Here is a 288,358-nt window from a genome sequence, read left to right as displayed (position 1 = left end):
AGCTGTTACATTTTGGAGGCTGGAAAGCAGTCCGTTTTTTTTTTTTTTTTTTTCGTCTATGATTGTGATTTCATCAATGCTTTGGGTGCGAGAGAAAGCTTGCAGAGATGATGCATTTCTGTCTTTCTTTTCACGCCTTTATCACTTTTTTCTCTGCTTGTTTTTGCTAATGATGAGAAAAGAAGCTTTCTGTTAATCTCAGAGCTGTTCAAGTTCTAAATATTGCTTTTCCAATGCAGAGCTAAACGTTTCAGAGCTGCGAATGAGCCCATTTTGTTGGCTTTTCCACACTGACACGTTTCGGCATGGAACATTTGCGAACTGGGCTGTGCCAGGTTTTCTTAGCACGGTTAGCTAACCATACTTGAAGCAAAAGAGCCATTCAGTTGGAGGGATTAAGTGCCGGAGGGATCTGCCTATTGGTTACCTTGGCAAAACAATGACGGATGAACCAGGTCAGACTTGCTAATGCTAATTCAGCATTAGCAACGTTGAGTATGCTTGGCCGCTGCCATGCTAACGCCTCATTGGTAACGTTTGATGATGATTCTGGTTGCATGGCATGGCTACTAATGCCATGTTAGCAACTTTTAATGAGCCCAGTCATCGGCATGCTAATGCCATGTTAGCATGTTGGATTAGCCTGGACTAGCCAACTGCACATTAAAAACATATTAAAAGTGTGATTAAGGTATAGATATAACATCGTATTTATTTGAGTAGTGTTAAAAAAAAAAACTGTAAAAAAAAATTGGTGCAAGGATCAGCTGTTAAAGTTATTTTACCTATTTTCACTGAACTGAACTAACCAAAGTAAACTTTTTAGGTGTAATTTTAACACATAAAAGTTCATCATCACAGTTTTAATTTGTGAACACAAAATTAATGTTTCCGTAAAGCTTCTTAAATGCAGAAATATCTGCTCGTCGGACACATTTAGTAAAGTATATTTTTCTCATAAAAAGCACAGTTTCACAAATTAATACTAAGCATATACAGGTGTTGGACAATGAAACTAAAACACCTGTCATTTCAGTGTGGAAGGTTTCATGTCTAAATTGGAGCAGCCTGGTGTTCAATCTTCATTAATTGCACATTATTGCACCAGTAAGAGCAGAGTGTGAAGGTTCTATTAGCAGGGTAAGAGCACAACATTATGGGTGACATACCAGAGTTCAAAAGAGGACAAATTGTTGGTGCACGTCTTGCTGCCGCATCTGTGACCAAGACAGCAAGATGCATCATGAGCCACAGTATCCAGGGTAATGTCAGCATACCACCAAGAAGGACCAACCACATCCAACAGGATTAACTGTGGACGCTAAAAGAGGAAGCTGTCTGAAAGGGATGTTAACCCGGATTGTATCCAAAAAACATAAAACCACGGCTGATCAAATCACGGCAGAATTCAATGTGCACCTCAACTCTCCTGTTTCCACCAGAACTGTCCGTCACCACAATCAATTATTGTGCTCTAAAACCAGGTTTCAGTTTCATTGTCCAAAAAAGTTTACTTTAATTGTTCCACATATACGAACTTCCTGTCTGTGCCAGAGAGTTAAGGTTGTGGTGGTCTGGAACTTTTCTGGAGGTGGGCTTGTTGAGCTCTGATTACAGGCTGGCCTGTCTGACCGGCCTAGCAGAGGCAGGCAGAGGAGGAGCAGGCATGCGGGCGCCCGCTACCCCAGTGCAGCACATTACATCCTGTCAAAACTCTAATGTATTATTTAGCACCTAACGCTAGAGCCTACTCCTGCAGGGAGGGGGTAGAAAGCGAGGGAGTAGAGAAAGAGAGAGAGAGAGAGAGAGAGAGAGAGAGAGATCAGCTGGACCAGGACACATTAGCCTTCTCAAGCCCTGGGCTCTCGGACAACACGCACAGTTTCTTTTTTAGCTGTGCACACACACATATGCGTACACACACACCGCAGATCCTCACATGGCACAGGTCCACCCTCCCCACAGGCCACATATACAGAAACACAACCATACGCACACACACACACACACACACACACACGAGCAGTGTGCAGCCTCCAGTCTCAGCAGCGAGTTGGCCACCGAACCGCATGCTCAGACTAAACTCCCGCAGATGAGCTGGGGGAGGGAGACTGCTTACAATTAGCCTCTGATTAACACTTGTTCCAAACCGTACTGACCCACCTACAACATGCATACAGCAATTAGCATAATCCATACTAATTTCCCCTCCCTCCCTCGCAGCCGGTTAGCGGAGTACCGCGGCCCTCGCGGACCCGGCTGTTCTCGGGGCGCAGCGGAAAGTTGTAGCAGTCATTGTTGTTTTATTTATCTCGCCTCACGCTTTACCACCCCGGCCCTTCCATCCCCGCCTCATGAAGTACCGCAGGCTTTAGTATAAAGTGCAGAGTGCAGGGGGGGAAGGGGGGGAGGACTCTCACTTTATGAAACTTTGATTACCGGCCCATCAGATCAAAGCCTTCAGAGACGTTCCGAGCTGCCAGAGTGTCACATGAATAATGAACGAATGAGACACAATGGTCTTTTTTGCACTTCGCACCAAAAAAAAAGGAAAAAAGGAAGAAGAGGCGATGGACACTTTCAGGTCTGAGCTGAAAAGCCGGATGTCTAAATACCTGGGCCTCTCTCACGCGAGGGAAGAAGGAAAGGTGTTGTGCTTTGAGCGACGCTCTACTCTAGAGAAGGCACTCTTGAAGAAACTACAGATTCAGATTTCAGATTTCAGTTTGTTGTGAAGCTTTCATGGTTATTACTAGAGATGCACGAATGCCAGGGTTGTACAAAATTCTGAATTGTATTGAGCATGACCCTAAATTCGAATTGAATTCTTTTGAATTTGAATTGAGATTGTGTCTGCTGTCTGCTGACAACTTGTATGGAGATGCGGATTTCATTTTCCAGCAGGATTTGACACACTGCCCACACTGCCAAAAGAACCAATTTGGTCTTAGAATATAATATTCAGATTTTCTGGGTTTTCATTCAATCATCAACTATAAAATAAATAAATGCTTAAAATAGATCACTCTGGGGCTGGACCCATTTGTTTGGTTTTGTACGTTTGTTTTGTCTATTACCTTTGTGCTTTTATACGGGATATTGCCAAATCTCTTCTTTTCTTCAGTTTTACTATTGTCTTTTTTGTCCTCTTCTCTCGCTTCCTCAATAAAAAAAACTAAACTAGATCACTCTGTGCATAATACATCTATATAATGTCCTAATTTTCATTTTTTGAGCTGCACTAGCATGTCCTGACATTAACATGCTCAGCTCATCAGATTGGGAGATCTAATGGAGAATGACAGAGCAATGTCTCTGAATCAATTCTCTCTCCGGTTTTCTTCCGCTGCATCCGTGTGACGTTAAAGCTCACTGTTGGCTTTCCCACCATGCATCCTCACGAGGCCCACGCAGCATCAGCAGGGAATCGGGCAGAACTAGGTGAGGACACTAAATCTGAGACAGCTGTTCCACGATGAGCTGGGAATCAGAGCGGGATATGATCAATAGCTGTCCTCGCAAGCATAAATTACTCGCTCTTCTTTGGCGTGGCACGATTGGGGGGCCTTGCTTCTTCCAGATGAATCATTCCCTGTTATAATGGGATTCTAACCGAGAAACCTCTGCTCCTCAGCCTTCCTGACAGATGGAATAATTGAATCTGTCAGTTGCAATTTAACATGTTCTATTTATTTACTAATTCGCCCGTGGAGCTCGTCAATCTTGTTGGAAGCGGACCCCAGTCGCAACTGTTCCTGCCCACCTGTGTTGAAACTGACCTCCCACTAACGCAGCCTCTACCTGGCTCGGATGATGCGAGGCTGTAATTGGAACTGGCAGTGATCACAGTTATTACTTGACATTTTGGGTGAGGGAATGAATGCGAGGGTGCTACGCAGACAGTGTTGGGTAAACAGTGGAAAAGGTTGGTGTTTGTTGAATGACCTTTACTTGCAAAAAAACCTACGGCGATGTATTCCATTATTTCAGTTTCGCTAATTTAGGAGTTCATTTAGTGAGTCCAAAGCTTGATGAGCTGTTAAAAAGAAGCTGTCAGATTATCGTCAGGTTAAGTTAATTGGTCTGCCATACTAACGTTGCCTGGGATTTGAAAAATGGGTCACGTCTGTCTCTTCTCTCCTGTGCAGGTGCGTCTGGAATGGCCGACAGACTTGGCCATCAATCCCATGGACAACTCCCTCTACATCCTGGACAACAACATCGTGCTGCAGGTGTCTGAAAGCCTGGAAGTGCGAATCGTAGCTGGGCGTCCAATCCACTGCCAAGTCCCCGGCCTTGACCACTTCCTTCTCAGCAAATCGGCGGTCCACTCCACGCTGGAGGCGGCCAAGGCCATCGCTGTTTCCCATCAAGGGCTGCTGTACATCGCGGAGACGGACGAGCGCAAAATCAACCGCATCCAGCAGGTCACCACCAACGGGGAGATCTCTGTCGTGGCCGGTTCTCCCACCGACTGCGACTGCAAGATCGACCCCAACTGCGACTGCTTCTCCGGTGAGCGCACACACGCCCGGCTAGCCGCGTGCTAATCAGTCCCAAAACCTCAGTCAGGGGGTCAGTCAGGGAGATAAAATACATGCTTTATATTCGATATAGTCTTGTACACCTACAGGCAAGTACTTTTTGCTTAAAAATAATAGTGCAGATTTGTCTTAAGCCTTTTTCAATTTACCTTGCATGTCTGCTCTGAAAGCCCAGCCACCACAGTGGGACTGAGGCAGCTTTCTTCCGTCTCTTTGAGCTGCGTGTTATTTATGAATGGTGCTTTAAAAATAATTACTTTTGCCTGCAAAATTGAGTATGGTTAAAACATCAAACACTCCAGGGACTTCCTAGAAAAGATTGTTGATAGTTTTTTTTTCTTTGCTCTCAGCTTCTGAAGTGCCCAAGCCTACATTTGGAGTTTTGAAAAATCATTTGATTTATTATTCACTTAACTCACGGGTATCTCTCAAGATGGAGCGATAAATAATGGATAGTGTCCTTTGAAAAGCTAAAAAAAATATATATATATATATATTTGAGAACGTAATGGCCAGGATGATGTATTTGTCCTAATTTAAATCTTTCTGCAATCTGTTTTTGATTTGCTCATGAGCTTTTGATGTCCTACATTTAGATGGCGGATTGCTTTATTCATTTATAGTGGCGAGGGTGAATTCATTATGACGGCAGTGTTCATTAACATCTATTCCATTTCCAGAGCTCCAAATGTATTCTGCTGCTTTAAGTTTCTGACGTGAATCGAATATCAGGAACTATTTGATATTGAGGCTTCAGTTTATTAATGGCTTTTCCATTTGTACCAATTGCATTTCCTCCGAATAGCTCTTTGGAGGTCTCTTAAGAGTCAAGGACGCAATATGTAATGTGTAATATGTGATTACACATGTGCACCATGGTCCTTGGAGGAACGTTGTTTCGTTTCACTGTGTACTCTGTATATAGCTGAAATGACAATAAAAACCACTTTGACTTTGACTTGACTTTGATATGTGCAGAAATTGCGTTACGATTTGACCTCCTCTGCTCTGTGGAGGCGAAGCAAAGCTGAAATCCATCCTGCGAGTTAGAAGAAATTAGAAGTTGACGAATTGAAAGAAATGACCATATCACTGAAATCAGATTGTGTAGGGTGTATATTCTTTTTAACTGTTTTAAAATGTTCTCTAAACCAATAGGGTGGAACAGTGACTATTTCACCCTGGGTATTTTGCATATTTCCCATCATGTCATGCTGGTAACAGATGATTACTCTCTTCGGAGGCTTTCATCTGCCATTTCCCTTCTGTGCGCAAACACATTCTGTCCGTCACACTGCAGTCCCTTGAGGATGGCCTCCTTCCCTATTGGCTCCCAAACCTCTAGCCTGCTGTCAGAACACACCCGCCCATCAAAACATCCCCCGATCCCTCCACTAAGCACTCTTGAAACTGCGTGCACGCTAAGCAGGCTTTTTTTATTTTTTATTTTTGATGAATACATTTCTTTTTTCCTTCAAGCCAGCTTAAATTAATAACTTTGCTCACACCGTGGAGCTCAGATAAGGGAGGAGAATGGCAACCCCTGCCATGCCGGGGGGATGAAACGAGCATCCGGTCTCTCAGAGCGTTCCGATTTATCTGAGATCTCCTGCTTTATCTCTTCAGGTGACGGAGGCTACGCCCGCGATGCACGGCTGGAGGCGCCTTCCTCGCTGGCGGTGGCGCCCAACGGCACGCTCTACATCGCCGACCTGGGCAACATCCGCATCCGTGCCATGAGTGCCAACCGGCCGCAACCCAACGCCGCTGGACTGTTCGAGATCGCCTCGGTCGTGGACCAGGAGCTGTACATGTTCAGTCTGAACGGCACACATCTCCACACCAAGCACCTGATCACCGGAGACTACCTGTACAACTTCAGCTACTCTGCCGACGGCCAGCTGAGCGCCGTGGTTGGCCGCGACGGCAGCGCCGTGCACGTGAGGCGAGACGCCAACGGCCTGCCGCTCTGGCTGGTAGCACCCAGGGGCCAGGTGCACTGGCTCACCGTCAGCAACAGCCGAGTTCTTAAGAGGATCTCGGCCCAAGGCCACGACATTGCCCAGCTCACTTATCACGGCAGCACCGGTCTCCTAGCAACCAAGAGCGATGAGAACGCCTGGACCACGGTCTATGAGTAAGGCTTGGCTTTTTACATAATAACTCTTTACTTAGCTGGTCATTCAGGGACAAAGCTCGTAAAACATATAGCACACATTAAGGGTGCATAATGTATACAGCACACTGTGTACAACAAACCAAGCATAACATTATGACCACCTTGTTTATTATTATTGTCATCATAATTTTTTTCATCTCCACTGAACATATAGGAGCGTTGTAGTTGTAGTTCTGGAGCTATTATTTGGGTGGTGGGTCATTCATATCAGCACTGATGTGGTAATGGTTGGTGTGTTTGTGTCGGCGGATCAGATGCAGCAGTGCTGCTGGAGTTTTTAGACACTCCTACCTACAGTAGCTATACTCCACCTTGAAGATAAAGTAGACAGTCAGAGACAGAAGTTCTAAATCTGTACTCTAGTACTTCAGTGGTCTGTCGGGAAAATGAATCTTCCTGCGCTATTAAAAAAAAGTACATATTCTTATTTGTCGTCTTTATATAAGTATATAATGACTTGACCTAAAGAGATTAAGCCATATGTTGGCTGACCTTATGGGGTCTCCATGTCAAGTTTCTAAAAAGGGAACCATAGGAAAACAGCTCTTTGGTAACCTTTGTAAAAGAAAAGTACATTTATGTATATATATTTTTTTAAATATACTTAACATGAAAAAAAGTAAAAAAAAAACATTAAATTAATACGTATACATAATTGTAATTAAGCTATATATTTAAGTGCAACATAAAAGCATTAGGTTGTGCTTTTGAGTGCTTTTTTTCATATAACTTCTGCAAAGTTAAGTTAAGTAGATTTAATTATGTGTTTTAAAACTGTTAAATCATTTTAATACACTTGAATTATATTCTTAAAAAATATATAGGTACAATTCTTGGTGGTGGTTTATCGTTTGGAGTCCTCACCATTGAAGAACAGTGTGAAAGGAGGATATTTATTTAATTTATTTATTTAAGTATGCAAAGAATCAGATACAGGACTACAGTCTGTGATTATAAAACTACTTCTAAAGTGCTCCTACAATATGCTCAGTGGAGATAAAAAAAGGATAATGTGTTTAGAAACTAGGTGGTGGTACTAATGTTATACTTAACCCTTCCAGACCCTGCATCAATTACAATGGACATCATGCAGTTTCTGGTTTCAAAGGTTTTGTTGCACAGATTAGAATGCTAATTGAGAGCTGTTGTTGTCCATCAGAATAGTTGTTTCATTAACCAGCCAATGAAACAGTAGCTTAGCCCCGCCCACTGCACTGGATTTATTTTAATATACATTTTATGTTAGGAAAGTAGGGTGCAAATGATTTTGTGTGCATTACAGATAGAAAACAGCATTTATATGGAATTTGTCCATAACTAGAACATAATTTAAGTCTGAAAGGATTAGGGCCCAATCCCATTTCACCCCTTGGCCCTACCACTTACCTCTACCCCTTCTTTTCTAGTGAAAGGGGTGAAATCCTTCCCCTAAGAATTGGGACAACCCTTCAAGCATCCATCTAAAGTTTAGTAGCCTAGCTCCTGCTACTGCTGGTTAACTAGTTACTTTTAGGGCTTTATTGTCTTCAGAAAGGAGGTGGTGCAGAAGTAAATTATTATTGTCCATTTCTTATGGCATTCCATTTTTCCGTTCCGCCTTAAATTCTTCAGCCCCTTCTGTCTGTTGCACCATTATTAAAGGTGGAAAAGTTAGCTAGCTAGCTAGCTAGCTACTGAGACAAACTACTAGCAATCTACTAGCCATCTTTTTTATTATTGTTATGAAGAATTCGGCCATAAAACATTGAAACTACACATTAAACTATGGTAATATAGTGCTAATTGTTCTGCCATCTTACCAATGCTTCTCATATCCCTCGGTTTGAAGTGTGCATCTCTGTACGAAGCCTTATCTCTTCCCCTAACCTACCCCTCCAGCTTAACAAAAATCGGGACACATCTACCCTTTGGCATTCACGTGCAAAACAGAGGGGTAGGGGTATGTGATAAAATGGGATTGGGCCTTAATGGGTGTAATATGTCATCACACAATGTGACAATGGGGATGGAAGATTATGATTTTTTATTTTTCATAGATTTTTTATTGAGCCTCCTCTCACAGTGCATGCTAAGGATCTATCTTCTCAGCAGCGTCACTTCTTTTTCTTCTTCTTCTACTACTAATATAAAGCATCATACTTTTTATCCGTCACTCTTTAGAGACGTAAAATCGCAGCATTATGATCACTCTGCTGCTGATAGAATATTCCAGCTCCCCTTCTGCTGATTCGCTGAGCTGCTGGGATGTGATGTGAACTGAACTGTCAGTGCCATCTTGTGGCGTCTTCAGCTCCACCTAAAAAAGTCCTACAAAAAAAAAAAACATAACATATTCCATAATGTCACACCCCCCTCCCCCCTGTTTCCTCTTCCCCTTCCCTCTCCTCTTCTTCCCCTTCCCCTTCCTCAACCCCCAACTGTTTATGACACACTGAGACCGGCTGTTGTGTGAAATATGTGAAATATGACGTGACACCGGCCTCAGAAGTCACATATAGACATCTCTAAAGTGATCAAAAGTAATTGAGCCCCACAGCTCAGCAAAATACGTCTCTTAGCTAAAAATGACCCTTCACCGAGGGGTCCAGAGTCCGTGATGGAGTGTCTCGCTTGCCCTTTTTGTGTCGGATAAATCAGATCTGTGCTTCACTGCCTCGGTAACACCCTTGGTAAAGAAGGGCTCCTGTCTGAACAGGTACAACAGTGAAGGACACATCATCAATGTCACCTTTCCGACCGGAGAAGTCAGCAGTTTCCACGGCAACATGGAGAAGTCGGTGCGGGTGGAAGTCGACAGCTCGAACTCGGAGAACTTTGTCACGGTCACCAACTTCTCCTCTTCCGACACCATTTTCACATTCCGCCAAGGTACGTCTCTCCGCCGCTCCGCCTTGATGACTTTGGGTTCTGCCTGAATCCTGCTGGGTATTGCCGGTTGCTTTGTTTAGAAGCAGATTGGATTCCTCGCGGCCATACGTACAACACCACCACCACCGCAACGTACTCTCAAGCGTTCATATCCTCATTTCCTTATACCCATCCACTGCACTGCACTGCTCTTGTTTTTTTACAGATATACACTACACACTAAAAAACAGAGGTACGATATGAGTACTTTTTTGTAGTCAAAGGTACACTCTTCATAATTGTACCCTCAAAGGTACAATATTGGTCTTTACAGGGTCAGATTTGTTCCCTCTGAAGTACAAAGTAATTTCTAACAGCAATAAGTACCAATTTGTACCATTTAACCTGCAGCCAAAAGGTACATTCAGTATTCTGTATCACTGTACTAATAAACAATATATATTTTAATTGCACATTTTTTATTTGAAAGCCAGACAATTTTGGATCACCAAGTTTTTGACCCATATTTAGTTGATGATAATGTTTATAATCTTTATAATCTTTACTGGCCCAAAAACCATGGGTACAAAAAAGGACTTTCACTGAAAGGTACTTTTTTGTACCTCAGTATAAGATACAGCCCCAGCAACAAGCTTTATACTCTTTTAAGTACAAATCTGTACTTACTTTTCTTAGTGTATATATATATACAGTTGTGGTCAAAAGTTTACATACACTTGTAAAAAAACATAATGTTATGGCTGTCTTGAGTTTTCAATAAGTTCTACAACTCTTATTTTTCTGTGATAGAGTGATCGGAACACATACATGTTTGTCACAAAAAACAGTCATAAAATTTGGTTCTTTCATAAATTTATTATGGGTCTGCTGAAAATGTCACCAAATCTGCTGGGTCAAAAATATACATACAGCAACATTAGTATTTGGTTACATGTCCCTTGGCCATTTTCACGGCAACTAGGCACTTTTGGTAGCCATCCACAAGCTCCTGGCAAGCTTCAGGTCGAATGTTTGACCACTCTTCTTGACAGAATTGGTGCAGTTCAGCTAAATGTGATGGTTTTCTTGCATGAACCCGTTTCTTTAGCACTGTCCACATGTTCTCAATGGGGTTTAAGTCAGGACTTTGGGAAGGCCATTCTAAAACCTTAATTCTAGCCTGGTTTAGCCATTCCTTTACCACTTTTGATGTGTGTTTTGGGTCATTGTCTTGTTGGAACACCCAACTGCGCCCAAGACCCAACCTTCGGGCTGATGGTTTTAAGTTTTCCTGCAGAATTTGGAGGTAATCCTCCTTCTTCATTATCCCATTTACTTTCTGCAAAGAACCAGTTCCACTGGCAGCAAAACATCCCCAGAGCATAATACTACCACCACCATGCTTGACAGTAGGCATGGTGTTCCTGGGATTAAAGGCCTCACCTTTTCTCCTCCAAACATATTGCTGGGTGTTGTGGCCAAACAGCTCAATTTTTGTTTCGTCTGACCAGAGAACTTTCCTCCAGAAGGTTTTATCTTTGTCCATGTGATCAGCAGCAAACTTCAGCCGAGTCTTAAGGTGCCTTTTCTGGAGCAAGGGCTTCTTTCTTGCACGGCAGCCTCTCAGTCCATGGCGATGTAAAACACGCTTGACTGTGGAGACTGACACCTGTGTTCCATCAGCTTCCAAATCCTTGCAGACCTGCTTCTTGGTGATTCTTGGTTGACTCTTGACCATCCTGACCAATCTCCTCTCGGCAGCATGTGATAGCTTGCGTTTTCTTCCTGATCGTGGCAGTGACACAACTGTTCCATGCACCTTATACTTGCGTATAATTGTCTGCACAGTTGCTCTTGGGACCCGTAGCTGCTTTGAAATGGCTCCAAGTGACTTCCCTGACTTGTTCAAGTCAATAATTCGCTTTTTCAGATCCACACTGAGTTCCTTTGACTTTCCCATTGTAGCTTTTGTAGCTGAGTCTAATCACTGGGTCAAATGAGCCCTATTTAAATGGGCTCATGAGAAGTCAACAGCTGTAGTCAATCAGAATCACTTACAAGAAGTGAAGAGGCCATGACATGAAGCTAATTTGATTGACACAACTCGCTACATCACCAAAATTGACAAATTTTGTTGCTGTATGTATATTTTTGACCCAGCAGATTTGGTGACATTTTCAGCAGACCCATAATAAATTTATGAAAGAACCAAATTTTATGACTGTTTTTTGTGACAAACATGTATGTGTTCCGATCACTCTATCACAGAAAAATAAGAGTTGTAGAACTTATTGAAAACTCAAGACAGCCATAACATTATGTTTTTTTACAAGTGTATGTAAACTTTTGACCACAACTGTATATATATATATATATATATATATATATATATATATATATATATAGCCGGCATGTAACAGTATATATATAACGCCGCTGCATGTAACAGTATATTTCATAAAAGGCTAATTGAATTGTCATTTATGAGCAGACATTTCGAACATGGCTGCTGATTTGTTTCTTATTAGAAAAATCATTTATTTATGTTCATTAATCATTTATCGCTGCTCCCCCTGACTCTCTCTCTCTCTCTCTCTCTCTCTTTCTCAAATCAAATTAAACAACATTGTTCTGAATACTGATTTACTTCCGCAGGAGAACACCGTGCCGTCTTAACATTGAATGTTGAATTTGTTCACATACAGTATATAACAGATCTTCATTTTTTTTCTTCGCACTATAAGGCGTAGAGTGTTATAAAGCGCACTTCAGTAAGTTCTGTACATTTTCTGGTCTATTTTTTTATTATATATATATATCGAAGCTGTCCAGTAAAAAAAAACACTTTACCGGCAACTTTACAGGAGAGAGAAAAAAAAAAACCTTGTAAACTTTCAATGGAAGTCAATGTAATGTTTCAGGTCATTTTGAAGAGTTTCTATTGGTCCGTTCATCAAGAAATTTTGGCACAATGTCATAAGGAGGGACAGTTTGTCTGTTTAAATTATGTAGTAAACCAAAAATCGACAAAGAAAAATCAAGATAAGTGTTTTTTATTGTAAAGCGCCGGATTATTAAGTTGCATTTTAAAAGACACTATAAGGAACTTATAACTAACTATTTCAGGAGGTCTCACTGCTGGGTGGATAGCTTACTAGGTTAAGTAAAGCTAAGCTAAGTAAACAAAACTGTAATTAAAAAGTTTTGTTTTAAACGAGTGCTGGATGTTAATCTACACAGATTTCTTCTGTTTATTTACAGTAAGCTTAGATTTCCAGATTTCTTCAGCACTAAGGCTGGAACATTAGCATTAGCGGCTAACCACTGGCTAACCACAAGTAACCCTGAGTGTTCCAGTAAGCAAGGCTGATATTAGCTAGCGGTTCGTCCCACGTAGCTTGTTTTAACACGGTAAACATGAAGGCTACAGTCCAATAATACTCATCTCTGAATGAGGAAATAGCGGTTAGCGGCTAATGCTAATGCTACTCCAGTCCTGGGGCTAGAGAGCTAAACTGAAACTCCTGTATAACTCTGTACTTCAGCAGAGTGGCTTTACTGCTCCTTAATACCTGACTGGTAGAATTCATACATATAAGGAGCACCGGATTATAAGGTGCACTAATTATTTTTGGGAAAATTAAAGGATTTTAAATGCATCCTATAGTGCAACAAAAAATGTATTTTCAGTATTAATGGCTTAACGACAAAATGACCAGTCTCAGCGAGTGCCTGGTACTGTGTGTAACAGTTATAGGTGTTGTGGGCCACCCACGATTGTTTTGACACTTGTGCAGTTATTGAAATTGGCAACTCCAGTCCCGATGCTTGACCTGAAAAACAGTGTTAGCCTCAGGCAGACGTTTGCATTTTCCGCGAGCAAATGCTGGTATATATATATATATATATATATATATATATATATATATATATATATATATATATACACAGTACCAGTCAAATGTGTGGACACACCATCTCATTCAGTGTTTTTCTTTTCTTTATTTCTTTATTTAATTCATTTTCTACATTGTAGTTTAATACTGAAGACATGAAAACCAAACAAAAAAATAAGGGCACATATGGTATTATGTAGTAAACAGTTAAAATAAAAAAAGTGTTAGTCCTCCACATTAATCTCCTGATTTAATCTGATGAACTGAGATGGTGATTTGAGGGGATTTAATTGGGATGAGCTGAAGCTTTACAGCGTGAAGGAAAAGCAGCAACTCAACTAAAAAAATTCAGCACCTCCAGAAACTCCTTCCTTAAAGATACTGAGAAAACTATTCCAGGTGACTCTCCCTCATGCAGATACTGAGATTAAAATCTCAACAAGAGTGTACAGATCTGTCCTCAAAGATAAATCTGATACTTAGAAGAATCTAAAATGTAAATAAAGAATATAATTATTAATATAGTCTTCAATATTAAATTTACAATGTAAAAAAAAATCATTGGATGTATGCCACAGAGCTAACACTAAAACATTTCCGTAGTTGCGAGCCCACACACTTTTCTCAAACCTCTCAAACCACATCCATGACTTCATTAAGGTCATGTATATATATATTGATGTGGTGGACTGTATACTGACTCTTCTTAGGTACACAATGTACATAGGTCACATGCAGAAGGTTTCATGAAAAAAGAATATATGGCGATGCTATATACAGTTCATATACATGGGTTGAACAATGAAACTGAAACACCTGTCTTTGTATTTTAGTGTGGGAGGTTTTATGGATAAATTGGAGCAGCCTGGTGTTTAATCTTCATTAATTGCACATTATTGCACCAGTAAGAGCAGAGTGTGAAGGTTCTATTAGCAGGGTAAGAGTTTTGCACAGTTCTGCTCTAAATATTGCAATGCACACAACATTATGGGAGACATACCAGAGTTCAAAAGAGGACAAATTGTTGGTGCACGTCTTGCTGGAGCATCTGTGACCAAGACAGCAAGTCTTTGTGATGCATCAAGAGCCACGGTATCCAGGGTAACGTCAGCATACCACCAAGAAGAACCAACCACATCCAACAGGATTAACTGTGGACGCTGTAAGAGGAAGCTGTCTGAAAGGGATGTTCGGGTGCTAACCCGGATTGTATCAAAAAAACATAAAACCACGGCTGATCAAATCACGCAGAATTGATCTGTCACCACAATAAATTATTGTGCTCTTAAATCAGGTGTTTCAGTTTCATTGTCCAACCCCTGTATATGCTATGTACAGTATATGTAGTGTGAAGTTTTTAAAATCAGTGATGGTTTAGACACCCATGTCATTTTAGAGCCATAATCATCAACAGTAAAATAAATAAACGCTTAAAATAGATCACTCTCTGTGCGTAATACATTATATTATTTTTTTTCACATTTTGAACTGAATTACTGAAATAAATCTTATCAATGATATTCTCTCATTTTTGTGATTCACTATTTTGAATGCATGTTTGGACAGTATATATATATTTTTTTATATGAACAGGTCAAATTCACAAGGACAGTTCTCCCATACATTCGCGTGATTCAAGTAGAAAGAGTCAGATCTCTGGTTTCAACCTATGAGAACATTTTGCAGAGGTGTGAAACAGCAGACCCCCTCTTCATGCTGAAAAAAAAAATCGACATAAACAGGAAACACTTGTTCATACTTTTGTGGCAGGTTTTTAGCAGTTTGTCTTCCAGGCTTGACAATGTGTTAACTGGTGCTGGTTGATGCAGGAACATAAAAAAAAAAAAAACAACTCAAAGTGGCAAAGAGAAGCACTGAAGAAAGAAAAGAAGATCTAGGGTGTCTTACAGAGAAAGTCTCACCTTTGTGTTTGTAAAGTGCAACAGTTGAGAGAGCAGTTAAGTGTGGGACCACAGTTTTTCACAAGTTAACCACTCTTTCTTGCAGATCATGCTCAGAACACGTACCGCGTGAGCTCGGACGGCTCTTTCCACGTGACCTTTGCGAGCGGGATGGACGTGGCCCTCAGCACGGAGCCGCACCTGACGGCCGGAGCGGTCAACCCGTCGGTCAGCAAGTGTAACATCACGCTGCCCAGCGAGCACAGCCCCAGCCTCATCGAGTGGAGGCAGAGACGAGAGCAGGCCAAGAGCAACCACACGGCCTACGAGCGCAGGCTTCGGGTAAGCATCGTCTGGTGGGGTGGGGGGCTTTGGGTGGTCCGTGTCAAACTGCCTTCCACACTGACGCATCATCAACGTCTGCTACCAAACCACAGACCACCAGCTCTGTGGGCAACAACGCCGTCTGACTAGAAAAAGACAAGGCTCAGAAAAAAATAAAAAGTCTCAACCAGTCCTAAGTGTCCTTTACACAACATAGAGAATAAAAAAAATGAAGGAAAAAAACTTGGTACCACTTTAAAATAAGACTACCTTTATAAAGGGTTTATAAATGGTTTACAATTAGTTTTATTATTAACGGTTACTAATTATGTTGTTAATGCCTTAAAAATCATGAATAATCAGTTATAACACATACGTAAAACGGCAACAATATAGGTGGCTGTGTGATATAGTTCACTTTTTGGCAAACAACAGGTCATTGTTGCCCTCTCTTTGTATGTGTTATAACTGATTATTAATGATCTTTAAAGCATTTACAACCTAATTAGTAACCATTAATAAACTAATTGTAAACTATTTATAATCCCTTTATAAAGGTAGTCTTATTTCAAAGTGGAACCAAAACCTTTAAGCCGCGTCCCCACACTGTTCTAATGTCATAAGTGTCAAAAATCATCAAGAACATCACAGGCCTCTGAGATTGATCACATTTTCTCGAATGGAAAAGGAAAATGACAAAGCGCCCAAATGTCAATCAGTTCCACTTTCATTAGATGGAAAGAATAAGTTGCTGACATTTAAAAACTAAAAAAAGAAACGCAATGAGATGCAATGCAAATGTAAGGATATTGTTTTTTCTCTGCCTATCATGTACAGCTTTGGAATAAAATAAATAAAAAAGAGAGCACTTAAAAATGATAAGTTTCTTTTTCTGATTTTAACAAATTAAAGAGGAACTGCTTGATTTTTGTTTTGCACCAGGAGTAAAGCAGCATAAAGTTATACAAAAGCAGTGTGTAAGACTGGTGGAGGAGAACATGATGCCAAGATGCATGAAAAAAACTGTGATTAAAAATCAGGGTTATTCCACCAAATATAGATTTCTGAATTCGTAATCTCTGAATCTTTTTTATTTGACAATATTTTTATTTGGAATTCTAGTTTCTAGAATAAATCAACATTGTTCATTTTATTCAAACATAAAGCTATAAATAGCAAAATCAGAGAAATTGAAGCGTTCTCTCATTTTTTTTTCCAGAGCTGTATTTTCTCCCTACCCCTGTGGTTATTTTTTATTGTTTAATTATAGCTTTTTTGTAAAAAAAAAAATATATTTTACAGTGGTATGACAGAGTTCTTACACACTTTCTGTAAATCTTTCTTTCTGTGAAACTTTTTACAAATTTTACCTCTCAAATATCATCTGATATGTGATAGACATTATTTAACTGAGTACAAGCCTTTTTCCATGATGTGGTTCCTGAGAAAAAATTATGTCCACATTTGAGGACTTTAGTTTAAAATTTCGAAAGAACACAATAAAGTTGCAATTGGTAATAATGTGCAAAAAAATGATATGCCTGAAAACAGCAGCATGAGAAAAACAAAAGTAAATGTAGAAATAACAACTGCGCCCCTTTGAGCAAAATGGCTCATTTTAAGTGCTGCTTCAACACAAAGACATAATTTTTTTTACATAACTGTATTTACTGTTCATTTAGATTTCTGAAGAAAATGACGAATATGTAACTTCTGCTACCACTAGGTGACAGTAAAATGGCCTCATACGAGGACACCAGGCCTATGTAGAACAAGATTTTGTGTTGTGGTCTAGACAACCCAAAATGTCCTAGGTCCTAGGAGGTTAAATCTTAATATATAATGTTACTATATTTTCTGGTTGTCTAATTTTTATTTTGTCTCCTAACCTTGTGTTGTTTCCACCATCAGGCTCATAACAGAAATCTGCTGTCCATAGACTTTGACCAGGCCACTCGTGTGGGCAAGATTTATGATGACCATCGCAAGTTTACCCTCAGGATTCTGTACGATCGTCTGGGCCGGCCCATTTTGTGGTCTCCCAGTAGCAAATACAACGAGGTGAACGTGACCTACTCGGCCGCGGGCCTCGTCACCAACATCCAGCGAGGAAACTGGTCTGAAAGACTGGAGTATGATAACGGCAGGGTGGTGTCCAGGGCATGGATCAACGGCAAGATCTGGAGCTACTCATTCGTGGAAAAGGTACTTTTATTAGTTTTTTTTTTTCGCTTGTTTGTTATTGTTTTGTCATTATTATTACAGATCATATAGAGTATTCATATTTTCTGTTATAGCATATTTTTCGTATGGGAAATGCTAACGGAAAATTCTAGGGTATTTTATATTGTAGTACAGATCTTATGCTTATAAGTTTGAAATGAGTCATACTTCCTTTAGAATGATCTGATAAGTCTCTGCTGAATATCATGAGAAAATACCGTATTTTTCGCACTATAAGGTGCACTATCATTTAATAAGGCACACTGGATTGATTATGAGGCTCATTGTGTGACACTAGTAAGGAACAGGGGTGCCGCCATGTTTTCCTTCTTATTCAGCAGGTGAAAACTGTTTATTTGGGTGAGAAAATTGCTTCCATTTATTTACAGTAAGCTTAGATTTTCAGATTTCAACTAAGGCTGGGTGCAGCAGCATTAGCAATAATGACTAACCGCTAGCGTTAGCCACGGTTAACATTAGTAAATGCTGCCCGACAGCACTCCACTGAGGAATTCTGAGTGTTTCTGTAAGCCAGAGCGATATTAGCTAGCAGTTCGTTTTAGCGTTTTAACACATTTTAGCGGCTTGTTTTAACATGGTACTCACAGACTCACAGATTACAATCCAATATACCCAATATAAGAGCTAGTGCTTAGCGCAGTTAGCAACCAATGCTAATGCTGCTCAAGCAGTGCTAGCCAGACTTAGCAGCAGGTTACAGTCCGATAATACTCACCTCTGAACTGCGAAAGAGCTATCGTTTAGTGCAGTTAGTGGCTAATGCTAATGCTGCTCCAGTTTTAGTGCTGGAGAAACTTCACTGAAACTCCTGTATAACTCTGTACTTCAGTGGAATGGCTTTACTGCTTCTTAATACCTGATTGGTAGGATTTATACATAAGATGCACCAGATTATAAGGCACAGTGTAGATTTTTGGGAAAATTAAAGGATTTTAAGTGCGCCATATAGTGCGAAAAATAGTAGTATAGTAGTAAAAATACAATACAAGTTAAAGAATAATTATGTTAACTTCTTGCTGCTGACTTTTTTTTTCCACAGTGCCGGGATGTGTTTTGTTCTTTCTGTTGACTCGGATAAGTAATAACAGCCTAAAGGTTTGATTAGCTGCAGTATTTAGGCTTTATGTGGAATCTATTAAAGTGTACCTGCTACAGCCGAAACGTCTTTAAACTTGAATAACCTTTTAATACTTTGATGCAGGAAGAAAAAACTCAGATTTTTCTGCTTTAAGAAACATATACTTGTTGTTGAAATAGAGAAACTGATCATTTAGACATTCCAATTTTTGAAGGAGATGATATATATCAGTTCAAAGGCTTAATTTTTTTTTTTTTTAAAGAATCTGAGAATTTCACTTGAACAGAAGGAGTATTTAAAACACCCACCCAAATGTCTATACTTATGCTCTTAACATCCTTACCCTGAGAAATGGCTCAGATATGAAGCTCTGATGAAGCAAACACATGCTAGGTGCTTGTGAGGCTCTTAGGTTAGCTCTTAGGCTAGCTCCAGGCTAACGTTTTTCCTGAGATCCTCACACAGACACTCAATGCTAAAAAATGCCAGATGTGTGGCAGTTTGGGTGGATGTTTTAAATATTACAATTTAACACCATCAACTACAACTATATACAACTACAGACCACCTGTAGTCTTTCTTTGGAAGATGGGAAAGCTGTTTGGCTATGCTCTATATAGCTCTAAACACCATTAAATACCCTATCTAGCATACCTACCACAGGAGTAGATGACTTCAAACTGCATTTCCATTAGAATACAATATCTCCATCTAATATGCCCTAATATCCCCATTTTCTAAGTGGGCATGGTAGAAGTAACTCTTCGAAATATAGAAATATAGTACCTTTAGTACATTTTTAGTAATTACTCTTCTAGTAATTACTTATTATCTCTAAAAGGGGTTAATCATATATATATATATATATATATTTTTTTTTTTTCTCAACTTTGGAAATGTGTCATTGTTTTAATCATATGGGCCTGCACAAGGTGTGTCGCAATGCTCATTGCTATCTTACACCCCGTCAACAGTCTACTTTCAACCCTTGTGCCCACGCTGTTAAAATAGCATCTGAGTTTAGGAAAATAAATCTACACTGATGTGCATGGTGGTCTGGAAGTGAGGTGAAGTGTTCAGGTACATTTATGGTTTGTTGCTATTTTGGCAGTGGAAAACACAGGTGCCTCACTGACTGATTAAAACCCTGACAACAGTCAAAACAGTCAATCATCAGAGTCCATTCCTATAGGCAGTGTTGGGCATGTTACTTTGAAATAGTAATTAGTCATAGTTAATAGTTACTCCACTATAAAACTATTGCGTTACTTTTGTGTTAATCGCCCCCGATACCCAGATTATTTCAATGATATTATTTTAAACACACAATCCTGACTTTTAACTCAACAGAAAAACAGAATAAAGAATAAAATTGCTGTTCTTTTAAATGAACTGCTGGCGTTCCTCACAATACCAAAGACACACAAATACTCCCTAAATCCAGTTGCACGATCAACAATTGAACAATGCGCTATAAATCGCTAAAATAGGGCCCATGCTTTGTTGCCAGATGCTGCATGTTTTTCTTGAAGCTGCCTGAATATCAGTAAAGCTTTCCCTCAAGTAACTTCTAATGGTGTTTCTGCTCTGTATCTACAGTCTGTTATGCTCCTGCTGCACAGCCAGCGCAGATACATCTTTGAGTACGACCAGACAGACCGATTATTGGCCGTTACCATGCCCAGCATGGTGCGTCACAGCCTGCAATCAATGCTGTCAGTGGGCTACTACAGGAACATATACAGCCCTCCAGACAGCAAGGCCTCCATCATCCAGGACTTCGCTCGAGACGGTCGTCTGCTGCAGATGCTGTACCTGGGCACGGGCAGGCGGGTGCTCTACAAATACACCAAGCAGGCCCGCCTCTCCGAGATCATTTACGACACCACCCTGGTCACCTTCACCTACGACGACTCGTCCGGCATGATCAAAACCATCCACCTCATGCACGACGGCTTCGTCTGCACCATCAGATACAGACAAACAGGTGGGCTTTCCTCTCGGTCCCTGCCTTTATTTTAAATTCCAGCGTTTTAGAGCGAAGAAACATCACCGGAGACTATTTATCCTTTGTTTTCGGCGCCTGCTTTCTTTTTGATGTGCATGTTCATGAATTGGGACCCCACATAGCATGAATTATTTTCATACCTTCAAGGCAAGTTTGAAACAAATGGCGACGCCAGATCTCGATTTATTATTTATGTTGTGGAAAAAAAAAATGAAAAAGCCAAGTAGACTTGGAGAACTAAGCAATTAGCTTAGAGAAGCGCTGAAAAAAACAGGTAAAAATAAGAGACCACTTAAAAATGATGAGTTTCAAATCCTCTGAAAACCTCTGAAACAATAATCAAGAGAAAGATATACTGTATGATCACAAGCCATCAATTTTTAAACGCGTAAAGCGAATAAAATGCACATTTGTAAAGCAGCATAAAGTTATCCAAAAGCAGTGTGTAAGACTGGTGGAGGAGAACATGATGCCAAGAAGATGCATGTGATGAAAACTGTGATTAAAAAGATTAAAAACAGGGTTATTCCACCAAATATTGATTTCTTGTAAACTCTTAAAACTTTATGAATATGAACTCGTTTTCTTTTTTGCGTTATTTGAGGTCATTTCGTAATTTATTTCTACAAATAAATGCTCTAAATGACAATATTGTAATGGATGGCAGACGGGAGGCGGATGGAAAAGCGGGTAAGACCAACACGATTTATTAAATAACAAATAAACAAACAAACAAACAAGGAGTAAACGAGAAAATAAGCAAACATGAAATAAACCAAAGAAACAAACTGGATAAACAAGGAACTAGGCATAAACAAAGAGATAAACAGAGTGTAATAATACTAGGGAAATACACAAGAGAAACGTGGAAAGACAAACGACAGGTGAAGGTGCAAAGACCGACGAATAAACACAGACAGAAGGGGACTATTTATACAAACAGGAAACAATAAACACCTGGGGAGACAGGTAACAAGGGGCGGAGTTACAAATTACAGACGCGTGACGGAAAATAACTTAGGGAAACACACTGGGAAACGCAGAAACACAGGGAAACAGGGCGAGGGCGTGACAAACGTTTTTATTTTATATGGAATTTGGGAGAAATGTCGTCTGTAGTTTATAGAATAAAACAATGACATTCATTTTATTCAAACATTTTATTTATACATGTACCTATAAATTGCAAAATTAGAGAAAGTGATTCAGAAACTCAGAAGTGGATTCAGAACAGAAGTGGTCTCTTATTTTTATTACTTTTTTTTTTTCAGAGCTGTACACAGACACAAAGAGAGTCAAAGAGCTCACTGTAGCTCATCTGTAGCATCTCATTTTTTTTTCCTCAGGATTTCTCAACTGAATTAAACAGTGCGCTTGCTAATTATCTAGCTACTCGCTTGTTTTTTTGTTTTTTGTTTTTTTTCGCACAGCGTGACCTTTGTTTGCTCCATTCCTTCGTTTTTTTGTAATCTGTGTCCATAATATATATTCTGTTATTAACAAGGCCTTGTTTACAACCCTCGATATCTTGGTTAATTTAATGTGCTCATTAAAGCAAATTGTAGTAAACAATCCCAGTGTAATTACACTTTAAGGGTCCATATCTCTAATAACTGCCGCTGAAATATATGGCTAATGTTTGCCGTCTTAGACTGCGTAACCTGATTAACAGCGGGTAGTGATGAGTTCATTTCGTGAGCAGCAGTGGGTCCCTAAAGCGGCGGTTTCATGGTATTGATAAACAATTCCCTGGAGTTGGGTAGTCGGCCCGGTGTCCTATAAAACAGACCCACAATGCTTTTCCCCCCCTCAGTCAGGTGCTGCTAATCTCCGTGCCCCAGCACCTCCGCCAAACTGGTTTATCATTTTGTCCTCTGAACCAATTGGATTTAACCTTCCTTTTAACTGATCTAATTTCACTCCAACAAAATGGGTCTTTTGAAAGCGGTGATAATACTAATTGTGGGCTGAAATAAGCAATAGGGCAGATGAAGGCAAACAATAAAGGGTGCGAGAGACGGAAAGGCGCGAGAAGGAAGGAAGGAAACCAGTTATGCAGATCAAATGAACTGACTGTGGAAATGAACCTTCCTTTCTCTATGTGTGTGTTTTTTTTTTTTTTTTATCCAGCACATGCTTCTCTTTTTCTTACTGTACATTTAATTTTTATTTTATTTTTTTATCATTCGTTCTTTATCCAGCCAAACTCCAGTCAACCATCCAACATTAAAAAAAGCAACAGCAGTCATTTGAGTCATTGAGTCATGTTAGATAAATTTTACAGCACGCGTTGGCTTTTAATTGCTGAGGAGAACAGCTAAAAGCACTACTGCATGAACCGAGAACCTTGAGATTTATGCCGCTTTTAGAGTTAATGTTCTGTATTCTGTATTAAAGCCATGTTTTTGTTTTTTTCCCCATCATCGTAATTGTTGTTCCTTCATTGAGTTGAGTTGAATTTAGGTCTGCTGCTTTGGAAGAATTAAAAGCCCTCCATTACTGCAGTTACTGCAGAGTTGAGCATCTTTTTGTTAATAATGAATATTTTAAGGTTGTTATTATTACTGACGGGAAGTCTTTTTTTTTTTTTTGCACACTACTACTGTGTCAGTTTGACCTTCTTAATTTTACATCTACAGGGGTTGGACAATGAAACTGAAACACTTGGTTCTTTAGACCACAATAATTTATAATCGCAACGGACAGTTCTGGTGGAAATAGGAGAGTTGAGGTTCAGCTTCCTCTTACAGCGTCCACAGTTAATCCTTTTGGATGTGGTTGGTCCTTCTTGGTGGTATGCTGACATTACCCTGGATACCGTGGCTCTTGATGCATCACAAAGACTTGCTGTCTTGGTCACAGATGCTCCAGCAAGACGTGCACCAAAAATTTGTCCTCTTTTGAACTCTGGTATGTCACAAAACTGTGCTCTTACCCTGCTAATTGAACCTTCACACTCTCACGCTCTTACTGGTGCATTAATGTGCAATTAATGAAGATTGACCACCAGACTGTTCCAATTTAGCCATGTGTTTCAGTTTCATTGTCCAACCCCTGTAGGTTCTCAGCCAGAAATATATTTTCTAATCTGTGAATCATCTCCATTCAATCTCTTTCAATCTTTCTTTTCTTTCTAGGTCCTCTTGTTGGTCGTCAGATCTTCAGATTCAGCGAGGAAGGGCTGGTTAACGCTCGGTTTGACTACAGCTACAACAATTTCCGTGTTACCAGCATGCAGGCCATGATCAACGAGACCCCTCTTCCCATTGATCTGTACCGCTACGTTGATGTATCCGGTCGCGTTGAGCAGTTCGGCAAGTTTAGCGTCATCAACTACGATCTCAACCAAGTCATCACCACCCACGCCATGAAGCACACCAAGATATTCAACGCCTATGGCCAGGTGATCGAGGTCCAGTACGAGATACTCAAGTCAATCGCCTATTGGATGACGGTGCAGTATGACAACATGGGGCGCACCGTGATCTGCGACATCCGAGTCGGGGTTGAAGGCAACATCACGCGATACTCTTACGAGTACGACGCCGACAGCCAGCTCCAGACGGTTCTGATGAACGATCGGCCTCAATGGCGCTACAGCTACGACCTCAACGGCAACATCAACCTCCTCAGCCACGGCACCAGCGCTAGGCTAACGCCGCTACGCTACGACCTCCGCGACCGCATCACCAGACTCGGAGAGATACAGTACAAAATGGACGAGGACGGTTTCCTCCGCATGAGGGGGAACGACATGTTCGACTACAATTCCAACGGACTCCTGGCGAAGGTCTACAACAAGGTCACGGAGGAGAGCGTCTACTACCGCTACGACGGCCTTAGCAGACGCGTGGCCAGCAGGACCAGCGGCGGGCAGCACCTGCAGTTCTTCTACGCCGACCTGGCCAATCCCACCAGGGTCACGCACATGTACAATCACAGCAGCTCGGAGATCACCTCCCTCTATTACGACCTGCAGGGTCACATCATCGCCATGGAGCTCAGCAGCGGAGAGGAATACTACGTGGCCTGCGATAACACCGCCACTCCACGAGCCATCTTCAGCAGCCGAGGGAAAATCGTCAAGGAGATCCTTTACACTCCGTACGGAGACATATATCAAGACTCCAACCCTTCCTTCCAGCTGATCATCGGTTTCCACGGTGGGCTTTACGATCCCGCCACGAAGCTGATCCATTTCGGACGGAGGGACTACGACGTGGTGGCGGGGAGATGGACCACACCCGACTACAGCTTGTGGACTGAGCTCAGCGCCGACCCCAAGCCTTTTAACCTGTACGCGTTTAAGAACAACTGCCCTGTGGGGAACATTGAGGAGGTCACTCAGTTTACTACAGGTAAAAAAAAAAAAAAAAAAAAAGAACCCAGTCGATTAATCAGGTCATGTTGTATTGTGTACATCTATCTTGTAGTATAATCACAGTATGCTATGCATATACTAGGGCTGCACGATTTGGGCAAAAACAATTGTGTATTGAGTATTGCGATTACGATTTAAATGTTGCGATTATTTATAATCCATTAATCACTAAACCTGTATTAGTGGTTTTATCTATGAAATATAATAATTATAAACTTCTTTCCACATAAATTAAAACAATAAATAAATTCTCAGATTAAATGCATTTGTCAGTTTTATTTAAATGACTGGCACAAAATAAGTGGTAATTATGGTAATGATATACAGCTCTGGAAAAAAAATTAAGAGACCACATTCATCAGTTTCTTTGATTTTGCTATTTATAGGTTTATGTAAAATGAGCATTATTGTTTTATTCTATAAACTACAGACAAGATTTCTCCCAAATTCCAAATTAAAATATTGTAATTTTAAGCATTTATTTGCAAAAAAATATAAAGGCTGAAATAACAAAACAGATGCAGAGATTTCAGACCTCAAATAATGCAAAAAAAAAAAAGTTTTAAGAGTTTAGAATTCAATATTTGTCATGGATCGTGGCATGTTCTCCTCCACCAGTCTTACACACTGCTTTTGGATAACTTTATGCCTGCACTCCTGGTGCAAAAATTCAAGCAGTTCATTCATCTTCCTCTTGATTATATTCCAGAGTTTTTTTTTTTGTTTTTTTTTTTGGTTAAATCAAATAAACTCATCATTTTAAGTGGTTTCCAATTTTTTTTCCAGAGCTGTCTATATACTGTATATAATATAAATGTAATTGTAATTTTGAAGCAAGTTACACTTTGAACCAATTGAGTCTTTGGTGTTTAAGGGTTTAAATAAGCACAAAGAAGTTCGCAATTGCAGTTTCTCCGTAAAACTCATTCTATTCTTTCCCATCTACGCATCGACTGCTTTCAGCACACAAGAGAAATCACAGCTGAGTGGGAAGAGGAGCTGTTGTTTTGATGTTACAGCTCATGGGGAGCGCTGTTTCACATCTTAAAGAATTCCCCTTTAAGTGTACTTCATGAAACTATTGACAGACTGAGCGCTACATATACTCTTGAGTGGGTTTTTGTCAATATCTTGGGGAAGCTGTATTACTTTTATGGAAATCTGATGCCGATGCTTTGTAGAAAATAGCCAATTACTTGCTTTTTTTTCTTCCCCCATCTGTGTTGTTTGTGCGCAGATATCGGCAGCTGGCTCCAGCTGTTCGGGTTCCAGCTTCATAACATTGTGCCTGGATTTCCTAAGCCTGACGTGGCTGGCATGGAACAAACCTATGAGATGATGAAGACCCAGACCAAAACTCAGGACTGGGACGCCAGTAAAGTAAGGGATATTTAGTTATAGAGTTGATATACAGTGCTATAAAAAAGTTTGGGCAGCCCTGATCATTTTCTTATAGATTTTTCTTTATAAATCATTGGCTGTTCGGATTAGAAATTTCAGTTAAATACTGTATATCAGATAGCAGATGAACACAGTGATGTTGTAGAAGTGAAATCCAATAACATTTATAGGATTTAAAGAAAAAAAAGTGTAATAATTTTTAAACTAAATTAGGCAGGTTCATAATAAATTTGGGCACCCTAACAGAAAAAAAAATATATATATATATATTTAGTAGATTTCTGAAGCTTCTAGTAAAAGAGTCTGGCTTCTGGTTGAAGGTATTTTGGACCATTCTTCTTTACAAAACATTCAAATCATCTCCAGTTCAGTCAGGTTTAATGGTTTCTGATCATGAACAGCCCACTTTAAATCACACCACAAAATTTCAATAATTGGATTCACCTGTGTGAATGTAGGTCAAAGGTCAATGACCGTACCAAGCACATTTTGTGTTCCCTTAATTAGTAGCAAAATGTATTCAAATCAATTGAAAAAAGGGTGCCTAAATTGATGCACCTGCCTAATTTTGTTTTTAAAGTATTATTGCGCACTTTTTGTAAATTCTATAAACGTTATTTTACTGCTCAAATATGTCTGTGTTCTTATGCTGTTTGATATAAAGTATTTAACTGAAATTGCTGATCCCAACAACCAATGATTTATAAAGAAAAAATCATGAAAATGTGTAAAGTTTTATATTTCTATATTTTATTTCAACTAAAACCTATAAATATTCAAATTGATCAAATCACCACACCACACTTTCTAAAATAATATAATATTAGAATTAGAATTAAAGTTGGGTTAGTCAGATCAATCAGTGTGACCGCAATCAAGTGTAAGTGGGCGTGGCCTAGTTTTGTTTAAAAAACAGGGATTGGTTGTACCTATTGTGGGTAAATTCAAATTTAGACATTACTAAATCAAAACGGGTTGAAAACCAATATATGTTAAAAAAAAATCTTAAATCAAGCTTTTATATAAGTGCATAATACATTATAAAGCCTTATATACAGTCATTACTGGCTATAAGTGAAGTGAGTTTTCATATGCTTCATTTGAGAAATCATAGCTGCAGATTATAATGCATTAAACCAAAATACACCAAATCTGTTTTATAGCCACACTTTATTACCACACTACATTGTACAATGTTCTTATGAACAGATGTTATAAAGCATTATAAGCCCTTTCTTTACACCTGTAGTTTATACTGTGTTATGAATATCGCTGTACGTACTTAAGGTATAAGTTATAATACAGGTTTATTACAGTCACTGCAAAGTATTATGCATGTCATATAATGCATTATGAATGCATTTATAATACATTATGAACACAGGGTTCATAAGAAAGTGTTACCATGATGTTTTTGGTGTCCCAATACTTTTTTTTCTCACAGTGTATTACTGTCTCATTGCGACATGGTTGGATAAAACAGTAATAGATGCTTCTATGGTTAGTTTTGCAAGTGGAAATGAGATTTATGCAGCTGATTTCCAGTTCCATTCTGCTTTCACAGCACAGTCCTGATAATAAAGTGGCAGCCATGGGTATAGCATTTCCTAAAACTCTGAGAAGAGAGCTATATTCACCTGAAAATTCCTACAAAAGCTATGAATGGAGGAACGTTGAGTAATGAATCATGCTCATAAGCTCTGAATGATTTATGTTTTATTGTTTTGTTTGCAAACAGTGCTAGTTTTGGCCTTCAGTGGAACGGAATAGATATATTTGGAAATGAGCCTATTTGAGAAGCTATCTTTAAGAAATCCAAATAAGAGTGTCTTGAATCAAAATACCAAGAATCTGTCTTTATATCAGAATTTACCCAATTTCAGTCCTATAATAATAATAATAATAATAATAATAATAATAATCCATTAGCTTTTCTCAGCGTTTGTGAAAATAGTTAAATCAGACCAGAATAAACTAGCAAAAACTCTCTGTAAGGAAAAGAAAACTATTTGTATGACTTTTTGTATGAGTCAGAAAACTGATAAAAAAAAAAGTGATATATCTACATTTCTACACACTGTAATACATTTTATCACTTAAAAAAGTAAAAAAAAAAAACCCCGGTAAAACTTTCTATGAATGTCATCTTTATTAGACTCTATAACTACATTCCTAATATATTATAATGCATTCATAAGGCATTATAAACATGGCTATAAATATTTTAAAAAATGCATAACCCACTATAGCCATGTTTATTAAGCATTATGACTTGTGATCATAATATATTATAAGCTGTGCTTATGATATACATGTTAAAATAGTATATATCTATCGTAAAAAATCTAGTCCCACAATGAACATCTGTCACTTTACTTAGAGCGCACAAAGACCTGTTATAATACATTATAATTGAATAAAACTAATATTATATTTAGGACAAGTATAGTTAACGAGTGGTTAAAAATATGTTTATAGGATTATTGAGGGTGTGTTTATAAGTTGGAAGCTTTTTTAGTCATGATACAAGTCTACAAGCAGGGCCTGAGTTTCTTGGTATTGACGTATAACATGTTATAAACACAGCTATTAATGCATTATAATCACAGTTCATGATACATAATAAACATGGCTATGATGAATTATAGGGTTTTATAAATATGTATAGCCATGTTTATAATGCCTTATGAATGCATTATAATGTGTTATGAATATGGTTATAGAGTCTTATAGAGATGACATTCATAGAAAGTGTTACCAAATCCCCTATCTGCTGTGCAGTGGCGCAGGAGTCAGTTCTAACAGCATTGGCTCTAACTAAATAAGCTAAAGCTTATTATTTTCCACAATAAGCTGAAACCGAATTAAATATCATGGTTCATGGCCAAATTCCCTGGTCTCATTACTGTATGCGGTTATACCCTTTGCTCATGTATTACCTTCGGGAGTGTGTAATCATGTTTTACTCATTTTTAAATGCTGTTATAGAGGACGGTGTAATATGCATTCATTGGCCATTTCATCAGCTAACCGCTCTGTCTTGCTGCACACTGTTCACAGCTTCACAACTACTTCTACTGTTCAATTTTAATGTTAGTGATGCTCTAGATCTTCATCAGCGGTCATTAGATCACAAGACTACTGTTGGCCTGAAACTTTTGGTGGACATTTTTTTAACCCTTGTGTGGTGTTCATATTTTTGCCACTCGTTTACTTTGTTACTTGTATTTAATTCAGCAAAATTTAGCAATTTTACATTAAAATGCTTTACACATGCTTGCCTCACCTAAATTGCAAGCAATATAAACAGCTTACATGGTTAATAATTGGCCTTTACCTTTCTTATGTTACATTTCTTTTAAAAAGTGCTACTCTTTTTTTATTAGTTTTTTTTTTAAATAAAATGTAAAAGAAAATGAATTAAACTCAAGATATGAGTAGAAAATTAGTTTAGTTTCAAATTTACAAATGAAGCAATGTTTATTAGCCCTTGGCCAAACATACTGTATGTAATATAAATGTGTGTGTGGGGGGGGGGGGGGGGTGTACAGTGTGTGTTTATCGAAAATGTGTTTTGATATATGTTTTTCACAAAAAATGAGCCAATGCCAATGAGTTTGAGTTAGAAAAAATATTTTTTAGTATTTGATGAAAAATTTAAACAGGTCCCACAGACCCGAACACCACACAAGGTTTAAACCCAACAGTAAATGAAAAGAATCAAGGCTAAAAATACAGTACAATTATGTCAATTCTGCACGTTTCTTTGCCAGGTGTTGTGCCTAATTCTGCTTCTCTGACAGAATCTGACTTCCAGTGAATGTTTTATTTCTTTGCATAAATAAGGGATAATCTACAGCTACAGTAGGTACAGAAGTCTTCTGCTACATTTCAGTACAACACTGTTTTTTTTTTCTTCCTCTATTGTTTTATCTGCTGATAATCTGCCTCATCTTTCTGCAATTGATTTAAAAAGTCCAGGACCACCTTTTTTTAGCCAGACCATATTTTTTTTTCCATATATTTTCCTTTAGCCTCAACCATGTTTTTTTTTTTTTTGGTGGCAAATATGTGAGTGATAGACCATTCTCAGCACAGCAAGTGTCACATCCCATAGATTCTCAATGAGGTTAAGATCTGGACTCTATGGTGAACTCTCTCTCAATCCATGTGTGCAAATGATGATCTCATGCTCCCTGAACCTCCATGCTCTCTTTCACAATTCCAGACATAATCCAGATCCATGTGTTTGTCCTAACACAGATGTGAGGATCTGTGTATATTAATTATCTACGGTAGTATCACTACTTTGTCACTACTGTCTCACAGTAACTTTCTGTCTGTCTGTGCCCACAGGTGGTTCTGGGTATTCAGTGCGAGCTCCAGAGACAGCTTCGGACCTTCATCTCCCTCGACAGGCTTCCTATGATTCCTCCTGTCGGACGCCTGCAGCAGTGCTTGGACCAGACACCGCGCTTCTCCACCCTCTCCTCCATTTTCGGCAAGGGCATCAAGTTCGCCATCCGTAACGGAGTGGTGACGGCGGACGTCATCGGCGTGGCCAACGAGGACAGCCGTCGCATGGCCGCCATCTTGCACGGCGCCGTGTACCTGGTGGGCCTCCACTTCACCGTGGACGGGCGAGACACGCACCACTTCGTCAAGCTGGGGCCGCTGGAGGAGGACCTGGCCGTCATGAGCAGCGGCGGCGGCGGCGGGCGAATCCTGGAGAACGGCGTCAACGTGACGGTCTCGCAGATGACCTCGTCGGCTGGCGGCAGGACCAGGCGCTTAGCCGACATCCAGCTGCAGCAGGGGGCGCTGTGCTTGAACGTGCGATACGGCGCCTCGGCCGAGGAGGCCAAGGAGCACGTGCTGGAGCTGGCCAGGCAGCGGGCGGTGGAGCAGGCGTGGGCGCGGGAGCAGGGCCGGCTGCTGGACGGGGAGGAAGGCAGCCGGCCGTGGACGGAGGCCGAGACGCAGCAGCTACTTTCCGCCGGTAAGGTGGCCGGCTACGACGGCTATTTCGTCCTGTCCGTGGAGCAGTACCTGGAGCTGGCGGATAGTGCCAACAACATTCACTTCATGAGACAAAGCGAGATAGGCCGGAGGTAACACTGGTCACGCCCACACCCGCTGGCCCCCATCACCAAAGACTGCCTGTTTCTAGATCGATTTGTTGATTTATTGTACTGTTTCTACGATTACGAAAAAGATTACGAGATCAGGGGAGCAAAACCCCATCTGCCTTTAATTGTGACAAAATGATGGTATTTTATTATTGTTCCAGGTGGAGTTTCTAAAGTGGCACAAGCCTTCCTGTTTTTTTTTCTTTGTTTGTTTTTTTTTCGTTCTGTTTTTCCGTTTAGATTTTTCTATATATTTTTTCTCTTTTTCTCTTTTTTGCTGTGGCTTAGCTTTTTCTATGGAGGTAATCATTTTTCTCTCCTCCGAGAAAGTGGTATTGTTTCTTAACTCCTCCTCCTCCTATTTATGAACTCGTGGAGACGAAACGAAACAACGCCATAGATTTGGTATCGTATTATACTACCGTGTACCAACTTTTAAAAAAAAAATACAAAGAGGAGCTGTTTTTTTTTTCATATTGGTTGTCGGCACTACATAGTACACCTCAGCGTAATATAGTTTACATTCTGTGCAAGAGAGGCCTTGTCAATTAATCATGAACGATGAACGAACGAGCTGCACATGTTCTTGTTCTTGGAACATGGAGACTGAGAACTTCCTGCTGAAAAGTGAATTAAAAATTAGGTTACGTTATATAAAAAAAAAAAAAAATACGAAAAACTGCTGTCATAAAACGGATATTGTATATAAGCACTTGAAAACAATGTACATAGATAGTGCTTTAAAGAAAAAAAGGAAAGTGCTAAAGATTTTAAATATGTTGTCATCCATACTGAAGTGTTAATATCATTAATGACTAGATGCAGAAATGTTTTTTCCAAGAAATTATGATACATGCTATGAAACTATCTGCCCTGGATCTCTGAGTATAAGGAGCTCATTAAAGGTATTATGTGTATGTTGTTGCATCCTTAATTTTTTATATATTTTTTTATTTAATTCTAACTTTCTGGTTCTTCTACTCCCAAGATATCACAAGCAAGATGTTGTTAAAGGTCTCCTTCTGCTAAAATCAACCTTTTCTTGTTCTTTGTGAAATATACTGTTCAATAGGTCTCTCTGAGTTGTTTATGCATGCAGCATAAGAACCTGTTCTTCAATCTCCATTGTCTGCAGTGGCTAAGAAAAGAAAGAAAAAATACTCAGAAAAACAAGTCGTTTAGGAAAAGCACCCATGTCTATGTCAACCTGTGAATAGTTTACACCAGCTAGTTAACGTTAGCTATCTTATGTAAGTAGCTATAGGTTTAAATCGGATCTCCGGTTGATTCTGCGTTTTACCGAGACCATGAATATACACTAGGGAAGCACGGGCGCCGTTCACATTTTTTGGATTTTATGATAAAGAGTGGACTCTGGGGCTTCGATGTGCACTGAAAAAAATGTTTTTCAACTTTCTGCATTTGCTTTTTTTAAGTGAATTTAATTTCAGATTTAGTAACTTCAACTCGTTTTCAAGACTTAAATGTTACATAGAGTAAATAAGTGAACTGAACTTCAGTCAATCCTTTCTTTTAGTAAACTTTACTTCATTTCCACATACAATATTACCTAATTACAATTACTTAATTTATACAATATTACTCAAATACTTTATGATACATAATATATTATGAATCCTGAAATTTAAATATTTTTTTTTTAGTTAAAACACACATAACCCACACTGTCTTAAAACATGGATGGCATGTAATACATTCTTTATACTAGTAAACTAAAAATATATATATATTATATGACATCCATGTGTTGAGACAGTGAGACTTGGTCTGTTTACAAAATAAATCTTTGAGACATTGCAAATATTTAAAAGTGTGTTTTAACTAAAATTATATATAATAACATTGTATAAATTAAGTGATTGTAATTAGGTAATATTGTATGCAGAAATTAAGTAAAGTTTACTAAAAGAAAGGATTGACTAAAGTTCAGTTCACTTATTTACTCTATGTAACATTTAAGACTTGAAACCGAGTTGAAGTTACTTAAATTTATCTGAAATTAAATTTACTTAAAAAAGGCAAATGCAGAAAGTTGTGAAACCTTTTTTTAAGCATATTTACTCATAATTTTTTTCAGTATAGTGAAACTGCCCAAGCAGTGAATCACAAGTGTGATAGTAGAAGTAGAAGTCTTAAAAGAGTTCAGTAGCGTTAGTTTAGCTAAATGAATTTAAAAACGATGGAATGAGACTTTAACCCTTTGTGTGGTGTTCAGGTCTGTGGGACCCGTTTTCATTTTTCATTAACCTTCCTCTAGTGTTAGCTTTCTGTTACTATTGCTTATGTGAACGGGTCGGTTTTGACCCGTGTATTAAATCCACCCTAACACGACCCTAATATTTTTTCTAAACTCATTGGCATTGGCTCATTTTTTGTGAAAAACATATATCAAAACACATTTATGATAAACACACACTGTACACCCCCCCCCCCCCACACACACACACACACACACATTTATATTACATACAGTATGTTTGGCCAAGGGCTAATAAACATTGCTTCATTTGTAAATTTGAAACTAAACAAATTTTCTACTCATATCTTGAGTTTAATTCATTTTCTTTTACATTTTATAAAAAAAAACTAATAAAAAAAAAGTGTAGCACTTTTTGAAAGAAATGTAACATAAGAAAGGTAAAGGGCAAATATTAACCATGTAAGCTTATGTTTATATTGCTTGCAGGTGAAGCAAGCATGTGTACAGCATTTTAATGTAAAATCGCTTAATTTTGCTGAATTAAATACAAGTAACAAAGTAAACGAGTAACAAAAATATGAACACCACACAAGGGTTAAACAGCATTTACTGCTGAAGAATCACGATACAGGTCACAGATCACAGCAGGACAAAGAGGTGAGGGTTTCACAGCAGTGCTGGTGTTGAGCCTCAGGAGCGTGCGAGGCTCTGTCGCTGACGGTTTAACGTGAAGATGACAGAACGTAGTGCTTTTGGGAAGCACCTTGCCAGCACTTTACTAGTGATCTGATGTTGCACTTAGCACATGTGAGCCTCTGGGAAACCCCGCCCAGACACTTCTGAGTTTCAGACCCAAGGTGAAAGTCTTTTGAAGGTCGGCCAGACCGTGTTCATTTCATTTTTACCAAAGGGGAAAAAAAAGAGCAGAAGAAGAAAGAAACCCCTGCATCAGACAAAGAAGGTAAAGAATCACTGCAGGAGGATGTGGACGACGCTAAGAAGATTTAAGAAGTTGTGAAGAATGCAGCAGCCCACCTGCACTGCGCAGATGTGGAGAGCTCTTTTATGTGGTCCTTAAAGATTCACAATCAGTAATGCTGACTTCTGTTTGACTGGCTGCCGTTCTGAGTCCTTCCTTTCTACTCTCTTGGTCTGTCAGATTCACGTTCTCTGAATTTCCGCCTTCGACTCTTTGAGTTTCGGTAACAGTTGGAGAAGCAGCAGCTCATTAGAGACCGTCCTGCAAATGAAACTGTTGATCTGTTGATACAATTAGAGTCTGGGATACAATGTGTAGATTATGCTAATGTTTTGATAAAGAGTCTTACACTGGCCTGAACACTGCAGAACATTGCCCATTGAGCCATGAGCTAAAGCAAGCTTACAGTACACAGCTGTCAAAATGAACGCTTTCATAGAGATGCGGATTTCATTTTCCAGCAGGACCTGGCACATTAACCTGACTCATTAACAAATTCTGCATGTTTGAAAACAGACGTTAAAAACTAGACAACCATAATGAAACAAAAGGCTTGGAGGCCATGAACTAGTTGGTTTGTAGTCAGGATTTATACTGATTTCAAAATGAAGTTCAGGAAAGAGACAATTTTATGATTTTATTCATTATATTTTGACAATTGCAGATTTACTTGACTATTTTTCTATACTTTTATCCCTACATAAATCTTGCCTATCCACAGCAGTCTGCACAAACTAATGAAACTGTTGATCTGTTCATACAATTAGAGTCTGGGATACAATGTGTAGATTCTTCTAACGTGTAGAAAAAGAACATTACACTAGTCTGAACACTGCAGTCAGGGAAGGGCCGGGATCCTGCAGAACATTGCCCTGAGCCAAGAGCTGCAAATTTTTTTAAAATGACAAAGCAAACTTAAAAAAAAAAAAAAAAAAACTTTAATAAAGATGAGGATTTCATTTTCCAGCAGGATTTGGTACATTCATTTTCTGGCCATTAAACTGCACCTGAATAGCTGTTTAACTCAGACTTGTGTCTAAGTACAAGTGAAAGTTGGGTGATTCAGTCACTCTGGAAAAAATGCTATTTATAGGTATATGTTTGAGTAAACATAGTGTTGTTTTATTCTATAAACTACGGACAACATTTCTCCCAAATTCCAAATAAAAATATTGTTATTTAGAGCATTTATTTACAGAAAAATATACATGACTGAAATGGCAAAAAGATGCAAAGAAAACAAGTTCATATTCATAAAGTTTTAAGAGTTCAGAAATCAATATTTGGTGGAATAACCCTGTTTTTTAATCACAGTTTTCATGCATCTTGGCATCATGTTCTCCTCCACCAGTCTTACACACTGCTTTTGGATAACTTTATGCTGCTTTACTCCTGGTGCAAAAATTCACGTAGTTCAGTTTGGTTTGATGGTTTGTGATCATCCATATTCCTCTTGATTATATTCCAGAGGTTTTCAATTTGGTCATGTAGTGGATTAACCAGAGGATTTCTTCATTGCTTGGACACAAACACACACTACCCCCACTTTACGGCCTATAAGGAAACTTCGAACCCAGAACACTCTAAAAAACCTTGGAGTAATCTTTTTTTTCAAACAACCTTAAATTTCAAAATGACATTTACTGACTATTTCTTCACTCAGCCTCGCCCGAGAGCCCTAAATGCGAGTTTAGGGTAAAATTCTGTTTACATTCCTCCAAGTCATAAACCTCGGAGTTAATGTAAACATTTGGAACATTTGCAACACATTTGCAACATTTGCATCACTAGGACGGGACTGCGGACTTAAGAGAGTGTCAAAACTTAATTAATGCCTTGGAAATTGTTAATTCACCAAATATATTATACCAATTTAGGGGTTTGTGCTTTCTGCAACCACTTAGAAATAAGATTCATGAAGTTAAAATGAATGCTCTTAGCTTGGAAATTACATTCCCAACACCAACTTCACCAACTTCCCCCACGGTCGTAAATTCCGACGACAGCCGCTTATCTAAACACAGCAGAGGGGAGGAATTTCTCACTAAGAAGATTTTGCTTAAAATACATATATATTGACTATATAAAAAAGGTGTTTTATAGAATGTTTACTAAATAATGGTATATGTGTCTGGTATATGGTATATGTGTTTGGATGTGTCCTGATTGAATTCTCCTACACATTCAAGTCTGAATCAACAAGGTTTAATTAGCATTTGATAATATAGCTTTATTTGGTTATCAGTGGTTTAATCATGTATTTTCTTTTAAGTGATTTAATTGGGTTTAAATAATATCATGACTCTTGATCTCTTTCTGACAGAGTACCATCCATCATTGTATTTCTAAGATTATCTTGAGTATTACAAAACTGTTTGTGGGCAATATATATATATTACATTTATTGTGATTCAATTGTAAGATTGTGTTTCCTGAATTTATCCTCACAAACTGATATGCTGAAAAATGTATTTTGATCCACTGTTTAGTTGAGTTTTCTTTTGGTTGGGTCTATTAGACAAATAGACCACTAGCTGATGCATGCTGACCATGTGAGGGGGGGGTTTATGGCCCTTTGTGAATCCCCACCAAAGTTTGAAATTGCTCCTAGACCAATCAAAACACAGACATTTGGGCCACAGGGCCAATCATAGCTCAGGGGCCAAACAGGCCACAGGGACTAATAGTTTAAACTGGGCAGACACAGTTTCAGTTTTCCAGTTTTAGAGTTTCCAGTTCAGTTGGAGGAAAAACAGTTAGAGAAGGAGTGAGAGAAGGAGTTGGAGAAGATGAGTTGAGGAAAACAGTTAGAGGAGAGAGGTTAGGGAGCCCAGAGATGGAGAAAGGATAGACTGTTAGTTTAGTCATCTTAAGTTAGTTTTCTTAGACTAGTGCATTTAATCTTCAAGTATATTAATATTAGCTATCCTAGTTTAAATAACTAGGCTATTTTATGATCTACGGAGTTCTCCTGCTTGCCAAGATAGTTAATATAGTTCAGTAAACCAACTAGACCAACCGACGGATCACCGAGAGGGTACGCCAGCCTAACCAGCTCCAGGGAAGGCCTTCCCTGTGCAGAGACTAGAAGCGGGTGTCGTCCAGGTGCGCCGCTGGCCCACAGAGCACCATCTTTACCCTGCGGATGGGTCCACACCGGACCTTCTAGGGGTGCAGGATGTCAGCCGAACAAGAGGTTTAAACAGCGGACCGAACCGATGGGGACCCCCCTTTGTAGACGTCTCAGAGTAAGGCAGTTTGGGTATTTCTCTCAGTAATTGGTGTTTTGGTTGGTCAAGTCTAGTTTGGTTATTGTTCTTAACTCTCTTCTTAGTATAGATTAATTTTTAGTTATTTGGCGAAAGGGATGATCTTTGTAGGCCGTAAAATATCTTACTTATCTACTTATTTTAGTGTTCTCATTTGATTAGTTTGACCTCATTACATTTAGACCCTTATTTAGAAATATTCACTTAATAGTTCTATTAATCTTTATTCCTTTCATACCAGTATTATAACGTGTTTGTTCTTTTATTTCTCATTTATTATTCTACACTATGATTTGATATCTAATGGCTACATTTATGACTTTTTAATGAATTATTTACTCATATCTGTGTGATTTAATAAATACTTTTATTTTACAAAACCTGTAATTTCAGTGTGTTTTTCTGGATAACTTGGTTATGAAAATTTCTGTCACCTGTAGAAACCACACCCTGAGATGTCTTGTGTTATTAATTGGTTTGATTGATTGATTAATTGATTAATTAATTAATTAATTAATTAATTGATTGGTTGGTTGGTTAATTAATTAATTAATTAATTAATCTAATTAAATTAATTTAATAACTGGCGCCCAATTAAAAAAATATTTCAACATCTCAATTAGCACCAGGTATTAAACCACTGAGCCGCTACATAATTGGCTCGCCAACGTGGGGCAGGATTATATTCTTATTGGTTCTCCGCCGCGAGACCAGAATATATACACATTTCATAACCAGTTCCAGAAAATAGCGCTGTAAGTTGCAGAATAAAGTGTATTTTGTTGTTATTATTAAATGCGTTAGCTGCTGGCTAGCTGGCCTAGTTGGAGTTAACTGCATAAACCCAGCGTGTTAGAAACACACGCACATGTTCTACACGTGTTTTTGTTTACAATTCAGGACTGGCCAGTCCCCTGTGTGTGTGTGTGGTATGCGAGCGCTCTTGAAAACATTACGCTTATTTGTAAAATAAGCTTGGTTGACACACCGCCGTGTGTGGGTAACCTTAAACCCGGGTGTATATACGTGTATATACGTGTGTACTTACATAAAGTTCGAACTGTTTCCGGTAAAATAGACATATTTTGCCAGTGTTGATCTGATAAGGCCTTCGCGCAGCTTTGAGTCGCGGATCTCCGGCTCATCGACTCCGCGCTCCAGTTAAAACTGCCGGTTTTTGCGCGAAATCCGTAAAATCCTGCAGTACTGGACACTTCCACGTGCGTAAAAGAGTAGCTAACTTTTACGTAACACCACCCTGAGTGGCAGGAAGTCTATTGTGTGCGTGATTAAACTAACCACGCCAGGATGTAAATCCTCTTTGCTCATCTTGTGAAGTGTGTTGCTGCTGTGTTAAACTTTAGGACAGCCGTGCCCTTCTCCTCTGCTATTCACAGTCGACTGAGTCAGTCAAATCTGCTGACCAGGTCCCAGACCCAAGGGGCGGTCCTTAACGTGGCATCATCAGTGGGCGTGACCACTCCCACCAGTCGGCCTCTGCCACCATCTGGTGGACAGCCTGACTATTTACACTCAAACTCAAAGGGTGTTTTACTACCCCTCACCACTAGGGGGGGTACACTGCCACATCGCCATCTGGTGTTTGATTTGGTTAACTGCATACAGTGCAGAAAGGTGCATTTCATTTGTTTGACCACCAGAGGGAGCCACTTAGCCATATAGCTGTGTCGCCACCTGGTGTTGTACTTGTGTAATTGCTATCATCCTGTAGAGTGCATTTAGAGTTTCTGTCGCCAGAGGGTGCCAATTTCAAACAAACTTTTTGTTAAGTTAATAAAGGGAATTTGCATTGTGGTTGGGTTAAATGGTTTGTAAATAAGTAAACAAATAACTGCATTCATTTAATCGGTTAATATTAAATAGTTAAATTTAAGTTTCAGGTCTGCTCTCTCAAACATTACTCTTTATGTTACATTGGACCAAGCTAAATAGCTATCTCCATTGAGTAACTAATCACAACATAAAATAATTAACTGGTCATTTTAATCAATTTGATTAAGTAAAGTTAATTAAATTTTTGTTAATTAATTATTTTCAATTTAATTCAACCATCTTCAAATAAATTAAGCTTAATTATTGATCGATTAAGATCAATTATTAATAACTGATTGAAATTAATTAATTAATTAACCATTAAAAAAAAAAAAAAAAAAAAAAAAAAAAAAAAACCTATCCAGTTATCAGTTACTCAACCATATACCCAGCACACCTGTGCTTAATACATAGTTAAATTCTCCCATCCTGTACATAGTTAATAAATATACCCATATTTAGATTTAGACATTGTGTATAGTGCCCTACAGTTATTAAACTGTTCACTAGCATCACTGACAACAAATCTAACTATTCTTTTAAAATTAATCTACTAATTGTAACCTTAGGTCGCCCACTTTTAACAGATTTTCTTCTTAGAAAAGGCACAATGCTAATTGACTCGAACATAAAATAAACTTGTTTGTCATCAAAATTGTTTGATTCCACGTGCTTTACGTAAATCAAAATGTGTGCCACCGAAAAAGCTCTTTTAGAGCTTACAGCTGGTCTACCCCCAGGACTTACCATCCCAGTCCAACAAATGGACAGTGGGGGTCTCCATGCACTAATTGCCAAAAGCCTCAATGAGTGTGTATCTAAAATCCTTGAGGGCAAGCAACAAGTGGATCCGATTTCCCTAATACTGTGGAAACAACTGCTGTTGTCACAGGATCAACTTGCTGCTTCCTCCAAAACCATTCAAAATCTCCAAGCAGAGATTGTGACTTTAAATGATAGAGTTGCAGACCTAGAGAACAAAACTGTACAGTCTGAAATGAACCAAAGAGACCTCAAAACCGAAGTGCAGCTGCTTCAAAAGGAAGCCAACATAGCTACTCAACTTGCAGCTCAGTCACAGGAAAAACTAAAACATGCTATTGCAAAACAGGTTGAGCTACAAACTGAATTAGCACATGCTAACAATGCAGTCAAATTAACTCGAGACCAAACAGAGTTAACATTTGAGCTGATGATGGAGGGAGACTCCCCCATCAATCCAGCTGGTAAATCAGGAACCCCTGGGGTTCCGGATCCTAAGCAACAACCATCCACAAATACATTCCCTCTAGTCTCCCTTAAAGGTGCTGAAGCGCCAGTAGAACCAAGGTTCACTCAGCGTTCCCAGCCACATGGGACCTCTGTGCAACCTCAAGCACCCTCTGATAGAGATTTGGACAAAATTGCGCGTAACATCCCACGCTTTGAACCAGAACCGGACGGTTCTAATGATGTCCACCAGTATCTTCGCGACATTGACTTCTTCTTACGCCGTTTCCCCAAGGCCACGGTAGATGATAAAATCTACCTCATTAAGGTGTCCTCTAGTCGGGAAGTTGGACGTTTCATTGAGCGCCAACCACCCCAGGTTAAGAGAGATTATCCTGCTCTTTGCAAGGCTTTGGAGAATGAGTTCTCCAACCACCTTGTTCAAACCGGCCTTGCTGCAGCTCTTGCAATTAAGCAGAGCCGCCAGGAAACACCCCTACAGTACTATCACCGCCTCAGGCTAGCTTATTTCGGCTATAGAAATGAGCCTGGAATGGAGGAAGAGGAAGTTTTCAAAACATTGTTCGTGAGAAACCTCCATCCCTCCACCAGTCACTCTTTTGGAGTCGCAGCCTGCCCTCGTACGCTAACAAGCCGGCAGCTGCGTGATTTGGCTCTCAGAGGATTTGCTAAGTTCCAACAAAACATTAATAAAAAATCAGAGTCAAATGACGTCCTGATAATTAATGAGCAGTCCTCCCACGTCAAGCAAAAAGGGGCACACAAGGCTCCAATGCCCCCTAAGACCCAGTTAAACCACAAAAACCAGAGAGTGTTCCACTCTTGGCGTCGCTCGTCCCTACATTGGGCCCAGCAAAGTGACCAAAAGCCCTCCTATCGAAGGAAAGGTAGGATAAAACGCAGTTGGAATGGCAAACACTCACAGCACCATGCTCGAGCACAGAGCTCCAGCAAACTTCAATCTCCGCTCAGGAGAAAGAGCCCAAAGCACCACAAATGTTGGTGTCCACCTAAAGGGCACAAGGATGAGACATATCCAACTAACCTGAGCACTAAAGACGGCAGTCTGCTCAGACAATTTCGTAACGAAATACGCAAGCAGGACAATGCTGAATCTGAATTCTTGCCAATTGTCCATGCTCCAGATCAACCTGCTTGGGGGGGTGCGAAATCCATCCACTCCAATGCAGCCTTGGTTGTACAGCCAGACGCTGAAGACAACCACACTGAGGAAGCTCCTTCCCTCAGCCTGGAGGATCCACCACCTAAACAATTCTTGGGTTTCTTAACCAAGAAAGGTTCAACACCAAAATTCTACCTAGCCACCTGGCTGGAAGATGTGTTCGGGTATGATGCTCTTTTGGACACGGGGTCAGACATTTCTTTAATGTCAAATTCACTTTTTGACCAGGTGAGGGCGACAGCCCGCCGAAACAACAAAGAGATACCTCTGAAAAAGTGTGCTCTTCACCTTCAACCATATTCGCACACTGGTATCACTCGGCATTCTGCAGCCCTGGTGCACGTTGCCATCGGTCCAATGAGCCTCACCCATCCAATTCACATTTCTCCATTGGAGAACGTCCCATTGCTCTTTGGCAAAGACCTCCTTGACCGGTTCAAACCATTGATTGACTTTCAGCATCGTAGAATCTGGGCACAGGTTTGCGAACCCCTGCCCTGTCCTAAGGCACAGGATAGAGTTCAATGCTATCATGTTGCTAGCAACATTGAGCCACACAAGCTCATTGAACCTTCAAATTCCACGGGAATCAATGAGAAGCTCACTGTCAGGGTTCTGAAACCACCATCCTCAGAATCCCCTACCATGATTCTAAAACAAAACACCTGTTCATGGGCATTGACTCCCTCTACGGCTGTAGATGAGTACAACCCAAAAGCTGGAAAGTCATCCACTCTTAACACAACGGTCAACGGTGAAATCTTTGTTCCATGGGCTGACAAGTCAGCTGTTCACAGAACACCTGCAGGTTCCTTGCCGCGGACTAACTGTGATCCTCTGTTCGTGCACCAAAAGGATTGTTCTCTTCTTGTTCCTGCACCAGTGGTTCCAGACAAACACAGTCCCTTGGATTCTTATGAAGGTAAAAACATTCCCGCCATCTACACAGATGGATGTGCTTTTCGGAATGCTCAAATCAAATGGAAAGTTGACATGACAATTGGTGCATGTGACAACACTTCTTTCAGAACACTGGCATTTCACCTTGATCCACTTGCCACTTACTGTGCGTCTTTCAGGATGCTCAAGGGCCTGTTTGTTTATGCCCCAGATACACACGCTTCATCTTCATTCGTGGTGCCTCAGCGCCATGGGGGGGAGAGCCTAGCCCAGGCCCTCGATCACCCATGGGTGGACCACAAAATGATGGGGAAAACACACAGAGCATTCCCACAATTGACATATCTGCCACTTGTTGGAAAAAGGCTAGTGTGTTTTCAGCCCCAATCTTCAGAAGATCTGTGGGGTATATGGCCAATTCCACAAATGGATTGGGTCGAAAGACTCATGAAATTTGTTCGAAGGAACAAACATCGCATCACTGTGGCAGGTGCATTTGCCAGATGGAGGGGACGTCCCCCAGACCCTATTGAAATGGCTCAGGCCACAACTTTTTCGCTGAACCACACTTTCTCAGGTGTTGGTATATCTCACCGTTCTAGCGGAGAACTGCGGAAACACCCAAAACTTTGAAAAAGCACGCTTGGATACCAACCATTGTGCTACACTGCTGACAAGCTACTGGTGAGGTCCCAGCACAGCACTGGCAAAACAATTCGCGAGCTCAGGTCTCATTGGGTTGGTCCTCATGCAGAGGCAGACAAACTGCCTCGCATCTGGAACCAAATCCCGCATCGTCAGTGTTTTATTAAACCGATTCTCAAACAAGTTCACTGTAACCCAATTAAACTATGCAAAAGCCCCATGGGACAAGTCGGGACCAATAATGCCCTAGGTTAAATCATAATACGGGGCTAAATACCTAGACACACTGAGTGTTCATTGTCCACCATATTCTGACCTGACGCAATTGTTAAATTGAGAACGTACCACACATTCACTGTCTGGAACTCACCTATCCAAGTAGCATAACTCACAACAAATTGGATATTTTGTTAAACCTAGTGTTTGAATCACCATTTCAAACCATTAGCATAGCAGTATAATAAATACATGGAGAAGGGGGGGTGCCAATTTTTTTTTTTTCTCTTCTCTTCAGGTGCCCAAAACATATTTTGTTTCCCTTCTGACTACGTTTGTTCCGCTATATTGTTCTCAATTGTTGACTAAGTAGTGGCTAATTATTGAAGCATACCTTATGGGTAGGTTGTCTTGATAAAGTTATAAAGGAACAAATAGCTAGCAAACTATTTGTGACCCTTTCATATGCTTGTTGCCACCCTATCACATTAAATTAACTATTTTATTCAGAACCAAAAGCCAATAGCTACAACAAAAAAAAAAAAAAAAAAACTGATCATCAGAGAAATTGTATATCCATTAGACCAAAAACTCTGTCAGCGACCTTGCAGTAGATTGTCTTAAGAAAGCATGACCAACAAGACACCAATTGCATGAAAGATGTACCCTAACGTGCTCTGTCTACAGAAATCCACGTTGACATCGACCGATGACCCAACGTCCAGTGGCCCATCGATCGATGGGGGGGGAATGTAGTGGATTAACCAGAGGATTTCTTCATTGCTTGGACACAAACACACACTACCCCCACTTTACGGCCTATAAGGAAACTTCGAACCCAGAACACTCTAAAAAACCTTGGAGTAATCTTTTTTTTCAAACAACCTTAAATTTCAAAATGACATTTACTGACTATTTCTTCACTCAGCCTCGCCCGAGAGCCCTAAATGCGAGTTTAGGGTAAAATTCTGTTTACATTCCTCCAAGTCATAAACCTCGGAGTTAATGTAAACATTTGGAACATTTGCAACACATTTGCAACATTTGCATCACTAGGACGGGACTGCGGACTTAAGAGAGTGTCAAAACTTAATTAATGCCTTGGAAATTGTTAATTCACCAAATATATTATACCAATTTAGGGGTTTGTGCTTTCTGCAACCACTTAGAAATAAGATTCATGAAGTTAAAATGAATGCTCTTAGCTTGGAAATTACATTCCCAACACCAACTTCACCAACTTCCCCCACGGTCGTAAATTCCGACGACAGCCGCTTATCTAAACACAGCAGAGGGGAGGAATTTCTCACTAAGAAGATTTTGCTTAAAATACATATATATTGACTATATAAAAAAGGTGTTTTATAGAATGTTTACTAAATAATGGTATATGTGTCTGGTATATGGTATATGTGTTTGGATGTGTCCTGATTGAATTCTCCTACACATTCAAGTCTGAATCAACAAGGTTTAATTAGCATTTGATAATATAGCTTTATTTGGTTATCAGTGGTTTAATCATGTATTTTCTTTTAAGTGATTTAATTGGGTTTAAATAATATCATGACTCTTGATCTCTTTCTGACAGAGTACCATCCATCATTGTATTTCTAAGATTATCTTGAGTATTACAAAACTGTTTGTGGGCAATATATATATATTACATTTATTGTGATTCAATTGTAAGATTGTGTTTCCTGAATTTATCCTCACAAACTGATATGCTGAAAAATGTATTTTGATCCACTGTTTAGTTGAGTTTTCTTTTGGTTGGGTCTATTAGACAAATAGACCACTAGCTGATGCATGCTGACCATGTGAGGGGGGGGTTTATGGCCCTTTGTGAATCCCCACCAAAGTTTGAAATTGCTCCTAGACCAATCAAAACACAGACATTTGGGCCACAGGGCCAATCATAGCTCAGGGGCCAAACAGGCCACAGGGACTAATAGTTTAAACTGGGCAGACACAGTTTCAGTTTTCCAGTTTTAGAGTTTCCAGTTCAGTTGGAGGAAAAACAGTTAGAGAAGGAGTGAGAGAAGGAGTTGGAGAAGATGAGTTGAGGAAAACAGTTAGAGGAGAGAGGTTAGGGAGCCCAGAGATGGAGAAAGGATAGACTGTTAGTTTAGTCATCTTAAGTTAGTTTTCTTAGACTAGTGCATTTAATCTTCAAGTATATTAATATTAGCTATCCTAGTTTAAATAACTAGGCTATTTTATGATCTACGGAGTTCTCCTGCTTGCCAAGATAGTTAATATAGTTCAGTAAACCAACTAGACCAACCGACGGATCACCGAGAGGGTACGCCAGCCTAACCAGCTCCAGGGAAGGCCTTCCCTGTGCAGAGACTAGAAGCGGGTGTCGTCCAGGTGCGCCGCTGGCCCACAGAGCACCATCTTTACCCTGCGGATGGGTCCACACCGGACCTTCTAGGGGTGCAGGATGTCAGCCGAACAAGAGGTTTAAACAGCGGACCGAACCGATGGGGACCCCCCTTTGTAGACGTCTCAGAGTAAGGCAGTTTGGGTATTTCTCTCAGTAATTGGTGTTTTGGTTGGTCAAGTCTAGTTTGGTTATTGTTCTTAACTCTCTTCTTAGTATAGATTAATTTTTAGTTATTTGGCGAAAGGGATGATCTTTGTAGGCCGTAAAATATCTTACTTATCTACTTATTTTAGTGTTCTCATTTGATTAGTTTGACCTCATTACATTTAGACCCTTATTTAGAAATATTCACTTAATAGTTCTATTAATCTTTATTCCTTTCATACCAGTATTATAACGTGTTTGTTCTTTTATTTCTCATTTATTATTCTACACTATGATTTGATATCTAATGGCTACATTTATGACTTTTTAATGAATTATTTACTCATATCTGTGTGATTTAATAAATACTTTTATTTTACAAAACCTGTAATTTCAGTGTGTTTTTCTGGATAACTTGGTTATGAAAATTTCTGTCACCTGTAGAAACCACACCCTGAGATGTCTTGTGTTATTAATTGGTTTGATTGATTGATTAATTGATTAATTAATTAATTAATTAATTAATTAATTAATTGATTGGTTGGTTGGTTAATTAATTAATTAATTAATTAATCTAATTAAATTAATTTAATAACTGGCGCCCAATTAAAAAAATATTTCAACATCTCAATTAGCACCAGGTATTAAACCACTGAGCCGCTACAGTCAAATCAAAGAAACTTATCATTTTTAAGTTGTGTATTTTTGTCAAGAGCTGTATTGATCTGTTGATATAATTAGAGTCTGGGATACAATGTGTAGATTCTTCTAATGTGTACATAAAGAGCGCACTGGCCTGACTGCGGTCGAGGGAAGGCCTGGGTCCTGTAGAACATTGCCCTGTGCTATAAGCTGTTTACAGCACTGCATGCTAAAGCAAACTTACAGTACACAGCTGTCAGAATGAACGCTCTGCCTTAAAGCAATGTTTTAATCTAAAAGTCATACACGCCAACGGCCAAAAAAGAACAATGAAATCAAAAAGAAAGTCTGCTCTGAAGATACTGATCGACTGATCGACACATTTGCCACACAGAGCCCTGTGTTAAATGTGTGTTCAATAAATTCACTGGCTGACATACCCAATGTTAGCGAATATAAGAGATTATAAACTTGGACCATGTGACCCTTTTGGTTTGGTTTGTTTTCACACAAGGAAAAACCCTAAGCCCTGGGTCCAGAGCAAGAAAGTAAATACAGGAAGAAGGTCATGTCTTCTGGACTGCGACATACTTTAAGTTACTTTATTTCAGTAGTTCAGTTCAAAATGTGAAACTCATATATTATATAGATGTATTAAACACAGAGTGATCTATTTTAAGCATTTATTTCTTTTATTGTTGATGATTATGATGATTATGGCTTACAGCCAATGAAAACCCAAAAATCAGTGTCTCAGAAAATTTGAATATTACGTTCTAAGACCAATTGGTACTTTTGGCAGTGTGGGCAGTGTGCTAAAAAAATCCTGCTGGAAAATGAAATCCACATTTCATTAAAAGTCATCAGCAGAGGGAAGCATGACTTTGGACTTGATAATAAAACACAGTGGATCAACACCAGCAGATGACAGACATGTCTCTCCAAACCATCACTGATTGGTGGAAACTTCACACTAGACCTCGAGCAGCTTGGACTGTGTGTCTCTCCACTCTTCCTCCAGACTCTGATTCCTTGATTTACAAATAAAATGTAAAATTTACTGATGATCAGTGATGGTTTGGAGAGTCTTTTTGAGAGTCATCTGCTGGTGTTGATGCACTGTGTTACTGAATTAGGACTTAGTTAGGACTTAAGCTTAGGTTTAACGTAAAGCTCAATTTAATGTATATTTAGTCGAATGTCAAGTCGAATATCTATTCATAAAAGAATGATCTATACTTGGTCATGGTTTGTATGTACTGTGTGCGGATATTTATAAAAATGACACAACTGTTACAACACTGTGCCACTGTATAGCCTTAAATAGGATTAACCAGTGTCTACGAGTCATCTGAGTGATTTCATGCTTCATCTTACTGCTGCTGTTTTTAGTCGTACTTGAATATACAGTGTGTTAGAAATAGCAGAAGTGACACAAGCAAGTCTATTAAAGCTTAAAAAAATGCTTGAGGTCTGTCTAGTGTGAAGTTTCCACCAATCAGTGCTGGTTTGGAGAGACATGTCCGTCATCTGCTGGTGTTGATCCACTGTGTTTTATTATCAAGTCTAAAGTCAGTGCAGTTTTGTTTTCCCACAAAATCTTACAGCACTTCATGCTTCCCTCTGCTACTGACAACTTTGATGGAGATGCGGATTGAAGATTTCATTTTCCAGCAGGACTTGGCACACTGCCCCCACTGCCAAAAGTACCAATCGGTCTTACTGTATATGATATTCTAATTTTCTGAGACACTCATTTTTGGGTTTTTATTGGCTGTAAGCCATAATAGTCATCAGCAATAAAATAAATAAATGCTATCTATATAATATATATATAGATATATACATATAGATATATAACTCACTGTGGTCAGTGGTCTGATGTGGTTATGCTTTAACACACTAACGTACACACACACACACACTCCCTCTCTTTTTTATGTCCTGGTGAATTTGTCACTGTTCTGTGTAACTCTGCTCTTTTTCTCAGCTACCTCCGCATCCTCTGAGGTCTCAATGGAAATGTCGGAAGCCATAAATATCCATGAGGCTGCGAAAATCACCGTAAAAGGACCTTTTCTGATTCCGTGTGATAAGGCTGATTTCGTTGCCGAGCATCAACATCGCTAGAATATTGAGAGCGCCGTTGCTAGGAGACGAGGTGCTCTTCCTGTGGCGGTTGTCTGGGCACTGTGCAGATTGATGCGATACTGTATGCCTGCATTGAAATCATTCAACTGCGCACTGCTGGCTCCGGCCCAAAGCCAGGCTTACGGTTCGCATCTGTGGGTGTTTTTCTGGCTCCATCGAGAACTACTAGATACATTTTGCTTGTGATGTTTTGTAGCACTCGGGAGAAGACGCTGATGTTCTGTCAGGGGATCGCCCGCCTCACTTTCAGCTCAACAGACTGAAAGATTCATAGCTGACGTGCATATATAGGAAGAACAAAGGTCAGATGGAAAAAAGCTCGGTCTCTCCTGTACGTTTGCTTAACCCTTGTGTGGAGTTCATATTTTTGTTACTCGTTTACTTTGTTACTTGTATTTAATTCAGTAAAAATTAAGCGATTTTACATTAAAATGCTTTACACATGCTTGCTTCACCTAAATTGCAAGCAATATAAACAGCTTACATGGTTAATATTTACCCTTTACCTTTATTATGTTACATTTCTTTCAAAAAAGTGCTACTCTTTTTTTTATTAGTTTTTTTATAAAATGTAAAATAAAATGAATTAAACTCAAGATATGAGTAGAAAATGTGTTCAGTTTCAAATTTACAAATGAAGCAATGTTTATTAGCCCTTGGCCAAACATACTGTATGTAATATAAATGTGTGTGTGTGGGGGGGAGGGGGGGGGGTGTACAGTGTGTGTTTATCGAAAATGTGTTTTGATATATGTTTTTCAAAAAAAATGAGCCAATGCCAATGAGTTAGTGAGTTAGTATCATTTGATGAAAAATGAAAACGGGTCCCACAGACCCGAACACCACACAAGGGTTAAATTTACAAAGCCTTTTTTAGATGCATCAGTTAAAAAAAACAGTTAAAAACGATGCATCAGAGTATTTATTGTGTTTATAGACAAATGTGTTCTTCTGCTTTAACCTTCCTGTTATGTTATGAGTCAAATTGACCCGTTTTAAAGTTTTAAGATCTAGGAAAAATAGTTAAAAGCATTTTTTTTTTCAGTATGAAATTCTTCTGCTTGCCTTGATTAGTGTAATCAACATTTAATATGAAAAAGATTCATCTCACATATTTGCAAAAAACACCCCTTGCAAAAACTAAAACAAAATTTAAAACAAAATGTTGTGTTTAAATGTTTTGGAAAAATATTATGTTTTATATGATGGTATATTAAAAGTAATTTTCAAAAAGTGTTGAAAAATTAAAAAAATAAAATTTAATGAAAAATGGGTGAATTATCCTAATTGAAAGGTAAGGAACACCATTTGACTAATTATTGATAGAATAATTAATAAAGAAATATTCAAACTGCCTTTTAAGATTTTTAAGTTTTTTTAGGGGGTTTCAGACATCTTTTAAATAATTAAACATGCACCGGGTAAAATTAACCCAGGCACACCATTGCTGTTCCTGACAAATTAACATAACAGAAGGGTTAACATTCAGCAAATGATTGAAAGCAATATGAGCAACTAAAAGGTTTTTTAAAAAAAAACATGCTTTATTTTTAATAATGACACATTGCATCTTGTCAGACATGACTCTTTCCTACACTAAGTATTGTCCATTATCGTGCATTCATGTTTCACAGTTTTATTTGTTACACATAAATTAGAACAGTTTTAGCTATAATAGGATGTAGAAATATAGTGGGAATGTAAATTACATAAAAATAAATTAAGAAAAATGTTTTTTTGTTTTTTTCTTAATAATGCACTAAACTCTAAACCTTAAAATGTATATATTTTCATTAGTAGGCATGGACAATGTTTCTGTGTACGTACCCATACATCACCCAGTGCCTCTCCCAAACTACCCCAACTACCAAAATTTCTCCATAATTAACAGGTAACTAAGCAGGAACTAATTAATAGAGCTGCATTAAAACCTAAGTCCCCTCATGCACATGCCAACACTAAAAAGCTTAGTTTTTAGAGACCAAAAACTGAGTTAGGAGAACACACTGTAGGAGAACACATTCAACTTAAAAATCAAACTAAGCATATATTAAGCATCTACTGTGATTTATCTTTCAAAAAAAAATAAAATATATATATATATATATATGCTTTTATGAATTTTCATGTCTGTTAGAATGTATAAAACTGTATAACATTTATTAAGCATAATTAATTATTATTATAAAGCATCATATGCTGTTCTTGCATTATGTGTAATATGTTTGATGGCTTGGTTAAAATATCATATACTGTATGTCACAATGAATGTATTCACATGACCATCTATCACCTTATTTGGAGTGTACCGTGACACATTAAGGCTCCTTAATGAAGGGGTTATAAATGGTTTATAAATGAGTCATTAATAAGCAGTTACGAGAATAATAGATAGTGAAACAATGGGCTGTCATTTGCTAAATAGTGATTCATTTATTATTCATCCATCACTTTATTCATTTAACTACCCAGATTAAAGATGTATCCTGTAATCATTTTTTTATATACTAACCTTATATTACATTTTTTGACTTTCTATATTATTTTATTATATGTGTAAATGCTGACTGATGGTAAAGACAAAGCATAAAAAGAAGCATCCAGGTCACTGGTGCCTGTTGCCTTTTTTATTGATGTGTTGTTGATTTGCGAATTCTGCTTATTAATGTTTTTACACCATAGTTAATTTTATAGCTATGAATAAGCTCCTTTATAAACCCTTTATAAACTCTTTATAAGGGCGCCTTATTTTAAAGTGGATGGTATCAGACATCTTATAAACACAGCTGATGATTCATTATGGTCTACATTCGTAATGCATAATAAACATAGATACAATTTTATAATTTTGTAGAACCATGTTTATAATGCTTTATAAATGCATCATAATGTGTTTTGAGTATGTTTTATGTCTAATAGACATAAAATTCATAGAAATTGTTAGAAAAAAATATATACTATATTAAACTGCATGGCAGATACGCGCACACACAAACTCCGGTAGCATTAAGTACAGAAACAGATTCAGATTCAGATTCAGATTCAGATTCAGATTCAGATCGGTCCTGACTGCCAGTATTAGGAGTGGAACAGAAGTAAAGTCATTGTAAAGTCAGTGATTCTGATGAGCACATCCAGAGGTAAAAAATCCATAATGAATGCTGCACGTACTGCAACTTGTTAGTAGGCTGAAGGCTGCGTTTGGGACAAGTCGGGACCGCTGTGGTGATTCTGAACGGTCACTGGGTAGAGCAGTGGAATGGCAATGCCTTGGTCCGGCTTCTCGAAGGCGCTTATCAAATTCTTAACTTTCCGGAACAAACGCTTCTGCTGACCGGGAGCCGTCTGTAAAAAATAAATAAATAAAATAAAATAAAAAATAAATAAATAAATAAATAAATAAATAAATAAATAAATAAAAAACGTACTTTTTAGTTATTACTATTATTAATTATTAAGACTTATTCATTTACAAACATGCAAAATTACTAATTACTCATACAGTTTATACATTTTAGACACTCAACTAGCATTCAACTAACAATCAGCAAAATGTACATTAACCCTTTCAGACCCTGCATCCATTATTTTTCATGACATCATGTATTTTCATGTTTTTTTTATTTTATTTTATTACCTTTAATGTTTTATTGCACATTAACACTATTCAATGGCTCTAAGTCCATCAGAATAGTTTATAAACCAATGAAACATTAGCTTGGTCTCATACACTGCACTGGAAAAACAGTACTAGACAGTACTAGAGGAAGCCATTGAGAGAAAGTAACAGCTAATTCTTACCAATTTTATGTGATTTAGAAAAAAATATATTGTTTATTTATGATTTTGAGGTACAAAGATCAATATGAAATATAAAATTATACACTGCTTTTTAAATATTACTTCATGAAACTGACTGAGAAAATACAGCCAAGATGTGTAAAACTGTCTAATCTAAGCAAGAGGAGCTACTTTTTTTTTTGTGGATTAAACAAATATTCCATATATTTTTCTGTTTTAAAGTTTGACTGACTTTAGTATCAATCTACTGCTGCAGACTTGTGCGTCTGAAGATTAAAAACAAACAGGCTGTTCCACTCAAACTGCAATTTGTACACTCATCCTGCAAACAACCTGCACATCCTGTTATATTTGTGTCACCTGTCAATGTTTAAATTTTTAATTTAGTGTGTTAACCCTCCTGTTATGTTACGGGTCAAATTGACTAGGAAAAATAGTTAAAAGTATTTTTCTTTTCAGTATGAAACTTCTTCTGCTTGCCTTAATTAATGTAATTAACATATAATATGAAAATGGTTCATCTCACATATTTGCAACAACCAACCCTTGCAAAAACACAACAACTAAAACTAAATTGCAATGTTGTGTTTTAGTATTATGTAGAACTATTGTTTTATATGTGTTGGTTTTTAAAAGTAATAAAGTAGTGAAACATTAAAAAAAGTATGAACATGTATTTTATATATATATATATATATATATATATATATATATATATATATATATATATATATATATATATATATATATATATAAAAAAACGAGTGAATTATCCTAATTGAACCATTACCTGTTAGAGGTAAGGAACATAATTGCACTAAATATTGATAGAATAATTAGTAACGTATTTAGTAAAAATATATTTACACTGCTTGTAAGGATTTTTTGGGGGTTTCAGATATATTTTGGATAATTAAACACATGCACCGGTTCAAAATGACTCTGGAACACCATTGCTGTTCCTGGCAAATGAACATAATAGGAGGGTTAACACTCCTATTATATTTTGGGTCAAATTGACCCGTTTTAAAGTTTTAAAATCTAGGAAAAATAGTTAAAAGTATTTTTTTTTCAGTATGAAACTTCTTCTGCTTGCCTTAATTAGTATAATCAATGAATAATATGTAAATGATTAATCTCACATATTTGCAAAAACTACTTCCTGCAAAAACAACAAAAACTAAAACTAAAACAAAATTGCAATGTTGTGTTTTAATATTATTTAGAACTAGTGTTTTATATGTGTTGGTTTTTAATAGTAATAAAGTTAATAATTAAAAAAGTTAATAATTAAATTTAATAATTTAATAATATTAAATGAATAATAATTTAATAATTTAAAAAGTTCGAACGTGTGTTTTATTTTTATATAAAACAAGTGAATTATCCTAATTGAACCATTATCTGTGAGAGGTGAGGAACACTATTGCACTAAATATTGATAGAGTAATTAGTAATGAAGTTACTAAAAATATATTTACACTGCTTGTAAGGATATATTTTGGATAATTAAAGATGCACCAGTTCAAAATGACCCAGGGAACCCCATTGCTGTTCCTGACAAATAAACATAATATGAGGGTTAAAATATAGTTCATGCACTGGAGAAATGACTCTGAAACACATGAGGCTTTTTTTAGCACGGGCCTGAATTATGACCACCACAAAGAGCGCCTGTAGGCACACCCCGTGGAAACTGTGGTTTTCTCTAGTGAGGTCTCAACACTTGTTGGGGGCTGTGGTGCTTTCCTGATCGAGAGATGAAGAGTTGTGGCTTACTCACAGCGCAGCAGCTCGGCTGTAAGTGAAACTTGACCAGTGATAACCCTAAAAAAAACCTGCAATATTCACACTGCTGCACGTTGATTGATTTTAAACATTGTCTAAAGGGGTTTATATTTATTAAACAATTTCAAAGTCAATACAATAATAATATTAACATTGAGTCTCATTTTATTTTTTTAAAGAAGAGACTTCTCATTAAATCCCACTTACGCAGTTTTTGTTTCTTTATGAAGATTCTGATATTCGCTAATGATTTTTATTTTAATTTTTTCGAGGGGGATTTGTTCAGTTTATGAGAAGAGTGATATTATTATTATTATTATTATTATTATTATTATTATTATTATTATTATTATTATTATTATAGCAGAGCTGTGAATAATTCTGCAGTTTAAAATAAATCTTAAATCTGACATAAACTAAACTTTATTCTTTTTTCAATAATTATTTATTTTTTTATTTTTTATTATTATTCTTAAGATAAAATTGGTGAATGCTGTGAATATTGATTTTCCTAAAAATAAAACATGCAATATTCAGACTGTTCAATCAATAATCAATAAAGTCCAACATGAAAAACATGAAAAACATAAACATGAAATAAATGCAGAGCATTTAAACATGAACAATATATTTATACATGTGTTACTATTGTTTATGTTATTTACAAAACTAATGTTAGCGGTGAGTTAGCTACATTACCTGTGAGAGAACTAGGGTTAGCGGAGAGCTGGCTAACATTAGTTGCGAGCTAGCTGAGATGCTAACATGTTCTACATCAAAATGGAACAAAAAAAATGATAACAAATGCCATATATATATATATATATATATATATATATATATATATATATATATATATATATATATATATATATATATATTTATATATATTTGATGCCACTAACGTACTAATTTACTAACTTACTGACTGACTTACTGCTTATTACAGTTTCAATGATTTTAAAAATAAATAGATGAATACAAATATAATATTTTATATAAATATAAAGATCAAATTGAATAAAATAGAATACAGATAAAATAGTAAATACACAATTTTTTGTATTCATTTAGTTATTTTTATTACACATGCTGATTATTTCTCCAGCTGCTCTATAAAACCACATGCTGATACACTTGCTGTTATCTCTTTATCTTGCTATTTCTCCTGAATTAATTATTTCTCTTAAATTAGTAAGACTTGATGTGGTTTATTTGGTTCATCACTGCACTGCGAGTCATTAATGTAATTAATTATATTTATTGTGTTCTTTAAAGGTTCTTAAAAACATTAAATTTGAGAACCCTACTGTAGATGCAGTTGTATCGTGTGTAGTTGTTATTGGTTTGGTTTTCTTGTTCTGTGCACATGTTGCAGGCAGCTAAAAAACAACATTGTGGTGAGCGAGAGAACAATTCAGAGTTTTCAGTAAGCTTTAGCCTAAGGAAGTAGAGTTTAGTGGTTTCTTTTGCAGGATGTGTTTCAGTTTTTCCTGTGTTCTCTCTCTGTTCTGTCTCTCTGGTGCTCTGAAGTTCTGCTTGCAGGTTCTGAGCGAGATCTGGATGTAAGTTTACAGTGTGAAAGTGTGAACAGATCATCGTGTCTTTACAGGAAAGGCCTTTATTCGGCTGCACTGATGGACTGATGCAGTATGAGGAGAGAATGTGTGAGAATATGTGTGTGTGTGTGTGTGTGTGTGTGTGTGTCTATGTCTCAGACTGAGTCTAAAGAGAAGCGGGCCGTGCTTCTATAAAGTATAAAGTAACACAGCCTGGCTGACGGGTCACTGCATGAAAGACACCGGAGATTTCATGAGAAAGCTTTATAAGACTGGACCAAACTCTCACCTCCGCCGCCCAGGAGCCTCCATTGTTCTGCTGGAGCCGGTAAGTGTAGACGAAGCCTTTGCACCTGTCAATTCAATGTCACAGGGCCAAATCACGCTCATGTCAAAACAGCAGAGAGTTCACACTGTAACAAGCAACTGCAAAGTCTGGCCTCGAGACTAAAATTTAGCTTTTGTTAAATCCCACAGCCCTGTCTTCCTGGGCACTGAACCCGGAGAAGAAAGAGCGAGAAACGCATTCTGAATAAAAGCTGAATTAACCCCTTACATCCCTAAACAAGGGCACAATTTAGTGTGTGGATAGCTTTAACCCTAGAACACTAACATTAAAATTAGTAACACCATCACTTTTGGGTATACGTTGGGTATACACTATATGACTGTAAGTTTTGGAACCCTCCTTTAATTTAACAACATACAATAACATCACATAAAATAAAAAATAAAAAAATGGTACCAGGGATGACCCCATAAAAAAGCAGAAGAAAAGATTGGAATGTCCTAAAAAAAAAAAAAATATATATATATATATATATATATATATATATATATATATATATATATATATATATATATATATATATATAATGGTACCACTTTAAAATAAGACTACCTTTATAAAGGGTTTATGAATGGTTTATAAAGGAGATTATTAACGTTTATTAATTAGGCTGCAAATACTTTAAAACTCATTAACAACAAGGATAGAAATAACAACAGTAAGTTTAGTGATTCTACACTCATTTCTACTGTCAAAGCTCAGATATTTCTAGATATTTATTTTACTTTTTTGTTTTTCTATTAATCAACATTAAACTTCATATTATATATTTATATATGATATATTTATTATGTATGTTTAACTCTTTGCTTTAAATGAAACGAATGACTAAGCAAACAACTGATCACTGTTGCCTTTTTTTTTAATTAATGTGTTATAACTGCTTATCAAAGTTTTTAAGGCATTTACAACCTAATCAATAATACTTAAGAGTCTAGTTTATAAACCATTTATAAACCATTTATAAATCGTTTATAAACCATTTATAATGGCAGTATTATTTTAAAATGGTACCAAAATAATATAAAAAATAATAATGCTTCTGGGAACTTAGGTCTTGGGTCTTTGGTCTACCCATTCCTGGTGCATGTGAGCGCCTGATTTAAACACACAAACACCAGGTAACATCAGGTAAATTAAACCCAATAAAATACAGTATGTAACTCTCTATCTATCACTAACGTTGGATAAAAATCACCTGAACGCATGCCTCTTGAAAAACCATAGATGTGAGGAGGAATCAACCATAACATTAATGCATTAATGACATCAATAAGCGTCCTGAAGCTCCCCAAAGTCCCATGCAGCTCAGAGCTACAGCAGCATCACAATAATAAAAAAAAAATCACATGAAAAAATTGTGTGGGTGAAAGTCACCCGGCGTTAGCCTTCTAGAATTCCTGTTAAACCTTTTAATAAAAATTTAAATCCATACCATAACTCCTTATGTTCTTTGACTTACAGATTACAGTTACAATCACACTCTACTAAACAGGTTACTTTAAGATAATTAGATGCAACGCAATGCAAACTGGCTGAGTTGATCCTAAGCTGGGCAAGTGAGGGGAAAAATCTCTCAAATCTCTCTGTTGTTTCTGTGGAATTAAAGAGGTTAAAAAAGACTCCTTTATTCTACATCCTAAGCTCTGAGGGTCTGTTTGTGGGAGACAATTTTAAAAATCTGATTATTCAGAGTTAAATAAAAATTTAATAAAGAGTTATCAGGAAAGTTTTTTCAGCTTTCTTGCCAGAAAGGGAACAAAACTAGCCCAACCACTGATCAATTAAAGAAAGATATTAACTTTGATTTAAATCTAATTCACTGGCAGGAAAATATAATCTTGACATAACTTGACTTTAAACCCTTCAATTACTCTCTGTGATTTAATTTTAAACATAAGGATGCACAAATGGACCTCTTAAGATACAGCTATATTTTTTGTACTCCTGTACTCTCTTTATCTCTTTACTCTATCTGAAAATACAATTACTACTGTTCTCCACTGTTTATACTGGTTCTCTTCTGTTTATACTGGTTCTCTCTACTGTTTGTAGTCGTTTTCTACTGTTTATACAGGTTCTCTACTGTTTATACAGGTTCTCTACTGTTTATACAGGTTCTCTACTGTTTATACGGGTTCTCTACTGTTTATACTGATTCTCTACTCCTTACACAGGTCCTCTACTGTTTATACGGGTTCTCTACTGCTTTTTTTTACTATTTATGCTCCTTCTCTACTGTTTATACTCATTCTCTACTCTTTATACTGGTTCTCTGCTGTTTATACTCATTCTCTACTCTTTATACTCTTTCTTTACTCTTTACACAGGTTCTCTACTGGTTCTGTTTATCCTGGTTCTGTTTATACTGGTACTGTCATTGCCTCTTTAACCCCCTCCCCCATCACTATTGCACTACTGTACTATTGTCTTGTGTCTTTTGTCTCAAATGTGTCTATCTCTGTGACCTTTTTTATTGTACATTTAGTGTTTCTCATTCTTTTCTTATTTCTAATTTTAGTTTGCTGTACTTTAGTCTATTATTATTTCATGTTTTTCTGTTTTATTGCTGTTGGAAAACTTTGGAAAGGAGAGTAATGCAATTTCAGTGCTCTGTATCTCCTTTACATATGCAGTACTGACAAAAACTAAAACTACTTGACTTGCCAATTACTATAATTTACATTCTAATTGCATTATATGCAATATTTGCAGCGTATTTCATCCTGGTTACTAGTTAATAGGGTCAAAACTTTTTTATGATTAATAACTAAACAACCCCCACCCCCCAGAGGTCAACAGATAAATAAAATGCATGATAAGTTAATAATAAACAGATGATGCAGGTGATGCTGCACGCAGGACTTACAGAACACATAGACAGTAAGCTCCAGGCACGCTCTCGCTGTCTCGGATTAAGTAGCTGCCATCTTTGCCCGTCTCCCATAGACGCCTCTCGCAGGTGTCGCGGCTGATGGCCCCATGATAAACAGGCAGCGATTCCATCTCTCGCTCTCTCTTGCTCTCACGTGCTCTCTCTCTCTCACTCTCTGTCTGTATGTCTCTTACACACCAATGCCACACCATGAGTTATTTGTTCCTTGAACAGGAAATGATGAAAGAAGCAGGAAATCGCTTCAAAGACAAAAAAAAAGAGAGATATTTTCCGCAAGAATGCTCAGCATGTGTGGAAAATGTCAGTTGAACACTTTGCGAGAATGTGATTTGAGATAAGGCCCGGGTTCAGTTTTGCACCGTCACTCTGTGCAAAACTGCACGGCTGCAGCGATTTCAGGATTTGCTGCACGGGCTGATTTAGAGGTGTGGAGCGGGAGCAGGCCTTCAATACTCTACTGTAGTTTTTTTTATTTATTTTTTTTTTTGCATTTTGCAAACAAACATAACATTACGAACAACTCCTTTTTCTGTAGCTCCTCTACAACTATTATTTCATATTTTTCAGCTGCATCGACCATATAGGAGCTTTGACTGTAGTTTTTCTTCTGTTTTTCTGCAAATTTTACATCATAATCCTCATTTCACCTTGTTCTTTAATGCTTGGAACCCCAACAGAGCATACATTGTGTTTTATATAGTGTTACATGGTGATGGGGGATTAGGTGTTAATGCATCTACAAGACTCATCATTTGAAAGTATAGATCCCTCCCTCAGACGAAGTCTGCTGGCAAATCCTGTTTGCGATTTCTGATCTTCTTAACCAGCAGACCAAAATAGCATTTCTTCAACTGATCTTGTGGGTGGTGCTTTGATGGGGGGTTGATGGGTGAGGGGTGGTGACAGGGTGGTAGTTGGAGGGCCATTCAAACGGCTCATAGCTAATCACTCTTTCAGCTGATTCACAGAAATGTTGTGCTGGCACTCGTACCATCACAACATATATGTGTGATTTCTAACTAATCAAACTGGTGTGGGTGGGTGTAAGACTTAGTTAATTCAGAGGATAAATCAGCAGATACATTGATATTTTATGAGGACATATTAGGCCAAAATCATTTTTTTTTTGTTTCCACTTGGGTCTCGACTGTTTCTATAAACCCTTCAAGCATGAAAAGAATCCATCCATTTCTGTGATCAGCTATGAGCCCTCCAATTACCACCCTGTCACCACCCCTCACCCATCAACCCCGCATCAAAGCCCCACCCACAAAATCAGTTGAAGAAATGCCATTTTGGTCTGCTGGTTGAAAAAGATCAGAAATCGCAACAGGATTAGCCAGCAGACTTCGTCTGAGGGTGGGATCTATACCTGCTCTTCGTGGCAAGTTGGCAGATGAGGGAGATGTAAGAACTTTCAAATGATGCGTGTTGTAGATGGTTTCTATCGCAGTGAAACATGAACTAGCTTGTTTGAATTTTTCCATTTAGTACAAGCACAAGCTAACACTAATATGTGGTAAATTTGCATAAAATTGACAGAGCCCTTAAACAGCTCATTCTGAAAGGGGCTGAAACTGGTTAGAATAGAGCTGTTGAGATGTTGAGAGTGATATAATATGTCCACTTTAAGCTGGCAGTAATGATGTTTAGAATCATATCTTATATGTATATACAGCTCTGGAAAAAAATAAGACCATTTAAAAATTTGATTTTACCAAATTGAAAACCACTGCAATATATTTGACACTGGCATTTAACAAATGTATAGTGCATTTTCATTAGATTTCATTAAACCACTTAAAACAAGGAAATTTAAGTTAGAAATACATTAAGAACTCCTGTACTCTTATAAACTTCTGACAACAATGCGAAACTGATGCTATGAGTTCTATTTATGCAGTACAAAGCTACGGTTTCAATCACATTTCGAAGAACTCACCGCAAGTTTGTTTACTGAAAGAAGAGAACAAGCGCAAGAAGAAGCGTCAGTGGAACAATTTTGAGAAATGAATATGAGACAAGACAGTGAAACTCGTCACAGCTTAATGATTCATGACTCATGATTTTAGATGTTTACTGGTATAGAAAAGGATGTGTATGGAAAAATATATATTTTAATATTTAAAATATTAAATATTTAAATAATATGAGGACAAACGCATTTGGAAATTCATCTTCTGAAATAAGTAAGATGAGCAAAGATAAGGTCACGATTTTGAGAGAGATGATCACTACATCACCCTCATCATCTAAATTCCCCAACACATCCCAAAAGTATTGGATGGAGCAACAGCAGACACTGCTCCAGAGCTTTAAACCCCCAAGTCCATGCCTGACATAAGGCATAGTCAATTGTGATAAAAGTGTTTAACCCTTGTGTGGTGTTCGGGTCTGTGGGACCCGTTTTCATTTTTCATCAAATGATAGTAAAAAAAAAAAAAAAAATCTAACTGAAACTCATTGTTATTGGCTCATTTTTTGTGAAAAACATATATCAAAATACATTTTCGATAAACACACACTGTACACCCCCCCCCCCCCCCTACACATTTATATTACATACAGTATGTTTGGCCAAGGGCTAATAAACATTGCTTCATTTGTAAATTTGAAACTAAACAAATTTTCTACTCATATCTTGAGTTAAATTCATTTTCTTTTACATTTAATTAAAAAACTAATAAAAAAAAGAGTAGCACTTTTTGAAAGAAATGTAACATAAGAAAGGTAAAGGGCAAATATTAACCATGTAAGCTGTTTATATTGCTCGCAGTTTAGGTGAAGCAAGCATGTGTAAAGCATTTTAATGTAAAATTGCTTAATTTTGCTGAATTAAATACAAGTAACCAAGTAAACGAGTAACAAAAATATGAACACCACACAAGGGTTAAATTCATTACTTAGATAGATGTATAGATACTAGAGTTTAAAATACGTATATAGTTTAAGTTAAAATATCCACTCAAGCTTTTAACTTATAAAAGTAATAAATGTAAATAAAAACACACTTTTCTAAAAGCTATAATGACTATAATGTTCTATTAAAATGTTAATGTTAGTAATAATATAATTTGGGATGCACTAGGCTGTTCCCTGTTTCAGCTGCATATATGTGCATTAAAATTGAATGTATTCTATTTAGTAGAATGTAAATATATTAAAGAAGCTTAGTTGGACTGAAGTTTGTCTGCAGTTCTCTTGAGTTTCTGACTCTCTCTCTATCTGGATGGAGAGATTTATCTGGATAAACGATGAGAAGCCAGAATGAAAACAGGCTGAAATAAAATAGAAGTAACGAGAGGATTTTTAAAATGTAAGGAGAAGAAAGTAGCAACAAAAAAAAAATTGTGTCAGTCATGAAATTGTCAGTCTGTCTGCTCAGGACACTGAACTTCACAACAAGGACACAACATTTCCCAGCATGCTCACTTACTGGACTTCCCTTACTCTCCTAATCACTTGACACTACGGTGTTCATGCTCGCCGAGCTTCTGATTGCTTACACCTGATCTGACTTGTATAAATACCCCCCTGTTTTCTTTGTGTCCTCACCAGGTATTGAATTAGCTTGCTAGTTCTTCTACTTAGTGTTTTTCTTTTGTTTGTTTTTCTGTGTTACCGACATCTTTTGGTATATTTTTTGACTACTCTTTTGCCTTGCGCTTCCTATTGTTTGTTTTCCATTGCCAACCTATTTTTGAACTTAGACTACCCCTTTTTGCCTTGCCCTCTTTCTTTTGGATTTTCAAAATCCTGTTTCTGACAATTACTGTAAGTCTATTGCCTGTATTAATAAACTGTTTGGTTGGTATCTGCATCTGTTTGACATTTTGAGTCATTTTTTGTACAGTGTACTGTATTAACATGTGTATTGTATGCAGTAAAATATAGGATGAAATATAGAAGTTATGTTTAAACAGGGGACATGTCACAGAAGCATTTCTGCTCATACAGTTTGTTTTCTGCATGCTTCGCTTTTTATATGGTTGAAAGTTCTTATGGATGAGTGAGGTGGGAGTGGTAGCTGGTTTGTTTGCGCTGTGGTTGTCAGGGTGTTTAGTTTTGCAGTTATTTGTTCACAGTATCAGAGATACTGTTAGAAGATTAGAATTAGATGTGTTGATGATAATGGGGTTAAAGATAAGGATGGGTTTGAGGTTAGAGAAATGAAGAGAGGTGAAGATAATAAATATTTTCAAAGCATTGACAAGAGTTTAGCCATATTACAAATATCAAAAAGGGTCTTATCTACAAAAAAAATATATACAATTTACAATCTTTTGAAGTAATTAAGACACCCCATTAAAAATCCCATTAAAATCTTTGACTTATTTAAATATACCAACATTTAATCTTTATTTAAACAAGTTTGAAAGAAGAAATAAAGGTAAAACAGCTACACAAATACAACTAGAACTATTAGAAATCCTGTGTAAAAAGTTTTAGAATTAATAGAAGTTAGGACAGCCCCCCAATTTTTACAGTACATAACAAGCCTAAAATTAAAATCTAGTTATTAGATCATCTTTACATATGAGTTTGGAGGAGCCTGTTGTGTATAAACCTCTGGCTGCATCTAATACTAATAATCTAATGCTATACACTATAGGCAAGCAGCCAACTGCAAACCATGCAGCTTAATTTTGGGCGTATTAGTGTGGCTTTGCTATCGTAACGATGGGAAAAGTACACCAGTTGTGGCTCAAAATGCACAAAAGGCATGTACTAATTATCTTAATAAATTGTGGCCGTGTTTTGGACATAACATTAAAAATAAACCAATCAGCATGTCTTTCCTTTTAATAGCCAGGTATGCTTTGACTTTGGCAAATTGGTATTTTAACAGCGCAGCACTTTCTCTTTTATAAGCCAAAGAAACTGAGCAGTTTCTAGGGGAGCATTTAGGGGAACATCAATGTTATTTTATGCTGATTGTGTTTATTGATGTAAAAGTTGTGTTTGTGCATTCCTGCGTGTCCTTATGTGTGAGTAACGAGCGGATGTGAACATGTGTTGAGCATGTGTGGCATGACTGCGCTGCCAAGATAGCAATGAACGTCTGATTTTTGACTGTTGTCAGGGTCTAAATCAGTCAGTGGTGCACCTCTGCCAAGGTGTTTTCCACTGCCAAGATAGCAATACAGCAGAAATTTACCTGAATATACTCCTTTTAATTGAGCTAAACTGCTGAGCTAAAAGGCGCAGTTTAATCTGATGTATTATCCAGATAAAATAATTACCACAGCTAGGAACGAACACTGTCTCTGCTGCTCCATGTTTTTTACACGTGCAGTGTGTGCTGCATTCACTGCATGACTATTGTATATTTATATATGAATATTGTATTTGAAAGCAATTTTTTTTTTGCATTCTGTGTTAATTATACAGATATACAGATATATTTCCTAAATTTCCTAAATTATCCCTAAATTTCCTTCGGGATAAATAAAGTATCTATCTATCTATCTATCTATCTATCTATCTATCTATCTATCTATCTATCTATCTATCTATCTATCTATCTATCTATATATATATGCGCTGGAACACTTGCTATACATAATCTTCTCACTATATTTACTTATATTTTCTATAGCTCTGACCAATCAGAGGAGACAACGTGCTCACATGGTTTATTGGTGCACATTTTGGTGCATTTAGGTTTTTATGCCTGTGTGAAAACAAACCAAACAAAGGGAGGAACTTTCCAAGTAAACAAACTCATCCACTGATCCAGATCATATAAATAATACAAACTACAAGTGTGAAAACGCTGTTAGAGGGTTGTAATACGTTTAAATATGTTTAAATAAAAGTGTCATAAGTCATAAAAGTTTTCCTATTTTTTTTTTTCACAAGACAGAGTAAATTATCATTTAATAAGATAAAACTAATCATTAATATGACAAAAAAAGGGCAAAACTTTATAACTCTAGATATGACTGTGAGAGAATCCTATCACCGTTCTCACAGGTGCAGAAGTTTACTGGCATAACTACAGTGTGACTGATAGATAGAGGCTGTGTAAATTGCTCACACCTGCAGCAGTATTAGAGAGAGTGGCAGACTATTTGAAGTAATCTTTACGGCACGGCAGTTTCTAATTTCAACTGGAGCTAAAATTCAACAGTTTTTTATCTTTGTTCCAAGACCAGAATTTAAATAGATGTGAAACTCTTTAATGTAGGATAGACGATGATGTCTGTGCACCTGCTCTGTTTTAAAACAAGTTTAAATCAAAGTTTAGACATGTACGGCTCTGGAAAAAATAAGAGACCACTCAAAAATGATGAGTTTCTTTGATTTTACTAAATTTAAATCCTCTGGATGACAAGCCATCAAACCAAAGTGAACTGCTTGATTTTTTTCTTCTTTTTTTTTTGCACCAGGAGTAAAGGCATAAAGTTATCCAAAAGCAGTGTGTAAGACTGGTGGAGGAGAAAACATGATGCCAAGATGCATGAAAAAAACTGTGATTACAAACCAGGGTTATTCCACTTAAAAACTTAATGAATATGAACTTGTTTTCTTTGCATTATTTGAGGTCTGAAAGCTCTGCATCTTTTTTCTTTTTGTTATTTCAGCCATTTCTCATTTTCTGCAAATAAATGCTCTAAATGACCATTTTTTGGGGGGAATTTAAGAGGCATTTGTGAGGACGCTAACCGATGAGCCTGTGGTTAGCTAGCTGCTGGACGCAGTGTTGTCCACACCTTGCCTTCCTTTCTTGTTTCTAAATGAGTGTCCAGGTGGTTTTGGTGACATACTTTAGTACTAATAGTAGCATTAATCACTAAGCTGAATCCTATATATCCTCGCTGACCAGACAAAACATCATAAAAATAAAAAAAAATAAAAACAGCATAACATTGCACATAGCGTACACCAGTATAGGCCACTGAAGTCATGGGTCTTTCTGTATTTGGTACTCAATATGTAGTGTATATACAGTGCTTTGAAAAAGTATTTGCCCTTACATATATATATATTTTTGTTTGTTTGTTTGTTTGTTTGTTTTGCTTTTTTATTTTACTTGCATTTTTTAAAATTAACAAACACATTTTAATTACAGACAAAGATAACCTGAGTAAATTCTATATAAAAAGCAGTTTTTAATTGATAATTTTATTTATTAAAGGGAAAAATCTATCAAAATCAACATGGCCCAATGTAATATATATATATATATATATATATACACACCCTTGCAGTTTGGACTGTGTGTCTCTCCACTCTTCCTCCAGACTCTGATTTCTCCCTTGATTTACAAATGAAATGTAAAATGTACTGATGATCAGTGATGGTTTGGAGAGTCATGTCTGTCATCTGCTGGTGTTGATCCACTGTGTTTTATTATCAAGTCTAAAGTCAGTGCAGCACTTCATGATTCCCTCTGCTACTGACAACTTTTATGGAGATGTGGATTTCATTTTCCAGCAGGACTTGGCACACTGCCCACACTGCCCACACTGCCCACAATGTCTAAAGTACCAGTTGGTCTTATATAATATTCTATTTTTTGTGTTTTCATTGGCTGTAAACCATAATCATCAACAATAAAAGAAATAAGCACTTAAAATAGATCACTCTGTGTGTATATAATATATATAATATATGAGTTTCCCATTTTCAACTTTTCAATGATATTCAAATTTTTTTGAGATGCACTAGTATAAGAACACTTTGTATTATATAATTATAGACTGTAGTTTTGTATCTGTTTCTCTGTATGATTATGAAACACTTCCCCTATTTAATTTTAAGAGCCACTGCCTTATAGTATTATAGTATGGGATGCAACCATCGTGCATCACAAGGTGACTTTTTAACAGGATTCTGTATAAAAAAACTCATATTTTATTTCTCGTACCACAAGGTTTCCTCTCATGTTTACACCCAAAAAACGTATAACTCATATTTACAGCTAATTTAGAAGGTGACTCGGACGACACTGAGCCGACAGCTGAGGAGAAACAGCTCAAGCAAACGACTTCTCTGACATTTTTTCTGTAGAAAAACAGCTCAATTTCAGGCCTGTTTCTGCGCCGAAACGCAACAGAAGACGCCAGCGGCCGACGTGCTCCCCTCGCTTCAGAGCGGCTGGTTGCAGTCCCACGCTCGGTGTCAGTAACGATGAGCACTGTGTGTCTGCTGATGTATCCGCTCGCTTTTAATGATGTTTATGGCTAGCAGGCTGTGTGCATGCATCTCTAATGCCATTGACATGGCTTGTTAAGCCTTGCCCGAGCTTCACAGCTCACGGGAATCCATTAAACCCGAAGATTAGCTAAAATAATCTCTTCTCTCTTGCAGTTGAACGCCTACTTATACTTACATTTTTGTTTCGTTTCAGTGGAACCAGAAAAAAAGCGGAAAGATTTATATATGTTTATATATATATATACGACCCTGAAAAAGAATTGAGAGAATCAGTTTCTCTGATTTTGCTATTTATAGGTTTGTGTTTGAGTAAAATGATCATTGTTCGTTTATTCTATAAACTACAGACAACATTTCTCCAAAATTCCAAATATAAATATTGTCATTTAGAGCATTTATTTACAGAAAATGAGAAATGTCTGAAATAACAAAAAAGATGCAGAGCTTTCAGATTTTAAGTACCTAAGTAAGAGTCCAGAAATCAATATTTGATGGATTAACCCTGGTGGTTTTTAATCACAGCTTTAATGCATCGTGGCATCATGTTCTCCTCCTCCACCAGTCTTACACACTGCTTTTGTTAATAACTGATAACTTTATACTTCTTTACTCCTGGTGCAAAATTGCAAAGCAGTTCAGTTTGGTGGTTTGATGGCTTGTGATCATCCATCTTCCTCTTGATTATATTCCAGAGGTTTTCAATTTGGTAAAATCAAAGAAAATCATCATTTTTAAGTGCCATCTTATTTTTTTTTTTCTTTTAGATTCTCACCTATTTATTTGTGTATTATTTAATACACTTTGTTCAGATTACATAATATTTACATCATATTTGTCTTATATATATATATATATATATATATATATATATATATATATATATATATATAAAATAAAAAATCATAAGAAACATTTCCCTCTCCTGCTCATTTTAGTGACTTCCCTGCTCCCAGCACACTTGATCCAACTAATCAGCTCAGTAACTCGATATGTCTTAATTGAATTGAAGCAGTGAAAGCCCTAAAATGTGCAGCAAACCAGGCTTGAGGAAGACTCTTCTCACACAGACAACAGTAAAGGCCATAATACAGAAATGATCCCAACACTTATGATAAAATGATATAATGTCTCCCTCTGGTGGCTGTAATAAAATTCTATTCTAAATCAAATTTCTGTATTTTATTTTATTTTCTCTAATAAAACCACAATTCTTTGAAGTGGCAATCTAATCCATTCTCAGGGTTGTGTTTTAACAAGAACACTGCAAATCTTGCAAAAAAAAAAAAAATTGTACACATCATAAGAGCAGGATTTTGTACTCTTTTAAGAGCTCCGTAATTTGCATAATCCAATGACGCTTCCGGGGCCAAAGAACATCATAAAGCATGGAAAAACTGCAACGTGTGCTTTTTCTCCTTTCAGGAAATCACTACACGAGTTCCAAGAGATTACATGATCTCAGATTGTGCAACAACTGTACTTGGGATGATGCCCACAGCTCTCTCGCTCTCTCTCTCTCTCTCTCTCTTTCTCTTTCTCTCTTGTGCATCGGCCTTCCAGCAGCAGAATTAACACGATTTCTCCCCGAATTAAAAGACTGAAACATTCACCGTGAAACTGCTGAGTGCGTTCTGGATGTCTCGTCAAACTTAGGGAAATGTGAGGGGGTGGTCCTCAATATGTACCATCTGCTGCGTCTTAATCCTGCTGTTACACCACGTGTACTAAATCAGAATCACTGTGGGGGTGTGTAACATATAGGTCTACACTCAAAGCTAAATGAAAAGTGATTAAAAAAAACGTGCAAAAGCATAACGTTCAGAGTAAATTCAAGTTTATTATTAGTACAGTAGCTTTTTTTTGTTGTTTTTACAGACTGTGTCATCTTTATATGCTGGTGTAATAATCTTGTGGCTTTGTTCTATTATTAGGTACATTGTCTAATTATCTACAGATCTTTAAAAAAAACAGTATTTAGAATATTGATCAAGAGCATTGTCTTCTGTAGAATACTGTAGTGATACTGTTCCCTTTGCTTTGACTTTACATCTACATTTAAAAAAATGCCCTTTTTGGTCACTGAAAAAAGAGCTTTTCGTTTTTCTTTTTTTTTTTTTGGCAATGTTGGCAGTGTGCCAAGTCCTGCTGGAAAATGAAATCCGCATCTCCATAAAAGTTGTCAGCAGAGGGAAGCATATTCATTTAAAGCATTTGTTTGCAGAAAATGAGAAATGGCTGAAATAACCAAAAAAAAAAAAAAGATCCAGAGCTTTCAGACCTCAAATAATGCAAAAGAAAACAAGTTCATAAAGTTTTAAGAGTTCAGAAATCAATATTTGGTGGAATAACCCTGGTTTTTAATCACAGTTTTAATACATGCATCGTGGTATCATGTTCTCCTCCACCAGTCTTACACACTGCTTTTGGATAACTTTATGCTGCTTTACTCCTGGTGCAAAAATTTAAGCAGTTCAGTTTGGTGGTTTGATGGCTTGTGATCATCCATCTTCCTCTTGATTATATTCCAGAGGTTTTCAATTTGATAAAATTAAAGAAATTCATCATTTTTTTCCAGAGCTGTTTAACTGTACAAATGCTTAGTAACTGAATGTACTACTGGTTTGAATAAAAAAAAAATATATGCATATAATATGAACCATGTTGAGCATGTTGCCCATGATGTTGTTGTAAAGAGTGGACAACATTTATTCTTTAACCCTTTCAGACCCTGTATCCATTACAATGGAAAAATAGGCATCATGTATTTTCTTCATTTTTAAATGTTTGTTGCACATAATACTATTTGAGAGCTGTTGTCCAATCAGAATATACCATATGAATCAGCCAATGAACAAGTTTATAAATCAATAAAAAAAAGTAACTTGGCCCCGCCCACTGCACTGGACAAACAGTATAGTACCAGAGGGAGCCATTGAGGCACAGTAACAGTTTTTATTATTATTATTATTATTATTATTATTATTATTATTATTATTATTATTATTATTAATAATTTTATGTGATTCAGAAGACTTTTTAACCATGTTTTTGTTTTATAAAATGCAATAGAAATAAAAAAATATATAAAATAAAATATATCACTAGAGATAATTCAGGTCTGATGTTATTTTTTTATTTTTTTTTATTAAGGTCCATGATCTTTCTATCACACTGCACCATTCTCTGGAACAGCCAAGTCTTTGAGGTCGCTAAGCTTCCTCGAGAAGGAGCTCAGTCTGGTGCTGAAGGAGCCTCGCTTTTGGGATGAATTGGAGGGTCGTGTTGGGGTCAGTCCTCCTAACTGCTCCCGGAAGTGGTTCCCCACAAAGCAGTAGAGGAAGGGGTTGATGGCGCTGTTGGAGAAGCCCAGGCAGATGGTGAACGGTATCCCGAGGCTGACGGTCTGCCCCACTTTACAGGCGTCAAGAACCTCGAGATTGACCAGCACGTCCAAGAAGGTGAGCATGTGGAAGGGGAACCAGCAGAAGAAGAAGGCCAGGACCACGGCGCCCACCATCTTCAGGACTTTGTCCAGGTTGCTGGTGCTCTTGTCCAGGCCGGGGGCCGTTAGGAGATGTCTCCCGATGCTGCAGTAACAGCTAGTGATGATAGCAAAAGGCACCAAAAAGCCCACGGTGTTCTTCATCAGCGCCAATCCTACAAATAAGCTGGGGCTGTAAATGTGGATTCCGCAAGCAGTCACATTCCCGATATGAAGAGTATCTCTGAACATCATCGTGGGAATGGTGGTCAGTCCTGCAGCGAGCCACACCAGCAAGCTGACCACTCGAGCTCTGCACAGGTTCCTGCATCTCTGAGACTTCAGCGGGTGGACGATGGCCATGTAGCGATCCATGCTCATGCAGGTGATGAAGAAGATGCTAGCGTATAAGTTAAGAGTAAGCAGACCCCCACACAGCTTACACATGAGCCGCCCGAAGATCCAGTCGTAATCAAAAGAGTAGTAGACCGCCCAGAAGGGAAGACTGAGGAGGAACAGGAGGTCGGACAGCGCCAGGTTGAGGATGTAAGTGTTGGCCACCGTCTTGCGGCTGGAGCTCTGACAGAGGACGAACACCACGAGTCCGTTCCCAATAACACCCAGGATAAAAATGATGCTGTAGATGGCTGGAATCAGGATGTTCTGGTGCTGGACTGGAGAAGCCGCCGGGCAACTTGAAAACAGTTCATAGTCCTCCAGAGATATGTTGTTCAGTGAGACGTTGATGGGATGCAAACCAGTCATGTTGGAATTTTGACTTTGCTGTGCTGTGATTGGCTGTGGATGGAGAAAACAAACAAACAATTAAATGCATTAAAAGTGAAAACACTACTGAAACACACAAACAAGAAAGAAATAAAGAAAGAAAGCATTGCAGATTTAATCTATCTATCTATCTATCTATCTATCTATCTATCTATCTATCTATCTATCTATCTATCTATCTATCTATCTATCTATCTATCTATCTATCTATCTATCTATCTATCTATCTATCTATCTATCTATCTATCTATCTATCTATCTATCTATCTATCTATCTATCTATCTATATTAGGGGACAACAACAACAGAGAAAGGCCAGAAATGGATAGAGTAAGAGAGGGAATAAAGATAAATATCTGCCAAATCTGTGTGTATATCTGTCTGTTTGTCTGTCTATCTATCTATCTATCTATCTATCTATCTATCTATCTATCTATCTATCTATCTATCTATCTATCTATCTATCTATCTATCTATCTATCTATCTATCTATCTATATTAGGGAACAACAACAAAGAGAGAAGAACAGCTGCAAAAAAAAAACAATAGACAAATGTTTTTGGTTTGTATGTGGAGATAGAGAGAAAAGACAGAAATGGATAGTGAGAGAGAGGGAATAAAGATAAGTATCTGCCCAATCTGTGTACATTTATGTGTGTACAGGGACATTGAAAACAGCTTTTCAAAAAGGTTCGTGAAGATGAAGATTTTTTAAACATGACCCCATACGACAGCCAGTCCCCCCATAACTTTTATATATAAGTATATAGATTTTTTACAAACCAAAAAAAAAAAAAAAACATACTTACGGCAACTTCAATATATTTAAACTGTAATTAAAGGCGCCTTTAAAGTTCTGCTCCATGAGGAGTTTTACTCATCAAGGTTTAAAATGAAAAATGGAATGACAATTAAATATACTTGGAGTAGAGAATACTCTAATATTAGTAGAATTACACTGATTTAAGTAATTACAGAATTGCATTGCTTTAACTATACTGTCTCAGTTGTACAAAAGAACACTTTTAAATAATAATACCTATAGATCAGATGACAATAAAGAATACTTTTATTAAAACATGTTTGTTTAGAAGTATATGTATTTTGTATCAACACACTGCATATACATCTGTATATAGTAAGGCTTTTTTGAAAAGGGTTATTTATTCGGTTATAAACCATTAATGAGCAGTTACAACACATACATAGGAAGGGCAACAGTGGCCTGTCATGTATCAAATGTTGATACACATTCATTTATGCTGTTAAACCTCAGATCTTACTACTAGATTCTTATCTTATTTTTGTATTTTCATCAGTCAACATTAACATTTCTGTTTATAACTTTATTTATTTAACTATAATAACATATTATTACTATGTCACTGTTGTTCTTTCCATTTATGTGTTTATAAATGTTTCCAACTTAATTTATAACCATTAATAAACTTTTTATAACCCTTTTTAAATGCTCCTTATTTTAAAGCGATTCTCAAATATTTGATTACAATACTCATTAAAACTTTGTTAAATCAGCTTTTTTACAGTTTACACATAAAATTGGCTCATCTGAATCAGTCACACATGAGCCAAAGATCACCATGTCCAATACAAAACCCCCTCGGCTCTGGGGAGTGAAGCAATGGAACTGCATTCTCGTAAGTAATGCATCTCCATCCACTTATCACTGAGATCATCTGGAGTGGAGATCTGGAACTTATCATCCAACATCAATAACTGACCAATAACTGACCTCATTAATGCTCTTTCTCTTTAATCCAATCAATGCATCTCAGTAATGTTCCAAAATCTAGAGAAAAATCATCCCCAGAGGAGAACATGCTGTGACTGGAGCCAGGAGGGGAACAATCCTCCACAACTTTTAACCATTTAGTTCAAAATATAGAATTTTATGCATGTACTGTGATACTTTTTTGTCAAATCATGTTTGATGAAGTAATGATTGATTTTGAAAGTGAAAACAAATGCCCATATTCTGCAAAAAATAAATAAATAAATAAAAGGGTACCACTTTAAAACAAGATTACCTTTATAAAGGGTTTGTAAATGATTTACAATTAGTTTATTAATGGTTACTAACTAAGTTAGGTTGTAAATGCCTTAAAAATCATTAATAATCAGTTATAACAATATAGATGGCTGTGTGATATAGTTCACTACTTGGCAAACAACAGGTCATTGTTGCCCTTTCAACGTATGTGTTATAACTGATTATTAATGATTTTTAAGGCATTTACAACCTAATTAGTAACTATTAATAAACTAATTGTAAACCATTTATAAACCCTTTATAAATACTATTCTAAAAAATCAAGACCGACTTTGATAAATTACAGTAAAAGTCATCTAAAGAGAACTTTAAAAAATATGTGAAACATCAGATAAATAAATAAAAATACATATATATATACTTCTGCATTAATATATATATTTTTAAAGAAATCACTAAATAGACACATATATATTTATATATAGTGCAGTAGTTTTCAGTATGTTACAAAAAGCATGTAAACAGTAAGTGTGTATAACGTGTACAGAAATGTGCTTTCCCTTAAAGTTAAAGTTTTACTTAAACAAAATAAAAGTCGTTTTTCAGGGCTCCTAAACTTATGCAAATGATTGCATACCAAATAGCTTTGGGAACTGTAGTTGTCTTTTTGTTCTGTAAAATTTACCATATTCAGATTTCAGGTTATGCAAGAGTAACCACTCAGAAATGAAGCTGCAAATCAAACAAAGTGAACTTTAAATAATATGTGAAACATCTACTAATATGGTCTAAAATGTTTGTTCAGTGCGCAAAAAATATACATATATATTTCTGCATTAATATTAGTTGGAAATCTACATATATTGTTTTTTTTAAGAAATCACTAAATATTAGTTAAAGTTAAAGTTTTTAATTTAACAAAAAAAGTTATTTGTATACTTTTGCAAATGATTGCATACCAAATAGCTGTGGGTAACTGCAGTTGTCTTTCTTTCTGTAAAATTTGCCATATTCAGATTTTTTGTTCTTAATATTTTCAAATATTAAAGTTATGGAAGAGTAATCTCTCAAAAAGTAAACTGCAATCTAAACAAATCAAGACAGATTTTGATAAATTACGAATAAGTTGAATATATATATATATATATATATATATTAATTATATATATATATATATTAACTAATGCTTTGCTTGCTCTTTAGCTGTGAGCTTCTATAAGAATACAAACAAATTACCTTGCAGTTCTTGAATCCTTGAAATCTGAGGACACCAGAAGCCCCTTGTAGGCTTTTATACTCTTACACTCTCCCACAGGGAAGTTGACACACAGCTGGACTCGTGCCAGAGGCAGCAGTGAAGAGAAAAAGCTTCAGTTCGTGCTGTTTCTGCTGCTGCAGTAACTCAGCCGAAATGTTTAACAGAAGGTGAAGATGGAGAATCAAACCAACATGTCAGATTTCTTTCTCCATGAACGGAGACTTGCTGGAGCTTGCTGGAGCCCAGTTAGGCGTCCGACGCCGCGGCAAACCGCGGAGCTTTTTGGCTAATCGGGCAGAACTAACACACCAACCTGGCCGCATCCTCCGAGTTAAGAAACCTGAGATTGGATATTGCGTGGTGTACTGAACTTCTGGAGATGGGCCATTGGTCGGCTCAATTACGGAGGAACTTTTTCCTCCCCTTCTGGAGTAAATTGTGAAAGAGTTACACAACCGCAGAGGAAGTGAACTCAGAGAAGCTGGGGAGAGCAGATTCCCTCCAGTGGTTTTTATTAAGGGCGCTTTGGAAATTTAATGAAGACCATGTTTACCTCCACGTGTCTCGTTACAGCACTAAGCCTTTGATCAATGAGGGAAAATACTGATTAAGCTGTTTTAATTGCCTCTAATACTTTTAATGATAAGGGATTTGCAACAAAAACATGAGAAGAACATTTAGAAAAGAAAATATATCTTATATACAGGAGATGTACAATGTGCGCAATGTAAAATATACTGGTTTATATATATGCACATAGATCAAGTACCTGGATCAGGTGCAGCCGTGCTGCTGGAGTTTTTAAACACGGTGTCGTACACTCACTGTCCTCCACTCTTACTTCTACTCCTTAGGGTTAGAGTTAGGGTTAGAACTTAAATTTGTTCTCCTTAATGTGATTTTTAAGTCAGCTGAACAAACAAAATAAAAAAATGTAATTGCACTGTATGCTTTTGAAAACTAATCCCCCTCAACTAATATTATTAAGTTTCTTAATAAACGTTGTTCGAATAGGCTCTAAGTGGTCCAGATTGCTGGTTCAAATCCCGATTATGCAGCTTGCCATCAACAGCCAGAGCCCTGAGAGAGCACACCTCGCCTTGCTCTCTCTGAGTGGGTACAGTAGACGCCACACATTCCTCTCATCACTCCTAGGGTGATGTGGATCAGCACAAGGCTGCGTCTGTGAGCTGATGTATCAGAACCGTGTTGCTGTGCTTTTCTTTCCTTACCTTTTTTTTATATTCACACAATATCTGGAGTACATTTACTCTACTTCTATAATTCGAATATGTTCTATGACGTTCTATGAAGTTTTAATGAGCACTTGCATGATAAAGCTCTGGAAAAAAATTAAGAGACCACTTTAGATTCTGAATCAGTTTGTCTAATTTTGCTATTTATAGGTATATATTTGAGTGAAATGAACATTCAGACCTCAAATAATGCAAAAAAAAAAAAAATTAAGAGTTCGGAAATTAGTATTTGGTGGAATAACTCTTTTTTTTGTTTTGTTTTTAATCACAGCTTTCATGCATCTTGCCATAATGTTCTCCTCCACCAGTCTTACACACTGCTTTTGGATAACTTTATGCTGCTTTACTCCTGGTGTAAAAATTCAAGCAGTTCAGTTTGGTGGTTTGATGGCTTGTGATCATCCATCTTCCTCTTGATTATATTCCAGAGGATTTCAATTTGATAAAATCAAAGAAAATCATCATTTTTATGAGCTCTCTTGTTTTTATCCAGAGCTGTATATTTAAAGAAAGTAAATTTTTTAGACATTTGTAAGGATTCCCTGCTCCTCTATTTGTATATCTATGTATAGGATGTTGTCCAGCGGTTTCTTCACCAGAGATACTGGTGTTGTTCTTATCTTTACGGAGATAATGAAGCCAGACAGACAAAATAAGTTTTTATTCTACAAAGAAACCAAAACCAGGTCACTCCAAGGCTGCCTGGACGTCTGTATTTGGCATGTGCTTCATAAATCAGCTTATCCTGTATATGGCAAGGTCACGGAAGGCACAGCTCACGTTTACTGACCTGAATCTGACGTTTATGAGTCTGACGGCACATAAAGGGCTTCTTGTGTAAAAGTCAGACTGCGTTTTTTATTATCTGCAGGCCTGACAGAGAAATAATTTCTAATTTCAGATAAAACTGAAAGCTAGACGGGTATCAGTTCTGAACGTGCGTGTTGAATATGTACCCTTGAATTTGGTGTGTCCTTTATAATCATGTACAGACAAGAACGCATTGCAATGTTCAACATAGCAGCCACATCTATCTTGATACATTTAATTAATTAAAACTAAAGAAAAAGAAAAGCTGTTAAAGTTTCTGTATTAGATTTCAATCCAAAACCTTTTTTTGGGCTCTGGTTTTTGGCTCGAAGAAACTTAACACTATTCAAGCCAATCAGCAACAAGAGAAAAGAGGTATCTGGTTATTTGTCAAATTCTACTCAATATCAAACAAACATCTAATAAAACATTTGTTTGCTTTTTGGTTTTAGCTGAACAATATTTCTTACATCAGAAGCGAAAATTATAATAGTCCAGCAGTCTAAAGCGCTGCCACTATGATCAGGAGATTGTTGGTTCGAATCCCGGTCATGCAGCTTGCCATTAGCTGCCAGAGCCCTGAGAGAGCACACTTGGCCTTGCTCTCTCTGGGTGGTTAGAGTATATGGTGCCCTTTCCCCTCATCACTCCTAGGGTGATGTTGATCAGCACAAGGCTGCATCTGTGAGCTGATGTATCAGAACCGAGTCGCTGTGCTTTACAAGCACAAATTCAGAATAAAAAGATGTAGAGCTTTCAGACCTCAAGCTTATATTCATAATGATTTAAGAGTTCAGAAATCAATATTTGGTTTTTAATCACAGATTTTCTTTATGCATCTTGGCATCATGCTGTCCTCCACCAGTCTTACACACTGCTTTTGGATAACTTTATGCTGCTTTACTCCTGGTGCAAAAAATGCAAGCAGTTCAGTTGGGTGGTTTGATGGTTTGTGATCATCCATCTTCCTCTTGATTATATTCCAGAGGTTTTCAATTTGGTAAAATCAAAGAAGCGCATCATTTTGAAGTGGTCTTTTAATTTTTGGTCAGAGCTGTATATGATTTTTAATGGCTGAATTTGTACAATAATTATTATACATATTATACATATGCATTATACATGTTATACATACAGAAACAAAAGATTTTTGTAGAAATTTTCATCCAGACAAATCTGAATCTCACAACAAGACAGACAAAAATGTTGTCATTCGCGCATTTAAGCAATTCCAGCTATTGTTTTGAGAGGCAGCGTATTAAAAATTAAAATTGCACTCTGCAGGAGTTGTTTACTGTGACCCTGTGTAAACAACGCAGCATCTTCTGGAAGGAAAAGCGCTGCTGATAAAAGCAATTTCAGGGAATGGGTTTTCACTGAAGTGAATGTGCACGAGCGGAAGCGATGGAAATAGCAGTGGGCCGTGGAGCGATGGGGCAGGGTGCTCGCTGGTGGAATGGCTGAGCCCTGATCTGGAGACATGGGAAAGCTGAGGTCCCCGGGCCACGCGCACATTTTGCTTATATAATCACGCTCTGTTCTCCTTTTTATTTGGTGATAAGTGAGGATGTTTGTTTTTTGCAGCCGATTTCACTTATCTGTCCCATGGTCGAGCGACTCCCCCTCCAGCTAAACTGTGGGAAGATAAATCAGAGAGAAAGAGAGAGAGAGAGAGAGAGAGAGAGAGAGAGAGAATGCAGAAGGGAGTGAGGGTGGTTGACCCTGAGGGGGCTGAAGCCTAATGCTAATTGAGCAGTTATGACAGGACCACAAACAGAAGCAGCTCTGTTTGACTCTTTAAGTGCCTGGTAAAAGTGAGATCAGGGGGTTAAACTTGCGATAATCTCCTTATTAAACACTGTGCTGGAAAACAGACAGACTTGCACTTTGTGACGCACAGATTTTACTCAACTTCCTCGTCATTTTAATCTCTTCCCGTTCATTCAATTTGCTTACACCCCCCTCAAATACCCAAAAACAAAAAAAAAAAAAGAGAAAAGTCACACAGCTGGTGATCTTCTGTTTAACTAAGGAAACACTTTCAATTCCAAAAAGCAGAAGAAAAAAAACTACAAAACTACACACTAATGTTCTCCAACTCTTGAAATTTTTGGTTTTATCTATTTATTTTAAGTCTATATATATAATATTTAACAATGCATTTTACTTCAGCATTGATACTTCAGCATCAAATGATTTTAAATGATGAGTTTCTTTGATTTTACAAAATTAAAAACCTCTGGAATATAATCAAGAGGAAGATGGATGATCACAAACCATCAAACCACCAAACTGAACTGCACGAATTTTTGCACCAGGAGTAAAGCAGCATAAAGTTATCCAAAAGCAGTGTGTAAGACTGGTGGAGGAGAACATGATGCCACGATGCATGAAAACTGTGATTAAAACCTGGGTTATTCCACCAAAAAATGGAAATAAACTTGTTTTCTTTGCATTATTTGAGGTCTGAAAGCTCTGCATCTTTTTTTATATAAGCCATTTCTCATAAAAAAAAAAAAAGGTCTAAATGACATTTGTCATTTTATTTGTAATTTGGGAGAAATGTTGTCTGTAGTTTATAGAATAAAAGAACGATGTTCATTTTACTCAAACATAAACCTATAAATATTGTTTTTTTAGGCATAGAACAACACCTTTGTCTTAAGGCATTTTACCAAACAGACTTAATCCCAAGCTTTGTAGCTCGTTCTGTATCAGTGTACTATTGGTTTCCTTGATCCTATTTTTACCAGACTCCCGTGGGCAGAAGCACAAGAGCCTCAGCAGTGACTAACTAGTTTTTGAGCTTGATCCATTTCATTCTTTGCCCTTTTCCTCAAGCAACGTAAAAAAAAAAAAAAAAAGAAGCTTTTGTCCGCTTTGCTCGGTGCACATCTACAGTACCTGAACAGGACTGAGGGCATGCGGCAAAGAAAGCCAACATGTCTCCCATTCCTCCAGGTTTTTCATGCCTTACTCATCACAGTTTCCCATTCAGCTGTGAAGATGATTGCTTTGGCTTATGACCCACCAAATGCACCGTACTGCAAATATGAAAGCGCATTCCTACTGTAACACTCTTGATTACGGCTGTAAAGGTGATAATTACTTGATCTTTTCCAGCTGAGCGCTAATCAGTTGGGTGTTTTATGCTATATGTCATATACTCATCTACACAGGTGCTCAACTGCTTCTCACAGCTTTCTCCATCACTCAGCACTAAAATAAAACCTCCTCAGCTCGTTACCTGAATAGCCTGAATAGCTGATGATATTTTGAAAAAAAAAAAAAGATTTCTCCAGTATTTCACACAGGATTTATTATTTTATTTTTGTAAACGTGAAGAACGTACTTCGATAAATATCTGTGAAAACATACTAACATGTTTCCTACAAACACATTTTCTTTGGGCAGGAGGATGCTAGAAATCTGGTTATTGAGTGCTAATTGGCTGGCAAGTGAACTAATCATCAGCTTTTTACACTCACTGACATCCTGAAAATACGCAAGATGGTGACAAAAATCAGCAAATTAAAGAAATTACACATTTCTGTGAGCTTGTTTATTTAAGGTAATTTGTCCAACAAGTTGTTTCCAATAATGTAATTTAATTTTTCCATTCATGATCTAGAAAATCTCATGATCTAGAAAAGCCCTCTGTCTTGCGGGAGATCTCTCCCACCCACTACACAGCTTCTTCAGCCTGCTGCCATCAGGGAGGAGACTGCGGAGTCTCGGGGCGAGGACCAGCAGACTGCGAGACAGCCCCATCCATCAGGCTGTGAGGATGCTGAACTCTCTTCCTGCTCTACCCCCCATCCCAATCCTGCCCCCAGCACACACTCACTCAGCATCCTGACCCCCCACCCCCCACTAATACAGTACTGAAACTCTGCACTACAATACACAAAGTACTGGTCCCTTCCAAACGGACTTGCACTACACAACACCTGCACTACTGATATACTTGCACTGTCAATACGCACTTTAATTCCACTTAATTAAACTGTGAACTTTAAGAACTTTACGCACTCATTCACTTTACCAGCCTTAAGCTATATACCATATACCATATTTGCACTACTGATATATACTATTTATACTGTCATTGCATCTCAATCACCATCAATATTGCACTATTGTCTTACGTATGTTTATTGTGTCTTGTTGTTTTGTACATATAATGTCTCCCACTCTTTTATATTATATATCTATTCCTTTTTTTTTAACTTATATTTATATATCAATTTCTCCCCACACTACTGCACCTTGTTTTTGTCTCATGGATGTCTATTTGTGTCCCTGCTGTATTGTACTCATAGTGTCTATTATCTGTACTTGCTGTAAAATTGGGAAGGAGAGTAACGTAATTTCAATTCTCTGTATGTCCTGTACATATGCAGTACTGACAATAAAACTACTTGACTTGACTTGACTTGACTCATCCACTCATTTTCTATTTGTGGTCAGTGAAACCAGCTGTTAGTAGTAGAAGTACTTGTGGAGGCAGAGGTGCAGAGGTGATGATTCCTCTGGGGAAACCATGGTTGTAGAAGATAGGGTTGACACAATACCAGAATTTTGAAATTTGAAAAATGTGAAGTAGGATTTACTTAAGAAAACTTAGTAAAAGTTTTCCATGTAAAAAGAGCAAGTACATTTAACAGAGCATATATTCAAGTAATATTTACTCATTATTCTCAGTGTATTTAACTTTAACAAACTCCCATGGCTTTTATTATTTACTTAATAGTAGTAGTGGTAGTAGTAATTTTGAAATTCTTTAGTAATGCTTACCTGCCAAATATTTTATTTATTGTAGTATTCATTTCTGTAGGTGTTAATACATGGCATATAATTAATTTCCAAAAAAAACACAGATTTGAAGTGACACAAAATGTTTTAATGTTTTGCCCCAATAATGTTATTTTAGCCGTCACCATTCTACGTGCGCTGCTGCTCTCTTGCTGCTGGCTTGCATGTGCTTGTATCACTAAACTGAGTAAAATTAGTGCTCCTCCCAGTTACTCAATCATCAGCATTCCCTGATCTGAGATCAGATCTAGAGTTTTCACTCCTTTGAAGCTAGTAACTGGGCTATATACAGTATTGAAAATATTGAACACTAAAGAACCGAATCGTTTGTGACGATTAGTAGTATTTTAAAAATCATTGAATGTTCGGTGCATCGTGCAACAATAGTACAAGCATCACTAAAGTGCCCTCTAAGATGGCAAAAATTAGATATGTCCTATTGGACATACAGTACATGCCTCCTGCATGTGCCACTAACCCTCTGACCAAACCAGAAATCCTCAATTCACATGCATGCTCTGCTCATCCTACTAATAAGACTTATCTGTGCAAAATTGTACAGTTATCTTGCATATTTATATTAGCAGGTAGTATTAACCACTGGCCTACTAAGCGGCAATATTCTCAGATCTATCTCTGTGTTTATTTTGTACATTTCTCTGAGATATTTCTTATTTAATGCTTTTTAAGCTCTTTATTTGTTTTGCTCTTGTTGTCAGATAGCAGAGGATGCCCTCTGGGGTTTCGGTTTCTCTCAGTGTTCCTCTTTCTTCCTCTTTGTCACTGTTGCCATTGGCTTATTCGCTTGGGACTCGGAGACAGATCTCTAAGAAGCTGCTTTTGTGGGGGCGTCTGTTGTCAGAAGCACCATACAAATAAACTTGAACTTGAACTTGAACTTTTTAGGGCATTGCATGCTTCAGACAGCTGGTTCTTATCACCACTGTTCCAAACCATTCTGACCCCATCCTAGCCATTCATGTTTTTTCGTTCTTTAAGACTTATTGATATTGGTTGATACATTTTAAATATTTCGTAGATAATACAATCAATGCTAAAGACACCTCTAAATATGGGCTTAGACAACATATTGATAAAACACAGTGGATCAACACCAGCAGATGACAGACATGTCTCTCCAAACCATCACTGATCATCAGTAAATTTTACATTTCATTTTAAGGAAATCAAGGGAGCAGAGTCTGGAGGAAGAGTGGAGAGACACACAGTCCAAACTGCTCGAGGTCTAGTGTGAAGTTTCCACCAATCAGTGATGGTTTGGAGAGACATGTCTGTCATCTGCTGGTGTTGATCCACTGTGTTTTATTATCAAGTATAAAGTCAGTGCAGTTTTGTTTTCCCACAAAATCTTACAGCACTTCACGCTTCCCTCTGCTACTGACAACTTTTATGTAGATGCGGATTGCAGATTTCATTTTCCAGCAGGACTTGGAACACTGCCCACACTACCTAAAGTACCAAATGGTCTTACATAATATTCTGATTTTCTGAGATACTGATTCGTGGGTTTTCATTGGCTGTAAGCCATAATCATCAAGAATAAAATAAATAAAAACATTTAAAATAGATCACTCTGTGTGTAATACATCTATAATAATAATATATGAATTTAAAACTTTCAACTGAATTACTGAAATAAAACATAACTTTTCAATGATATTCTATTTTTCTGAGATGCACCTGTATTTGACAGTGTATTCAGTATTTAGCAATCAACACTTTTTGGTGTGTCTGTGTGCCACACATAGAAGCTTAAGTATGTACTCCAGGGCACATATACAGCTTACAGGGAGAGATGATATCAGGAGGGGTATTTTTCTCTGTGTTGAGAGTTGGGAGCTGTGGAGGAGCTCATCATTTCAGCTCAGAGTAAAAACATCTCACAGCCACTCGGCCAGATTCCCATCCAAACTGTTCATTCCTTACTGCCAGTGGTCTGTGTCCTCCTCTATCCAATTCATCAGTGATCCAAGCGCCGCCCAGCAAAAAACACAAAACACAACTGCTGCTTAAAGGAGAACTACAGTGTAAAATAGATTTTTGTTGTTGTAAAACATGATAAAGATTACTAACCTTTGTTGAATAGCCCACCTCCACTCTCCTGCAGCTTTCAGAGATCCAGGAATATTGTGCCTTTTGCGCAGCACTCTTTACAACAGGCGCTTCAGGGTATCCACTTGCCCCTGCAGATAAAACACTTTTTACACCGTTATCCAGGTTCAAAGTAGCCCCATGAAAATCTGGATTTTAAAATGAAGCTTTTAAAAACACCACTCTCTGGCTTTGTCTGTAATTTCTCTCTAAAAATAGTTACAGAGATCTCTGTGTTTCTGTGTCTGTTTCTAGTTATTATGATGATGAAAGTGTGAGTGTGCTGTAAGTGTGCAAGTGTGTAAAAGCTGCAGTTGAGAGTAACAGCAGTAACACAATCTGTTCCAGCAGCACTGATTTACTACAGACAAAGACATTTTTTTTTGTTACCCATTTGTTTTCTTTATGGTAGTTTACTGCAAGGTTCTGTACACTGGATTTTGTACCATTTCCTGTTATTGACTGTACATTAAGAGCTTAAATTGCAAAAATAAAGATTAAACCAATACTGGTTCAGTGTTGTGAAGCTTCTGTCACCTGGCTCCACACTGCCACCTAGTGTCCAGTTTAGTTTCCTACATTCTCTGATTTTGCTATTTATAGATATATGTTTGATATATGTTTAAATTTACTGTCATTACTGTCATTTTATTGGCATTTATTTGCAGAAAATGAGAAATTACTGAAATAACAAAAAAGATGCAGAGCCTTCAGACCTCAAATAATGCAAAGAAAACAAGTTCATATTCATAAAGTTTTAAGAGTTCAGAAATCAATATTTGGTGGAATAACCCTGGTTGGTTTTTATTCAGTTTTTTCATGCATCTTGGCATCATGTTCTCCTCCACCAGTCTTACACACTGCTTTTGGATAACTTTATGCTGCTTTACTCCTGGTGCAAAAATTCAAGCAGTTCAGTTTGGTGGTTTGATGGCTTGTGATCATCCATCTTCCTCTTGATTGTACTCTAGAGGTTTTCAATTTGTTAAAATTTGGTAAAAATCACTTAAACGTTTAATGTAATACCTTTTTTTTTGCTTTACAATTTGGCACTAATTCCTCACTAATTCCTCTCTTGTCTTATTAGGGTGATTAATAAACCATGCAGTGGTGGGCTGCACTTTTAAAGTAAAACAAAGAAAAAGACAAAAAAGTGAAACATAAAATTGAATGAGACATTCAATACTTTTATTTACTGTATTTACAAGTGTACGGATGTCACTTGAGAGATCAGGCATCCCTTCCACAAGGCAAAACCAAATAATGTTTTGGCACACTTTTATTTAAGTGACAGAATAACTTAAAATTACTTTTTCAGTTTTAGAAACACATTATTGGGAATTCAACAACAGTGGACTGGGATCGGTTACACAGACAATAACAACAATATCAAAGAGCAAAGATTAGAAACATTAAAATGATATTTATATCAAATTCTGTGCGATTTGAACAAAAAATATCAATCAATCATCTGGTCAATGTTCAGCTACAGGCTGTTGTCAGGTTCATTCAAGTTCTCCCACATCAGTACTGCTGATTATCATTACCAACACTGACTCTTCAATAAATTATTATTCTCCCAGGTACCTAAAGCATGTCTGAGTAATTAGTGAACAGATGAGTGCTGTGTTCCTTTACTCTCTCTCTCTCTCTTTTTCTCTTTTCAGCTCCGTGTGCTGTAGAGGTCAGCGTCCTCTGGGTTAGACTGACCGAAGTCCATCAGTGAAGGATCAACTCCAGGGTTTCGCTTCTCTGCAACGACTGACAAGAAATGATTGTGATGTTGCAACAGAAACATTTAGCAATAAACACTGTTGTTTATTAGGCAATTAAATGGATTACCAAATGGTTGACAGCAATGGCTTTTGTGTTATATGCATATACTTTGCCCAGTAATTCAGAGCTAAGGAACAAATGGTTAGAATTTGTCTATGGAACACCACCATACAAGTAGGTGTATGTTTAAAACTATTCTTTTTACAATAGTTAAAAGTAAAAATCCAATTACTTTCTGGACCTGGACTACCCACCTCTGTGTGAAAGTAACTATAGGTTTAAATAGGATCTCCGGTGGATGTGGTGTGGATTTTACAGAGACTCTAAGACTAAGACGTCTGTGGCTGAAATGCACTTAGCAGGGCATTATTACACATGTTGTAAAGTAACATATGACATTGCAAAGACTGTTATTAGTGTAAAAATGAGAGGCAATATGTTTAGCAGGCATGTATGAATATTCATGAGCAAGAGCCAAAATCCTATCGTTTCTCCCCAGCACCACTCATCCACCGGACTAATGCAGTGTTATACTGAATCACCGGAGCACTTATTATTATTACTTAAAAAAAAAAAAAAAAAAATCAGCTCACTTGGCATTCATTCATACTAGAGAGCACAACTAGAGATTTTAAAATGAATGAAAAAACGATGGAAAGACCTTTAAATATTTTCTCTTTTTTTCAAATCAGCATATGTTTACTTAATCATTATTGGGACACTCCTGACCCTTAAATCTACTGCACCGTCAAAAGGTAGAAGAAAAAAAAAGAAGTTTTACCTCCTATAGGCTACATTTCTGTAGCTGGAAAGAGGTATCTAAATGTGATTCTACACTGAGTAAGCTATCAATGGATGTTTTATTTCACCCTCCTATCAAGTGTTATGACCAGCCATCCGTAAGGTAGTTAAGTGTTTGGCCTACAACAGTTACCTGTGGCAGTTTCAGCCTCTGTTGAGGATTGTAAAGATGTCTCTGGTTTGGTCTCATCACTAGAAGAGGAAGCAGCAGCAGCAGCAGTCTTTTCCTCGTCAGATTTCACTAGGAGTTCTTCTTCTACAGAGGGTACAGTCTGTTCTGTCTCAGATATTGAGACACTGAGAACAGGGTTGGGGGCAGCTTCTGCCTCAGGCATGGGAATCAAGCTGGGCTCAGTTGGGGGAGGAACCTCTTGGGAGCTCTCCTCTGTTCCTGCAGCCTCAGTTTCTTTAGTTGGCTTGGTCAGAGCAGTAGAGGTTACAGGAACATTTTCAGGCGATGGTGCAGGTTATAAATACAGGTTATAAATAACTAAAATTGTGAGGTGTTAATACAGTAGTGAAAAAGTACTATATATTATAAACCTGCTGGGCAAAACGTTTTGTGTGATCAGGGTTTACTGTTAATTTTCCCTTTATTATCCTGAAAAACAGGACAATTTGAAGTAGATATAAGCAGTAACTGTTGTCGCTTTGCATTACGTAGCATTCAAAGTTATCACACTACCCTACACAAACCATGATAATCTCAAAGTCTAGGAGGAAAATGTAATTTACTTTTTCCTAGTTAATGAGTGTTTAATAATTTCCTATTGCCATAATTAGCCACCATCACTACTATGATTAGATTTATTGGCTACGTATCAGTATCAGCAGATTTTCAGCCAAAATACGTGATCGTCTGATATTTCTTTAATTAGCCAATCCTGAGATCCAATCAGATCAAAATCAGGATTAGAGGTTAACAGCAGCAAGCTACAGTTCCTTAATTAACTGCTAGATTGAGGGTTTTAATCCAACTAACCGGAAAACACCGCTCTTGACAGTCCATCTATATGCCCATACTTTAAGTAGCAGAGCTAACAAACACCACTAACCACAGCTGGATATGCAGCTCTTTTCAAATGTGTTTCTGCTCTGTGTTTCATGTTAAGAGAACATTAATCTACACATATATCTCTCCATTATTAAATGGAGGACTACATTCCTTCAGTATACAGCTAGTTTAGATTGCAGTGTTTGTTTAGAGGTGGCCAAAATTATGTGAAATTAGCAAATTTACACTAGATCGTGTGCATGTGTACCTCTGAACTGGCTGGAGATTTCCACAATGATGATACAGTTGAGCTTGTCCACGTTGAGGCAGCATAGATCCTCTTTCCACTTACCTAAATGACGAAAAAACATGTCAAAATGGAAATTCCATGAACTATTTGCTGGAGTAAAAATAGTAAAAATAGCAGTTCAGAAACGTACCTTTAGTGTAGATATGGTCTGTACTGGGTAACACACTGCAAATCCTGCTGTGATCATGCTCAAGGGAAGTGCCAGTCTCTTTAAACGGGACCCTGGAACCACATTTGAAAATAAATAATATTTTACAGAAAGGCAAACAACATATGTATACATATAGATATTTTTGGATTCACCCAAAATAGCCACAATTGGTTCAAAATAACATTCTTTTGGAGACGGCACATTAACTCACCTTTTCTAGCAAGAATTACACCAGCCAGGCCAGACACAGTGATCAGAGCAACCCTGGGGACAAATCCAGAAGGAGGATCTTTAAGGAAGTGGTAGATATCTGTGAAATAACACATAGCCTTATATGAAATCAAAGTAAATCCTTTCGTTTTAAAACACATGGCAAATAAATGGAGTGTGTGATTTCAGTTACCTTCTCCACCATGGTAGAGATTCACAGCTGTTGATTTAGCCGAAACATATGCACCCTGAACAGGAAGAAAAAAGAGTAGTTAGAGAAAATGCAAAAGTTTCTGTTCTTTAAGATGAAGTATTTACATAACAGTTATAGACAATAAAGAAATGCCCAACAATTTTAACCAAGATTAAAGTATTAAAACTTTCATACTTTTACGTTAAGGAATGCAGACTGTAGACCACCTCGGACTTTACCAAGACCCCTCTGCAAAGCCCCTGGCTGTTCATCCACATAGTGAAGCCTCTCTTGAGACTCTGTTGAGTAAATTGTGAGCTAAAAGGAAAGGTGATAAAGGGTAAACACTGGTAAGAACCATACACCACCTTACATCCACCTTAATGGACATTTCTTTGGGAGTGGTTTAGTCCTAGTTTTGCAGTTACACAGATGTATCAATAAACAAACCAAATAACATTAACCAAAGCTATTAAGAGTGCAATACTGTAAATAATATACACATATGATATATGGATGTTTGAGCGAGTTCTTTTGGCAATATAGTTTATAATATATGTGTAATATCGGCTGTATGCATGTATGTACCAACATGGTTTTGGTACTTCACTTTGTTCACTGCTTTTAAAACAGTCTTAAACACTTAAGCATTTACCTACCTCTCGAGGTAAGAGCAGATGTTCTGTTTTTGGCTCACTCATAGTGTAAACCCGGATCGAGGCGAACCCCAGAACTACTGGGACAGCCACCACCTTCACCACCTGAGGAGAGGACATAATCCACAATGAGATTTATATTAAAGAAAACAATTTAAAAACTTTAGCTAGTTAACTTACTTGTGGAACTGTTGCAATAGTGTGGCATTATTACCTAATTAGCTTACTAGGTAGCTAGCTAACTTACATGTAGTGTTAATGCCTAGTTAGCTAACTAGTTAAATTACTTGTGGCACTGTTGCCTAGTTATATAGCTATGTAGCTAACTTACGTGTGACACTAATGCCTAGTTAGCTAGCTACCTAACTTACTTTAGGCACTGATGCCTAGTTAGCTATCTATCTATCTATCTATCTAAATCCCTTGTGGCACTCTTAACTAGTTAGCTAGCTAGCTAACTTACTTGTGTCACTGCTGCCTAGCTAACTATCTAAATCATTTGTGGCACCTTTGGCTAGTTAGCTAGCTAACGTGCTTGTGGCACTGCTGCCTAGTTAGCTAGCTAGCTAACTTACTTACTTGTGGCATTGCTACCCAGTTAGCTAGCTAGCTAACTTACTTACTTGTGGCACTGCTGCCTAGTTAGCTAGCTAGCTAACTTACTTACTTACTTGTGGCACTGCTGCCTAGTTAGCCAGCTAGCTAACTCACTTATGGCAGTGCTGTCTAGTTAGCTAGCTAGTTAACCTACTTGTGGCACTCCTGCATAGATAGCTAGCTAACTAACTTACTTATGGCACTAAGTAACTGCCTAGTTAGCTAGCTATCTATCTAATTGATTTGTGGCACTACTGCCTAGTTAGTTAGCCAGCTAACTTACTTACTTACTTGTGGCACTGCTGCTTAGTTCGCTAGGTTAGCTAGCTAGCATAATTGTGGCACTGTTGCCTAGCTAGTTAGCTAGCTAACTACCTAACTTAATGACAAAAAAGCAAAGCATATTTGCAGCTGCCAACTTTACTTCCACTTCAGTGCTTTAATAAGAAGACTCAGAAATGAACTTGAAGGTAATGAATACAGGAGAAATTAGCTAGCGTTAGAGAACCAGCTGTCATTAACAGTTCGCCATATAGCTAACTTGAGCTAGACCGTGTCCGCCTCTGAAGGTGCACGTTCATTAGACCCCAATCAGTATGTAGTTAGTATATGTAAGATACTGTAGTTAAAATCAGCATTTCTCACCTTGAACGACATCTCCTACACTTTCTCCCCTGCAGCTCCACAGTGGTGTTTACCCGCTTCCTCTGCTGCTGCTGCAGCGGCGGCTGTAACACTGCACCGCTCCCTACTGACACCTACTGATAGACCGAGTTCAGATAACAAAAAGTACATTGAATAAACGTTTATTTTCCATCGCTAATGTATTAAAACAACGTTGATCTCCGAATCGAATTATTTTACGTTGTTTCACACTGTAATAATAACAGTGTAAGGGTTGTATTGTATTAAACGGTGCTTACTACTTACTTACCTTAAGTTAAATTGATTCAGTCAAGTATTAAGACAATATGTTACAACTTTATTACGACTTTATTCTCGTAATATTTCGACTTTATTGTCGTGATATTAAAAACTTATTCTTGTAATATTACGACTTTAATCTGGTAATATTATAGCTTTATTCTCGTTATATTCTGACTTTAATCTTGCAAAATTACAACTTTAATCTCGCCATATTACAACATTAATCTCGTAATATTACAATTTTAAACTTAAAATTACAACTTTAATCTCGCCATATTACAACATTAATCTCGTAATATTACAATTTTAAACTTAAAATTTCAACTTTAATCTTGTAATATTACAACTTTAGATTTTTTTTAAAGAGTAGCCCTAAAATGCCGTCGTAAATATAAGAAATATTAAATATAATTACTATTATTAATTGCTGAACATGCAGCAAGTGTCTAAAACAGTATAAAAGTTTTAAAGGTTGCTTTATTAAAGGGACATTTATACCAAATATACAAAGTGAGCAGGAAATATCTCAGACATCTTTAAAGAGGCACTAAACCCTAAATCATATATATTTTTTTCATAAATATATAAATATAAATATATAAATGTGAAAAAAAAAACAGAGTTCTGTGGTTTTCTTACTAAAGCACACCTGAATTAACTTACCAGTTAAATGCCATGATTGTTTTAACTTATTGTAATAACTAGCAGGTTGTGGAGGTGATGTGCTTACCACAATCACCACAATTGTAAATTCCAACATGCATTTTCAGCAGGATAATGCTCATCCACACACAGCAAGGGTTTCCCATGAAGGCCTTCTCCAGATTGCAATACTTCCTTGACCTACCAAAGTGGTGCAGAACATTTGCATTAGACAGGCCTGAAAAAAAGGAGGTGGAGTTTAGGATGCAGTCCGTCTTGACAAAAATTAACCATATAGAAATTTCAAACACTCAAAACCTCACAGTTTTATAGTGCAGTGAATTTATTTTATTGAAGTCAAAGATACAACTGAAGTTTACAATCTGGATTTCTGTTAATATATATTTGTATATATGAAACAAAAAAGGCTACTTTAGGAAGAATAAATGTCATTTGCTTTTTTTTCTTTTAATATCCTCTCTTCATAATATAATGTACAGAATAACAGTTGGCTAGTAGTAATATCCTTGAAAAAGAGCAATATGTTCCTTTTTTAATGTCGCAGTGCAACTTACATCTTACACACCTGTGCAATGTACTATGAGGAGTACACTCCTTTAAAACACACAGTGGAGTCCCATCTGACTGATCTTAGAAGATTGACCAATGAATAAATACAGTGTAAAAGAACAAAAGGAGTAACAGGTCATCTAAACCAGGACCGTACTAAAAAGTGTTCAGTACAAACCTATGTAGAACGGAGGAAGAAGAAGAAGAAGAACAGAGAAAAGTTCTGTAGCCAAAGCAAGGCAATGCATTATTGTTTGGAAATGATGGGATGGTTCTTTCGTGAACGTTCGTGAAGCAGATTAATGTGAAATTTCTTTGCGTAGAAAAGAAAAATAAAGAACGATGTGGTCTGCTGTGAAGACATGGAGTTATACTTATATAAAGTATTTGTGCTAATGGCTGTGGAGTAATCCAGGTCTTCCTCGGGCGGGGGATGTGTCGTCTTTTGTTGTTTAAAGGCTTGTAACAATGCAGTTACTTTGGCGTTTCACAGTGAAATCACACTGTTTTAAAAAAGCTACAGTCAGTATGTCCATTTCTGCCCATTTCTGCCCATTTCTCAGCACCACACATAAGTTCAGCGGCACTGTGATGCTCTTCACCTGTTATTTAAATGGAATTTCTGCCATTTCCCCTTCCAACACTTCCAACACTGGATACTTTAAATGTGAAACAAAAGAAAAGCATACTGATCGCAGCAGTAATGAAGTGACTGACGTGAGTAGATGAAGTCCTTGGCCTACTCAGGTTATAATTTCATAGAAGTAAATGAAGACGTTGAAGACAATTCACGCTGTGATGCTCCATGTGCTGCTACGTCAGACCAAAGTCTGCAGTGTTTCCTAAACCAGTAAGATTCATAAAACAGTAAAACAAGGCCATGTGTACAGCAGAGTAGCTATGCCATTTACATTGTTGCAATGTATGTGCAGATATGTACATATTTTGGTTTTTATTTCACCCTCGGCTCCACCTTCGCCACAGTCTGTAAACTGTAAACCCGCGAACACTGCTCCCCATCCGGCATTCTGAGAAGCTACTGGTTTAGTCTCCACACTTGCTCCATACCTGCTTGGCCAGTAAAACATCAGCTGCGATACTGATTGCATTTCAGCACACATGCATTGAGTCAACACCAGCCAGCAACAATTCTGGCTGTTCAGCTCTCGGCCAATGAGCAAACTCGTCTCGTTTGTGCTCTTCGTAAATAATCCAGTCCACAGGCAATAATAAAATCTGTTTTCTCATGACCAGAATACAATTTTAAAACAGTTTCCTTTACGGATCAGTCTCAAAACACATGCTTGGAAAGACTTTTAATTGAATAAAAATCACTAACTGACGGATCTCCTTTCATATTTGCATATGTCTAAAATTGTACGATTCATTAAGCTTAGTTTGACTGTTTAATAGGGGCTTTTTTTTTTTTTTTTTTACAATTCTGGCAAATAACTGTAATAACTGATCTGAGCTCAGTTTCCCAAAAGCATCTTACAGACCCATGCACTTTAACACTTTAGCACTTTTTGGTCTGACATCAGACATTGGTTTGGTTTCACTCTTGGTCACCCTTGCTGTGATTTGTTTTGGCAGGAGTGAATACTTAATCATACTCTGATTGAAACTCCAATCCCCCAGTCCCATTTCCACACTCAGGGTTGTCAGGTATAAACAACACGCAAACAGTGTGCTGCAGCCATGGGAATAGGTGAGCTGACTATTTTTCTGCTGAACACATAATCACTGAGCTTCAGTCAAGTTGCTGACTATATTTTTCCCCACCACTGGTGTAGCAGAGACAGTTACTTTGGACACAGAAATGTATATATTAACTGATCAGCTACAGGGTAAGAACCGATGCTTGACGCTGTGTGTTAATCTGGCAACCTGCGTGAGCTTTGCATCTGGGGAGGAGCCGGTGGGGTAGAATTCCTTTAAATCCTTTCATTTCTTTTAAGTATCATTCCCAAAAATAACAAATAAAATATTGACAGAAATGTTACTAGAAATGTTAAATAAAAACGTCCTGAGAACATCCAGAATACTTGACTAAGAATGTTAATTGTTAGCTGGGCAACTATCAAACCTGTTTAAGCTAAGCTGGTGTACTAAACTAACCTGGTATATTGTTGTTAAATTGCACAAAAAATTTATATTTCTAAAATATTTAATTTATATATCTCCTGACTTAAAAGAAAATAGCCAAACATAACTGTCTGTATTTAGTGTGATGCTTGTTCAACCCCTTGCTCAAGATGCTTTTGGGAAACCCAGCCCTCATATAATAATATATGTAAATCTGCTATATATGTAATTCTATGCTATCCATTTTTGATTTAGACAATCACTCAAACTCAAATTTCCAAAAATACTTCTTATAGACTGTACACAGCTCTCATTACTCAAAACCCAGAGCACTGGATTCCTCAGCCTTCGAGTTCGACTCTGTGATGCAGTAACAGAAAGTGCATTCTTTGTAGTGCATCTTTATATCTACGCATAATTTCACGCCCTCATATAATAATGTGCTTGTATATGCTCGTATGTATAACTGCAGCACAACATTGGACTGAGATGACAACCCATACCAAACGAACAAAGCAAAGGAAATGATATTGTTGAATGGAACAACCAATCCATGAGAACTGGAGAGAGTCAATCGGTCTAATTCCAGAATGGGATTTTCCATCTACACCTTTTAAGCAACAAGTAACCATTCAAGCAATGTACTGTAATTACGTATATATCTATTTTTTATATAGTTTTCTATGCTTTTCTACAAAACAAACGTCTTAGGAGATCCTGTACACACAGAATCGAAAGATTGCATTCACAAGAATAGTTCACAGTTTAAAACAGTGGCTACTTCTAAGCAAACATGAAGGTCTTGTATTTCTGTCGTCAGATGTCGCCTCCGTTAGATACCCTTCTCACCTTCATGGGATTAGTTCCAGTGAAAAGCCTGGAAAGACCAATGCTTAGATCACTCCTGATGTTAGTTTTTCGATTTGCATTTCTAATAGTCGTAGTAATAATAATAATAATAATAATAATAATAATAATCAGCAGTAAGAATAGTATGTAGAGAATAGAGTTTTCAGAGCATCATGGGTGCAAAGTTTAGTATGAAAGTACAGTGTTGTGGTGGAGACGCTTCCCTCTGTATTGCTACTACTACTACTTTTCCTCCAATAACACTTTGCAACCCAACTGGAGATACCAAAAGGAAAAGCTAATCTAATCAAAAGTAGTAAAAAGAACTTTTCTTCAGAGCTTTCTGGTTTGTGTCATTCAACAGAAGGGAGAATGCTTTATCTTCACACATGCAATAGGCATCCTGCAGAGGTCACTCGCTCTAATCACGGTCGCTAATCAGAGAATATATAGTATTCTATACATCGAGCCTCGCGTCTGCTTCGTCCTCTCGGCCGTATTTACACACGTAACAGTGGTTGGTTGGTCAGTCAGTTGGTTCGGCGTCGTCGTGGGAAGAAAGGAGGATTCGAAGAAGGATGGATAAAGAACTGAGGCAGCAGCGGAGTGCATCCCAACATCTCCATTTGGGCGTCGTCTCACACGTGGGTCTCGATGAAGGAATGTGTGTGGGTCATGAGAGGAGCTGCCAGCGGCGACAGATCGGCTGCCCCGTTGTTGCCTGAGCTAAACTCGCAAATGTCCAGGAAAAGGTCGTGGTGCCACTGCTTCCACTCGCGGAATTTCTTCGACGTGAGTCCCGGGTCCTCCAGCAGCTGATTGATTATAGCCAGCTCGTTCTCCTTCGCCTGAGGGGGAGAGCGAGAGTCATTATTCCACACCAGCATGAGATACAGCTCTGAAAAAATTAAGAGACCACTTAAAATTATGGGTTTCTTTCCTTTTACCAAATGGAAAACCTCTGGAATATAATCAAGAGGAAAACAGATGATCAGAAGCCATCAAACCAAGGTTAACAGCTTAAATTTTTGCACCAGGAGTGGCAAAAAAAGTTACCCAAAATCAGTGTGTAAGATTGGTGGAGGAGTACATGATGCCAAGATGCATGACAACTGTGATTAAAAAACGTTTTTTTTTTTTTTTTTGCATTATTTAAGGTCTGAGAGTAGATAATTAATCACACTATCATTGATCAGATGATAAACAGACTCTTACAAAGTTCGTTCCAGTATGTTGAATAATAATAAAATGGCCATTTCTTTTTTTTCTCCTGTTTTTCTGCCAATTTATGTGGCCTATTGTCCCACCCATTTAGCTATATATCCCCATCTCAAGTGATGCCTTAACACTAGGACGGTAAAGAGTAGCACATGCCTCCTCCGATACATGTGAGGTCAGACTCTGCCTCTTTTACTAACTGCTGCTGATGCAGAATTGACATACTTTTTCTTTCAGTTCATAAAAAGACACATTGAAGTGAGCATTCCTCATGTGACTAAAATGATTTAATCATTAATTATCAGTGAATGAAGAAGAAGAGTATTCACCTTTAATGTGCTGTTGAGGATTCGGACATGGTGCAGTTGGTCATTTATGATGGGATCACCACAGCGCTTGAGGAAGGAGCGACGGAGCTCCTGCTTTGTGGTTGGTCGCGTTTCACCAATGGCAGAAAGGCTGGCCTGCTCCAGAGAATGATAGAGCTCCTCCAATCCATCCGCAGAATGTCTTTTATATTCTTCGTTTGCTGGACACAAGAAATACAGAGCTAATTGACCCACAGTTAATATACTGATAATAGTAAATATTAATTCAAACTTGATACTTAGCACTGTTTCAAAGTTGAGTTTTCCACTGATTTAAGTACTTCCATTTTAAATACAGTTTTTAATGTTTTATTTAATATTTGTTATAAAGCTGTTTAAAATCTATACTCATATATTAGTTTTGTTTTTTTTACACAATTTATGACATCTTTTCATAGGAAAATACTGAGCATATGACACTATGATATGAAGTAAAGCAGTCAGTGAACAGCTTGTATAACATTTGTATAACAGTGGAAGTTTCCTGTGTCCTCAAAATAACACAACACACTTTTTTTTGTCAGCAGTTTAAACATTAATGGTTGTGTTTTGAGTTATTTTAAGGGAACAGCAAATTTAGCCTGTTATACTGTTAAGTTTACACTGACAACTTCACATTGTCTCAAAATCTCCTGTTCAGAAATCCTTACAACCAAACTGAGATGTTTAAAATAAAGTAATTGTAAGTACATTTTTGAATACAATCCAGGTTAGCACCCCAACATCCCTTTCAGACAGCTTCCTCTTACAGCGTCCACAGTTAATCCTGTTGGATGTGGTTGGTCCTTCTTGGTGGTATGCTGACGTTACTCTGGATACTGTGGCTCTTGATGCATCACAAAGACTTGCTGTCTTGGACACAGATGCTCCAGCAAGACGTGCACCAACAATTTGTCCTCTTTTAAACTCTGGTATGTCACCCATAATGTTGTGTGCTTTGCAATATTTTGAGCAGAACTGTGCTCTTACCCTGCTAATTGAACCTTCACACTCTTACAATTGCTCTTACTGGTGCAATGTGCAATTAATGAAGATTGGCCACCAGGCTGCTCTAATTTAGCCATGAAACCTAAAATCCCACACTAAAATGACAGGTGTTTCAGTTTCATTGTCCAACCTGCTTCTGTTTAGTTTGAATCTGGAGCTATGTGGTGCATGAGAAAATAAGCTATAAATTTAAGTAAAATTTAATTTGTGGGGAGTGTGTTTCAGTGCTCACCCTCTTGGCTGTCCTCTCCATGCCTTGTATGCTGCACGTCCTCGTCCTCGCTCTTCTCCTCACCGTGACCCTGCAGCAGACTCCTGGCCCTCACCTCTCGATTCCGTGGCAGGCTTTGACTTCGCTGCTTGTGGGCTTTGTGGTGCATATGGTGCCCCCTGTCCTCAGTGCCTACCAGGGGGAAAGGCCCCTCGCGGTCCACGTGATGTCTCCGCACCGGCAGAGTGGCCTGTCTCCTGCGTTCGGGAGACAGAGGCATGCGGCCTCCTCCACCTCCGGGCCCACCATCGTAGCCGTGCTCCCCCTCAGTCGGAACCGTCTGCAGGAAGTGAAGCCCGGAGCTGGTCAGCGGCGTCTCGATCAGGTCCTGCCAGGAGCGGCGCTCGCGGTGGTTGGAGCGGCAGCCCGAGGAGTGGGTGCTGCTGGATCCCCCGCCTCCCCCTCCGCCCTCGCCGCCCCGGGAGTCCTCGGCCGAGGAGTGGGAGTAGGTGGACTCGCTGGAGAAGTGCCGGCCGTGCTTGGGCTCAGGAAAGGGGCTGGATGAGTTGACCTGCGGGAGAAGAGGGGAGGGAGTGGAGCGCATCAGGTTCACGGAGCTCTGCGAGCGCGGCAGCGGTGCGGCCTGCGGCTCAGAGCAGTGCAGCTTGTGAACCTGAGGCCAGGAAGGAAGCGAGTGACCGTGGGGCAGAACAGGAGAGGAAAGTAGGGAGGAAAGGCAGGAGGATAAAGTGTGCAGGATATTTAGGGAGGTGTAGAAGAAGGAGGAGGAGAAGGAGAGGAGTGGAAGAGCGGCACATGAAAAAAAGTGAGTATGTAGAACATGAGTATCCAATTCAGGTCTTAGGAGAAGGTCCCTGCAGAGATGACTGTTTTCCCTCGGCTAACACTCTGAATTCAGCTTGTGAAGAACTGCCAAATGAGGTGGTGAGTTATATAAGGTTGAAATAAACTCTATATTGTTTGATGATTCCACTAATACATTTATTTTTCTTGTACAGTTATAACATTTTTATTATTACTATTACAGAGGTGGGCCAATAATGTAGTGTTAGGAGTCTAGCCCAAGGACTCTACACTTATTGGTGTAGCACAGTATAGTCACCCAGACCGAGAAAATTGAACCCCAGTCTCTGACGTGATGTGGCAGCTCACAAGCAGGCAGTGGTGTTATCCACTGTGCCATGCCAACACCACACATTTTATTTGTTTAAAAGTCCCCCTTAAGGATCTTTGATACAGCAAATGGATTGGCCGTGTGCTTCTGTTAAGACTGCGGGAAATTGTAAAGATGTTAAAAACTGTGCTTTTTTGGATGTTTCCACACATAAATAAGTCAGAGCCAGTCAGAGTCTGAACCAAGGCTAATGTGTTACATTGTGGACAAATAGACTGTCAAAATAGACAAGTCCTGCTGGAAAATGAAATCCGCATCTACATAAAAGTTGTCAGTGGCAGAGGGAAGCTGTAAGATATGAAGTGCTGTAAGATTTTGAGGGAAAACAAAACTGCACTGACTTTAGACTTGATAATAAAACACAGTGGATCAACACCAGCAGATGACGGACATGTCTTTCCAAACCATCACTGGTTGGTGGAAACTTCACACTAGACCTCACTTAGTTTGGACTGTGTGTCTCTCCACTCTTCCTCCAGACTCTGATCCCTTGATTTACAAATGAAATGTAAAATTTACTGATGATCAGTGATGGTTTGGAGACTCAGGTTAAATGCTGGTGTTGGTCCATAATCATCAACAATAAAAGAAATAAACACCTAAAATAGATCACTTTGATGATTTAATACATCTATGTAATATATGAGTTTCACATTTTGAACTGAATTACTGAAAGAAAGTTTAATTTTTAAGGGACTCAGCCCCATCTAGTGTTCATAGGTGCCGCTGCAGTTGTTAATCCACACTACAGATTCTGCACTGTATGTGGAACTTGGTCTAATTAAGAGGAGCTGCAGCTTGAAGCTCTTTGCCTGACTCTGATGTTTTATTCAAGCTTAGAATCTCAATCCCTAAGGAGATGGAGATTGTTGTGTCACGGAGACCCAGGCAGGGAGACGAGGAGGCGGACACAAGTGCAGGTAGGGTGAAAATAAATAATAATTTAATAAATAAATAACAAGAAAACAAGGAACAAGTAACATGAAACAAAGATACACAAATAACCAATAACCAAAACAAATAAGGGGTTAACGATAACAAAACAGGGAGACTAAAGAAACAAACGAGTAACTGAAACAAGACTAAAATAACTAAACAGAACAAGGATAACCAAATAATAAAATAAACCAAATACTAACAAACAAGGAACTAAAACAAGACAGGATTAACTAAACTGGGCAAGGGAGAAAAGAAGCAAAATAAACAAGGAGCTAGAAGTAAAACGAGATAAACACTGAACTAGGAAACGGGATGTGAAAACACAGAGAAACGCTGAGAGACAAAACGACATGGGAAGGTGCAAAGACCGACGGAGGACAAGGTGGCAGAGGAGGGCTATTTATAAAACATAAAACACACTAGAATTGGAAACACCTGGGGAAGGGGCGGAGCTACAAATGAGAAACACATGGTGGAAATCTACTGACAGGAGACACAGAGAGGCACAGGTCACGTGGGGAAGACACACAGAGACATGAGACAGGGCTAAGACGTGACATGTTGGCTATTTTTTACGAAAAACTCTACTGTATATGGACACAGCAGAGCAATATCAAATCTAGGGAAAAAAAGAAATTGAGCACACCAGCCACATAGTTCCGGAGAAGTGGGACAATACTGACCTTTTTTACAATATCTAACCATTTTGTGTTATGTTGTATTATGTTATAGTGGCCTGATCATCAGTGAATTTTACATTTCATTTGTAAATCCAGGGATCAGAGTCTGGAGGAAGAGTGGAGAGACACACAGTCCAAACTGCTCGAGGTCTAGTGTGAAGTTTCCACCAATCAGTGATGGTTTGGTTTGGAGAGACATGTCTGTCATCTGCTGCTGTTGATCCACTGTGTTTTATTATCAAGTCTAAAGTCAGTGCAGTTTTGTTTTCCCACAAAATCTTACAGCACTACATGCTTCCCTCTGCTACTGACAACTTTTATGGATATGCAGATTTCATTTTCCAGCAGGACTTTCCCAAGGCACACTGCCCACACTGCCAAAAGTACCAATTGGTCAATTGGTCTTATATAATATTCTAATTTTCTAAAACACTGATTTTTCCTCTGGAATATAATCAAGAGGAAGATGGATGATCACAAGCCATCAAACCACCAAACTGAACTGCTTGAATTTTTGCACCAGGAGTAAAGCAGCATAAAGATATCCAAAAGCAGTGTGTAAGACTGGTGGAGGAGAACATGATGCCAAGATGCATAAAAAAAACTGTGATTAAAAACCAGGATTATTCCTTCCACCAAATATTGATTTCTGAACTCTTAAAACTTTATGAATATGAACTTGTTTTTTTTTTCTTTGCATTATTTGAGGTCTGAAAGCTCAAAAGCATCTTTTTTGTTATTTCAGCCATTTCTCATTTTCTTCAATTTTGGGAATTTGGGAGAAATGTTGTCTGTAGTTTCTAGAATAAAACAACAATGTTCATTTTATTCAAACATAAACCTATAAATAGCAAAACCAGAGAAACTGATTCAGAAACTGAAGTGCTCTCTTAATTATTTCCAGAGCTGTATATAATATATGAGTTTCACTTTTTCAACTCAATTACCGAAATAAAGTAACTTTTCAATGATATTCTAACTTTCTGAGACGGCTGTATTTCTTCCTTCGCAGCGTGAGTACTTAAACCTGTAAAACATACCGAGGGTGTCCGATGGTAGGTGTCACAGAGTGAAGAAGGTCCCTCCTGTTTCAGAGTCATGGATCCGTCTATATCGTCCTGATCACTTTCACTCCAGTAATCTGAAAGAGAAAGCAGCTTTAAAAAGCGCTCAGAAAGAGCACACTCAACTAGAACAGTCCTGTGTGTCAAGGGCGCGAGAGTCTAATTCTGGCCTTACCCTCATCCGGCCGTGGCACTTTGTCGTCAGGTGTGTAACCAATAGCTGCCAGCCCCAGCCTGTTCATCCATCTGAAAGAGACAGGAGAGGTGAGCTCTCTAACTTACTGTACTGCTCTACTTCTTACAAACAGCCCTGTTCAGATACTTAAACATACAGATATACAGCTTAAGATTAGTTAGGACAGATGTTTTACAGATGTGAGGATTTATTTTAGGTCATTACTTTTCTTAGGTACATATTAAAAGCCAGAATTCACAAAACTTGCTGTACTGTGCAAAATGTGCTGTGTGGAGGTTCTAAGTCTCAGGTTATCATGTTTCTTTACTGCTGCAGAATTTATACAATTGATCTTCAATTAAAACGATATGTTATTAAAAACTCAGCAGAGCTGTATATATTCTAATATAAAATAAGAGACCACTTTATGATGATGTTTTTCCTTGATTTTACCAAATTAAAAACCTTTGGAATATAATCAAGAGGAAGATGGATGATCACAAGCCATCAAACCACCAAACTGAACTGCTTGAATTTTTGCACCAGGAGTAAAGCAGCATAGTTATCCAAAAGCAGTGTGTAAGACTGGTGGAGGAGAACGTGATTAAATGCATGGGATATTCCTTCCGCCAAATATTGATTTCTGGACTATACATTTCATAAAGATGAGCATCTTTTTTGTTATTTCAGCCATTTCTCATTTTCTGCAAATAAATATAAATAAAATATTTACACTGAACATATGAACTGACTTACTGATTTTTGTCCATTCCTACATAACAAGTAAAGCTTTGTATTATACATGGCAAAGTAAAACCAGCTTGACCTTAATTGACCTAAGTAATGTGTTATTTGTTGCAAATAATTGACATAATATGTCACATTTAAAAATTTGCTAAACAGAAAGTGAGAATGATTTTATGATTTATAGACATCAACAGCCCGCAGCAATACCACTGCAGCCCACTGGGAGGCTGTGATCTACAGTTCTATCCTATCAATGCAATATTATTAATAAACTTCTGAGACTTATTCCTCCCTAGGTTTTACAATTTAACAATATTTCTACTAAACCTCAATGCTTCATTATTTTTCCATAGACATAGACTTTACCTTAACCATAGACATACAGACATACAGAACAGCAATCAAAGAGAGAACACTGTTCAGATATCATATATAAGGGGTGTCCAAACTTTTTTTGTTGGGGCCAGAAGGAGAAATATATTTGAAGTCACGGGCCACAGACTCTATAATAAAACAAATAATGAAATATACCACTTTAAATAATACATTTTCCTGATTATTTCATTTACACACCATTTTACTTGACTGACTATCTTTATTTTTGACAGTGTTGTGTAAACTAAGATTTTTCAAATTGATGTTTAATTTCTTGATGTCTCTTAATATTAAACTCCTTAATTAAAGCAATTTTTGGACTCTTTGGCCCGATTTTCTGCGCTACAACTGCACACTCTCCTTGCTTTTAGACTCTTTGCCCCGTTTTTCTGCGCTAGAAATGTGCACTCTCTGCGCTTTTAGAATCTTTGGCCCGTTTTTCTGCGCTAGAAATGCGCACTCTCTCCGCTTTTAGACTCTTTTCCTGTTTTTCTGTGCTAGAAATGCGCCCCCTCTCCGCTTTTAGACTCTTTTCCTCGTTTTTCTGCGCTAGAAATGTGCACTCTCTCCGCTTTTAGACTCTTTGGCCCGTTTTTCTGCACTAGAAATGCGAACTCTCTCCGCTTTTAGACTCTTTGGCCCGTTTTTCTGCACTAGAAATGCGAACTCTCTCCGCTTTTAGACTCTTTGGCCTGTTTCTGACACCTAGCGTTCAAACTTTGAATCTCACATTATAAAAACCTGCTTAACAGCGGGCCAACTTTCATTCTATTTCTAAAATACCTCGCGGGCCGCTCCAAAAAAGGAAACGGGCCACAAATGGCCCGCGGGCCGTAGTTTGGACACCCCTGTCATATATAAACACCAACAGCAAACTAAACTAACATAGATAACACTTTGTCACAGCAAAACCAGCAGGCAGAACAAGCAGCACATGGGCTCTAGAGTCTCTATTCTGTATATCCTCTATATCATAAATACCAGTACGCTACAGCTGAGAGAAGCTCAATCCTTTTTACATCTCTGTGTAGGAAGAGATCTTTTTTCACTTGAACCCGTGAAACTTTAAGTGGCATCTCTGGGCCCCTACCACCCTCCCCATCATCCATTTCCTCTGTATGTGAATAAATGATCACAATCGGAGCCCTCTCTTCCAAACAGAGGACGTGGAAACGGCGTATCACTTCTTTTGCATGAATTGATAATCAGCATCCATATTTCATTCGTCTCTCAGCAGACCAGGCCCAGCTGTAGATTGGCAGCGAGACTTTGAGATGTGGAGATACGGGGGGAAAGGGGGAAATGGAGGCTGGGTGACTTGAAGAAGGAGTGTTGGAGGGGGGAGGGGGGGTGGTGGGAGGAGAGTAGGGCAGATACGGAACTAAATCATTTACACACATCATCCCATCTGAGCTGACATCAGTCTAAATTTAGTCCCCTAGGCCGCCCCACGTTCCCGTTCCGGCAGCGTGGAGAAGTTTTCACGACTGTCATTCTGAGTTTTCTACCATGGCGCTAAAAAAAAAGAAGAAAAAAAGACCCCACCAAATCCACCAGCCCGAAATGAGAGCAGATGTGGGACAAATGAGTTCGCACGTTGATCACCGAGGTCTCGGGAGAGCGCCGTAATGAGGACACGGCCGAGAATAGAGAAGAAAGAAAGTCACACGGGCCGTGTTTCCGGATTTCCTGCCGGCCAACAGAAGCGAAGCGGCGATGCGCTGCAGACATCTGCGTCACGAATGCGCCGACAGCCGCCATGCGTCACACATCACCTCTTCAGACTTCTGAAGGTCGTTTAAATATAAACTCTAAAAAGTGATTTTGTGTTTTAGTCAGGAGAACTAATATAATAAATTTGAGTGAACTTACCGTCCAGTACAACTCAATAAAACGAGTTCAGAGAACTTGAAAACCTGAAAACTTAAAAATGTTTGTTGAGCCAATTTAAAAATGTGATTTGAACCAACTTTTAGTTACTACATGTGTCAATGCTCTTTCCCATAGGCTCCTGGCAGCATATATTTGCATATTGGGTGTGGCCTCTCCGCAACTTACCATCTTTGTGTTGTCTGTTGCCCAAAGCAACAGAGTTTTTTTTTTACAGAGACTTCTCCTATTCTGCTCCAGTATTATACTGTGAGTATTGGCAGTTCAACAATAATTATACACTAAATGTTGAATATATGTGTGTGTATATATATGTACTAAATTAACTAAATTGTTTAAGCCCCACAGAACTTGAAAAAAAAAAAATCAGTTAATTAAATTATTGTTGTGTGAACAAAATTGTGTGAATAAGTTGCTAGTTACAGTACCAATCAAAAGTTTGGTACCACTTTAAAATAAGACTACCTTTATAAATGATTTATGAATGGTTTATAAAGGAGATTAATAATGGTTATTAATTAGGCTCCAAATAATTTAAAGCGCATTAATAAGCAGTTAATAAATAAATAACAACATGGATAGAGATGACAACAGTTAAAACAGAGTTTAAAAAACGGCAAAGTAGTGATTCCGGAGCACTTTTTTCACAAAAACAGCTCACATGGCATTCATTCATTCTAGAGACACAACTAGAAATTTTAAAATGAATGAAAAAATGATGGATAAGACCTCTAATAATTCGTTGAGACTTTCTGTAGTAAGTAATCTAATCTATCCTTATTGTAAATTGTGAGCAAGTTCCAGTACTCAGCACTCAGTACTCAGTCCTCGGTTCACTTTGTTGCAGTGATCTCCACTGCAGAGCAGACTCCGCCTCTTATAAAGCCTCTAACAGCCGAGCACATTATGTTCGCTGAGTTCAGATATGAAGTAGGTTGAGTGCCATGTGCAGTGTAAACAACAGACCATAATATCAGGAGCCACTTCATTGTAACAAGCTGTCATACGGCGGGCCGCTGAACTGTACAGCCAGTCTGCTCGGCCATTAGATTCCTCAGCAACACAATCTGTTCTGGGTGTTTTTCGGACGGAGACAACGAACAAAATGTACTTCATACAAGTTCAATCTTTTATACGTTTGGCAGCAAAGAACGAGAAACGTGCATAACTTATTCATGTAAAGGGCTTAAATCATGGGGCCGGGCCTGGGAAAAAAAATAGGTGTGTGTGTTTGAGAAAGAGAGAGAGAGAGAGAGAGAGAGAGAGAGGGAATGCATGTGTGATTATAGACCAAGAATATAAAACATTATCATACCATAGCGTTTAGTGCACTAAAACATCCCTTTACAGCATTAAATACTGTCCGTGTGTCCACATGCTTAAAGTCATCAGACTAGAAATCTTAATTAATAGTGCTTACAATGCTGCTTACACAGTGGCAGGTTATGAATCTATAGCATTCTCATATTATTAGGGGTGTCACGATTCTCTAAATCCTCGATTCGATTTTATTTCCGATTTTAGGGTCACGATTAGATTCGATTCGATTCTCGATTTTCTTTTGTCTTTTTTTTTTACAGCAGAGAAGCCTATGCCAGTTTTAGATTAGTCTATGGTCAGTCATTGCTTTGATTAATCAAATTTACAATATCTTATTTCAAAAGGTGGGTTTGATATAAGTGATGCAAAGTGATACAAGTGATCTGTAATACACCACATTAGGCACTAATGGTCAAATTTAAATAATTTAATTCAGATATATATCTAATGCCATCTAGTGGCTTTTTTTGGTAGCAGCAATGTGCAACATAACAAAATAAATAATAAAAAAAAGTACAGGAACAGTCATGAACAAAATAATAGAACAATTAGAGCCTTAACAAACGGAACTCTATCCTACTATAACAGATAAACATGAAAAATAAGACTTTAAGACTTTTTTGGTCCCTGAGAATGAGAAGTTTTTTTCTTTAATAAAGATTTATTATTAACTTTATCTGAGAGAAAGATGCTCCTTAAGGTACCAAAACTATTAACATATTTGAGGCTAGACAAAACAACTTTAAGAGGATGAGAATGACCACATTCTCTGGAGAAAGGGCTGCTCTTTCAGCAGTCACAATGTCCGCGGCGTCGGCTACAGTGTGCTGCCCCATTTGCGTAGCTTAGAGGGAGGGATCAATCCTCTTTTTGACTTCGATGCTTGAGACCATGATATAATTTTGATCGATTTTGATGAAATATCAAAATTGTGACACCCCTACATTTTATAGCACGTACATTTTGTTATAATACACCTTGGAGCACATTTATGATGCAGTTTACACAAAAAAAATTATACAAAAAAAGACAGTGACTATTTACATCCCACATTTACATGTATACTCCATAAATAATTTTTACTTTTAAAAAAATGTGGGAACAATACAAGGTAGCCAATCATAATAGTAATATATGCATATGTATGGAGGGCCTACATACAGTTCATTTTTTCAGCATCAGTGACGGCATAGTTAATTTGAAAAAGTAATAAGATTACTAATTGCTGATTAGCTTTTTAAAAAGTAACTCAGTTACTTTGTGGATTACTGGATTTTAAAAGTAACTAAGTTACTTTTAAAGCACCTTTAAGTTACTTCTGGCTCATTTCTTCAAATCCGACATTGTGTTTTTAAAGCTAGGATGCTAGGAAAGACTAAATAATGTGTTACTGACGTCACTGTCCATCACAGAAATGCTTATATCTGAGTGTGTATGGGGGAGTGTGTAAGAGGGTAAATGGAGCTCCAGTCTCACCTGTTCATTTCCTCCAAACAGTCTGTGGCGAAGAAGAAGCTCTTGATTTTGGGATGACAAGCTTTAAATGCACTGGAAGAGAAGAGCGAGGTGCACGGTTACAAAATGCACAGTTAAGGTTTCCTCATGAACGTTTACAGTCGGCCTAATAGGAAATTAGCTTGTATTTACAGCCCACTATCAGTAATTACTATGTTCTACCAGTATAATTACAGCTTTCTTGTGTTTCTGTTGGAAGAACACTGGAGTACTCAGAGAAAACACATGCAAACATGGAGAAAACGCACAGACCAGAGCAAAGACTAAAGGTTACTTAAATACTAACAGAAATAACACATTATTATACGACAAGATTCAATTTTCTGTCTTAAAGAGTTCACGATTTGTCAATAGAATGGAGCTTAATACTTTTAGATGGTCATTCCAAAGCTTAAGGAATAGTCTACTTCATTCATTCCAATGACATTTAACAAAGTTTTTGCTGTACATTTAATAGTGCATTATATTGTTTTATTTTTTCATATGTTTTGCAGTTGCCAAAAGCAAAGAAAACGGTGTTTACAGCACAATTTTGGGAAATTCTTACTCAAATAGCCTTTTTATTAAGCTGATACATTAAACTTTATTATGCTCAGTTAGTAAAACACTTTACAGCAGACAAGGCTTCTTTGGTGCCTCAGATATTAAAGAAGTTAGTAGGATATGTAAAGTATCACAGGGCCGCTGTGACACCTCTCCTGCAGCACATGCAGCGTGAGGAGTGTGATCTGACCAGTCACACCACATTTAGAGCTGTGAAGGAGCTTGGCTCATTAGTGTGCGCTATGAGGACATGAGAGAGAAGCTGTTAGAGAGAGTGCTCATGCCTCGTGAGGGATAACCCGCTCCAGCTCTAATCATTCACACTGCGTCTTCTTCCTCAACACCCAGGCTCCGGCCCCCTTCATTAATTCCGCTTGTTTCCCTACCTCACCCAGGTAATGTACGCTTTATATCACTCTATATCACCCAGAGGGTGAAGCCAATTCAGCAAGCCTGCAGGGGGGGTGCTGAGAGATGGGGGAAATGAGGGAGCTTAGAGGAAGAACCTGAAGGAGACTCACAATTTCCTCCTGCATTCGATCGCTCTGTCAATTCTGAACTCGGGCAAGCTGATGAAGCCCTCAGCCTTCTCATCCTGCAGGAGAGAGAGAGAGAGAGAGAGAGAGAGAGAGAGAGAGAGAGAGAGAGAGAGAGAGAGAGAGAGAGAGAGAGGTGAGAGACAGAAGGGAGAGAACAAGAGAGGTGAGAGAGACATAGAGAGAGAATGATGTGAGAGAGAAACAGAGATGAGAGATATATATAGAGAGAGAAAGAGAGTTGAGGGAGAGGAAAGAAAGAGAGAGAGGAGAGGTGTGTGTGTGTGTGGGATGTGAGAGGGAGAGAAAGTGAGTGAGGTGAGAGACAGTGTGAGAAAGAAAGAGAGAGATAGAGAGAGAGAGAGATAGAGAGAGAGGTGAGAGGTGAGAGAAAGCGAGGGGTGAGAAAGAGGGGAGAGAAAGGGAGCAAGAGTAAGAGAGGAGAGAGATAAAGAGAGGGAGAGGTAAGACAGAGGGATAGGTATGAGACAGAGTGAGAGAGAGACAGAGAGATGAGTGAAAGAGAGAGAGACAGAGAGAGAGAGAGAGAGAAAGAAGTGAGAGAGAGAGAGATAAGAGGCGAGAGACAGTGTGAGAGAGAAAGAGAGACAGAGGTGAGAGAGAGAGATAGAGAGAGAGAGAGGTGAGAGACAGAGATGAGAGAAAGAGCGGGTTGAGAAAGAGGGGGCAGGAAAGGGGAGCAAGGGTAAGAGAGGAGAGAGAGATAAGACAGAGGGAAAGGTAAGAGACAGAGATAGGAGTGAGAGAGAGAGGGAAGAGAGGTGACAGACAGTGTGAAAGAGATAGAGAGAGAGAAAGAGAGAGACAGGGAAGAGACGATGATTCCAGCCCCATGATTCCTGACATTGTCTTATCTTGGAATATGGCCGTGTTCATCAGGGAAGAAAAAATAATCCATTGATGGAATAACCTGGTCTATATTCAGTATATTCAGGTAGTCAGCTGACCTCATTCTTTCAGCACATACTGTTGCTGAACCTAAACCTGCAGACCAACTGAGGCATCAACCAACCAACCCCACATCATTTACTTAAATTATGTTAAATCCAGGCTGAACTGGCAGGTCTATGAACATACATTGCTATTGTTATAATTCAAACATACATTGAATATTTGTAAAGATCAGATCCAAAAACTCCTTACATTTTGGTTGGTGTACCAGTAGAGAGAAGAATCCTTTAATATGAACCAGTATTTCTTCCACTTCTGAGTGAAATACCCTTTGGCATCTTTCTTCTTCCATAACCAGCCTTCACAGTCACCGTGGCCCAGATCCTTACAGGAGATTTTCCTGCGGCTGCCGCTGGTCAGAGACCCTGAGGTATAAACAGTAGAATATTTAACCTTGTACCTGTGTTTAAAAAATGTTTTTCAAAAGTAAAATGAACAAAAGCAACTTACCTTTAGTTCTCTTTTTGGTTTTCGTTCTTAATGACGTATAGTGGAATGACTGTTGAGAAGAAAAAGAAAAGCTATTTAATTTTTGTTGGAAGCTTATAATAGCTTTAGTTTTTTTTTTTTTTACTTTCCTCCACTTTTACAACTGTATCTGTCGGTATAAGGCTTTAGAAGTCTATCAGCTAACAGCTAGTTTATTTAGCATTTCTGAATTACAGTAAAGTGAATAAGGCTGGATTGCTGCTGGCATGGGGTCTTGGTTTTTGAGGATAAGCTCGCAAATTCAAACAAGCAAATATAGGACAGTTAATTGCCCAGAGGAGTTTTATAAGCAGAGGTTAATTTTTAATACACACATTTCAGAGGCTTTGGATGCTTGCAGTTTGACATTAACATCACTACACAATGAATACACTCAATGGCACAAAAAGAGTTGCACCCAAAATTAATCAACCAATAGAAATGTAACTTTGTTTCACATATCTACATATTTTTCGCACTACGGTACAGCATTTATTTGCAGAAAATTAGAAATGGCTGAAATCAAAAAAGATTTCAGACAAAGCTGAGCTTTCAGACCTCAAATAATGCAAAGAAAACAAAGAAAGTTCATATTCATAACATTTTAGGGTTCAGAAATCAATATTTGGTGGAATAACCCTGGTTTCTAATCACAGTTTTCATGCATGTTGGCATCATGCTCTCCTCCACCAGTCTTACACACTGCTTTTGGATAACTTTATGCTGCTTTACTCCTGGTGCAAAAAAATCAAGCAGTTCAGTTTGGTGGTTTGATGGCTTGTGATCATCCACTCTCATCTTCCTCTTGATTATATTCCAGAGGTTTTCAATTTGGTAAAATCAAAGAAACTCATCATTTTTAAGTGGTCTCTTTTTTTTCCAGAGCTATAGCACTGCAATCTGAAATGTGTGTTACTCCTTTTGGGTGCTACCATTTTCGCAACAAACTATACTGTTAAATAATTAAACATTCCTAAAGATTTACCTTCCTCATCGACGTTCCTCCTTGTATTTCTATTCCAGATCCTGGATATCTGCGCACATTGTGAAAAAAAAGCTTTAATTTTCTGAAAGTTTCCATGTTCATAATGGAAGTTAATGGGTCAATACAGCAGCAGGTCAGTTCTCACCTCTCGGGTTCTGCTCGCAGTGTGTCACCGGCTCTCTGTTGCTGCAGAGAGGAAAGATCAACACGTCACTGTCAGTCTGCTCCGAGAGCTTTTCTGTCCTGTGACTCATCTTTTACTTGTAAGCACAGATTTGGTGAGTGGTAAACAATGTGATGAGTCTCTGACTACTACTACTCATAAAGGCCCAAAGGTAGAAGAAACCGCAGGGTAGGAACCTCGGCGGTCTAAAGCGCTGCCACTATGATTGGGAGATCATTGGTTCGAATCCTGGTTATGCAGCTTGCCTTCAGCTGCCGGAGCCCTGAGAGAGCAGAATACAGTAGATGGCGGCACCCTTTCCCCTCATCACTCCTAGGGTGATGTGGATCAGCACAAGGCTGCGTCTGTGAGCTGATGTATCAGAACCGAGTCACTGTGCTTTCCTCCGAGTGTTAGCGCTGTGATGCTACTCGGCAATGCTACAGCATCACCAGGAGTTAGAAAAGAGCCGAAGTCTGACGGAGGAGGATGCATGTGTTAGTCTTCACCCTCCTTGTCAATTATGTTCCCAAAACACCAGGAAAGTTATGACTTAAGTCAGCTGCTGCCTCTTTTTAAAGGTGCCTCAGTTTAGCAACACATTATGCACCAAACACATATGTGCCAAAAACTGAAAGATGCAACCTGGCAATGATTGCTGAGTTACCACAGAGTGAGTGATCTCACAATCCACCAATAAATATTTAGCAAGCTTGATTTTTAGGGCTGTCAACAACAGTTACAGCCAATGAGAGCTTATATCCTACTCGATATGCATTGTGATGCTCATTGCTATCTTACAACCCGCCAGTCTGTTTTTGTACACCAGTGCACAAAACCATAGCACGTGCCTGTTGGCAGTTGTGCAAACTTTTACATCAACAACAAACAGAATGAACTAGTGTGACTGAGCAGGTAGCTGCGCCACTAAAATAGCAATCCACCAAAATTTTAAAACATGTTTTTAGAGAGGTGTCAACCTTGCAGTGGGTTCCTCCTGGTGAAAGATTGTGCAGTTTATAATCCTGTGTCACTGCTCAGTCGTGTAGTTTGTAAACCACTATGACTGAAAGATTCTTAAAAGCAAGACACAGAGTTGTGTAGAGTGAAAGGTACAGCGATCTGACCACTGTGTAAGTAGTGTAGTGGGAACCAGGCCTCACAGATGCCTGTGCCAGCCAGCAGCATCATGAGGGGAGTTAGAGAGCCATCTACTTACACAGAGAGAGCCACCAACCAGCTGTGATTTCCTAAAACTCCTCCATTACAGACCTTGATTCACTTTATGTCCATGTCTATTATTATCTCATCCCAATGCTATACTGTATACTTTACCAGAGAAGGAGTTGATTTGGTTATGTTCTAGACTTCTTTGGCTCAGTTATAGGTTTCTAACTCTGGTTTCTCTGAGACTCTGCTACGTCCTGAAGTGCCACATGTGATCCGGTTCCTCTCTGCTCTCGGCTCGTCTCTCGTTCTCTCTTTTCCTCTAACTCTTGCTCGCTCATTCCCCTTTCATCTCACTTCCTAAGGTAGGAGATCTTGCAGGGCCTGTCTGCCTGCTGACAGTGGACGTCTCAGAGTACTGAGCGCTCAGCTATTCCTGTCACTTCCATCCATCTCTCCTGCTAGGCTATGAAGAAGAGTGTGACTGTGTGAGCAGCAGCTGTATCATTGACACCTCTGACTGACAACTCCGGGTCCGCGACTAAAAGTGTGGCATTGGGAAAGACCCATCTCTCCAGGTTTTGCAGCTTCTGCTGTGGTTGTGGTGTAATAGAGAAGAAGATGCTGTGGCACGGTGCTGTGCTCCAGTGGAGTGGGGTTTGGGTACGTGGGAGTTAGAGAGGTGTAGCACAGAGAGACAGATGGTTCTAGATGCTTCAGGCACTCTGCTGGACTTGCACTAACCCTAGCTGACATGAGCATTTGTGGGTCATGGAGGATGGAGGACAGCAACGCAAGATACACTGAAAAAAAATGATGCGTAAAATTTACTTTAAAAAAGTTTCACAAAATTTCTGCATTTGCTTTTTTTTTAAAGTAAATTTAATTTCATGTAAATTTAAGTAACTTCAATGTTCAAGTTTCAAGACTTAAATGTTACATAGAGTAAATAAGTGAACTGAACTTCAGTCAATCCTTTCTTTTAGTAAACTTAGTAAACTTTACTTCCTTTTTATCTTTAATTTTACAGTTTTTTCCTTTTCCATTTTTCCTTTTTTATTAGTGTTTTGATTGACTTTTTCTATGTAAAGCACTTTGAGCTGCATTTTAATGTATGAAAGGTGCTATATAAATAAAGTTTATTATTATTATTATTATTATTATTATTATTATTATTATTATTATTATTATTTCTGCATACAATATTACCTAATTACAATTACTTAATTTATACAATATTACTCAAATTGTTTATGATACATAATATATTATAATGAAATTTAAAAATTGTGGTACCACTTTATAACAAGACTACCTTTATAAAGGGTTTATAAATGTTTTACAATTCGTTTATTAATGGTTACTAATTAGGTTGTAAATGCCTTAAAAATCATTAATAATCAGTTATAACACATGTGTAGAAAGGGCAACAATAACCTGTTGTTTGCCAAATAGTGAACTATATCACACAGCCATCTATATTATTGCCCTTTCAATGTATTTCTACGTATGTGTTATAACTAATTGTTAAATTTTAAGGCCTTTACAACCTAATTACTAACCATTAATAAACTAATTGTAAACCATTTATTAACCCTTTATAAAGGTAGTCTTATTATAAAGTGTCTTATTATAAAATTGTTTTGTTAAAACACATATATTACAGTCTCTCAACACATGGAGGGCATATAGTACATTCTTTTTAGTATACTAAGGAGACTCGGTCTGTTTACAACATTTGAGATGTATGTATGTAAATATTTGAACGTAATAAGTTGATATTGTATTCAGAAATTAAGTAAAGTTTACTAAAAGTCTCTATGTAACATTTAAGTCTTGAAACCGAGTTGAAGTTACTTAAATTTGCATGAAATAAATTTACTTAAAAGAAGCAAATGCAGCTTTTTCTTTTTTTACTTTTTTTTAAAGTAAATTTTACGCATCATTTTTTTTCATTGTCACCAGGAAAATACTTTTTTTTTACTGTCAGACCTTTCACCAAAAAGTTGTCCACCAAACCGGCTCCAACAAAGCCATCCATCATATCAATCCCTCTTCATCTACAGCTTTATAACGCTGCTTTCCCACTCATTTCCAGTGCATTGACTTGGGTCGCCTGACTCAGGTTATTATGTGAGCTCCAGTGAAATGTCACTGAAATGATTAATTCCCCTATTTAAAGCTCCAGCTCAGAGCAGCTGAGGACAGACAGGAGTGTCACGTTACTCACGTGGTAAAGTGGCACAGTGTTGTTCTCGGGCAGCGGGAAGGGCAGGCTGTCAGGCGGCGCCGCTGCATCCAGCCGCACAGTGGAAGCCAGGAGCGAGGGGCTGATTGGAAAGCTGGGGCTGCTGGGATTCTTGCCCTTCTTGCGGGAGCGGCGGCTGGTGTCCCGCTTGCATTCCCTTGGCGCGTCCGGTTCCTCTTGGATGACGAGGATCTTATCATCAGTCATGTAGCGGAGGAGAGACGTTTCTGAATCTGAGATTGGAGAGAGTATAAATCTTATTTGTTAACACTTTAGTAAAAATGATAGATTAGACCCACCAGGCCTCATTCCATTTCTTTTTAATACCCCTAACCCTTGTTTTTAATTGTAACCTGTTTTTTAAGGGGTGAAATCCTCCCTTTAAGAATTGGTACAGCCCTTCATGAACTCAATTCAGATATATAACCCAGCACTGGAGCACTAAAGTTCAGCAACCTAGCTGCTGCTGCTGGTTAACTAGTTAAATGTAGGGCGTATTTTATCGCATGTCTTCAGAAAAGGGGGCAGATGATGCAGCAATTAATAATTATTATCCATTGCTTAATTCCTCTGTGATGGGGAAGCGAAATTAGATTTTATTAAATTAAATTTTATTTTCCCGTTTCTTTACTTTTCCTTTCCTTACCTTAAGTGCTAATTCTGCTGTCTGTTGCACCATTTAAGGTGGAGTTGGAAAGTTAGCTAGCTAGCTATCTACTGAGACAAATTACTATTGATTTTTTTCTTAAATTGAAGAAAATTGCCATAAACTAACATGTGAAACTACACATTAAATATACTACATATTCTTATATAGTGGTTATTATTGTTTTTAACAAGGAATATACTTAAATTTGTGGCTTTCTTGGTAGCCTCAACACTTCTTTTTACCCAACCAGGCTAACAATATTTGAGATTTCCTACCCCTAGTTATGCACACGCAAAACAGAGGGGTAGGGCTAATTGGTATGTAAAGGAGTGAAAAACTGCTCCCCAGAAAAGAAAAATAACATTTATCCCCAATTTAGTTTAGCCAATGTGTCCAACTCAATAAAACATTGTGAACAATCACATGCCTTCTCGGATACATGTGAAGTGAGCTTGTGCAGAATCACTGAGCAGCTATCATAAATCACCTCAGAGAGCATGGCCAATTGTGCTCTCTCGGACTCCAGCTGCTGATGGTGAGGCAGCATGATCTGGTATTTGAACTTGAGACCTTCAGGTAATAGAGTCAGAATTTTGGTCTGCTTTGCCACTCAAAACCCCCAGTTTTTGACTTTTTACTTTTTGGTCATTTTAAAATGACCAAAAAAATAAAACTTGTGAAGATAGTATGATTCTTTAAATTTTGTACTAAAATATGGTAAGAAAAATCTATTAAATACAATTGAAGTCAATTATTAGTAAAAAAAAAATTATAACACTTCAAAATACAGTTAATAATTATCAGTAATTATCAGAATGTCTCAATTCATTATTATTTACAACATTCTTTGGCTTTTAAGTGTATTAATGTTTAAAAAGGTCTTAACTAGTGCCACTGAATAATTAGTTAAGACATTACTACATTACTTATCTATTTAACAATGTTTATTACTGTCATAAGTAATATTAATTGTGACCCTTATTGTTAAGTGTTGGAAGAGTTTTTATCTTTAACTTAATGTTCTGTAGAAATCATAGAAATCATAGAAGTCATATTTGATCATCTTAGCTATTTACAGAAACAAATATATTTCAGCCAGTGGGTTCCAAACATGTTGTATGCCTACTACTGTACGTGGCACACCACAACTACCCTCGAAGATTTGATATCACAGAAAAATATTAATTGAATATCTTTTTTTTTTTATGTTTTCAAGCCTTGCACTATTCACATGTTAAACTGCCATTTTTGTAAATATTACCTAATTGATTCCAGCCTTAAGCGTTCTGTGTGCCTCCCACATCAAAAGGTGACACACGGAGAGCGGTGACCCGGCTCATTCACGAGCCTCGCTGAAAAATAGATCTTTAACACGACTTGTGCGTGAGCACGGCACAATCACCCACGTAAGCCCAGCAGCGGCTGCTGGCCCTAATGTTATTCATAGGATGTCTGAGAGATGCTCCTACTGAGAGGCGACGGCTGAATGCAGGTGCAGAGGCGTTGGGGAGGAACAGGGAGCAGGAGGAGCTAATAGGAGAAATGTATTTATATTTGATGCTTTTACTTTCTTCCATTCAGACTCTTTTCAAGCTGAAAGATTCGAGTTAAACAGAACAGAATAGTCACGTCAGCTGAGCTTTAGCTTTCGTGTTTGTGTAAATTTTTACATACCATGAATTTTCCTACTATACTACAGAGACCCTAAGGTGACATCATGTTAAAAGAAGAAAAAATATGTGTGGCCACAAATTATTAAAGTGTGGAAATGAGATAATTTATAATGAGACTAATTATACGTGGCCATGACTTTTTAAGGTATAAGAATGGCTTCATAATGCTTGGCCATGACTTATTAAGGTGTGGGAATGAGATCCTAAGCCCGGGCCACATTTTATTAGGATCCTAATGCATGACCATGACTTATTAAGGCAAGGGAATGAGATTATAATGCGTGGCCATGCATTAATAATGCAAGGGAATGAAATCCTTAGGTGTGGCCATGACTTATTAAGGCATGAAAATGAGAACATAATGCGTAGCCACGACTTATTAAGGCATGGAAATAAGGTCCTAAGGCATGGCCACAACTTATTAATCCAGGTGATTCAGCCAATGAGATCCTAATGTGTGGCCATGACCATGACATGACCTAGAAACAAGATCCTAATGCGTGGCCACGACTTATTTAGGCAAGGGAATGAGATTCTAAGGCATGGCCCAAAATATTATGGCATGGGAATGAGAAACTTATGTGTGGCCACGACTTATTAAGGCATGGGAATGAGATCCTAATGCGTGACCATGACTTATTAAGGCACGGAAATGAGACCCTAATGTGTGGCCTCGACTTGTTAAGGCAGTCATATTGTGCACAACCCCTGAGAGCTGCTTGCTTAGTTAGCTGTTAAACTAAAGGACCTTGTGGCCACGCCTTAATGGCTACAAATACAAAGTCATGACCACATATTATTTATTTTTTAACATGATGTCACCTTAGGGCTTTGTACTATACTATGCAACAGGGGTAAAAATCTACACTTGTATTATTGCATTCTGGGTTTTTACGCATTTCACTTGCATCTTAAATCTTAAAGTGACAACAACAGGGTTAAGACCAACCACTATGGGATTGGTTTCCCAGTACATCCCTGAAGGACTGGATCACGTTTTTTTATTCTTCTCCAGCTCCCAATGGGCGACTACCCAACCAGGTAGTCAAAAACACTGTGTACCTTCTACAGTGGTGTTTTTTGAGCCGGAAGAGACCAAAAATGTGGACTGCCTGGGGACCCAAGGCACCAAGGGACCAAGGAACAGTGCAGTTCGTTTTTTTACTTTGCTCCATATACCGCTGTCCTGAAGGGTAACCCAAATCTGAATAGAGGACTAATGGAAGGTTACATCACTAATGACTTTTCTACTTTTGATCGCGAGAAGGCAAATTGCACAAGGCATAAGGGAGTCTTGTCACCCAAAGCTGTATCGGAGGTGACCGAGAGAACAGATGTAGAGATGAACCTTAAGTAGTGAAGCGGTGGAAGAAAGGATAGAAGGAAGTTAGGAAGGAAAAGAGGTTTTGGAGAGTAAGCTCTCTGAGCCAAAGGAAAAGTACAGAGATTGAGATAAAGGAGGATAAGGAAGTCTGAGCCACGGCTGGGAGGCTTATTCCACTTCTACACTGTAAAACCTAACTGCATTTCTTACTGAACTAACTTAGTTAACATAACTTAAATATTACAGAAACTTGGCATCACCTATGCTGATAAAGTCAAACTAACTCAAAAATAATTTATTTCCTTCTTGCATGTATAGCTGCCCTTTAAAAAAGTCGTTGTTTTAAGTGTTTAATTTGAGTTATAGTGTGAATAATTAAATCATTTAAGGCAATCAGTGTAAATGATTTAGCTCAACTTGATTTGCAACTTGATTGCATTTAAGTTGGTGTAATGCATTTCTGTTAAGGCAGACATACTTAAATTAAATGAGTTGACACAATTATTATATACCTTTGAGTTGAACCAACTTATAATAACTGAGTTTAGTCTGTTGCCATTGGCAGCTTCTTTTTTTCATTGGCTTCTGACACAATCTATTTGCATACTGGGTGTGTCCCCAATTTTCTGAAACTCATCATCAGTGTGTAGTGATTTACCCCGGGTTACCTTAGGCAAACTTGTAGCTCACATATCATGAATAACTGCTTGGCCTCTGTGTTGTAGGCTGTAAGAGCAAGCATCATTTTTCAGAGCTGCAGTATCTCTCTATTGGCTGTGCTCTCAATACTGTTCACTCTATAGCTAGTTTATGTGAATTAATCATTTTGAGAATTAATGTTTGTTGAACTCCACACAGTATTGAAATTAACTAAAAAAAACTTAATTGATTTGAGGCAACAAATGACCTAAATCATGATTTGAGTAGACTTAACTTATTAGCGTTTACAGTGCACACGAGTCCAAAATACTTAAATAAACTAACAATTACATTGTGAACAGGGTTAGCACAAGTCACTTGATTTACTCCATTTTATAACACAATGATTATGTGCATTATTCACACTCATTTAAAAAAAATGCTTAAATTGTTTGAGTTATTAAACTTATATGGTTTAATAAAAATATGGTTTAAAACTTATATGGTTTCCTCAAATCGTTTGAGTTTATTTAACTTGTCAAGTTTTACTGTGTATATGATTGTATATGACTTTTATCACTCTTAAGGGTGCAAATATTTGATCACCCTCATGCCAGCCTACTGACAATGATGCCGGCATGGTCAAAACTGAAAAACAGACGATGAATGAGGATGAAAAACATATACAAAACATTAGAGAAAGACAGATATTTAGCTAAGTCAATAGTCTTCCAGGCTTCTAGTCTCCAAACCGAACCTGAGAGATATGCAATGTGACACTGACTAGACTGAATTATGCAGATATCCTGTCCTGAATTAGATCTTGAACTTAAATGAACTTTGGAAATTTAGGAAATTGGCTGTGAACTCAGAGCCAGAACGCTATTGATCGAGCTGATACAGACGTAGCTTTTAGCATGGCGTTAGCTCCTACTGTGAAATGGATTATTTATCCTGGTTGTGACTTTTTAAAACATGAAGGAACATTGCATGTCTGTTATTCTTCCAAAAACATTAACATTTGATGAGCTTTGTGTGAGTAAAAGCACTTAGAGTCAGGGTTTGTAAGAAAGAAAATACTAATTGCATGGCTTTTTAGCAGCGTTTTACCACTGTGTCCTTGACCCTAATAAACCTTTGGTTTCCTATAGAGTCTTATTGCTAGAAATACAATAGACAGACACTCTTATTGAGATACGGATTTCATTTTCCAGCAGGAATTGGCACACTACCCACACAGAGGGTACCAATTGGTCTTACACAATATTCTAATTTTCTAAGACACTGATTTTTTTTTATATTAGCTTTAAGACATAATCATCAACAATACAACAATAAACTCCTAAAATAATAATACATCTATATAATACTGTACAGCTCTGAAAAGAATGAGACCACTTAAAAATGATGAGTTTCTTTGATTTAACCAAATTGAAAACCTCTTGAATATAATCAAGAGGAAGATGATCACAAGCCATCAAACCACCAAACTGAACTGCTTGGATTTTTGCACCAGGAGTAAAGCAGCATAAAGTTATCCAAAAGCAGTGTGTAAGACTGGTGGAGGAGAACATGATGCCAAGATGCATAAAAACTGATTGATTTTTTTTAATTATTTGAGATCTGAAAGCTTTGCATCTTTTTTTGTTATTTCAGCCATTTCTTGTTTTCTGCTAATAAAACAACAATGCTCATTTTACTCAAACTTGTAACTAAAAATAGCAAAATCAGAGAAACTGATTCAGAAACTGAAGTGCTCTCCTAATTTCTTTTTTTCCAGCACTGTAAAGTAACTTTTTAAAAAGATATTCTATTTTCTTAAGATGTGCCTGTATATTTTTTCAACTGATGCTGCCATAATTTAAACAACCAATCCTTAATCTTAATCTTAAACTTAGGTTTTCACCAACAACCCCCACTCTCCCCCACCCAAAAAAACAAAGGAAAAAGAGGACAGTCATTCATCCAATGCTCTCAACAGCAGATGAGGCAAAGCAGTATGGACAACTCAAACAGAAAGAGCAATGTGTTACTAAAGGATCTCCAAGCCGAATCTCGTTTTCTACCGAATACCTTCATTTATCTTCGTTTTATTGTTTTATTGGAGCGGAATGTGAATGAATGTGTGCGCAAGAGAGTGTGCAAAAGAAGAATCAGGGTACGACGGGATGTCTGTAGCCACCAGAGCAGTAGAGGTGGGTGCTGTCTACTGGAGAACCCACCTCGGCTGCCCCTCTTGTACATATTGGGCTCCTTGCTTTCAGCCATCCAGTTGTACTCCGGGGGCATGGACACAGGCCTCAGATCACCTGGAAAGAAGTCCATTGAGAAGGTCAGCTGTGTGGTGTGGAGGTGTTGGGGAATGTGCTCAGGGATGCTGGTGTGCTGGTTGTGAGGGGACAGAGGAGAGGGGGGACATAACGAGGAGAGGGAAGACGTTAGCTAAGTTAAAAGGGACACGTCAGGAGGACAGGGACTGTGAGCGGAGGGAGGAATGTTACAGACGTTGTGGGAGTGTTTGAGTGAAGAGGAGACACATGAGGGTGCAGGTCGTGCTGAATCAGACTGACGGAGTTCGCCACACTTCAGCAATTGCTTGGAACCCTGAAGGCTTTCCAGTTGCCACCATTCCAGGATGAGGCCCTAAAAAAACTTTTTTGATTTTGATTTTTTAAAACCCCTTAACAGGCCAGTATTTTTGTTAATTTTCTACATTTTCTTAAAGGTTTAATTTTTGACATTTAAATTTTAATTTAATACAAAATATAACGAATAGCAAACGCAAAATTGCCACTTTCCTAATCTTCATTTTAAAATCAGTATTTTCCTGAATTCAAAACAAGACTCCTAACACCACATTGGTCCACCTCATACATTGGTAATAGGAACAAGAGCATCAGCTTAATGCCATAAATGTAATCATCATCATTTATCATTATCATTATAAAAGGTTTTTGTCTTAAGAAAACCTGTCAATCATATGTAAAGTAGCAGAATGGCACTGTATTTATTCAAACTAATTTGTGATTAATATGAAAATATAAGATGTTTATACGAGTCTAAAAAATGGCCATCCAAACTGTTATACATCTTTACTTTTATTTAGCACTTTATTCACAGAAGTGTACACGTAGCTATGGTGCGCACCATTTAAAACTGAGCGAAATACACCCACGACAATCATCAACAATCGGCTGCAAGTTTAGTTGAGTCGCAAAACAAATTATTGAATTTCTAAACAAATGATCATTATTAAAACTTGAGAATCTATACTGTTGTGAAAACATATTTGCAACCCCTACAGTTTTTATCAAGCTGTCCTTTTTTTAGTTTAACAAACTGATTTTAATATCAGACAAAGATAACCTGATTAAATATAAAAGGGTATCAGACTTTGATCTGGCTGCTCTAAACCTTCATTTAGTTTTTTTTTAAATTATTTTCTTTTATCTCTGAGGTGGACTTGCTGGTGTGCTTTGGGTCATTGTCCTGCTGCAGAACCCAAGTATGTCTGAGCTTAAAGTCATGAACTGATGGCCAGACGTTCGCTTTTAGGATTTTCTGGTAGAGAGGAGAAATAAAGCTAAAAAATGTAAGTATGTATGTATAAGTGTAAGTATGTATGTATAAGTGTAAGTATGTATGTATAAGTGTAAGTATGTATGTATGCCCAGCATTTGTGATGTCTGGTTTGGGGTTTTGAAGTTTTAACATGGTCATTGAAAGTGTCTGTCTGTGTCCTGTCTGTAGTATTGTAGTATGCTGGCTCACAGAAATTGTTATTTGCCTGCTTTATAGGATCTCAGGGTCTTTTTTTTTGTTATTGATTTTTGCAGATAATACTCAGCCTTGTCTGTTTTAGGTATTTTAATCAGCATCTGAATCAGACTTTAACCGTAATTTAGTTTTTAAAGCCATTCAGACGTGAACTTTTTGTTTGTGTGCTTTGGGTCATTGTCCTGCTGCAGAACCCAAGTATGCCTGAGCTTGAAGTCATGAACTGATGGCCAGAGATTGGTAGAGAGCAGAAATAAACCGAAAAAAATATATATAATGTTTTTTATTCTTATGATGCTTCTCGGGTGCAGGGTATTTCTGAGTTAGAAGTTAGGAAGGTGAACCCTGAGCTTCTTGAGCTCGGTCAGGTTTGGTGTAGCTGTGTTATAAATGTGTTGTAGAGGAGATCTGGGCCTGTGTTCATATCAAGTCCCATAGGGTAGGTCTGCTACTGGTCTGAGATCAGCGTTCTCTTTATCTGCTGTGAATAACAGTGCTGTAAATGTAAGATGCGTTCCTGGTTACAGGATTAAAATGTGCTCAGCAGATAAATGTAGATGCATGCAGGCTGGGAAGGAAGTGCAAAGGAGACAGACTTCATTCCACTGTCAAATCAATCATCCCCTCTTTTGTACAATTGACCATCTGGACAAGAAGTCTTATCCGACTGGATGAACATCATTTCAAACTCATTATCGCAAGATGGATTAATACGTACGTCAGGAGCTGGGTGTGCAGCCAATTGTCAACAACACATGAAATCACCTTGAAATTTGATTGCTTTGGTTGGTTGCTTTTCACATTTTCAACTCAATTTAACTGCTGTTTTAAATAAAATTAAACAAAAATGACTGCAGATAAACTTTTAAAGGGAATTTATCTTTTTCAGTCCTGTGAAATTTGGCAGTTTGTCAATAACAAGTGGAAAAAAAATAATTTTGCAAAGTACTGACCTGTCAAATTTCATGTTTTCAATGTTTTTATTGAGAATAATAGAGATAATAGAGCACAATTGAGAGAATTGACATTTGAGAATTTGACATTATTAATTTTACTTTTTCCTACATTGCAACTGAATACTGTAATTCAGTAATTCAGACTATTAAACACATAATAAATCATGTAGTAACTTAAAAGTGAAGAAGTATTTAGGTGCTCTTATCTGGGGAGCTGTTAACTTGTGGTTTCTGAGGCTGGTCACTCTCACTCTTCCTTTTCTGGGGTGCTTCTGATGAGTGGCAGTTTCATCATCATAACATTTTTGATGATCTTTGCTTTGACTGCACAAAAGGACACTTTTAAAGTTCTTGACATTTTTCAGATTGAAAGACTTTATTTCTTATTTTCAAGTTTTTCTTTATTAAGTTGAGTATTTCTTGCTATAATACGGATTAGAATATTACTCAAATAGGGATATTCACTCTATACTAAACATATAAATGAAAGCCATTCCAGGTGACTCTACCGCATAAAGAAAATGCCAACATGTTCAAAGCTGTCATCTAAGCAAAAGGGTGCTACTTTGAAGAAGCTAAAATATATAACAATATAATATTTTGTAAGTAAAATCTTTATATGGACTGCTGATTCATTTAAATCAACTGAGTTGACTGGACTGGCTGGATTTCCTAAACATATCATTACTCAAAGATGATACTTAAATGGTAGAGCGAGTAAAACAGTGGACACTCTCTCTACAGATTGAAATAATATTAAAACTAAGGTGCCGTTTTCTTAGGCAAGAATGTAAGTCTAGTCTTAATTTATATGGCAATGTAAATTGAGATTTTCCATTGAAAGGAAAATATAGTATATGCCTAGGCTTAATCTCTGTCTGGGAAACTGACTGAAAAAACTTTGACCCAAAAAAAACTTTGAAAAATTTTGGGACCCAAAAATTTTTTGACCCAAAACAAACTTCAAAAAAATTTGGGACCCAAAAAAAAAAAAAAACTTCGAAAAAAAATTGACCCAAAAAAAAACTTCGAAAAATTTTTGGACCCAAAATAATTTTGACCCAAAAAAAGGGGCAGTTTTCCTAGGCAAGGATTAAGTCTAGTCTTAAACTACATGGCAATTTAAATTGATATTTTCTATTGAAAGGAAAATATAGTATATGCCTAGCCTTAATCTTTTTTTTTTTTTTTGGAAACTGTGTCCAGATGGCGTTCCCTTCTTGATATATTATACATTAAGTCATTATTAGGTGTTTTTTTATTAAAATACGCTTCAGACTCAGCAGAGCTGGAGGGCAGGCTGGTTTGAAGTGGAATGAGTACAGTCTGAGGCTCATGCAGGCATCTTGCTTGATGTATATGGTAGCTTAGTGTGAAGGTTTGGGTAAAATATAAAAAATACTGCAATATTTACAGTCTTACCGTGAGTGGGAGTCTTGTCTCTCCTACGTACCCCTGTGGACCGGCCTCGGTCGTACTCCGGTCCGATCGGGATGCCTTCACCCTCCACCAGAGAGTAATACTTGCCGCTCTCCTGGTCCAGATAGTAGCTGAGGGATTCTGAGCACTTGGAACTGGACTTGCTCATGCTGTACTTGCTGATGTCATCACAGGACATGATGCCCAACTCATCTCTGAAAGGAACAAGTAATACAGACAGTAGAATTTGGTGGAAATCAGATCAGTGGTGAATCTGAAGCTGCCCAGTGAGGCCATATACCAAATATTACACAATACATGTTATGGTAACTTATTAAAAAGCCTGTTATACTTATATTAATTTCACAGGATATCTACACAAGTCCCCTTAACCCTTGTGTGGTGTTCATATTTTTGTTACTCGTTTACTTTGTTACTTGTATTTAATTCAGCAAAATTAAGCAATTTTACATTAAAATGCTTTACACATGCTTGCTCCACCTAAATTGCAAGCAATATAAACAGCTTACATGGTTAATATTTGCCCTTTACCTTTCTTATGTTACATTTCTTTCAAAAAGAGCTACTCTTTTTTTTATTAGTTTTTTTTAATAAAATGTAAAATAAAATGAATTAAACTCAAGATATGAGTAGAAAATTTGTTTAGTTTCAAATTTACAAAAGAAGCAATGTTTATTAGCCCTTGGCCAAACATACTGTATGTAATATAAATGTGTGTGTGTGTGTGTGTGTGTTTTGATATATGTTTTTCACAAAAAATGAGCCAATGCCAATGAGTTTGAGTTAGAAAAAATATTTTTTTAGTATCATTAACACAAGGGTTAATGAAGTGACATGATGGGTAATATGCTCATATGTTACCCATATTATAGATTATAGATGACACAGAGTGATCTATTTTAAGTGTTTATTTATTTTATTGTTGATGATTATGGCGTACAGCCAATGAAAACCCAAAAATCAGTGTCTCAGAAAATTTGAATATGATATAAGACCAATTGGTACTTTTTCACAGTGTGGACAGTGTTCCAAGTCCTGCTGGAAAATGAAATCTTCATCTCCATAAAAGTTGTTTTCAGCAGAGGGAAGCGTGAAGTGCTGTAGGGTTTTCCGGGGAAAACAAAACTGCACTGACTTTGGGCTTGCTTTCATTTTCCAGCAGGACTTGGCACACTGCCCACACTGCCAAAAGTACCAATTGGTCTTATATAATATTAAAAATTTCATTGGTTGTAAGCCATAACCATCAACAATAAAATAAATAAATACTTAAAATAGATCCTTTTGTGTGTAATACCTCTAAATAATATGAGTTTCACGTTTTGAACTGGATTACTGAAAAAAGTAACTTTTCAATTGTGTTTAAATGATATTTTTTTGAGATGCACTAGTAGTTGTTGCAAGAACACAAACGATATGAAGCTTCTTTGATGTGTCATAAATGCTGGTGATATTATGGCACACACCCATGTAAATACGTAGGGATCTATTAGATTTTGTGTTGAATGCAAGGTCACCAAATACTTGCACCTACAAAAATAAATCAATTAATAAATAAATAAATCAATCAATAAACAAGAGATGCCACACTACAGGCTCTTCTGTTGCCCTGAGAGGCTTTTTTAAACACGTTTCCCAGAATGACTCACCTCGTTCCATAGAGACCTGAAACCGGGGACAGGATGAATACGTCCTGCATATTAGAGCCATCTATCTTGGAAGACATGCCCATGGTGCTGGTTGGGGTGGTGGAGTCACTGTTAGGACTGGTGGGGATGGGCTGCAGGGGAAGAGAAGGGGTGAAGAGAGAAAAGAGCAGAGAGGTGAATCATTAGGTCCACAAATGATGAGAAAGATAACTCAAACAAAACCATTACCACTGTGGAGCAGAGCATGTTTAACACAGCATTTACTACAGCATGTGTAAACCCCAGTGACAGACTGGTGTAAAGAACAGGCTCTAATATTTGCTCTCCAAATGTTTTTTTACCAGAAGAAAGCAAGAGATTACCCTTATAAACTTCTGTCCAAAATTTAAGGCAGTCTGAAATTATCATATGTCCTCCTATAGAGAGTGCGGACATGCCATTATTTGTCCCACTTGTCTGAAATTTTTTTTTTTAAATTATAGCAGTGTTAATTTTGTTAACAACTAATTTTTGTAGACAACCTATTTTTTATGATTTTCATGATTCACACAGCAGGACTGAATCGGAAAAAAAACTGATTTATTTGATAAGTTCAGCTGTCCAACCATGACTTACAATCAGCAGATTTCTTGGTACCACTTTAAAGTAAGACTACCTTTATAAAGGGTTTATAAATGGTTTACAATTAGTTCATTAATGGTTACTAATTAGGTTGTAAATGCCTTAAAATCATTAATAATCAGTTATAACACATACGCAGAAAGGGCAACAATATAGATGGCTGTGGGTTCATTATTTGGCAAACAACAGGTCATTGTTGTTTTTTCTCCATATGTGTTATAACTGATTATTAATGAGTTTTAAGGCATTTAAAACCTAAATAAAGCCATTTATAAACCCTTTATAATGGTAGTCTTATTTTAAAGTGGTACTGATTTCTTTATGCCAGTTTCCCAATCATGACATGTGGGGCCCTCATACACCCCCGCTCGTTAAATACATACACACATAAACCCGACTTTTAACTAAAAAATAAACAGAATAAAGAATAAAATAACATTGCTGTTCCTTTAAATGACCTGCTGGCGCATCGACACAGTGTAAACGTGCAGATCAGTATCTGTCTCTGCTGAGATGCTCAAAAACGCTGCGCTGTTAAGATATGAACGTGCCAAAGTCAGAGCTCACCTGATTCTTAAAGGGAATGACAACTGGCACACTGATTGGTTTATTTTACATCACGCCCAAAATAACCACACCCATGATTAATTAAGAGAATTAGTACATGCTTTTTGCACGTTTCAAGCCACATAAGGCATATTATATAACAATAACAATGATACAGTTCTTGAACTTAAGCATCTAAGCAACAGAAATTGAACTATGACTGAATCCCAGTCATGCAGCTTGCCATCAGCTGCTGGAGCCCTGAGAAAGCACAATTAGTCTTGCCCTCTCTGGGTGCAAGCACAGTAGATGGTGCTCTTTTCTCTCATCACTCCTAGGGTGATGTGGATCAGCACAAGGCTGCGTCTGTGAGCTGATGTATCAGAACCGAGTCGCTGCGCTTTCCTCCGAGCGTTAGCGCTGTGATGCTACTCAGCAATGCTACAGCATCAGCAGCAGCTCAAAAAAAAGTAAATGCAATAAAAATAAAATAAAAAAGTCTTTGTTAGTCCAAGTGTGAAATATTTATTGTCTTTTTCTGCTGTCTAACCAAAGACAAACTGCTTGTTTTCACAAACATATTTGGCCAATAAAGTCTGATATGCTCTGATATTCAGTGCGTATTGATTTGCACTCTCTCTGTTCAGTGGCTTGTGAAGCTCAGAGAGAGATTTTTTTTTGCTGAGCAGCTCCAGCAGCAGAGACATGCATCACTCAGACACCTGAGCAGTCCTCTGTCAACTACACGACAAGCCGATTAGGAACCGACATGATTGGCCTCACCTGCCTCCACCTGAAAGCAGCAGGAGGGATGAGTCCAGTTTTATACGCTGTCAATGCTGAGGAGTTTGTCATAGCTGTGTGCGTCATGTGGTGCTAACAGGAAAACATCACTTACACACTGACATGCTGAGATAAAGGCCAGCTGCACACTCAGAGATGTTAAAAAAAAAAAAAAAAAAACTTGCCACCATGGTGACACAGTACTGTATCTCTACATCTCTACATATTTATAAAAAAACACTTTTAAAGAGAAACCTTTAATATGCCTGAATCAAACACGCCTAATCAATAGAAAACCCAGTGCAGTGAAGCCTACAGCCATACTATCATTATTTAATCATTCATTTATTTAGCCTGTTCTTATTGAAGGAAAAATTAATAATAAAAAAAAAAAAATTCAAAGCCTCTAGAAACACATTTAGATACATTGATATTTTTTGGGGGATAATAGTAAACTTGCACTGCAAAAAAAACATTGGCAAAAACTAGGCAACATATATTTAAATTGTTACATATATGCTTATATTAAGCAAAGACTTTTGATTAAAATCAATTTTATTAAAAAAAAATTGTGAAATAAGCAATAGCAAGTAGGACTTAAAAATCACAGATTCTTTTTACTTAAATTTGCACACAAGAACATATATAAGAATAACATAGAATAACTGATTACTTTGTGTGCTTATTTCGATTTCCAATGACTTTAAATAAGGTAAAAAATTCTAAGAAAGACTGATTAAGATCATTACTCCTAAAATAAGCAAAATAATCTTCCACATAGACAATGCTTAGTAAGACAAAAAAAAATAGAAAATCATAAAAAAAGTATTATTGACTTAAAATTAGATTATTTTACTTTCTAAGATTTTTGTATTTTTCCTTTTTTTGCAGTGTTGGTGTCAAATGAAGTGTTTAGCTAACTGTAAATCGAAAACACAAAACACAAATATTGCTAAAATGCCGTAAATAGACCCCTTTCCTCAAGTCAATTCTAATAAAGATACAGGGCCGTCATCCCCCAGGTGGATTTTTCTTTTAGGTTTTCAGGTTAGTTTTTACAGCTTGAGTTAAACTTTAGGTATGAACACGAGGTAACCGCATGCATGGCCTCCATCCACATGGCTGGGCACCTCAGATCAGTACAGTTTTGTGGTGCAGACATTTCCAGTTACAGCTGAATTTATGTTTTTAATCCCAGAAAAACAAACGCTCTTATTTACCTCTTAAATGCCTGATTACTGTTGTTTTGCTTTTTTCCTCGGGTTTTCAGTGCTAAGCTCTTTATTGGTCAGGACATGAGACAGCATGTGGGTGGAGGAGGGCGGGTCTGGTGACGCTGTGGGCCCTGCGTTGTTTAATACTGCGATATATATCTTTGAAAAAAGAATTTTGCAATGTGAAAAATTTCCAATATCGTGCAGCACTTGTATTTACAATTAACAGTGTTACATTTGGTTAATATATTAAGTAATAAGGGTGTAGCTATTTTTTTATTTACTTTTTATTCTTCAATAAGTAAAAACAGCCTTTGTATCTTGTCTCAGTCTTGGAAGGTGGATTGAGGTATCTTCCTTTCCATCTAAATGAACCCCAAGTGATGATGGCTAACCTTGGAATTCCTCTCTTCAGTGTGACGATGGGAGGTGAGGAGAATCTCCCACCACCTTAGCAACTACACACGGTCCTTGGCAACCGAGTAACATGCATGAAAGGTCTTCGCCGGTAACCAAGGTAGAGATAGCATCCCCCAGTGTTTCCCAATCAGTGAACCATTCTGGGATGCCGCAGAACTAATGATAACACACGGAGCGAATTTCACCGTCTCTTCTATCTTCCTTTATGTGAGTGTAAAAGCCAATCGGTGCTTCAAATGGAGCCGTAAGTATTCTTCATATTTGATGCTGCAGTTCACCTTTTAAGAAGGCAGGTCATCTCTTTTGGAGTAATTGCATTTGCTGTATAATAAGGCAGCATCCCAGCCATTTTTATTAAAGTTATTTTTGTTCACTTCTCTTTATTATTCCTGCAGAGAACGCACCTGCGCTGCTGCTCTATAAACACTGTTTTTATACACATAAAAAAAGGCAGCCGGCTCAATTCTGCGCCTTTTAGCAGTTTTACTCGTAATGACATGACAGCGCCGCATGTCTGTTCCCATGACGACGCCTCTTACTCTTAATCTGGATGAGCTAAAAGGCTGTTTTACTGCTCATTGTGAAAATACAGCTCGGCTAAACAGAGAGAGCTCATCCTTTTTATTGTTTTTCTTTGCAAACCAAATTGCACGTTTAAAACTGGAGATGAATTTGCATACGAAACGCCACGTCTTTCAAATGATTCACACTGTAGTACTGACTTGCTAATGAGTGTTACTATTAACCCACGAGGTCTCGTGCAGTTTCGCAAAGTCACACTTCCTGCAGAGTGCGAAAATCTGACTGCTTAAGAGAAAAAAAAAATCATTTGTAAACAGTTTTTCCAGTGAATCAAGAGATTTGAGAGATGCAGGGGTGAAAGAAAAAGAAAGTAAAGATGCACCAGCATGGTACTAGTAGTTACTAAAAGGAAACCCAGACAGAATTTAACATTTATATCATAGTAAAAGAGAAATCTAGAGTGAAATTTACTTGTGCTGTATTGAGTTACCCATGAAATTAAGTCACAATAAATCGTCTGACAAGAATGAACAAAAAAGTAGGATAGGTAGGATAGGGGAAAACAGATTGCAAAATGAATTTTCTGAAAATGCATGAATATTATAGAGACTTATAGAGACTATTAACTTCAAGATGATGATTCATCTTGTTCAGGCATCATGTTCTCCTCCTCCACCAGTCTTACACACTGCTTTTGGATAACTTTATGCTGCTTTACTCCTGGTGCAGAAATTCAAGCAGTTCAGTTTGGTGGTTTGATGGCTTGTGATCATCCATTTTTCACTTTATTATATTCTAGAGATTTTCAATTTGGTAAAATCAAAGAAAATCATCATTTTTAAGTGGTCTCATTTTTTTAACAGAGCTGTATGACATGTTTTTTTTTATTTTTTTATAATAAAGCGTTTATATACTTTACCAGTACTGGACATGTGCACTATTTTTAGGCACCCAATTCAGTAGTGGGATGGTTCTAAATGGAAGAGAGTGGGGTAGAGGATGGTGCTCGCTACTCTACCGAATTATGACTCTGGCTCAGTGAAAATAGTAATTTGCTAATTATGGAGACTGGCTGGCTGTCTTCATGAGCAGCATTGCTCTGACGGGGTGCGGTGGGCCCTGACAGTAAGATTACACAGTGCAGCTGAGAAAGAGAGAAAGAGAGAGAGAGAAAAAAAGAGAGAGAGAGGACCTTTTAAACTCTACGTTTAAAATCTTCACTTTATAAATCTGCATGTTTTAAGGTCATTTTATTATACTTATGATTATTAATAGGGAGTTTGTTCCCTCTAATGATTTGATTGCAATCAGCTAGAAGAGCATTATTGAGGTCAGATACTGATGTTAGATGATTAGTTCTGGATCACAAACAGTACGTTACCTCATTTAACTGATGCCAATAGTGATTTCAGGCTTATAATCAGTGTTCTATTCTTTTAAAAAGGGCTTCTACAGTTTATAAAGAGCTTCTATAGTTTATAAAGGACTTCTATAGATTATAAAGAGCTTCTATAGTTTATAAAGGGCTTCTATAGTCTATAAAGAGCTTCTATAGTCTAAAAAGAGCTTCTATAGATTATAAAGAGCTTCTATAGATTATAAAGAGCTTATATAGTTTATAAAGGACTTCTATAGTCTATAAAGAGCTTCTATAGATTATAAAGAGCTTCTATAGATTATAAAGGGCTTCTATAGTCTATAAAGAGCTTCTATAGATTATAAAGAGCTTCTATAGATTATAAATAAATTCTATAGTCTATAAAGAAATTCTATAGTCTATAAAGAGCTTCTATAGTCTATAAAGAAATTCTATAGTCTATAAAGAGCTTCTATAGTCTATAAAGAGCTTCTATAGTTTATAAAGGACTTCTATAGTCTATAAAGAGCTTCTATAGTTTATAAATAAATTCTATAGTCTATAAAGAAATTCTATAGTCTATAAAGAGCTTCTATAGTCTATAAAGAAATTCTATAGTCTATAAAGAGCTTCTATAGTCTATAAAGAAATTCTATAGTCTATAAGGAGCTTCTATAGTCTATAAAGAAATTCTATAGTCTATAAAGAAATTATATAGTCTATAAAGAGCTTATATAGTCTATAAAAGGCTTCTATAGTATATAAAGAGCTTCTATAGTCTATAAAGAAATTCTATAGTCTATAAGGAGCTTCTATAGTCTATAAAGAAATTCTATAGTCTATAAAGAAATTCTATAGTCTATAAAGAAATTCTATAGTATATAAAGGGCTTCTATAGTCTATAAAGAAATTCTATAGTCTATAAGGAGCTTCTATAGTCTATAAAGAGCTTCTATAGTCTATAAAGAAATTCTATAGTCTATAAAGAAATTCTATAGTATATAAAGGGCTTCTATAGTCTATATGCCAAGCATTTTAGATACAAATAGAGATAAGCACCAGATATTAAGTGTTGAGCACTAGATAGTATGTAGTGAGCACCAGATACTGGAAGTTGTGAGCACTAAATTCTACACAGTGAGAACCAGATATTAAGTGGTGTCCGACAGATACTAAATGGTGAGCACCGTATACTAAGTGACCATCTACACAATGTACAGCAGTTCTCCACTAGTTAGTTTAGTGTAGAGGGACTCAAAACTACATTACCCATCATCCTTTAGTGTTTCTAAACTACAAATCAAGGATAGCCATATAGCCTAAAGTATTATCCTATATACTGTTCAACTGTTAGAAAGGTTAATGTGGTTTAGCATGATTTTTTAGCAACTTGTCTGCTGTATTCAGCTGTTATTATATTATTGTAGCTGTAATACAGTCAATGAGATGGAAAAAAAAATGAAGATTGCTCAAGGTTGACTGGAGGTACGAGTTCCGTCTAGAAGGCACAGCCTCTCTGCAACGAGGAGCTGCAGCACGTTGTAAATAATGAACGTCGGCGCATGTAGCCTCAAAATAGCAAGCATTTAGAGTAAGTAATTATTCATCAGGAAAACAAAGCATCAAACAATAAGTGGAGCGCCAGATACGGTTGTAGGACGTGCGGTCACTCGAGCAAGCCATGCGCTTATTGTAATTGCGTTCAGCCAAATGTGAAATAAAACATGCGAGGGGAGACAGTATGAAAGGGCGCTAGCTCATTAGCGTGATGCATTTTTGTAGCGATATGTAGCAATATTTTGCTATGAAACACGAGCACTTTGCCGGATAACGCGGCCTTGATTTGAGTGCACTGACTGGGTGATTTATGTCACGACTATTAACACTGATCAGTAGATTCAAAAAGCCGGAATCAGTGGATAGCAGATACCTATAGGATCCTGTCACCTAAATCAGACTAAAAAATGTGCTTTGACCTATTTCTTTCATACTATGGATGGTTAGCACATCAAAAATGTAGATAATTACATTGTGCATTTCTTTTAAATTTGACAAAAAAATCATTAGGAGCATCAAATCATCAAATAATTCTTACTGACAAAAATAACACCTTACAAAATTAAAGAAACTAACTATTTTAGTGATCGATAGCGCATGATAATATGTCTTTGTTATTGTGAGGGCACAAAAAATATGCATTGCACAGCTCAAAAAGAGCAAAATTAATTTAATAATTCTCTTAATTAGTTAATCATAGGTGTGTTTTGGGTGTAATGTGAAATAAACCAATCAGTGTGCCAGTTGTCACTTCCTTTAAGAGCCAGGTGAGCTCTGACTTTGGCACGTTCGTATCTTAACAGAGTGACACTTTTGCACATCTCAGCAATTTAAGGGAACAGCAAAGCGCAGCCACTATAATCAGGAGATCGCTGGGCTGGTTCGAATCCCGGTCATGCAGCTTGCCATCAGCTGCCGAAGCCCTGAGAGAGCACAATTGGTTTTGCTCTCTCTCTGGGTGGGTACAGTACAGTAGATGGTGCTCTTTCCTTCCTCATCACTCCTAGGGTGATGTGGATCAGCACAAGGCTGTGTCTGTGAGCTGATGTATCAGAACCGAGTCGCTGTGCTTTCCTCCGAGCGTTAGCGCTGTGATGCTACTGGATAATGCTACAGCATCAGCAGCAGTTTAAAAAGAGGTGGAGTCTGACTTCACATGTGTCGGAGGAGTGGCGTAATGGGTGAAATAATCGGCCTAGACAAATTGCGAGAAAGTTTATTTTGTTTTCTAATCAGCGATGGCATTTATTGTATTATTGCACTGTGTTAAATTGCCCTTTAATCTAAACAAGGAAAATGTGTAACACCCTGTGTTTCAGAAGAGAGGATCTACATGCAGCACAACTTAACAGGAACTAGGGCAGAGCAGTCCACTGCCTCCTATCACTTCCATGCGAGCAATTCTTTAAAAATGTATAATAGCCTGAGTGCTTTTGGAAATGACTGTTCAAAGACTGGAAGTATATTGAGTAAAGAGCCAACTGTGGATTGCAAGAAGCAGATCTGTAACCACAGCATTATATACATATATACTTTAAATACAGTATACAGTGTAGTAGGTTTAGAGAAATATGGCCCTATAGCTACACACTCAAGGAATAAATACTAAAATCAAGTTTGTAACTGCTGGTGATGTCTTCCCTGTTATAAACGGGGTTGCAGTGTACTGGAATGCCAAAATTTATGGGATAGCTGTATGTAAATTCATAAGGAAATGTTAACACAGGGGATAGATCGGAAACGCCCACTCTGTATAAGTTGCGAGGTGACTTGGAGAAATCCATTATGTACCATAAATAAAGATGTTTTTAATATTTCTTTTCTTATTTTACAATGTGCCATAGTCTTTGTATGACACACTTTTTAAAATATACTTTATTACAAAAAATAGAGTAATTGTGCACTGTTACTTACACTGAATTAATTAATTAAATAATGAATTAATATGCAAAGAAGTGAAATGCATCAGCTAGCCGATTAGCTGATCAGAAAAAAAAAAAAAAAAAACATATACTAGTGCATCTTAAAAAAAATGGATATCATTAATATTGGATTGGTTATCAGTAATTCAGTTCAAAATGTGATAGTCATATATATATATATATATATATATATATATATATATATATATATATATATATATATATATATATATATATATATATATATATATATATTACATACAGAGTGATCTATTTTAAGCATTTTTTTATAGTTGATGATTATGGCTTACATCAGCCATATAAATCAGCCAATGAAAACCCAAAAATCAGTGTATCAATTTTTTTTTATATTATATAAGCCCCATTGGTACTTTTGTAGCAGTGTGGGCAGTGTGCCAAGTCCTGCTGGAAAATGAAATCTGCATCTCCATAAAAGGTGTCAGCAGAGGGAAGGATGAAGTGCTCTAAGATTTTCCAGGAAAATACTGCACTAACTGCTTAGCTGATCAGAAAAATGTTCATGTATAGCGTGAAGGAAACCCTCTCACCCAAAACCAAACTCCTCACCTCTCTAAAGACCCTCTCTGGTGAGAGGAGGCACAGATTGAATTGTATATGCCATGAACAAAGGCCATTTAATAATCCATACACTCATGGATTTTTAGTGGAAGAAATGGAATAAGAGAGAGAGAGAGAGAGAGAGAGAGAGAGAGAGAGAGAGAGGACAAGGGGGCGAGCGAGAGAGGGAGCTCGCTGACATCAAGGCAGGCATGTTGCATGAAAATGAATTAGACTAAAGCACTTCTAAAAATAGCAGCCATGCAATCCAGGGCTCCCCGAGCTGTGGGCTTCTAGTCATATAGCCCTTTCAACATCAGCCTCCATCCTGCCCTGCTATATTAACCCTTTACACAGCGATCTGCCATAATATTAACACCACCTCCATGTTTCTGCATTATTTATCCATCTAATTACAGCAGCTCCACTGAATATATAGGACATACTGTACTTCTATGATTATAAACTGTGCTTCTGTATCTGTTTCTCTTTATATACTTTATTATTATTATTATTATTATTATTATTATTATTATTATTATTATTATTATTATTATCCTTTCACCCTGTTCTTCAATAATCAGTACATAGTGTCATAGAGGGTGATGTAAACAGTGGATGGTAATGATCATGACCAGCAGCATCTGGCTAGAACTGTCCATGCAATCAAACAATGAACTATAGCGTCTATGGGCAATGGCAAAAGTCATGGGACACTAGACTACTACTAATACTACTACTACCACTACTATACTACTATATTATTACTATACTACTACAATTAATACAACTACATTACTAGTGATACTATACTACTACTACTACACTACTAGTACTACTGCTGATACTACTACTACTACTACTACTTCTACTACACCTGTACTACTACTGCTAATGCTATTACTACTACTATGTCACTACTACTATACTATGACTATGTCTGTACTACTACTGCTAATGCTGCTAATACTACTATTTTACTACTAATACTACTATACTGCTAGTACTACTACGATACTACTATACTACTGCTGCTGCTACTATACTACTAATATGCTACTACTATAGTACTACTACTACTACTGTACTACTACCATTAATGCTGCTGAAACTAGTATACTACTGCTACTACTATATTGCTACTACACTACTAGTACTACTACTACTATAACCACTTTACTACTATTATACTACAACTTCTACATAAACTGATGGATAAAAAACAAAAATGAAAATAAAATGTGTTGTACTGTCTATGAATGTCATCTCTATAAGACTCTGTAAACATACTCATAACATAACAGATAGTAATGCATTCCTAAAGCATTATAAACATGATTATACATATTTCTAAAAATGCAAAACCTATCACCATCACCAAGCCATGTTTATTATGCATTATGAATTGTGATCTTAATATTATATTGTGTTCATATACAGCAATACCAAGAAACTCAGTCCCAGCTTGCAGAATTACGCATTATGATTAAGAAAGCTTCCAACTTATAAACACACCCTCAATAATACTTATTAGGAATCGCTAATGAATTATATTTGTCTTGAATAAAATATTGTAATATATAAATAAATAAAATATAGGAATAAAATATATGTCATCATATAATCAAATGCTTAATGTCTCTAAAACGCCCTCACGCAGCTTCATGGAGTGGATGAGGTCAGAACAAGCTGTTTAATGTCTAGCTAAGAGGATTTACTTACAATAAAACTGTGTTTCCACCATCAGAACTCATACTCGTCTGGCTGGTAAAAGTCAAATAATCCCTGTTTTCTATTCAGAATGTTTTTTTTTTTCAACTGTGTGTTTTCTATGGCTCTGCTGGATTATAAAACCCACATACATATAGCTTTATTTTTTGAATGAGTCGTTCAGCATTCACAATGAGCATGCATTCAGGCGTAACACTATAACTTGGGTAACCAGAAAATATAGCATTAGCTTGCACTATTGGTATTGAACCATTCAGGAAGTAGAAGGTCGTTACCTGGAGAGCGAGAGGTTTCCAACGCACGTTCTTCAGCAGGGCGGGGGTGGACGTTAAAGTGTTCTGTGGTCTTTTCTTCAAGGTGAGAATAACACCATTAGGATCCTCACGTAACGCGTTAACCAGGTTCTTTAGCTGCCAGCCCACCTGACGAAGCATTGATACAACAAAATCAGAGGTTAAAGTGTTTGTACAAATGCTTTGGTAGATGACTTTTTGTTGACCAAATAAAAAAAAATTATAGTAATAGTACTAATAGTTTGACAACCCAGATGAACAAGTAATGAAAATCAACTCCTACTTCACTCAGATAAGGTCAGTATTTATGATTCTACCATAATTACACTATTTTTTATTGCAATTGCAAGTTTTGAATCTGAAGCCAATTTAAGGAAAATCAGATGATCCATAAACTAATCTAAATCAGACCCCTACCAACCAACCAAACAAAACAAATCTCCATATTCCTAATGAGAGTGTCTGTTAAGCCAGCTAATATTGATGATGACAGCAGCACTAAATCATGAATACAGCTCTAAATTGTGAGTTCTATCTACTGATAGTTAAATAGATAAATAGATCAGCATCTACTAATGGTAATTGTGCAATTGCAATAAAGAGATGGGGTAATTTAGTATTTGCATTACACACTTGACTTGCAGCACTGTGTGTAGCTGTTCTTAATAAACATTTAGTATTTTTGAATACAGTAATAGGTCTATGCTTCTTCAGTGTTGCAATGTTGATTAACATCATTCTGAACAGATTTCGCTCATTCAAACAGCTTAAATGTTTTTTTTTTAAAAGCTTAATTTGAACAATCCACTTCCTAAAAAAATGTTGGGTTTAAATCGGGCTCAGGCTCATTATTACAGCTTATGGGGTGGGTCGGGTTCAGGCAAAACGTGTGAAAAAGTGCTTTGGTGCTCCTGTTCCAGGCTGCTTTAGTTTGGTGAAGGATTAGTGGGCGGGGAAGAACAACAGGATTTCCGCTCTTACTCAAGAATATTCACGCCATGCAAATGCCTTGCCTCTAATTGGCTAATGGCACAGTGATGCTCCCTCCATGGTGGTTGCAAGCCAAGGTGGGCGTGGCCGTGAATCCTTACGTACAGGTTGAAGTCAGTTTGGAGGCTTTTCCTAATTTGCCTCTATTTCTATCTATTTTCTTTTATTGGCTAATGCAGATAATGGGGGTAAATGAACAGTTTCATGTGCAGCATGAATATACAACACATTAATACATCTACATATACAGTTAACAATTTTGCACAGCTGTTGCAGATGTGGTTCCAATTTCTACATATTTTAAAAATGTTGATCTACAGTATTTATAACTATCAGTAGATTGAACTCCCAATTTAGAGCTGTATTCATGATTTAGTGCTGCTGTCATCATCAAGCTTAATAGACACTCTCATCAGAAATATGGAGATTTGTTCAGTATCTGGTTGACAGGGATCAGATTTAGATTCAGAACGTGTGATTGTGGGTCAGGTCGCGTCACAGCTCACGTTCTGTCAGGCTCTTATTTGGGTTAAGAACAAAATGTGAGGTCTGATTAAAGCTCTATTACAGATTAAATGAAATAGGACAGGCCTCTTTATTCAGTATAAGCAGTAGTACAGTATAAGCACCAGTTTAAAGCTTAATATATCACAGCAGCCAGCCTAGAAAAATAATTAAAAAAAAATACTCTCTGATCACAACTCTTCAAAATCTCTTATGAAAAAAAAAAATATTCATAAGTCTACGGCCTAAAACTGGAGATGATTTTAATACATCCCAACATCAAGGACACAAATAAGACAGAACTGTGTCTAACCCTAAAATGATAAATCTTTTGTTAAAAGAATTACATCTGAGGGAAATACAGTACCAGGCAAAAGTTTGGACACATCATTTGTGTGCATGTAACAGTGAAGTGCATACCTGTCAAGTCTCCCGTTTTGGCCGGGAAACTACCGGATTTTACTCCTCTTTCCCGCCGTCCTCCCGTTTTAGTATTTTCCCGTAAATTTCCCGTATTATATTAAAATAAAAAGATATAGAGACAGGGCACTGACCGCTCTGTGTCTCCTAAGCAATCATGGAGCCGGATCAAAGAGAAAGTCCCGCCTTTCAGGAGAAACAGCCAATCAGCTTGCAAAGGGGGGTCAGTGTGGGGAAGCCCCTCGTCGCTGTGAGTTCAGGCAGCTAGTTGGAGCAGCTGATGTTAAAACAGATCTGGATATATACAGCGATTTTTCTAAAAGAAAGGTAACGGTAGGCTAATCATGTAAACTGTGATGAGATTTGTCTGATAGCTGCTTAAAAATACCTGTCTTAAAATGTAAGGGATACTGAACCTTCGTTGGGCTGGTGGGACGACTTTAAGCGGACAGAGGAAAATATCCCTTATTTTTAAATCTAAAAATTGACAGGTATGGAAGTGATTCAGACAATGAAGAAACACATAAGGAATCATGTAGTAACTTAAAAAAAATACTAACTAATTTAGGCTGTTAACTTGCATTTTCTGAGGCTGGTAACTGGTAAATTAACGTATGCTGTACAACAGAGGAAACTCTTGCTCTTCCTTTTCTGGAGCTGTCCTGAGGAGAGCCGGTTTCATCATCATTTAAATGTTTTTGATGGTCTTTGCTGTGACTGCATTCGAGAATACATTCAAAGTTCTTGATTTTCTTTTTCTTCTTGGATTGACTGACCTTTTTTTCCTCCTAAATTGTTATTTTTTTCTTTACTTAGTTAAGTAGTTCTTGCTAATAGTTCTCATCATATGGATTCAAACATTACTCAAATAGGGCTACTCACTGTATACCTGTAACTCTAACTATTCACAACTTTACAACTGCTCTCATGCTCTCATAAAACATATAGAGGGCAATAAATTTCAGCACAGCTGTTAACTGAAAGCCTGAATTCCAGTTGACTCTACCTAAAACATTAAACATATTCTTTGTTTGTTTAACATGGGTTTTCTTCATAGTTTGACTACTATTTTTTTTTTTTTATTGACAATGCAAAAACCCTTAAAATAAGGAAAAAAAACACTGGATTCAAGGTGTGTCTAAACTTTTGACCGGAACTGTATGTCACTTACCTAATTCAACCGAGCACATGTCACACATGACGAGAGGCAGATGGAGTGGCTCAAACCCCAGACCAATGCCCAGTCAGACAGAAGACTGAACTGACAGAGTCCAACTGTTCCTATGATGTATCATCATGTTTGTGCTTTTCTAGGTCATCCCGAAATAAGGTGCATTTTATCAAAGTGAGCACACATACACACACACACACACTCACACACACACACCTACATCAAACACTTCAAACCCTGCTTCCACATATTTATTTTTATGCTAAAACTGCAAAACTCTTCACAACACAGCTTTTCTTCCTATACAAAACACATGTATACATCAGCATTTGGCGTATAAACTGCTTTCGATCACTAGATTCCTAGCAATTCCTATAATTTACACAAAGAGAACATGCAGTTTTGAGCCTATAGGCCTAGAGTAAAATATACTGATGCATGCATTTTGTTTGTTGATGTTCTCTATTGCTCACATTTATTTTTTTTTCCCACAAGCTGGGAGCCACAGTATTAAAACAATGCATCATAAAAAATGCTTACCCTGCTAATAATATATGAAACCTAGTGGTAAAGAAAGCTAGAAAGCATGGTTCTCTACACAGACCAGAGTTAATTTAACATACTGAATAACTTATTTAACGTATTTATCTATCCAGAGACACAAGCTTCGGACTCAAAACAGATTATGTGACGCTACGGTGTTCCCGCTCACCCAGCTACTGATTGCACACACCTGTTAACTTGTGTGTTACTTGTGTATAACCCCCTAGTTTTCTTGTTGTAATTAATTTTCTATCGTCCATAGTAACAATAGTTATATTTCTTTCTTTGGCAGTAAGTAATACACTGTCTGCCAATATAGACACCACTTAAAAAAAGATGAGTTCCTTTGATTTTACCAAATTGAAAACCTCAAATATAATCAAGAGGAAGATGGATGATCACAAGCCATCAAACCACCAAACTGAACTGCTTAAAATTTTGGACCAGGAGTAAAGCAGCATAACGTTATCCAAAAGCAGTGTGTAAGACTGGTGGAGGAGAACATGATACCAAGATGAAAAAACAAAACTGTGATTAATAACTGTAATTAAGTGTAAAGGTCTGAAAGCTTTGCATCTTTTTTGTTATTTCAGCCATTTCTCATTTTCTGCACATAAATGCTCTAAATGACGATATTTTTATTTGAAATTTGGGAGAAATGTTTTTCGTAGTTTATGGAATAAAACAACAATGTTCATTTTACTTAAACATAAACCTATAAATAGCAAAATCAGAGAAACTGATTCAGAAACTGAAGTGGTCTCTTATTTAACAAGAACTGGCCATCTTAACACTCAGTTCCAGGGACAGTGACAGACCGTGCTTTTCTGCTTCTGCTTCTTTTTCAGCGGGGTGTTTAAGCTTCTGTATGCGAGACAGAATTTCTCATCAGTGAATTGAGAGGATTTCACTTGACTCCAGGCCACGACAGTCACTGCTTTGCTCTGACCTTGGCATCAGGGACGTGATGGTGTCAGTGAGGGCCACTTGCAAAAAACGGCCATAAGGGGCCAGTCTGAACTCTAGAGTTCAGACAGAGGGCAGTAGGTCGTCTGAACAGCATGATCAGCTGCTAGTCATTCACACAGCATTTCAGAAGAAGTATGGCTGCAAAACTTAAGGAGCACAAACAGTATAAAGAATCTATGAAATATAAACTAAATTATTAACTAAAATGACAACTTGAGAGAATGAGAGAATATTTCTTACAAAAAAATATATTAAATTATTTGGTAACACATCCTAGGCATCCTCATTTATAATGCATTATATGACATAGAATACAATATATACATATAATGACATCATAAGCTTAAGATTATAATATCCCCTAAATACTTATAGCGACATACGTAAAACATTATTAAGTTCAAGTATAGCCCTATCAGGATGGAATAAAGTGAATTGAAAAAAATAATTGAAAAAACAGGAGGACCAGTGAGTTTTTTTTAGGCTTTTTTCTCGGTCAAATGACATCACTGCGTTCAGTAGCTCCTCCATTTCCACTTACTGTTGTGTTTTTACATGGATCTCCGTGGAAACGTGCGCCCAAAGTGTAATTACTTTACGGTGCGTGGCAGTGGACAAATAGCTATTTTATTAAACGCTGGGAGATGAAACTCAGAGATGTGCGTCCAAACGGGACTAAAATTACCGGAGGACCACAGAGTTCAGAGAAAAACAGTAGATAATTCAACCTGTAATTTTTTTTTTCAGAGGATGTCTGAGAAAAACACGTACATGATCGTTCTGGATGGGAATAAAATCACAGAGGGTAAAAAACGCCCATAAAAGAGAAAGTTACCCCAGAAACCCCTGAGAAACGAATCCTATCTGGATAGGACTTATGTCTCTTTATAAACACAGGCTTCATAAAGCCACATTAGTAGGTCTGCAAGTAGTTCTTATGAGCAGATATTATAGGGCATTATGGAAACCCCTACAATAACGTCAATTTTTTGTACTTTCTATCATGTTATATATGTCTGTTAGTACAGAGATAGTCATATAGTGAGTTATTAGAGAGTGAGAGATTATAACTGTCATTATTATGTATTATGCTTGACTTATAATGCATTAGAAATACACGGTTTCCCAATTACCAAAAGTTTTATCAATTCTTTCTTCTGTTTCTAGTCCTTACTGATTACATTAGGAGTGCTGGAGACGTCCACAGCACTCCACAGCCCTGATATTAGCATAATAGCTGGTTTGAAGGTGAAGTAGTGCTACTGCAATGACATCATTTCCTGCCATCCATTCCTCACCTTAACTCAAAGGCACACACACACACACATCTATGCTCCATGGCACAGAAATGTCCTGTTTTACGCCTCCCGCCTTCCTCAACAAGACCCCTAAGCATTAGCAGCATGCTAACAGGCTAAAATGTAAAAGATGAGCAATACTATCATGCATTCAGGACAGTGCTAATTGTTAAAGGTGATGAGCTAGTGATGGGCTTCATGAATACAGATGCATCCAAGGTCCCTGTCCTTTAACAATACCCGGAGTGAGAGTGTGTGTGTGTGTGTGTGTATGTGTGTTTACCGGCTAAACAAATTCAAACAATAACAGCTAATTCAAGGATAAAATTGAACCATTTATAGAGGAGAAATTTGCATTTAAATGATTTTGGACTCCTCGAACAAGCCTGCGCTTGAAACGGACCAATTTCCAGGTGAAATCAATATAATTGGCCCTTTGCTAAGCTGCACTGGTTACAAAAGAAACCAAAGAAAAATTAACATAGTGAAACAACAGCTGAGTGCTAAGGAGAAAGAACCGCAGAGCAGCACGATCTGTAACTACTCATATGCAATTCATTCAGAAGGGAGATGATGAGTTACACAAAATAAAAAAATAAAAAACACTTGAAGTCATGCATAGAAAAAAAAATGGATACAGCTGAATGCATAATCAGTTTTTTTTTATTTGCTAGCTACATTAGCTAACATGCGTGTAGTAAGCATTTATTTATGTGCCTCACACTACATGAACAATTTTGTACAACAACTTTTTGTAGCCTTCAAATGCACATTTAGGAACTTTTTGGTCAGTTTTTTTTTTACTGAAATCTTGAATAAATTGCTTTAAAATGTACTAAACTCACAGTCTGTTGCTAGTTATACTAACCAGCAAAATGTACAAACTTCAAGCTGGTTGTAATAAACCAATCAAACAAGCAGAACAAGTGGTTTCTTCAAATTAAGCACAAATTGTCATGTTTAATGATAACTACAGGCTTATGATTGTTCAACCCATTCATAACAAGCATCTTAAGCAGTTTATATAGCATATGACAGCTAATGACAGTGCCCTGGAGAAATCTCAAGCCCTCAGTTCCAAAGACTTCCAATAGGGATCAATTCAGATGACTGTAACGGCCTCTCCAGAATCTTCCAGGACTTCTTCTGAAACCAAGCCTTAAAATCCTAGGATGTTCTAACCATTGTTTGAATTTATCTCTAATTCATCTATCAGTTTCTACATTTTGATGAATTAATCTAATAAGATAAGATAATATTGTTATTTAAGCCTTTTATTATCCCACTCGGAGGAAATTTGCATTGTTACAGCAGCAGTTACAGTAGGAGAAAAAGTGCGTAAAAAAAGTATAAAAAAGATTCATAGACGGCTCAAAAGAGTAAATAGACATTATCTGAACAAAATAAATAATATTAAAAACCGAAAATGAAATGAAAATGAGCAAGTTTGCATTGATGAGTGATTTGAGAAACTGGAATTGAAGTTGATTGCAAATAATAATTTTGTCTGTTTGTAATTATTTTAATCATCTATTCAATTAGTAATACTGTAGTTCCTCAAATGTTTTGTTTGATAAAAAAACGATCCAGCTTATTTAACTGAATGGATTTTTTTTTTTATTTGGCATGTACTTTAGAGTGACCTCACCACATGCATAATTCATGAGCTTATTGAAATGACTCCTAAGAGACCCAAAAGAAATATACCTATGCCTACGATCATATTAAGTTTCATTGTGGAGTTGAAGTATGTAAGAAAGAGGCTTAGAAAGCACCAGATATAGAGAGAAAGAAAGAGAAAGAGAGAGAGAGAGAGAGAGAGAGAGAGAGAGAGAGAGAGAGAGAGAGAGAGAGAGAAAGAGAAAGAGAGAGAGAGAGAGAGAGAGATTGAGAGAGAGAGAGAGAGAGAGAGAGAGAGACAGAGGGATACTCACCACAGTCTGGTGATTGACCTGGATGACCTCGTCCCCAGCGTGGATCTTTTTGCACTGGTCAGCAGGAGACTGGAGTGAAACAGAGAGGAGGGAGTCAGATTAAAGAGAACACAGCCGATTCCTTATCTCTTTCTTCGTATTCTGAGCCAGTTTTTATTAGTATTCCCACTATACACACTCATGTTCAGTATAAAGAAAAAAAACTCACTGAATTAAGATGTATTTTAATTATATAGACACATTAATAATCTAAATCTAAAGCTAATTTCTGATCAGTTAACAGTGTTAGCACTGCATTACTGCAACTGAATTGTGTTTGATTTGTAATGAGTAAAGAAAACCAAGACTGATGTGATTCGCTGTGATCGGAAGATTGCTGGTTTGAATCCCGGTCATGCAGCTTGCCGGAGCCCTGAGAGAGCACAACTGGTCTTGCTCTCTCTGGGTGGGTACAATAGAGGGTGGGAACTCTTTCCTCTCATCACTCCTAGGGTGATGTGGATCAGCACAAGGCTGCGTGTGTGAGCTGGTGTATCAGAACCGAGTTGCTGTGCTTTTCTCCGAGCGTTAGCGCTGTGATGCTACTCGGCAATGATACAACATCAGCAGCAGTTCAAAAAGAGGTGGAGTTTGACTTTACATGTGTCAGAGGAGGCTTGTGCTAGTTTTCATCTTCCACTTGTGGGGATATACAGATGAGTAGCAGCTGAATTGGTGGAACAATTGGCCAGAAAAATTGGGAAATTAGAAATATTTGCGCACAAATTGAGAATATTGGCTGACTCATGAAATGAATAATTTGAGTTTTCTATTAGTTGATTAGCCAAGTGCATGGGAACACACTGATTGGATTACTGACTAAATCTGATTTTCTGCAGTTATGGGATTATTATTATTGAGTGCATGTCAACACACTCATTGTTGCTGATATTGGTGAACCTGCTGTTTTCACCTTGCGATAGAATCAGTTCTATAGCAGCTCTAATACTGATGTTTTTGACATTACAGCCCCAAATACTTGCATTTCTCTCCGTTCTTTTGCATTATGTTTTGCAATGCCTGTTTGACATACATCACATTGGCTTAAATTGCATGTTTTTCTACTCAGGTCAGTCTTACGAAAATATCTACATCATTCTGCTGCTGTGATGATTATTTGTGGAGCAATTACATATGGCAGTCAGTCACTCCTAGTTGTGATAAGGAGCGTTAACACTTGAACAATAATTATAGGACATCCAGCAGCCCTTTTTACATCAAGCATATTACAGATTGTAACATTTCCTTGGCCTTACAGTTTATCAGATTTATCCCCAATCAAGCATGTATGGGATCAGCTGGGATGTCAGCTTTAGTAACCTAACAGTGTAGAGCAGTGTCTATAGGCCCAGCTGCAACATCTGTGGGCAACTGTGCCACAAAATTGCATATATATGATTTTACCAAATTAAAAACCTTTGTAATATAATAAAGAGGAAGATGGATGATCACAAGCCATCAAACCACCAAACTGAACTGCTTGATTTTTTGCACCAGGAGTGACATAAAGTCCAAAGTATCAAAAAGCAGTGTGTAAGACTGGTGGAGGAGGACATGCTGAGATGCATACAAAAACTGTGATTGAAAACCAGGGTTATTCCATCAAATATTGATTATATTGATTTCTGAACTGTTTTTTTTTTTTTGCATTATTTGAGGTCTGAAAGTTTTGCATCTTTTTTTTTTTGTTATTTCAGCCATTTCTCATTTTCTGCAAATAAATGCTATAAATGACCAATAATTATTAAAATATTTTTAATTGGAATTTGGGAAAAATGTTGTTCGTAGTTTATAGAATGTTAATTTTACTCAAACATATACCTATAAATAGCAAAATCAGATAAACAGAAATCGAATATGTGTGTGTGTGTGTGTATGTGTGTGCGCGTGCACATGTGATGCTCAGTGAGGTGGTCCACTTCTGAAACTCTTCAGCGCCTCACGCTCCCCTTCACTCCGAAACACTGGGCTTTGTCTCCCAGGTAACCACAGCGTTGCATAGCAACGGGAGGCAGTGCCTCAGCTGCGGGAAGCAGCGAGGGGTTGATGGCGGACGTTCTGCCTCGGGGAGGATGGAGACGCAAGCTGTTTAGATGGAGCTGCTCTATCGCACTCAACCGGCTCACTCAGCTTCAATTAGCCGACCAATCAATCAGCGGTGATAAATTCAGCCAATGGACAGCCTTCCTGCACTCGATTCCAGCCCACAGCTTCGTATCAGTGCATCAGGATCTGCTTACAGTTCACTACAGCAGTATCGCTACTCGCTCAGCGGGGAGCAGTTAGCATTAGCTTATTGATCTCCACCAGTTTTAACTCATGATACTCCTTTATAACAACAAACAAAGAGCATAAACTAGTATACAATCATTTTATGAGTAATACAATTCCTAATTATGTTTTTTTGTATATTTTAGGCACAATTCATACATAAAATAATAGCTAAATCACTTCCACATATGATTTTTAAAAATATGTAATTTCTGTACTGCAGAATTTGTCCCTTTTAAGCATAATGATTAAATATTTACACTTTTACCACCCAACTATTAGCATAGGGTACCATATCACCCATTTGGCAAAACCTGGGCAACCACCTAAGACACCACAGCAGCCACGTAGGATTTTAAAGCAAGCAATCACTAAGCAATATCTTGTAAAGCAATTGCCTGTAATTCTATATAATTTCCACTTAGCCATATCAACCACTTAGCCATATCACAGCTTAGCAACCACTCACCAACAACACCATTGCAACCACCTTGAATACCATATCAATTTCCTTGCAACACTGTAGCACTCAGCCGGTCTCCAATGTTCTGGTCAACTTGGTCATATTTAGTACTTTTTGATATATTGAAATGGTGAATCTCCATTTGTTTTTGTCTGGTTCATTTATGATATGCCCCAATTCACTGCGACACCCTTGTTCCCACTTAACAAAACCTTAGTGACCACTCACCAAAACCATAGAAACTACCAGCAATACCAACACAACCACCTAGCAACACTAAAACAAACCAAATACACATCTAATATGTAGCACCATAACAACCAGCTAGCAATACCAAGGATGCCACCTGAAATACCATAGCAACCATGCAGCAACAGCCTAGCAACTGCCTCAAATGCACTGTTCTAGTTTCTAGTTTTCTAATTTTTTTTTTGTATTTATATTTTAGCCTGTCTCCAATGTTCTGGTCAACTTGGTCATATTTAGTACGTTTTTTTTAATAAATTAAAATATTATTTAAATGGAATGGCTTTCAGCGGCATATTGCATCTTATTTTTTCTTGTTGTTTGTTGTTAACACTTAACAAAACCTTAGTAACCACCTACCAAAACTATAGCAACTACCAGCTATACCAATACAACCACCTAGCAACACTAAAACAAACAGTTAGAAAGACCACAGCAGTAAATCAAATACATAGCACCACAACAACCAGCTAGCAATTCCAAGAAAGCCACCTGGAATACCATAGCAACCATGTAGCAATAGCATAGCAACTGGGGCAACTGTTCTATTTTTTTCTAGTTTTTTTTTTTGTTTGTTTTTAAAATATTTTATATTTTAGCTTGTCTCCAAATTTGTGAACAACTGGGTCATATTTAGTACTTTTTGATAAATTGAAATATTCTTTAAAATGAATAACTTTTAGCTCCATGGTGCATCTTCATTTATTTATTTTTTTTATGGTTCATTTATGATGAGCCCCAATTCGCTGCTACCCAATAGCATCCTCTCCTCCAATGATGGCCCTGCCCCTCCATTAAAAAGGTAACCAGCGTGCATTTACACTAATCTCCTCACACCAGCCTCGCCATGCCGATTAAACCGTCGGCCTAAAGAGACAGCTCCGCCGGTGCCAGCAAGGGTGCCAGGCACTCTATTCCAGTCTCCTCTCACAAGCGATGCCATCAGGCTTTACAAACACACACTCGCTTACACACCCACCCACCAGGCCCATTATAATACCCATGAAAGCCTCGCCCGCTTCCTTGGCAGCGGCACTGCCATCGCAGGCCTGGAACTCGTCCCTGCCTGTGCCCACCGCATGCCAGCCAGCCAGCCAGCCGCAGATATGTGGCAGCACCTGTCCCTGGCAGGCCCCATCTGGCTCGTGTGGGTGTGTTAATGGAAGCTGAATGTGAGGGGAACTGGACAGTGAGCTCAGCAAAAGGACACGAGCCAAGCCGGACCGCCGAGGGTCGGCCAACCACGTGACGCGGCAGCGTGACCTCAGTCTATGGCGCGTTCAGGGTTCACTGATGTGGTTAGGCCTATATCAGAGCGCTGGCTGAAGGCAAATCTGTCTCTGACTAGTCCAGAAATAGACTTGACATCAGTGTCTGCTTGAATGGCCTTGAGGAACAAGCAGTAATGGCACTGGACTCAAAACAGGCTAATATCCAGCTCAAAACATACCCACATACCCACATCCTGCTTTAACCTGACGTTTTACGCTGGAATTCATTCACACTGGCAACCACTGGGAACAAGATTTAGCCTAAACTTTACACTATGAAGCAATATAAAATTAACCATTAAAGAATAAACATACACTTAAATTGCGCCTTGAAACACCGGTGAAAAGCGGCAGCCAATTATGCACAGCTTACTCTCAACCGGAAACATCCATCAACCAGCAATGGGCATGGTTTCTGGGCTATTTATAGTATCCAATGTTTTCCAATGATCTTCATGTTTTTGGACTGTGGGAGGACTATGCTTTTTTTCTGAGCTTTATTACTCACTGATAGTTAATGACAGGTGGATTGATTTCACTTCACATTTAGATAGGATAAGTCTTGTTGTTTGATATTATATCTGTATGATATGCCGGTAGTTTACTTGCAACCTGTTTCTAAGGCTTTAATAGACATGATGCTAATAGACTAACAGACATGATGCTAATAAAAACTGACAGAACAGGCCTTGAAAGGCTTATATCAGGTAAACTATTAAAGCTGTTAAAACAGTTTCTTCATGTTAATTTTATTATACAATTTAGATTATTATGAACGGGGCTCAGAAGGTTTAGATTCAGGTTTAAGCTGTGATAATAACAGGTTTTCCAAGCTGGATTACTCACTGATAGTTGACAACAGGTTGATTTCACTGCACAGTTTAAATAGGATAAGTCTTGCTCTTTGATATATGTGTATTACATCTGTAGTTTACTCCTAACCGGTGTTACGAAGCCTGTAATAGCAAGTAAGCCATGATGCTTACATGCTTTTTAAGCTGGATTACTCACTGATAGTTGATGATAGGTATTTCAAAAGCCTGTAATGATGAGTAAGCCATAATTCTAACAGCCAAAAAACAGACAGAACAGGCCTTAGAAGGCTTATAAAAGGAAAATTGTGATTCTAATAGGTTTTCTGTGCTGGATTACTCGCTGATAGTTGATGAAAGATGTATTGAAGCCTGTAATGATGAGTAAGCCATAACGCTTACAGCCAAAAAACAGAGAGAATAGGCCTTGGAAGGCTTAGATCTGGTAAGCTTTAATACTAATAGTTTTTTTCCAAGCTGGATTACTCACTGATAGTTGATGACAGGTGTTTCGAAGCCTGTAATCACAAGCAAGCCGTGATGCTAACCACAGCTGTAGTTACTTCTGGAGTGTTTAAACTTTAAGTTTAGATTAAGTTAATTGCTACTTCCCTGCTACTGCTTAATTTCTGATTTATTTATCCGAATTTTCTCTTCTTAGAAGACCAGTTAACCAAAAGTCCCTCACTTTTTCCTCTCCATCACTTCACCCATACCTAAAGTAGAGCTCTTAACTATGAAGTCTTAATGAGGGCTGAGTTTACCCCACCAAAAAAAAACAAGGACACACATGAAACCTTCTGTCTGTGCAAATGAGAAGAGGCAGCACTGGAGGAGGGAGGCTTGGCGGAAGTGTCTGAGGAAGTGCCGGCGTGCCCTCGGCCCCGCATGTGTTGTTTTCTCACATGTCGTCGTGAGGGCTGCGCTTAATCTTTCATGAGCCGCCTGCTGAGTGCTGCTGTCAACAGCTAGCGCTCCCTTTTTCCTCCCTGTCGTTCGGGATGCTGTTACTTACGTTTTCCGTGGTGCCCGTGATCACGTGAAGCCCGTCGTACGTCGACTTGATGTACATCCCCTGGAGATGGCGGGTGCATTGGTGGGAGGGAGAGAGGAGGAAAGTGGGGTTACACAAACACAAAATGCAAGATATGTACTGTAATCTAGTCTCATCTAATTCCATACTATTAGACAAAACCCCTCTACAAAATAAACTCGATCTTAATGTATACAGTACTAGTGAAAAGCTTGGACACACCTTCTCAATCAATGGTTTCATTTATTTCTATTTTTTCTACATTGTAAATGAATACTGAAGTGATCCAGACTATGAAGGAAGGCATAATGAATCATGTAGTAATTTAAAAGAGTCAAACAAACCAAAATACTCTGGGGTTCTGTTAACTTGCGATTTCTGTGGTTGGTAACTCTGATGAACTTATCCTGTGCAACAAAGATAACTCTTGCTCCTCCTTTCTTGTGGCGGTCCTGATGAGTGCCTGTTCCATCATAGCATTTTTGATGGTCTTTATTTTGACTGCACTTAAGAATACTTTCAAAATTCTTGAAACTTTTCAGATTGACTGACCCTCATTTCTTAAAGTATATTTTTATTCATTACTTAGTTGAGTAGTTCTTGCCATTATATGGATTATAACATTACTAAAATAGATCCGTTCACTGTATACCAACTCTACCTCTTTACAACTTTACTTTAACTGATGCTCTCAAACTTTAACATTAAGAGGCAAGACATTCAGAAGTAATTCAGTTAATTAAATCTTGACGAGTTCAGCACAGCTGTTAACTGAAAGCCTGAATTCCAAGTGACTCTACCTCATTAAGCTGACTGAGAAAATCCAGCAGAGATGTGTAAAACTGTCTAATTAAGTAAGAGGTGCTACCTGAACGAATCTAAAATAAAAAACACATCCTAGTTTAACACTTTTTTATATGTTTTACTGTAATGGCAAGTAAACGCTGATTGGTTTATTTCATGTTACGCCCAAAACACACCAACGAGAGAATTAATACATGCCTTTTGCTCATTTCAAGCCGCACAAGGTACACTACAATAGGACCCTTAGTTGTTTTTAGAACACTATAATGACTTAGTCCCGCCAAAATCCATAGAGCTACCTATGAACAATTGTGAGGCTATAAGAAGAATGAAAAAAGGTATGGTGATTTCCATACGTGGAAATAAAAGCTGAAATGTTGATCTTTTGTCTCATATTCATTGTTTAATGTCAAACCCAAAAGTTTTAATTCTAAAGGAAATATAAAGGGGCCGTCCTCACAGTTCCAACACTTTTTGGAGGAGACTGTATATCACTTATACACTCTTTGTGTTTTTTTGTTTTCGGTTAGGCAACATCTGAGATAGAGATCTGAGAGTGTGATTAGTACTTCATTAGCAGATTTATACGTACCAGGCCTTCGCTGGGCATAATATTGGTCAGGTGCACCACTTCCAAGTGAGCCGACTGAGACACTAAAGAGTCCGAGGACAGGGAGATGATGTGGTCGCATATTCCAGACAATGTTTTACACTGTCAGAGAGAAGAGAGAGTGAGAGAGAGAGAGAGAAATTATTCACGGGTCAAAATAACACTGATATGTGATGTAAGTTCAGTTTTTGATGGGCATGCTCAGACTTGCTGTGCTCTGAGCTGAGATAGACCCTGTTTTCTCACCAAAGCTTTTGCCAATACACGCTGTCCTACTTCTACTGGCCTCAGATTAACGTGTTTGCATTTCAAATAATGCAATTTACCAATGCACTCTGTAGAAATCAGTAGAGCATCTTTAATTAAGGTGTAAAGTGTCTATAAGGCAGGACTTTACAATATATCGTCTGAGCATCATCATAGCAATTTTTCACAAATGTCACATCACACGTCAGGGTACAACTTGCTGGTTACAAATGAAAACTTAACACTGTTCTCATGTCTCATAATCAATCCAGATTACATCTTCTCAATAACCCAATCTTTGATTTCCAGAGGGCATGATGGCTAATATGATAGTTAATAATAATAGTTTACTGAAATATTCTCGTAAATACTATTTTTTTTTTAATTACAGTAACATAGGAAGAAGATACCAGTGCATATATATATATATATATAAAAAAAAGAAAACCGTTGAAAAGTTATTTGATTTTTCAGTAATCCAATTCAAAATGTGAAACTCATATATTATATAGCTGTATTAAACACAGAGTGATCTATTTTATGCATTTATTTCTTTTATTGTTGATGATTATGAAGCTTACAGCCAATGAAAACTCAACAATAAAAAAATCAGCGTCTCAAAAAATTAGAAAATGATTAAAACCAATTGGTACTTTTTTGAAGTATGGGCAGTGTGCCAAGTCCTGCTGGAAAATGAAATCTGCATCTCCATAAAAGTTGTTATCAGCAGAGGGAAGCATGAAGTGCTGTAAGATTTTGTGGGAAAACAAAACTGCACTGACTTTAGACTTGATAATAAAACACAGTGGATCAACACCAGCAGATGACAGACATGACTCTCCAAACCATCACTGATCATCAGTACATTTTACATTTCATCAAATCAAATCAAGGGATCAGAGGTCTAGTGTGAAGTTTCCACAATTAGTGATGGTTTGGAGAGTCATGTCATCTGCTGGTAAACTGTATTATTTATTTATCCAGATTTAATTCAAATTATAGTGCGTTTTTATACTATGAAAGCTTCAGTAAAATTTGCTTACAGATACTGTCCTAATTACATAAGGGAAAGAGAACAATGGATTTCACAAAATAGCCTAGAAACATATCAAACCATCTGTTTAATGACTGAAACAGAGGATCACTTCTACTACAGTATAACAGTATTACATTTAAACCAGCTCTAGTTTAATGTGCAAGTTGACCCAAAAATACATCTGAGCTTCCCGAAAGACCAAAAAAAAAAAATAATAATTAGCTACAAGAAACGGGAAAAAGGGGATGATACATATGCCACAGATTACCGGTAACCCAGAAAAATTTGGGTTAGGAAGCACTACAGTATTCCTTTACATTCAGAATAATCAAAGGGTTAGGCCAAAATCTAAAAGAGAGTTTCTAAAAGAGAGAGCAGCAACCCCAATACCATTAATTTATTTATTTCCTATCTTGCATCATCAAGAAACAAAGCTTGCATGAAATTATCTCCCAATCTGACCTGATTTTTAATGAGCAATTACAGGATTAAAGCTCTCCGCAGTGTGCAGCGAGTGAACGCCCTTCAAAGGCACACTCCGGCGGCTCTTCACCAGCGTTTAATGGCCTGCGCCGACACTTATCAACTAGATGCTGTCACTCATTTGTGCACCGAGTTACGAATTTTCATGTGATGTGGTTGTACAGCTTTCTTTCCCTGTCACGTATACAGTAAATCTGCTTCTTTAAACCAGTCAAACATCTTAAATCTAGACCAAAAATAATCATGTTATTATTTTAATTCTTATTTTTCTCAGTGATTTTCACCACATATCTCGTGACACAGTTTTAAAGAGTTAGGGCTCTATACAAGGCTCTTTATGATGCTCATTGCTATCTTTACCCCGTTAACAGTCTATTATTATGCCTTGCACTTGCGCCGTTTAAATAGCAAAGACGCTTTTGAATATGTCGACACAGAGTTCAGAAATAATTTTTGGCTATCTTGCTATATTGGCAATAAACAAACAAAAAAACACAGGTGCGCCGCTGACTGAATATAACCTAGACACCATGCGTCAACAGCCAGACGTTTATTGTTATCTTTAACAACCCCTACTTGTTATATACACACACAAGGATGCGCAGCAGTGCACAAACCCAACTTTTACATCAATAACAGAAGAATACTACATAAAATATATTGCTGTTCCAGTAAATAAGCCGCTTGAACAGCTCTGATGCACCATTTAAAAATGAATTGGCCAATATGTAATCAGAATGCATCTGATCTGACTTTTAAAGGGAATGGCAAGTGATACACTGATTGGTTTATTTCACGTTACACCCAAACAGACCCATAATATTTTTTATTAATTAAGAGAATTGGTACATGCCTTTTGAGCATTTCGGGCTAAGCAATCTGTACTTTTCCCATGGTTATGATAGCAATGACAGGGCTGATGAATCGCTTATAGATTGCTAAAATAGGGCTCTTAGATATATTTTTTATCTAGATCGGATTTCTGTTTTTTACCGTGACTCCAAAACATAAATCACAGGAGATAACACAACAATAACTTGACAGACACCTAAGACACCACAGCAACCATCTGGGATACCATACCAACTGCCTAATACTGAAACAACCTAGCAGCACCCTGCAACCACCAACAAAAAAAAACAAAAAAAAAAACAAAAAAACAATTGCAATTGCCTAAAAACATTTAAACAGTGTAGCATACCAGCAGCTAAAACACACAAAGCAACCACTTAGCAATACCACAGTCACCACCTAGCAACAACATAGTAACCACCATGGGATATGACAGCAAACAGCTAGCGAGGAGAGCACTTGTCAGAGAAGCACAGGCCTTGACCTGTGAGTGACCTCAGTTCAGTGGCTCAGTTCACTGCTGCTGCTGCTGCTGCTGAAATGCATTTTTAAGATGCTCTATAACCAAACAAGAGGATTACACATCAGCAGAGCTTTACTCTGAACTCTCAGCACAGTCTACTTTTATAACATTCAACTCTTTTATCATTTCTGCAGCATGAGCTGTGACCTGATTGGTTAAATTCAAACACATTTTATTACAAAGCAGTTAATTATAAAATATTTATAAATGATTACGACACATGCAAGCCTCTTTTATTTGATAAAAGAAGCGTAATTTTCCACTTTCATATGTGGTCCTAGATCTGATTCATGGGCATGCGACAGATTATGAACAGTCAGATCAGATATTATGGGTCTTTTTGTCTGTATGCATGGGATTATTGGTTTTAATGAAGAACAATAAATAAATTACATAGTTTCTGTTAAACTGCCATCTTTGTAATGTCACTAGAAGTTTTTGCATGTTTGTCATTTTTTTTTCTGATTATCAAACAAACTTTAATATCAGACAAAAATAATTAGTGTAAATATAAAAATCATGTTTTAAATAATGATTTAATTTATCTAAAAAAATATATATATATATCCAAACCAATCTAGCCCTTCGTGAAAAAGTGTTTGCCCCCCACTAGTAATGTCACTAGAAGTTACAGTGGTTTAAAAATGTATTTAGTTTTTGCATTTTTGTCATAATTACATTTTATCAAACAAACTTTAATATCGGACAAAAATAGTCAGTGTAAATATAAAAATCACGTTTTAAATAATGATTTCATTTATCATTTTTAAATAATTATTTTAAATATTTAAAATAAATAAAATAATTTCTAAATAAATATTTAAATAATTTACATAATTATCGTTTTAAATAATGATTTCATTTATCATTTCATTTATCCTTTGTGAAAAAGTGTTTGCCCCCCCATTAATTAACTGTGATTAATCAATCACCTGTGATTAATAACTTTTTGGAAAGTTGAGTTGAGGCCTGTATAGATTTGTATAGATAAACAAAATTTCTACATATGAAATGAATTAAGTATTTATACTTTGTAATATGACACCACCACTTATAATGCATTAATAACAAGTAACAATGATTTATAACCACATTTATAATGCCTTATAAGTACAAGCTTCATAGCAAGTGCCACCCAAATGACTTGAAAATGATTCTTAAATATCAACAGTCAATTTTATACAAATTCGATATGAGCAAAACTAATATGAATTGAATAATGAGGCTTGTAAAATGTGAACGTAGCTTAAATGTTAAGCCAAAGAATGCACTTGTGGGAGGGGCATTTATAGGCCAATATTTGACAGATGAGGGCTGTTTGAAATCATGTGAGAGATTTGTCGCCTGAATGTAAATGGCTAGACTTAATCTATTTGATGTGTGTCTGAAGGACGGGGGACGTATCCGAGCTGGAGACGCTACGTCTAAATCAAGGGCGTCCAAACAGCGAGCCAGACAGACATTTCTGAATGTTGCCAAATACATTCAGACTGCTATCGCTTCACACTCTCTCTCTTCCTCTCTCTCTCTCTCTCTCTCTCTCTCTCTCCTTTTCTCTTTCACAGTCAGTCTCTCTCTCTCCATCTCTCTCTTCTTCTTCTTCCCGTCTTCATCTAATGCTCACACATATACACAAAGACCGACAACTAGGACATAATTATGTAATCCATTTCATCGTCACGCATGAACACCCCACCCCACTCTTTCTTTCTTTCCACATATGCACACACGTACACACGCACGCGCACACGCACACGCACACGCACAACTAGGACAGTCTTACATAACATCCTGCATCCTTATGCATGCATGCACATAAGCATGGGCCCATGTCTACGCTCAGATGTAGGCATACAGGAATAAACAGACACACTCACAGACACACACACACACACACACACACTATCTCTCTATCCATCTGAATGCTGTAGGCTACAGTCCTCAGGGGACAGGGACCAGCAGTGAGGTTCTGCAATATTGAACACCAACTGCCCAGCCAACAAACGTAAAAAATGCTGTTTTAAAAGAAATCTTGGAGCGGACTCTTATAAATAAGCCATCTGTCTATCGGGTGGTCTGTGAACTCCCATGCTCTGCTCTCTATACTGGATCACTATTCAACAAAAGGCCCCTAGCTTAGAATGAAGCGTAATGCACTGTATAATCCTGTATCAGAGCGATGCACCTCGCAGGCACACGAAAAGGCGTAAGACAATACAGTGAAAAGTTGCAGAATTGGAAAAAGTGCATCGTTACCAATGACCTCATTCAACCAGTTCGGTGGTGCTGGAGTTTGAATGCGCTGACATAATGCATAACTCATTTCTGCAACCAGTAACAGTAGCTTTTTTAAAAAAAAAACGAAAACACCATCCCTAGTACTGATCGACCGATTAATTGCAGTGATTGATTATTGCCATTTTAAAAAATAATCGGCATCGGCTGATATCTGTGCACGCAAGGCCATTATTTGTTGACCAATATTTGTGGTGGCAGGTCGGCTTAGTGGATTGCACGTCCGCCTCCCAGCACTGGGGTCTTGGGTTCAAATCCCTATCTGGGTGGAGTTTCCATGTTCTCCCTGTGTCTGCGTGGGTTTTCTCTGGGAACAGAGTCCAAAAACATGGAGATCAGGTTAACTGAATAATCTAAATTGATTTGTTTATGTATGTATGTGTGTTATTTAGGATTGTGTGTGTATAAAATTGTATGTATGACTGTGTGCATAGATATGGGTAAATGCTGTAGTTCCCAATGCAGTCCTCCAGGTGGAGGGTGGTTTTCGGTTGAGAGTACGGTATGACCTATTGGCTGCCGCTTCTCACTGGTGTGTGGATGAGTGCTGAGTCTGAACGGTTGTGTGTAAAATGTTTAAATTGTAAAGAGATCATTGGGTTTCTAGAAAGCTGTGATAGAAGAGTACCTTCATTCATTTATTCATTCATTCAATATTTAATAAATACCTTCTCAACACCAGTTATGCTGCTATGGAGCATCGTTAGAGCTCCCCGACTCTGCAGCGCCCTCTCAGGTTCAACTGTGCTATAGGTGTAGAAGATGTGTCCGTGTACTTTGGTAAGCAGACACATCACAATATGCAGATCAGTCAAACCCATACATCAACCAATGCTGGTGAAAAATGGTACAGAGAGATGTCTGGCTGACCCACATGGCAACAGCACCTTTAGCTTAGCTTAACATGACTGGACTAAGTCTCAAGAATTCTGACAGATAAAATGCAGTAATAAAGTAATTGAAACGATGAGAAAATAAAAAAAGCTTGTCTGGGCCATACAGCACTGCAGCTACTGGACTAGTAAAAAAGTGCTGTAACTTTTGATCGGTGGTGTATACAAATGCATTATTAATTGAACGTTTTTCTGACCAAATTTCTGAGCTTATTTCTGAGAAATGTGAGAAAAAGGAGTGAGAAATAATTAAAGCAAACAGAATCAGACAGATTCAGAGGCTACTGGCCGTGGAGGAACTTCATGGGAGCGTTCAAATCGAGTCATGCAAATCAAACTGCTTCAGATACAGAACTCAGTAGGTGTAATTGTACCTCCGCAGGAGTGAATTTAACACTGGTGATTTGTTGAGGTAGGAGGTGGGAACAGCGAGGCGCTTGGGGCTCTGCAGTAGGACGGAGCTTTACTGAAAATGGGTCAGGCCTCAGCTGGCCTCCCCCTCCACCACACTGTCTCACTGTGGAGCCAAGGCGAGAGAGCAGGACTAGTGCAACACACACACTTATACACACTTAAACACACACACATTCATGCATACACACACAGTTTACTGAAGAACTGCGACCCAAACAAAATGGAGCATTGGGACCGAATGGTATTTGTTCCACCAAAATAGTAGCAGGTTTCTTGAGTCAAAAATCATCTGGTGGTACCACTTTAAAATAAGACTACCTTTATAAAGGGTTTATAAATGGTTTACAAGTAGTTTATTAATGGTTACTAATTAGGTTGTAAATGCCTTAAAAATTATAAATAATCAGTTATAACACATACGTAGAAAGGGCAGCAATAAAGATGGCTGTGGGTTCACTATTTGGCAAATAACAGGTCATTGTTGCCCTTTCTACGCATGTGTTATAACTGATTATTAATGATTTTTAAGGCATTTACAACCTAATTAGTAACCATTAATAAACTAATTGTATACCATTTATAAACCCTTTATAAAGGTAGTCTTATTTTAAAGTGGTACCGCAAAATGTTTCAAAGAGTCTGAGTAGGGAAAATGCTGGGACACATTTAAAAAAAAATAACCAGGCATTAGCGCTGCACAATATATCGTTTACACAAGAAGTAGATAAAGTACACAGCGCTGTCTCTGTGTCTGTGTGAGTGGCAGGCTGCTTCTCCCTGAGAAGTGGGAGGGGGAGGGGGAGCATGAAATATTTCCAGTTACAGCTGAATTCATGCTTTTAATCCCTGAAAAACAAACAAATGCTCTTATTTAAAAACCCATTTAAAGGCCTGACTAAAGGGCCGATTACTGTTGTTTTGCTGTTTTCCTCTGGTTTTAATTGCTCAACGCTGACAAAGCTTTTGATCTCTTGGTCCAGACGCAAGACAAAGCGCGGGTGGGGGGGCGGGGCTGGTGACGTCATGGGCCCTGCATTGTTTAATATCGCAATAAACACTTCGAATAATCAATCTTAACAAGTGAAGTGATCTACATGTAAGATTATTTTACTTATTTTAGAAATAATTATCTTACTCAGACTTTTAACCTTATTTTTTAAAGTAATTTGAACTCAAAATAAGCACAAAAAGTAAGCACAAAAAGACACTGTACAAATATAAGCCACAAAATAAGGGATTTTTGCTTGATTTAAGTCTTACTTCACTCATTTTGAGACTTTGCGACTGCTTATTTTTTTAGAAATATTAGAAAATATTGCTCACCCCATTGGCAGATTGTTTTGCTTATTTTAAGCATTTGTGTCTCCATTTACATATATTTTGTCCAGTTTTTGCCAACATATTTATCGTCAAAATCAGGCATCCCAGAATACACTCAGTTTAAATAAAGACTGAAATAAATACAAGACATTTGAGCAAAGACTGAGAAAGAGAAACAGAGATAGAGAGAAAAAGAGAGAGGTACTCACCACATGAAGAATCTTGTTTTCAGTTTCATACACAGTACAGTCCTGTAAACACACAGACAGAAGACTGATCAGAGGAAATCAGGTAAAGAGATCCCACTGCCTCTAATGAAGGCAGGAAGGCACGGCCATGTTGAGTGAAATCGTTAACATTTGCAGAAAGGATTCCCTCTGGATGCTAGGAACCACTGCGCTAAAGGGCAAAGAAGGGAATCAATCTTTAGTCTGACACAGTTCAACAGCCCTTTACACCATGACTGAGAATGTGAACATGATGTGAACTGTTTTGTAATACAAGATATAGAACACGATGTGCACATGTGTTCAAGATTCATAATTTCTTTATTAGATCAGTTTTTTTTATAGTATTTTACAGCCAAGGATAAAGCACCAAAAAAGTAGAGGCCCAAGAAATCAATTATTTTTTAATAATTTTTTTCCCAAATTCCATTTTCTCTCATTTTCATTGTTTTTCTATGTCTATTTTTCCCCATCAGACATATTTCTGTCCCAAGAACATATTTAACTTTTGCAACCTGAGACCCTGCATCCTTCATCCTTCATCTCTTCATCATGATACTTATGGAGACATTGCCCATACCATCTAGCGATCACACAACTGATTGAAAACAAGATGGCGGGAATCCCAGTCAAGGGTTTCTACAGTCAGTCCAGAAAGAAACGAGTCAGGTAAAAAAAAAAAAAAACTCATCCAATTTTAAGTTTGAAACTGGATTATTTACTTATTGTATAAAGCTAAAATGTTAAAAAAATTTAAATGTTAAAATAAACTATTTGTTTGCAAAACGACATTATGTACAACGTTTAGTTTTTATACTTCATTTATATACTTGATCCAAAATATCTGGAAGACATAAAAAATCTCGGACGGTTAAGAAAACTCCTATAAAAATAATGTTAAATAAGGCCCAATATTTTTATGAGCTAAGGATCAAAATTACAATATTTTATAACGAAAAATTAAACTTACACAAAAAACGATAATTATCTTATATCATTTGTGCTCTCTTGAACTCCAGAACGTGTCACTCAAGACTCCAATTCCCAGCATGCACTGCAGAAATAAAGTAAAGTTTACTAAAAGAAAGGATTGACTGAAGTTCAGTTCCCTTATTTACTCTACGTACAATTTGAGTTACATTTACTTGAAAAAAGCAAATGCAGAAAGTTGAGAAACTTTTTTTAAGTAAATTTAACTCATCATTTTTTTCAGTGTAGTTTGAGCCCTGCAATTCCAAAAGTAGGGCGGTAGGTGAAATGAAGGGTACTCAAATCTAAAGTCCGAATTGGAAACAAACCCCTGCTTATTTATTTACATGCACAATATATACAGATAATATACAGATATCCACATGTACTCTTGCAGTAGGGCTGTTTGATGTTCTGTACAGCTTGGATAACCCATTGTCCACCTGGCTGCTTTTTTGGCCGAGTGCATTTCCCCGGCTTGGTTATCTCCCCGGCACCAGGCATGTCAGCTTTGGACACATAAGCTGCCCTGCTCCAGAAGGAGGCCACTGGCCAGGCGATGTCCGGCCCCATTGTGTGAAAAGGCTCCATGAACGGTTTTGGTTGTGAAGCATGTGAGAGCGGGGCCTTTGGCTCAGGTGGGCTGGATGGGAATAGCAATGGGCCACTGGGCCCTCGGCTCGTGGCTTTGCTTCAGCAGCCGCCAGAAAAGCCACATGTTTCCAAAGCCTGGACTTGGCCCTGTGCTATGTTATCCTACGCCACAGCTTTCAGCTTCCACAGATCAACTTACATAGCTAGCAATGGATAAAACTGGAGACAATGAGCAGCTATAGCATGATCTTGTGGGTGTCACACACTTGACGGCTGTGATTGATACTAGTGTGTGATGATAGACTTGTATTTTTTAAATTAGTTATTTTTTATTGTTCTTTACAATTATTTATATTTTACTATTTTATTCAAAATCTATTTATTTTATTTTATTTTCTATTGTTTATATGTACTGTAACATATCGGAGGCAGGATGCAAATACAGGTCTAGTTTGTTTTCCATAACTCAAATAATAAAGAACAAACACTAGGGCAATAAAACAAACACTAAGGCTACAGAAAAAAAGACTATAAAAGACTATAAAACAAAGGATTAACCATAAGACTAATAAACAAACAACCAAAATAAGCAAACAAAGAATCATAAACTAAAGAAAACAAACCAGAAACTTAGTTTAGGCAAAACAGCAGGATTAAGGATCAAACAAAGAGAAAACTAACAAAAGACTGGGCCTAGTAAGACAGGCACAGACAAGGGACATCTGTGAAAGTAACAAGGGGGCGGGGTTACAAATGAGACAGGAGGGATTACAGATGAAAGGGTGGTGCTAAGGCGAAGACAAGAATACAAATTAGACACAGGCTAAGGTGTGACATATATAGATTCATTGTTAGGCCTGTAATGATAAATACATTATTTTGTACTTAGCATATAAAATGTGGACGTGATATGTGGACCATATTTCATTGTCCACTTTGATTCTTTGAGTGTTTTTTTCACAAATTATTAAACTTCGCCAATATTTTAGCCACTCGAAAAGATACAGGTACAGATACAGTGTGGATCATGGTAGGTAAAAATATAAAAAAAAGCATATATCTTCCAAAGTATGATTACCCTTGTGAAAAAGGAAGTATATTTAAGAGTATATTGAAAGTAAGTTCAAATTAGATAAAGAACACTAAAAGTACATTTTCTATATCATATACTTTATAAAACAAAATACATATACAAATACAAATACAAAATAACCTTACTGAAGCTAAATGATTACCTGTTCTACAGAAAAATACACTGTTTTCTTTTTTTTTTTTTTTTGCACTGTTTGTGTACTGCTTTCTATACCTGGCAGCCCTGAGTGTGGAAATGGGACTGTGGGACTGGAGGGCCGATTCTGAGGCTAAAACCCACACAGATTTCCTTTAAGCTATTATATTAGTTCTACAATAGAAATCGCAATAATATTTGGAACAACATATTGTCCAAATTATTAAATTATTAAAAAAGTATGCTCTGCAATTTCTGTAAAGATGCTAATTGTTAATATTTGAACTTCATTGAGCTGAACAGACTCCTTTATTAATCTGGGCCATGTTTATTTGTACATTAATTTAAAAAGTAATAATAAGTGGATTCAAACAAAATAAAACATAATAAATAAAAAGACTTATATATATATATATATATATATATATATATATATATATATATATATATATATATATATATATATATTGTGATTTAATAAGTATGTTAATCCAATCCATATCCAAAACTCTTTTTGAGACAGCCCTGTGCTTAGTGTTTCTATTTAATACCTAGTTTATCTAATCAATGCTTTTAAATGTAATCAGGTCAGCTGCTGGGGTAATGGATAGTAGCATTAGGTCTATCACAATAATTATGTTATTGACTTATAATACAATATATGGGCGTGACCTTGATAATTCTGCTGCCCTCGATATTGACTGTTGTGTTGTATTGAGTGTATTTTAGAAGACGCTGATGTTAGCCAGTCATCCTGTCCTCTCCTCTGCTTTTTGTTGAAGGTGAGGATGAGTATATGAGCAGACAGCAAAATATATCATGTAGGAAATAAAGAGTGCAGTGTAGTGCACATAACGATCAATATATTAATAATAACAGTCATTAACTATAATAACCATAATAGTGTAGAACACAGTTTTACATCGTGTGTGTGTGTTTGTGTGTTTTGTATCTTTTGTGACCTCATAACTGCATGTAAAACCGCCATATTATATTTTGTTGTGTATCAAAGTATTAGCTAATAGCTTTTCTAAATACTGCATAATTCCATTCAGAAAGAGCTCCTGTGTTTCTATTTAGCCCTGCTTTAGTTCACTGAATTAGTGGTCTCTTAAGGAAGACAGGATTTCAGCTCTTGCTCATGAATATTCATACATGCAAATATATATCGCCTCTGATTTGCTTACAGCCCTGCAGCAGAGCATAGAATGCAACCTGCCTTCCTCCCCAGTCAAATTTTGTAGCTCTAAAACTTAAAGGACAAAATGTTTTTCAGAGATACAGCCTTAGTTGTAAAGATGTAGCACTGAGTGCTGGGTAAAGTTAACCCTTAACCTTCGCTTAATGCCAGACTTAGTCGCTATCAATGCCACCGGATAAGCAGAGGCTACCTCTTCCTCAACTACCCCATTGATAAAAAAAACAAAAAAAAAACTTGATAAGATAAGCATTGTTAACGTTTCTTTCGGCTAAACTACTACGCTAATAAACTCTTACTTCAGGCTTGGTGATTTGGTACTTGGGCACTTTCATAAAATCCGACGCGAATGGCACCCAATTTGACTGGTGTTCTGTCGAGTTGTGCTTTCTTGTTAAAACATGCTTCCCTAGTGTATATTTAAAGTCTCTATAAAACGCAGAATCCACCGGAGATCCGATTTAAACGGATTTTAAAGCTGGTGTAAACAGAGATGTAAGCTCTGTGTTGTGTCGGCTCTGCCGCAGCCTGGGTTCAGCTCTGCCTGTGGGCAGTCCTGAGCCAAAGTGGGCGGGGCCATGAACTCACAATCTGACGTAGACAGAGTGCTGTTCCTGATCAACTTTTTTTAAATTAGCTACTGCAGGCAATGGAGGTTGAGCAAGAGTTTCATATGCAGCATCATGTACTCATTCAGAGAGAGCAAGACCAATTGGGCTCTCTCAGGGCTCCGGCAGCTGATGGCAAGCTGCATGACCCGGATTAAAACCAGCGATCTCCCAATCATAGTGGCAGAGCTTTAGATCACTGGACAACTCGGTGCCCCCGTACAGCTCTGCATGTTTCAATCAAAAGCACTGAAAGTTGGGTGATAAGTACCTGTTGTACTATTGTGGTTAACTCCAGGCACAGTTGAACAATGTTGTTTTTCAGTAGTGAATACTCCGTCACACTGACGAAGGGCGACCTGCATCAAAAACAGGAGAGAAAAACTATTAGATTATCATGTTTTTGTAATCTTACACAGCCTGGCAAAAGATTACTGTAGAAAATATAAAAGTACTAATACTCGTCTGACAGCGGTCAGCTAGTGCTCTGATGTACCTGTCGAGCCAGGCTAGCAGGTTTTTGGCAGCTCCTATGAGGTCCACCACTGAGGTGAGGAAGTCGTTGGGCAGGCGTCGAGAGGCCCTTCCATCATAGTGGCCGCCTCTGCGTCGGCCCAGGATGAAGTTCTGCAGGTTCTTCGCCGAGGCGTTGAGCTTATGTGAAAGGGTCCGCAGGTTTTCGGTTTCCAGACCATAGTTCTGCAACAAATCAGTAAAAAAAGACATTACCGTAATCAATATTTCAACTAAGTTTTACTGTAACTTCCTAAAAATTATCCTTGGAGGTACATTTGTAAAAATAAGGATATAATATACAGATAAAAAATGTTGTGGTGCACTATACAGGGGTTGGACAATGAAACTGAAACATCTGTTTTTAGACCACAATAATTTATTGTGGTGACGGACAGTTCTGGTGGAAACAGGAGAGTTGAGGTGCACATTGAATTCTGCGTGATTTGATCAGCCGTGGTTTTATGTTTTTTGGATACAATCCGGGTTAGCACCCGAACATCCCTTTCAGACAGCTTCCTCTTACAGCGTCCACAGTTAATCCTGTTGGATGTTGTTGGTCCTTCTTGGTGGTACGTTGACATCATTTGGTTTCTTGTAGTTGGTCATCAAGGTTATGCACATTTTCTTTACAGAAAAAGTATGAATTATATGAATTATGAAATATAAAAAGGCTGTCGGTTGGCAACTCGAAATGTGAGCTCCCTCTAAAGACGAGTGGCGAGGACACTCCAGGATCTTTTCCAGTAACTTTTTCTTAAGCCACTCTTTTGTTGCCTTGGTAGTATGTTTTGGGGTCACTTTCATGCTTTCACTTTCATGATTATAAGGCACACTGACGATTTTTGGAGAAATGAAAACATTTTAAGTGCACCTTATAGTCTAAACAATACGGTAATTTTTAGAAAATATAAAGACACTGCTTAGGGACATTGTGGAATGGATTGTACCAATCAGAATTATTATTTTTTTTTACATATTTACTATTTAATATCTTATATTACTTCTTCCATGCCTTCCTATAACTCTTCTGTATTTTTTTTATTTGGATTGCTTGGATTTGTCCAGTGTCATCCATTTAATGTGTAATTCCATGTGTTATTAATAAAATTTATCTACAGGCCTATAATACGTACTGTATCAGCAGGATGGCTGAATGGAGTTGTGAGACTGAGACAGACTCTTCGACCTTGTGATGGGTGCTGGGCGGAGGCGTGCTGTTCTCATCACAAAGCCTGCAGTATTTAGTCGTCAGTGTGTGTGTACAGCTCATTAATCAGAGTAGCCTTCATTAAGGGTTATCAGACTGTAATGAAAGACACTAAGATAGCACAGCTATCAGCGGCAGGTCAGCTCAGAGGCAATGTCACACACACACTCTTTTAAACTGTTTGTGAGGCCAGATATGCACAGTACTGAGGTGTAACCTCACCTGGCTGTTTATTTTACATTATTGCTGATAAGTGGAGCTCAGAGTAATAAGAAAGGGGCTGTTGTTCTAAGATAAGGAAGGTGAAGTTTATTTACTGTATTTGTGGGATTCATTCAGGAAGTGATAAATGAAGAGTTTTGTACCATTCAGTGTCCATTTAAATTTTTTCCCATTTTTCTCCCAATTTTAGCTTAGCCGATTCTCCCATCCATTCAGCAGCTACACAGTGATGCCTCAACACAAGGAGTGTGAAGACTAGCACATCCCTCCTCCGATACATGTGAAGTCAGACTCGGTTCTGATACATCAGCTCACAGACGCCTTGTACTGATCCACATCACCCTAGGAGTAGTAAGGGGAAGAAGCACCATCTACTGTACCCACTCAGAGAGAGCAAAGCCACTTGTGCTCTCCAAGGGCTCTGGCAGCTGAAGGCAAGCTGCATGACTGGGATTCCAATGAAATTTTAGATGTGCAGGTGTGATGATAGATCACAGTATAAACCAATAGGGAGTTGGAAAGGTATATGATTATACTTTTCTACATCCAATCACAATCAGATAAATTCACTCTATCTGGATGGAGAGATTTATCTGGGTAGGGGTTTTATTGAACGAAGAGAAGCCGGAATAAATAAAAAAAAACGAGCTGAAATGAAATAGGAGTAATGAGGCTATTTGTTTTTAAATGTAAGAAGTAGAAACTTCAGATAATTGTGAAAATGTAAAAATAATTACTCCAGTAAAGTATAGATAACCAACATTTCTACTTAAGTACAGTAATAAAGTATTTGTAGTTCATTACTTAACACCTTAGAAGGTACAGATACTGCACTGGCTTGTCTGCAATTGAGAATGTGTGGAGAGTATTGAAGCGAACAAAAATGTGAGAATGATTGTGAGAATCTCTATAGTTGCACACTTTAAGATGAAGCAGTTACACAACAATTACACCATCTGCATCTGCATGGCGGCAAATGACTCTCCACACCGGGAGATGGCATTAGTCTAAATTCATAAAGATAAAAAAGATCACCATTAATCTTCTTTCAAAATAAAAAAAAACACACTTAAACACAATTCAGCTGTAGTCAGCTGTAGTCTTCGCTGTGTTTTCAGGTGCAGCTTATTCTGTACTTTCTGCACCTGCATGAAAGCAAACAACTCCCTTCACTAGACGGGGGCAGCAGTCTGTATTTGTAAAGAGGAAAAAAAAGCAGGTTCTTGAAGATAGTGATGTTCACCATCCTTTTGCTTGAAAAGCTACACTTGAACACGCTGCAGAGACTACAGCTGACAGCTGTAAAAATGATGGAGCGTGGTGTGCCACAGATACTCAAACGATGACTGACGGCCTGACTGACGACTTGATGGGCCCTTAGGCTCCTCAAAATCTTCACTGGTTAAAAAAAAAACTGCTGAAAGTGAAGATTCTCCCGAAGATTCTGCACTTCTGATGCAGGTTCCAGAATTATTCTGAGCTTCTGAGCTGTCTCAAAGATCTGCAGCCTGAGAAACATGAAGCACATAAAAGAGGTTACCCTGCTAACAATGCATTTGCTGTCTTTTTTCCCCATATCCGCATGTGGTTTTGTGGCATCATTAGCAAATTTATTAATGCATTTGTTTGATTTTGCAATGTAGTGTTAAACAAACAATGAGTATTATTATTATTGGCTGAGAAAGCACTCTTGAGAAACACACACAGAAACCATTGTACAATAAGCAAACAGCAGGGAATCCAAAGGAATCAGAACTGCAACCGACATAACTCATCGACACCCTCTCTAGGTCACATTATAATGTCGTATTCAAATGCTCATCACTCACTAAATTGCTAAATCACATCTTTTTATTGTCTCTTACTCAAACCTCATGGAAAGCCAGTAAAGACTTCAACCACACAAGATAGCCGATAACTGGATACCCCTCTCAAGGGATCATCACTCATCAATCATCAGCCCATTATGGTGAGTATCAACAAACCTAGCAAACACCACTAACAACACTCCAAAAACAACACTGCCAAAACACAACAGATTACATACTTACATATTTACTCACTAAATATCAGTACATTTAATCCTGATATTTAAACGTCATTTAAATCCCCTTTTTGAGCTATTTCTATTGCTTTTAGAGATGGAGGACATGGCAAAAATAACCGTTGACTAATCAACTAATCGGAAAAATAATTATCGACTACCGATTAGCTCTATTAAACACTCAAATAGACAACGCATCTGTGTGTGTGTCACACAAGGATCTCCCTAAACACTGGAAATCTAAGCTACCTGTAAATAAACTGAAGTGCTTTATTCAAAAAAATAAACAATTTTTTGGAGAGATACAAGTGTAAATTATATATATTTTTATAATTATGTTTTTGTTTACTTAGATCTACTATATTTGAGAAATTTCATCCAATCGGTGATCTTGTATTTTGGCTGAAAATTGGCTTATACTAATACATAGCCAATCACTTGTTCCATCTTTTTGAAAAAGCCTAAAACCTAAATCCCAGTGTGAACTGTAAAGATTACCATTGAAAGAGAATCTGCCATTTTTTTTTTTTAATTATGTAAAAAAGTGCAAAACAGAGTTTTTACCAATAGTTAGATGACGTGACAGGTTCCCCCTCCCCTCTTTTTATATGGGCTCTCTGATTGTGTAATCAGCATGGAAGTGAGCATCACAATAGAGTGTATTCTGGATCTGGCTGCTTCGCACAGGATTTTAGGGCACGGGAAGCAGCTTTGCAGGAACTTGCTCTGTGGGGTTTTGCTTTATGTAAGATAGCACAAATTCCCCTGGTTTGCTGACAGCTTTGATAACACATTCTGTGTATAGTGCCTCCAAAACCCTGGCACATGCTAGAGCGCAGGGAGAAGAACTACAGGTGAGGTGCAAACTCAGCTGTAGTCTTCTGATAGAAAGCCACGCACAAATTTTTAAATATGTATCCAAGCACTTTTCCTGGAGACGGGTTAGATTTTCCTTATATATAAAAAGCTACAACATAAAATCTGTCAATTCTCAAACTAACTGGATGATTCTTTTTCACAATGACAGCAACCAATTATACTTGTTTAAGATATTGTAGGTAAGGGACTTGATAAAAGTGAAAAAGTGAATGCTAAAACTACTGTAGCCATAAAACGAGTTCAGCACTGATTAGTATTATTCATTTGTTGAGAGTCTTTAAAAGCTTATGCTTAATAATTGTTAAATGTAGGGAATAACAAAGCAAATATTACATTTTGGCCAATGTAAACAAATGTGGCTCCTTCCTGTTGTTTTGCAGTATAAGATTTAAAGATCACGTTTAAAGATCAGATTTGGTGAGAAAAACAGATTTTTGCCACTTTACTTTCTGTATAAACATAGCCTAAAGGCACATTTATGCCTTCTGTCCATACTTTGCATTTATTCTCTCCATACTAATGCTTGAGTAAAGCGCAGCGACTCGGTTCCAATACATCAGCTCACAGATGCAGCCTTGTGCTGATCCACATCACCCTAGGAGTGATGAGAGGAAAGAGCACAATCTACTGTACTGTACACACCCAGAGAGAGCAAGGCCAATTGTGCTCTCTCAGGGCTCCGGCAGCTGATGGCAAGCTGCATGATCGGGATTCAAACCAGACCATGATATTATTTAAGACCCACCCCTACCAGGTACCACTTAATTCATGTCTGAAGTCTAAAGAATTAATCCTGGTTAACATCGCTCACATTTACAGTCAGGGATTTTACTACACTTTTTTTGCCAGTATCATTTCAGAAAACGATAAGAAAAGTACAAAAGCAAATACACTTGAATATGTATATGTATATGTATTTCCCATTAGTTTCCAGCGCCTGTTTCCTCATTATTCCCTCAAACCTAAAACAAACTGCTATTAACAGTTTATACTCAACAGCACTACATTCCATCATTAGGGAAATAGAGGACTATCATATACAGCCATTGTTGTATATTAATGAATACTCTCTAATTTAAGTTTCTAATTTAATATTCACGATAAATAATTTAATATTTGTTTCAGTTTGCCGGCACACTTTCACAAACTATCAGCAAAACATTGTCTTGATGAGTATTACGGGACAGAGTACAGCAAAAAGCCTGCCTACTGAACAAAACAACAGAGATATGATGACACTGCTGGTGCAAAGAGAGAGAGAGAGAGAGCGAGAGAGAGAGGGAGAGAGACAGCGAGAGAGAGAGAGCAAGAGAGAGAGGGAGAGAGACAGCGAGAGAGAGAGAGAGAGAGAGAGAGAGAGAAGCAGGCACATTGTTTCATAAGCATAATTGGGTCAGGTTATATTATATTTATTTATTTATATATTGCCCCTTGTATTGAACCAATTTTGCAGCCTAAGCAAGTGTGTGTGTGTGTATGTGTGTGTGTGTGTACAGCTGTTTGCACTGACCACTGTATCTATGTATGTCTATTTGCTTTATCTTTTTATTAAAGATACATTAGCTAGATACTCCTGATGCACACACTGACATATCTGCTATGGTTGCAGGTAAGATTCCCCGAAGCTGAATCTTCAATATAGATCATGTTTATGGATGAAAACCTCTGTACTGTTGTGCACCACCATTTTTGGTCTATATGAACCTTCCAGCAGGTAGGAGTGTCATGATAATTGATAGTTGATAAATGATAAAATCGGCTCAGAAATAACCTTTTCATGCTACTAATATATTGATCATATAAGTAGCATAAGAACACTGATAAAATAAAATGTAAAATTCATAATAACAATGATTTTAAAGATAAGTGTAAAATGGTTCTGCCATGCATGTGAAATGGTTATTTGGCCAGCATTTGGGTAGTTTGGAGAGTTTTTGTGGTCTTACAGGTCTTGCCGTTGCTTCCGCAGTTCTAATGAAGTAGCATTTCTTAATGGCAGTATTAGCATAGCAACCATTTAGCTAACTTGTTATGTTTTTGCTATTTCTATACTAAAAACTCGTTCCTGTTACTTTCAATCCTGTTACTCAAATAAATTAAATGTAACAGAAATGAGTGCCAGTAACAGGAGTGAGTTCCAGTAACAGGAGTGAGTTCCAGTAACAGGAGTGAGTTCCAGTAACAGGAATGAGTGCCATTAATAGAAGTGATTTTTGTCATAAATATTTATTATTTAAAAATGCAGTGTATAATCATTTCCTTAAAATAAGGACTTTCCTCAGAGAAAACAAAAAAAGGAATTAGTGAACTTGCTTTTAAGAAGAGAGGGCTTGTTCGATGCAGTCGAGACAGAGCAGAGCAGAGTAGACTCTGATGTGGGGTAAAAAGCAGCTTAGACAGCAAACAATTATGTAATTAACACCCAAACCGGCCTTTTCTCTGAGCGGTCGTAGGCGCATAGGGTAGACAGATAATATGGGCCCTGGCTAGAGCTAGATTGTGCACATCTGAGAGAACCTACACACCCACCCACCCTGTTCTCTCTCACGTTGTGCATATGTGTGTGTGTGTATCCGGGGCCAGACGTCGCATGGGCACATTCATTGAATCGGAGGGGGTTCAGGAGGTTTTTGAGTGGAGCAGAGCATGGCGTACAGAGAGGCTGCTAATCCACCAGCCGTGTGCGGAGCTGAGATAACGGGCATTTTCTCCATCACCACCACCACCCACATACACACACACACACACACACACATACAGTTACACTCAAACACAGCCACACACACACACTCACACACAGACACATTCGCAGACACAGGCCAGAGCAGAGAGTCAGCAGCTGCCCCCTGACTAATGCAAGGCACTTTCAGCACGGAGGAACTACAATAGAGATTCCCTCGGCCAGCCGCGGCCTCCAGGGCCCGCCTGTGTTGGGCGGAGTGCTGAAAGCGCTCTCTAATGCGCCCTAATGCTCTAATCCCCCAGCATGGCCGCCACGGCCCCTTTCTCCCTCACGCCTTTTTTACGGGTACTGCGGGGTGGGCCGGTCCAGAAGTTGCCAAGCTTTCCAGGGCTGATTTCCAAGTGAATTACACACAACGACTGATACTGCTATTAGAGCGTACACTCTAAGAAATATAAGTACAGATTTGTACTTAAAAGAGTACAAAGCTTGTCGCTGGGGCTGTACCTTATGTTGAGGTACAAAAAAGTACCTTTCAGTGAAAGTCCTTTTTTGTTCCCATGGTTTTTGTGCCAGTATAGATTATAAAGATTATAAACATTGTCATCAACTACAAATGGCTCAAAAACTTGATGATACAAAATTGTCTGGCTTTCAAATAAAAAATGTGCAATTTAAATATATACTGTTCATTAGTACAGTGATGCAGAATACTGAATGTACCTTTTGGCTGGTTAAATGGTACAAATCTGTACTTATTGCTGTTAGAAATGACTTTGTACTTCAGAGGGAACAAATCTGACCCTGTAAAGACCCATATTGTACCTTTGAGGGTACAATTATAAAGAATGTACCTTCGAGTACAAAAAAGTACTCATATCGTACCTCTGTTTTTTAGAGTGTACAGGGATATCCAAACTCATCTTAACACTATCGTTGGGTATACACTGTATGATTTTGTATGAAGTTTTGGAACCCTTTGTTAATTTTACAACATACAACATGACATGAAATAAAATAAAATAAAAGTACCATGGATGATCCTATAAAAAAAGCAGAAAAATGATTGGAAAATCAGGTAATCTTAACAGGTAATGTCCTAAAAAAAAAAATAACACACAAACACTAACATACATCAGGTAAATTAAACGGTAACACTTTACTTGGATGGTCCATTTGAGGGCCTCTTTGATGCTCAACTGACATTCAACTAACATTCAACTACATGTCTATTAAATGCAAATGAACTAAAAGGTGAAAGTAAATGATTCTCTATTGAATATAACCCTACATTCAACTCTAACCCAAACGCTTATCTTAATATTTTAGGATTGGGTTTAGGGTTGGATTTTAAGCTTAGGTTAAGGCTAGGGTTAGGGTTAGGTGTAGGGTTTGATTTTCTGGTTGATTAAGGGTTAAGGTTAGGGTTAGGTGTAGGGTTTGATTTTATGGTTGATTAAGGGTTAAGGTTAGGGTTAGGTGTGGGGTTTGATTTTATGGTTGATTAAGGGTTAGGGTTAGGTGTAGGGTTAGATTTTATGGTTGATTAAGAGTTAAGGTTAGGTTAGGTGTAGGGTTAGATTTTAGGGTTGAATAAGGGTTAAGGTTAGGTTAGGTGTAGGGTTTGATTTTATGGTTGATTAAGGGTTAAGGTTAGGGTTAGGTGTAGGGTTAGATTTTATGGTTGATTAAGGGTTAAGGTTAGGGTTAGGTGTAGGGTTAGATTTTATGGTTGATTAAGGGTTAAGGTTAGGGTTAGGTGTAGGGTTAGATTTTATGGTTGATTAAGGGTTAAGGTTAGGGTTAGGTGTAGGGTTAGATTTTAGGGTTGATTAAGGGTTAAGGTTAGGTGTTGGGTTAGATTTTAGGGTTGATTAAGGGTTAAGGTTAAGGTTAGGTGTAGGGTTAGGGTTAGGGTTAGGGTTAGGTGTAGGGTTAGATTTTAGGGTTGATTAAGGGTTAAGGTTAGGGTTAGGTGTACAGTTAGGTTCTATTTTGAATCATTTACATTCAACATATGTTTAAGTTACATTTAATGGACATCCAATTAAGTGCTAGTTGAATGTCAGTTGAGCATCAACAAGGCCATAAAATGGACCATCCAAGTAAAGTGTTAAAGACCCATTAAATAGGTTAGGGCGTTTTCACACCAGAACTATTTGGTCCGGTTAAAACGAATTCCCGTTTGTGGTCCGTTTGTAACTTAAGTGCAGTTCAATTGAGCAGGTGTGAAAACAGTAATCGCACTCCTAGAGGAGGTGGTCTCGGCCCGGTCCCAAACGAACAGCTATTAAATATGGTCAATTTATCAGTTTAAACTGATATATTAGCCAGATAACGCTGATTACCACAGCTATGAACAAACGAACGCTGTGTCCATGCACGCGTGATCTGTGCTGCGTTCACAGCTCACAGTCGCGTGACTCGGTTTACTAAGTTTACATCTGCGCTGCTGCACGTCCAAACACTGTGTTTGAAAGCACAGCGTTTCAGCGTTCATTGCTGAAGCACAGAATCTTCTCCCACGCCAGACAGCTCTGACCAATCAGAGGGCACAGCCTGCTCATGTGGTTTATTGGTGCGCATTTTGGTGCGTTTAGGTTTTTATGCTTGTGTGAAACCAAACCAAACAGAGGGAGAAACGTTCCAAGGAAACAAATTCATCTGCAGATGATCTGCATCGTCTGATTCGCATCATAGAAACGAACTACAGGTGTGAAAACGCCCATACTGCTTACTCTCTATCACTAACATCAGATGAATATCACCTGAAAGCATGCCTCTTCAAAAAACCATAGATGAGAGGAGGAATCAACCATAACATTAATGACATCAATCAGCCTCCTGAAGCTTCCAAAGCGTCCCATGCACCTCAAACAGCAGCAACACAATGAAAATCACTGGTTGTGTGTAAAACGGGTAAATTGTAAAGCGTGCTTTGGTTTCTAGAAAGGTGCTATATAAGTTATATAACTTCATTATCTCATTTATTTAATGATGAGTTGAGTAAGAAATTGCCAGTGCCAAGGTAAAACAGGGTTAATTGCATTACACCCCAATCCAATCACCAGCCGTAGCAGCGAAACCAAGCAACTCCTGTCCTTCCCTTTCCCACCGAAGAAGCCATCAAAGGAAAAAAAAAGCTCCCTGCTACTCAGATATAGTGATCCAAAGCTACCTTGCCAAGCTCGTGAACCACACTGAAGTAATTTACTGAGAAGGAAAAAAGTGGTTGATGACAAAAAGGAAAAGCCTCACGCTTGTCTTGACTATAGGGCTCTGTTGGCTGTTGCCAGGAAGAGCGAGACCAGGCCTACGAGCGCAAGAGACAGAGAGAGAAAGAGAGAGAGAGAGAGAGAGAGAGAGAGAGAGAGAGAGAGAGAGTTCAGTGTGTCCTTGATAGCAAGCAGCTGCATCCCCAATGACAACAGCCCAGATCATGAATCATAGGCTGGCCCCTCCTTCTGCACTACTTGTAAAATACCCCTGCCTGAGTTGCAGCATCAATAGCAGCTTCCGGCAGCAGCCGAAGTTCAATTCAGCAGCGCTTAAAACTTTTTCTGAAGCCGTTCCTGAAACGCCTCACATCATCCCCGCCTGTCGCTCTTAATATTCAATTATTAACCCGTACTTAAGTATCAAACGATAAATAGATTCGATTAAAGATCAGCAAATTCAGCAAAAAAGGAACAACCTTCGCACCTTTGGGTAAAAAAGCCGACAACGGTCCAGCTGTCTAAAGCGCTGCCACTATGATCAAGAGATCGCTGGTTTGAATTCCCATCATGCAGCTTGCCGTCAGCTGCCAGAGCCCTGAGAGAGCACAATTGGCCTTGCTCTCTCTGGGTGGGTACAGTAGATGTCGCTCTCTCTTTCCCCTCATCACTCCTAGGGTGATGAGGATCAGCACAAGGCTGCCTCCGAGCGTTAGCGCTGTGATGTTACCCGGCAATGCTACAGCATCAGCAGCAGCTTGAAAATAGTTTTTAAACTAAAGTATTTAATATTAATTTACAATGTAGTAAATAACACAAATATTATAAAAATAATAGTAATATAAGTTTTGCCTGGTATTGTATATCTACAATATAGTGTTGCAAAAAAAAAAAAAAAAAAAAACTCTCATTTCAAACAACTCCTGCTGTTTCTTTGGTGTTTATACTGTATATTCTTTCACATAAAGTAATAAAGTAACCTTATTATTACACACCAGATTTATTCATATAACAATTTGGTTGATTATCTTCTTGATTATATCTTGATTATTATGCTGCAAAAAAAAAAAAAAAACAGCAAAAATAAACATTTATCATGCTCGCACGTAGCATCAGCACGGATGAGCACTCACTTACTCATCTTTCAGCATGAACTCAGCAATGGAGATCTGATATGAGAATTGCTTATGAAGGCCAGTAAACGATTACTTTCTGCATCCCTGGCCACGTCATTGAGAATTAGCGGCTGCTTTGCTCGTGTGCGAGCGTTTATGGCATTTTATTCAGTGGCCCTGGAGGGTCAGTCCCAGAGGAACTGACTTCTTGTCACAGCCATGCTGAGCCACAGGGATGCCGACATCTGCCTGATTCACATTAGCAACAGCTAGCGGCGAGAGTGCAGCTAAAATGTCTCTATTATCCTCCTCTCTATACTCGAAAATCATTTAGAAGCTATCTATAGCTGTGGGTTGCTAGTTTGGGGTGTTTTTCCAGAGCTGTCAATTAATAAAGAACAAATACTTCATTACCTTACTTCTCATTTAAAGTGTTTTCTTTATTTTAATGACTGATATTTACATTGTAGATTCTCACTGAAGCATCAAAACAATGAATGAACACATGTGGAGATTTATGTACTTAACAAAAAATGAGCTGAACCTCCACAGTCACCAGACCTGAACCCAATCCAGATGAGCTTTGGGTTTGGGGTGAGCTGGAGCACAGAGTGAAGAAGACAAAGGGGCAACAAGTGCTAATAAACACCTCTGGGAACTCCTTCCTTCCTTTAAGAATTTCAGGTGGCCACCTCTTGAAGCTCATTGAGAGAATGATGCCAAGAGTGTGCAAAGCAGTAATCAGAGCAAAGGGGGACTATTTTGAAGAAACTACAATATATATTTTTTGTTAAGTATATAAAACTCCACATGTGTTCATTCATAGTTTTGATGCTTCAGTGAGAATCTACAATGTAAATAATCATGAAAATAAAGAAAACACATTAAAAAACACAAGGTGTGTCCAAACTTTTGGCCTGTACTGTATGTAAGGTAATGAAGTATTTGTTCTTTATTAATTAACACCTTTGGAAAACACAGCAACCCACAGCTATAGCTTCTAAATGATTTGGTGATATGACAAAACACTGAAAAAAAGTGAAATATTAAAAATACAAGAATTTAATCAGAAATCAATGATCCGGAATTATTAGTCATAATAGTAATAATAAAGCACTCCGAATATCTCCATATATCCAGGATTAAAGTCAAATAAATGATAACACTGCACAGATATAATCTGTCTCTAGTAGATATATAATGGGAAATTATGAGAACAGTGTGAATTTCTATTTTGCTAAAAACAGTAAAAAAAAAAAAAAGTAGTACCCTGATGTGATAATTAGGGGCGGGTGATATGGCACAATACTTCAGGGTATAATATCGTGCACCATATTTAAAAATGTTGGTGATATTATTGTGTACGGTACAATAAGGCTACTATGGCTACTAAAATACATTCATTTTCAATGGGGCATATATGCAGCTGAAACAGGGAACATCCTAGTGCATCCCAAATTATATTTATAACATTAATATTTTAATAATAGAACATTATATTCATTATGGCTTTTAGTAAAATAAAATGTGTTTTGGGGAGTTGAGTAGTGCACTATAGGAACTTTGTGGTGCCGGCTAAGCTTTTTTTGTTCTTAAACTTTAAGTAGTTTTGAAGCCATTACTTTTGCACTTTTACGTAAAGAGTAAAAAGCTTGAGTAAATACTTTTTAATACTTACTTTTTAATACTACAGAAGTATTTTTAAAACTCTATACTCTATACTTCTACCAACAGAGTATTGAATTTTAATATTTTGACACCTTTTTGTTGTGCTAACTTCTGGCTAGAGCTTATGAGCTTGTAGCTATACTTTATGTAGCGTAGCGTTGGAGCTATAGCTCAGCGCTGGGCGCTAACTAATGTGCAGAGCTAGCGCGCTGACCTTTTCCGCGGTGAGGAACGCTCTAATCAGGCTACAGAAACCCAAACTGTAATCCAGGTCTCTGCGGGATGCGGTTTGTTACCTAGCAGGCTAATTTGTTCAAATTTGCGCTTGTATTTTAAGCTTTGTCTGCACTTTTTTTTCTTCTCTGTGTGTGAATAACCTTTAGCACTTTAGCATTATTGATCTCTTGTGCAAATATTTGTGCACAGCTAAAATCTGCAGCGAGGGTGAGGGTGTAGTAAACAACACGAGCGCACTGATCAATACTGCATGTAACAGCTGGTAGGACACTATCTTTGCGCGAGTAGCGACTCAGTCTGAGCATTGTCTCATTGTTTGCAGGCTAATTAGGGAAATAGAGAGACTCTTTAAGTATGAACTAAAGCAGCTCACCAGTGCACACAGCAGATCCACAGCCTCCAGTATGAGTTCTTGGTGGCCGATGCGGGTGACCCCGAGCTCCTCCAGCTCCTGGTGGGTGATGTGGAGGAGCTGTTCGCCCGTGATCTTCTCCCTCTCAAAGTTCTTAATGTACTGCTGCAGGCAGTCATCCAAGCCTGGTGGAAAAAAACACATCAGAACATCATGGTTATATTCATCAAATTTTAAGAGTTCAGAAATCAATATGTGGTGGAATAACCCTGGTTTTTGATCACACTTTTCATGCATCTTGGCATCATGTTCTCCTCCTCCACCAGTCTTACACACTGCTTTTGGATAACTTTATGCTGCTTTACTCCTGGTGCAAAAATTCAAGCAGTTCAGTTTGGTGGTTTGATGGCTTGTGATCATCCATCTTCCTCTTGATTAATCAATTTGGTAAAATCAAAGAAACTCATAATTTTTAAGTGGTCTCTTATTTTTTTCTGTATATTTCATAGCAAACATCTACAAAAACACATACGCTTTCTAACATGTGAAGTGATACTGACCTGTCATAAACTATCAAAGAGTAATACAGCTCAGAAACAGGCCAGCTGTTAGTGGCAGGATAACATGTTATTCTTGCCACTGCTACACCAAAAATAATTTAAGTGAGCTCACCTGATTCATATGTAATAGTATTATAACATGTAATTAATAATATCCTCTAATAATGGTACGTATTCACAATAATAGGAAGACAAAGCAGGCAACAGTGGGTGGGGGTGTAAACTAAATAAATTCATTATTTATCACCTGCAAAACACTTACTGGCACCAAAGGTGCTACATAAAAAAAACTTTGTTTTTTTATATCCTGTTTATTCTGCACACCTAAGCAGAGGAGACCGCAGCTGGAAATAGCACTGCTGTTAGAACTGAGAAGAGAAACTGCTTCTTAGAATATCCACAGATTTCTCTGTGAATTAGCCAAGCTCAGATCCTCAGACTTCACACCTATGTTTTGGAAGTGTGCCATAATTCACTCTTTTTACCTGTTTTTAATTTTGGATAAAAGATGCTGCACTATGAAATAATATAATAATATAAAACTATTTAACTGTAGCAATGTTACCTGTTTTAAGTCCCCCTTTTCCACAAATTGTTAATTTCCAGTATTTGCAAAAACTGAGATGCGAGAGCATGGTTGCATTGTGCTTAGATTTTTTTTTTTTTTTTCTGATATAAAAAATATAAAAGCAAATTTCAGTTAAATAATAGCGAAGTGAAATAAAATATTTTTTTGTTCTGTTAAAGTGCTTTTTTCTATTTATTTTTTTATTTACAACACTGCACTTACACGATGTGAGAGAGAGAATGAGTGAGAAGGAGCATCAGGTGCATCTGTCAAATTCTCAAACAACAGGCTATGTGGAGTCTATGTATACAAATCTATGTTATTATCAGTACAGTGATGGCGGCGCCCGGAGCTACGGCGAAGCGCTATGGGAATTAAATAGCGTTTTTTTTATAAGGTTCTTGTGCACTTGAGCTACTTTGAGCCTGGATAACAGTGTAAATAGCTATTTATCGGGGCAAAATATGCCCCAATACGGCCGTTGTACAGAGTGCTGGGCAAAAAACACAAAGTTACTGTATCTCAAGCTGCAGGAGAGCGGAGGTGGGCTATTCAACAAAGGTAAGTACTTTTTATCATGTTTTGCTTCAACAAAAGTCAAGTAGTAAGTCTGTGTACTAAACATAAATATAAATCCTTATGAACTATAGTACTCTTTAAGGCTGTTCATTATATATCATACTATATATCACAACCTACAGCATATACATGCCTTATAATATATAAAGAAAAAGTACAACGCATGCCATCCACAGCCACAGCCCCAAGTTAGCCTTGGAATTGGCTTTTCAGCAGATTGGCAGAGACTTGATGACACCACTGGAAGAGAAAGTCCCCTTGCCTGCGGGTTTACTAAGAATAACTTCCTTTACTGACCCCCCCCCCCCCCCCACTCGCCATGCTTTGGGACATGGCTGCTGGATTTAGGCATCAGCAGCTCCATGCTTGAGTCCCTCATCTTCTTCTTCCGCACATAAACAACAGCTGAGACCGTCAGAGCGCGTGCGTCCCCGCAGCAAGTGATAATAAATACACCCTGACAACACCCTGCTTCAGAAATACACCCTGCCTGACAAAATACACTTTTAGCTGTTTGCATTTTTTTTTCGCTAATTCGGTTAGCATGTGTCATCAGGTTATGCCTTTTACTTCGCTAGCTTTGATACTAGTGATCTATTTTTTGCACTGATTTAGGATGCATTTCCCAATAGTAATTAATTATAGCTATTAACGAACTAATTTACAAAAAAAAAATGCTAGTTTTGCAAAGTTTCCCAAACTAGTTTTAAGTAGTTCTTTATTAACTCTACTTCTGCATCTTCTGAAAAATGACCTATCGATATACAAACATTTTCCCATTATTATTATACTACTAAGTTGCAAAATAAAAATAACTATAATTATAAAAATCTACGGTATATAAAAATAATAATAATAATAATAATAATAATAATAATAATAATAATAATAATAATAATAATAATAAAAACATTGCACTTGCAATTACTACTTATCACATATTAAACCTATAAACAGGCATATAATGAACCGTGCATATATTTAGAGAGGCTCAACAAATAAAACATTAAATAAGAAATAATGCAATAAAAAAGAGGATAATGCCATAAACACAAATGCCTCTCAACCTATAAAATGTATTGCTATCACTATACTACTACTACTAAAACAAAAAAAAACAAAGCTAAACCAAAAAAAAAAAAATATATATATATATATATATATATATATATATATATATATATATATATATATATTGAAAAAAGCGATTTTATTTATTTATTTATATTATATTTATATTTATTATGCCCCAAAACACCCAGTTTGAAGGGTGTTTGGAGTAACTGTTAAAATTTCTGGATCTCTGAATGCTGTGGGAGAACAGAGGTGAGCTATTCATCAAAGGTAAGAACTTTTTATCATGTTTTACTACATTTTACACCAGAGTTCTCCTTTGATGTTACGTTCACAGCGGTACCAGTCCAGAACCAGAGCCTAACCCGTTTTAGATAAATTCACGTGTACAGAGAGTCTCCAGCATCCTCTCGCAGCCACCTGAGATCAGCACGGGCCCTAAGAGCTCTTTTAACTCCTCGGTAATGCAGGTCTTTTGTGCCGCTGTGCCGTACACAAGAGATGGAGACCCATTTGAATGGAGGAGCTGTGTTCATTACTTGAATTGGGCACAGCAGCTGCAGCCCCTATAAAGGGCACAGAGCAGAGTGCTCCTGAGATCAGGCTCCTGCCAGAAACATGAAAGCATCCAGCATCATCATGCTGCCCATGTCGGCATCGCTCACGTAACGGCAGCAACCGTTTGGACTGAGATGCTCTCCACAACAGCGAGCACTGATTATAGAGGACGAGGTATAGATCCTGGAGCAGTCTGGGTATCATAAAGATAGAGGTTCCTTATATAAAGTTATTAGGGATGGGCAATACATCACAAATATCAGAAACAATATACCTTTCTACATAGTCATATATTATATACAGCTCTGGAAAAAAATTAAGAGAGCACTTCAGTTTCTGAATCAGTTTCTCTGATTTTGCTATTTATAGGTTTATGTTTGAGTAAAATGAACATTGTTGTTTTATTCTATAAACTACAGACAACATTTCTCCCAAATTCCTAATAAAAATAATGCAAAGAAAACAAGTTCATATCTATAAAGTTTCAAGTTTCAAGTTCAAAAATCAATATTTGGTGGAATAACCCTGGTTTTTAATCACACTTGTCATGCATCTTGGCATCATGTTCTCCTCCACCAGTCTTACACACTGCTTTTGGATCACTTTATGCCAAAAAGTGTAATCATCCATCTTCCTCTTGATTATATTTCAGAGGTTTTCAATTTGGTAAAATCAAATAAACTCTTCATTTTAAGTGGATGTACTAGTGCATCTCCAAAAATATTTTTATATTATTGAAAAGTTACTCTATTCCAGTAGTTCCATTCAAAATGTGAAACTCATATATGATATAGATGTATTACACACAGAGTGATCTATTTTAAGTGTTTTTTTTTTCCCCAAAAATCAGTATATCTGAAATATTAAATATCTTTAGAATATTAAATAAGACAGATGGTCTTATATAATATTGTTATTTTCTGAGACACTGATTTTTGGGTTTTCATTGGCTGTAAGCCATAATCATAGATTAATCAATAAAATAAATAAACATTTAAATTGATCCCTCTGTGTGTAATACATCTATAATATATATATATACGTTTCACATTTTGAACTGAATTACTGAAATTACTGATTTTTTTTTTTTTTTTTTTAATGATATCCTAATTTTTTGAGATGCACTAGAGTGTACACAAAAATCACAACTAAGTTAAGTGAAGATGTGCAGTTAGTCTATGGTTCTGGACACCCATATCAAAAGTCCTCATGGTCTAACTTTGAGTGGAATTGCTCTGACCAGACCCTCTTTAGTAACTTTATTATGTGTGTGGAGTGTGAAGGACCACATATATAGATGTTACTCTTAGTTTCTTTGTTTCTGAAGTTAAAGCTGATTGATGGAGATTACACCCAGAGCATTATTATTATTATTATCTCTGCAGTAAACCTGGAAAGCTTTTGTCAGCTGAACAACAGTACATTCTGCCGACTATTTTTACTTGATTTTTATTATTTCAGCAGTAATAAGGACGTTTCAAACACCAAACACTGTCATTTTGTGGGGAAGGACGGGCGTCAGTGACTTCGAACCATCGCTATCTTTGAAAACATTCCTGCCAGCAGATGTAATTGCTCATATGAGAGGAACAAGAGAGAAGTCAGGAAAGAAAGAAGCGATGAAACCCGGTCCATTGTTCAGTTTGCAACACATAAAACCAACTTCATTGTTCTCCACCCACGGATGGCAAATTGCTGTCTAGCTGCAGAATACCTCAGGATTGTTGTCCTCTGAATTTTAATTGAAAACCCTCGTTTTGTCACCCTGTTTTTTTTTTTTCCTTTTTTTTTTGCACACTTCTTCTCGTCCCTTTGTGCGGTTTTGCCTCTCGAGCTAGTAATTATCACTGTACACCTGTGGCACCGCCTCGGCTGAGTGGCAAACACGATTTTTTAAACACGCTGATCTCTCGCCGCGCCGCCGAGCCGTTATATAAAGCCGCGATGAATAAAGAATCAAAGAGACCACAGTCTGGATTCTGGTTCCAGTGGACCCGTTGGGGCTATATAGCTATGACCTACTTTCACATCTTCTCCAGTGTCTTGCACAAATAAATCCAGCTATACATTCACTTTCATCAGTGCCTCTGAGGGAATGATTCTGAAAAGGAATACGAAGAAATGCGTGTATGTATTTCCCCCAGAACCCCCAGAACCCTCACTAACCCCCCTTTGCACAGACCGGGGCCATGGCTGGCATCACTGTTTATATTATCAGACCAGTTCCTACAAAAAAAAAAAATATATATATATATATAATAAACAGGATTGAGCATGTAAATAAAGCTTGTAGTTCAGGCATGTCTGCTCACGAACAACAAAACCAGTTTTTTTAACCCCTTAACAGACCTTGGCCCATATATAGGCTACAAGCCTATATTTAAAACATTTTCCCTTCAACAAAATAAGTTTTAATACGTCCTGGAGACTCCAACAAGACATGAGGAGAAGAGGAGAAGAATTCCACTTTTAGATAATGTTAGATCTGTAAGAGGTTTCAAGCCCAATTTTTTACATTTAAAAAAGACATAGAAACTAGTCAACAGTAACTAAACAAAAAGGTTTGGAGGACACAAACTTTTTAAAAATAAAAAGATAAAAATCTATACAAATTTAGGAAGGCATGCATAGTATGATTTGTGTTCATTATAGTTATAAGTTACAGAGACAGTTGCAGATTTACAATATTTGAAAATATTCCCTATTACAATAATAATTCGAATTTTCAGTAATCTTTCTTTTTTTTTTAAACCTGTTCATCTAACGCTTAAAGAAATCCTCAAGACGTAGACATGTAATATGAGGCACAAAATAGACAATAATGCTGGCCTGTTAAGGGGTTAATAAATATTGTGTATTTTAAATAATATTGGTATATTATCCAGCAGATAGAAGAGATTCTCAACCAAACCATTGCTCAAAAAGAATGCTTCAACATTTACAAATAGGCACCTCTTTGCCCATATTGGCATTTTTTTCTATTTGAGTAATGTTCTAATCCATACTGTGGCAATAACTACTTAACTAAGTAAAGAAAAAAAGTTCCAGGACTTTGAAAAGTATCCTCAAGTGCAGTCGCAAAGAACATCAAAAATGTTATGATGATGAAACTGGCACTCATCAGGACCGCCCAAAGAACGGAAGACCAAGAGTTCTCTCTGTTAAACAGGATAAGTTTGTCAGAGTTTCCAGCCTTAGAAACTGTTAGTTAACAGCTCTCCAGAAAAGAGCACCTAATTGCTTTTTCACAGAGTATTTTGGTTTGTTTAACACTTTTTACTTTACTACAGTATTTCTTATATGTTCCTTCATAGTCTGGGTCACTTTAGTATTTATATACAATGTTGGAAAATAAAATAAAAATACTGAGAAACAAGAGGACTAAAATGACATGGGCCTTGCCATGAGCACATTGCCCTGTGTTCTAAGCCTTACTTACAAAATAACACCTCAAAACTTTTACAGGGTTGCATGTTTCCAAGCCATTCCCAACCATGAAGTAATACGTTGCTATCCCATGATTCCCCTTTTGGCTTGTCAGTATATGGTATATATGGTATATTTTGTAAAATGATAAAGTGCTGCACATCACTTTACTAATGTTAAATCTGGCAATGCTTTTTAAGAACTCAATGTCTTTTCTCACTTATGAACACAAATCGAGAATCTGAACTTTCTCTTCTCATTCTAATGTACTTCAAGTGAGAAATAATATCAAATTACATGCTTTTGTTATTGACTACTAAGGGTAAGGAAGTCGAGGAGGCTCTCTAGATTTGTCATAGAGTGACGGCAAGAATGTGTTTTAATGAGAAGATGATGATTCACACTCAAGTGCATGAGCCTCTTTCTTCCACATCATCTCCCCAATAGCCGCGCTAATTAGAAATTCTCCAGGCTGGCAGAGGGCAAGAGTTCACAAGAGAGAAAGTTGCAAGGTCTAGGTAAGACGTGACAAAAGAAAGCAAGCTAAGACACAGCTCCCCTTTGAAAAATGCATCATTTATATCTGCATCAGCAACGCCGGCATTGCATCCTGATTCCCGAAAGCTCGGAGATAACACTCAGCATAATTTGAGCCATCCTTCCGTGTGTCCGCTCGTGCTCATCTTACTAGCAGTTTGTTGCATGAATCTGAATCTTTAAAGAGTAAATCTCAGAAGCTAAACCTTTGGAATTCAGAAGTTCTGCACTGATTTCTAATAAATGTGGACCGATTTTTATTGAAAACATAATTATAGACAAACACAACCCAGATAGCAAAAAATCTCTGAGGCCATTTCCGGGCTGAATACCTCATACCAGACCTGAGTTGCATCAACTGGCTCCAGATTGTAATCTAGGCACGATTTTGGCCCAAATGCTTGGATCACATGTGCCAACGCCTCTGTTGTCAAGTATAATATGGCAATTGGCCTATGCCACTTTTGCCAACAGCCCAGTTGTTCTGTATAATATGTGAATCTGCCCACACTTTTTTTCAACACCCATGTTGCATATAATATTAAGTATAATATGGGAATTGGCCCTCAACACTTTTTCCAACACTCCAGCTGATGAGTATAATATGGGAATTGGCCCTCAACACTTTTTCAAACACCCTGTCTGATGAGTATGATAAAGGAATTGGCCCTCAACACTTTTTCAAACACCACATGTGTGCTCACATTTCTACATCATTCACTCCTGTCCTGCTCTATTCTGCTCCAGTACAGCTCCTCCATCCAGCTGGCCAAAGCAATTTTAACAGGAAGTGTGACTAACAGATTCTCCATCCCTCTCACAGATTATCAATAGAGCGGGCCGGCTGCCTTACTCCTCTCTCTTCCTGCTGGAATCACATGTCCTCGGGCCTCGCTCTGCTTTTAGTTCGCCTATTTGTCATGAATTCAGCGGAGATGCTGGCTTGTCTGTGCTTAGTGCTGATACTGGGGTTTTCCATTCATGCGGGACCTGTTTTGTGCATATCTGCACACATGCGTGAGGCTGAGTTACTGCTTACAGGCACTCGCTTACAAAGCAAATGAAATATTAAGGGGCGTGCAATGTAGATTCTGTAGTTTTCTTCTCACTGTACCTTTCAGATTATTGCATTGTCATATTAGTCACATTACATATGCGTATTGTATTTTTTCTGAATATCTTTCTATTAATTCTAGTTAGACAACCAGCAATAAAAAGCAAATACAAACTATTAATAGCTCATTGTCTATCAGGGTATGAGCAGGGATCAGGGAAAGCACTTAAACATGCAAGGCAGTGTGAGAAACACTGATTTAGCCAATCAAACTCTTTTAAAGTCAGTAATTACAAGGATCTAGTGGTTGGTGCCCACTGCATTAGGTGTAGCAGCTCTCAGATTCTCGGGTCTCTTTCTTGTCTGTCTCTTATTATTGTTTTTGGATTGTTTTAGAGAATGTATAAGCTTGATTGCTAGTTTAAGTATAATATCGAATCAGATCATTATAGCTAAACTATATGTCTCAGACCAGATAGGCACATTTTATTGTATTTATTGTATTTTGTCATTTAAAAATCAAGCGAAAGACATATACCGTGTACCGCAATTTAAATGAAAGGGAAATGGTGCTTTATTAAACTTACTAACTTCATGATATAGGGATTTATAACACAAATAAAGCAATTATCACTGCTGAAAACACCAGCGAAGCTACAGATCGTCGCTGTCCAATGAAAAACACTTATCTGCAAAACAGCAACTTTACAGGAGAGAGAAAAAACCTTGTAAAATTTCAATGGAAGTCAATGTAAAAAGAGTTTATTTCAGTTTATTTCATTTTGATGAGTTTCTATTGGTCCGTTCATCAAGAAATTTTGGCACAGTGTAAGGTTTTTCTGTTCAAATTATGTAGTAAACAAAAAATCGTTCATAGATCAAATTCATAGGACAGCGACGATATGTCTTATGAGGTTTAAATGTAATACTGATATTGTAAAAAAAAAGTGCTACGGTCTCTCCCACAGTCAGCTCTACCTACAACCTACAGTCTCCAGACTACGATACCCAGGATGCACCACACTCTGACTCTCACACCATCACATGACACTGCACACGGCACCTCAAGGAAGCCAATCACCTGAATACTGAACACCTGCTCACTGCCTTATATAAACTCCTTATTCCACTTTACTCAGTGCTGAGTATCATTGCTTTATTCAGTCTACAACACAGTACAATTCAGTTTATGGTATGTTTTCTCTCTCTTGCTGCTGTTCACCGGTTTTGACCCTGCTCGTTTTGACTACCCCTTGCATTGCCCATTTTTTCAATAATCGTGTTTTATCAAATCTGACTTCATCTGCTTGGCAAAAGCCTTCCTATCAGTCATCATAGAAACCGACTGGTCCGTAGCTATGAGTGAATCTGGTGAATCACTGCCTCGCTCACCCTGGGCGGATGGGGTTGGAGCTGATATGTTGTGAGCACACTGCATGTAGGCTAGTTCATCTGCCAGGCCAAAAATACTGATTATTCAGTCCGGACCTGTTAAGCCTGTTGGTAAAAAACACAGTGAGAAGCTGGATCAATATGGCACAGTTAGGATAGCATGGCTGCTACTGAGAGCATCAGGAGAACGCATGGATCAAAACACAGAAAATACCTCTGCTTAGAGAAAGCTTTAAAGTAGCGTTAATAGTCTTAATTACAAAACTCTGCAGAAGGCATTTTGTATTTGAAACATGTGACGACACCCAACCCAGTCTTTATGCATTTGAAAAGAAGGAGAGAAATATTGTATTGTATTGTATTGTGTCCCATGATTTTTGCCATGTCCAGGAGAAAGTTAAAGAACGTTGCAGTGATTTGTGGGATATGCAAATGGGGCATCCGGCATTGAATGTGGATGTGATTTCTGCCATAGACCATACGATCCTACGATTCAAGCACAAAAAAAAAAGATCAAATTCATCATATAATGCTTTAAAAACAATTCTACCCTCATTGTTTAACAAAGCCCTTTTTGTAACACATTGTTTGGTTATCCCTCATCATGACCAGCAGCTAGAACATTCTTCCTTCAGTCAGAACTGCTTTATACTTTGTCTCAAGATATTACAGCTAAAGCTAACACGTTTTCCTCTTGATTTCATATTAATACTCCAAAGACTACTCTGCATTATCAGGTCAGCAGCCTCTTCAACGTGTTAAAAACTGGGACTGGAAATGAGATTTTTAATGCTCTCGGGACTCCTGGGGTTTTGATTAGCAACCCTGATAATGTGAAGCTTTTACTGTAGCAAAAGACACGGAAAAAAAGATAGAAAAAGAGCGAGAGACATAGTGCCATCAGGTTTATTTTTATCTGTTCTACTGGTAATATTTCCTAGACAAGAACTAGACAAATTGTGTGTATAGAGTTAAATTTGCACATCTGTGTCAGCAATGGGTGCATACAAAAAGTAACTTAATGTTTTCACAAACATAAAAAAAAAACATCAATAAACATCTATTTTCTAGTTTATCTTCATTCATAAGTAGGGTTGCAACGGTATGAGATTTTCACGGTATGATAACCGTCTCGGAAAATACCGCGGTATCACGGTTATCACGGTATCACAGTTTGTTACATATATTATTAAACTGACCCTTAAAGAAATTACAACAAAGTTTTTTGTTCAATTAACTATTTATTGTAGAAACTACACCATCAGGTGAAGGAAACCATGTTTTTCCACTACTCTTAAGGGCATTAAGAGTGTATATATATAAAAAAAGTTGGTATATAACCAGATACTGCAGAAAGAGGGGATTTATTTCTGACATGATCCTCACAATAGAGATTTCTATTTTAAGGCTTTCACTACTTAAAACCTTCAACATATGAAAAACAGGCACGTCAGAATTTGAAAATGAACGCATGTAAATGAATGGCGTCTTTCACATCCAGTCCGGCCAGGACCTTTACACGGACACGTGAATCCATTGTAGCACGCACTTCACGCCTGTACCTGCGTGCCCGAATTTCGGATAACTCAGCGCTTTTGCGGGCGCTTACCGCATGGGTTGTGCACGACTACAAAGAGGTTTTATTTAGGTTCAGATTAAAATTATAAACTGAACACATACTTTGCGCTGCACAGCGGGGTGGTGTTCTCGGAGATGGGAGAACAGGTTTGATGCATTTCCTCCTTTAGCTGTGACTTTACGGCCACATTGATTACAAGCTTGTTGATTACAAGATTACAAGTCTGTTTTCAGGCTGTTTGAATGAGCGAAATATGATCAGAATTATGTTAATTAACACTAACATAGAAGCATAGAACTATTATTTAATTAAAATGATTTTTAAGAACAGCTAAACACAGTGCGGAGAAGTTCACGTGCGAGAGAGAGAGACACAGAGAGAGAGAGAGAGAGAGAGAGAGAGAGATTTGCGTGTTCTGATATGAGCTACTCACAGTTAAAGGTTCTCTTTTATCTCCTCGTGCTCATTTTAGTCCAATACATAATTCTGCAGTTTCTCAGTGTTTTCTGTCGTATTTTGCGGCTAGCGCGAGCGCTTACAACTAACACCGCGGGGGCCGCGAGGTGCTGCCGCGCTGCCGCTGTTATGCCGAATCCGACTCCCTGCTCAATCCGACTCCCGCTTCGCGGACAGAATCAGCACAACACCTCCCGCTGTAGAACTGCGGGAGTGAAAACAGCGCTTATAAATAAGTTAGTTAAGTTTCACTTTCAGTTTTCGTTATTTGGTTCGTTTTCATTAACAATAATAATTGTTAATGAAGCTCTAGTCTGATGCACTTTCTGCCGTTCTCACCGCTGTGTGCTGAGTAGCTGAAGCGGAGCAGAGTTGCGCATGCGCGGTTGAGTTTCTCCGCTGGCTTGCGTTTTACCGGTAATAAGCAAACACACACGGTATGATAACCGTGCATTTTAATACCACGGTATACCGTGAAACCGGTTACCGCTGCAACCCTATTCATAAGGCACACCAGATTATAAGGCATATTAAGCAACACTAGGTGAGTTTTCAGTGAATTTTCTCCAGCACTAAGGCTGGGCGCAGCAGCATTAGCATTAGCCGCTAACCGCAGAGCGCTATCAGTTCGCTAGCAGTTTGTTCCATTTAGCTTGTTTTAACATGGCAACCATGCAGATTACAGTGCAAAATATACTCGCCTCTGAACTTATACTTGAAAGTGCTAGTGCTGCGGCTAGCGGCTTATGCTAATGCTGCTGCACCCAGCCTTAGTGCTGGAGAAACTTCACTGAAACTCATCCTTATAATGCTGTACTTCAGTTGAGTGGCTTTACTGCTTCTTAATACCTAACTGGTAAAATTTATACATAGGCGCAATTTAAATTATTTTAAGTTGCCTATTATATAGTGTAAACTCTGCATGTGCAATTAATTAGTATATTACTTGAGATGTAATATAATCAATAGTGACAGCTCTGATATAGCTGTACCCCAGAAAGCGTGTGCGAGTCCATATGTATCTGGACGCAGCAGATGCAAACAGCTTAAGGGGAGAAACTGCTTCTCAATCTGGTGATCAGCGTTTGATGCTGCTGTACCTCCTGCCAAACCCCAGAGGGGGGAACAGCTTGTGGCTTGTCTGGGTCTTGAGTTGCTGCACAAGCTCTCTGAGCTTTGGTGTAGCAGCAGCCATGGTCAAACATATAGGGCCCTATCATGCAAATACATTTCTGGCGCGTTTCTATTTTGGCGTGCGCCACTGACTGATTAAAATCATGACAACAGTCAACAGTCAGCCGCACAATCATATCTTAACCATGCAGTAGCACCAAATTCAGCTTTCATATTAACAGTAAACAGACTAAAGAATAAAATAACATTGCTGTTCCCTTAAATGAGCTGCTGCCGTATTTTCACAGTGTGAATGCGCAGGTCAGTATCTGTCTCTGCTGAGACGCGCCAAAGCACCACGCTGTTAAGATACGAACGCGCCAAAGTCAGAGCTCACCTGCCTCTTAAAAGGAATGCCGACTGGCACACTGATTGAATGTTTTATTTCACGTTATGCCCAAAACAGACCCATGATTAATTAAGAGAATTAGTTCATGCCTTTTGCCCATTTGGAGCCACATAAGGGCATATTTTTTGTGCCCTTCCGATACCACAGACATAAGGACACGCCCTAAATCCAGCGGCATGATCTGCATGAATTGACTGGTGCGCTATAGTACGCTAAAATAGGACCCATACTGTATATATTCAACCCTATCATCAAATAGTTGCAATAAATGTTAGCAGGAACAATATATGATAAACAATTTAGACTGATCTGGCCTGATAACATAGAGAAGTAGTGTCTAGTCTAATGCAACATGCCAGACGTCTTGACATGAAGTTGTAGAGGTTCCTAATGGTGTCCTGCAATATTCCATTCCATTCCAGATTTTATGTCGGGACTGAGGCCCTTGAGATGGTAGCAGTATGTGGATGAGCATTTTCCTGTAGGAACTCCATTCAGAATTTTTTTCACCAAGACCATTTCTTTTTTGTATTATTGCTAATTGGCTTTCTATGACAGGTTAAAATACACTATATGGACAAAAGTATGGATTAGGAAATCTGCTAATTCATTGTTACTTATAAACTAACTGTGTCTACTGGCTTTCTACTACATTTTGGAGATGTTTGATGATCACCACCCCACCTCATCCCCAGCTCATCCCTAAAGTATTGGAGAGAGCACTATCATTCCAGAGAACACTACACACTGGCATTAGTCATGGCACCAAAAGGTTTGTGTTTATCTACTCTGGAGAGTCCTATTCTACTGGCAATACTTCTCTACCGAGACTAGACAAACTGTGTGTGTGTGTAAGTATGTGTGTATAAATATATCATTTTTTATTTACTAAATGGCACATACAATACAACACTGTTCTGTTGTTCAGATCTAAAAATCCTGACCACACAATATTCTCAGATAAGTGTAGTATAACATAATTTATCATGCTAACAATAACATATTGCGTTGCCCGCACCTACATATAGAACATAAATCTCAACACAGCCTTTCTGTCACGAGGGCTGCTATTATCAGGGTGTGATGTAACCAGTGTGAACGCTCTCTGCTGTGTTGTGTCAGAAAACTAGCAGTGTCTGTTTACTCAAGGTCCCTGGGTGGCTAATCCAGAGAAAAAGCATATTGTACAGTGTGCAGGCAAGTCAAAACCCACACTGAGATGCAGGCTGTCTGGGGACAGGTATCCTTATAGACCCTCCTGACCATAGATAAAAGGTATATATCTACCTATCTACCAAGCAACCAATCAACAGTATCTCACTTTCTTTTATTTAATGTTTTTACTATTATTTTTTTCCTGCACAGTAAATGAATAGTGAAGTGATCTATCAGACTATGAAGGAATACATAAGGAATCATGTAGTAACTTAAAAGTGTTAACCAAACCAAAATACTCTAACTTATCCTGTACAACAGAGGGAACACTTGCGCCTCCTTTTCTTGATGAGGGCCAGTTTCATCATAACATCATATTAGTTTTTGATGGTCTTTGCAAGAACTGCACTTGCGGATACTTTCAAAACTCTTGAAATGTTTCAGATTGACTGATCATTTTTTCTTAAAGTTTTTTTTTTTCTTTACTTAGTTGAGTAGTTTTTGCTATCTATCATCCATCCATCCATTTATCCATCCATCCATCTATTCTAAACTGTCCTGTCTATGCCATGTCCTACCTTACCCTACCCTACCAACCAACCAATGAGCCAAATAACTTATTTAACTACTCACAACCAGCCAACCCACCTAACTACCAAGATAACCTACCTACCAAACTACCACCTAACCCGACAACCACCTTTCTAACTACCAACCAGCCAACATACTTAACTACCATGTTAACCTACCTACAAAACTAATAACTAACCAGACAACCAATTTCTTAACTACCAACCAGCCAACATACTTAACTACCATGTTAACCTACCTACCTACCATACTAATAACTAACCAGACAACCAACTTCCTAACTACCAACTAGCCAAACTAACATACTACCAATTCACAATCAACCATCCAACTGACATAACTACCTATCAACTCTATCTACCAACCAACCAACTTGCATACCTACCGACCTACATACTTACCAGTCAACCAACCAATCAAATAACCTACATACCAGTCAACCTACCTAACTACCCTAGCTACCAACAAACCAGTCAATCAACCAACCGACTACCCTACCTACCTTCCATCCTCCACTAGCCTACCTATGTATCTATAATTCTATCTCTTTCTTTAAGGAAATTATAAAGGTAAAAAAAAGTTAAACATTCCCTCCAATAATTCCATAATTATAATATATCCCTGGTTAACAACTACTTACTATTTGTCTGTCTTTCTATCATTCAATTCATTTGTTGAGACATGTTGTGTTCCAAGACAGACCCATGCAGCAGCAGCAGCAGTCACACTGAAATAGTAATGCGTTTTATTTACTAGATTCAAATGTGTTCATTATTTCCACATGAATAAAATATATTCTACTTGCACAATTACCACAAACCGTAAATAAACTAAACTAATAGACAGAATGAAAAGCATGATAATTTACGTGGAAATGATGCGTTCATCTGAATCTAGTAAATTCTTTGCTTCACTTACAGAAGCTGAGGGCGTATTTCCATGCTTTCTCACGGGAGAAAAAATCAACCAGGGTACGCTCAACAACTGATTAGAAACAGTTCATCGGAGGGAGAAAGCATTTCCATTGCTCTTGGTTAGAGATTAGATCGACAGATTTATCGAACAGAGGACTGAAGAGTATCCTTCTATTTACACAGGTGCTCAATAGTAGCATTTAGCAAAAGAGAAAGAGAGTCAGCATATTAAAGAGAAAAACAGAGAGAGGAAAAGAGAGAGAGAGACATTATGCAAACTGCAGGGGGTAGGTACTCAATCACACAAAACAACATATGGAATGTCCTTGATTTAGGTTTATGAAAGTTATTATTGTTTATCTTTTTTTTCAGTAGTAACACATTCTGTGTTCGTAGAAATTTCCGTAATCATTCCAACCTGATTCCTTTTCATGTTATCAGAAAAATGTCTACTATGACAATCAGCATCATCACACTGACATCATGACATCAAAATACAGTGCCATTACAATAGCCACTATGACACCAGAAAATGAGTGCCATCACAATGGCTAATATAACATCACAATGACCATTATGACATCACTATGTCAATTATAGCATCACAGTAAGGTGTCATCACAATGGCCACTATGACATCACAATGGTCAATACAGTATCATAATAAACATTATGACATCGCTGTGTCAGTTATAACATCGCAGTGGGGTGCCATCACAATGGCCACTTTGACACCAGAAAAGGAGTATCATCACATGGGCCATTAGGACTTCACAAGGGCCAATATAACATCACAATGACAATTATGGCATCACTGTCAATTATAACATCACAGTGGTCAATATAACACCATGATGACCTATATAACATCACAATAAACATTATGACATCGCTATGTCAATTATAACATCGCAGTGGGGTGCCATCACAAAGACCACTATGACACCAGAAAAGGAGTGCCATCACAAAGGCTATTATGACATCACAAAGGCCAATATAACATCATATTAAACATTATGACATTACTATCTCAATTATAGCATCACAGTGGGGTGCCATCACAATGACTACTATGACACCACAAAGGAGTGCCATCACAAATGCCTCTATGACATTACAATGACCATTATGACCTCATTATGTCAATTATAGCTTCACGATTGGGTGCCATCACAGTAACACCACAAAGTAGTGCCATCCAAATGGACACTATGACAACACAATGGCCAATATAACATCAAAACAGCCATTATGACATCACAATGGACATTTTAACACAAATAACTAACTAATTAAACTAAAATACAGTAATACACCATAAAATCACCACAACATTGTATCACACATTTTTGGAACTGTAAAATAACTATAAAACTGAACATACTGTAAACACACAGAAACACACAGAAAGATCCAAAAAACTGCAATTTTCTTAACCTGATCCAACAGAGCGTGCATTTCATTTACTGCAGACAAGACTAAAAGCAAAACGCTCCCAAACAAGCAGGAACTGAAAATAGATGCATTACGAGGCAGCGCTCTGGAAGATGCCCAGCGTCTGCTAATGTCTGAGTCACAGACTTCAGGCAATTATCAACTGCTGAGGATTTACAACCAAGTAATAACTGTGACAGTTTTTATACTCATGTTCATTTTTCATTTATATATATATATATATATATTGTCCTTTGAAATGGGAGGTGGAGTGGGGGGTTAGTATAGTAATGGCTGTAATTGTTATATGGTTACCATGACAAAAAAACTTCAAAGAGAAGTGAACATTCTGCACTTTAAAGGAGACATGCCCTACATTTGTTTAATATTGATGTATTTTTAATATATAGTCTGTTTCTGACATTTATGTGAAAAGGAAGCGATCATTTATATGTATATATTAACATTATAAATAAAGACTGACATACCGTGCATATAAATGGTTTAAAATCTCAAATTTTTCAATTTTCTCATGAGTAAAAGGGTGTTTTCTCTATAATAGCAATAAGCAAATTAGTATTCCCATCTCTTAATAAATTAAATGATATGTCTCATTAGGCCTCAAACTGTTGCCTTGCTATGAGCAAGCTGGACACTGTTCATCTGACTCACAAGTTAACACCTCACAACATGTACAGGTGTGTGCATTCCCAAGCCATCTCATGATCAATTTTCACACTCCAATCCCATGACTTTTGGCATGTCAGTCTATATTGAGAGTATAATGCACACAAATAAACTGAAGTCTAAATAAATGTACTGTCTGAAAAAAAAATGTGATAAATTATATTATTAATCAAATGATATTATTGACATTTTAGGATAATTTTATGCCACTAAAAATGTATAATAATATAAAACCTAGCATGTCATGACAGGCGTACATGATTGGTTGATGACTTTTCAGCCACTATAGGTAAGATAAGATAAAAATAAAGATAAAATAAAATAATCCTTTATTATTCCCACAGAGGGGAATTAAGACAGATTAAAGACAATATAAAAACAAAAACATATAAAAATATATAAGTAAAGAAAACTAAGATTAGAGGAAACGTTTTTTTTTTTTTTTTCTATTATACCTCACATAGATAAATAAAAAATACGTAAATGGTACACAGATTATGATACACACAATGAATTGAGATATTGCACATAATATAGTATTTAGTAGTATAGTTATTAACGATAATAACAGTTTTATTGCACATAGTAATAAACACGAAAATTATTATGGGTTTGTTCGGTTTGTTTAGTCACCTAATTTGCATTTTTCATGAATAATAAAGCATTTATTAGACAAACTAGATGTTCCGAAATATAGAATGTTTAAATACCACAACAAATAAAAACTCGTTCATTAAAAAGGGAGATTTGCTCCTCAGTGATCTGCAGTCTTTTAACTAACCAACATTATTTAATTTCACACGTGATGTGCTGGATTACAAAGCTTCACAAAGATTCGCCGGCCAATTATAACAAGTGTTCGAGTAAGAATAAAGTGCATTTTTAATTTCCCAGAAGTTTCAGTGTGTACTAACTGATATTAATAGCAGTTAATTATGTGGACGTGCTGATTAGAAACAATAAAACTGAAGTGGACTATCAGAGGAGGAGAGCTTTTTTCATGGGAGCTGTTTGCTCGGCGCTGCTGCTGATTGCAGACAGAATTGCAGACAGTCCAGTGATGAGATCAAAGGGAAACGAGTGGAGGGAGCTGAACGAGGGATGGAAAATCATAAGGGGAGGATGAGGCAGAATACAATCTACGCTGCTTTGGGAGCGTGAGGAGGAGATACAGAGAAGCAGCAAATTTCTCTACCTTCAGCCCAGCAAGGAATGTACTATGAGCGAGCAGCCAGTAGCTATACGCAATTAGTCGGGCTGGATCGATAGGCTACTGCAACTCCATAGCAACACTGGAGTTCTTTCTGTGTTTATGGCTGATTTTCTCTCCACTGGGTACGAAAAAGAAAAGATAAAGGAGTGGGATAGCTGTCCACTGTAATTGCAATAAGGAACTAAATCAGTGTGGCGGTTATGGGTGCGCTGCTGGTGGGAATTGCCCGGCTAAATGGGTCATATAGCCAACCATTGAAAATAACAGTAACTGAACGAGTACAAAGATGCCAAAAGAAGACAAACGTTCAGGACTGGCTTCTTAATTTATGCCTAAATGGTTGAGTGAGCATCACAATAAATCACTTTGCACATTGATGATGTTAATTAATGGTCATGTTCACACCTGGTCAATTCATGTGAATGGTATCTGCTTTGTATCCTGATGAGATTGAGATGCATCTCTAGTTAGTCCGAATTAAAACCGATTTTTGTGTGAACAGAATATGCATATTTTGTGGTTGTTTCTGTTGTACTGGGAGGAGTTTTGTTTGCAGAATTGCTTTCTGGCTCCTAAAAATGCTTTAACTCATCAGAGTTGTAATGAATCTGTATGTTTTAAATATGTCTAATGCATTTAACCTAAAATGCGGTTTAAAGTTACGTTCACACAGCAGGTAAAAGTGGCTCCAAATCAGATTTTTTTCCTGACCAAATCTGATATTTACTTTAGGCTGTTTACATATTAAAATCTGTCTGAAGGGTTCATGCTTTGTAAGTGACACACACGTGCAGCAGAGCAATGCTTCACGTTAAGTTTCGCTTTAATCCCAGACAGAATCTCAAAAACTATAAATAAATTCAGACTGCAGCTGAGCTTATCACTGAAGATTGTTATGAAAAATGTTAGTGTGTCTTTGCTATCATAACAACAGGAAAAGTAAGCGAATTGCATGAATCAAAACATGCAATATCACTTGCCATTCCCTTTTGATGGATTGCTATTTCAATGGTGCAGCTGCCTGGCCATGTCCAATGCTTCTCAACAGAGGAAACTGACCTGCTCGTTCACCATGGAATAGGGTGCTTAAATCATGATAAATTCTTGAAAAGTCTTGAACACAAATGTGATACTGATTAAATTGTATTAATTAGTGTGATCACAGTATTTTTCTTTGTTTAAGTCTTATTATTCGTCTTATTATTATTCCACCTGTTTTTTTCTTGATAACTTGGGCACAATTTTCAAGATATTTCGAGACTTCTAAAATGTGCGTAATGATTGGAATAGTTGGTTTGTATACAGCTTTTTAATTGGACATACTATTTTCATTAAAACTTTGCAAATTTCTGTTTTTTGCCTATTAAAAATAAATGGGGAGCAATTTGCACGCCTGTATACATCAACATTTTTTTAATTTTGTTGTGTCTGAAAATATGCTATATGAAATTATACGATGTACGGTTTTCGTACAATTCTCGAATACCAGAGCAACACCTTAGCAACCACCTAGCGACCGCTTAGCAGCAGCTTAGCAAACAGCAGAGACACCATAGCAACCAGCGAACGAATCAGCACTGCAACCACACTCACAGTTTCTGCAGTAACTGCAATCTATAGTTGAATCTGCACTTTCTTTAATTTAATCTTTTTATTATTTTCTTTAGAACAAAATATAGATAATAAAGAAATAAAGGTTTAATAAAAGTTAAAGTTACAATCTGGACAAATTCTGAGCAGGGCCATGGCACGAGCTACTGCGCTGCCTGGCTTTCCAGATCATGTTATTGTAGCAGTGTTATCATTACTGCTGCTGAAGAGCCTTTACTGTACTAAAAAATGCATGGGACAAGAAGAGAACAGCAGATTTGCACTCGGCGTTCTCCAGCAGAGTGTTCTTGCGAGTCTCCCCCGCTAAAATATTCCGCTGGGCAGACGCTGATTTCCATAGATAAACACACATTTGCATAAACACAGACTCAAGGAGAAGACAACAGTAATGAAGATGTGATGCACTGATAAACATGGTGAGAGATTTGGGAAGATGAATATGGAGATCAGGCCCCGAGAGCAATTGGAAAATCATGACTTCAGCCACCGACGCGTGGTGTAATCACCTCTGTGCGAAATGCCGGAAATGTGTCTTTGGATGACTTTCCCTTGCTTGCAGTGTTTCCATGCGCTGCGTACCACTGTATTAGCTCTGCCTAATTAATGGAGGAATACCGCACCCAAAAATGCTAGGCTAGTGAGGCTAAGAGTGAATAAGGGCTATTGGGAACCAATTAACTTGATTTATTCACATAAACCTAATTGGCCCTCGCTTGCTTTCAATCCTTATATTAGCAATATTAGCATTTTTTAAAAGGAAGGATTCATTTAAAAAAAAACAACAAAAAAACAAAGATCATCAGTAGATGAAAAACACTAGTTGATAATGATTTAAAATCTACACATGTTCGATTAATCTAAAATTATTATAAATGGACGAGTATTTTAAATTTTTTCTTCTATTGCATGATGCTTATTAGAGGTTACATACCAATTAGTGCAGGGAATCAATTTTATGATCATATTCAAACCTCTCCTCTAAATTCAACAGGCTGTTATGATTGGTTGCATTTCAATGTGATGTCATAGTCGCCATTGTGATGGCACTTGTGCTGGCCATTTTGGTGGCATTGTGATGTTATAATGGCAGTGTTGACAATCCTACAGTGGCCATTATGATGTAATAGCAGCCATTGTGATGGCACCCCATTGTGATGTCATAATGACCTTTGCGCTATCATAAATGCTAATAGAATGGTTCAATATTGTGATGCCATAACGGCCACTGTGATGTCACAATGACCAATGTGACAATAATATATTGTGATTTCATAATGGCCATTGTGATGGTACTTCATTCTGATGTCATAATGACAATTGTGCTACCATAATAGCTATTAGAATGTCTCCCCATTCTGATGCCATAATGGCCACTGTGATGTTATAATGACCAATGTGACAATAAAACATTGTGATGTCCTAATAGTTACTAGAATAGCTCACCATTCTGATGCCATAATGGCCACTGTGATGTCACAATGACCAATGTGACAGTAATACACTGTGATGTGATAATGACCATTGTGATTGCACCGCACTGTGATGTCATAATGTCCATTAGAATAGCACACCATTGTGGTACAGTATCATAATTGCCACTGGGATGGCCCTTCATTGTAACATCAAAATGCCAACCTTTATTTGTCTATCCAGCAACAGTCATTTAATCCAATTGTTATTGTTATTTTTAAATGTTTATAATTGGGGTTTCAGTCAGTGTATTCTGTGGTGATCAGAATGTTAGCAATCCTGCTAACTAAACTAATGCTAAAAGGCTTCTACTCCACCACTTAAACATTTGTATTGTATGGTTTACCTTAAAAAAAAAATGTTTAAGTGTACAGAGCCTTTTCCTGTAGTCTGTGACCATGTGAGCAAACTGGACTCTTTAAAACAATGCTGGATGAGATGGTACTAAAAACAAAAAACACATTTTATAGGACCATCTGTGGTGTTATCTGTGGTGCTTACACTACTCCCACCAGGGTAAAAGTGTGTACACTAGTAATATTTTGAGACAGTATGTCGGTATAAAAAGTGGATACTGCCCAGTCCTGGCCTGAACTACAGGACTAAGCCTAATAGTCACAGTCTGCCACTGGATCCTACCGCAAAAAATAGCAGCAAGCAGAAATCAATACATCTGCACAGAAAAGCCACGCAGTCATTAATAACATCCGCATGCTGTAGATGGACCACGTCCAGGTTTGCATGATGGCTACATTTGGAACTGTATACTGTATATGTCCTGTGGGCATTTTGTTCATGAAATGGCGAGGCAATCTGTGAATTCTGACTATTCTCTTATAGCAGCACTCCATCTGTTTCTGCCGTGCAGGCAGCACACGCTCAGACACGGCAGATTTAGTCACTTGTCCCAAATTAAAGCTTAAAAATAATATAATACCTGTTCATCATAGCGTTATGTAAAACAGGCCAGCACACACTGTTCATTAATCCATTTTCACCAATCGTCCTGAAAGCTCTGTCTGATCAAACAAACCTCACAGCTTATAGGACTGGGCCATTTCCTGCTAAACGTGGTACAAGCTGTTGTCATTTAATATAATTTGAAGAAAAGTCTACTGCTGAAATAAATCACCTGCATCATCAAACTTGTCATTTTTATTATATTGCATAAAAACAATAAAAACAATATCCTATTGTGTTTTTTTGGTTTTTAACAAAGACTAGAAACTAAGGAAAACCAACAACCTAAACAGAAATAAAGACATACAAGAACTGAAAAAGGGAACACAGAAATAAAAGAGCTGTATATTCGCAGAAATAGACGGGAAACAGAAAACACCTGGGGACAGGTAACGAAGGGGCAGAGTTAAAACTGAACACAGGTGAAAACACTAAGGGGGAGACAGGGGAGGAACACACAGTAGAGACACAGAACAGGATGAGAACATGACAGCTACATACTGTTGGTTAAAAATTCAAATAAAAAATTATTGTTTATTTAAAATCTGTTATGTTTTCATTAGAAAAGGAAATGGTTTTAAATATTGTGTGCTCACATTTTTTACAATGTTAATAATTGCACAAAAACAATACACAGCTCTGGAAAAAAATAAGAGACCACTTAAAAATGATGAGTTTCTTTGATTTTACCAAATTGAAAACGTCTGGAATATAATCAAGAGGAAGATGGATGATCACAAGCCATCAAACCACCAAACTGAACTGCTTGAATTTTTGCACCAGGAGTAAAGCAGCATAAAGTTATCCAAAAGCAGTGTGTAAGACTGGTGGAGGAGAACATGATGCCAAGATGCATGAAAACTGTGATTAAATATTGATTTATGAACTTGTTTTCTTTGCCTTATTTGAGGTCTAAAAGCTCTGCATTTCTAAATATATACTTCTAAACATTTATACATGCTCTAAATGACAATATTTTTATTTGGAATTTGGGAGAAATGTTGTCTGTAGTTTATAGAATAAAACAACAATGTTTATTTTACTCAAACATAAACCTATAAATGGCTCTGAATAACTTTGCACATGTGTTGTTTCTGGGATCCAGTTGATCTTTCCAAACAGGCCCCAAAGCTCCCCTTAATCTCACATCTAGGCATCTAGTGCATGTCATGTACAACTCATGCTCAGATGGAGCCCATGTTTAACCCCTGCTGGTCCCATCTCATGGGACTTCCATATATGCAGTTTCGGGGCCAACATATAGGAACCTTCTGGTTGCCAGTTTTGCTACACATAAAGTCCCCACATGGGTATGTTATCTGGGTAATTCTCGCATAGCAGGGGCTGGATTCTCCCGGCAGCGGCAACAGAAGGAGGCGAGGGGGAATCTCTACTGAGAAATAAATATATAACTATGTATATATATATATATATATATATATATATATATATATATATATATATATATATATATATATATATATATATATATATAAAGAAACCCTCCCTCACGAAGAGCTCTCCTCTTGGCCCAGCGCGTGACGCAGATCTACAACCAGGGTAGGCGTTGCCATGGCGATGGCTGGCCCATTTACAGCCGCGCGGCTTCGCCGGCACCGGCGGTTCAAGCTGCATGAGCATTGTAGGGCCGCTCGCATTGCTATGGCACAATAGCTGTAATTTGCTTACACAATAGAATCAGCGGCATTGCCTTGAATGGAATTGCGTGTGTGTGTGTGTGCGTGTGTGTGTGTGTGTGTGTATGTGTATGTATGTGTGTGCATGGGAGGAAGAAGAGATGGGGGTGTAAATAGATTTTCGCCTTGAGAATGAAATAATGAAATAAGGATGTCTGGAAGGCTTTTCAGCAGCACCTTTTCCACACACACACACACACACACAAACACACACACACACACACACACTTATACTCAGACCTGATTACATCTCCCTTTTAAAGAGCACAACTTTACAGTCCTAAGCCCTGAGCCCTGAAGTGGTCTCTAAATCCCGCTCGCACTCAGGAGAGGCTGCAGAAATCTCCAGACTGTGGTCAAAGCTGAAAGCTATCTCATCAGTCCATTTATGCTCAAGAGCCACTTTTGCTTCGACCACAATCAGCAGGAGATGCGGTGTTGACCACTCACCCCCTAAATTTTCCAATCACTTACCAGCCCACCATGTAAGCGACACCTTCACTAAGCATGCCGTGATGAGCAGACCTGCCGTCAACCCAATTCTTGCTAGCAACTGTTTCATTTTACACCATTTTATCTCTATATCACCAGTAGAGGTGGGCGATATTGGGAATTTTGGTATCGATCCGATACCAAGAAAACACAAGGCCAGTATTGCTGATGCCGATGCCGATAATGACACCGATACTTTTTAATATTTAAGCTTCATAGATTCAAAGGATCCAAAAGACCTAGAATAGAATTTCTCCAAAAAATGTATGTAACAAACCACAATACAAAAATAAAATAAAAATAATAATTCTTCCCTCACTTTCTTTCTTGTTTTAGTTTCTTTTTCAATTAGGACAATAAAAAATAAAGAATTTTCTTCCTTTCAGTTCTTCCTTTCTGTTTTAGTTTTTTTTTAAATATGCAGAGTGTAAAAAAAATATTTTAAAAAATATTTTAAAAAATACTTTAGTGGTGTCTCTCTTCGTACTGTGCATCCGATACAGATATAGCTATAATAGTGGAGCGCATATGTTCAGTAACCTAGCCACTGGTTAACTAGTTAATGTTAGGACATAGCTTGTCTTCTATAAGGGGGCAAGTGCTGCAGCAATTAATTATAATAGTTCATTTAGTTTAATTCCTCAATGATGGGGAGCTTTTATTAGTTTTTATTAGCTTTTATTTTCTGTTTTTTTTGGTCCCACCTTAAATGCTGCAGCCTCTGCAGTTTGCTGAAATGGGATTAGAGTGCCATCTACCCAACCAGAGACAGAAAGCAAGGGCAACTGTGCTCTCTCGGACTCTGGCTGCTGATGCCAAGCAAAGTGATGGTCCAAGATTTTAGCCAGTCCCCTAGGCCACTCTGAAGTAGCAGGAGTATCATTTATTATGACTTCTGTCATGTCTCATGGAAGCTAAAAAAAAATACTACATTGATCTGCGGGATATGTGTATGAGTATTCCTTTCTGCATTGCCTTGCCATGAGCACAGTGGCCAGTATTTAGCCTTACTTACAAGATAACACCTCACAACTTACACAGGTGTTGGTCCTGTTTCTAAGCTGTCCCCTTTGCGTTTTTATATGAAACATTGCCAGCACGAATGTGACTGTAGATTGATTCATATTAAATGCCTAAATGCCAAAATGTTACCTCACTTACAAGATAGCACCTCACAACATACACAGGTACAGGCTCACAGACACCTTGTGCTGATTGACTGTGCCAGTTGATGACTCTGGCAGCTGATGGCAAGCTGCATGACTGGGATTCGAACCAGCGATTTCCCGATCATACTTTAGAAAGTAGCACTCCATGATCGATTGCTATACATGCTACATGCTGCTATCACATTACTTTTGGAATGTCACATCTGACTCTAAAGATATTAGCCATTTTTAAAAGGTTATTTATTGAACCACATATTAAAGTGCTCTTCCATCATAGGGAACAACCATTGGAGAATCCAATCAATTCTAGTTCTGAGTCATAGTATCATCATTTACACTGAAGCCCCCTTTTGTTTTAAGACAAGATCTAATAGGACCAACAAATGGTGTGTAAGTGATGTATGACACGTGTTCGGTGTACATGACAGCGATGGCCGGCTATTCTATGAAAACTATGCTATATGGACTGTACTCCACTGTGCTGCTCATCTGTCACACCAACCAGCGAAATGATAATCACTATTGAATGAAGGTGCTGAAAGCTTCCATTGCCACCTCATCCATCCACATCAGTGCTGTCAGATCTAGTCTATAAAGGGAAGCAGGGCAGAACACTCAGCTCACACAGAACATTCCTGTAACATTTTTTGAGTTATTTTTACATTTATTTTACAGTTATTTTTAGGGAATTGTCATTATCTAATGTTCTAGTTTCATTCCTGAATGGTTTTCTCATGATACAGTGCTTCACATGGCTAATGTGAAAAGATCACAATTACAAGACATATCCTGCACATATCTCTAAGCTGTTTGAGTCCCTCTTATTACTACTTGGGTGACTGGCTGACCATGATATGCATTGGGCCCCCAGATCATCACACCATTAATGTTCTCACCATCAATGCATCTCAAACAGAACCTGGATTCATCACTAAAGTTGATACAGTTCCATTTGGGTTCCAGTCTGAATTTCTTGTTTACAACAAAAAAATCTAGACTGTTGGGTGGGTGGATAGCAGATACCTAGATCAGGGATCGGGAATTAAGTTTGGCCACGGGCCAGACATTTTCCAAGCCATTATGTGGCAAGCGACAAAAAGACTAGTAGCTCTCCAGCCCAGAGGGTTGTTGAACCCAATTGCAGAACAGTTGAATTCAAAGCAGGTAAACCCAGTCCAAGTCACGGTTCAATACAGTACTGCTGCCCCAGCTAGTGCATTTAGACACGGTGGGGTGGGGACGTCTTTATAAGGAGATAGGGAGCCCAAGAACGAGCAGAAAAACGAGAACGGGTGGAAACTAAAGTCGCGCCAAGCATCTGGCCTGTGGGCAGCCTATTGCTGACCCCTGACCTAGATGATGGGCAATTTGTTGAAATTGTCATCCTGTTTCTCTCAGTCTAATGCCTTGAGTGTGTTAACAATCTTTTACCAAGAGGTACACTACCCAAAAGTAGCCTCTTCTGAGAGTTGTTTGTTTATTAAGCAACAGTTGAAGCACTTTTACATTAGGAGGGAAAAACATAGCTAATTTTGGCTCTCCAAATCAGGTTTCCAGTGAGTAATCAATGTAATTTTAATGTGAGAGAGAGAGTTTGCCCCTGGTCTACAACATTTTTCATCATACATGCTGTATGTTTGGTTTCGAGGCCATGCATTACAGTTGTTTACCTGAGCTTGAACGTTAATAAAAAGACAAGCAAGCACAAGTATGTGTAGCAGTCACTGATCTCTCACCAGGAGGTACACTACCCAGAGGTAGCATCTAAGGGGGCATTTTTATGGAGCAGCAGGGAAATATTACAGACATATTTGATGCCCTTTTGAAGAAAAACCCAAGTGTCTAATCAGACCACACCTGCAATTAATTACTAATTTAATTTACGAAGGGATAAATGCATGCCAAATTTTGCAGCAATCTGGGTGCATTATGTATTAAGATTTTTGTTAATGAGTTTATTTCCGCAAAGAAAATATTTCCTGTGCAACTAGAGGGCAAAGAAAAACTACAATTCCCAGAACATTCTGGGAAGCAAAATTAATCGAGCAGGGTGTTTAATTCACAGAGACATTGAATTACATTAGGATAAGAAAAAAAGGGTTTCGGTGAGTAATCAAGGTGATTTCACCATGACGGAGGGAGTTCGCCCCGGTCTACTACGCATTACATCATACATATGTAGGGGCTTCTAGGCCGTGCAGCTGCTTCGTAAAGTGCCAATCACAGCCGTTCACATGAGCTCAACCATTAACAAAAACGCGAGCAAGCCCAACACTTGCCATGTATGGTCAGCGTGAGCTGTCCATGGTGCTTGTTCTGTCTGAAGGCTATTATTGCAGTGTACAGTTCAGAATCACACTACACTGACTGCTATCTATTAACCTAAGCCACAACAACACAGTGTCACTCGCCTGACTCATAACCAAAGCATGGTACGGGGGTCTTAATGTGTAAGAATGTGTAAGAATCCCTCCAAGGCGAGGGTGGATTCATCATGATGGCTCAGTTGTACCAATCCTGCACAGGAAAAAAAATCCAGCTCAGGACCAGCAACAGATTTGCTGGTGGCTGGTTTTGGATGGTCTAAGCCCAAGCCTTTGAGGGTCAAGGTGGCTGAAAAGGGCTAAAAAAATATATAAGCTATACTGGTAGGATAGCTGGTTAATCAGCTCTTGATTGGCATGGTGTATTCTCCTTGCTTTTGATTCTGAGCTTGTTGGTCAATCACTTAGGTCAACTGAAATTATTGGTTATATTGGTTATATTGGTTATATGGTCAACTAGTCTAATCATGGTGGTCAACCAGCTTGGGCAAGCTTTATTATGCTGGTCAACCAGCTTGGTCAAATAGTGTGATCATGTTGGTCAACCAGCTTGGGCAAGCTTTTTTGGTTATATTGGTTATCTGACTTGGTAAAGTTTATCATGCTGCTCAACCATCCTGATTATGCTGGTCAAACCAGCTTGGTCATGGTCGGCAATCAGGGTGAACAAGCATATTTGTATTGGTTATCTAGATCCAGGTACTGACTATAATGGTCAATTGGCTTGGTCAAGCTTGTTCATGGTGGTCCACCAGCTTGGCCAAGCTTGATAGACCAAGCTAAACCATCAAACCCACACTCAACCAAACAAACCATGTACTGTACTACTGGTCTACACAAAACCGAAGCTGGTCGACCAACATAACCATCTTAACCATCTTAAGATGGTCATGCTCTTGCAAAACAAGGAGCACAAAATAATGTAAAGTCTGCTGTAATCCACATCTATGCACTTGACCACTTTATGACATAACAGCACATCGTGCACGCGCGCCATGTGTCACTTCTCTTCTCCGTGAGCTTCCCGAGCAAAAAGGTCCACCAGATGAATCACTCCACCAAGAAAAGAGAGAGGAGGAAACAGAGAGAGAGAGAGAGAGAGAGAGAGAGAGCGCGTGCACGCGTTCCTTCTCCAGCACCAGCTTACCTTTCATCCAGTCCAGCACTTGCTTGGGGTTCCATTTGCTTATAGGTTCCATAACCAGAGCCATAATCGATGTCACCGCGCGCTCTTCTGAATCAGCAGCGAAGCAGCGGCAGGGGGGCTCGCGCTGGACGGGGTGGGATCGGTGGTCGCATTGGGGGGAAATTAAATGAACATTTAAAAAAGAGCAGTCAGAAATGCACCAAACTGCAAAAAAAAGCAAAGGAGAGAAAGGAAGCCCCTAGAAGACGCCGGGGCCGGGCGCTCAGAGCATGCCGGCTCGAGCCGCTGTGGGACGGGATTCTGCGCTGCTGCAGTCCGGCTCCCCTCCCTCCCCGCCAGCGCGAGCTCTCGGCTATGAGCCGCTGTACTGTAGAGGAGCGGGGTCGGCGCGCGCCAGCAAAGTGGAGCAGCAACCCCTCCCTTCCTCACCGCCGCGCTGCAGCAGCATCACTCCATGCATGGGCCGCTGTGAGAGTGAGAGAGTGTGTGAGAGAGAGAGAAAGAGAGAGAGAGCACATTAGAGAGAGAGATAGAGAAATAGAAAGAGAGAGAGAGAGAGAGAGCTGCAGCAAAGAAAGCCTGCACTGCTCTGTCGTGGACTCTGGAGAGAGAAAGAGAGAGAGAGAGCAGCCACTGTGTATAGAGAGAGAGAGAGAGAGAGAGAGCAGTTCTAGAGTGAAAGAGTGAACAGCCACTCTGGAAAGAGAGAAAGTGAACAGCTGCTCTGGAAAGCGAGAGAGGGGGAGGCGGAGAACAGCCAGTCTGAAAAGAGAGAGTGAACAGCTCTGGAGTGAAAGAGTGAATAACCACTCTGAAGAGAGACAGAGTAAACAGCTACTATGGAGTGAGAGAGTAAACAGACAGAAAGAGGGGAGAGAGAGAGAGAGAGAGAGAGAGAGAGAGAGAGAGAGAGAGAGAGAGAGAGTGAACAGCCACCCTGAAAATAGAGAAAGTGAACAGCCACTCTGAAAAGAGAGTGAGAGTGAACAGCCTCCCTGAAAATAGAGAAAGTGAACAGCCACTCTGAAAAGAGAGCGAGAGTGAACAGCCACTCTGGAAAGAGAGAGAGAGAGAGAGAGAGAGAGAGAGAGAGAGAGAGAGAGAGAGAGAGTGAACAGCCACTCTGGAGAGAGAGAATAAACAGCCACTCTGAAAATAATGAACAGCCACTGTGGAGCGTGAACAAAAAGACTTCATAAACGTTTATACTTTTATATACAAACTTTTGGTTTATAATATTTTCTTCAGCTGTGATTAAGTCACACACTCAGCCAGCGACAGCACATTAAACAAAGAAACACAATAACCTGTGTGCAATTTACCTGTGTGGAATTTACCTGTGTGCAACTTACCTGTGTGCAATTTACCTGTGTGGAATTTACCTGTGTGGAATGAGCTGTTAGAATTATAACTGGGAGCATCCCTTAAGAATGAGTGTGGTAACTGTGCTAAAGCATCTCACACAGAGGGCACTCTTACTAATCGGATACTCACCCTGAGGGTTCAGAGTCAGAGCGGCGCCCCCTGCTGGCCGCACACTGTTACTGTCCTGCATGAATCTAAAAAAAAAAAGAAAAAAAAAGTTGAAAGTGTTCTTTTTTTGCAGAAAAGTGAAATCCTTCGTGTGTAAATGTATTGCACTTTAAAGGGAAAATGGAAAACCTTACCAAACAAATGTTATATTTTTTTTCTTTTAAAATAGCTTGATTGAAAAATAATTACCCAAACATGATAATATGTACTACACTTAAAAAACACCAACGTGGCAAACATTTTTTTATAAAGTTGTATTTGCTCCCAATATTTAAAAATATGATAAATGAGTATACTATAAATCAGTTATAAATATAATTATAAATAAATGATATATGTAAACACTCCATTCACCTTTATATTCATAATGTTTTTAAATATTATTATTTTAACGTTATATTGTTTATTTCTATCTCCTATCACCTCTACATTTATAATGTTTTATCATTATTATTTTAGAGTTTATTTTTTTATTTATATCTCCATTCACCTCTAGATTCATAATGTTTTTAAATATTATTATTTTAACGTTTTTTTTTCTACTGCAAGAATAACAAATATTTTAAATAAATTCAATGTTAAATATTTTTATTTATTTATTTTTGTTAATTTAATTATAACTTTATTTAAATTTAAGATTGTTTTTCATCTAAATGAATTACAAATCTTTTCATAAGCACTGTGAACATAGTGCAGCAATCTATAGACAAGTAAAAAAAATAATCTCTATTCACCTCTACATTCATAATGTTTTGTTATTATTATTATTTTCTAGTTTTATTTTTTTCCTTCTGCAAGTATTACACATCTTTTACATTTTTAAACATGTTTTATTTATATTTATTTATTTTTTTTAATTATTCTTATTTTAATTGTATTTTTTAGTTCAATAGATTTTTTTCATAATGTTGTTTTTGTTTTTCTTTATTATTTTATTTTTTTCTCTTCTGCAAGTATAACACATATTTTAAATAAATTAAATACACATTTATTTTATTGTTATTTATTATTTATTTATTTTACATTTTTATTCTTTAATTCATTGATTTTTTTCTGCAAGAATAACATTCATTATGTATTTTTTTTTTCATTATTATTATTTTAAAGTTTTTTTTTCTCTCTCTCTTCTGCAAGGAGAAGAAATCTTCTAACTCAGTTATTTCTCTTCTCACTGCTCTTCTATATGAAAGGCGCTGCTGAAAGCCTGAAACCGAGAGCTCTGCTTCTTTTAGCAACAGTGACCTCCCTCCTCTTCACCCTCCATGTCTCCCCACAAAGTCAGTGATGGGCGGGACGAGAGCGCTCAGTTTTCAGTCGCTTGTAAAATGTCACAGCCCTGATCTCGGCCTCCCATTGGCTCCTGTCTGCCCCTACGTCACGATCATGATTAGAATTGATGATCGGACGTTTTGATTTCATTGTCTGGCGGAGGGGACCAGTGAAAAATCTGCTGAATTCGGGGCGGCCGGTCGATTTGTCAACCAAAAAACAAAAGGTATCTATCACGTTTTTCTTACGATCCACGGGTTTTTTTTTCGCGTGCTTTCGGCGGCACGGCGCGAGGGGACACCCAACACTCCCCCCTCCAGCTCTTTGAATAGCTTATAGGTGATACATTTGTGTCCAGCATCGGGGTCGCGTGCGCTGCAAATTAAAGAAAAGAGAAAGGAAAAAAAGTTTAGCGCGCGTTCGAAACGCACGAGCCTGCGGCTTTAGTGCCAGGTGGGCTCGCGCCTTCCTTTAGCTTCATTCCCTTATTGTTTTAATCTGTGCACGCGCTGCAAAGTTGCGTTACAATGTTGTGTTTAAGAGTGGTGGGGGAACTGGGAAATCCGGCGGCCAGCTTTTTTGTTTTACCATATGCGGGGAGCTGGGTGGAGGGAGGATTTTTGCGTTTTTGCTCATCAATTCTGTTTGAGATGCAACTAATCATTATTTCATGCGCGAGCCATGCGCACTGAGGCTTTCCCAAACAGAGGAGAGAGAGAGAGAAAAAAAAAAAATATGATCAAATAATAAATAAATAACCCTTGCAGTTCCTCCCTCCTTATTAATCTAGTGCACAGAGAAGCTCGAATACATACAAATAACAAATGCCTACTTCATATATCATTATCCAGCAGAAGCTATCTAATTATATACTAGATATAAGTTACGTTAGCTAGATATAACGTTAGTCTATAGCCTACAGTCTGTATAATATGTTAATATATAGCTAACGTTATAGATGATGTAGTTACACGCTGATGTAGGTTTACATTTGAGGTAGTAGCTAGCTAGCTACAATGTTTTTAGCATGGTGCATCATTAGTAACGTTATAGCCTATACCGGCCTGGCTAGCTATAGCTATAGCTAACTGGCATTAAAAGAAAATAGCGGTGGGAAACCGAGGTCCAGAAAGTGAAAATCCATTCCAGGATTTTGTACCAACTGCCTGTTCCGCTCAGCTGCATCCTAAAGCCGCCCAAGCAGTTGGTACAAAACCCTGGGATGGATTTTTACTTTCTGGACCCGGGTCGGCCACCTCTACATAAAACAATTAGCTAGTTAGCCCGCTGGGGAGCTTTGTTTCATGCACGAACCACGACACAGAAAGCCCTTTAAAGGGATTTACAGGGAAATTCATACAGAGAAAGTCCTAAACCCCTGTCATCCAGAGGCTCCCGTTTTTATATTTATTTGTTAGTTAACTAGTTAACCTAGCAAGCTAACGCTACATACTAGCAAATGCAGTTATGTGTTATTTGATTGTAGTGTAGGTAGCTGAGCTAGCTAATCTTTACACAAAAAGAGCTGTTTTGAACGCTGCACAGGCCTGCAGGCTACAGTAAATAATAATGATAAAGACTTGATGGACAACCATGACCCTAGCAAATATAGCAAGACATAATTTAGCCTAAAATTATACAAACTATACTAAACTAAAACTAAAATTAAGATATTTAGTAGTAGTATAGTAGTAGTAATAATAATATCTAATATACAGTTACAGAGCTACAGTTTACTATTTAAGACACAGAAGTCACAAAAACCCCAAGGATTTACATAGAAACAAATTAAATTCAGAGGCTCCTGTTTCTAGCAAATGCAGTTATTTGTTATTTGATTGTAGTGTAGGTAGCTGAGCTAGATAATCTTTACACAAAAAAGAGCTGTTTTGAACGCTGCACAGGCCTGCAGGCTACAGTAAATAAAAATACAAATTAAACTAAAGTCCTAAAAAAGAGGTATCTGTAATAGTAGTGAAGTTTTCTCTTTTTTCTAGTAGAAACTCTCTTTTCAGATATCAGCACTGAAATGTGTAGCTACCAGTAATAATATCTAATATCCAGTAAAACATACAGATAATTTATCATTATTTCATTTAAGGTGGCATTTAATGGTCTTAAAATAACAATAATATTGTTTATCACAAATAATCCTAGGGCAATATGTTGTCCACAGTTTTTATTCATCTGAGAAAAACTCCACTTACAGATATTTGGCAAAATGCTAACTAACTTTTTTTTATAAGTACAAATTGTGACTCCAGATATCTAAATTGTAATTCATACTACTATATTGTTCAGCTTCATATATTAATTAAATAATACTGAGTATTATAAATGATAATTCATGATCTCTCTGCATTTCTGTGGTTTTGATTAGTAGTAGTATTAAAAAGTATTAAAATTCCACATAAATCATTGTAACATGGCTAGTTACAATGATGTCAGAATGATTTTACACATTTGTAGGTCTATTATATTTACTACTAGAATAACTTACATACCTGAAATATGTTTCTGTGTTTCTTTTTTTGGTAAAAAATACAGTACATCTATCTGTAATCAGATATTTTGCTATTAAAAAACTGAAATATGACAGGTTCCTACTTTTCCTACTGTCACAGATACTTGTACAGTTGTAAACAGTGAAAGATAATTTTGTGCCTCAACCATCACTCCCTCTTTTCTCTTCCAGAATCGGTTTGGACAGTAAGTCAACTGAACGCATCCAAAAGTCAGGCCATGCCACATGGTGAGAAAGCCCCCATAACATCACCCCCACAGTGTCATTTACATCATGAGACCGTGGCAAATTGTAGCTAAACTTTCCCAAGTTTGAAAAGAAGACGAAACCAAGGAAGTAAAAGGTGGCGGTTTTGTGATCTGCGTGCTGGATGGCTTGCCGGAGTGCTTGCTTACAGTGGCAGCGCTTCAGTGCTGCATGTTAGGGGTCATTTAGTTAAGTTGCCAAGCCGGGGTCTCCTGGATCTGAGCCTCATCTCACCCACCAGAAGCATGGAAACATGGCAGGAGAAGCGGAGCATTCAGACTGTGAGTATTCGGATAGAATGTTTGAAGTAAGAATGCCTGAACAAATGTTTAAGGTTGAGAAATGTACCGTATTTCTTTTACTATAAGGTGCACTGGAATTAAAGGTGTATTAAGCGACACTAGTAAGGATGTCAACATCGAAATGAACAAGAGTGTCGACATGTTTCCCTTCTAATGGGGAAGCTGGGGAAGTGTCTAAGTAAACAAAACTGTAATTCTTTCAAGGACAAACGAGCGCTGAATTTTAATCTACACAGATTAACATTAGCATTAGCCGTTAACCTTAAGGCTAGCAGGATGTAAATGCCGCCCAATAGCACTAGACTGAGGAACCCTGAGTGTTCTGGAAAACCCAGGGTGCTGTCAGCTAGCAGTTCATTCCACAAAGCTTGTTTTAGCACGGTAATTACACAGACTACAGTCCAATATACTCACCTTTTAACAGCGAACAAGCTAGCGCAAGGGTTAACGGCTAATGCTAATGCTGCTGCTGCTGCACCCAGCCTTAGTGCTGGAAAACCTTCCCTGACAACTCACCCTTATAACACTGTACTTCAGCGGCGTGGCTTTACTGCTCCTTAATACCTGACTGGTATTTTATTCTCATACTGCTTTACACATGTTAATGTAACACACCCATTTTAACTCTGGGCAGCTTGTTAAATAATTAGCTTGAGTAGTTGAATCAGGTGTGTTGGAGCAGGGCTAAGATTAAAATGTGCAGATCGTTAAGAATCCTGTAGAAAACTGCATTCACTGGTTCAATTTGTTTGTAAGGAGATTCTAGGCTGATTCCAGTTAGTACATATCTTTATTCACCTAACAAAATGGATAAATAAATGCAAATAAAATGTAGATCAATGTAGATAACTGTTACAGAGAAGTTAAGTTATTGAAACAGTTATTTATTTATAGTTAAAAGAGTTTTCTTCATCTATTTCTCAGATGAATCTGCGATCGGTGTTCACTGCGGAGCAGCAGCGCATCCTTGAGCGCTATTATGACAATGGCATGACAAACCAGAGCAAAAGCTGCTTCCAGCTCATTCTACAGTGCGCCCAGGAGACCAAGCTGGACTTCAGTGTGGTCAGGGTAAGCTATTTATTTAGTGGTCAGTGCAGGCCATTCATGCTTTTATAATACTGTAAAATAATGTGTTTTTCTGGTTTTGTTTCTGGTTTGTAATAAAACATGATCATCACATGCCCTTTTAGACTTTTGCTACTCAACCCACTCTAATGAATAAAAATAAATAATAATTATTTTCTAACTGCTGCTGGTGTAGCATTGCCGAATAGCATCACAGCGCTAACACTCGGAGGAAAGCGCAGCGACTCAGTTACGATACATCAGCAGCAGTTTGAAAAGAGGCGGAGTCTGACTTCACACATGACTTCACACTTCTCACGTGTCGGAGGAGGCATGTGCTAGTCTTCACTCTCCTGATGTTGGGGCATCATTAGTTATAGGGGGAGTCCTAATGACTGTGTGGGGGTAATTAGCTTGTAATTTGGGGAGAAAATGGGATATAAATAAATAATTTAAAAAATAATAATATATATTTATTTATTTATTTATTTATTAAAGAGCAAAGATGCTGATTTTTGTTGTCTCTTAATAACTTTTTTTTTTTGTCTTTTTAGACATGGGTAGGCAACAAGCGACGGAAGTTGGCCTCCAAGGTAGATAAGAACGGAGTGGTCAGTCTCCCCAGCCTTCCCCTGGCCGGTCCTGCTGGGGCTCTTGTTGCCGGGTCAGTATTACCAGCAGAGCTGGCTGCTGTGCGAGCTGTGCAGCGTGGTCCAGCAGTAGCTCACCTTCTCCCACCTCCAGCATCCTGCCCTTCCACCTCCTCCTCACCCTCCTCCTGCTCCCCACTCAGCAGCGGCAGTGGGACCAACAATAATAATAATGACGTGATTGTGACTGGCACGTACTCACTACTGCGAAACATCAACCGCATGGACTCTTCCTCTCAAAGCAGGGCGGGGCCTAAACCTGTACCTGTACCTGTACCGTCTGATCTTGAGCCGAGTCCTCACGCTCGTCCGGCGCTGCATCCAGACCCTGTATCCCTTCACTCCGCTGCTGTAGCCCTCCAGCGAAAAGCTCCACCACACATCCCTACCTCGAGTGCCCTGATGTTGAACCAGATGAGGAGGACTTTCTCACCACGAGAACCAGTGGCGATCCCTCCCAACTGGGCAAAGCAATATGCAACTCCCCAGAACCAATCATGGCCAAGCGTTTCACAGCAACAGCCCCTGCAGGTACGCCAGAGTCCCCCGGTCACTACGCCAGAGAGCGGGATCAGGATCCAGCAGGTCTACACCATTGCTGGATTAGGGGAATCCTCGCAGCGACCCAATCCTGGAACTAGCCACGATCGAAGTTTAAGAAAGCCCCGCCCACCCGAAACACCACCCGAGTCTTTTTCCATCGCGATGGAGACCGGAGACGTAGACGACGAATACTCAAGGGAGGAGGAGCTAGCTAACATGGGAGCCCAGATCCAGCTAAGCAAGTCCACCAGTAGCAGTGCTGGCACTGTCGAATCAGGCAACAGGAACTCAACAAGCAGCTCGACGTCCTTGATTGACAGTCGTGGTATGTACACTGTGACCGCAAAGAGCCAATCATCTGCGCCGCTCACCTCGCCTAACTCCACCCTGTTCGGAGAAAAAGGGTGCCAAACTAACAGTTCCTTACTACTCGGTACGGCCTCCCGAGACGGATATCCCTTCCGGCTCTTCTCTCAGACCTCGCCATCAAGATTACCCAGCCTCAAGGTATTGTGAATACCAGCAGTTCACCATTATCCATTTTTTTTATTATTTTTTTTTTATTTCCTTCTATTAAAAAAAATAAATTTTTGGTCAGTCCTGTATAGACAGACATGTACTGTATATTAGATGTAATAGATGTATTAGAAAGCCAGACTTTCAAAGCTTTATCAAAAAACTTTCTAGAAGTTGTAGAAGTTGAAGTGTTCTTTAAGCTCCACACTCTAATGGAAGTAATGAAGTAGAACGTTGTGTTTTGTACTTAAGTATTGCAGAAGTAGTTTATAGTAAAATGTAGTAGTGAAGTACTGAAAGTAAAAGTACAGTACTGTGTTATTAGAGTAGTTATTACAGAAAGCAGTGCAAAGTTAGCAGTGCTAAAAGCAGAATGAGAGCAGATTTACTCTGGAATGATTCATAAACAATGTTTCAGAATAAAAGTATTAATTAAACTCATTCAAAATACATAGTAAAGTAAATGTGGAAGTAGGAGAAAAATAATACTCCAGTAGATACAGATAAAGTATTTTAGTACTTAAGTACAGTAGTGAAGAAGTAAAGATGATACTCAAGTAGATACAGATACATCATTTTGTACTTAAGTACAGTAGTATAGTAAAAGTTATGAACAAATGGGAGTATTTGAAGTGTAGCCACATGAGTAATTTGGAAGATTTTTTTTTTGACCCATATTGTGATTTCAGTTTCAATAAATAAATAAAACAGATACATTTAATTATTTTCTATAAAGGAGCAGCTGTTTGGTCTTATTTGTTTTTTATGTAATGTCTTGTTCCTGGTGTTTCTAAATGTATCCATCCATTTTCTCCTCGCTTGCTGCACTTTGCTCTTCTCCTTTTATTTTCAAGTTTTCCAAGCATAGTTCTTTGGCAGTGCATCGATTCTTCTCACGTGTGCTGTTTCGTAATATCTTTCAAAGGAAGGCTTGAATAGGTGAAGAATCCATTTGGGTTTTTTTGTTTCGTTTTCTTTGCTGTCTGAAGTTTAAAAGCACCTAAGCTTTTTTTGTTGTCCAGCTCGTACATCTGTAATAGACTGTGGAAAAGATTCTTTTCTGATTCAGTTCTGATATTTGATTGCAGACCACTGTTTACTAAACAACTGAAATGATATCATAGAGTCTATGACATTAACTATAGTAATATCATACACACTAAATAGTTATGCGACAGGCCTTGTCAGAGATTAAATGAATTGAATGAAGCACCAGCCAATAGCGCACAGCGTACTCTCAACCGGAAATGACCGTCCACCTGGAGGACTATTGGGCACTACAGCAATTACCCAGGACAGAGTGTCAATCCATATCTGGGCACAATCATACATACATTTACACACATACACACCATATCAATTCAGAATCTTTTTCTGGGTAATTTTAGAGTATCAAATTTACCTGATGGCCATATATATGTGTGTGTATGTATTTTTTTTTTTATTATTTTTGTGAAGATTGTATAGCTGTTGCTGTTCCTGTTTTGAAAATGATTAACAACATGAGACACTGTTTACTTGTTTGTTTAAGACCAATCATACTAAGTATATAAAGAATGATTTTAAAGTTTGCAAGCTTTTTTTCACCTGTTTTAATTTTTAGCTTTGTAACTGAAGATGGAGATAAACTCTTTGTTTTATATTGAGGTTTTATAGGATTACTTATAAAATCCTTTATAAACTTTATAAACGTTTTTTTTTTCTTTTGTTAGGTAAGTAGCATGTCCGCTCCATGGCTTCTTAGCAACTCCCGTAAAAGAACGGTGAGTGCTTCAGCTTCCTCTCAGCATTCTCTCAGCTTCCTCCCATCATACCTGACTGTTATATTCAGCTAATTAAACCTTACAAATCTTACCTTTTTCGCAGCTCCAGGATAGAACCCAGTTTAGTGATGGAGATCTGTACGCACTGAAGAGGTACTGGGACAACGGCATGACCAGTCTGGGATCAGTCTGCAGAGAGAAGATCTCAGCAGCAGCAACTGAGCTTAATGTGGACAGTGAAATCGTTAAAGTAAGTCGATTACTTGCCAATAATATCTGAACATCGGAGTGATTGAGTCTGGCGTACATTTTTCAAGACTCCCAAAAATCCAGATAGTCCCAAACAGTGACAAATTGGCCTGTTATTGTAATTACAGCCAATTATTAGAAAAAAATAATTTAGTAATCTATGCTTGGACTCATGTCTAGGGTATCTAGAGCTCTGTTATGTATTGTTTCTCACATAAAAGATAGGAGCTTTGATTTCAAGCATAATAGTGACATACAGGCAGGAATTGTATTGCTAAACCAAAAGAGCCAACCATTTTTTTTGGTTATTTTCTTTGTAAAAATATGTAAAAAAAAAAAAAAAAAAAAACATGTAAAAAAAAAAGATCATTATTTGGCAGTTTGAACCTAAATAATCTTGAGCAAATTTCAGGAAGAATAAGCAAGCATCATAACAAAACTGTGTATAATATTGGTAAAGACTAATCTGAAGAGCAAACCAAGCATCACACTACATTGGTTGTTAAAAATGTTAAATATATATTTGGGAAAACATTAGAGAGACCACCTAAAAATTATGATTTTCTTTGATTTTACCAAATTTAAAACCTCTGAATTATAATCAAGAGGAAGATGGATGATCACAAGCCATCAAACCACCAAACTGAACTAAATGCTTGATTTTTTGGACCAGGAGTAAAGCAGCATAAAGTTATGCAAAAGCAGTGTGTAAGACTGGTGGAGGAGAACATGATGCCAAGATGCATGAAAAAAACTGTAATGAAAAACCAACCAGGGTTACTCCACCAACTATTGATTATTTCTGAACTCTTAAAACTTTATGAATATGAACTTGTTTTCTTTGCATTATTTGAGGTCTGAAAGCTCTGCATCTTTTTTGTTATTTCAGCCATTTCTCATTTTCTGCAAATAAATGCTCTAAATGACAATATTTTAATTTGGAATTTGGGAGAAATGTTGTCTGTAATTTATAGAATAAAACAACAATGTACATTTTACTCAAACATATACCTATAAATAGAAAAATCAGAGAAACTGAGGTGCTCTCTTCATTTTTTCCAGAGCTGTAAATGTGTTATACAGTAGCTTTTGATAGATATGTGCATGATTAATGAGTTTAACTGCATCAGTGCTTACAGATGCCGTTAAGCCCTTTGATATTCAATACTTCATCTTGCATTTTATTCTGGCAGACTTGGATCGGTAACCGCAGGAGGAAGTATCGACTGATGGGTATTGAAATTCCACCTCCCAAAGGAGGCCCTGCGACCTTTCCTAAAGTAGCCAGTGCAGATCCGCCGTCCCCTCTGACCCCCGATGAGGAGGATCCTGGGAATGTGAAGCCTGGAGACGACAGCGAGCAGAATGATGTTGTGTCACTCTGTCTGTCTGAAGGTATTTCAGATCATTAAGTATCAAGCAGAAGATTAGATCCACAGTGATGATAAATGTACAGAATAGGAAGTACAATATACTCAGTACAGGGTTTTTTTTTTTAACACAACTGGAGAATGATGATGATTACTTGATGATTATGGCTTACAGCCAATGAAAGCCCAAAAATCAGTATCTCAGACAATTAGAATATTATAAAATAATAAAATCGGCATAAAAGTTGTCAGTAGCAGAGGGAAGCATGAAGTGCTGTAAGATTTTGAGGGAAAACAAAACTGCACTGACTTTAGACTTGATAATAAAACACAGTGGCTCAACACCAGCAGATGGTGATGTATTTGGATTTAAAATAAGCGAATAGTTATTATATTATATTATTATATATAATTTAGCGGTGAGCCATGAGTTGCAAAAGTTTTAGAACCCTTGTTCTAACACAATGGAACCAAACACCTGAAAATGGGCATTGCAGAAAAAGGTGTATAATGGGTCCTGAGACAGAGGGGGAACTGTCTGTTTAATAAAGATTAAGAAAGTTTGGAAAATTCTTCTGTAAAAACAATTTTATTTTGGAATTTAAAACCACACAAATGTATCAGTGGACCTTTGGGAGGATATGTACATTTTTAAGTTTAGTAGTAAGGCTTTTATTATCAGTATTAAAAAAAGAAAAGTCATCTTTTTTTTTACCTATGTAAAAAAATACATTTTGTATCTCTTTTTTTTAAGTGGTTTAAAAAAAAGCCTGTTTCCCCTGTTTTTTTTTTTTAAAGATGGAGCGAGCGATTCTTACCTCAGAGAGAATGATAATGGGATTGATGGCTTGAATAGTTCCACCCTTGCTGAAAATGTGGTAAGACAGTATTATTTTATTGTTTCTTCTTCTTCTTCTTCATATTGTATAGCAGTTGTGAGTTTACATGCACTCATCACACTCATCATGGACATTTGGTAAATGCTATGGCAAAAATTAGATTATCAGTATTTTTTATTTATTTATTTTTTTAAGGCGGGCAGGAGAGATTGGGGGGTTAGGACAAATTAAATTAATTCCTACAGCAGACCAAATATATATAACCTACTGACCGAAGCTGTGTTTAAATGTGTATGCATTGTTATTCTTGTATATGCAGATAAATTGTAATATTCTTACATGAACCTTTTTTTTTGCACATTTCTTAAAAACAGAAGATTGAAATAATTGATGACGAAGACGATGAGGACGATGATGGCGTGTTGATGGCCACCGATATGGAACAAATGCATAGTCTTTTAGAGTTCAAAGTAAGTGGAGATTTTATTCAAATACAGTATGTGTTAAGAAATTCTTTTTGGTTAATTTATATATTGTTTACAAATTAGAAAAAATCGGGACAGTATGGAAAATGCTAATAAAATTAAATTAGTGTTTTTTTTTTACTTTGGTTGCGGACAGTAAGAACCTGAGATATTTAATATTTTGTCTGGGCTGTTTTATTTCATTTACTTTATTTAGTTACTAAACATCCATTCAATAAAAAAAAATATTGCCACAAATTATTTGTTATAATGATTTCTTTAACCTTTTAATTATTGGAACATAAATTGTTCTAAAGCCAGTGTCCACATCCACGGCACAGCATGTAGCATTTAGGTATTCAGGCATAAGACAGTAGACACATTAGCACATGGTAAACTATATATATATATATATATATATATATATATATATATATATATATATATATATATATATATATATATATATATACACAGCTCTGGAAAAAAAATAAGAGACCCCTTCCCAATTAAAATATTATTATTTAGAGCATGTATTTGCAGAAAATGAGAAATGTCAGAAAAAAAAAAATGCAGAGCTTTCAGACCTCAAATAATGCAAAGAAAACAAGTTCATATTCATAAAGTTCCTCCACCAGTCTCACACACTGCTTTTGGATAACTTTATGCTGCTTTACTCCTGGTTGCAAAAATTCATTCAAGCAGTTCAGTTTGGTGGTTTGATGGCTTGTGATCATCCATCTTCCTCTTGATTATATTCCAGAGGTTTTCAATTTGGTAAAATCAAAGAAAATCATCATTTTATAAAGTGATCTCTTATTTGTTCCAGAGCTGTATGTTGAAAAAATAGAAAAATATATATATATATATTTTTGCCTATTTATTGGACATTACAGGCAAATAAATAAATATACAATTGATAAAAAGTCCAATTGTAAAACCAATTTGGCTGTATATTTGACATGGTAGTAGTAAGAGCAAAGAACCAAATCCATATCAAATCTTAAACAGAGTTCAGTTAACACACCCTGGTCTCTGATCAACAGAAAATCAACAGAAAATTATTTTACCAGCACTGATTTGTTGACTACAGAGATCCATTTTCCCCCTCTGCATCACAGTAATGCATGGCCGGTCACAGCCGAAGCTGTGCGCCGCCGCTCATCTATAATCCTCTGCCTAAATGAAAACGTTTCTGCTTGGCTGATGAGCTCAGGAATTCACTCTGCTGTGCTTCTCTCCCCGACACCCACAGCTTCTTGGCTTTGCATACAAATAGTGATGAGGCAAATCATTTCTGAGCATCAATTTGTTGAGCACAGTGGATTGCTGTTGCACGCTCTGCTATTTTCATATTCTAATATATAGCCTTCCTTTACTGATGGAGGTGGTTACTGAGGTGCGCTGCTGTTAAATGACAGAATTTACATATTGGCATGTGGGTTTCAATATTTTGTGGGTAATTTAAGGCTTATGTTTGTTTTATTGAGTTTTGTATTGTAGCACAGTAACCATAATGTATACTTATTTTTCATGGGTGTCCATATAATTTAATTGGTAAGTGGAATTCAAACACAAAGTACATCTGACCCAGCCATTACTTATATTATTATTAATGCTTTTATACTTTAATATTTGGGTTAATAAATACTTGTGTGTTTTTTCCCATTTCATATGGAATTCCACTTCCCAATTAAAATATATAGAAACCCATGATTCAGTTCAAATTGTGAAACATATATTAGACAGATGTATTACACACAGAGTGATCTATTTTAAGGGTTTATTTATTTTATTGTTGACAATTTTGGCTTACAGCCAATGAAAACCCAAAAAACAGCATCTCAGAAAATGAAAGAAAAAAAAAAAACAACAACAAAAAAAAAAAACAGTTGGTCCTTTTGGCAGTGTGGGCAGTGTGCCAACTCCTGCTAGAAAATGAAATTTGCATCTACATAAAAGTTGTCATGCTTCTCTCCTCTGTAATAATTTAGTCAGTTTATTTTTTATCGTAATGCTTACAGAAGGTTCCTAATTGTTTTTTATGTAAGACCGATTTTGTTTTTTTTCCAGCATGAAGAAGTTCAGTTCCTGGAGAGCGAGCTAGAGAACCAAAAACAGAAGTATTACGAGCTGAGGACCTTTACCAAAAGCCTACTGACAGCAATGAGAAACAATGACACTGAGAAACAGCAGGTATGAAAACAGCATTCATTACATGGAAGATCTTTTTCAGTGCTTCTCCATCCTGGTCCTGAGGAACCACAGTCCTGTACACTGTTATATTTTCTTGACCCTGACTCTTTAGCCATCATATGCTGCCAGAATGTTGATGAGCATCAGTGATTTGTCTTGGTTGGCACTATATTGGTCGATTGAATGTGATAAATTGCGGTGCTTTTCACACCTACCTACCTTGTTTGGTCAGGAGTTTTAAAGCTCACCTTCCGTCGTTTTTTCTTTCATTTTAAAATGTCTAGTTGTGGTCTCTAGTATGAATGAATGACATGTGAGCCGTTTTTGTAAAAAAAAAAGTGCTCAGGTGTCTCTGTATAGCTCTTTTTTAATGGACTGTTTTAGGGGTGTGTCCAAAATGACCGGATTCCAGCTTTGCTCATGAATATTCATACATGCAAACAGCATGCAAATATCTCTCCTCTGATTGGCTAGGAGCACTGCGACGCCCCTCCACCGCTCTGCCGCTCACTGCCTCCCACCTCCTAACTGATGAGCGGTGATGTTTCGTCGCTTCAGCTCCGCCTCTGGGAGTTTCTCGAGCCAAGGTGGGCTGGTCTGTGAGTTTCTGCCTACGTAGGCAGAAAGATAATTCAAAATTCACCCGTTTTTCGGAGGGGGGGAGGGGGGATTTCTTTGCTTAGCTCCTGCAGACAATGGGGGCTGCAAAACAGTTTAATGTGCAGGTGTACACATTCAACTCGGAGAGACCTACTGTATTCCACAAAAAACAAAAAAAAATCGGATTTTCGCGGAAGGTGACCTTTAACATTTTCAGTTTGGTCCAAATCAAAGTATCAGGTGTGAAAGTCTGAGTCTGGACCAAAAGAGGTTTTCTCTGCCTGGATCTACTGGACCACGGTCCGGTTCTTCGGCAGTGTAAAACTTTTTTCTAGATGTTTTGGACTTTAGGATCCCAGAAAGCCATATTTTTGAAAATATTTTATTTGATATTTTATTTTTTCATGAGACAACACTGAAGATATGACCCTTTTATTTAATGTAGTCAGTGTAGAGCCGGTATAGCAATGTAAATTTACTGTGCTCTTAAAATAACAACACACTGACATTACTGTAACCACTAAAAAGTGTAGTCACTTTAAAAAAAAAAAAAAAACACTTTGACTTAAAAAAAAAAAAAAAAGTGACTACACCCCTAAGTGAAAATGGCCAAATTGCCAGTAACTTGTGTGGACACCATTATTTTACAGTACTGCCTTTCTAGAGCTCTTCCACACTCATTGACATCACCACAGAGCTGGAGGTGGATGTTACAGACCTTGTGCTCCTCTACTTTCTGCTTGAGGATGCCCCACAGATGCTCAATAGGGTTTAGGACTGAAGGCATGCTTGGCCAGGCCAACGCTTTTAACCTCAAATTTTCTTCAGTAAGACAGTGGTTGTCTTGGAACTGTGTTTGGGATAGTTATAATGTTGGTATTATACTGCTTCAATATGTCACAGAATATCTGCAAGTCTCAACTGGTGGATCTGGACCCAAAAGTGGGTGGCAGACACTTAAATGCATAAAAAAATACTAATAAAGAATGGTCATCTGATGTTGTACCCATCTTTTATATTTGGGGGGGGGAAAGAGACAGATAGAGTTTCTAACTAATGTACTCTGAATGCAGAGATGTGCAGAGAAGTAAAATATCTAATTATGTGGTCTTCTTTATTTTGTGCACTTTTGATATTTAATATATTGTACATTTATACATGTAATGTTCCCTATATGTTCCTCCTATGTTTCTTTTAAATCATTCTCTTAAATTCAGATGGCATGCATATGTATGTTTAAATTGCTTTTGAAGGCTATTTTTTTTGGTTTGTATTCTATGAAATTGCGTCGCGACTGCAGTACACGTTGGCAATCTTTGTTCCCTCAATGAACTGTAGCTCCCCATAGACTGCATCACTTGTGCATCCCCAAACCGTGATACTACCACCACCATGCTTGACTGTAGGCAAGACACATTTTTATAAAGTGCAGTACTGTGGTATTCCAGGACCTGAATTGAGAACACAAATTAAAAACATTCAAATAATTATGGATTTAGACTGCTTTTTTATAATTTGGTTTGATTTTTTTTTTTATTTATTTATGACAGGAACTGTTAGCAAGCCTACCTCAACAAGTGGAAGAAGACTTGGGTCTGAGTCTGGAGATGGACGCGTGTGAGTCCAGCGTGGAAATGACCTCAAACCAGAAGGATTCCTCTGTATCAGAGGGGGAGGGGGACTCAGAGCCGTTGTGACTGTAATCCCAAGGACTAGTCCCTCCTCTCCTGTTCTCACACACTCCACACCGTGCCTGTGGAAACCTACCAGTAATAACGGACCTGCCGCGGCCTTTTTTACTGCATATCAGACTGTGTTGTTGGGTGGATTCAGACCTACATCAATAAAGGACACTAACTTGAACAGAGTCTTGATTTCTTTATATTTACCACTGAAACAAACGGCCTGAAATTGCATTTTTCTACCATTTCATATTAGTGGTCAAACCCTTGCACACAGATGGCAATACAGTTACCACAGGTTTGTATCACATGATCATTTATTTGGTCTAGAAAACTAAAATATATATAATTGCCCTATTTATAAGTGTTGGATCCTGATTGTCTGACTTTCATTTTCTTCTATTGTCTTCTATTGATAATGTTCTTCCAGTGTAGGAAGTATGAACCAAGATCCAGACCAAGTAAACGGGATTAAGACTGATGGATATTGATATATTGATAGTGTTTAATACACTAATAACTTTAAGAAAAAAATTGGTTTAAAAAAAAATATGGAAGAAAAAAAAAAAGTTAAATAAGTGTTGAACAGTTATGAAATTTAGAATCAAAAATACTAAAAGTTATTTTTAAAGTTACAAATTTTAAATGTTCTTGCTACATTCCCTCCTTGAAATCAAAGTGTGGGGGCACTAAGTGGTTCAACTGTCTGAAGTACTGTCATTATGATCAGGGTGAGCACTGGTTCGAATCCCCTTGCCATCAGCTGCTGGTGCCCTTTTAAAAAAAAGTTATTAAATGTAAATGTTTAATATAGTTCTTCACACTTATGTTCTTTTTAATGTGTCTCAAAAACGTTTTCAAAAGGATTTTCTAAAATATCACCATTTAAACAGTGATTTGATGTATACAGCTCTGGAAAAAAATAAGAGACCACTTAAAAATGATGACTTTCTTTGATTTTACCAAATCAAAAAAACTCTGGAATATAATCAAGAGGAAGATAGATTATAAAACCAATCTGAACTGCTTGAATAATTTTTGCACCAGAAGTAAAGGCACAAAGTTATCCAAAATCAGTGTGTAAAACTGGTGGAGGAGAACAAGCCAAGATGCATGAAGACTGTGATTAAAAACCAGGGTTATTCCACCAAATATTAATTTCTGAAGATTAACTTATTTTTTGTTATTTCAGTCATTTCTCATTTTCTGCAAATAAATGCTCTAAATAACATTATACACAACATAACAAAAAACATAATATTATTATGTGTACTGTAATGGCTACATATTACAAGTAGCAGTGGCCAAAGAATATATTTGTCTGGTTTGTCTCTCTGTAAATAGATGTATCTGGACCATTTCATTCTAAAAAGAAAAAAACGATCCAAAAATATTATTAGGCCTGTTATATTCTAAGGGGAAGATGGACATCTCATAGCAAAAAAAAACATATAGCCCTGGTCATGTCATAAATCAGGCCTGTGTCTGCACTGTGCATTTGATAAATAGCAGTAATGAGGCACCAATAAACATAACACTGTTTTTTTTTATAGAGGGATTAAGTCTAATCCTGGACAACACAAGATTTAAATGGAAATTTTACATTTTAAGAAAAAGTAGTCTACAATAAGGATTTAACCCTGTTTGTGTGTTTGTGGGCAACACAGAGCACAGTCCACAGAGCTGTATTTGTGGGTTTGAGATCTAGCTTTGGTATCAGGTAAATGCTAGGTAGCACAAAGCTGCCATTCATGGATAAGCTTATACTACTACCAGTACCTTAAACCAGTTCTTTTCCCATAATCCCAGTCCAACTTCCCAGCTAATCACGCTTATCTCACATCATGTTTCTGTATCTGTTTTGATCCTAGTAATGAAAATGATTATGCTCCTCTTGATTAGCTGTATGCTTTACCTGTGTGAACACAGGGCAATAATTCTGTGTTCCAAAATAGCACTTCATTATGGAATCATCATTTTTCTGTGTAATGCATCAATTTGCTTGAAATTCATTTTCAGGAGAGGATGGTCTGCTGTTCATCCCGATCAGGGAAGCGTCTGCTGCAGCAGAGAGCGGGCAGGTTAGGACTGAACATCAGACACGGCCGAAAAAAAAAAAAGCTTCTGAATGAAATTTTGCCACCATGACCTTTGTGTTCTTTACACACAGGCTATACAACCCCCTGGGTGGGACTGATCCTCTGTGTGCGGGTCAGGATAGAGGGGATGAGCAATAAGCTCCTTAATTCCACCAGGACAGAGGATGTAAGCTGACGGACTGGATAGAATTTGAAATGTTCTGGTCAGCTTTCGTCCTTGGAGGTCAAGAGTCTAGAAGTCTAATACGTTTAAGACATTTATAGAGTAAAAAAAAAAATAAACTTTATATTACATTTTTTCTGCTTTAAAACTATTTTAACTCTTATAAACCCAGAATGATGCACATTTGCAAAAAAGATTAATGAATGTCAAATTGTTAATGTTTAGTAAATGGTTGCAAGGTGGTTGCTAGGGTGCTGCTATGGTATCCATGGTGATTGCACTATTGTTTCTAAGAGCTATGGTGTTACTAATCGGTGCCCATGGTGGTGGTTGCTAACATTTTGCTAAGCGGTTGCTATGGTGTTACTATGCGGTTGCAAAATGTTTGCTAGTGTTGCTACAGCATCCATGTTGGTTGCTGCTTTGTTGTTTCAAAGTGTTTGCTAAGGTGATGCTATGGTATCTGTGTCGGTTGCTATGTTTCTAAGGGGTTGCAAGGTGGTTGCTAAGGTGTTAGGGTATCCATGGTGGTTGCTAAGGTGTTGCTAAGCGGTTGCTAGTTGGTTGCTAGGTGTCCATGGCTGTTGCTAGGTGGTTGATGTGGTATCTGTGTGGGTTGCTGCTTTGCTGTTTCTAAGTGTTTGCTAAGGTGACGCTGTGGTATCCGTGGTGGTTGCTATATTGTTTCTAAGAGCTATGGTGTTACTAGATGGGTGCTATGGTATGTGTGGTGGTTGCACTGTTGTTTCTAAGTGGTGGTGGTTGCTAATGTGTTGCTAGCTGGTTGAAAAGGTGTTGCTATGGTATCCACGGTGGCTGCTATGTTGTTTCTAAGTGGTTGCTAAGTCGTGTATTTGCATAAATCAGATTATAACGGACGTGGCTTCGTAACGCGCGGCAGTAACGGTAATAACGCTGTTGATTGTCGGTCCCGCTGCGCGTCTCCGCAGCCCGGGTTTGATGGGATGGGGAAATCCTAAACTGAACTGCGTCAGGGCGACGTCAGCGCTCAGCTCCGTTGCTGTGGGTAGCACGGAGGCGGCCATATTCGTGTCAATGGGAAAGTAAGAGGCGTCCGGTCCGCGTATGGTCCAGCCGAGCAGACCCTCCTCCGCTAGCGACCCTCCGGCTGCGCTGCACGCAGGCGCCTGCCTCACTCCCCCACCCCCGACTCCCGACCCACCGACCGACAGACCAACCGAGCCAGCGAGCGAGCGGGGCCGCCGAGCTTCTGAGCGGGGAGAGAGGGAATGCCGCGGCGCGCTCGGCTGTAGTTAGCTAGTTTTACCACCGCGGGGATGATGATGCCTTTCGCCCAGCCACAGGATTCCTGGCACAAGATGGAGGTGCACGGCGTTAGCAGTGAGGTAAGTCCGCGGTCAGTCTTTCTGCTGATGCTGAATGAGAATCGGGAACGGAACGGAACGGAACGGGAGCGGGAGCAAAGCTCCGCGGTGGGCTGCGCATTAGACCGGTGTTCTGTCGAATTGTGCTACCCTGTCAAACCGTGCTACCTTAGTGTATGTTTAACTGAGAAAAAAAACTACAGGTGGGTAACCCAGGTCCAGAAAGTAAAAATCCAACCCAGGGTTTTGTACCAATTAAAACAATAGAAAACCCTGGGTTGGGTTTTTACTTTCTGGACATGGGTTAGTAAATTAGGAAAACACACATGCAAACAGTAAAAAATTAGAGATTTGCAGATTTGCACATGCGCAGAACCGCTAAGTAGCACATATCGATGGGTAGCACAACTCAGTAGAACACCCGGCTGCAGGCTCCTGACTGTGGCTAGCGTGGAAATGCGCTGGCTGTCGGTGGCTAGCTAGCTAGTAAGCTAAGCTAGGCTAGTCCAGTCCATAAGCTGCAGCTAAGCAGTTAGCAAAACAGCTAATCTAGCTAAAGCTATAGTGCTAAGGGGGTTCCAGGCTGGTGTCTTTCTTATCCCGTGGGTCACAAAGTTTTACCCCGATTCTGGAGTGCATTAGCCCGGGTAGCTTGAAGAATAGCTTGAGTGGCTTGGGTAGCTAATGGCTAAGCTAGCTAGCCACGGTTCTGTCGAGATTTGCTACTAATCCGTTCTACGCATGCTCGAACCTACACGTTTAACCAAGCTAACTAACTAGTTTGGTTAACTAATGCTTAAATATTTTCATCTGTTCTTTCATTGTTATTAGCTTTTAAGGTTTTAGATTTCCTCTGTAGTATTGCACACAGAGTGGTCTGTTTTAAGTGTTTATTTTTTAGTCAGTAACGTATCTGAGATAATTAGAATATTATATTATATGAGATCAATTGATACTTTAAGCAGTGTGCCAAGACCTGCTGGAAAATGAAATCTGCATCTCCTTAAAAGTTGTCAGCAGCAGAGGTAAGCATGAAGTGCTGTAAGATTTTGCGGGGAAAACAAAACTGCACTGACTTTAGACTTGAAAATAAAACACAGTGCATCAACAGCAGCAGATGACAGACATGTCTCTCCAAACCATCACTGATTGGTGGAAACTTCACACTAGACCTCAAGCAGTTTGGACTGTGTGTCTCTCCACTCTTCCTCCAGACTCTGATCTCTTGATGTACAAATTAAATGGAAAATTTACTGATGTTCAGTGATGGTTTGGAGAGACAAAATAGTCATGCTGCTACCTTTAATTGCAAAGTTTCTATTGCATAGTTTTGCACAAGACAGAACTCTCATAGAAGTTCTATGCCTCTATAAATCCAAACAAAACAACGGTAACGTGCGTAGCAGGTAGAATATTACAATATGGACAAAATATTCTATAGATCAGTATGTTTAGGTGGCTTAAGTGTGTGCATGCATTTGTGAGTTAACCTTATGTGTAATCTAATTATACAGCTCTGGAAAAAAATAAGAGACCACTTCATTTTCTGAATCAGTTTCTCTGATTTTGCTATTTATAGGTTTATGTTTGAGTAAAATAAATATTGTTGTTATATTCTATAAACTACAGACAACATTTCTCTTACATTCTGAATAAAAAATATTGTCATTTAGAGCATTTATTTGCAGAAAATGAGAAATTGCTGAAATAACCCTGGTTTTTAATCACAGTTTTCATCATGCATCTTGGCATCATGTTCTCCTCCACCCGTCTTACACACTGCTTTTGGATAACTTTATGCCTGTAGTCCTGGTGCAAAAATCCAAGCAGTTCAGTTTGGTTTGATGGCATGTGATCATCCATCTTCCTCTTGATTATATCCCAGAGGTTTTCCATTTGGTAAAATCAAAGAAACTAATCATTTTTAGTTGTTCTCTTATTATATTTTTCAGAGCTGTATATGTTAGCTAGATAAATGTGCACATGCAGTGACTCCGGCAGAAAAATGTGCGTATGCAGATTCTTTTATTATTACGATGATGCATTATACCACAAAAAAATGCTTTTCTGTGCTATTTAGGCTACCATTTCCATACTTTCAGAATGTCAACAGGCTATTTATAATAAAAAGATATTAGTCCTGTTTTAAATAGATTGATCATGTATAGATAATCACATTGTGCTTATAGTTTATGGTTTTGCTGATATTCTGCACTGCAGAATTCCCATATCAGACAAATTGTTATATTATGTTCTATTTTACTTTATTAGCCACCTCTAATATCAATAATAAAAGCATTTCTCTCATCATCAGACCTACAGACTTATCTTAATGAAGATCTGAAATGAATGACATCATGAATTGATCATGAATGGCTTTTCTTGAGGCAGTTCTGAATGTGTATAGAGGTTAAATTCACTGTAAACTGCAGAAAAGGCGAAAGCAGCACTCTCTCTCTCTCTCTCTCTCTCTCTCTCTGCCTTTCGTTTCGAGATTCGTTTTGAGTACAGTCCCAGACTACATGACAGGAGACCCATGTAAGAAGCAGTGGAGTGTCAGAATGTCTGTGTGTTTAAGGCAGATGTCTCGAGGTCTGTAAAAGAGAGAGTAACTTTTATATATTTTTATATTTCTTGCTCTTTCAGAGACCGTCTTCAGAAACACGCAGCTTTTCCATTCAGTGATGGTGATAAATGGTATGACTCATCCTCTTGAGGGATTGGGCAGAATGCATTAGATTGACTTGCAGTGCTGGGCTGTTAATGGCTTTGAAACAGGGATGCAGAGGGCTACTCTGTGTTTTCTTCATCAAAACAAGAGCGTTATGTCACTCGGGAACTTTGACCTGAAGGCATTTCTTCTTTTTTTGGAACGTTACTCTATTATGTGCTCATAAACCATGAATTATTATATACGTAAATATTGTAGAAAAAGAGCTGCTCAGTGTTTAGCAATTCACAAGCTTCCACATGTAGATTTTTTTATCTGCTGAAAGCCTGAGCTGTTCTGTAAAGACGAATGTTCCTGTCATAAGTCACTAATCGCTGTTTTGTTCCTGGCACGCAGGTAAACATAAACATTGAGGAGACGTGATCGGAAGTGACTAGCGTAGGCAGCTTAACCTACACGGGTTTATTAGCTCCCTCCTGACAGATTTAAAGCCTCGCAGGGAAGGAAAAGAACACATCCTACCTGTTCTTTTTAAAATGATTTCATTTTATTCACCTATCCCTTCAGGAATGACTGATTATCAGGGGAGCAGCACGTTCATTTTTTTTTTCCCAAATGATTTTTATTGACGTCTCAACATCAAGGAAAAAGCAGACCAACATACAGTTAAAATGCTTGTACAGGAGTCATCCATTTTTATATGTAAGAAATATGTACATAACATACAATTAAATGGTAAAGAGGGATAAAAGAACATGACAATGTAATATATATATATATATATATATATATATATATATATAAAAATAATAAAAAATATAAAATAATAAAATCATTAACCCTCCTGCCCCTCAATTGTTTTTTTTTTTTTTTTTTTTTTAATTTTGAGTTTTCATCATAAGGTTATACATAACTTACTTTATTTTGTTTTGTTTTAAAGCTATGTACAAAGCCAGGGACTGCCAGAGAAAACACAAATTAATACTGGTAGATTGTACCCTATTACATATTCATACATAAATTTAGGGCTGCACAATATTGCTGCAAAACTATAAAATATTGCTGTGCTGGACTGAGGTGCACAGCTTTTGACACGTGCTCACGTTTACAAACACGTGCCCAACCATGTGGATGAAGGCCATTCGGTTACCTCGTATTTACTCCTCCTCCCCCTCACGCTTCTCAGGCAGCAGCAGCCTGTCACTCACACAGACACAGAGACAGTGCTGTGTATCTACTTTACTTCTTGTGTCAAGAATCAGAACATTGCCACATTATGTTTTTGATTTAATTGCCTTAAGTGACTTCACACGTCCTGTGATGTGACTATTGCGCATGCTCACATCGCAGTAACGATGCCTAAACGATATATCATGCAGCCCTACATAGATTCAAATTACACTGACCTCTGTATGAAGAGGGGGAAAAAAATAATAGAAAAAGTAAAATCTTAACCTACAAAGGCCACGCATGATACATTTACCTGTCCTGTCGCAAATCTATAAATTTCTGGAGTCACTCCTGATCCTCAGAGCTAATGTTATGTCACTATCATGTCAGTTTAATGTACATTAGTAACTTTCTTAATTTTTACCTCAGTCTTAAAAGTCTTAAAAAGGTGAAAAATGAAAAATCTCTCAATAGACGCATTAAGACAAATGTGATTCTCTTTGTTTCAGACATGTTTCTCTTTACCGTTTTATTTACTTACTGATATATTTATTTGTTTATTTATTTATTTATTTATTTTATTATTTTTCTGCCATTAAGCTGGTGGTGGTTGATGATGGTGGAGGTGGGCTCGTGACGCGGCGCTCTGGATCACGGCGCACACTCACAGCCGCGAGAAGGCGGCGGAAACGCGGGACACCGTAAGCCGCCCCTCGCCCCCTCTAACCTCGGCTCACGCGCTGACGTCGTCGGGGAAGCGGGGGAGTGTGCCTTCCTCACTTTCTCCCACGCGGAGGCTGTGGAGGAGCAGAGAGCTGCGGCTTGTAACTCCACTCCCACACATCCACTCAGCATGACACACTCTCAGAGCAGAGCAGAGCAGAGCACAGCTCACTACCTTATACATAAACACATAAACGCGACCCAATCTCGCTCTGCTTTAACTCTCACGCTGACCTTTACACACAGGTGCTCCATATGCTAATGTGTAGTGATACGCACACTTGATGATGTGGTGTGTGATGCGGTTTTGCACCGTGATACCATACGTACTCTTTTAATCAGGATGTTTGTGGTGGTGGGAGGTGTGTCTGCGTGATTGATTGATGCCAACATGACGGGCACCCCCAGATGATGTCACACTTCCTGTATTCATAGTAGGTTAGAATATAATGTGACCACATGATGCTAATATGCAGCTACGCTATATTTAGTTTATTTCCTCTATTAAAGCTCCCAGTTAAACTCAGAGCTACTTACTATGAGTTATTATAATACAGTAAAAAAAAACAGAGATTATATATTTTCCATAATACTTTATTCATATGCAGATCAAACACAGATCAGCCACAAAATAGATGCTTTTAATATTACTCTATCAACATTAGTCCTAGATGTTTGTATTAAACCTTTGAATAATTGAAATTACTGTTTTTTTTTAAGTAGATATAAATAGTGAGTGTCAAAGGGCATATTAAATAGCAGGATTCATTATGAATCATTTCAGATGCATTAGTTTAACAGTATCAAGTAATCATCCTACGAGAAAAAAATATCCTGTATAGAACAAAAATATGCATCAAGATGCATCAAGATGCATTGATTATCTTTTCATAATCACATTGTGCTGGAGCATATTTCTGCCCTCTCCCAACTCCTTCGCCGGCCTGCACTGGCACTACGTTTAAACAATCCGTGCCCGAGCACACTTACGTCATTACTCGCTGCTCAGTGGGCTTGCCGGTGTTGTGCCGAATTCAACACCCCCACCATGAAAAGCACCCTCTCTCACCCTCTCACCCTTATCTCGTGGAGATAATTTGTTTAACTTACCTATAAATATGCACCAAAAGTCAAGGTTATATACATAGAGACATAGTGCATGCATGCTCTTGAGAGGTGGTGCTTTTCCTGACAGACAATACTGAATTTGACACAACAGTGCACTGTGCCCAGAACAGTTCAGAGCTATCACACTATTCAGTCGAGCCGTGCTTTGAGAGGTAACCGTGCCTGGGAATGGCACCGATTGCCTAGTGTGAGAACACCCCAAATCTAATCAAAGTTTCCTAGAGATACCTCCCTTAGTAGCAGTGGTGCGTTTTCACAGTCTGGATCAAAGTTCATATGTTTATGTTGCACGCATTTGCTCCAGTTCATTTTCACACTGCAATTTATTGGGCACACTAAAGAACCATGCTACATCCTATCATCATGATCTACATGGGCGTCATCTAGCACCTATTATCTGACCGCTTTTTAGAAGAGTGTGCGCTGGATGTCAGTTTGGCGAGTTACCTACAAATCTTTTCCAGGTGTTGTGCTGAACACTGTCTCCCTGCAAGAATCCGACTCCTGTCCAGTGCATGCATATCACACATTTTTTTTTGTTTTCATTAAAAAGTGTAAAGGGTTGATCTACAATTAGAGTAGACATCAGAATTTAAGCACAGCACTGCTTTGTTTCTTCTTTTAGCGTTTAGTGAGTTACACTAGCCTGCTCCAGCTGCCTGATACTAGCCTGAAAGTCTGTTTTTTTGCGCTTGACCAGGGTTTAGTTGACTATAGACTGTGGTTCACAGAAACTTTCAAAACTAAAAGTGTCAAAAGTCCAGAGCAAACAAGGTATGAAAACACTCATAGTGTTTTTTTTTTTTTTTTTTAGAACTGAAAGTCTGGACCAGGTCTGAACTAAGTTTCATGTGTTTTTTACGTTTCTTTTGACTTTAGTTTAGTGAATGTACAAAAGAATTTAGCTGCTTCCTATTCCTCTTCATCGCTTATGTGGACTCTCTCTCCCTCTACTTCACATTGATTGATTGGACAGTAGAAGGGTGTGCATTGGAGGCTGTGCTGTCAATTTTGTGAGGTGATTTTTTTTCCAGGTGTTGTGCCGGATTCTGCCTCTTCACCTGTGTGATGACTCCCTTCCTGTGCATGTGACTGATTTACAATCAAATGGGATGGGATGGAGCTTCACAGCGTGAAGGAAAAGCAGCAGCTATTGTTTCTATAAATTAGATAAAAATGACTGACTGTTTGGTGCTCTGTCACCTGCTAATATGAACTAATTTAAGATGCTTTTGGGGAAAGTTGGCTACAATTTACACATTTATTGTAGGGCTGCTCAATATATCATTTAAGCATTGTCATCGCGATATGCGCATGCTCAGTAGTCACATCGCAGGACGTGTGATGTCACTTAAGGCAATTAAATCGAACACGTAATGTGGCAATGTTTTGATTCTTGACACAAGAAGTAGATACACAGCGCTGTCTCTGTGTCTGTGTGAGTGACAGGCTGCTGCTGCCTGTGAAGCATGAAGGGGAGGGGAAGCATAGGAGTAAACAAGGTAAACAAGGTAACCGCATGGCCTCCATCCACATGGTTGGGCACGTGCTTGTAAACATGAGCATGTGTGGAAAGCTGTGCACCTCAGTCCAGCACAGTTTTGCAGCGCAGATATTTCCAGTTACAGCTGAATTCACGCTTTTAATGCCAGAAAAACAAACGTTCTTATTTACCTTTTAAAAAGCCATTTAAATGCCTGATTAAAGGGCTGATTACTGTTGTTTTGTCGTTTTCCTTGGGTTTTGAGTGCTCTGCGCTGACTCAGCTCTTGATCAGTCTGTACACGGACAATGTTTAATATCGTAATATATATTGTCAAAAAAAATATTTGCAATGTAAATGTTGCCTTTTAAAAGTGCATTACTTTTATATTTCTCTGAAATCTTGCATTGCGAAGGTGTTATTGCACAAAATTTAACAATATGTTTTTTTACACAGTAGATTTTGCCTCAAAAACTGATGTAATGGAAAAATATTAACACCCTTGTATACACTACGTTTATGCTGAAGTTATACAGTTATACACAAGCGAAAGGCTGTGGTTTCAGATATGTGGTCCTCTTCCTTTAACAGGAACTGTCAGTTATGTGTACAGAGTGGTACAGTATGGTTGTGTGAAGAGAAATGCCTAATTTCTTAGTGCTTTTTTTTCAAGGGATTTAACAGTAACAGTTGTTTTATTGCTAATGTTGTGATTTGCCTTTCTCTAGGTCAATGGGCATCAGATCACGGATGAGCCAATGGAAGAGGGAGAGTCCTACACGCACTGTGTGAGTAAAATTATGTGTGTATGTATATGTGTGTGTGTATATGTGTGGGTATTTATGCAAGCTTATGATGCGAGGTGGTTTTCACTTGATGTCATCATGGACATGTTGTGTGCCAGTGTGGGCGGGCTTTCAGTGACATCACTTCCATGTTTTCAAGTGTGTTTGCACTAATCCCTCAGCTGGCTGGTGCATCTCTCTCTCTATCTTTTAAATAAGGCTTGCCGTTGTGATGATGCAACTGATTTCACTGTGTTATGAGTAGGGGTGGGTATCATCACTGATTTCCGAGTTTGATTCAATTCTGATTCACAAGGTCTGGAGGACAAAATAATCTGAATTAGTAACAGCGCTTCATGGAAAACATTATTATAATTCCATGATTTACACATTAAATCGCATTAAATCACTCAGTTACAGGTTAATCTACAGTTATTCCGTATAACAGTTATTCCGTAAACCTGTGACACTGTACGACTGCGGGGGTTAGTTTAGCACACCAGTAGGGCTACTATTGATGATTATTTTTGTAGTCGACTAATCTGATGATTATTTTTTCGATTAGTTGATTAGTTAGCGATTATCTGTGCCATGTCCATTGTCTAAAAACAATAAAAACAGCTGAATATTAGATTTTAAAAGGCATTTAAATGTCTGGATGTTGTTTAAACATGGAAAGAACTGATATTTAGTGAATAAATATGTAATCTGTTGTGTTCGGGCACTTTTGGAGACACTGTGTAAGTGAGCCATTTACCCATCTCCCATTGTGTTTTGGTCCTCATGCACTTTGTGCAATGCGGTGCTTTTACAAAGTACCGATTAGCTTCCCTGGTGACTAGGGCTAACCCGCTAAGCTAACGATAGCTTTGGTAGCTACTTTAAATCAAGTACAGGCAAAAGTTATGCCTGGAAAACAACTTAAAACAGTGTTAAATATACTAGTTTGATAAACACGTGCAGCAGTGAGTGGAAATACAGAAGAAAATGACTTATATTTGTACAGAAACTCCCCGCAGTGCGACTCCTGGGCGCCATCCCTTGAGCTCCAGCTTAACGCTTAACTGATCACCCCAGCCAGAGGGCGGTGCTCGAAAAAGGATGGTCTACTCTCGCCAGATAAAACACGAGACGTTACAACTGTACGCATATATGGGGAAAATTCTAAAAATGAAGACTGATTTAAATCAGGTTTTCACTTGATGTCATCATGGACATGTTGTGTGCCGGTGTGGGCGGGCTTTCAGTGACATCACTTCCATGTTCGGAAGTGTGTTTGTACTGTACTAATCCCTCAGCTGACTGGTGCATCTCTCTCTCTCTCTCTCTCTCTCTCTCTCTCTCTTTCTCTCTTAAATGAGGCTTGCAGTTGATCTGTGATGCAACTGATTTCACTGTATTATGAGTTGGATGAATATGGAATATGGACTAGGGGTGGGCAATATTATATCGTATACAATATATCGTGAGACAGAAATATCGTGATATTAAAAATCCATATTGTGATAATAGGGCTGTTCTGTCTTAAAAGTAGTCTATTATTTACTGTGAAGCTTTAAGTGTATTTATTGTATAATTGTTTTAGTTTGCAGTTTACATGCATGCACTAAATATGCTGCAATATTTTTTGCTGCATTATATTATTTTATGCTATATTATTTATTTTGCCACATTATGATTATTTTGTTATACTCTTATACTATATTCCTGAAATGAATTAAATATTTTTCTGTTTTCCTATATCGCCAAGTATATCGTTAACGCAAAAATACTCGGAAATATCGGGATATTATTTTAGAGCCATATCGCCCACCCCTAATATGGATGTTTTCAGTTTTAAAGCAGTCAACTTTACTGCTTTGCGGGAAGCCCTAGCAAAACTATGCGTATGTCCCCAGCTCCCTTCAGAGGAGTTGTTTTGTCTCTGTGTGTCTCTGTGTGTCTATGTGTGTGTGTTTAATGCTGTGTGGAATAGCAGTAGGTCAGATCTCCATCCAGTTAAGCTGATTAGCGGCTCTTGGAAGCAAAGGCCCTCTCTTCAGCGCTGATTCCTCGCCGCTCTTGGTGGCGGCCGGCCTTGCCAGCACAATCCCTCTCCTATTAATAATGCAGGCAGGATTTTTGTTTTTCTCCCCTCGCCTCACTGATGTGAAAGGCACTTTTGTCCGCACTTACGCCCCGGCGGCCCGGACTTATCTCAGTCTCTCAGGTTGTGTCAAGTCCGCCGAGAGGCCCATCCTGCCTCGCTTCCTCGCCCACAAGTTCTCTGACACGGAGGAGCCAATTAATTACTGTGGCACACTTCTCCGCGAGGCATGCCATTAAGTTGGCTGCTATAATGGATTCAGCCAGCAGGGAATACTGATTCACACTCCTTCCTCCAGGGGCTTAGTTTGCCTAACATCTATATTCAGACTTGCACAGACTGCTTGTCCAGAGTCCTCACTCTTTGTATTAACGGGGGGGAGGACAGAACGTCATTCCCAGATGAAGAATGACACATTCGTGCAGGTGCAGCGATGACTGTTTTCACGAGCAATCAGTGTGAAAGATGCATTTGTGCATTGGCTCAAGTGTGAAATGCATGCCTCCTAAAAGAGACAGTTTATCATCAAATGAATGCAAACGTCTAACGTGAGCTAATTTGTGTAGCGCTACTTTACCACTGCCAGTTTATTAAATGGCTGTTTATTAAATGCAGTAGCTTTTACACTCACATGCCAAAAGACATGGGATAGCAGCGTGTAAATCGATAATAAACAATGCTGAAAAGTTTAGTTTCTTTGATTTGAAAATTTGACAAATTTAAAACCTCTGGATTATAATCAAGAGTTAGATGGATGATCACAAGCCATCAAACCACCAAACTGAACTGCTTGAATTTTTGCCCCAGGAGTAAAGCAGCATAAAGTTATCCAAAAGCAGTGTGTAAGACTGGTGGAGGAGAACATGATACCAAGATGCACAAAATAAAACTGTGATCAAAAACCAGGGTTATTCCACCAAATATTGATTAAATAAACTTGATTAAACTTGTTTGTATTCATATGTCTGAAAGCTCTGCATCTTTTTTGTTATTTTAGCCATTTCTCATATTCTGCTCTAAATAAAAGCTCTAAATGACAATGTTTTTATTAGGAATTTGGGAGAAACGTTGCCTGTAGTTTATAGAATTAAACATCAATGTTCATTTTACTCAAACATAATCAGAGAAATCAGAGAAACAAATTCGAAACCGGAAGTGCATATAAAATATATATTCATACCTATTAATCTACACATATCTAGCCTAAAAATATTTATTTGGTTGAGTAAAGCACTTCCATTTATTTACAGTAAGCTTAGTTTTGATTGCAGTGGCCGATTATAGGGGCCCACATGCAAAGTGTGTGTATAAACTCATATTGTTTACTATAAACTATCATATAAATTAGTTTATTTTTTTTCTTTACAGGATGAAGGGTCCTATAAGGAGATCCCCATCACTCACCATGTGAAGGAGGGCTGTGAGAAGGCCGACCCTTCCCAGTTCGAGCTGCTGAAAGTTCTGGGTCAAGGATCGTTTGGAAAGGTGAGCCCTTTTTAAGCCAATAAGATCTGTTTATTGATTTAAACAGAAGGTATTGGTTTATTTAAAAGCCTAACGATATTTGAAAAAGTTATCTTTTCAAAGTAAGCATTTACTCATCATTTTTAGAGATTAAGGTTATCTGGTTATCTGAACAGTTCTGTTTCATCAGCTTCCAGATCTCTGTACTGGCTATCATTACACTGAGTTATGGTGAAGTTCTAGATCTATAGAGAGCAGGGCCAATTATCAATCTTTGAAATCCAATCCAGCGTTTTCTGCTGATGTGAGATCAATAGCGATAACTCATTGATATTGATACTGATACTGATACGCTATCAGTAATGATATTGATCATCAAGTCATTATTCTGTATGTCACCAAACCACATGTGGGATGAAAACTGATCTTCAGTTCCAAGAGAAAGTAAGCGATCTGTCTGAGATTACCTGCATTTCTGCTTTGGTTACTAATAAATTTTTTGGATGTTCATTTTTCAAGGTTTGGATGTTAAACTAATAGCATCCAAACCTTGGGCCGATTTTTGTGCTAATATTCTAGGCTTCTTTCTGAAGTCTTTCAGAATTACCTGTTGTGATCCTCCAGTGATCTTAACTGGACACACCTTTAAGGCATAGTAATAACATTTATCATATTTTTTTTATATATTAAAACTAAAATTAGTAACTTAAAAGTGTTAAACAAACCAAAATACACTGAGAAGAGGCATTTAGGTGCTCTTTTCTGGAGAGCTGTTAGCCTGTGGTTTCTTTAATTAACTTATCCTGTACAACAGAGGTAACTCTTGAACTTCCTTTTCTGTGGCGGCCCTGCCAGTTTCTTCTTCTTCTTCTTCTTTTTCTTCTTCCTCTTCTTCGTCTTTTTCCTCTTCTTCTTCTTTTTCCTCTTCTTCTTCTTTTTCCTCTTCTTCTTCTTCCTCTTCTTCTTCCTCCTCTTCTTCTTCGTCTTCTTCTTCTTTCTCTTCTTCTTCCTCTTCTACTTCCTCTTCTTTTTCTTCCTCTTTTTCTTCTTCTTCCTCTTCTTCTTTTTCTTCTTCCTCTTGTTCTTCCTCTTCTTCTTCTTACTTTTACTCTTCTTCTTTTTCCTCTCCTTTTTCCTCTTCTTCTTCCTCTTCTTCCTCTTCTTGCTCTTCCTCTTCTTGCTCTTCTTCCTCTTCTTCTTTTTCTTCTTCTTCTTACTTTTACTCTTCTTCTTCCTCTTCTTCTTCCTCTTCTTCTTCTTTTTTCTCTCCTTTTTCTTCTTCTTCTTCCTCCTCTTCTTCTTCCTCTTCTTATTCCTCCTCTTATTATTCTTCTTCCACTTCTTCTTCTTCTTCCACTTCCTCTTCTTCTTCTTCCTCTTCTTCTTCTTCTTTTTCCTCTCCTTTTTCTTCTTCTTCCACTTCTTCTTCTTCTTCCTCTTCTTCATCTTCTTCTTCTTCCTCTTCTTCTTCTTCCTCTTCTTCTTCTTCCTCTTCTTCTTCCTCTTCTTCTTCCTCCTCTTCTTATTCCTCTTCTATTTCTTCTTCTTCCTCTTCTTTGTATTTTCACTCTTATACTTTTTCCTGAATGTCAATGTTTCTTCTTCTTTAGTTATGGTGTTGTACTATAACTGTAAAGCAGATACGATAATAGTCAGAATTTATCAGATTTTATGTGTAATCCTTGCAGAAATGCTTCACATTTTAATAATGCTGCATTCCCCTCTAACTCATCATCTGCATTAGTTAAGGTGTCAATGCGTTCTGCTCTACGAAGTTCTATTGTATTGGCAGTACTTTTGAGCTTGGACTAGATAAAAAATGTGTGCACACCTGTGTAGCTAAATACATTCATTAGAAGGGGTGTCCACAAACATTTGTCCATATAGTATATTTATTATTTAGTTAACCTGACGAAGTGACTAAGGTCTATAAACCCATTCAGTTCAGCTTATTATTGCTGAAAACATGAGCTCTGCTCTAAGTAGAGCCCGGCAATGAGCTGATCGGTTGAGTCATAAAAGCTGGAGCAGTAAACCTGTGAACAGATGCTGAAAAGGTCTTTCTATTTAGAACACAAATAGCATGTCCAGCATTCATGCCGTTCAGAGGCCGTTCACATAATCAGCCCAATTTTCTTGGTCTCAGGTGTTCCTGGTGCGGAAGATAATGGGCCCGGATGCTGGTCAGCTATATGCAATGAAAGTCCTGAAAAAGGCATCTTTAAAAGGTGAGTCATGAAGCCCAGCCATCAATGCTCCCAGGATTGGAGCATTGATGAGAGTCTTCCATCATTAATGTTTGCCAGATGCCCTTTTGGAACAAAACCGGGGCTTGATGAGGCTGATTTTGTCTCCTGTTGGCAGTGAGGGACAGGGTTCGCACAAAGATGGAGCGGGATATTCTGGTGGAAGTGAATCATCCCTTCATTGTAAAGTTGCACTATGGTAAGTTCAGCATGACCTCCTCCATGGCTCTGTCTTTATATCAGTGACTGTATATAAGCATGGACAGAACAACGTCACAAAAGTGAACCCTATACAGGTCTAGTGCCTCTGCTGGCTGGTTGCAGTATGACATGTAGCTCCACCCATCTTAATTTGTTTTAATAACAAACGAAACAGTTTTCCACATTCTTTTGTACGCTAAATTGGCTTTTAGCATTGTTTTTTCATCCACAGTGTCAAATTCCACCAATTATGTTGGTGGATTTTTTATTGGCCCCAAGAATAAATCAGAAGTTTTTTTTTTTTTATTATTGTTACTCTACTACATAGTTAAAAGGCTGAGTTACGCTTGATGCTTCAGTATCTGAATCAGTTTCTCTGATTTTGCTATTTATAGGTTTATGTTTGAGTAAAATAAACATCGTTGTTTTTTTCTATAAACTACGGACAACGCTTCTCCCAAATTCCTAACAAAAATATCATCATTTGGAGCATTTAATTGCAGAAAATGAGAAATGGCAAGCTTTCAGGCCTCAAATAATGCAATGAAAACACAAAACATAATTATAAAGTTTTAAGAGTTCAGAGATCAATATTTAGTGGAATAACCCTGGTTTTTATTTACAGCTTTCATGTATCTTGGCATTATGTTATCCTCCACCAGTCTTTCACACTGCTTTTGGATAACTTTATGCCTTTACTCCTGGTGCAAAAATTCGAGCAGTTCAGTTTGGTTTGATGATCAGCTTGTGATCATCAATCTTCCTCTTGATTATATTCCAGAGGTTTTCAATTTGGTAAACTCTTATTTTTTTGCATTCATGGTTCCATTTCTTATATCCATGCTTATATACAGCTCTTTTGTCTCATGCAAGTTCTCATGTTGAGCTGGAGGATTGTTTCATATTCTGTGTGTTTCTACTCGTTCTGTTCAATCCGCTCCTGTCGTCTGTTTAAGGTCAGCACTTTGTTTGCTGGAAGCGCCATGTTTGCTTGCCAAGTCACATCCTGTGTGTGGCTTCACTTGTGTATAATTTAGTGCTTCACCATATGGCAAGAGTGACTGATGGAATATGAATAGGTGTGTGTGTATGTGTGTTTGTTCGTGTGTGTGTGTGTATGTGTACCCCTGTCTCATACACTGTTTTTGTCTTTCACTCGCAGCCTTTCAGACAGAAGGGAAGCTCTATTTAATTTTGGATTTTCTCAGGGGTGGAGATGTATTTACTCGCTTATCCAAAGAGGTAAGCGTCCTCTTTTCATCCGCTCTAACCTTTAATAGCATTCTTCTCCAGTCGTGCTCTCTGGTAAATGCCAGTGATTTAGCCTATCAAGCTCCTTTCCTCTAAGGCCTGTGCATGTACTCCATCACTGTGAGGATGCATCTGAGATAGAAATTTCTATCTTTTCCTGCTGTAAGAAGTTTTATCCGTACTGAAGTCTTTCAAATGACTAAATCCAGCTGCTGTTTAACAGGATTTCAGTGCATGGCTTGTAGGGGTGGGCAATATTATATCGTATACAATATATCGTGACACAGAAATATCGTGATATTAAAAATCTATATCGTGATAATAGGGCTGTTCTGTCTTAAAAGTAGTCTATTATTTACTGTGAAGCTTTAGGGGTATTCATTGTATAATTGTTTTAGTTTGCAGTTTATATGCATGCGCTAAATATTCTGCAATATTTTTTGCTGCATTATATTATTTTATGCTATATTATTTATTTTGCCACATTATGATTATTCTGTTATACTCTTATACTATATTCCTGAAATTAATTAATTATTTTTCTGTTATCTGTTATTGTAAGTATATCGTTATCGCAAAAATACCCTGAAATATCGTGATATTATTTTAGAGCCATATCGCCCACCCCTAATGGCTTGTTTAGTTTGTGAAGTAAACAACTGGCTCAGTTGACTGTTCATTTAGCAAATCTGTAAATAAAAATGATCAGCTAAAACATATGGAGGAGTTATTGCTGGACAAAATGGACAAAAAGTATATTGTGATTATATTTCTTAATTTAGGTCGATAAGAGATCATTTGAATATCGCTATAAATAGTTTGAAGGCCTCAGAAAAACTGCTAAGAAATAAGTAATTCTTTGAAAACTCCTTTTACAAAAAATGTATAATACTTTAGAAATAAATAAAATCGAAATAAATCGGTGCTCACTTTTATTTGCATATAGACTTCATATACAAACAAATACATGACATCCTTTTCAAACATAAACCTATAACCTATATATATATATATATTACCAATATAAATAACTTTAAATTACAACAGAAGCTTATTATTATTATTATAGATGTAAATATGTAAATAATACAAATCGAAATACCACATAAATGTTTTTTTTTTTATCGCGATAAATACCGATATCTAATTATTGTCCAGGCCTAAGAGGAGGGATGACTAACTAACTAGCTGCTGCTTAATCCGTAGATACTGTTGTCATTTTCTAGTAGTGCGCTCATGTGGTTCACATTATGATGATGTGATAGCTCTGATTTACTTTGTCAGCAATGGTTAAAAGGTTTAAATAGTGTAGCATAGCTTTGTTATTAATGCTGTAACAAAGATGTTGTGTTTATAATAAGCCTGTTATAAAAGACAATTGGTTTGGGCTTCAGTAGAGATGGGACTGATCTGATCCAGTATCTGTGTCAGGGATGATACTGATGTAATTCAGTGTATCAGATATTGGGTTGCCTGTGATTCCCACCCTTACTCAGCACCATGGAGAGCACTCTTTAGTTGGTGCCACAGGTTTGCTCAAGAACCATGTTTATCATAGTCATGTTTAGAACCAGTTCTGTGGCTACAGCAGCCATTCCCCCCCCCCTTCCTTGCTTCCCTAGTAACGTGTTTTATTCGTTAATTAAAGAGCGTGATATGAAGTCAGTCTGATTATGTACCCGGGGCCTGATAGCATGTTATACACAAAGTTGTGTGATCCACACTAAAAGTCATTTTCAGGTCTAATTTTTTTTCATAACCATCCCAGAACCATCCTGGTGTTTCTGTCAGCCGTCCCAAACTAACAATTGTTCGTCCTAAAATAATTTTCGGTTTGGAGGGACGGTGTTAGTCTGGAGCCCTGCATTTCTTTTTCGTTTGGATATAGTTTTTGTTTATATCAGCGCTTGGAGTATGGAGTACAGGAATTGCAGGAAAGGAGTTTAATATGCTGTATGATACCACTTTAAAATAAGGCTCCTTTATAAAAGGTTTGTAATAACCTCTAAACCAGTTATAAACCATTAATACGCATTTACAACACATAAATAGAAAGGGCAACAGTGGCATGTTGTGTACGAAATAGAAATTATTTACAACTTTAACTAATAACCATTAAAGGAGTGTAAAATTTACTTTTGTTGTAGTAAAACATGATGAAAAGTACTATCCTTTGTTGAATAGCCCACCTCCACTCTCCTGCAGCTTTCCAAAATCCACTAATTTTGTGTTTTTTCCAGCACTATTTACAACAGGTGCTTCTGGGCATATTTTGCCCCTGATAAATCGCTTTTTACACCGTTATTCAGGCTCAAAATAGCTCTACGCTCATCGCTAGAATCCGGAGACATTTAAAACAAGGCAACAATAACTTAAAAAGTGCACAAGAAGCTTATTAAAAACCTACATCCTATAACGCTAGCTTCAGCTCCGAGCGCCGCCATCACTGTACTGATCATGACATAGAAATATATACATAGATGCCACATAGCCTGCCTCCTATTTATAAATGCTTTATAAAGGAGCCTTGTTTTAAAGTGGTACCTGTTATATGTGTTAAAATGACTGAGTGTCTGTGCTCATTTTTTATTAATATTTTGTTTTTTATTATAACCAAAAATTGATTAATATAATAATTAGCATAGACATGTACTCACTCACATTTGTTCACTGTGTCACAATATAATTTTACATAGTGGAGCACATGAGGTAGATGATCTCTGTTAGTAAACAATCACGAATCATGCATTGCAACTATTACTTAAATATAGCTTAAATCTATCTGACACATTTGAATGCTATGTTATGTGTATGTATGTTGAATATCTCTGTTTTGGAGCTGTGTTGTTGTTGTTGTTGTGGTTTATTGTGTAATCTGTATAACAATAACTTATTTTCTCTTGTTTGTGTGACCATAGATGCTGTTGTTGACTTTTTGTTTTCTCTTCGTTTTGTGCAAAGATCAGAGAGTAAATCTGTCCAGTTCTTACTAGGTTATGTTTACAGAGGAGGATGTGAAATTCTACCTTGCAGAGCTGGCCCTTGCATTGGATCACCTTCACAACCTAGGCATTGTTTACAGAGACCTGAAGCCTGAAAAGTAAAGTATCCCCTTCCTCATCTGTCTTATCTGTCTTTCTCTCTGTCTGTCTGATCTGTCTATCTATCATAAAGTGATATAATTCAATATTTAGGCTTTCTGTATTTCTGTAAAGGAGCACAACTCTAAATCCTCTGATTAGAGAATAACTGTAGAATCAGGGTTCTTGCTCCTGTATTTCTGTGTAACAGGGTTAATGGTTACTTTAGCTTGTCAAAGTGTTTAATTGAGTATTATTATAATCTTTAAAATATGTTTCAGATCATCAACATTACAGATTACTCAGTCAATCAGTTTGTTGCGACCCTTAAAACCTGTCTGATTTTTTTATTTGTGTGTTTTGTTTCTTTTTTCATTGCATCCTTGTATTTGTGTACCTGTATTGGAGAATCTGATTTTAATTTTCAGCATTTTGCTTGATGAAGCTGGACATATCAAGTTAACAGGTATGCACTGCTTTTTTTTTGCTATCAATTGACATTAATTTGCTAATATTTACATAGTTACTTGCATGAAAATGCTGTGTATACATACTGGTGCATCTCCAAAAAAATAGAATATCATTAAAAAGTTCAAATTTTATTTTCAATTCAGTTCTAAATGTGAAATTCATATATTATATTGGTGTATTACACACAGAGTGATCTATGTTTTGATGATAATGGCTTTCAGCCAAAGAAAACACTACTTTTGTCAGTGTGGGCAGTGTGCCAAGTCCTGCTGGAAAATGAAATCCTCATCTCCATAAAAAGTTGTCAGTAAAGGGAAGCATGAAGTGCTGTAAGATTTTGCGGGAAAACAAAACTGCACTGACTTTAGACTTGATAATAAAACCCAGTGGATCAACACCAGCAGATGACAGACATGACTCACCAAACTTCATGCTTCCCTCTGCATTTTCCAGCAGGATTTGGCACACTGCCCACACTGCCAAAAGTACCAATTGGTCTTATTATATAATATTCTGATTGTCAGAGACACTGATTTTTGGGTTTTCATTGGCTGCAAGCTTCATAATCATCAACAAGAAAAGAAATAACCTCTTAAAATAGATCACTCTGTGTTTAATACATTACTGAAATAAAGTAACTTTTCAAATATATTCAAATTTTTCGAGATGCACTAATATAACTATTGTCTAAAGTTGTATTTGGAATGTTGTGTGGTTAGTTGTATGTGTACTATGGGATGGTATTGTTGTGTAAAGTTATGTGTGCACTTGTTGCACTAATATATTTAATGCTCCCGTTGCAGACTTTGGGCTCAGTAAAGAATCAGTAGACCAGGATAGAAAAGCATACTCTTTTTGTGGCACTGTGGAATATATGGCCCCTGAGGTGGTCAACAGGAGAGGACACACACAGAGTGCTGACTGGTGGTCACTAGGCGTTCTAATGGTAGGAGAAACACACACATGCTCACAATGCTCACAAAAAACACCTTACAGGATTTGTTTGTTTGTTTGTTTTAATACATTTATTAAAAAATGCTACAAATAAATATGAAAATGGAATTTCTAGTGGGAGTACAAATGTTGCACCGTACCAGGAATTGTTTTTTAACCAAAAGTTTGCTAAATTTTAAAAGCACGTTTAACTAGGTTACAGAGAAATATAGATTTAAAAAAGGCCTAAAAAGAAAATATTCTACTACAGCACAGTGAAATAGCAAATATTACCATAATAAAATTTAAATATAGCTTATTATGTGCTTTTCGTAATGATTTAGTGCATAAAACCTGAAAACCAGGAACTATTCTGCAATTATATTGGGAACTATGGACTTCTCACATTGGTTATTTTTCGGGGTTAGTTACCATAATTTTTGGACTATAAGGTGCACTTAAAATCTACAGTGCACCTTATAATCTGGTGCTCCTTATGTGTAAATTCTACCAGTCAGGTATTAAGGAGCAGTAAAGCCACTCCGCTGAAGTACAGTACTATAAGGGTGAGTTTACAGTGAAGTTTCTCCAGCACTAAGGCTGGGTGCAGCAGCATTAGCATTAGCTGCTAACCACAGCTCTAGCTCTTTTGCGGTTCAGAGGGGAGTATATCGGACTATAGACTGCAGGTTTACTGTGTTAAAAACAAACTACGTGTGACAAACCGCTAGCTGATAGCACCCTGGGTTACCAAAACTCTCAGGGTTCCTCAGTCTAGCGCTATCGGGCGGCATTTACTTCCCGCTAGTGCTGCGGTTAGCGGCTAATGCTAATGCTGCTGCACCCAGCCATAGTGCTGAAAAAACTTAACTGAAACTCATCCTTAGATAAAATATTGGAAAGTTAAGCTTACTGTAAATAAATGGAAGTGCTTTATTCACCCAAACAAACTTTTAAGTTTTTAGGAGAGAAATCTGTGTAGATTAGCATCCAGCGCTTGTTTGGTTTCGAAGGAAGTGTAAACATGTTGTCTTGATGTACTGTAATGCTCCACACAGTAAAGTATGACCTTTAGTTTTTGCTATTGTTTGTCTCATTAGTTTGAAATGCTTACGGGGACGCTACCATTTCAAGGAAAAGACCGGAATGAGACTATGAACATGATTCTCAAGTGAGTGTGATCTTACCTTAAAATAAACTTTTTATTAGTAGTGATGATTAAGAGTGGGCCAAAATATTGATAGTGGGATATCGTATCGTTTTCATTTATGATTCATTATCTATACATGGGGTCAAATAAACTCCCTCAAATTTTATAATACAGTTTTTTTTTTGTCTGAGAGTGATGTAATTCCTTTTTGGATTAAAAATTGCATCAATTAGGCTTTTGCTAGTACTCCCTTTTTTGCTTGTCAAAATGAATACAATAGCACATTTTATAACTTTTGTTGTTGTTTGTGTTATTAATATATATTTTTGTGTCTTTTTTTTATATCAGAGCTAAGTTGGGAATGCCACAGTTTTTAAGCCTGGAAGCACAAAGTCTTTTACGAATGCTCTTTAAAAGAAACCCAGCTAATCGATTAGGTAAGAATCAGGTTATCTTCTCAGCAGCATCATCATCATCATCATCAGCTTCTATAAATGTAATGTATGTTTAATAAACTTTTATTCCTCTTTTCTTTCCTGCCGTGATTCCTGTTATCTTCAGGAGCAGGTCCAGATGGAGTAGAGGAGATCAAGCGGCATGCCTTCTTCTCCACAATAGACTGGAATGTGAGTATCAGCTATTTGATTGATTACAAAGACTCGTAAAACAGTGTTTTGAATCATTGATTCCAGTTTGCACTCGATTCGTGAAACGATTCACTTAATGAGTCAATTCTACACCAAAAGCATTGTAAGTTCTTTAAAGCATTCAAACACCACACAGATCGATCAAATGATGATTCATGAAAAATCAGCAGATTTTAAAGTTTTTAAATGTCTCTCAGCTTTTAAATGCCTTATTTTGTGGATTCCTCTACTTTTGATCAATGAAGTGAATCAAAACACAGAGTAATGCCTCATTTTTTTTTTTTTTTTTTTTTAGATTATTTTTCCATATTCTTTCCCCCAATTTACACGGGCAATTACCCAACTCACTCATTAGGACTTCCCCTATCACTAGTGATGCCCCAACACCAGGAGGGTTAAGATAACTAGCACACGCCTCCTCTGATACATGTAAAATCAGACTCCGCCTCTTTTTGAACTGCTGCTGATGCAGTAGCACTGCCGAGTAGCATCACAGCGCTAACTCTCAGAGGAAAGCGCAGCGACTCGGTTCTGATACATTAGCTCACAGACGCAGCCTTCTGCTGATCCACATCACCCTAGTGATGAGTGATGAGGGGAAAGAGCACCATCTACCAGCACAGAGAGAGCAAGGCCAATTATGCTCTATCGGGGCTCCAGTAGCCGATGGCAAGCTACATGACTGGGATTCGAACTGGCAATCTACTGACCATAGTGGCAGTGCTTTAGACTACTGGACCACTCGGATAAATTACTTAATTTTTTAATTATTATTAAAAAACAATCTTTAGTTCTGTGTTAGATCTGAGCTTTGTTCTCAGAATTAAAGGTGCTCTATCCAGTGTTTTTGGGCTCAGTTGGGATGAGATAGGATAAAGATCATGCAGACCTAATAAATGCTCTTTTGCTGCTGAATGCTTCCAAATTCTCACAGAGCTTCATAATCAAATAACAAAAACTTAATTTAGTTAAAACCGTTTAAAACAAAAGTTTACAGCAGGGAAATCCGTGTAGATTAACTGGTAGCTTAGCTTAACATGGCGACACCCCTGCTCCTTACTTGTGTCGCTAAAAATGTGCCTTATAATCCGGGGCACCTTATGTATGATAATGGACCATAAAATTGATAATGTGCCTTATTATCTAGTGTGCCTCATATTGCAAAAATTATGAAAGGTTCTGAAACCTTTAAACCCTGAAGGTGGCAGCAACATACTGTAACCTAAGCTCCCGCTACCCAGTCTAGATCATCCTCCCTGTGTGTGCGTGTGTGTGTGTGTGTGTGAGTATGTACGTGGCAGACGGCCAGGCAGCGGGCCAGCTCTGGCTGTGTTTGAGCTAATGGACGCAGCGAGGAGCGTTTAGGAGCCAGCGGTACTTGATTGACCGTGAAGTGGAGGGAAGGGCGCTCCTGGAGAGAGGAGATGGTTAATCTGTCTCTGTGTCTCCTCTCCAGTACAGCCGGTCATCTGCGACCCGGCCTGTCCACCTCCAGCTCAGGCTGAACAGGTGTAGAAAAGCCCCACAGCTCAGTAAACCAGTTCAGCTCTGGCCTCCCAGCAGCTAACTGGACAAGACGTGGCCAATTCTCAAACCAGACGGCCTGCTGTAGCTGTGAGAGCTGACCTTTAGCACTGTTAACCAGTCTAAGAGAGAACAGCCACACAGGAGGAGGAGCCTGTGTGTGTCTTACCTGTGTGTGTTACCTGTGTCATGGCTGAAATTTCTCATTTTTTAGTTAGAGCATTTTTAATGGACGTAAAGATTTTCATTTCTTTCTTGAAAAATCTAGAAAACCTAGAAATGTGTTTGTTCTTCTTTATTTTCACTTTTAGTGATGATTCCAGGTCTCTCAGCTTGTCAAGAAATGCATGTGTACATTATACAAGATTTATGATATTTTCTCTCATATTTCTCCCATATTCTTACTTTTTATTGACTGACTTTTATAAGAGAAGCTGACTTTATCAATCATCCTTTTTTTTCACTCGGGGAAAAACATTGAGGGTGACCCTTATTTACAATGTTGCTGAGCATTTACAGGCATCAAAGGGATTGAAAACATTTAATAATAAAATAGAAATGATAAGGAATAAATTAGTAAAAAATAAAGTAAGATTAAAAAATTGCCATTAAAAGTAAAGAATTTAGAAAATGTAAAATATATAAAAAGATAAAAATAGGTTAAATTTTAGGAATGATAAGAAATGCTAGAATGAATTGAATGAGTAGAACTAGGAACAAAGAAAAGGAAATATAAAACATTAAAATAAAAAAGTAATAATAAATAGAAAATAATAATAAAAAATAATATATTAAATGGATAAACTAATAAAAATATTTACTTTAGTCCATTTTGTTATTTATTTGTGCATTAATGTTTTTCATTTATTTGCATTTTTATTTATTGTATTTTTTACACACACTGCTATCTTTAATTTTTTCCATAAATCTTCAGTACTCCTCATAAAATTATGTAAAGAATATTGTATACATTTTTATTTGTACCCAGTTTCTATCTGATCATTGTATTGTACTGTCTTATCAGTTTTTTGTTTATGTTTTGCTGTCCAAAAATGGAATGCATGTGTAAAGCATGTCTTTTAGAGGAGGATTAAAATGTGATTTGTATCTTCTTGTATAATTCCTCATCATTATGTTTATTTTTGTATGTTTTTATGTATGAAAGTAATATAAAATTGTAAAATATAATAGTTTATATAACTAATAATTAAAATCTGGTAATCTGATGTGTGCAGAAACTCTACCGACAAGAACTTCAGCCTCCGTTCAAACCAGCAGCGGGAAAACCAGACGACACGTTCTGCTTTGACCCCGAGTTCACAGCCAAAACCCCAAAGGGTACGATCTCCACTGCATGTCTGCAATTAATAAATATGTCACAGTGATTCATTTAGATTAATCTGAAATCAATACCATCAGATTAGAGCATCAATATTTGGCAAAGCTTTTTTTACAGCCCTAATGGTAATGCTTCTGTCTTGACTCTTTCTCAGTATACTTGAACTTTCTCAGATGGGTTCTTCCTGATTTATATATATATATATATATATATATATATATATATATATATATTTATATATATATATACTTTTCTTTTCCCCTCCCCACACACCCCCCTACCCAGACTCTCCAGGCATTCCTCCCAGTGCAAACGCTCACCAGCTCTTCAAAGGCTTCAGCTTTGTAGCGCCAGCTTCCCTGGAGGAGAGCAAGAGCTCTCCCTTAGTCAACATCCTCCCCATCGTGCAGGTAAGACCTACTGATTTTATCAAATTGAAAACCTCTGGAATATAATCAAGAGGAAGATGGATGATCACAAGCCATCAAACCACCAAACTGAACTGCTGTGTGAATTTTTGCACCAGGAGTAAAGCAGCATAAAGTTATCCAAAAGCAGTGTGTAAGACTGGTGGAGGAGAACATGATGCATAAAATAAAACTGTGATAAAAACCAGGGTTATTCCACCAAATATTGATTTCTGAACTCTTCTGAAAACTTTATAAATATGACTTGTTTTTTCTTTGTATTATTTGAGGTCTGAAACCTCTGCATCTTTTTTTTTTGTTATTTCCGCCAAATAAATGCTCTAAATGACAATTTTTTTATTTGGAATTTGGGAGAAATGTTGTCTGTAGTTTATAGAATAAAACAACAATGTTCATTTTACTCAAACATAAACCTATAAATAGCAAAATCCGAGAAACTGATTCAGAAACTGAACAGTCACACTCAGAGTGTGCCCCCTCTCACCACCTGTCTCACCACTGTTCCTATAGTGGGTGGTTGTAGAACAGTGGGCTGTTTTCCACCACACTGTAGGTTCAGAATTAGTCACCTGTGACTCTTCATGGTCTGTGGTGAAAAAATTTAATCATGGTCTAAAACCAGTTTTGCTGCTTGCTTGGTTTTGCGTGATTTTTTTTTTAATTTGTATGTATTATTTATTAATTTAGTTGGTCAATTAGTTAGTAAGTTTTTTAAGGGGAAACTAAACCCCCTGATTTTAGCTAACTCCACCCTCAGCTCAACTTTGAAAAATGCTCAAACAAATGGGAGAGGTGGTTCGGGAGGGGCATCACTGGGTGATGTATGGGTTTAGAGGCAGGAGAGCAGCAGGAGAGAGCTGATTGGTTGAGCTGCAGCAGCAGCATTGTGCCTCTGATAGTGGTAAGATGCAGATTGGTTGGACGTCAGTTGGGTGGTATTATTAATAGACTGATTTGCATATTGTGATGTATTAGCACACCACAGAAACATCATCCACACCTATAGCACAGCTGAACCTGAGAGGGCGCTGCAGAGGCAGAAATGATCACAGTAAAAGCATGATTTTTTTTTAAAGCAAAGTTACTTTAGAAGAACATATTTTAGCTATTAATGGTTTATTTTGGCTCTTTAATTTATTTATTCTTATAACTAAATTATATTAATGAGCATTTATAGATGTTTCCCAGGCCTAGTGTCTAATTGTATCCACTAATGTAATGTAATGTATAGCATTACAAATGCTGTACAAAATGATATTCTGCAGAAAAATGTCGTTACACAGGTTTTACTGTTAGAACAATAACGGTAGGTTTAGTTAATATATCGCCCAAATCAATAAAAAGTGGAAAAATGCAAGTTTAAGACATTAAAGCTAGAAAAGTAATAAGAGAATTAGCTGGAATATGGAAAAGAGTAGACAGTAGACTGTAAAGGATTCAGGTAGTAAAGTTGTGGAGTTTTATCATATCCGTTTTAAGGAGGAAAATATGTGTATATATATATATATATATATTTTTTTTTTAATTACGTTTCATAAAATGTCAATGACCACAAGTTGTCACAACTTTTTGTATGAATTTCTGACCATTTATTTATCTATTTATTACAAAATCCCCTCTTTCTTGTCTTTCATACTTAAAAAAACGTAAAAACAATTGTCCTCTGAAACATTCTTTCTGTTTAGAACCTGTTTTTGTTTTTGGGCAGTGGTTAACCTCAGCCTCACAAAGAGACTAAAGATAAAAAGCTGAGCCGAGGACAGGAGCGCAGTATTTTAAGTGAATGTATGTGGGTTGCTTTTATGTGGGCTACTGCAGTCACTGGATCTATTTTAGAATACACACCTCTGTGTTGATTTGAGTGCACTCCTGATTTAGTTTGGTGATGCAACCTGTCCAAGTGGAGCTGTTGCCTGGAAATTGATGCCAAAAAGAGAGGACAGATTTTGTTCTCTGAAAGTCCTGAAACTTTTGAAAGTTTCAGGACTTTCTTTAATGAAGTTAATCAAAGAAACCTAATTGTGTGTTTTAGCTAGCTAACTGTCGTTGCTTTTATTGCAACATAGATTTTTTTTTCTGTTACTTCTGCCCCAAAAGTGGAGCAAGACTTCCAGTAAAGTGAGTTTTGTTAAAACTGTTATTTTGAAAAGTAACTTTTAAAATGAAGTAATTTATGAAGTAAGTAACTAAGTTGCTTTTTAAATGGGTAAACAGTAATTAGTGATCAGTAATCAGATATAAAGTAATTATCCTCATATGTCACTGCTTGACATACTGCTGTCCTGTAATATTTGGCTTATCGATAAATACCTTGCATTATATTTACATAAAGATTGCATGATCCAATTAAATCATGGGATGTAAAATATTCCACATTATATATTTTCCTGCGTGTCTCATTTTTCGTCAAGGTTAGCTGTTTAGTTAACTTCATCATTATTTCTACCTGAGCCAGCAGGTCCTTGCACAAGTCCTTGAATTCTTGCATTCTGATTATGAGTGTGGTGGAGTGGTGTGGAGTAGAGAAGGGCACATGCTCCTGAGGTTGCCTGACATTGAAATATTACTTTTTTTTTTTTTTTCAGTAATTCAGTTCAAAATGTGAAACTCATATATTATATAGATGATGTATTACACAGAGAGTGATCTATTTTAAGCATTTTTTCTTTTATTGTTGATGATTACGGCTTACAGCCAATGGCTTACACCCAACAATCAGCGTCTCAGGATATTAGAGTATTATATAAGACCAATTGGTGCTTGTGGCAGTGTGGGCCGTGTGACAAGTCATGCTGGAAAATGAAATCCGCATTTCCATAAAAGTTGTCAGCAGAGGGAAGCATGAGGGAAGTGCTGTAAGATTTTCAGTGAAAACAAAACTGCACTGACTTGATATAGACTCAATAGAACACAGTGGATCAACACCAGCAGATGACGGACATGTCTCTCCAAACCATCACTGATCATCAGTAAATTTTACATTTTTGTTTGTAAATCAAGGGAGAATCAGAGTCTGGAGGAAGAGTGGAGACACACACAGTCCAAGCTGCTCGATGTCTAGTGTGAAGTTTCCACCAATCAGTGATGGTTTGGTTTGGAGAGACATGTCTGTCATCTGCTGGTGTTGATCCACTGTGTTTTTTGATTATCAAGTCTAAAGTCAGTATTGTATTGTAATTTATTCTACTGTATAAGAATACTAGTACAATAAATGTTCATGTCAGTTTTTATTCTTTGCAGATGCACAGTGGTGCAGCACAGTTCTCAGACGTGTACGAACTCAAAGAGGACATTGGTGTGGGATCCTACTCCATATGCAAACGCTGCATCCACAGAGTTACAGCCATGGAGTTCGCAGTCAAGGTAAACAAACACAAGGACACACTATGAAATATGCCTTTCTGATAGACTCTGTAATAAATACAGGACATTAGATTTGGTATTTGTTTTCATTGCCAGTAGAGGGCAGTACAATTCTAGAAAAGTACAGCATCTTTTACAATGACTCTCATAAACATGGCAGTGCAAACCTAAACTAACAGTTGGAGCTGAGTGATTTGGCCCTAAAAAATAAAAATAAAAATATATATATATATATATATATATATATATATATTGTATTTGTTTTAAATATATAGTACTGCAACAGAATACAGGTTTTTTAATAAATGTTTTGAATAGTGTAACAGTTTCAAACAAAATAAACCTGTAACAGTAACTTTCCAAGAATCCGGTTTTCCAAGAAATAATAATGATGTAACAAAATAACTAATTTCATAACGAAAATGATATAATATAGGAAAAAAACTAACAAAAATGTAACAAATGTCTCTAAAGCTTCACAGTAAATAATAGACTGCTGTCAATACTTAGTATGGGTGTGGTATGAACAGGTGCATCAAAAAAATTTGAATGATAAATGTTATAAATATTTAAATATAAATATGTTAAATGTTTATTTATTTTATTGTTGTTGATAAGAATATTATATAATAAGACCAATTGGTACTTTTGTCAGTGTGGGCAGTGTGCCAAGTCCTGCTGGAAAATGAAATCTGCATTTGATTGTCTTTTTTAAAATATGTTTCTAATTTTATTCAAATCACCTGTAGATCATTATAAAAGATATTAAAAAAATAATAATTTTCATGTTGCATAGTTAAGCTTTTGTCATTTTTTGGCTCATTTTAAATGTTATTATTCGTGTTATTCTAATATTCCCGCTTTCAATATTCAGATAATTGACAAAAGCAAGCGGGACCCATCGGAGGAGATTGAGATTCTCATGCGGTACGGGCAGCACCCAAATATCATCACCCTGAAAGATGTGAGTATCTGTCCCCTCTTCACCTCCTCTCAGTCCTTACCTGTGTGGATTCCTCACGCAGTGTGATCCAGAGCTCCACGGGGTAATATATATATATATATGTGTGTGTGTGTGTGTGTGTGTGTCAGGTGTACGACGAGGGGCGGTTTGTGTATCTGGTAACGGAGTTGATGAAGGGCGGGGAGCTGCTGGATAAGATACTCAGGCAGAAGTTCTTCTCAGAACGAGAGGCCAGTGCTGTTCTCTACACCATCACCAAAACCGTCGACTACCTGCACTGTCAGGGGGTAAGAGACGACCACACAGACAAAACTGATCTCTGTACTGTGCACACCAGAACACAGCGTGATTAATCTTGTGTAGGGATGCACCAGATATTACACAGTCGGTTTCAACTTCTTTACAAAAAGCACTTACAATGTTTGGTTAAATAAGGAAAATACAAAATAATTTTTTATTCGTTTAAAAAAAGAACTCCAGAATGCATGTTTTTAATGTAAAGTGTTTTGAATAGTGTAACAATTTCAAACTAAATAAATCTGTCTGTTTTGTAAATAACAGTAACTTACCAAGACTCTAGTTTTGCAAGACATAATAATAATGATGTAGCAAAATAAATCATTCCAAAGCAAAAAATATATAATGCAGGAAAAATCTAACAAAATGTAAAGTGCTAAAAGTATTTATTTAGTAAACTGCTAACATGAACAATTGCACAAATATATTAGTTTAATCTTCACAGTAAATAAAAGACTGCTGTCAGGACAAAATACTGATATCATCACAATATATATATTTATTTATTTATTTATTTTTTTTTTTTGAGGTGATCAAATCAAAACCAACAAAGTGAGGTAAAAAGCATAGCTAGATGATATGGTATAAAAATATTACATCACAATATTTAAACTCTTCATTAAAAATGATGCATCACTCACTCTGTTGCAAAAATATACTTTTTTATTTAATTAAAAACATGACATTTTGTTGATATACCATTTTTAATGATGGGTCATTTTTGATTTTTGCTTGCACCCCATCCAAATAGTTGGCTGAAGCTCCTTTGTTCTTGCTTTTGTTCACAGTATTTTTTAAGATGAACAGAATTTATTGCGATAATTTGAAATGTATACGAAATTCATCAACAGTGACAGATTCTTAAAAATTGCTAATTTTTGAAACATGTCGAAGCTTTTTAGGCTGTGTAAGGTTTCAGCTGAACCAGCAGACTTGCTAGCTTCCATGCTGCAGCACAGCTCGCTCGCTGTTGTGAACTACGAACCAAATATATAATGCTTATTGATCCTTTAATATGACCTTACTACTGGGTACAGATACTGAAGATCCTGCATAAAATTGGCATTTTATTGGCATAAAATTACACTGATAACGCAGTGATACTTAGTGGTGCTGTATAATTTACTGAACATACACATTTAGGAGTTGAGTATTGAGGAATGCTTTATACTTATTAATAAAAAAGTGTGAAAAGCTGCCAGTATGAAAAAGTTTCAGCGCAGGATAAAAAGCTGGTTTTCTTTTCCCCCTGAAACTCCGCCTCCGTCTCCCGTAAACAGGTGGTTCACAGGGACCTGAAGCCCAGCAACATTCTGTACATGGACGATTCAGGGAACCCCGATTCGATCCGAATCTGCGACTTCGGCTTTGCCAAGCAGCTCAGAGGAGACAACGGCCTGCTGCTCACGCCCTGCTACACTGCCAACTTCGTGGCACCTGAGGTAAGAGGCTTTCACATAGTAATCTATGCGAAAAATTCAGTTTAACTCTTTATATTCTTCTGAAATCTGACTGTATGTGTTTCTTTGAGAAAAACATTGTTTTGTTCAGTTATTGGCAAGATTATAATCTGTGACTGTTCTTAGGATAGTACCAAAAGAAATCATAAAACTCGGTTTATACAAAAGTTTTATGTAAAACTAAATAAAATCAAAAATTACAAAAGGAAAAATTGTATGTTGCAAATTCAAAAGAGAAAAAAATTAAAGCAAAAGTCTTTTAACAGAAAAATCCCCCCATAAATCACAAATAAAAGCAATGACTGACAAAATCCGAACTGAAATAATTTTTGATTGCAATTTTTTTTGTTTTTTTTTGGCACAAAATTCACTCCAAAGACATTCCTTTTTATTTAAAGCATTTAGCTACTTAAAGGTGCAGCTATTGCTGAAATAGATGCAAATGCACACAGGCAGCTTGTGTAGTACCTGTAGAGGAGTATTAAAAAACATCCTCATTAATTAATGGGAAAATTCACTCACAAGACATAAAGAAATGGAAAATATAAATTATAATCTATCACAAAAATAACTTTTCCACCCCACACACCACTAACACAACCATTATACACCCGTAACCATCCTATTCATATATACATTCATATACACATGTATACGAGTGAGTACTTAGACTTTGTTTTGTTTTAATGCAGGTATTGATGCGGCAGGGCTATGATGCAGCCTGTGATATCTGGAGTCTGGGAGTTCTTCTCTATACTATGCTGGCTGGGTGAGTATTTCTTATCCATACAACGTAAAACTTTTACTGGCATCTCTTTTTAAAGGAAAAGTTTTTTCAAGATAAACTGAAAAGTATTGGTTTTGGGGTGGTCCAGTGGTGGCAATATTGCACTGAAAGAAAGAAAGAAAGAAAGAAAGAAAGAAAGAAAGAAAGAAAGAAAGAAAGAAAGAAAGAAAGAAAGAAAGAAAGAAAGAAAGAAAGAAAGAAAGAAAGAAAGAAAGAAAGAAAGAAAGAAAGAAAGAAAGAAAGAAAGAAAGAAAGAAAGAAAGAAAGAAAGAAAGAAAGAAAGAAAGAAAGAATAGATTATTGTTTTTGTTTTTTTCGGCATCTAAGGTGCACTTAAAATACTTTAATTTTCCTCAAAAATCGGCACGTATGTGCACGTGTGTTTTCACAAGCTGTTTGAAATATTCTCCTAGGATTTGTATTAGTTTACAGTGTTTCTTAATTAGGGCTGCAACTAATGATTATTTTGGTAGTCGACTAATCTGTTGATTATTTTTTGATCAGTTGATTAGTCAACAATTATTTCTGCTATGTCCTCCACCTCTAAAAACGATAGAAACAGCTGAACATGAGATTTAAAAGGCATTTAAATGTCTGGATGTATTTAAACGTGGAAAGTACTGATATTTCTACCTCAGAAATAACCTGCACTTTACATTTCCCAGAGGCACATGTTCACTTTACTGCAAAAATGTTATAATTGTACTTCTGAACTTTTTGCACTGTACTTACTTCTCAATAATATCCATAACACATTGCTGTTTTCATGTATATATTTCCATCCTGGATGTAAATTTAACACCAATTTAATATTTATATTTAGATAGTTTATTTCTTTTTTTATTGTATATTTTCTATTTCATTTCTTGTATATTTTGGCGAGGAGCAAAGAAAGACTTTTATTGTATGAGGAAACTTGTTTCTTACTGTCACATGACAATAAACTCTTTGAATCTTTGAATCTTGAATCTGATATTTAGTGATTAAATATGTAATCTGTTTTGTTCCGGCACTTTTGGAGACACAGACTAAGTTGACTGTAAACCGTGTGAGTGATCCAGTGGTACTGTTACAAAAAAAACTATTAGTCGACGATGAAATGTCTAGTCGCAAATTGAAATAATCGACATTGCCGATTATATCGTTGCAACTAATCGTTGCAGCCCTATTCTTAATATTAAAATACAAAAATACTTTACAGATCTTCAGTTAATAAAGTAAAGTAAAGTAAAGTTTTTACTAATCTCTTTCTGTGTTTTTTTCTGGCTCTGTGCAGGTACACTCCCTTTGCTAATGGCCCTAACGATACCCCTGAAGAGATCCTGTTACGTATCGGCAGTGGCAAGTTCTCGCTCAGCGGAGGCAACTGGGACACAGTGTCCGACTCCTCAAAGGTAGAACATACGTTTTTCTCTCTCTCTCTCTCTCTCTCTCTTTCTTTCTTTTTTTCTCTCTAATGAATACGTGTGCCCTTAATTATCTCGGAGGTGGGGATTTAATTGTTTAATTACAAATTGGTAATACTGGCTTTCTCTTGTTCTCATTATTTAAGTGAGGTTGCAGTAGTGTAATTTACACCAGTGTAATTAGTGTAATCTGCAGTAAAGTGTGATACACTAGACCAGTTCAGTGCTATCTTTATTCCAGTTCACACTCTGTAACATGGGTTCAGTCTATTCTACATCTTATAAAGAAGCGAAATTGAGATTTCTCATCTCACTCTTCTCTCTCCTCATCTTTCACCCACAGGATCTTCTGTCTCATATGCTTCACGTTGACCCTCATCAGCGTTACTCTGCCGAGCAGGTGCTGAAACACTCGTGGATCGCCTGCCGGGACCAGCTCCCCCACTTCCAGCTTACCCGGCATGACGCACCTCATTTGGTCAAGGTGAGCTACAGAAAACCCCAGACGGAGAAGACGTAGCTGGAATTTTGCATTATACACGATAATAGAAGTCTCAGGAATTACAATTCAACCAATAAGAAGACTGATCATTGATATTGATTAAAAAAAAGCTGTAAATTCTATTAACTGGTGCTGTTATCTACGTTTATTGCTTATAACCAAAAACAGACTAAAGGTTTCAGTTAGTGTGAATAAAATCATATATTTTCAGTCTGTGTCTCTAGTATGTTAAAATAAATAAATAGTATGTACTATATTAGTTCGAAGAGACATTTTGGCCTTTATTAAGCTGAAAAAAAACATGGATCAAATAAGCTGATTAAAAAAAAACATCCTGTTTTTATCTTTACTTACCTTATATAGCTCTGGACAAAATTTAAGAGACCACTTCTTTTTATAGGTTTATGTTTGAGTAAAATGAACATGAATGTTGTTTTATTCTATAAACTACAGACAACATTTCTCCTAAATTCCAAATAAAAAATATTTAGAGAATTTATTTGCAGAAAATGAGAAATTGCCAAAATAACAAAAATAGATGCTTTTAGACCTCAAATAATGCAAAGAAAACAAGTTCATATTCATAAAGTAAAGTTTAGGAGTTCAGAAATTAATATTTATCTTGGCATCATGTTCTCCTCCACCAGTTTTACACACTGCTTTTGGATAACTTTATGCTGCTTCACTCTTAGTGCAAAAATTCAAGCAGTTCAGTTTGGTGGTTTGATGGATTTGTGATCATCCATCTTCCTCTTGATTATATTCCAGAAGTTTTCAATTTGGTAAAATCAAAGAAACTTATAGTTTTAGGTGGTCTCTCATTTTTTTCACACTGAATTATGTTGTGTGAATGTGGTACAAAGCTTCCTGGAGGTGCTCAAGCAGGGGCAGATATCTTGATCTTCTAGAAATCCATAGTTTCTGTTAAATGGCATTTCTTAATTACATTACAAAGTATCTGTAAACACTTTGCAATCTCCTTCTGGTCTTCTGTTGTTCTGTGGGCATCAGTTCAGGTCTCGGCAGTTGTTTGGAGGAGCAGTTATAAAACATTGCATCAGCTGCTCTTTCCTCACAGTGGTTTGGGACTGTGGTCAAGCCTTAGCCCTAATGAGCTCATTTTGGACCGAGTCTTTGATAAAAAATAAAAAAAAGATCTGGGAGCTCTAATCTCTTGGGTGCTCAAACTTTGCTTGGGTGCTCCTTTCTTTTTAGTCTTTTAAACTGTACAAATAAGAATTGTTGCAATAATCTTTTTAGCAATAAGTTTTTTCCTATTTAGCTAGACACATTTTCCACCCGTTTAGCTGCTACTCAGCTGTATATCTCCCATTATTAGTGAAGCCACAATACAAGGAGGCTGAAGACTAGCACACGCTAGTCGCTCCTCCGATACATGTGAAGTCAAGACTCCGCCTCTTTTTGAACTGCTGCTGATGCTGTATTATTACCGAGTAGCATCATAGCGCTAACTCTCAGAGAAAACGACTCACAGCGACTCGGTTCTGATACAACAGCTCACAGATGCAGCCTTGTGCTGATCGCCATCACCCTAGGAGTGATGAGGGGAAAGAGAGAGAACGCCATCTACTGTACCCACCCAGAGAGAGCAAGTCCAATTGTGCTCTCTCAGGGCTCTGGCAGCTGATGGCAAGCTGCATGACCGGGATTCGAACCAGTGATCTAGGTGCCCCTGTGATTGATATTTTCCGTAGCCTGTGGTGTTTGCTGAGCTCCATTTAAAACAATTAATTCAAAACACACCGTGAAGATGCTTCCCTTTCCATTTAACGTTTGCTTTGCTTTACGAAACGCTATGAAAGCTAATTATTCCCATTTCTTACAGGGAGCAATGGCTGCCACATACTCAGCGCTGAATCATAAGACGTGTCAGCCGGTCCTGGAACCTGTGGCGGCTTCCAGTTTGGCCCAGCGGCGAAGCATGAAGAAGCTGACTTCCACCGACATGTCGTGAAAACAAACAAAAAAAAACGAGCAGCGTTAACTTCACTGTGTCCTCCCCTCTCCAACCTCTCCACCCTCTCCCTCGTTTTTCTGTCTATTTATTTAGATTTCCCTCTGTCCCCACCAACCCTACCTACCCCACGTTTACCCCGGCATTTACCCTGAGCTGCCGAACCCAGTAATTGGACCTCAAGACACCATGCTTTTCACATCAGGGAGGCTGTTTAGCGAGTGAGAGTGCAGAGACTGGGAGAGCTCGCAAAAAATGGCTGAAGTTCAAATCCAAACAGCTGCAGGGGCTGCAATGACTTTATTTAATTTATTGTATTTTTTTATACACATTTCTCTTGTATGCATTCTCTAAGGCCCAATCCCATTTCACCCCTTAACCCTACCCCTTACCCCTTGTTTTTGAGTAAAACCCTTCCCCGTTGGAACAGAGTTAGAAGGGGAAACCGTTTAAGCACCCAATACGTCATCAGGAGCGCTAAAGTTCAGCAACCTAGCTGCTGCTGCTACTGGTGGTTAACTAGTTAACTTTAGGGCTTATTTTATTGTACGTCTTCAGAAAGAAGGGGAGATAGTGTAGAAATGAATTATTATTATTATTATTATTATTTATGTCCATTCCTTAATTCCTCTGTGATTCCTAAGCTGAAATTAGCTTTGATTAGCATTTATTTTATTTTATTTTATTTTTCCCTTCCGCCTTAAATACTACAGCTTCTGCCATCTGTTGCACTGTTGCACCATTTAAGGTGGAACGGGAAAGTTAGCTAGCAAGCTGGTTAATGAGACAAACTGTTTTTACAAACTAATCTTTTTTTTTTTTTTTTTTTTTTGTTATGCTTGTTATAAAGAATTCGGCCATAAAACATTAAAACTAGTGAAACTACACATTAAACTATGGTATATAATATAATCTATGCTAATCATCACTTTTAACAAGGAAGATACATACTTATTTGTGGGGTTTTTTTGTTGTTGTTGTTGTTTTTTTTTTAAACCAGTGATTCTCATCTCTTCCCCTCGGTTTGAAGTGTGCATCTAAAAAAAAAAAAAAATCTCTGTTTGAAATGGGATTGGGCCTAAATCTGTCTTTTTTTTTCTGTCGTATCTCTCCCTCTTTTTCTTTCTCTCTCTCTCTCTTCCTCCTTTTAGCTGAATAAGAAAAGAAAACAAAAAACAAACAAAAAAAAAAAGGAAAACAGCACCAGCGCCTATTCTCATTCACTGTGACTGGCCGACCTGAAGCTGCTTTAAGTAAACTGTGTTCCACTTTCTTTCCCCAGTTCCGTAAGCATGTCGCTCCGTTGCTCCGTCGCTCCGTCTCCTCCACTCCTCTTCCCCATCCCTCGCTCTGCCCTCGCTCTAGGAATCCCCTTCCTTCTCCTGTCTCTTGACAATAGATCACCTGGGCTCGGCGCCTGGAGAGCGAGCGGGTGGAAGACTCCGGTTTTAAGCCACTTAGCGCGCCGCTGAAGGAATCGTATCGGCGTCGGCAGGGGATGAGCCTCGAGTCTGAACCCCTCTGACGTTTTACCTCAAGAAGCTCTAAGAGTAAGAGAGCGCCGGGCGGAGGCTTCTGCTTCTTCCTCTTCTTCTTCTTTAAGCTTAGAGAGCTCGCGTTCAGAATTCAGCAGCAGAGAGAGCGTCAAACACACCTGCCAGCCCTCGTCGGACCCGATCAATCCTCCTCGTCTTGTCGAATATATTTAAGCACATTTGCACTGAGACCTGGCAGGTTGTTGCTTTCCCTCTTTCGCTCTGTCACTCTGTTTTTTCTTTCTGTTTTCTCTGATTTCTCCCTCTACCAAGTTTTGTTTTTTGTCTATTTTTTTTGCTTCGGACCGCCTTTAAAATATTTTTTTTTGGATGAAAATAAGCTAAAGGTAAAAAAACAAACAAGCAAACAAACAAACAAACGAAAAAAAAATCTATCAAAAGGTCAATGAATGTGGACTAGACTTCTTCATAGTGTTTGGGGCGCTGTTTTTGATCCAGTGTTATTGTATTGACTGCGAGCCAAGGACTCATGGGATTGGGGAAGGGAACCCTCTGCTCCAAGAGCGGCTGGATTGAAAAGTAAATATATATATAAATATATATATATATATATCATTTCCATAAATATCTCTTTAAAGACATTGTGGAAATTGTATCATATTGTATTTATTTCATTTAATTTTTAAAATTCTATTTTTCTTTCAGGTTCTGTATATATTGACATTAAAGATCATTATTGACATGAATTTTTCCCTCACTTTATTTCACAGATGTAAGTCAAAAAACAAACAAACACAAAAAAAACGCTCTTGTGTATTTTAGCGTTGTTTCTCTGATGGATCTGCAGAACAGAAGAAGAAAGCATAGCAGCAGCAGCAGACATAGAAGTAGATTATAGAGAACGGGGAGTTTATCTCTAAAGGAATCTCTGCCATAAATAATGGTAAAATTGCCTGTCATCATAGCCTCCAAACAGCCCCGCTTCCGTCTTGCTTTCTCTTTATCTAGTGCTACAGAATAGAAACACGGTGGGGGAAAGCAGATATGTTTTAAAAAAAAACTACATTGCTTTGGGGTGTGTTTTTAACCTACTTTATTAATAACGGCTCTGGGTGGGATTCACTTCTGTTCCTTTGTGTTTATATTCTTTATTTTTGGAGGCTTGAATCAGTTCAGGACTCCATTTATTCCATATAGTTCTGTCATGGCTTAAATAACTACTTATTTAATAACTTTTAGGTAATATATCTAAGCTAATGATGCTCAAAATATATTGCAAAGCACACAACATTATGGGAGACATACCAGAGTTTAAAAGAGGACAAATTGTTGGGGCACGTCTTACTGGAGCATCTGTGACCAAGACAGCAAGTCTTTGTGATGCATCAAGAGCCACGGTATCCAGGGTAATGTCAGCATACCACCAAGAAGGACCAACCACATCCAACAGGATTAACTGTGGACGCTGTAAGAGGAAGCTGTCTGAAAGGGATGTTCGGGTGCTAACCCGGGTTGTATCCAAAAAACATAAAACCACGGCTGATCAAATCACGGCAGAATTCAATGTGCACCTCAAATCTCCTGTTTCCACCAGAACTGTCCGTCAGTTTCATTGTCCGACCGCTGTAATATAGGGAGTTTCACATTTTTAACTACTGAAATAAACTAAAAGTAATTTATCGATGATATTCAGATGTTTTGAGATGCACTAGTATAAGCAACCCAATATTATAAGCAGTGTAAGTCACAACAAACAGTTAATTAGTATAAAACCAGTTATAAAAGACCAGTTATTATAAATCTGTTATAAATAATCCTGTATCCAGAACAGGTTTCCAGTGTTACAGGATGTAGATGATTCCCCTAGATGGCAGTGTTTCCCCAGGCAGCACATCAGCACTGGGTAGAAGAATATTTGTGGTAGAGTCCTGAAGGTTCCTCAAGGTTTATATTAGCAGTGCTTCTCTTCTTGTAACCTTCTGTATATGGCTTCATGGCCAAAATATACAGATATGTTTTTTTTATATTTCCATTCCATAGCAGAGACTGGATATGGGGGTCACTGGATATGAGTAAGCAGTAATTATTGTAACCAATAGAACATAAAAACCCATAAAGGACTTTTCTACTAACATGAGCCAATGAGGCGCAAGAGGTTCAGTTACACTCTGCTGTTCTCTAGCCAGGCTTTCATTCCAATGTTTCATGAAAGATATGCACAAGGGGGAAGAAACTGCATTTGGCTTTAGCGATACTCCTAACATTTCCACTTTCCATGAATTATAATCTTTTTTTTCTTCTTCAATATTTGTGTGTTTTTTCCCCCTAATTTGGCCTTTTCCCGTAGGGTTTTATAGGTCATTTATAGGTTTATGTTTGAGTAAAATGAACATTGTTGTTTTATTCTATAAACTACAGACAACATTTCTTCAAAATTCCAAGTAAAAATATTGTTATTTAGAACATTTATTTACAGAAAATGAGAAATGGCTGAAATAACAAAAAAGATGCAGAACTTTCAGACCTCAAATAATGCAAAGAAAATTAGTTTATATTCATAAAGTTTTAAGAGTTCAAAAATTAATATTTGGTGAAATAACCCTGATTTTTAATCAGTTTTCATGCATCTTGGCATCATGTTCTCCTCCACCAGTCTTACACACTGCTTTTGGATAACTTTATGCTGCTTTACTCCTGGTGCAAAAATTCAAGCAGTTCAGTTTGGTGGTTTGATGGCTTGTGATCATCCATCTTCCTCTTTATTATATTCCAGAGGTTTTCAATTTGGTAAAATCAAAGAATGTATTTATATAAGAATGTAAATATATTAAAGAAGCTTAGTCTGCTATGTTCTTGCTGTAGTGTGGGCGTGACATGAGGTGCAGGTGTGATGATAGATCCCAGTATAAACCAATAGGGAGTTGGAATGGTATATGTTTAAACTTCTCTACATCCAATCACAATCAGATTCACTCTATCAGGATGGAGAGAATTATTTGGATAGGGTTTTTTTTTTATTGAACAATGAGATGTGATGTGTCATACATCTACCTTCCTATTTGACAAACTTGAGTTTTGAGTTTAATCCAAGATGGCGGCATTTGAGATGTTCTAATAAATGAAATTAATTTGGTTGGAGCGCCTTTAGCTTTGATGGCATTGTTTCGATAAGCTTCTGCAACGTCACAAGATTTATTATTTTTTATTTCAATCCAGTGTTGCTCTAATTTTTCACCAAGATCTTGCAGCAGCATTGATGATGGTAGAGTCTGACCAACCACTGCACAAAGCAGCTCTTCTCCATCCAGCACATCCAGCACAAAGATTCTCAGTGAGGTTAATATCTGGACTCTGTGGTGAACTCTCTCTCAATCCATGTGTGAAAAGGATAAATGATGATCTCATGCTCCCTGAACCTCCATGCTCTCTTTCACAATTCCAGCCCCATGAATCCTGATGTTGTCTTATCTTGGAATATGTCCGTGTTCATCAGGGAAGAAAAAATAAATCCATTGATGGAATAACCTGGTCTGTATTCAGTATATTCAGGTAGAGTCAGCTGACCTCTTTCTTTCAGCACATACCGTTGCTGAACCTAAACCTGCAGACCAACTGCAAATATTTTTTCCAGCATTTTTTCCTAGTATCATCTCTGTCCAGATTCTGGTGTTTGGGATCAGTGCCATCACTGTTGACTTTTTATATTGTGCACAAGCCCCTTTAAGTGTGAATGTGCCTGTCACAGCCGCCCCCCCCTACACACACACACCACACACACACCACACAGGCTGGCCTGGCTCTGGGGAGATGGCCCAGTCAACACCAGCACCAGCTGCTCCCTCCTGTACCTCATTTCATACTGCTCCTGCCTGCCACACATTCAGTATTCCAGTCTTTTTCATACACACACACACACACACACTCACTATGGCGTCCACACTTCCCCACTGTCAGCTGGATTGGAGCAGCACTCATAAGAGTGCCATTGCTCACAGTATGGCAAGGTAAACAGTGGTGTTAATTGCGTTGTCTCATGCAACTCTTTATTCCAGGCCTCGTCACATTAATTACCCTCTAATGTCTGCTCGCTCGGGCCTGCCGATGAAGCCCACCGATGTTTATGTTTGGGCTCGACTGCTGCGGTGTGCTTCTGGCTTTCTCCAGGCCAACTTACTCGCTCCGAGCTCCGTCCCAGACCTTCGGAAATGGGGCCCGATGTGTGAAATTTGTCCCTCTTTGTATTACGGCTCAGGCTGGAGATGCGCGCTCAGGTGTGAATATATTTATGCCAATTAAAGATGAGCCCCTGAAGTAAGCCAATTAATGTGCTGCACTTAATGAAGTCATTAGCTGTCAGATTAGCTTTCGGAAATGCCTGTCAACAGTACAGATGCAGGCAGAACACTTGGCTAATAAAACCAGCTAAATTAATGGAGTGAGTAGCATAGATAATGAGTTAATGTGGAACATATAGGACAAAGAGTGATCAGCTTTGGTGCTTCAAATGAAGATATCAGTGGAGGCTCTGGTTTACTTGAAAAGATTTCTCTGCGTATCCGTAAATAGCTGTGCGCCCCATACATAAGACACTTGTTGGGAATTACACGGCCACTAAAAGCCTTCTTTGACTACTATACTCAAAAGGCCGAAAGACTCATTTCTGTGTGTTTGTGTTTGTGTTGGTGTTTGTGTAGGGACCTGCCAATGTCAACCTGCCATTGCTGCCATTACTCTTTAAAAATAAAACATTTAAAACTAGACTAATTTGCATGCAGAATCTATTTTTTTCATTCATTGAAATTCACTCCATTCGACTTTCTATTATTGCATTTGTTTTTCTGCAAAAGGTTAAGCCTTTGCTTGCATTGCTTTGGTTTCATTTAAATGACCTTGACGTCTTGCCCCGACTTTCTAAGAAAGCAACTAATATCCGTGAGAATCTTTGGCTTTGGAAGCTGCCAAAAAAATAAATAAATAAAAAATTGAGACCGCAAGGAGCCAATAGGGATTTACAGCTAAATTTAACATGAGGCACAGGGGAAGATGATCTGTGAGCCAGTCATAACACTGCTGAACCTTAAATTGAAATCTACTGTCTCAACAGTAGATTATTGGGCTGCGTTCACATTAGCAGACTAAATAGTTTTAAATCTGAATTTTTCTTTTCTTTTTCTTTTTTTTTTTTTTGCTTTATTCTGATCCAGATCTGAATTTTTCAGGGCAGTGTCTACATGAAAAATCCAAAAGTCTTTTCGAAATCAGATTTGTGTGTGTGGACTCCTTTTATAGGTTGTCTTATATTGTATATAAATCTGATTTGTGAGTATGCAAAATGAATGTGAACAGTGCTGTGCTGAATTCTGATTTTCTGTAATTCTAGGACATTTTTTAAACTGCTGATGATGCAGCCTTACCAAGTAGCATCACAGCACTCTCAGAGGAAAACGCAGCGACTCGGTTCTGATACATCAGCTCACAGACGCAGTCTTGTGCTGATCCACATCACCCTAGGAATGCTGAGGGGAAAGAGTGCCATCTACTGTACTGTACCCACCCAGAGAGAACAAGGCCAATTGTGCTCTCTCAGGGCTCCTAGAGCATATATTTGCAGAAAATTAGTTATATAAAATAAAGTTTTAAGAGTTCAGAAATCAATATTTGGTGAAATAACCCTGATTTTTAATCACAGTTTTCATGCATCTTGGCATCATGTTCTCCTCCACCAGTCTTACACACTGCTTTTGGATAACTTTATGCTGCTTTACTCCTGGTGCAAAAATTCAAGCAGTTCAGTTTGGTGGTTTGATGGCTTGTGATCATCCATCTTCCTCTTGTTTATATTCCAGAGGTTTTCAATTTAGTAAAATGTAAAGAAACTCTTCATTTTTAAGTGCTCTTTTATTCTTTTCCAGAGCTGTATTAGGCAGATGCCTATAATCTCAAAAAAAGCCCCTCCTGATGTGCCTTAGTTTAGTGCTACTTACCAGAAAGGACACCTGGTGAACCAGCCGTAGGAACTTGGATGTCTAAAGCTTATTACTGTGATCCATTAAGCCTCAACCTTGCAGCTTACCGGACCTGATCTGGGATCTGCTGGAACTTCATGGTGCCAGAAATCACAGGACGCTTTGGCAGGTCAGAGCTATTCTAACAACATGAAGGGGACACTGAAATATTTTAGGTAGGTGGTTTTAATGTTATGATTGATTGATTGTATATGATGTTATTATATTTAACATTGCTGCCTTTAGACCACGTGCTGTAGTACAGTTTATCAGTTTATATATATATATATATATATATATATATATATATATATATATATATATATATATATATATATATATATATATATATATATATATATATATTATCAATTTCTATTAAATGTTGGTTTAAAATTTGTATTTTTTTTTATTTATTATTTTACTTTTACTATTTTATTCCTTATTATTTATCTTTTATTAAACTTAAATGTTTTCAATGTTTTGTAAGGGTCTCTCTTAATGTATTCCTGAGTGAAAATAAAGGTTGATTGATTTTTTGGTTATGACCTTTTAAGCTTCTTGACTTATTTTTATGTTTTTTTTTTTTAAGTTTTCCTTATTTTTTAAAGTAGTTTTATTCCCTTGTGTTACTTTTCCCGTATAAGGTGTGAGTTGTTCACAAAAATACTTTTTTTAAATATATAAGATTAATGTGTTAAAGAAATGTTTTACGAGCTTTTAAATATTTCATGCCTTCAGAACATTGTGGCAAAGCATCACAGTCTATGGCAATTAATTACATTACATTTTTGAACATGTTATGTACTAATCCTTTCAAATCTATTGAATAAAAATCTGAAAAATTTAAATCTAACTCCATTTTCACTGTAAATTATTTTTTTTTATTATTTCGCTTTATATTTGTATTTTTTTTTAATTAATTGAATCAACAACTTTAACCATTTAACATCCTCATACAGGAAAAAAAAAATATTATATTAATTTTAATTAAAGTTTTTTTTTTTTATATATTTTAATTTTTAATGTTATCTATTAAATTTGTGAGGTAACACATGATAAAGTCACACTAACACTAACTATAAATACAAAATAAAAATCAAAAGTGTGCTTTGTAAAGTTAATTCCACTTTTTAAAACCTCTGCTAAAAAAAATATTTTTTCTTTTACATTTTTTTAATTAAGAATAAAAAATATACTACTAAAAACAAAAAAAGACTAGTGGATTTTTTTAAACGTACTTACCATACCTCTGCTATAGCTGGTAGAGACGGCACAATCAGGTTTAGATATATTTAACATCTATTTTAATATGGTATAATGACTCTATACGTAAAATGTGCTCTAACTGAAGGTTGAACAGATCTTAAAGGTTAAGTTGCACCTATTGCTGACACAGTGCAAACACACACACACACACACACACACACACACACACACACACACACGCACACACACACACACTCACACACACACACACACAGTTGTGGGCTAGAGTTGCTACAAAGCCTCTGAGCGTTCAGATATGGAGCAGTAGGTCTGTGTATGGATGGAAATCCATACTATAATTTAGTTGAGGAGTTTGGGGATGAGGTCAAGCATTTATCAAGATCTACTCTGAAAGAACACGTTATTACAAATATTGATAAAATGTTAACCATTGCTTTAAAGAACTTTTTGTACATTTTCTACAGTTTTGTACAGTTTTCTTTGATGTATTGGGGGGGGGGGGAGAGATTAAATAGTTATTTTAAATGGTTTAATTTTTTATTCTTAAAGTTTTGAAGATGTTTTTAATTCACTTATCTATTTTCATTAAAATATCAAACTATTTAAATGCATTTAAGACTCTTGCCCAATGGTTCAGCATTTAATAATAATATCTATTTTTGCTTAATATGTATATTATTTATCTTAATAAAATTTCACAGTAAATAAAATATTTTTTAGAAAATGTAACTTTAAAATTAAACAAAGTCACCATAAAGGATGCTAGTTTTCATTAAATGCCATTTTTTGCTAAATTTGTCCACCCTGTTAGCAGCTTATATTATACCTCTATCAAACGTTTGAGGAAACACATAGTAAAGTCACAATAACACTAACCATAAATACAAAATAAAAATCAAAAGTGTGCGTTGTAGCTATAGTTAATTTGATTCTTCAAAACCTCTGCTGAAAATATATATTCTTACTTTTAAAAGTTTTTCAGATGCTAGTTTTTTTTTTAGCTCTAAAATGAGCTGGGTATTTTTTTTAAAGTACAGGCTGTAATAGATCTCAATGCACCAAACTATCAAGCCAAATAAATTTTTAACTTTCCTTAAGCAGGAATGTGCAAGAATTCTATGAAATTTGGATTTTATGCTCAGGATCTTTTTCTTTTTTTTCTTTACATTGATACTCATTGCCACCATAAGAATTACCTATAACTGTAAATAGAGTAATGCATTAATAAAAACTTTGCCAACTTAAGTTATACAAACAGTAAACGGCCACTATAGCCATTCTAAACAGTTTAATAGGTTAAAAACAAAAGGTGCTACAAATAGTTGTTTGAGAGATGCCATGGAAAACAAAAAAACACTTTTGCATCTATAATTAACCTATAAATAATATTGGTACCACATTTGTTTGAGTATTAGGAAAATTACCCTTACATGTTAATTTTTAGGCTTTAAACCTCTTTAAGAAGCATCACAATTAAACATGTTATTATATAACATTTCTCAACCAAAAATTTGAAGCACCTTTTCTATTTTTAAAAGTGTTGTAAAAAATAAAGTACCCTAAATTGGTTTCCTTAAGTGAGTTTAAAACCTTGGTGAAGAGTTCTGTGATGGAAACATGCAACTGCTAATCTTAAACGTGTTCTCTGGTTTAAAAAAAAAAAGAAATGACCAAGTCAATGCAGTTTTTTTTTTCTAAATTGTACAAACTTTGAGCTGGTTTTGCCATTTAACACTTTTTATAAACCTTAATATTAACTTATTATGGGTAAAATAAACTTCTCTGGATTATGTTTTTTTTAGGAAGAACAATGCTTAGTGATGATGCTTTCAGCTTTTAATAAGGATCTCCACTGTATATCTGTTCTGAGGCAACCTGAACATTTTTTACAGATTTGTACAAATTCTGAATTTCAATTGAAACCACTGAACTAAAAAGCTTGAACATTAATTCTGTTATATGGCATTACTTAAAACAATGTGATCTGCTGTTTTCCTTTGTTTTTTATCTTTTGTTTTTACATTTAGGATGGAAAATGCCAGCTGCTGCACAGATGAAGTGTCTATATGAGGCTGCAAGAGGTGGACCTGTTGATCTGGTACAACAGTAGCTACCATATCAATAAAACACACCATGCAGGTGATAAAGGACATCCATAAACCATTAAAAATGTTTTTTCAAGCTATTCCCCAGTGTTTTCCTTTTCCTGCTCACATTTTAAAATCTAAGATCTATCTCTTCCCAAAATCAAATCCCCAAAAATCCATTTTAACCTGATGAGGGACGTGTTCACGAGCTGCTCAGTTAAATCAGGTGTGTTAGAGCGGGGTTGGAGCGGAGCTGTGAGGAGGTGGAGGAGGATCAGGGTGGGGTGAAGAGCGCTGGATGAGGCGTCAGCCAGACCCCCTGCGACCCCCTGCGGTGGGCTGAAAACTGCAGCAGTGCGGGACAAATTGGTGGGAAGGGCGCAGAGCTCGCGGGGCCATTATGGAAATCCTGCGCAAAACAAGCTGCTCTTAGCCTGCTGCTAAACAAACCAACCGTACAGTGAATAATAATAATAATAATAATAATAATAATAATAATAATGTTAAATCAACGTTGATATTATGGTTGAATCAACGTTTAATTACCTTCAATAATCCATAGCTCACTAAAATGAGAAAATCCTATGGTTAGTTAACAATAAACTTACATCACTGCAGTAAATCTACAGAGTATAAAGAAAGTTACCGACCACCACTACCAATCTGATTACTGAACATCAAAAACAGTAAACTAAAACAGTAAAACTAATAGAACCTGAACATGGCGTTAAATAAAAAAGCACTGCGAAAAGTTACTGCAAATAAAAGTAAAACACCTTTTCATTCCTCCATCCAACCGTTTTTAGAAATTATATGGTGATAGAATGTAAAATGCTAATTCAAAAGGCAGGAGCTTGAGGACATTCATTATGTTGAGTCAACGTTAAAATTTCAACGTTTGCACAACCATTTAACATTAAATGTTGATTCAACGTTGTTTCAACGTGTGCCAGCTGGTAATAATAAGCATGACAAATTAGAATTAATAACAATAATAGCACATTTGTTTTTGATATAAAAAACGTAGCTGGCAATTTTCCAGAAACACTACTGAATGCTTCTGTTGTTTTTTTGTGTTTTTCTCTTCTTTTTCTAACAACATTTTCGCATAAACCAAGTTAAGATCATTTTTTTCTGTCTCTCCAAAACTAGACCGGGCTATTTCAGCTGCTTGGCTCCTCATCTGAACCTCCCCATGGTCATTGAAAGTTGCAGACTGAGGAAATGCATATATTAGACTGAATTAGTATTCCAGTCAGGCACTGCATTTGAAGGCAAGGCCTCTCTCTCTCTCTTGCTCTCTCTCTCTCTCTCTCTCGCTCGCTCTCGCTCTCTCTCTCTCTCTCTCTCTCTCTCTCTCAGGCGCCCTCACACACACACACACACACACGCGCACGCGCGCGCAAACAAACAAACAGCATTCAGGCAATAGCCCTCTGTTAACGCGAGGGAGATTATTTCTGTCCTGTTCGCGGCATCATTAACATTCCAGCTTTCCTTTTTTAAATGCAGTATTTAACAAAATACAAACAAAAATATTGCATCATTTTAAAATTATTATTTTAAGTATTTTATAGCTGCAAATACGACCCTCATCTGCCTTAAAAAATACACGGCAAATTAGGCTATTACTGAAATTGATTAATGAGTAAAACAGCCCAGACTGAAGCGTTTAAAAGTCTCAGGACCAAGCAATAAGCAGCAAAATATTACACAATATTGTTTTTGTTTTTTTTAAAGAAATGCTTTTAGACTCGGCAAAAAAAAATCAGCAACAGTGGGAGTAATATTAACAATAATAGTAATAATAATAATAATAATAATAATAATAATAATAATAATAATAATAATAATAATAATAATAATAATAATAATAATAATAATTTTGCCATGGGAGCTGAACAACTCTCAGTTAATAATGAATAGCTGAATATGTGTCTAACATTATTATTATTATTATTATTATTATTATTATTATTATTATTATTATTATTATTATTATTATTATTATTTAGTCAGTGTGTTCTGTTGAAACACTGCTCACATGTAACACTCAAATTGTACCAACAAGTTGTTTTATTACAACATACATTATACAGTTTGCTCCAAAACCATAATACAAGCTTTTATACTGAAAATAAATAATCGCTCGACCTGTTCTCGAATTTGGGAAGAGGACCGCCGAAAACGTCCATATTTTTTCCGATTTTTTTAATGAAAATATCTTTTTGTACATCACTAAGTGCATGAATAACTAAACGGTATTTGTTTAAATTAATAACTTCAAAAAGGTTGTAATATACAAAACTGTACAGTATTCGAAAAAATAGTTCAAGAAATAAACGGATAAGAGGAGTATTTAAGATTATAAAACTTTAGATAGTTGAACGTGTAGAATAAAATAAGTATAGGCTATAGCGCAACGCTTTCGCTGGCGAGCATCTCGCTTCTGCTTTAGTATCCAATACACAGTAATGTGGTCCATGGTGAGAGAAATACGACCCAGCTCCACTCTCTGTTCCCAGTCTGTGGGGTTGTGCGTTGCTCTTCTCCGGGCCTTTTTCTGCAAAGAACGACGCGATTCTGAAGTGCTTTAGCTTTAGTTTGAGTTGTGGTCTGGGCCTGCTGTGTGACCCCAAGACACAAAACAAAACACCCCCCTCCTCCCTCCCTTCAAACAGACCTATTGAGAGGGGTGAGAACATTGCTTCAGAAATGGCAGAAAAAGCGTCTCGGAAAAAGCCACAGTATAAGGTGTCTTACGGTGAGGCGGCTGTGAGTGAGATGGCTGCGGAGTGCTGGTGAGTGCCTCCACTCCAGCGTGACGGATGGGAATCGATTAAAAATGAAATACATCAGATAAGCATCATTGCAGTCTGTCTATTGTAGTTTAGAAAGTTCCTAAAAATAAAAAATAAAAATGTGCAAATTAAACAAGGAGGAAAGAGCAATAAAAAAAATAAAAAAAGAAATAAAATAAAGAAGCGTGCGACGCGATGCGTTAAAATTAAAAAGGCAAAAACAAAACAAAAACACAGCCTACTCAACCTGATGTATAATTGTATTTTTTGTAACATTTTTTTCTGTTGTTTTTGTATAACCAAGGCGCTGGGAGGTCATTTTAATAGGCACAATTTCGTATTCGTATTCTTGCTGTAATACAAAAAAACAACCATTTTGGTAGATCACTTCCGTTTGAGATTTCATTAATAAAACATTGGTTTTTGTCGTGTTTAATGCCCACAGGACCGTAGATTTCAAAAAACGAACGAAAAAAAATCTCATCTCTCATTTCTAAAAAGCTATAAGAGTTGCTTCTCTTATTGTTTTCTTTCTCGGTGTTCTCGTTTCTCTACGATCTGAAACTGAACGCTGGAGAAAAAAGCAGGAGAGCCATCATCATCCACGATACAAAAACAAGCGGATAGATTTCCTCTGGTGCGTGTGAACGTGTGTGTGTTCGTGGGAGAGTCTCCTTGGTCAGAGATCGTGGCACGACGAGTTGTCCGTGTTGACGCCGTGCGAGGAGTAAACCTCGTGGCCCTGCGGCTCCCCGGGAGGAGTCATCCGCTTCTCCTTTTGCCGCCTGTTACAAAACCACACGCGCACCACCTCCTTCTCCAGCTGCAGACTGTCCGCTAAAGAAGAGATCTCCTGCGCCGCCGGCTTAGGGCACTTTAGGAAGTGGGTCTCCAGCACGCCCTTCACGCTCACCTCGATGGACGTCCGTTTCTTGCGCTTCCTGCCCTGCGCCGCGATCTTGTCGATGCTGCTCGGGCTCCCCGTGGACGAGTCGGCCTCCTCCAGCCACTTGTTCAGCAGCGGCTTGAGCTTGCACATGTTCTTGAAGCTCAGCTGAAGCGCCTCGAACCTGCAGATGGTGGTCTGCGAGAAGACGTTGCCGTAGAGCGTGCCCAGCGCCAGGCCCACGTCGGCTTGCGTGAAGCCCAGCTTGATGCGCCGCTGCTTGAACTGCTTGGCGAACTGCTCGAGCTCGTCCGAGGTGGGCGTCTCCTCGTCCGAGTGGTCGTGGCAATGGTGCGCCGCAGTCACGTCGCCGTGGTCGAGGACGCCTTGCGGCCCGGGAGGTCCCGGTGGCGGCGGCGGCGTGAGTGCGCCGTGCATGCCGTTGACGGCGAATCCCGTCTGCGAGTACAGGTTCTGACCTCCGCCGCCGAGGGTCGTGCCGTGCGACACGGGCGTCCCCCACGCGCCCGGGTGATTGGCGTGCGGCGAGTGGTGGGCGACATGTGGCGACCGGTGGTGAATAATCGCGCCGAGCTGCAAATCCTCCCGACCGGGCTTCACGTCCTGTTGCTCTAGGGGGCTGCTGGCCAGCGACGTGGACCAGGGGCTGCTCTCGGCCAAGCTGCTCACCCACTGGTGCCCGAGCGGGTGCCCATTGCTCTGGACGCCCTGGATGTAGTCGCTCTGGAGGAGTTTCTGGTGATTCCTGAAAGGACTCCCTTGTTGCATGACCGAGGCGTCTGCGTGAACCATGGAGCTGGAGCTGATAATGCTGTAGGGATTCGAGGCAGCTGTGGCCATGCTTACTTGGAGATCCCCTACTAGTTATAATGTGGCAACGGCAACGGCTTCAGCCTTTGACATCCACCAGGTTCGGGAGCCAAAGCGGCAGCCCGCGAATGATTGACGGGTCCGGCGACCAATCAGAGCTAGCGGGATGGCACGTCACAGCCAATGGGAAAGCGGGAGGCCTCAGCTCGCTCGCTTAAATTGGACACTCGAAACGTTTGAGAGTTTAAAGCGACACAAAACAGGAAGCGTTCTCCATAGAGAGAAATGGACCACAGTGGAGAATGTTTTTAATGTTTACCTATTTTTATTTATTTATTTTTTACAGCTTTGTTGTTAACCCACTTTAATTACAAGACATTATATATATATATATATATACGTGTGTATTCATGTAAAATAAAAAAATAAATAAAATCATAAACCTTTTTATTTTCATTTATGTAGAATATCAATATCAAAAACTTAGTTCTGATTTATAACGGCTAAAATAAATTACTTAGCTAAAAGACAGCTGATGCAGTGACATGTATATTTTTTGCATAATCAGTTCTTTACTAAACAAAAACAATATAGTTTATGAATTACGTTGTACATTTTTGTCTGCATTTTTTATTTTTTATATAAAACAGGCCTAAAAAAACAACTCTCCATTCAATGCTTCAGACAACTGAGCTTTATTTCCTCTGTCATTAAAATAAAAAATTAAAAAATACCCTGCGCACATGATCTCTGTGGCTCTTTGACTCTTGTCAACAATGAGCAATCTTTGCACGTAGGTCTTTAAGAATCTCGACAGGTCTTCAGCGAGTTGAAAAAAACCCTGCATATTTCAGAGGTTACCTAGCTGCGTAATTATATTTGCCATTAGAAGACTACATCAGAGTCCCCTTATTGGTTTGAAATTCCATTAAATATATTGCAAGAGCTCCCAGGTTAAGCTTGATTTAAATTTGCATACATTTTCATACATTTAGCAGAAATAAAAGAAGGCTAGCAGCCACCAGAAAGTCATTAAAGACTGCAGTTTCTCTAAGGAGAGGTGATCAGGAGGAAATTGGGAGGAAGCTCAGCAGCGACCAGGTGAGCTTTCTGTGCTCTTACAAAATAGATACGGCAGATTTTCACTCGCATCGATCTGTGAGATAATGCGTCCTACAGCTGGAATGGGGAGGAGAACAGAGTGACACTTGCGTTTCTTTTCATTGGATATGATGGTGTATTTCTATCTAGAAAACAGGGCGAGATTTACACGCGAGAGTTAAACGTTTACATTGAAGACAAAGTACGCGGATCAGATTTATTATTATTAATTGTTAAAAGAATGAAATTTGGATTTAAAGAAAAACGATCTTTAATTTTTAGATTGAATTAATATTGTTTGTGTTTATTACTTATTTCTAACACCCTTAAATGTCTGATAGATCAGAGAATGTCGATTTATTTGTATTATGTCGTTGACAAAATACTACATTATATAGATAGTTATAGTATTTTGCTAACCGTGTTGAACTGTGTTTTCTTTATTACAAACAGTATTGACATATTAGACGTGTAATATAAATAGGGTGGCGTATGAGCTGGACAGTTTAATCAATCTGACTAATGTGACGGTTTATTTTTAAGCGTTGTTTTAGTTAAAAAAAAAATACTTTTTGGTCGCCTAAAACACGTTTGGACAGATAAAAAACACAGGCTTCGGTTTTAGCTGGGGATTTTTCGTCTAAAATGTACAGGCATGTTGTGTTTTGTTTTTAAGCAAAAATGAAAAATTTAGCTAGTCTATGAGAAACGTGGGACTGGAGGAAAGGGTGCTGCTTCTGTCGTCTCCTCTCCATAGTCTAAGTTTCCGAGTGTAACAGATGCTTCTGTGCAGCCGTTCCTTGGGCCGATTCCCCCTTTATTCAGCCGCGCATTTTTCCCCTCACCATCCGCGTTTCCATAGAGAGCCGGATAAAAGGCGGCCACAGCCACAAATCCCCGTCCCAACTGGAATAAAGGGGCTCATTGAAAAGAGGGCCCAAGCTGGACGCGGAGGAGAATAAGACCGCCCCAGTGCTTCACGCTACTGTTACAAGAGCCGATATGTGGGGGTATCATACGAATATCAGTCTAATAAGAATTAGAAAAACAAAAATATTACGTTTATAGTCTTAAAATGCTGCCGTACATTTCATTTTTAAGCAGTCAGTTTTCCTGATGTTTATTAAGGCTGGAAATAAACAACATAATACATGTCTAGATTTGATTTTTGTGGAAATTGATAAAAAAAAAACTAGTCCAGTCGCTGTTAAGAAATTCATAAAACTGGTCAAGGTAATTTTTTAAATATGCAAACATATAACACTTCTATAGTAGGTCTGACATAAGTTGTTTAGCTATTTTTAAACGCAGTTTTACATATCGCACAACCCCCCCAAAAAAGGTTGAAAAATGTCTTTCGTATTTTAGATTTTTTATCAAACCGGCATGCCAAATTTAAAATACAATAGACAGAAATTCAATGTAATCAAACAAAAATAAAATATATGTATGTATGTATATGTATTTTTTATAAAGGTAAACACGCGTGCATATGCCTACTAACTTTAACTACAACAACGAAAAAAATACAAATGTTATATATGATTGTAGAGCTGTGGTTTAGGCCTAGTGCTTTTCATTCTGGCAAGCTTTGGTAGTGATGTGATATGTGTGTGTGTGTGTGTGTGTGTGTGTGGGTGTGTGTCGGTGTGTACCCTCTGTGTGGAGTGTGAGCTGGATCAGCATGGTTCCCAGGCCAAGACCTGCCATTCGCATGTCATGACCTCTTTAACATCACACTGCTCGCCTGGGTTCAGGACCCCGCTGCTCCTATACGACTAACCATTTAGACTGTTTCTGAAAGGAGAACCAAGTGCAGGGCTCTTACATCATTCAGACCAACACTGCAGCTGCTGGATGTCCTGTGAAGAGCTGAGCGATGTGATAGATTTTACACTATTTACGTTTAAAGTACGTTTAAATCGCAAATTGTGTTTGATTTTTTTTCTAAATAAAAATATATATGTAAATGTAATATGTTTTGGAAGATTCGAAAAGTCTATAAAACTGCATTAGATAAATCATTTTATAGTTATTTATAGTTATTTCAATAATACGTATGGAAATTGAGCTTGGCATAATTCTATTAAATTCCATAGAATACATTCTTGTTGACTTTGTTTGTCTCTGTGGAAAATAAATCAATCTTATAAAAAGTAGCCTTAGCAAATTAATTGCATTTGTCATATATGTTGATCAACGTTGATTTAAAAAAAAAGTAAATCAGCGTTGATGATGTAGCAACGTTGTTTTAACGTCATACGTTCAACCTTTAATACACCGTAGTTCACTAAAATTAGAAATTCCTATAAAGTTAACAGAGTGTTAACAATAAACTTACATCACTGCATTAAACCTACAGAGCATAAAGAAAGTTACCCATCACCACTACCAATCTGATTACTGAACATCTGATCTCAAAAACACTAAAACAGTAAAAAAATATATATAAGATGAACATTGTTGTTAAATCATCCTAAAAAAAGCAGTTACTGCAAATAAAAATAAAACACTTTTGTATCACTCCATCCAACCGTTTTTAGAAATTATATGGTGATCAAATGTAAAATGCTAATTCAAAAGGCAAGAGGTTGAGGACATTAAGTTGATTCAACGTTTAAATTTAAACGTTTGTACAATCATTTAAGATTAAATGTTGATTCAACGTTGTTTCAACGTTCAGTCTTATTTCAACAACATTTCAACGTTGAAGGTCGGTTGTGTGCCAGCTGGGTTATTATTATTATTATTATTATTTTTATTATTATTACAAAAATCGAAAAAAGAAAAATAAGAACAAGAACAAACAGAACAACAACAACAACAACAATTCTAATAATATATGAATATTGCCAATACCAATAATAAATGCTTACTATAGTATGGTAAGAGGGTGCATGCGCGCCTCCCTCTTAACCGGAATTGCAAATTCTGTTGCTGGGTACTGAATATTAGTTTTTAGTTAATTAAAATAGCTTTAGGGAGTATATAATATGCGGTTGCACGCACCTTACACCCACACGCACGCGCGCACACATATATACACCACGCACACATTATAACTGCAAACAGAGTCGGCACGGCGCTTTTAGCCCAATGAAATGAGACCTCAAGGCAGTTTTGGCAGGGCTAGCATGGTGGAAGAAATGCATTAGTAACGCCAAAGCAAAGAGGATGTAGGACACAGAGTGGGGCGAGCTGCAGCCCCTCCATCCAGCCACTTTCATATGTTCCATCGCGAGCAGAAAGCGCGGTGATAAATGAAGGTACATCCATAATTTATGAAGTCTCCTCTCTTTGTTTTGTCTCCAGCTTAAGTCCTGAGGGCTGTGCGTTGGAGAAGCACCGCGCCGCCGCTGCATCGCTGTGGCACCACGGTGCGCATTCCCTCATATGTCC

General features: G+C 37.7%; 8 protein-coding genes across 10 annotated transcripts in view; 3 read left to right on the top strand and 5 right to left on the bottom strand.

Annotated features, from left to right (window-relative positions):
- LOC103038474 (teneurin-1) overlaps window positions 1-32,849 on the top strand; it is a 382,057-nt gene extending 349,208 nt beyond the window's left edge. Inside the window, exons 25-33 of the mRNA XM_049484363.1 lie at window positions 4,149-4,515; window positions 6,171-6,681; window positions 9,419-9,591; window positions 15,474-15,709; window positions 17,603-17,896; window positions 20,613-21,000; window positions 24,159-25,379; window positions 26,640-26,782; window positions 31,160-32,849. Coding sequence (XP_049340320.1) covers window positions 4,149-4,515; window positions 6,171-6,681; window positions 9,419-9,591; window positions 15,474-15,709; window positions 17,603-17,896; window positions 20,613-21,000; window positions 24,159-25,379; window positions 26,640-26,782; window positions 31,160-31,918 — 4,092 coding nt within the window. The 3' untranslated portion in view covers window positions 31,919-32,849. The remainder of the gene's footprint in view (window positions 1-4,148; window positions 4,516-6,170; window positions 6,682-9,418; window positions 9,592-15,473; window positions 15,710-17,602; window positions 17,897-20,612; window positions 21,001-24,158; window positions 25,380-26,639; window positions 26,783-31,159) is intronic.
- Window positions 32,850-52,668: 19,819 nt separating this feature from the next.
- On the bottom strand, window positions 52,669-60,468 carry sh2d1ab (SH2 domain containing 1A duplicate b). Its single transcript, XM_007228384.4, has 3 exons — window positions 60,098-60,468; window positions 57,169-57,232; window positions 52,669-53,076 (listed from the first exon to the last, which is right to left on the bottom strand). The coding sequence occupies exons 1-3, from the start codon at window positions 60,313-60,315 to the stop codon at window positions 52,912-52,914; spliced, it is 447 nt and encodes a 148-aa protein (XP_007228446.1). The 5' UTR covers window positions 60,316-60,468; the 3' UTR covers window positions 52,669-52,911.
- A 9,631-nt stretch (window positions 60,469-70,099) lies between these two features.
- On the bottom strand, window positions 70,100-76,156 carry LOC103038562 (type-2 angiotensin II receptor). Its single transcript, XM_007228385.4, has 2 exons — window positions 75,802-76,156; window positions 70,100-72,566 (listed from the first exon to the last, which is right to left on the bottom strand). The coding sequence occupies exon 2, from the start codon at window positions 72,531-72,533 to the stop codon at window positions 71,454-71,456; it is 1,080 nt and encodes a 359-aa protein (XP_007228447.2). The 5' UTR covers window positions 72,534-72,566; window positions 75,802-76,156; the 3' UTR covers window positions 70,100-71,453.
- Window positions 76,157-85,970: 9,814 nt separating this feature from the next.
- Window positions 85,971-91,274, bottom strand: LOC103038878 (MICOS complex subunit Mic27). Its single transcript, XM_007228387.4, has 9 exons — window positions 91,150-91,274; window positions 89,911-90,012; window positions 89,447-89,569; window positions 89,252-89,306; window positions 89,060-89,158; window positions 88,828-88,919; window positions 88,656-88,739; window positions 87,527-87,809; window positions 85,971-86,577 (listed from the first exon to the last, which is right to left on the bottom strand). The coding sequence occupies exons 1-9, from the start codon at window positions 91,159-91,161 to the stop codon at window positions 86,480-86,482; spliced, it is 948 nt and encodes a 315-aa protein (XP_007228449.3). The 5' UTR covers window positions 91,162-91,274; the 3' UTR covers window positions 85,971-86,479.
- A 3,001-nt stretch (window positions 91,275-94,275) lies between these two features.
- On the bottom strand, window positions 94,276-212,180 carry LOC103038776 (connector enhancer of kinase suppressor of ras 2). 3 transcript variants are annotated; one of them, XM_049484365.1, is made up of 24 exons: window positions 211,567-212,180; window positions 181,419-181,582; window positions 167,756-167,958; window positions 167,531-167,618; window positions 162,645-162,686; window positions 154,356-154,475; window positions 152,942-153,001; window positions 146,825-146,893; window positions 138,978-139,124; window positions 127,451-127,581; window positions 125,784-125,995; window positions 121,851-121,937; window positions 115,326-115,576; window positions 111,911-111,951; window positions 111,766-111,814; window positions 110,763-110,811; window positions 110,505-110,677; window positions 109,326-109,399; window positions 108,223-108,294; window positions 102,415-102,485; window positions 102,216-102,316; window positions 98,383-99,034; window positions 97,125-97,324; window positions 94,276-96,425 (listed from the first exon to the last, which is right to left on the bottom strand). In XM_049484365.1, exons 1-24 carry the CDS (start codon window positions 211,628-211,630, stop codon window positions 96,216-96,218), a joined length of 3,330 nt encoding a protein of 1,109 aa, XP_049340322.1. In that variant the 5' UTR covers window positions 211,631-212,180; the 3' UTR covers window positions 94,276-96,215. The 3 variants fall into 3 exon arrangements, with proteins under 3 accessions (XP_049340322.1, XP_049340324.1, XP_049340323.1); XM_049484367.1 differs by having other exon boundaries at window positions 98,383-98,932; window positions 211,567-212,179; XM_049484366.1 differs by lacking the exon at window positions 121,851-121,937 and having other exon boundaries at window positions 211,567-212,179.
- A 2,275-nt stretch (window positions 212,181-214,455) lies between these two features.
- hdx (highly divergent homeobox) lies at window positions 214,456-229,561 on the top strand. Its single transcript, XM_022683742.2, has 11 exons — window positions 214,456-214,594; window positions 217,064-217,419; window positions 218,365-218,511; window positions 219,063-220,208; window positions 221,930-221,980; window positions 222,084-222,230; window positions 223,423-223,624; window positions 224,398-224,477; window positions 224,813-224,908; window positions 226,976-227,098; window positions 229,249-229,561. Exons 2-11 carry the CDS (start codon window positions 217,384-217,386, stop codon window positions 229,393-229,395), a joined length of 2,175 nt encoding a protein of 724 aa, XP_022539463.2. The 5' UTR covers window positions 214,456-214,594; window positions 217,064-217,383; the 3' UTR covers window positions 229,396-229,561.
- Window positions 229,562-232,651: 3,090 nt separating this feature from the next.
- rps6kal (ribosomal protein S6 kinase a, like) lies at window positions 232,652-270,764 on the top strand. Its single transcript, XM_049484377.1, has 22 exons — window positions 232,652-233,009; window positions 240,892-240,951; window positions 244,403-244,519; window positions 246,645-246,726; window positions 246,863-246,943; window positions 248,108-248,187; window positions 251,190-251,296; window positions 251,705-251,742; window positions 252,551-252,693; window positions 253,781-253,851; window positions 254,179-254,267; window positions 254,392-254,456; window positions 257,237-257,339; window positions 257,626-257,750; window positions 261,009-261,131; window positions 262,006-262,095; window positions 262,224-262,382; window positions 263,673-263,834; window positions 264,545-264,621; window positions 265,916-266,033; window positions 266,389-266,529; window positions 268,394-270,764. Exons 1-22 carry the CDS (start codon window positions 232,941-232,943, stop codon window positions 268,520-268,522), a joined length of 2,229 nt encoding a protein of 742 aa, XP_049340334.1. The 5' UTR covers window positions 232,652-232,940; the 3' UTR covers window positions 268,523-270,764.
- A 10,634-nt stretch (window positions 270,765-281,398) lies between these two features.
- LOC103039910 (POU domain, class 3, transcription factor 4) lies at window positions 281,399-283,947 on the bottom strand. The gene has a single exon (XM_007228390.4). The coding sequence runs from the start codon at window positions 283,886-283,888 to the stop codon at window positions 282,821-282,823; it is 1,068 nt and encodes a 355-aa protein (XP_007228452.2). The 5' UTR covers window positions 283,889-283,947; the 3' UTR covers window positions 281,399-282,820.
- Window positions 283,948-288,358: the final 4,411 nt, after the last annotated feature.

This window comes from Astyanax mexicanus, chromosome 10 (assembly GCF_023375975.1).
Source record: "Astyanax mexicanus isolate ESR-SI-001 chromosome 10, AstMex3_surface, whole genome shotgun sequence".
Taxonomy (NCBI): domain Eukaryota; kingdom Metazoa; phylum Chordata; class Actinopteri; order Characiformes; family Acestrorhamphidae; genus Astyanax; species Astyanax mexicanus.
The sequence above is the reverse complement of the archived record's forward strand: the minus strand, read 5'-3'. Positions and strand labels throughout refer to the sequence as shown.

Excerpts from the sequence above, each read along its gene's own strand:
- sh2d1ab (XM_007228384.4), bottom strand. The coding sequence starts at position 60,315 with ATGGTGTGGCATTGGTGTGTAAGAGACATACAGACAGAGAGTGAGAGA. Across the intron at positions 57,233-60,097 it reads GCTTACTGTCTATGTGTTCT|GTGCAAAGGCTTCGTCTACA; the intron begins GTAAGTCCTGCG and ends TTGAATTGACAG. Across the intron at positions 53,077-57,168 it reads GAGGCTCCTGGGCGGCGGAG|ACGGCTCCCGGTCAGCAGAA; the intron begins GTGAGAGTTTGG and ends TATTTTTTACAG.
- LOC103038776 (XM_049484365.1), bottom strand. The coding sequence starts at position 211,630 with ATGGCTCTGGTTATGGAACCTATAAGCAAATGGAACCCCAAGCAAGTG. Across the intron at positions 162,687-167,530 it reads TAACCACAATAGTACAACAG|GACTGTACTGTGTATGAAAC; the intron begins GTACTTATCACC and ends GTGTGTTTACAG. Across the intron at positions 153,002-154,355 it reads TTATGCCCAGCGAAGGCCTG|GGGATGTACATCAAGTCGAC; the intron begins GTACGTATAAAT and ends CGCCATCTCCAG.
- hdx (XM_022683742.2), top strand. The coding sequence starts at position 217,384 with ATGGAAACATGGCAGGAGAAGCGGAGCATTCAGACT. Across the intron at positions 218,512-219,062 it reads TGGACTTCAGTGTGGTCAGG|ACATGGGTAGGCAACAAGCG; the intron begins GTAAGCTATTTA and ends TTGTCTTTTTAG. Across the intron at positions 222,231-223,422 it reads TGGACAGTGAAATCGTTAAA|ACTTGGATCGGTAACCGCAG; the intron begins GTAAGTCGATTA and ends TTATTCTGGCAG.
- LOC103038562 (XM_007228385.4), bottom strand. The coding sequence starts at position 72,533 with ATGACTGGTTTGCATCCCATCAACGTCTCACTGAACAACATATCTCTG.
- LOC103039910 (XM_007228390.4), bottom strand. The coding sequence starts at position 283,888 with ATGGCCACAGCTGCCTCGAATCCCTACAGCATTATCAGCTCCAGCTCC.
- rps6kal (XM_049484377.1), top strand. The coding sequence starts at position 232,941 with ATGATGATGCCTTTCGCCCAGCCACAGGATTCCTGGCACAAGATGGAG. Across the intron at positions 244,520-246,644 it reads GTCAAGGATCGTTTGGAAAG|GTGTTCCTGGTGCGGAAGAT; the intron begins GTGAGCCCTTTT and ends TCTTGGTCTCAG. Across the intron at positions 257,340-257,625 it reads CACAGCCAAAACCCCAAAGG|ACTCTCCAGGCATTCCTCCC; the intron begins GTACGATCTCCA and ends CCCCCTACCCAG.
- LOC103038878 (XM_007228387.4), bottom strand. Across the intron at positions 89,307-89,446 it reads CTGCATTCCTTAACGTAAAA|GGTGCATATGTTTCGGCTAA; the intron begins GTATGAAAGTTT and ends CTTCCTGTTCAG. Across the intron at positions 88,920-89,059 it reads TGTAATTCTTGCTAGAAAAG|GGTCCCGTTTAAAGAGACTG; the intron begins GTGAGTTAATGT and ends ATGTGGTTCCAG.